The sequence below is a fragment of the Pan troglodytes genome, chromosome 1 (genome assembly GCF_028858775.2).
Source record: "Pan troglodytes isolate AG18354 chromosome 1, NHGRI_mPanTro3-v2.0_pri, whole genome shotgun sequence".
NCBI lineage: Eukaryota > Metazoa > Chordata > Mammalia > Primates > Hominidae > Pan > Pan troglodytes.
Genome location: NC_072398.2, coordinates 177,618,119 through 177,903,527, shown reverse-complemented (window position 1 = coordinate 177,903,527; position 285,409 = coordinate 177,618,119). Strand labels below are relative to the sequence as shown.

Sequence of the window (285,409 nt, the reverse complement as noted above, 5' to 3'; positions counted from 1 at the left end):
GCTCTCACTTGGTTCTTCCTATGAGGGAGGTGTTTGGGTGCATTTTACAGATGAGGAAGCTGACGCCCAGAGGGCGGGGCTGACCCATGTCACACTGCTGTGCCGAGAGATATGGAGGTCTGAGCAGCAGGGCCCTGGGCCAGGCTGTCTGGGCTTAGATTCCAGCCTCCTGTCAAGTGGCCCTGGCAAGTTCCTGAACCCTGTGCCTCAGCATCTTTGTCCCAAAAAGACCTGGGTCACAGAGCTACTAGGAGGATTAAACAACTACGGGCTTGGACAGCACCTGGCCCATTGTACCCACTCAGTCAATGGTGACCATGACTATTATTATGACTATGTTTGTCATGAGAGTTCCCAGTGGCAGTGCTGGGACTAAAACAGGCCGGTGTGGCCCCCGTGTCTTCCTCTCCCCCGGGCCTCTGCCTGGAAGGCCAGTTCTACTCGCCAGAGCCTCTCAGGAGCTCCAGACCTGCTGGGCTTGAGGCTGCGGTTCCTGCTGGCAGGAGATGGCCAGGGGGCTGCTGGCTCTGGCTGGCTTGGCCCCTGGCATGGGAGCTGGCATGTTTGGGGCCTTGTCCTGCCCCCTGACCCCCTATCTGCGGGAGGGTGTTCCTGGCAATGGCTCCTGGGCTTTTCTTCACTGGGGTCTGCTCCTGAATCCTGCAGGAGGTGCATCTGCTGCCAGGGGTGGGTGTCATATGACTGCTGGGTACAGAGGCCTGCAGGGCATTTTACAGATGGAAAAGCTGAGACCCAAGTGAGGGCTAGAGGGAAGAGTGAGGCCTTCAGTGCCAGAAAGATGTGGCTTAAGTTCCTGCTACTCCCTTAATGTGGAGCTCAGACACTTGCCATGGGGAGAGCCAAACTGCCTTCACAGCACTAAATGCTCCATAAGGGACCACTTCCTTCCTGCCCCCTCCACCAACGACATGGTTTGCACAACTCTAAATTCCTGAGGTCTCTGCACTGGGCTGCGGTTTGGGATCCTTAAGGCCAAGTGCTGGTTCACCTGGCCCAGCCTGGCAAGGAGGGGCTCAACCTCCACTGCAACCCTATGAGCTGGAAGCTGGAGTCTCCCCCAGTCTGTGCATGAGGAAAGCAATGCCCAGGCACAGCGAGTGAGTGACAGAGCCATGGCTCAAGTCCCTGAGGTCTAGGGACACTGCCAAGGTTGTGACAGGGCACCCAGCCAGGACATCCCAGCGGCAGTGGACAGGCCGAGCTCCTAGAGCAACACAGGGCCCGACTCCAGGAGAAGCACCTTGTGGGGCAAAAGGCAGCAGCAGCGCGTTGCCAATGTGATTTCCCACTGACTCTACTGCGCTGTCTGCCCTGGGGCGTCGAGGCCGCCCCCATGCGGACTCAGTGAGCTTGAGGACTGGGGCCGTGGGGGAAGGAGAGGCCTCGACAAAGGCCAAAAGTCCCTCAAGTCAGTCTTGTTACCCTAGCACCAGCCGTCCCCACATTTGTGAGGTGGGCCACACTGGCGTTTTGGTGGTTCTGTGGCTATGAACCAATGATGGCTGGACAGACAGACAGGGCTCAGCCCCTCCCAGCTCCCCACCGTCCTGCCCGTCCCCGGGGCTACCTGGAGGAGGTGGCCAGCGCGATGAGCAGAGCCTGCAGGATGCCGCGGATGAAGACGATGGGATTCTTCTTGGTGATGAAGAAGTAGAGCAGGGGCAGGATAAAGAGTCCGTGGAGCACCAGCCCGCACACCACGGTGACCGAGTAGAAGCCCAGCTTCTTGCCGACGGCCCTGGGGTCGTCCATCTCCAGGATCTTACCCGCGATGAGGAACACAATGCCGAAGGGGAAATACCTGGGGGCGGCGGGGCAGCCAGGCTCAGGAACCAGGCAGGCAGACACACCCCGGCCCCAGCCCCGCATCGCTGCGCGGCCTTCTCCCTGAGCTTCCTGGGGCTCCTGCGAGGACAGAGCGAGACTGTGCCAAGGTGCCCGGCCCAGGCTCAGCACATGGCGTCCTTCATACCGTTACCTCCACCGCCCCAGCTCCGGACAACCTCTGCCACTCCTTCCCCCGCCCTGCCTTCAGGACGCCCCCATTTCAGGCCCAACAACGCCAGAGTCTACACAGTGCGCCTGGGCAGCCCTCCCTCTGCGTTCCCCACTGAGCTCCTGAACTTTGAACTGTGGGCCAAGGAATAGCAGCTAGTCCTCACCGCCAGCTTTCCTTTCTCCAAAAGCTGAGCTGATAAGGCTCCATGTGATGGAGAAACTGAGCCCAGGAGAGCAGCAGAGCCGGGCAGAGCTCTTAGACCGGGCTGGAAGGGGCAGGCCCAGGGCCGGAGCCAGGCCTGGCTGGGGCTGGGGGACCCATGGAAACACATGTAGCTCCGGAGGCCCCAGCCCAGGGCTGAGCCTGGGCACAGCTTTCTGCTCACTTTAGGGGAGAAGAGGGTGGGGTCTTGTCTTCCCTCCATCCACCCAGGGCCGGCCGGGGTGAGGTGGGTAAATGAGGAGGCTTACCACACAGCCACCGCCACGATCTTCATGACCGACTCATTGAGGCACTGGCAGAAGCTGACCAGGGGGGCCCCGCTGTCACCCATGCGGCCCAGCATGATGCCTGCGGGTCAGGGACACAATGCTGTGGTAAAGCAGGGACAGACCCACAGGCCCACATGGGTCTCAGCATGGCTGGCTTCCCAGCAGCCTTGATGCTCCAACACTCCCCCCATTCCCCCCACTCTCTCTCTCCCTCTCTCCTCCTCCACTCTACTACCGATCCCACAGTGCTCTCACGTCTTCCTCCTCTCTCACCTTCCTCCACGCAGCAGCCAATGTCACCTCCTCAAGATAAAAATGCTCCCTGCCAAGTGCACCCCTGGCTTTGCTGTGCACTTAGGCCATGACAAGCTCCCCGCTGCCTCACCCAGCTCGATGCCTCAGCCCCACTCGAGTGGGCCCTGCCTGCCTCTCCCTCCTGCTCCTGCCCATCTCACTGTGCCCTGGCACCACTGGCCTTCTTTAAGTTTCTGGAAGGAGGGAGTCCAGCTCTTCACTGCCTCAGGGCCTTTGCGCAAGCCGTTTACGCAGTGCCCCAGGCACTGGCTGCCCGCTCTCCAAACAGCTTGGAAGCCATCCCCGCTCCCCTTTGCAAACTCCCATTTATTCTTCAATATCTCACCTCTTAGGGCCTATTACAACATAACTGTCTGGGTTTTTTCCCGTCTCCTCTGCGAGGTTAGCTCAGCGAGAGCAAGAACTGCATCTCCTTAGCTGGAGCATGTTAGATGCACAGTGGTCAATGGTGAGTGAGGACTAGGGCCTTTCCTGATGCTCCTGGCGCCTCCCCCGGCGTTCTAGGCCTTCCTCCCCAGCTCGCACACACCAGGAAAGGGTGGTGTGGGAACGGCTCCGTGGGGTGAGCTCTGTCAGGCCAGTCCTGAAACAGGGACTGAGTGGCTGCCATACCTCCTGGTGAGACTGACGTGGGGAGCAGAGCACTCTCTACAGCTGCGCTCATGAGGCCCACTGTCGTGCTGGGGCTCAGCTAGGGAGGTAGGGTGGGATTCAAACCCTGGCCTGTGGGACACCAGAGAAGGGCTCTTTCCCTGTCCTGAGAAGCCTGAGCCACACAGTCCATGGAGCTGCTACCCCGTGGTGACGGAGTGAGGTGGGGGCCCTGCCAGGGTGGGCAGGAGAGGCTGGAGTTGGAGGTGACCCTGGGCCTACCCCGCCCACCTGTCTTCCTGCCGCCTGGCTGATGTGGACCCAGATTCCCCTGCCGGCTCCGCCCTCCCCAGGCTCCACCACCACCACGCACGGGCTTCCTGCCCCTCCTCAGGCCCATTTGGATTTTCCCAGGGGCATCCAAGGACTGGCTGCTGGGAGCCAGTGTGCATGGAACCCTAGTGTGGCACGGGGGCTCCCTCACGGCAGGGCCAGCAGGACCTTAGCACCAGCCACATCCCAGGGATGGGGTGGGGAAAGGAGGCTGGGTTGAGGGAACCAAAGAAAGCCCTGCTCGGAGCCACTGTGCTAGTGTGCTCACTCACACACGCGGGCAGACACTGGTATCTGCACTAACAGGCACAGGCACCGGCAGATGTGGACACTGACAGGCACAGGCACACACAGAAGCAGGTGCACACAGACACAGGCACGGAAAGACCTGGCACACGCTGATGCGGGGACACAGGGATGCAGCTGCACCCAGACATGAGCCCAGGCAGATGTGGGCACACGCAGGCATGAGCACACACAGACGCAGGTGCACATAGACACAGGCACAGGTAAGCCAGGCACATGCTGATGGGGGAACACAGGGACACAGGTGCACACAGACACAGGCACGGAGAGGCCAGGCACACACTGATGCAGGGACACAGAGATGCACGTGCACACAGACACAGGCACTGGCAGATGTGGGCACATAAAGGCATGAGCATACACAGTAAGCCACACACTGCCTTGGTACACTCACACACCCTGCCTTGGTACACTCACACACCCCGCCTTGGTACACTCACACACCTTGCCTCAGTACATTCACACCGCCTCGGTACACTCACACACTCTGCCTCGTTACACTCACACCGCCTCGGTACACTCAACTCGCCTTGGTACACTCACCCTGCCTCGATACACTCACACACCCCGCCTCGTTACACACACACTGCCTTGGTACACTTAAAGTCGCCTCAGTACACTCTCACAACCTGCCCAGGTACACTCACACACCCCAGCTCAATACACTCACACACCCTGCCTCGGTACACACACACAACTTGCCTCGGTACATTCAACTGCCTCGGTACACTCACTCCACCTTGTTACACTCACACACCCCACCTCGGTACATTCACCCCGACTTGGTACACTCACACACACTGCCTCGGTACACTCACACACACCACCTCAGTACACTCACACCACCTTGGTACATTCACATCGCCTCGGTACACTCACACCGCCTCGGTACACTCACACAACCCGCCTCGGTACACTCACACAAACTGCCTTGGTACAGTCACACCACCTCGGTGCATTCACACACACCACCTTGGTACACACACATCCCGCCTCAGTACACTCACTCCACCTCAGTACACTCACACAACTCACCTCGGTACACTCAACTGCCTCGGTACACTCACTGCCTTGGTATGCTGACACCCCCCACCTCATTACACTCACACACCCCACCTCAGTACATTAACCCCGCCTTGGTACACTCACACACATCACCTCGGTACACCCACATGCCCCACGTTGTTACTTTCACACGCCTAGCCTTGATACACTCACACACCCTGCCTTGGTACACTCAAACCATGCATCTGTACACTCACACACACCGACTCGGTACACTCACACTGTCTCGGTAAACTCACCCCATCTTGGTACACTCACCCTGTCTCAGTACACTCACACCACCTTGGTACACTCACACATCCCGCCTAGGTACACTTGCACACCTCGCCTCGGTACACTCACACACCCTGCCTCGGTACACTCATACATCTTGCTTCATTACAATTACACACCCCACCTTGGCACACTCACACACTCCACCTCGGTACACTCACATGCACATAAACCCCAGCTCAGTACACTCACACCCCATGCCTCAGTACACTCACACACTCCACTTCGATACACTCACACACCCTGCCTTGGTAAACTTACACACCACTTCAGTACACATACCACTTTGGTACACTCACACATCCACACACACTGCCTCAGTACACACACACACCGCCTCAATACACTCACACACAGTGCCTTGGTACACTCACATACCCCGCCTTGATACATTCACACACCCAGCCTTGGTACACTCACAGATACTGCCTCAGAACACTGACACACCCTGCCTCAATACACTCACAGATACCACTTCAGAACACTCACACACCCTGCCTCAGTACGCTCACTTTGCCTCGATACACTCACACGACCTGCCTCGGTACACTCACACACACCCCCTCAGTACACTCACATACACCACCTCGGTACACTCACATAACCTGCCTCGGTACACTCACGCACCCCACCTCAGTACACTCACACAACCCACCTTGGTGCCCTCACACACACTGTCTTGGTGCACTCAACCTGCCTCGGTACAATCACACGCACTGCCTCAGTACGCTCACACACACTGCCTCGGCTCACTCACAGAACCTGCCTCAGTACACCCACATGCCCTGCCTTGGTACACTCACATGCTCCACCTCAGTACACTCACAGATACCACCTCAGAACATTCACACACCCTGCCTCAGTACACTCACGCACCCTGCCTCGGTACACTCATTTTTTCTCGGTACACTCACACACCCCACCTTGGTACACTCACACAACCCACCTTGGTACCCTCACACACTGCCTTGGTGCACTCACACAACCTGCCTCGTACTCACACACACCCCCTTGGTACACTCACACACACTGCCTCGGAACACTCACACAACCCACCTTGGTACAATCATACACACCACCTCGGTACACTCACACACAGTGCCTTGGCACACTCAGAACCTGCCTCAGTACACTCACACACCCCACCTCGGTACACTCACACACCCTGCCTTGGTACAATCACAAAACCCACCTTGGTACAATCACACACACCACCTCGGTACACTCACACATACTGCCTCGGTACACTCAAACACCTCGCCTCGGTACACTCACAAACCCTGCCTCCAAGCACTCACACATCCCACCTCAGTACACTCGCTCTGCCTCAGTACACTCACATAACCCACCACAGTACACCCACACCACCTGCCTTGGTACAGTCACACACAGTGCCTTGGTACACTCACACACAGCACCTCAGTACACACACACACCGCCTCAGTACACTCACACACTCCACCTCAGTACATTCACACAACCCACCTTGGTACTATCACACATACTGCATCGGTACACTCACACACCCTTGCTTCAATACACTCACACACCCCCACCTTGGTATACTCACCCCACCTCGGTACACTCACACACCATGCCTCGGTACACTCACACACCACAACTCGGTACACTCACACCACCTCGGTACACTCACAAACCCTGCCTCGGTACACTGACATACCCTGCCTCCGTACACTCACACATTTTGCCTTGGTACACTCACACACCCTACCTTGGTACACTCACTTTGCCTCGGTACACTCACACCTCAGTACACACACCACGTCTTGGTAAACTCACGCACCCAGCCTCTGTACACTCACATGCACTGCCTCAATACACAAACATGCCCCACCTCGGTACACTCACATGCCCCACCTCAGTATACTCACCCTGCCTCGGTACACTCACACTGCCTTGGTAGGCTTACACACCCTGTCTCGGTACACACACACACTCCACTTGTACCAAAACCTGCCTTGCTACACTCACACACCCCACCTTGGTACACACATATGGTCACACCACCTTGGTACACTCACACACTCCACCTTGTTACACTCACACCACCTCAGTACACTCACACACCCTGCCTTGGTACACTCACCCTGCCTCAATGCATTCACACATCACCCTTGTTACACTCAAACTGCCTCAGAACACTCATACACCATGCCTCAGTACACTCACACCATCCACCTCAGCATACTCACACACCCTGCCTCGGTACACACATACACACCGCCTCAGTACACTCACACATACCACCTCAGTACGTTCACACACACCACCTCAGTACACTCACTCTGCCTGAGTACACTCATACCACCTCAGTACACTCACATAACTGGCCTCAGTACACTCACACATACTGCCTCGATACACTCACATTGCCTCAGTACACTCACACAACTTTCTTCGGTACAGTCACACAACCTGCTTCAGTACACTCACACACCCTGCCTTGGTACACTCACACCACCTTGGTACACTTACACACTCTGCCTCATTACACTCACACTGCCTTGGTACACTCACATACCCTGCCTCGGTACACTCATCCTGCCTCGCACTCACACACCACCTCTCATTACACTTACACTGCCTCAAAACACTCACACCCTGCCTCTGTACACTCACAACCCGCCTCTGTACACTCACACACCCTGCCTCGGTACATGCACACATACCGCCTCGGTAGGCTCACACATACCATCTTGGTACACACACACGCCGCCTCGGTACACTCACAGAGTCTTGGTACACTCACATAACCTGCCTTGGTACACTCATACATACCGCCTCAGTACACTCACACACCACCTCGGTGCACTCACACTGCCTCAGTATAATCACTCCACCTTGGTACACTCACACCCCCCTCCTCGGTACACTCACACTGCCTCAGTACCTCACATACTGCCTCGGTACACACACATACCCCACCTTGATAGACTGACACACACCACCTCAGTACACTCACACAGCCCGCCTCGGTATACTCACACAACCTGCCTTGGTACACTCACACACCTCGCCTCAGTACACTCAACCGCCTCAGTACACTCACTCACACCACCTTGGTATACTCACACACCCCACCACAATACCCTCACTTTGCCTCGGTACACTGACACATACCACCTCAGTACACTCATACCCATTGCCTCAGTATACTCACACCACCTCGGTACACTCACACACCCCGTCTGAGTACACTCACACACCTTGCCTCAGTACACTCACACTGCCTCGGTACACTCACACACACCACCTCGGTACACTCACACACCCCGTCTGAGTACACCCACACACCTTGCCTCAGTACACTCACACAACTTGCCTCAGTACACTCACACTGCCTCGGTACACTCACACACACCACCTTGGTACACTCACACCCCTCCTTGTTACACACACACCTTACCTTGGCACACACCCTGTCTCAGTACACACACACACCATCTCGGTACACTTACACACCCCACCTTGGTACACTCACACACCCTGCCTCAGTACACTCACACACACCACCTTGGTACACTCGCATTGCCTTGGTACATTCACACACCCCAACTCAGTACACTCAGAAACCATGCCTCTGTACATTCACACACCACACCACCTCGTTATACTCACACCATCTCAGTACACTCACACACTCCATCTGAGTACACTCACACACCTTGTCTTGGTACACTCACACCACCTTGGTACACACACACCTTGCCTCTCTGTACACTCACACCCCCCCACCTTGATACCTTCACATACACCACCTCGACACACTCATACACCCCGCCTCAGAACACTCACACATCCACATACACCCACACACACCACCTCGGTACATTCACACACCCCACCTTGGTATACTCACACAACCCACCTTGGTACACTCATACAACCTGCCTCGCTACACTCACACGCACTGCCTCGGTACACTTGCACACCCAACCTTGGTACACTCACACACACTGCCTCAGTACACATATACACCCCACCTCAGTACACTCACACAACCCACCTCGGTACACTCACACGCCCCACCTTGGTACACTCACACACCCCGCCTCAGTACACTCACATGTCTTGCTTCAGTACACTCACATGTCCCACCTCGGTCCACTCATACACACTGCCTTGGTGCACTCACAAACGCTGCCTCGGTACATTCACACACACCGCCTCGGTACACTTGCACACCCAACCTTGGTATACTCACACACACTGCCTCAATACACATACACATACCACCTCAGTACACTCACACAACCTGCCTCGGTACACTCACACAACCCACCTCGGTACACTCACACACCTTTCCTCGGTACACTCACACGACTTGCCTTGGTACACTCACATGCCTTGCCTGTGTACACTCATACATACCACCTCGGTACACTCACACACATTGCCTTGGTACACTCACACACTGCCTTGGTATACTCACACACTTTGCTTCAGTACGCTCACACACCCACCTCAGTACACTCACATCACCTCGGTACACTGCCATACCCCGCCTCAGTACACTCACACACTTTGCCTTGGTACACTCAGACTGCCTCGATACATTCACACACCCCACCTCAGTCCACTCACACACCCTGCACCGCTACACTCCCACACCGTGCCTTGGTCCACTCACACACACCACCTCAGTCCACTCAGATACCCTGCCTTTGTCCACTCACACACCCCACCTTGGTACATTCACAAAACTCGCCTCGGTACACTCACACACACCACCTTGGTACACTCACACACACCACCTCGTTACACTCACACACACTGCCGCAGTACACTCACACACCCTGCCTCGGTACACTTACACACCCTGCCTCGGAACACTCACACAAATCGTCTTGGTACTCTCACACTGCCTTGGTACACTCACATACCCACACGCACTGCCTCGGTACACTCACATACCCACACGCACTGCCTCGGTACACTCACACACCCCACCTCGGTACACTCGCACACCCCACTTTGGTACACACACACACTGCCCCATTACACTCACACACACTGACTTGTTACACTCACACTGCCTCAGGACACTCACACATCTCACAACGGTACACTCACACCACCTCGAAACACCCACACACACCACCTCGGTACACTCACACACCCTGCCTCAGTACACTCACCCTGACTCGTCACACTCACCCTGCCTCGGTACACTCATGCCTACTCGGTACACTCACACAACCCACCTCAGTACACTCACACACCCCACCTCAGTACACTCACACACCTTGCCTCGGTACACTCACACTCCTCATCTTGGTACACTCACAAACCATGTCTCGGTACACTCACACCAGCTTGGTACACTCACACAGTGTCACTACACTCATACACCCCATCTCAGTACACTCACACACCTCGTCTTGGTACACTCACACACCCTGCCTCGGTACACTCACACACCCTACCTTGGTACACTTACACACCACCTTGGTACACTCACACGCACACTCAGTACACTCACACGCCCGCCTCGGTACACTCACACTCTTTGTCTTGGTACACTCACATGTCCCACCTCAGTACACTCACACGCCCTGCCTCGGTACCCTCATACGCCCCGCCTCAGTACACTCACACAAATGTTCACAGATGCACAGACAGTTACACATGCGCAGCGAACGCTCAGCGAGTTGAGTCCAAGGGTCTCCGGTTCTTTTGCTCTGCCAGTAGATGCCCTTCTCTTATGTTCCCAGCCCTGAGAAAGGCTGAGTTTGGGGACTGCTTGTCAGATGTGCCGAGAGGCACTTTCAGACATTTTCGTTTCACACACTTGGGTCACCGAGGCCCCGGCCCCTCTGCACGCCTGGCGTTTTGGCCCAGATGAGAAGAGCTCCATTACCCATTGTCACCCAGCCGTCCACCCATCTCCCTACCAGGTCTGCCGAGTGCCTGCTGTAGCCACGGCAGCGGTGGGCTCTGGGGTGGATGGAGACAAGCCCGTCAGCCTGTGTGGGGCTGGTCATGGCTGTGCAGACAGCAAGCAATGATATCCTTGCAATCGAGTCTAGTGCTCACAGAGTAACCAGGCAGTGTAGCCCGGGGCACCCGGCCTAGTCTGGGGAGGACTCTCCTGAGGGCATGGCACTTGTGGGGAGCACCCTGAAGATGACAAACGTGGAGGGGGAGTGGCAAGAGCAGCCTGGCTGAGGGTTGTGCGGAGAGGAGCACACGGGCCAGTCTCACAGGGCTTTTCAGCCGGCACTAGGGGTTTGGCCCCTTTCCAGGGGCAATGGGCAGAGCACGGTCAGACTTGTGACCTCCTGAGCTGGACACACCAGCAGGGACAGCCGTGGAAGTTTTCTAGGCAGCTTTCACAGGAACCAGGCGAGAGACCACACGGCCTTGACCCGGGCAGTGACGCGGGGTAGAAGGAAACGCACGGCTTGGAGGGGACTTTGGGGGCAGACCCGACAGGATGCAAAGGTGGGGGCCAAGGCAGAGGACGAGGTAGAAAGTCACCCCTAGAGTTTTTGTATGAACGAGGTTGGTGAGGTCTTTTCCTTGACAAGAAAACCCAGTGGAGGAGTCGGGGATGGCAGGCAGGACATTTCCACAGGCTTTGTGGAGTCTGAAGCTTGTATAATTTGGGACCCATCTTTAAGAAAAATAACACAAAATTTAAAAACCAAGGTGCGGGCCTCCAAGGGGCTTGCATAGGTGAAGGGCCTGGCATCCCAGAAGAGGGCAGCAAAGGTAAGGGTGTGGCAGGGATGCCAGCTGTGGGCCTAAGAAATGGCCCAGACGGGCCTGAGGGGGAGGTGCCGGGGGAAGCCCCTGGGGTGGGGTGGGGTGGGGAGGCGAAGGATTTAAATAAACAGGAGTGGTGAATATTTCCAGTTTTTCACAGTAAACCTCTCCAGCATTCTCCTCAGACCTCAGTAAGAGGTGGAGGAGCAGGCTGCTGGGAGGGGCTGGGGGCCTGGCTCCACGGCACTGCTGGGCAGGTGGGCAGCACATACCCATGGTGGCAGAGAAGAAGACGATGCCCAGCACATTCATGCCATCGCTGGTGCCCGGCTCTGACTTGTAAACGACCTCGGGCGGCGGGGTCAGGTCCAGGGCGAAGTTCTGCACATGGGAGCCATTCTCCTCCTGGACCCCGTAGATGAGGATCCGCCGAGGAGGGGCCTCCTCTGGTGCCACCTTGGGGGACTTGACAACTGGGGTGGTCTTGGTGCGGTACTGGTGGGTGACACCCCACCCAGAGAGAAGTCAGGGCCAAGGGTTGTTACTAATATTAACGACAACAATAATAGCATCTTGAAGGCACATTTGTATCCATTCCTATCCTATTTGATTGACAGTAACCCTGTGAGGCAGGCAGAGCAGGGATTGCTATCGATATTTTACCCAAAGAAAGCTGCAACTCCTTCCTCTACCACCACACCACCCAGCCACGCTGCCTCCTGCCTTCATTCCTCTTCTTCCTTCTATACCTCATCACCCCATCTGGGTCCCTCTTAACTGCCTGCCTAGCCCCTTATCCACCCAAGTAACCCTTTATCCACCCATCTGTCCCCTCCCAATCATCCAGTGTCCATCCACCTGGTAGCCTGCTGGCCCTGCTGCCCACCAGGTGGAAACTTGGACCTTCTTTTTGAAGAAGCATAGCCTGCCCCAAGCCTTGTTGATGAGATGAAGCCCATGCACAAGGAAATGACCTTCCTGAGCCACGTACCTTTCCCTCTCTGCCCCCAGAGCATTCATGGGTCTCACCCCATCATCCCTCAGGTACTGGGAGCCCAAAAAGGGAGCCTCCTCTCCCCTCAAACATCACTGCATCGATAAGGCCAACCACTCAGGAAACATATGAGACCTGAAGTCTCTGCTTCCTTTTCCTCCTCTGTAAAATTGGACTGTGATAGCATCTACTGCATGAAATGAAATGAGACGATGTATATAAAGTGCTTACAACAGTTCCTTGTACATGTTAAGCCCCATGGAAGCATTACTGCTACCATCATCGTCATCATCATGTTGAACACTCTGTGCTGGTTGCTGGAGATACACAGATGAACCTGACATGATTTCTGCCTTGGGGAGGGAGTGACTAATTGGCTGAAAGAGTTAGCTTCACAAAGAAGGGGACATTTGACTTGAGTCCTGAAGGATGGGTAGGAGTTTGCCAAAAGAGAAAGGGCATTCCGGATAGTTACAGAGCAGAGCAACATTCTTTCTCTTTATCTCTCACACCCTCAATGATTCCCAATTACAATAGAAACTCCCTAGCCTAGCATTCAGTCCCCTTCACAATCTGGCTTATTTCATAGATGTCAGGAGAGACGCGGCGATATGCCAAAGCTTTCACAGCTCCCTATTCAGAAGCCTCCTCTCTATACCTCAGCCACTTCCTTTGCGTCCCCAGGCTCAACACAGGGCCCAGCCCAGGAAAGGGGTTCAGGAAACCCTTGCTGGATTAAGTCAACCAACCAGCTGACAGTTTAGAAAGGGAAAAAGAATTGGAAATTATTCAAAGGGCAGGCAAAGACTGAGCACAAGGACATTCACCACAATTTCGACAAAGGAAAAACTTTGAAAACAACCTAAGGGAACACTGAAAGGGGGAGTGGGAAATAAATTACAGCCCAGCCTTATCACAGGCCATTGTAGTACCACTAAACATTGTACTTTTAAGAAATATTTCATAACCGGGGAAAATGCTCAGGATATAATGGAAGTGAAAAAAAGCAAGATGAAAACTGTATATGCACTATGATTATAATATTATTTAAAAATATGCGGAAGAAAAAAGACTAGAAATATATCCTCTGCTACCAGGGACTATGTACTAGAACTAGAGATGATTTTTATTTTCTACTTTATATTGTTTAGTATTTTCCTAATTTTCTACAGTGAACATCATTATTATTCTTGTTAGGGGAAAAATGATTACTTTAAAAAGAAAGAGAAAACAGGCTAAGAAGATAGGCCTGGGTTTACCTACTGGCTTTGTCATTTACTAGTGGTATAACCTTGGGCAAATCATTGACTCCTCGGAGCCTCAGTTTCCTCTTCAGGAAGTGGGGCTCATCCTACCTCAGTGCCGAGTTACTGTGTGGATGGGTGAGATGGTGTATATGGAAGCAGAGCAGGCACTCAGTGAAGGCTTCTCTCCACCCCCACACTTTTTCATCATGAAAACTGGAACCCAGGACAGGGATGTGGCCATGGGGGGCTCTAAGGATCTAGGTTCCCCAGTGTACCCTCCCCTCTAGCATCCCACCTCCAGGAGACAGCGTGACTGGCCAGCACACCTGTCACTTCCCAGCCATGCCACTAGCCCTGCTGCCTGCCCTCCTGCCTGCTGCCCCTTCCCTCCCCTCCACTGCCCAGAGACTCACTCACCTGTTTGAATGTGGCTTCTACTAGGTTGGCTGGGAACATGTTCCTAGGAAAAGAATCAGCAATTGAAAAATTCCAGAGCCCAGGACAGGAGGGCCCTGGGGGTTGTGGCCTTGGGGTCATCTGGACATCTCCTTTGGTGGTCGGGCCTTCCTCAGGCCAGCCTCCTCTGCAGTCTCACCCCCTACATCATGGACACTCCACACTGCCAGCACCTGCCGCCCCCAGACTGTGCCACATACTTTCCAGAGCCAGGCATTTGTCTACACTGTTCCCTCTGCCCGGAATGCCCTGCCTGCCTCTCGGTCTGGTGAACTACTCAAAGCTACCACAGATCAAGCACCTCTTCCTCTGTCCAGCCCTCCCTGACTGCCCCACGAGACCCTGCGGCCCTTCTGTGTGTGGGTCGCTGCTGCTCCGCCACACCACCATGTGGTCACTGGCTCACCTGTCTGCCTCCCCCATATAGTGGCCGCCTTGCAGGTGGGACTTGGTTGTTCATGTCCTATCTGTGGGGCCTAACACGGGACCTCGCACATAGGTGGGCTCATTATTCTTAGTAACATATTTTATTATAAAGCTAAAGGTGGAGGAGTCTTTCCTACTAGATAAAAAACGGTGGCTCACGCCTGTAATCCCAGCACTTTGGGAGGCCAAGGTGGGCGGATCACGAGGTCAGGAGATCGAGTCCACGGTGAAACCCCGTCTCTACTAAAAATACAAAAAATTAGCTGGGCACGGTGGCGGGTGCCTGTAGTCCCAGCTACTCAGGAGGCTGAGGCAGGAGAATGGCGTGAACCCGGCGGAGCTTGCAGTGAGCCGAGATCGCGCCACTGCACCCCAGCCTGGGCGACAGAGCAAGACACCGTCTCAAAAAAAAAAAAAAAGTAACTGTCAAACTGTGATACTGACACAGCAGTCAGTGGAAAAGTCCATGTAAGCTGTAGCCCAGAAACAGAAACTAGCACCTCTAAGTGTTTTGTACTTGATAAAAGTTGTTTCACAAATCAGTGAGGAAACGAAGGATTCATTATAGAATGCTGTGCAGCTGACCAACTGTTTGGAAAAAATAGATGTTAGATCCTTACACCAAAATAAATTCCAAAAGGTTTAAAGAAATAAATAAATCTTTGAAAAATGAAACCAGCTGGGCACAGTAGTTCATGCCTGTAATCCCAGCACTTTGGGAGGCCAAGGCGGGGAAATCACCTGGGGTCAGGAGTTTGAGACCAGCCTGGCCAACATGGCGAAACCCCGTCTCTACTAAAAAATACAAAAATTAGCTGAGTGTGGTGGTGCTCGCCTGTAGTCCCAGCTACTCAGGAGGCTGAGGCTGGAGAATTGCTTGAACCCGGGAGGCGGAGGTTGCAGGGAGCTGAGATCGCACCACTGCACTCCAGCCTGGGGACAGAGTGAGACTCTGACTAAAAAAAAAAAAAAAAAGAAAAAAAAAAAAGACAAAGAAACCATAAAAAGCTAGAAGAAATATAGGTTGAGATCTTATCATGTCTCAGTATAGGAAATGACTCTCTAAGAACAAAATGAGCAATAAATCAATAGATTTTACTACATGAAAATAAAGAAATCCCTAAGCGCAACATAGCATCCTGGATTGGATCCTGCAACAGAGAAAAAGGACATTCGTGGAAAAACTGATGAAATCCAAACGAGATCCGTAACTTAGTTAATAGTGTTGTACCAATTTAATTTCTCAGTTTCGACTAACGTACCCTAGTTATGTAAACCGCTAACATCAGGGGAGGCCAGGTGAAGGGTGTGTGGGATCTCTCTGTACTGTCTACAACTTTTCCGTAAACCTAAAACTATGCTAAAATGGAAAGCTGAATGCTTGAGAAGCTCTCTAAGACAGATTGCAATACAAATAAAACCACAAAGCAAGTGACGAGCTGGAGAGACTGCGTGACCAAGCACTACCATCCTAAATCTACTAAGAGCTTTTACAAATCTTGGCCTGGTTTCTACCTTCACTATCTCCTCTCATCAGAATATCAGCTCCCTGGAGGGCGGAAGCTCTGTGTTTGTTCACTGTTGTGTCTCCAGCCCCGGGAAGAGTTCCCGGCACATACCAAGCACTCAGTAAATATTTGCTGCGTAAACCAATAGACCACAAAAACCCGACAGGAAAACGATGGAAAGATACGACCAGGCAATTCGTGTTACAAAAGAAGAAAAGTCAGTGGCCAAAAATGCTTTTTAAAATGTTTAGTTTCATCAACAAATTCAAGATATTTCCACCTGTCAAACTGAGAAAGTATTTTTCAAATGACAGTGCACGATGTGGGAGGTTTGGTGAGATGGGCACCCTCACATGGTCCTGGCAGCAACCTTTCTCTAAAAGCATTTGTATCTTTGTCTTCACAGTCCCCTTCTAGGAGTGTGTCCTGTGAGAAATGCCAACTCTGAGGTGAGCATCTGGTAAGAGGCTTCCGTTGCATGCCTGCTCTTCCTCCAACCTGCCGCCCCACACTCACACTGCCTCCACCTGGGTCGCCTCCCACTCACTCTTGTCCTCGGTAACCCTCTTCCCCTCTTTCAAGACTCAGTTTACACACGGAGAACATTTGGAAGATCATAAGAAGCCAAATGGAACTTATACCTATATAGACATTTCTTTACAACTTCCTTTACAATTACAATCATTTTAAATGTGGGCCTTGGCAGGGACAGCTAGTTGCCTATGCAGTCTCCATTCTCCCGTCCTTCCTTAATAGAAGTCCTGTTATGTTGTGGGGACCAAATGGGACCTGCCATCAAGCCCTGATTCTCTTGCTAATGGGGTGGCCATCGAGAGGTGAGTGGAAGTCGTTGGGTGGTGATTCCTGGAAAACTCTTAAGGAGGTGCCCATTCAGCCAGGACCCTTTGGTCCATTCCTCCAACTTTCTTCTTTCTGCCTGGAACATGGAGATAATAGCTAGAGCTTGAGCAACCTTCATGGACCATGAGACTCAGATGAAAGCCAGGTGCTAAGCATGGCACAGCACACAGGAGGGCGGGGCCTGGGACCCTGGTGACTGCCAGCTGCCCACCTCCCACTTCTGGACTGTTCTTCAGGAACAAATGCAAACCTTACCTTACTTAAGCCTCTGCTGATCTGGCAGCCAAAAGCAAGTCCTGACTCGTGTGTGCTCATACTAATAACCAATGAATTTATCCTGCAGATTTTAATCAAGAATTATACCTTTGATTATTAAATGGGGAAATGTACATTTTCTTTTGGCTTTGAGCCTTCGCGGGAAGACTTTTCTGCTTGTCCCATGAGGTCCATGCTCCTGGTGGCAGCTACATAAAACACAGAACGTGCCTGGGGACATTAATAGCCATGCCTATCAAATACCCACACACTCTGCCCTGTGCCTCCCTGCACGTTTTCTAGGCAGAGCCAGAGTCCACCTCTCAGCTCCCCTCTTCACCTGCTACTTGCAAATTCTCACCGAGATGCTTCCAAACCCACCCCTAATAACATGTCCCCAAACCAAGCCCTAAAGGTGGGAATTGTTCCTTCCCAAGCACAGCTCCTGGAAGCTTCCTCCAATCCCTGAGAGGGTAGTTGGGAGCTATAAATAGAGCCCAGTCATTACTTAATCTCTGTGGTGTTTTAATAAGATTCGAAAAAAAAGAGAAGGGGCCAGACCTGATTAGTGCTCTGCTTGGGTTTCTGTTTTGCGTGCTGCACTGTGAGCAGGCGCCAGCCTTCTGGAGCGGCCCCCCGGAGCCCTGGAAAATGAATTCCTGTCTTGGAGGGTCATCCAGGGACATGGCCTGTTGTGTTCCTCTGGAGTCATCTTTGAGACAAGGATGCAGATCTTTGCCCCTGTGGTGTGCCTTATGTCCCCACGCAGTGGGCTCCCACTTTCCATTTGTCCCACTTGCCCTGGTTCTCAGTTCTCTTCCTGGTCATCAGTGTTTTTGTTCAGTCTTCAGCACCTGGTAGGCACCTGTTCTGGGCCAGGGCAAGGGTCAGGAGGCCCCTGGTCCCTCACTGCCAGTGTCCCCATCTCCTTCACAGCCTCTCAGAGCATCAGGAGTGGCTGTCAGTGCACCCACTTGTCCGTCTGTCCTAAGATGGTGGGCAGCCCTGGGGTGGGGGCGTGAGGGGCATTTGTACTTGCTTCCCAGCTCCCAGCACAATGTCTTCACCCAGAGCAGCAGCTGAATACAGCGGAGCTGAATGGAAAGGAAGTGACTGTGCTCCTCCCAGGGCACCCCATCCATGCCTCTGCTCACCTTCTGTCCACTCCACCTTGCTCTAATCCATCCTTCCCAAACCCACCAGCTTCCCATTCCCAAAGCCTAACAGCCAGCCCCTCAACCTGGGCCTCCTGTCTTCAAGGTTGGGCTCTGCCCAGCCCTCCCAACCTCATCTCCCAGAACCCACCTCCAGAAGCTTTGGTTCATGCCCTGCAGCCTCCTCACTGGCTCATAGGCCTTTGTGTTTCAGAACCACAGAGCTAGACGGGATCTTGAAAATCACTGGGGAAACTGAGGCCTGGAGAGGGGAACTGGCCTGCCCAGGGTCACACAGTAACTTATTATTGTCAGAGTGGAGATGAGGCCACAGGTCTCCTAGGTTCTGGTTTCCTGTCCCAGGACGCCTGTGTTCTCTCCCTGTAGCCCCGCTCTCTGACCAAGAAACGGTGAGAGTGAGGCCCAACACCCAGCTTTGCAGAACAACTTGCCTCAGGGTTGAGAGCAGGTGGGGTAGGGCTGGGGCGTGGGGGGTGCGGCTCTAAGCAGCAGGATCAATTTTCACCACGTGAAAAGCAACCCAAGAGCAGGAGACACTCTGGAACATTTGACTGTGGCACGTGTTTCTGATCTGGAGCCCCGCAGCCCCTGAGTAAGGGCAGGCAGTGGTGAAGCAGGCAGCACCGACACCTCCTTCCACCATGTGGAGAAGCCGTTCTGAATCATAAGACCCAAGAAACCATGAATCACAGTTACCAGATCCTAGAAATAACAGATCTTACAAATGAGGTTTCTTGAAGTTCCTCTTTCCTCGTCTTTAGGATATTCACTCTCCTAGTTCTCCTGCCTCTCTGCTTGCCCCTGCTCTGTTTGCTGTGCAAAGCCCACAGTGCGGCCGTGAGCCAAGGCCTGTCCTAGGCCTCTGCACCTGCTTGCTGGGCACATTCTCCCTGGACCATTCCAGTTCCTCCTGGGGATCAGACCCCAATGCCACTGATGACCTTAAACCCCACGTGTGCATTCAGCAAACTCTGCGCACCCACTCGGTGCCAGGTGCTGTCCTAGGCTCCAGGATAAAGCAGGGAACGGAGGTTAAAGAGCCAGGCTTCACGGGACATATTACATTCCAGTGGATGTGGGAGGAAAAGAAACACATAGATATGATCATGTTGGGTAGTAAGAAAGGCTATGAGGAAAAGTGACTCAAGAGAAGACAACAGAGAGGCAGAGCCTGGGAGGTCTCAGGAGAGGCGACACCCAGGAGAGATGTAAATGGAGTGAGGGAAGGAGCTGCATGCTTTCTGCAGGGAGGGCCACCCAGAGAGGAGGCAATGACACCCAGACAGGAAGGACAACGAGGCGGGTGGGGCTGGAGCCAGGGCAGGGAAAGGGAGAGTTGGGGCGGAGGTCAGAGTCTGATGTGTGTCAGCAAGTGCCTGTAAGCTGCAGTGCAGGCTACGACTTTGTTGCCACGTGCTGGGTTGAGAGCAGGTTTTGAAAAGGATGCCTCTGGCTGCAGTGCTGAGAACAGAGGACAGGAAGCAGAGAGGAAGCGGAGGCCAGGCCAGACACTGGAGTGGGCGGCAATGGCGGGAGTGGCAGGGGAGGTGGAAGGGCCATGGCTTGGGATTTGGTTTTCAAGGTAGAGCTCACAGAATTTGCTGAGGAACTGGCTGCAGGGTATGAGAGAATGAGAGATGTCAGACCAAGATGGGCGGGGCGAGAAAAGGGCAGATTTATGGAGAAATCAAGAGTTGAGCTTGGGCCTGTTAATTTTGAGATACCTCTAGACACTTTATGTGAGAATCTGGAACTCAGGTGAGAGGTTTCCAGGCTGGAGACTAAATTCGGAAGTGCCAGAGTCCAGAAGGTGTTCAAAGCCCTGGTATTGGATGAAGTCTTGCCAGCCAAGTAAGCAAACACAGAACAGACCCTGCCTGGATCTCTTTCTGGCTCCAGACCCTATAGGTGACAGCCACGCGATAGGAACAGCATGGCAAATATTTGATGATCCTTAGTTCATCACACACTCTAAAGGGTAAAAGAGAAGCTGAAGATCTTCCTGGAGAAATGAAGGGAGTGGTAGACTGATTGCATCGATGGCCTCGGTTTGTAGACTCCATTTCCCTTGTAACATTGTGGTCCCTTCCCACCCTGAGTCTGGGCTTGGCCACCTGACTTGCTTTGGCCAAGAGGGTGTTAGTGGACTTGCTGAAAGCAGAGGCTTGAGAAACATTTGCATGTTTTGATTTCATCTCTTGCTCCTCCACCTTTGTTATTAAAAAAAATGCCTGGGCTAGCTCTCTCCTGGAATCCTGTCACCACCATGAAACAAATCTAGGCTGGCCTGCTGGAGTACAAAGATCACAGAGTATAGCTGAATCATCTCAGCCAGACTCCCCTAGACCAACTGTTCCCCAGTTGAGCCACCAGCTGCCTGCAGACATGTGAGTGAGCTCAGTCCAAACCAGCAGAACTTTCCAGCTGACCTATAGACTTGTGGCTGTTGTTTTAAGCTGATAAATGTTGGGTTGGTTTGTTATGCAGCAGTAACTAGCTGATACAGGGAACGAGAGTTTCTTTAGACAGTGGGTGGGAGCCTGTGTATGGGCATCTATCCCCACGGGGGAGGAAAGGAATGCTTCTCCACAACCTTAAGCCAAGAGAACTATTCAGAGACCTTGGCTTGAGTCTCTTAGAATTTGAGGAATGTAGGGCCTGGTGCCTGACTCATGTCCAAAGGCCCTGGGAAAGGCCAGCACTTCCAATAGGGTTATGTATGCTTCCCATGGGCCAGACATGACCCAACAGGGTCACCCAGAGGGGTGAGGTGACCCCAGCAGAGGAGTCAACCAGAGCCCTGGTCTAGGGGATGTTGTAAGTAGCCAGATGGAATAAATTGCCTGAGTCCAGGGGACAGCAGGTGAGAGATGCGAGAGAGAAGAGGGGCTCCAGAGAACCCATAGAAGTAGTCCTGGAGAGACACAACCAGGGAGCACCTGCTCCAGCTCACCCCTCTCCCAGTCTGGGCAGCCCTTCCTAGCCCACTCCCTCACCTCTCACCAGGGAGCAGGCAGAGCAGGAAAGAGAAACAAACTCACCACGACCCTCTTCCCACTGCAGCTTTCCCAGTCTGAGTCAGATCCAAAAGGCTAAGACAGGGTTAGTTTAAACTGCAGGAGTTTGGAGTTTTAATGTTAGGCCTAGACTTCTTAGATCTGAAATTGACCAGGAAGTGAGAGGTACTAGAAGGTGTTCCCTGAGCGGGTTTAGTGGGGTAGCCTGTGGAGCCCAGCACACCACTCCTGGGTGGGGCTTCCCAGGCTCCATCCCAATCCCTGCTCTCTCACCACCTGTCCTGCAAGAGCCCCTCTGCCACTAGGGTAGCACCTAACACCTCTCCCTGGCGATTTCCAAACCTCCATCTCCAGCTTAGACTCCCCCATGAGATTCTCATCCACTGGCCAACCATCAGTGACACCTACCCCAGGATGCCTGCACCTGCTCCAGACCATCCATCGCTTGGTGACCACACCACCATCCACTTGGATGCGTGGGCCAGAAATCTTCATGCTGGGTGATCAGCACACCTCACCTCCTACTCACCCACCTCCTGCTAAGGATCCCTCCTGAGCAGCCCTGCCATCTGCCCCCTTCCCCATCCCCAGGGCCACCACTTGGCCCTGTCCCTGGCTCTGCCTTCCCCTCCTACCTCCCCTGCAACTCTGATCCCTGGTCAGAGTGAACCTTCTGAATTGGATCATGCCGCTTCTCTGTATAAAACTCATTTTCTGTGGCCTTTAGGATGCAACTTAGCTTTTGGCCTGGTTCACGGTTCCCTTTGAGGCCGGTCCCCACCTGAATTCTCCAGCAGGGGTTTCTGCCCACCTCTCACCCCTTCTGCTGTGTCACACTGATGGTGCTATGCCTTCTCCCCCCAGACAGTTCCCTGCAGCTCAGGACCTTCGCACAGCTATCGCCCCCAGGCCTGCCCTCCCTGCCTCCCCATCTTCCCCTCCCTTAGAAGGGCAGTGGCTTCCTGCTCTCACCGGCAGCCCCAGCTTCCCCGTTGCAGCCCCAGGCCCCCATGTTGTCCCTGTCTGCTCGTGGGTCTGACCACTCCTCCAGGGCAAGGGCTGGCTCTGAGTCCCCTGGTCCAGGGCCTGGCACAGAACTGGCACTGGTGAGGGAGCGAATGCACGAAGGAGAGGAGCAGGGGTGACCTGCAGGGGACCCGGGGAAAGGGAGTGGAAGGTGGCTGTGCCGCTGGGTCTGCAGTGCTTCCCTGGAGAGGGAGCCTAGGTCTGAGAAGCAAGGTTAGCTGCACTGCTGTGGCTAGGATGTGGCACTGCCGTTGCTAGGGGGTGGCACCACAGGGCAAAGGGCATTGTCCTTGGAGTCAGACAGGACTAAGTTGAATCCTGTCTCCACTACCTACCTACCGGTGACTCTGGAAAAGTCACGGCACCTTTTTAAGCCCCATTTCCTCATCTGTAAAAAGAGGACCAATAAACAAAGGGAGGGGCCAATAACAGCCAGCCTCCCACCCTACAGGCTGGGCATCAGCAAATGCTCACAGATGTCTGCTCTGCGCCCATCCACAGGCAGAGAGGGGCAGACCCCGTCCAGGCTGCAAGGTGCTTCTAGCCTGGTGGGGCAGACGATGCAGCATGAGCCCGGCAGGCAGCCCAGAGCTCAACCCACCAGGGTGATCATGGACTCCGTGATCACCCCCATCTCCACACCCCGTCCTGGCCTCTGGGGGACCTGGCAGGGCAGGCTTGGGCCTGGCGTTCCCAAGCGGGGTGTGGGTGGCAATAGTTACCGGATGAGGTCCAACAGGGCATCGGCTGAGCTCATGATGGGCTTCCCACTCTGCTCCGTGGTCTCCTTCTGGGCCGCGCTGCCTGGGTGGATGATGGAGACCATGAAGATGCCCACGATGACAGCCATGAAGGTGGTCCACAGGTAGTACGCCACGGTGAGGACGCCCAGGCGGCTGGAGGTCTTGGCATCCAGGGAGGCAAGTCCGGACATCAAGCTGGGAGGGCGAGGGGGTCAGGGGCTGTGGTGGGGAGGCCAGGGCCTGGCTGGCACTCAGCGCTCACTCAGCCCCTCCTGGCCATGTCCAGCTGCCTCACAGTGCTCCAGGGAACCCCATTCTTCCAACAATCCAGTCCTGTGCTCCTTCCAGCCTCTCTTTCTGCTCTGCCCTCTCCCCCACGCCCCGGGGCGCAGGCCACACACATCTGTGCCTTGAGACCTCTGCACTGCTAGGCAGAGAGCCCAGGCCAGGGTGGCTGTGGGATGGTGGGGACACTGTTGGGGGAGTGAGAGATTAATTAAGGAAATGCGTGTGCTTTACTTTGTTGCCTCAAGTTTCCCATGCTTGGTGTCCTCTCAGAAGCTTCCTTCACTCTCCTGACCCCTGCCCAGCCAGGCAGGACCAAGCTTGGTCTACCTCTGAGATCTACCTGCCTCTCCCCCAGAGTGAGGAGCCCATTCTAGGACCCCCACAGCCCCTGGCTGCTCCATCAGGACCCTGCCTGTCTGTTTGTGAGAGGAGGGATGAGTCTGACTTCCCTGTGGGTCCCGAGAGGACGGCACTGCAGGCGGTTCCTGCAGGCTCCTGGACGAGCTAATGAGGAGTGAGTGAGAGCGCTGGGCTGGGGGCTGGTGACCCAGGTCCTAGTCCCAGCTCTGCCAACTGGCTGTGTGGCCTCAGGCAAGCAAGTCACTTCCCCATCTTTGGGCCTCAGGATCTCCATCTGTAAAATGGGGACATCCTGGGTTTGTGCCTGGGCCCAGGCTCCTTGTCACAGGGGGCTGTGTTGAGAGGGCTGTGGGTCTCTCTCCTCTTGGCTCCTCCCCACCCCTAGCCACCCTGGCCTGGGCTTTCTGCCTACCAGTGCAGGTCAGCCCCAGAGTACTGGAGCCCTGGAGCCCTGGAGCCCTGGAGCCCTAGAGCAATGCTTCTTGCAGCCGTTGTTGGGGGTGTGGGACGGTGGGGGGTGTGGGGGGGAGTGAGAGATTAATTAAGGAAATGCTTGTGCTTTGCTTTGTTGCCGAAAGGATTTTTCCCCAAAGCCCTTTCATTCTTTCAGATAAAGAAGTATTTGTCTGGTTTTAATCATGTAAACAAGAGCAGATAATCCCCAGCCACGCTCCTCTTATCATTAGATTCCACGCAGCAGCATCCAGCCCCAGGCTGAGCGTGAACACCGGCCCCCTCCCCCAGCGGGAGCCACTGCCTGTGAGGGCCCTGCCCTGCCTGCTCGCTGGCGCAATGGCTTACTCTTCTGGTAAGACACACTTTGAGCATCCCCTCTTCCAGGAAGCCGTCTCTGACCACCAGGCTGAGTGAAGCCTCCTTCTCTGGCTCCACAGTCCCTGTGCCTCCCACTGTCCCTGCCCCCACCTCACTGGACTGCGGACTCTTTACTGGAAGCACCTCCAGGGTTGGGCCAGGTTCTGATTGAATGCTGGGTCCGCAGTTTGGTAGCAGACTGCTGAGTGAAGGAGTGAGTGAATGAATGAATGAATGAGTGTTTACAATCTCTGCTCATCCTCATCTGCCAGGATGCCATATGTTAGTGATGGGCTTAGGGTGGGTCTTAGACATAAATCCTGAAGGGCTCATAATGGGATTGTGCAGCCAGAGGAAATGAGGGGCTGCCCTGCAATCATCATCCAAGAGAGATTATCCCACGCAGGGCCGGTGCGTCACCCCAGGGCCAAACAGTCCTCCCACCATGACAGAACCCCCCACAGTGGGGTCCAGCCGCCTCAGGCCACAGGGAAGCCATGTCCCCGAGAGCAGGCCCTGCCTGAGGTCACACAGGACAGCAGTGCCCGGCTGGGCCAGAACTCAGGGCCAGACCCAGGCCCGTCCTCCTTCATTCACGTGCGTTCAAACCTTTCGCACATGCCCACTCCGTGCCATGCCCTGTGCCCACAGGAAGAAATCAGAACCTGTCCCTGACCTCAAGGAGTTCCTAATCTGCCAGGGAATGGGGAGGGAGAAGGAAAGGACACTGGGCCACAAGTGCACTCAAATGGCCCCTGGGCTATGTGGGAGCATCAGAACCGCAAGGGAAGCGGGGACAAGGAAATGCTGTCTTTATTCAGAGAAGGGGGAGTCACTTCGAGCTAGGGAAGTCAGGAAGGGCTCCCTGGAGGAGGTGGCATTTGACCTGGCTCTTGGAAATGGGAGAGGATTTGGAGATGGGGCAGACATGCCCAGCAGTGAGACAGCGGAAGGCAGAAGGGAGGCTGGAAAGTGTGAGACACCGTGCTGTTCGATGTGGTCCGAGCTCAGGTAATATCTGAGGGTTAGTGACAGATTGGTGATAGAAGGGATAGAGAAGATAGGCTGAGCTCAGGAGTAGGGTGGCCTTGTGGCACTTCAGCACAACTCAGGCAGCAGAATTTGCTGGATGTCTAGAAGGGACAACGAACAATTCCTTCCATTTGAGAAGATCAAAGTACACATGGTGTACTGGGAGGGTCACTGAAGTAGTACTTGTAAGATCAAAAACCTGACCTAAGAACTCACCAATGCAGATTAGATAGAAAGGGACGGTATAGCAGCCATCAGGAGTGATCGTGTCCCTGGAAGGGTGTTCCTAAATCAATGCTAAGTGGAAAAGCAAGTTACCAGATTGTTTGCATCTCTGCAGTGAGCCCCGGAACCTCCTGGGATGGTGGACTCCCTCCGGATTTGCAGTCTAGGCACATAGATGTGTCTGAGGGATTGTGTGGAGTGGGGTGCAGGTGAGGACTGGATTTCAGGAAAGGATAAAGGCCCCTCAGAAGGCCCCCCCGGGGACGAAGAGGCCTAACACGGGGGTGGCACCAACTCAGGGACAGATTGAGATGTGGGAGGGAGTGTAGGTTTTAGACAGAGCAAGAGGGACCCCTGACCCCACCCTGGGGCCCCCATCGGCTCTGGACAGGAGAGCACCCATGGACGAAATGTAGAGAATCCTGGGACCCAAGTCATTCTGTGCTGGAGCCTCCCTCCCTTCCCACAAATGGCGGAAGGGAGAGGTGAGCAGCCGCGGGAACTGCTGGTGACAGCTGGCAGCGCAGGCCAGCCTCCCCCGGAGTGCCAGGGCCACCGCAGGTGAGGGCGGAGGCCAAGAAGAATGGGAGCTGGGCATGCAGAGGGCGTGGCTTCCACTCAGAGCTCACAGGCACAGAAAGGAGGTGTAAGGCCCTGCCCTTTGGCTTTTTGAGGGATTCCTCCCTGCTGAGGCTCCTCAAGGTCCCAGGCTTCAGGGTCAAGCTGTTAAAGGTGACTTTTCTGAGAACTTGCAGCTGGTGTCCAGTGGTGGTGGGAGACCAGGTCGTGTGGACAGGCACGGAAACAAGCAAACTCTATAGGAAATGTAATTATTATCTTTGGGTGTTATAAGTAATTTTTGTTTTGTTTCGAATAGTCCTTCACATTCTCTATTCTTTCTAGATTCAGCCCGTCTTCTTGTGTGATGGAGATGACACCTCCTGGAGGACCCAGCAGCCTCAGAAGCCATCATCTCTCTGGGACTTTACTGTTCCCCAGACACCTGAACACCCAGCCCACTGGATCCTTAACCTTCTGAGTGAAGCACTGTGGAGTTCCACTGTGAGCCACATTTGTAATTTAGCATTTTCTAGTAGTCACATTAAAAAGTAAAAAGAAACAGGTGAAATTAGTTTTTTGGTGAAATTAAGTTTAATACTGTATTTAACCTAGTTTATCCCAAATATTATCATTTCAATATGTCATCAATATAAAAATTTTTAGGCCAGGCACGGTGGCTCATGCCTATAATCCCAGCACTTTGGGAGGCTGAGACAGGTGGATCACCTGAGGTCAGGAAGTTCAAGACCAGCCTGACCAACACGGTGAAGCCCCATCTCTACTAAAAATACAAAATTAGCCAGGTGTGGTGGTGCATGCCTGTAATCCTAGCTTCTTGGGAGGCTGAGGCAGGAGAATCGCTTGAACCCGGGAGGCAGAGGTTGCAGTGAGCCGAGGCCACGCCATTGCACTCCAGCCTGAGCAACAAGAGTGAAACTCCGTTTCAAAAAAAAATTTATATTGCTTCAGGTTTTAAATTTTAAATTAAATTAAATAAAAGTTCAGTTCCTCAGTTGCACTGCCTGCATTTTGGGTCTCAGAGGCCTCCTCTGACTCATGGCTGTTGTATTGGACAGCCCAATACAATAGTTCTGAGTTACAGATGGGGAAAATGGAGCACAGGGAGATGGAGGCAACTGGCCAGGCCCTCCAGTTGGTGAACCATAATGTCAATATTGGAACAGGGATTTCTGATTGAGAACCTTGTGGGGTTCCCACTCCCACAGTGCCTGTCTGTGGCACAAACCTGGTATAACTCTGGTGGTGGGGGAAAAGGTCTGGTTTGGGCTATGATTTTACTTTTTATTAATTCTTTGAGACAGGGTTTCACTCTGTTGCCCAGGCTGGGGCTCAGTGGCACGATCACGGCTCACTGCAGCCTTGACCTCCTAGGCTCAAATGATTCTCCCACATCAACCTCCCAAGTAGCTGAGACTACAGGCATTCAACACCATGCCTGGCTAATTTTTAAAAAATTTTAGTAGAGATGGGGGTATCTTGATGATGCCCAATCTGGTCTTGAACTCCTGAGCCCAAATGATCCTCCTGTCTTGACCTCCCAAAGTGCTGGGGTTACAGGTGTGAGCCACCCAGCCCAGCTGACTATGATTTTAATGTGATCCAGCCCATGTAAAGCCTTTTTAGTTCAATCTCGGAGTTCACAGCCTGCCCGTGGTAATGAGCCTCAGATTTGTGGTGGTGAGCTTCCCATTGTTGGAGGCATCCAGGTGGATCCTGGATGGCCACCTGTTGAGATGCTAGATGGAGGCTTCCAGATAGAGTGGGAGGTTCCATGAGGATGACTTCAAACATTCCTTCTGGCTCTGTGATTTATGGTGAGGGGAGAATAGGCAACCACCTCTCTCCCACTCCACGCTTGGCTGGGTGCTCCTGGGAGAACCTGCGGTGTTTGAGGGCCCCAGGGAAGAGCCTCTGGGAGTCTGGAGGCTGGAACTCCCTCCTAAGCCATCTGGCCACCACTCAGAGCCCAGGGATTGCGGATCAAGAGATTGCAGTGATTAGAGACATTAACCCGCAGAGGCAGTGGGGAGGCCCAGCCTGTCTCAATCTGGTAATTGCTCCACTTGCAGGGGTGGGGGAAGGGAGGCAAAGACTGCCAGGCTCCCCGTGGAAGGAGAAAAAGGCTGCTGACTGACCCTCCCCTGGTTCTCGCACCAACCCCTGAGGTGGGACTCCTGACCCCATCTCACACTGGGAGGTGCGGGGCAGCTCTGCCATTTGCCAAGCGCTGGTTACAAAGGTGAGGGATTAGAAACCACGCCCCCACGAAGTCGAAGTTGTAGTCGCACCTCCCTACAGAGAGAGCCAAGAGAGCCTGCAGGCTGCCCAGCTGCCGGATGCCCCTCCCCCAGTTTGGGGTGACTCCCCATTGCCCTCCGCAACCATCCCAGCTCCTTCCCTGCCCTGGGTCCCCTGGGGCTGGGCCGCTCTCCTCCTCGTCCACTCTGCTCCTGGAAGTACCTTTGCACTGGATGTTCCTCCCGCCTGGAACTCTCCATCTACCATCCCTTCCCCAACCCTGGCCCAATGTCCCCAACCCTGGGTCAGCTTAGACATCACTGCCTCTGGGAAGCCTTCCCTGACTGCAGCCATCTCACCCACTTCCCCAGGGCACCCTATGCTTCCCAGTTTGTTACGGAGCACCCTGCTAGTGGGCTCAACCCGAATCCCCAGGGCCTGACCCAGCGCCTGGCACAGGACGGGCTGTCACGGAGTGCCGGGAGCCCAGTCCCCGCCTTCTTCTCCTTTCCTGTCCTATGGATGCTGCTCAGCTCTGAAGTCTCCACTCAGGCACCACCGCCCTCTGAAGGCCGCCCTGGCCCTAGGCAAGGCGAGGAAGCTCCCGTAAGCATCCCTCACTCACTGGGAGCCCTTGGGCATGTGACTGGGCCTGGGTGTGCCTCAGTTTCCACTGAGGATGAGTGGGGATGATGCCGGTTTGCTGTGAGGCCAAATCTTGGGTTGGAGTGGTACATGGCATGTGATAAGTACGCACTGCATTTCAATTGTTATAATTTCCTCTGTCTTCACTGTCTGTCTGTGACCACCTGCCCCAGCAGACTGGAACTCCTCCAAGGCAAGGCTAAGTCTAGTTTGGCTCTAGGTCCTTAGAACCCAAGGTCTGGCACAGGCCTGGGTGCAGGGTTGCTGATGTGTGTGATGCTGAACCAGGGTGACATTCTAGATCAGACGTGAAAAGGACGACTTGTGTGCCCAGGTGACTGAGCAGCCATTGAAGGTTTCCTGAGAACAGATCACCAGTACCAGCCTTGGTCCCCGGATGGGCTTAGGGGAATGCCCATGGTGTTGTGTGTCTGTGTGACATCGAGACAGTTGGCACCAGAAATCTGGGAAGAGATGGGGGCTTGGTGAAGGGACAAGGAGCTGAATGTCCTGGGCAGTAGAGAGGGTGTCTAGAGATCAGCTTCAGGACTCTGCTTTCGGCCCTCTCCTTTCTGGTCATTTTAATCAATGGCTTGGCCAAGGCCCCCGACAGCATGTGGAGCAGATTTGTAGAGGACAGGAAGCTGGGAGGAACAGCTAATGTGCTGGATGAGGGAGTTGGGAATCCAAGCAGACCCCAGCAGACTGGGACCACGGGCCAATTCTGACACAATGAGCCTGAACACAGACATGTGTTGGGCCGCATTTGGCTTCCACAGCTTGGAGTGCACAAACACCGGGGTGGGAGGGGGAGGCTGAGCCGTGGCTGCACACGTGGGGAGGGGACTTTGGGCTTTGTTTGCTGCCAGCTGGTGAGTCACCTGGGACGCGGGGCTGCCAAAGGGCTGGTGGGCCCCCCGCCTGTGGCTTCAGAAGCCCGGGGGCTGGTGGAGGCTGCTGCAGACCTGCTTTGACTCATTGAGAAAGGGACGGGGCGGGGTGTGTGTGTCCTGTAGAGGGCAGCTGGGTAGGCAGCAGGTGATAGAGGCACGTGCCTGGTTGCGGGGAGCAGCTGGGGGGCTGGGGGGCAGGTGCTGTGTGGTCCGGAGCGGAGCAGACCTGGGAATGCTGGGGGTGATGGGAAAAGCCCTAGGGCTCTCAGCTCAGCACCAGGAATAACTTTCTGGCAGAGCTGTCCTGCTCTGGCAGGAACTACCTTGAGAAGTGGTGACCTCCCAGTCACTGGAGGTGTGCAAGCAACTTGCTAAAGTCACACAATAAGTGGGTTCAAGCCCTAGTCTGCTAGCATGACAGCATCCAGTCACAACCTCTTGGCAGTGGGAGGACCTGAGGGACAGTGAGGAGCCCCAAGCCCTGCAGCCAAGTCCTTGGGCTCTGGCCTCGGCTGACCTAGCCACAGAGGCTCTCCCCAGCTGGCCCTGGGATGCAGCTGCAGGAAGTCCACCAGACAGGCCGCAGGAAGGAGGCTTCGGGGGTCTGCGGGCAAGAGGGGTCCCTTCAGTCCATCTGAGCATCATGGCTTACTCTTCTTTTCCCCTGAGCAGAAGGCAGGCCCAACAGCTGACAGCCAGTGCCATGCCCATTAGTGCCAGCTCCAAGTCATGCTTCCCAGACAGCTCTGCCAAAGCCCCACACTCAAGCCGACTCCTCCTGAGGCCTGAGGCAGCATGCCCAGACTCCCACTCAGCTAAAGTCTGGGCCATCTCGTCTCAGCACACCCTCCCAAGGGCAGAAATTCCTCCACCACCTCTGCTTGCATATCTCAGAGGACAGAGAACTCACTACCTTCTGAGTCAGCCCCTCCACTATGAGCTCGTGATGCTTATTAGGAAGTCCTTCCTGGTGTCACAATGAAATCTGCCTCCGGGGAAGAGCATTGGGCCACACTGGGCCCAGCCAGCCCTCTGGAGCCACATGGACCAAACCTCTTTGCCTCCACCTTGATTTCCATGGAGGGAAGGTGGGAGAGAGTGTGGGGCTCAGAGTGTGGGCGGTGGGTGCTGCTACCCTGGCATGCCCTGCTGCCCTCTGAAGGTCCCTCCTTCCCAGGCCTGGGTGCCAAGAGGGCGCTCCACTGGGCCCTGTGAGAATGACAAGCTTGAACTGGATCAAAAGCAAAAGCTGGAGGAGCCACAGCTGCAGCCCTCAGAGCTCACTGTCAGACTGCTGGCCATTCTCAACCATTCTCCACCAAGAAGGCTGCATTCCCTAAGGTAATCAGGGCCAGGTCCAGTTTCCAACTCCACGTGAACTGAATCCCCCACCCCTTCCTTGCCCATGTGGCAAAGATCATGAGGAGTCAGAGGAACTCAGGTCTCCTGCCTCCCCTCCCTGCACCAGCAGGGCCCCTGGAGTCTGCCCCGCACGGGGCTCAGGCGAGGCTGTCCTGTGGGCCTCTCTCCAGTGCAGCGGTTCTCCACAGAGAAGGGCGGCAGCACAGTTTTCAAAACCTCACCCACCTTCCCAGGCTCTGAGATATGTGCCCACCCTGCCCGGTGTTGAACATTTGCACTGGGTGCTGTGGGGCTCAGAAGGGAATGAGGTGGGTCTGTGTTCTTCCTGGTGCTCTGGCCAGCGGGTGGGGAGACCAGCAGCAGAGCAACACCAACCCGGGGGTGGGGGTAGCTGTGACTGAGCGCCAGAGCAGGGCCAGCCCTCCGGGCATTGGGCTGGGCCTCCCAGAGGAGGGCACAGCTGGATGGAGCCTCGAAGGCCAAGTAGGAATTCTCTAACTGGAAGGGAGGGAGAGCATGGAAGTCTGTGGTGCAGGATAAAGCCTGGGAGTTTTTCGGAGTCACTAGGCTGGAGGTCTGACCCCACCCGCAGCCCACAGCGGGCCACGTTTCCCCTCTTGATGAGTAAGGCAAATCATCTGACTGGGCAGGAGGGCCAAAGGCAGGTCCCAGGGCTCACACCAGAAGGTTCAGTGGAGCTCGCTGAACTGTGGCTGCCCCCGACTCGGAGGGCAGCGTCCGAAGCACAGGCTGTGCCGGTTTGGCCCTCTGGCCACCCGCTCCTCTGCCTCCTCCTGCTCACGGCCTGTCCTGGGGAGTCTGGGCAGCCCCCTGCACACTGGCTCCCAAACCAGACTTTGACGGCTGCTTGGCCCAGGCCCATTTCCAATAAGTTAGAATGTGGGTGTTTGGGAATTTTCTGCCAAACTAGAGTTCCTCAGGAAGGGGAGAAGGGAGTGTTGAGTTTCTCTGGCCAAACATGATTTCCTGATTCTAAGAAAAATCAGTTTAAAGTCCTTACAAGAAATAGGAAGGAAAACAATACATACACAATACAACACACACACACACGCACACAACACAGCTTCACAGACAAACCCACACCCACGCTTGGCTGTCTTTGCTATGTTGTGGAGCTCACAGAACACTCTACCATGCGCAGCCCTAGTGAATCACAAACACATGGATTCAGTTTCCCCTGAAGGACGCCTGGTTTAAGAAACTGAAGAATGAGGGGAGAGAAGGGTTTGGCAAAAAGCAAGTGGAGAATTGGAGGCTCTAGCTGGATCCAGATGCTGGTCTGACTTACCCCTAATTCCTTGTGTCAAGCTTGTCTGGGGATGTGTGAAAACAAGGCTCAGTTGACCTCCCAAGGTGAGGTGCAAAGTCTAGCCTCAGTGGAATGGGGCCATAATGGGCCACACACATAAACACACATGGGCACACAAACACACACGCAGAGCACCTGCCGGGACCTGCTTTGTAAATTAGCAGACAGCATTGTGCCTATTTTATGGCTGAGGCTAAGAGGGTGAACTCGAGGTGAGACCACAGTCCCGAGGCAGGGCAGCTCCCTCAAGAGTCTAGCAGCCTCCCAAGTGCCTTGTGACAGGCAAAAGGCTTTGCAAACTCCGTGCCTCCCGAGTGGGTGAGTAAAACAGGATCACCAAGGTGAAGGTGCAGCGTGGAAATTCTTATGACATCACGTTGGGGGAAAACCAAAGCAAGCAGGCTACAGATTTATTTTTGTGGAAGATACTTTTTGGGTTATACTGTAAGTTGAAAGCAAAAAGGATTGGGGTAGTGACAAGTGGCCTGCTGGGGGGAGAATGGGAAAGTAAGGCTCCCAGGCCCTAAAGGCTTGACTTTTCTAAATAAAGATGTAATTGGCATGGCGTTAGTGAACTGTGGCAGCACACGGAAGATGGCTGAGGAGGGCAAAACCATGGGAGGGGGGCCCCAATGCAGGTCCCGTCCAGACGATTCGTTCCTATACTAATGTAATGTGAGGCAGAATTTTCTAATTTTTGTCCAAGGCGTCTCTGTTCCTGGGTGGACAGAGCAAGTTCCCCTGCAGGCAATTTTATTTTGCAAAGAATCTTTTGAGCAGCAAATGTCGGATGAGAAGGCAGCACTGTCAGGGGAAGGGAGGCGCTGTTGTGGCTTGATGAATGCCTCTTCCTTGAGAACTTGAGATCTGCAGAGTTATGGAAAACTGTGCCCATTTGCACCAGAGGATCAGGGCCTTCTGAGAGGAAAAAGACTAAGATCTGAGCCCCAGTTCCCTGTGATTTGAAGTTAGCACCAGGGTACGCTAGAGTCCCCCAGCCGAGATGGCCTGGCATTCAAGGCCTCCAAAATGAACCCAGTAGGAGGGAAAAGGGAATTGGGGCTCAACTCCTGGGGAGCTGATCTCAGGACATGACTGAGGCTGCTTTAGGAACAATTATTGAGCACTTCAGGGGGACCTAGGGGTCTGGAGGCATCCCTGTGGCCTGAGCAGCGTTGTGCACCTGCAAGGGGCAGTGTGCAGACTTCCACCAGAGCGTGCGGGACCTGCGTTCCACAGGGCCACCCCGTGGAGGGAACCAGAGCAGCAGGGCTGGTGGCAGGACCCCATGTTCCAGCTCTGTTTACACCAGAAGCTTCCACTGAGTGAAATAAGCTGACTGTGGCCATGGGGTGCAGGCCTCCAGAGGGAGACACTGGGCTTCCTGCTAGTACAGGGGAGTAGGACCATATTCAGTGTATTCAGTTTCAAGTCAGTAAAGCAAAAACAAAGTGTAATTAATTTTGCCCTTGAAAATCTCTTAAGTTGCCCATAGAGTCCAGGAGGTATAGTTTTGTGTAAGTTCATTCAAGACAGTTTTCCTTCCAGCCTTGGAGTGGGTTGCTGTTTCTTTAAGCAAACACCAGATGAGACCATCAGCATACACTCAGAGGCTGTGATCTAAAACACCCACCCCTCTGCAGGCCCTAGAAACTCTCTGGCTTCAGGGAGGTGCTCACTGTTCAGGAGGTGCCTGGGCACAGAAGCTGGTGGAGGCAATTCAGGCCCTCCTCTCTCGTGGCCCTCACCTGGGGCAGAGCCCTTGGAAGGAGGAGTCTCCTGTCTCATTTAAATGATTTTCTCCCTTTTTCAGAGCACATGTAATTGAATTCACTTAAGTTAAATGCACATATGATGGGACTCCACTATAAGGCGGCGGTGGTGGGGAGGGCTGAAATAAACTGAAAATGGCAAACCTGGAGTTACGCCGGGTTATACAGTTAAATAACTAAATGTACCCACCAGCAAGCAGATTTAACCAGTGGGTTCCCTGCATGGTAAGCCCACAGAGAGGCTCTGGCCAGAGCCTGCATATGACTGTCCTTGCTGGCAAGTGTCTTGATCTCTGGGAATGAATAAATCAGTATGTGGCATATTTGATTGCCCCTTGCTAGCATCGGGGGACAGGCCCAACCAGCTCTGGGGCCCAGACAGTTGGGCTTCTGATCCCATCAGCCAAGGACCTCACCCCACATCTGGTGAATTCACCAGTAAGAATAAGAACAAACCTTGTAGAGAAGAAATCACAGTGGCAGAATTAGCAATGTGGAGTGAGAGGATGGTTTCTTCTCTGTTATCCAAAATGTTTGTAATTTGCTTATCTAATTTTTTTTTATGAGATAAGGTCTTGCTTTGTTGCCCAGGCTGGAGTGCAATGGCATGAACATGGCTCACTGCAGGCTCAACCTTCTGGGCTCAAGCGATCCTCCCACCTCAGCTTCCCAAGTAGCCAGGACTACAGGTGCCCACCATCATGCCTGGCTAATTTTAAAAGTTTTTTTTTTTTTTTTTGTAGAGATGGGGTCTCACTATGTTGCCAGGGCTTTATCAAATTTTAAAAAATATGAAAACATCTTTAAAGGTCAGCTCCTAACTGTCCTCCAGGGCTCATTCAAATGCTGGTGGTGAGGCTTTCCCTGAACTCTGCTTCCGCTGCCCTCCGCTGCTTCTTATTCATTGAAAATGTATTAATCAGGCACGGGCAGTAGCAGGCCCTGTATGGGGCAATGAGAAATCAGATGAAAGGGGGAGAGTTATATTCTTCAGAATTATTTTTACAGTAAGGGAGCAGTCCTTATTCAGAAGAAAGTTCTTGATGAACTACTTGGACAGAAGCTGAGCAGTGGCTCCACCCAACCCAAGCCGGCTCCAGGGAGAGAGGTGAGCAGAAGTGACTTCTGAAAGACATCCAGCTGCTCTGGGGACAGAGGAAGAGAGAAGGAAGGTTCCAGGAGAGAGAAGGAGGTGGACAGGCCCTCAGGCCACCCCGATGACCCAAGCCCTGGTATATCCTCCTCCCGCAGTGTGGCAGTGCCTGTGACTTCTATGACAACACGACAAGGTGGTGGGATGTCTCCCTGTGGTTATGTGGTAGAAGACTTTGACTCAGAAGACTGGTGAGGACAGGGCTTCCTGCTGGCCTTGATGACCTACAGTGCTATGCTGTGAGCTGCCTGTGGAGACAGCTGGGTGGGGAGCTGCAGGCAGCCTCTAGAACCTGAGTGGCTCCACTGCACAGCTGTCAATGCTGGGCCCTCAGGCAGCAGCCATGGGGAATCACTTCTGTCCATACCTGAGGGAGCATGGAGGCGGATTCTCCCTGGTTGGGCCTCCGGATGAGAACAGAGCCCAGCGGACACCTGGATTGCAGCCTGAGACTCTGAGCAGAGGACTCAGCCAAGCCCGCCCAGACTGCTGGCCCAGGGACTGAGGCAACCATGAAGTGTGTTTATGTCACTAAGTTTGTGATAATTTGTTACACGGCAATGGTAACGAATACACACAGACACAAACAGAGAACCAGGAGATAACTGAAGGCACTACTTGAAGCACGGAATGCTGGTGTGAATGGGAAACTGATGAAGGCTGCTTGGTTGTAGGAGTGAAGGGCAGAGAAAAGCAAGAGGCAGTAAGAATGCGAATTGGGCAGGATGAGGTGGCTCACACCTGTAATCCCAGCACTTTGAGAGGCCAAGGCAGGAGGATTCCTCGAGCCCAGGAATTCAAGGCCAGCCTTGGCAACATAGTGAGAGCCCCATGTCTACCCAAAATTTAAAAAATTAGCTGGGCATGGTGGCGTGTGCCTGTAGTCCCAGCTAATTGGGAGGCTAAGTCGGGAGGATCGATTGAGCCCAGGAGTTGAAAGTTACAGTGAGCTGTGGTCATGCCACTGCACTCCAGCCTGAGGGACAGAGTGAGACCCTGTCTCAATTAAAAAAAAAAAAGAATAGGAATTCATGACAGATAAGGAGGCTCTGACTGTCATGGCGCAAGGAATGGCTCTGGGTGCCAGGTGAGTGCATCATAGAGAAGTGGGCAGGACCTGGCCAGGGCCCCTGCAGAGGCCCTGTGGATGTGCAGGTGTGCACGACTCAGGTGAAGCAGGGCATGCTGCATGGTCTGTACCAGTGTTGAGGGAGCACCCGGGTGTGCCTCAGTCAAGGGTGGCTTTCCAGGGCAGGGGACAGGTGAGCTGCAGGTGCTAATTAGAACCATGAAGATGGAAGAGGCCATCCAAGGGGCTTCCTGCTGAGAGCAGTGACAGAGGTGGCCACGGGCTGGGGGAGCATTCATGACACATCTGAAGAGCCTGGTGATGCTTTAATAAGTTAGAAAAACATGGGACATCTGCCAGGCATGGTGGCTCATGCATGTAATCCTAGCACTTTGGGAGGCCAAGGTGGGCGGATCACCTGAGGTCAGGAGTTCGAGACCAGCCTGGCCAACATGGTGAAACCCCGTCTCTACTAAGAATTCAAAAATTTACTGGTCATGGTGGCGGGTGCCTGTAATCCCAGCTACTTGGGAGGCTGAGGCAGGAGAATTGCTTGAACCCGGGAGGTGGAGATTGCAGTGAGCTGAGATCATGCCACTGCACTCCAGCCTGGGTGACAGAGTGAGACTATGTCTCAAAAAAGAAAAAAAAAAGAAAAAAGAAAAACATGGGACATCCATAACGTACCAGGAGCCATGCTGGGTCTTCACGTACATTCTCTTACTTACTTTTCGTAATAACCTCGTGAAGGAGGTATTCTTCCCACTTTATAGATAAGGACACTGAGGCTCAGATGCTAAAAGGCTTGTTTACGTTTGCACATCTAGAGGGTGACTCCAAAGCCCTGTTCCTGCCCTGTAGCCTTTGCAGATTTCAACCACCCCCGCCCATGCTTCCTGCTCCCCCGCCACATTGTGACAGATGAAGCCACCACTGGTCAAGCGTGGGCTGCACTCAGCTGGACTGAAGCACACATGTCTGAGGAGGGACTTGGGCCAGGGGCTGGGTTGGAGAAATTCTAGAAAAAAAAGAGCCCACAGCTGGAAGATGCCAGATTATGGGAAGAGTGACTGAACTCAGCTCCAACCCCGCTGGCCCCACTGCCCTCCCACTGGGCCTCCTTTCTCCAGAGCAAGGTGTGCCTGTGACCCCTCCATGGCAGCCCAGGGGCCTTTCAGCCCTCACGTCCACCCTTGCAGTCACCCACACTTCTTTACACCTCACCACCTCCCTTTGCTTGTTGTTTAGATCTCCAACTTCTGAACGAATCTGTCACGCTGAGTACCAGGCAGAGGTCAGTGTGAAAGACAAGGGGGTCAATGACCTGATCCCCTCCTGGGATCTCAGAAAAAAACAAAGATGCACACGACCCTGCCCACGGAGGGGGCCATGCCACTGGCCCGACCCCTCGACAGTGGCTTTCTTGTTCAGTGAGATGAGTGGCTCTTCCGAATAGGGATACTAGTTGGTTTGCTCACATAGATGTCACTACTGGACTAAAAGATGCCTGTCCCCCATTGTGTGGCATGCCAGCTGCGACCGTGAGGTCACTGAGCTAACGACACTCAGCTCATGCAGGTCACACACAGCGTCAGCATTGGAGACAGATCATCATCCATTTTACCAACAAATGGGGAGGTGGAAGGACTTCCCACACAGAACCTTGAGCTAGGTCTTGAATACAGAGTGAGACTTTAAATTAAAAGAATTAAAAGAGGGCGTGCATGGCAGGGGCTGGGCAGGAGCAGGAGTGTGGAGATAGACCTTTGTGGCATGCTGTGGGACTAGTGGGTGACCAGCCTGGTTCCAGGGCTTGGCATGGGGAAAGGGTGGCTGTTTGTCCTGGAGAGGAGGTGGGAACAGATGTCATGGGAGCCAGGCTTCGAGGCCCAGACCTGCAGATGGTTGGAACTGGAAGCTGGTGAGCCCAAATGTAACCCCCTGCCCCCACCCCCCCACTCCCCCGCTACTGCCCTGTAGCCAGGACACACTGCAGAAAACCCTTGCCTTCCTGGGTCACAGCTTGGAGCCCCTGGGGATGGGAGCACCACAGCCTCCTGCTGGGCTCCTAAGCTGTGGAGCCAGAAGGTCTGACCCCAGGACAATCAAGAGGTTTAAAATCTTCAGAATACTTTCAGGGCTCTGAAAGCAAACCTCTGCTTGGACCCTTTGGGGTTCTAGCTCAGTCAGCTCAGGGTCAGGCCTGACATCTGAATTTTTCAAAGCAGCTCTGGTGATTTTGCTCTGCCCTGAGTAACAACCTCACACCAGAGTGGCTGTTCCTCAAAGGCAGGGACACCCAGCCCTGGGCTGGCCAGGAGCAAGAGCTCAGGGGACAGTGTGGATGGACTCCTGGCCAGGATGGATAATAGGCCAGTTTGAGGCCAAAGGAGGGAGAGTTCAGGAACGAGGGGTTTTAGGACTCAGAAATGCGTCATATCTCCCCCCTGAAGGTTTAATTTTCCCTTCATAGGAAAATGTTAAAGCGGTTCCATTTCTTAGTGACACGGTTGCTCTGCACCAGTCCAAACTCTATAATAAACAAATGAAATGTATGAACACGTCCTGGCTTTTCTCAACTTAATATCACATGCATTTCCAGCCAAGAGAACACTGAGTCTGGTGGAGGGAGACCAGGCATTTGAGAGCCAGAAGGTGGAGAGCTGGACAGGCCTTTGTTGCTGGGTAAAGAAGCCCAGGGTTGGGGGCCTCACCTCAGATCACATGATCGCTTGTGGTGGAGGCAGGTCGAGGACCCTGGCCTCTGACTTCTGAACAGGATTTTTTTGTTTTGAGTGACTTGTCCAAGGCCACACAGCTAATACATAGCAAGGCCAGGCTGTGTGACTCCAGGGTCCATACAATGGCCTCTAAGGTGCCTCTGTTCTGAGAGAGGGGCAATGCCCAGGCAGTTAGGACAGTCAGCAGGAAAGGGCAGACAGAACTGCCTGCCAAGGGTCCTGGCTTCCTCCCCCAGTGCACTTATTTAGCTGTTCTGTGATTGTCTATTTTCCTGTCAGTCTCCCCAGCAGTCTGTGAACACCACAGGACAGTCTCTCCATCATCTCTGTGTCTGCAGCACCCAGCACAGGGCCAAGTGTCCAGAAAGCACAATGCATGATTGCAGGATCCATTAATTAATTCACTTGACCAGTATTAATGAGCACCTACTATGTGCCTGGCACTTGGCTAGGTGCTGACAACACAGAGTTGAATCTAGGCAGAGTAGCCTCATTAACTTTGCAAAGCTTACAGCCCAGTGGATAAAGAAACCAGTTAACAAGTGAATGCATATAGAATGACAACATATGATATGTGCTGTGGCCAGGAGGGAACAGGGTACAGTGAGGGAGAGCCAGGGTGGCATGAAGGGGTTGGTGGGGAGGGCCTTCCTAAGAAGATGATGTGCAAGTTGAGATGGAAAAAAAGAGGAAGAAGAAGAGATGTAAGATGTTGGGGAAGCATGTTCCAGAGGAAGGAACAGCACGTGTGGAGGCCCTGAGATGGTAAGGGCTTGGTCTGCTTAGGGAACTTGAGGCTGGTGGGACTGGAGTATGTAACATGGGATGAGGTGGGGTGGGCAAGGCAGATCATGCAGGGCCTCCTAGACCAGGTTAACGGTCTGCAGGTTGATTCTACATGTCATGGAAGCTGTTGAAGGTAAATGAGGGGCAGGGCCCAATCTGCTTTTCTCGAGATCCTTCTGGCCACTGGGTGGAATAGATGGGACGGGGACAAGAAGTGAGGCGAGGAGACCAGTGAGGTGGCGGTGGAGTCTGGACGTGAGAAGAGAGTGCCTGGGCCTGTAGGGTGGGGAGGAAGCTCCATTCTTCGACTGAGTAGGCAGAATCCACTGGAACTGTGGATGGGGCTGTGGGGTTGAGAGAAAGAGGATAGCCAATGACAGGCCTGATGGAAGACCTGGGTGATGGAGCTGCCATTTGCAGACAAGAAGAAAACAGGAAAAGGAGGCAGTTTTCTGGGTGGAACTTCAAGTTGGTGACATTAAACTTGAAGTGTGGCTGGGCACGGTGGCTCATGCCTATAATTCCCGCACTTTGGGAGGCTGAGGCAGGTGGATTGCTGGAGCTCAGGAGTTTGAGACCAGACTGGGCAACATGGTGAGACCCCGCCTCTACAAAAAATACAAAAAATAACCAGGTGTGGTGGTGTGTGCCTGTGGTCCCAGCTACTTGGGGGGCTGAGGTGGGAGGATCACTTGAACCCAGGAAGCCGAGGCTGCAGTGAGCTGAGATTGTGCCACTGCACTCTAGCCTGGGCGACAGGGCAAGATCCTATCTCAAACAAAACAAAACTTGAAATGTTTGTGAAACATCCAAGTGGAGATGTCAAATAGGCAGTTGGTTAATGAAGTATGGAGCTCACAGGAGAGGTCTGGGGAGATCTCCATCTGGGGGCATTGGGCTTGTAGGTGGTATGTTAAAGCTATGAAATTAGATGAGAAAAGGCTGGAGAAGCTGAACATTTGGAGGTTGAGTAAGAGAGAGACCAAGATGGAGGGGCAGAAAGCAGGCAAAAAGTTAGGAGAGTGTGAGTCCATAGGGAAGGGCATTTCATGAGGGCAAGAGTAATCAGCTGCACCCATGGCTGTGGAGAGGCCGTGTGGAAGAACTGGACATGTCGTACAGATTCAGCAACACAGAGGACTGCTGACCCTGACAGATTCACTGGCTCAGTGAATGACTCCAAAGATGCAGAAAGAGGGGACAGTCACTAGAGTGAGTTGAGGAGTCAGGGAAGGCTTCCTGAGGGAGGTAGCATTTCAGCAGAGCCTTGAAGACTGAGTCCTGAGAGATTTAAATGCTGCTTGCAAAGGCCTCTGTGCAGAAAATACAAAGCGCCTTTGGCCTGGGGATTATCTCCACTTCACAAAGGGGGGAGGTCCAAGGAGCTGGCTCACTGCTCAGCAGCAGGGAGGCTGGGAGGCAGAACACATGCAGAGGCTCATCCTCTTTCCTCTCTGCAGAGGAGTCCTGGAAGATGAAGATTTCTCATGGCCTCAGAGCAAAAGGCTCTTAGACATCACCTGGAGCAGCCACTCATTATACATCTGGAATACTCAAGACCTGGACAGGGATAGGGTTGCTCAAGTTCACCTAGCACATCAGTGAAAGGGACCAAGTGATCTCCCATGATTTCCATGGCCCGCACCCTACTGGGTAAGGTCTGAATTCTTCAGCCTGGTGTTCAAGGTCGTTCATGATTGGGCAAGAGCTCACCCTCCAAATTCATCTCGCACCATCCCGCCCTTGTCCCCAAGTCCCAACCTCCTGAGTGCTCAGCATACACAAGCATATAGTCTTCATGACAACCCTTCGAAGTAGGTGTTGTTATTCCCATTTTACAGATGAGGAAACTGAGGCGTAGAGAGGTGAGGTAATATGTCCAAGGTTACACAGCCAAGCCAGGCTATGATCACTGGAGTATCCTCAGAGTTAGTTCTCTTTTCCCCAGGCCTTGCTGCATTACCATGAACAGCCCCTCCTCTGGGAAGCCATCCCTCAACTCCCTGGCCTTGAGCTATCTTGGAGTCGGGTCATATCCGTTGATTCCAAATCACCTGTTCTATCCACTAAAAATTCTACTGGATGGAACCAACAACTGGGGCCACTGAATGACTCAGAAGCCGGCAGCCCACGGCACTGCCCATAAAGGCCCCACGGTCACACTCATCCCAGGGCCTGTGGTTGCTGTCCAGCCACCCACAGCAGGAGGAGGGCAGCAACAGAAGCCATCCTCTCCCCTCCTGGTTCCGGACCACCTGGTCAAACCCCGCTCTCACCTGGAGACCACCAGTGGCAGGATCATCATCTTCAGCATCCTCATCAGGAGCTCTCCAGGGAACTGGAAGTAACTAATTTCCTGAAAACACAGTAAGAACTGGGGTTATAGCAAGAGATGCAGACTGCACAGTGGTTCCGTTCTTCACAGTCTTTGAAGCACTATCCCATCTGACTCCCCTGTCTAGCACATGGCAGCAGAGACCATGGAGAAAGAACTGGCTTTGGAGCCACAGAACTGGGTTCCAATCCTGGTAAACACCCCGCCTCCACCAATCCCCCACAAGCTGTGTGGCCTTAAGCATCTTCTGTGACCACTCTGAGTTTTGTGTTTTTCTCATCTGTAACATGAGGGTAATAACTACAGTAGTCCCTACTTATTCTCAGCGGACAGGTTCCGAGACCGCCAGTGGATGCCTGAAACCACAGAGACTGAACCCTGTGGACGTTGTTTTTTTCCTATATGTACATACCTATGATAAAATGTAATTCATAAATTAGACACAGTAAGAGATTAACAGTAACTAATAATCAAATGGAGCGATTAGAATATACTGTAATAAAAGTTATGTGAATGTGGTCTCTCTTAAAATATCTTACAGTACTGTTCTCACCCATTTTCAGACCATCGGTAACTGAAATCACAGAAAGCGAAATGGCGGATAAGGGGGGACTGCTCTGCCTCACAGGGTCATTGGGGGGCTTAAACGGGAGAATGCACGCAAGCACTTAGCACAGCGCCTGGATGACAGTCAATGTTTGGTAATCCTGAAAATAACAGCTCTCCTCCATCTGCACCACGCATCTGCCTAGCCATGGAATAAAATCTCTCTCGTGTAGCAGATGGCAGGTGACCAGAGGACAGAGCCGAGTACTGTTCATGCATTCATTCAACCCGCATCGTGCCAGGCATCACAGTGGGTACCCCAACATGAACTAGGCAGGGTTCCTGTCCTGAGAAGTTCCCAGCCTAGCTGGTGAGGAGACCCACTCCTAAGCAGACCATGGCCTTCTTGCGAGTCAGTTTCTCCATCTGTTTTGGGTCCATTCTCTAGCGCTTCTCCTCGAAAATGCTGAGAGAGAGAGGATCAGATTGAATGGGTGCAACACCACGCAGTAGAAACAGCCCCCTTTGGCAGAGTTCTTACGCCTGACCCCTTCCTAGGCTGCTGGCTCCAGCCTGTCCACGGATCTCTGACTAAGGCGCCAACTCCTTGCCCAATAAGCTGTCTCCCAAGTAACAGTCACGTGACCAGGACCTGACAACTGAAGCAGAAGGGCTGCTAAGCCCAGTTAAATCAGACTTTCAGATAACAACATATAGTTCATTCTTATACTTAAAAAAAAAATGCTGTTTATCTGAAACTCCAGTTTAACTGGGTGTGCTGTTTATAAAATTTTTTAACTTAATTCAGTTCTGCTACTTCTGGCAACCCTGGCATGGGGCCACTTTCTTCAGAGGGTGAGGTTGTGGGTGAGGCAGGCAAATGGACTTTCAAACATCATCCAAGTTGAATTGTTGTACTTGCAACTATTTTTTTTTAACCAAAGCCAAACATACTCGGTTAATGATCTGATGCTTTAAAAATCTCCAAATCATCAAATGTTGGTGCTGTGAGGGGACTCTTGAGATCTTCTAGCCCAGCCCACTCATGTGATAGATGAGGAAGCTGAACCGCGAAAGGGAGGTGACAGACCCACCCAATGTTAACCGCAGCACAGGACCAGGACTGCTAACATTTCCAATGCACCAGAAAATCTGTTTTTAAAGAAATATGCCCATCATGACTCTCTCTCTCTCTCTCTCTCTATATATATATAAAATAATATATATAATTATATATTATATATATATATATTTTTTAGACAGAGTCTTGCTCTGTCACCAGGCTGGAGTGCAGTGCAGTGGTGCCATCTCGGCTCACTGCAACCTCCGCCTCCCAGGTTCAACCAATCCCCCTGCCTCACCCTCCCAAGTAGCTGGGACTACAGGCGCGCGCCACTATGCCTGGCTAAATTTGTGTATTTTAGTAGAGATGGGGTTTCACCATGTTTGCCAGGATGGTCTTAATCTCCTGACCTTGTTGATCCGCCCGCCTCGGCCTCCCAAAGTGCTTGGATTACAGGCGTGAGCCACCATGCCCTGCCAACAATTTATTTTTAATTAACTTTAGTCCATATATTTATATAAACATATATATAATATATAAACATATATAATATATAAACATATAATATATAAACATATATAATATATAAACATATATAATATATATAAACATATATATATTATATATATATATATATATTTTTTTTTTTTTTTTTGAGACAAGGTCTCATTCTGTTACCCAGGCAGGAGGGCAGTGGCATGATTTCAGCTCACTGCAACCTCCACCTCCTGGGCTCAAGTAATCTTCACACCTCAGGCTCCCGAGTAGCTGAGACCACAGATGTATGCCACCAAGCCCAGCTAATTTTTGTATTTTTTGTAGAGACAGGGTCTCACTATGTTGCCCAGACTAGTCTCAAACTCCTGGATTCAAACAGTCCTCCCAGCTAGGCCTCCCAAAGTGCTGGGATTATAGGTGTGAGCCACTGCACTGGCACCCACATGTATATATTCTTTAAGTTAAAAGTGCTGTAATAGCCAGGCTCGGTGGCTTATGCCTGTAATCCCAGCACTTTGGGAGGCCAAGGTAGGTGGATCACTTGAGGTTAAGAGTTCGAGACCAGCCCAGCCAACATGGCAAAACCCCGTCTCTACTAAAAATACAAAAATTAGCTGGGCATGGTGGTGCATGCCTGTAGTCCCAGCTACTCAGGAGGCTGAAGCACAAGATTCGCTTGAACCCAGGAGGCGGGGATTGCAGTGAGCTAAGATTGCACCACTGCACTCCAGCCTGGGCAACAGAGGGAGACTCTATCTCCAAAAAAAAAAAAAAAAAAAAAAAAGTGCTCTACTGATAAAAAGGCAACTCTTACCTCACCTCTCTCTATCCCTATCTTGCAACTTCCCAGTAGTGAACATGCTCAATTCTTCTAGCTGTTTCCCGTAGTATCACTATTTCTAGATAATATGGTCATAATGCTATTTCTTGATTCATCATTTTGACATCTATCAATTTCCCTGCCATGATTGATGAGGAGTTAGTTCTTACTCCCTTTCTCTCCACCTATTTCAGCATTATATTTATATCAATTTTTTGGTAAATCAAGATTTACAATGTTTTGATCGCCAAACAGTGTTTACCGTTGAGCCAAGTAATGTACTACAACCATGTCTCCTTGCTTGTAGCCTAAAGTTAATTGACTGATTTTTATTTGTCTTGTTTTCTGGGAATCACCCACTAATTTCCTCCAAACATTTTAACATGTCTACTAAACTACCTAACAATAGTATTTTCTGCTCTCTCAAGCACATCGGTTCTCTTTTATCCTGCCTGGGACCTTGGTCTGTGAGCTTTCCACCTTCCTGCTCCAGTTTGGACTGACTGCTCTCTAGGCCCAGTGCTTGTCATGGTTTCCTTCTTGGTCGTCATTCTGGGACTTGTCCTTTAGAGGGCCCCCTGTTTCTGGGATCCCTTGTCCTCTTGGTTTACTTCCTTGTTTTGCTGAAACATCTCCTTTGGTAGCTTTCTGAGAAAGAGTGGATGGGAGATAAACTTTTCTGAGTCCTTACATGAGTAAAAATGCCTTTATTCTACCTTTACCTCTGATATTAGCCTGGCCATGTGTGAGATACTTCGTTGGAAATAATTTCCCCTCAGGTTTAGAAGGTGTTTCTCCCTTGTCTTCTAGCTTCCAGTTTGCTTAAGATGTTCAAAGCCATTCTGATTTCCTGTTCCTTAGATGAGGTTGGTTTTATTCCACCAGAACCATCCAAAGATCATCAGTTTACCTCCACTTTTTGGTAATTTCATGGTGATGGGCCATAGTATGGGGTTTTCTTTCTTTTGTAAACAAAATTGACAGTGCTATGCTTGCCTTTCACTTCTGAGAAACTGCTTAGATTCTCTGCAAACTGTTTCTCCTCTATTTTTCTTCTGTTAGCTGTCTCTAAAAGTGTCATTAGGTAGCTGGACATTGAACATTCTAATTTTCTTATATTTTCTTTTTCTATTTTCGTTTATTTTTGTTCTAGTTTCTGGGAGATTTCTACAACTTTATCCCAGTTATTGACATTAATTTTTTTTTTTTTTTTGGAGATGGGGTCTCACACCATGTTGCCCAGGCTGGCCTTGAATGCCTGGGGTCAGGCAATCCACCCGCCTTGGCCTCCCAAAGTGCTAGGATTACAGGCATGAGCCACCAGGCCTAGCCAAAGTTTTTATATTAATATATAATATTTGTACATATTTATGGGATACAGTTGGTATATTGTTAAATACACTGTGTAATGTTCAAATCAGGGTATTCAGGGTCTCCAACACTTCAAGTATTTATCCTTTCTGTGTGTTGGGCAGCTACTCACATTTTTATCTTAGTTCTTCTATTTTTAATTTCCCCAGATTCTTTCTTGTTCTCTGATTGTTCCTTCTTTTCACATCCCCTCTGTTGTACGGTAACTATATCTTCACTCGCAGCTCCAGAAAGCTTAAGAGGAGATTTACAAAGCTTCCTTCTCCTCCCTGCCTTGTCTCTGCTTCATTAGAGACCCACTTTTCTCTTTGTTTCTCTCATTAGAGACCCCCTTTTCTCTTCGTTTACTCTGTTTCGCATTAGGAGCCTCCTCACATTTCTGGTGGCGTGGCTTTCTGCTCGTATGTAAGTTTGAAGCGCTAAACTTCTGCATGTATGAGTAGGGTTTGTCAACTGACGGCCCTCAGGGCAGGGTGACAGGTGCTGATCTGGCTTTTTCACTGGGGCTGCGTGGGATGGTAGAGGAGTCTCCTTTATAGCAGAATTTAGAGATCTTTTCTCTGAGGCCTCAGTGAGAGAAGTCTCTTCCTGCCTTTGGCTGAGGAATGACATGGTGCCTAAGCTCAGCTGACAGTGATCTGAAACCGTGCTGGGGACCCCACTCAGACAAAGATGTCTGTTAATTAGTTTGAAGTAGGTGCCTCAGCATGGCCCTCTCCCCAACACACACAGGGGTGGCCCAATACCCTCAAGTCCAGCTTCTCTGGTTCCTTGGGGCAGGCAGTGGGTGGAGATGGGTGGATGAGTCCCCCGACTGAATTGGAAGGTCCCTAGGGGTCTAAGTGCTCTGGTTACAAAACTCCAAACCATGCCCAGGCTTTCAACCCCAGCCTCACCCTGCCTAGTGCAGCATCTTGCTCTTTTATGTTCTGGAGTCTGCAAGACAAACTGACTTGGTATCAACTTCCACAGACTGAGATTCCAGCTTTCTGTGAACGAGGTCATCAGCTCCACCCACCTCCATATTATCTAATTTGTTGTAGCCTCTCGATTTCTTTTTCTCAACTGTCTCCTTTTATATTCTCTTTATTCTTGGTGGTTTTACCTTTTAAAAATCCCATTACTAAAATGTTAGTGGAATTCTAGGAAGGAGGGAAAAAAATGGATACACCTGTGATTCACCATGGTTTAACTGGAAGTCTCAAAATGCTCAGTATTTTTAAATGAGATACTCATACACCAAGATAAAATCCTGTGATTTTATCAAGGATAAAAGTTATTTTCACAAATAGAACATTCTACCATTTTCCATATTGTTTATGATTTTTGCCTGTTGCATAAGCTTACAAAACAAGAAGGGTTTAGTTTCTGAGTCACAGGCAAAGAGATCAAACAGAGAAATCCCAGATTTCAAAGTAAGATGCTGAGAAAGCCAGTTTCTGCCAAATAATTGTTCTAAGCCTCTACATCCTTCCTTCAATTTATCTGGCAGGTTAATCCAGACCGGAATACATTTGCATTTCCAAACAGATGGGAAAGGCAGCTTTGGCAAAGTAGGCCCCAGATGAGTTTGGCTTTTAATAATAGGCATTCCAATTTGTTTTCACAAAATAATCTTCCTGCAGGAGATATATTTTTGTTGCTGAGGAAAATTAAAGAGAACAGATTGCAGATTTTTTTGTTCCATTGCCAGTTTAATGCAGCAGATAGTTGAGCGTTCTCTCTGTGCCTGACACAGGGCTAGGCTCACGTTTTGGTTAAAAAAAACAAACAAACCCATATGTTGTTCAGCAGTATGCAGCTTGGTGGGAGAAAGAGACACCCATATAACCAGCTCTGAAGCCAGGCAGCCAGCAGCGGGGTTACAGTTACTTTCATCAGCTATGGACGATGAGATGGTTCCTGAAGTAGATAGGACTTTAACAGGTAGATAAGGGAGGGAGGGGGAAGTAACATGTAGTAAGCACCTACTGTATGCTGGGCATTGATGAATCCTTGGTTTATTCCTCATAACAATTCTAGTAGACATATACTGCTCCACATCCCATTTTACAGACAAGGAAACTGAGGCCCAGGGAAGAGAGAGGATATTGCCTAGCCATTTGCTAGCAGAGTCAAAGTTCAGGGTTTCTCTGCCTCCAGAGTCCATGCTTCTTCCTAAGTAACTGCTCGAGGCTTAACAGGGTCACTATAGTCGTGGCTCAGTTCTCCAGGAGTGGGTGTTTTCCTTGTAATGGAAGACAAAGTCTAATGCCTGACCCCAGTTGTAGAGATGGTATTAGACATTAGTGAGCTGCGGGAAGAGGACTTTCTGGGAATAGGGACTCTTCCAGGAGCCCATTGACAAAGCCTCTCTCCTTGACCACACTTTAGGCAGGCTCCTCTGAGCCCTCTTTTCCACTGGGCGTTGTCCTTGGGCCTTGTCTTCAGCCTGCATAGTCCAGCTGTAGCAAAAGTCCTGCCATATCAGTTTAGTGAGGATCCCTCACCCTCCAGCATCCCGATACTGGATCAAATTCTTCATCCCAGATCAATGTCTGATCACCCTGGCCTGCCTTCAACAAGAATCCCCCTACCCTGATGTCTCCTGTAGTCATTTTCTGTCCCCGACCCCCTCCCTCTGCTCGCTGGCTATAAATCTCCAGCCATCTTTGTTGTATTTGTGGTTGGGTCCCATCTCTCTCCCCAGGAGGTCTTGAAAACTACCCCCCTACCACAATAGTCCTGAATAGAGCCTTCCTTACCAGTTTAACTAGTGGCAGAATGATTTTTTCCTTAACACCATGGGAATGTCCCTCCCTCTCCTGTAGGAGATGGGGGCTGACAGGGAAAGGGGCTCTTTCCCAGGCAAGGCAGCTTCCTCATGGCAGTTACACAGGCTGGAAACCCAGGGCCTGGCTCCCCTTCCTGTCCCCCAGCCCACATCCAATCGGCCCCCACATCCTGAAGCTCCCCCTTTTGAAAACAGTTCTCACGTCTGTCCCTTTTGTCTGCACTGCCACATCTCCCCCAGGCTGCCACTTCTCGGCCCCCTGCCTGCCCCAGAATCACCCCCTCTCCACTCAGCACCTGAGGGGTCTCCCAAGCTCCAAACTGGCCTGTCGCTCTTCTGCCCAAAAGCATCTCATGGTTGCCGCAAGCCCACGTGTGGTGATGGGACCTATGGGCCTGCTGGCCTCTGCGCTCCGGCCGCTGCACCTGGCATCTGCTGTCACCTCTGCCTAGAGCACCCTTCCTGGATCTCTTGTCATTTGAGCAGCCTTTAGGAGGTGTTCTCTGGTGCCTGTCTGAACTCACACAAGACCCCCCTCTTTCCCCGCCACAGCTCTTGGCCCTGTGTTTGTCGTCATGAGGCACCCTCGCCTCTCCTCACCTGATGGTGCTGGGTTTGTAATCACTCCCCAGCCACATCACTGGTTCTTCCCTCTAGTCCTGCAAAGTGTTTATCACACCCATGTTACAGATGAGAAAACCAGGACCCAGAGAGGCAGAGGGATTCACACACTGTCATGGCACCAGGGAGCTGTGATGCTAGAACGGGACCCCAGATCCCTCAGGCCCACACGCCCCTGCTGGACAGGGGTCCCGAGATGCTCTGGGTGGCTGACCTGTGGTGAGAGGTGCCGGGTCCTCAAGAAGAAGCCGAGGAGGCAGCCCACGATGACAGACAGCACAGACAGGATGAGTAGTCCATTCCGCCTGCACACGTCCCTCCCCCGTGCCAAGATGGCATGCGGCACCATGGCGAGCCTGGCCTGCTGGCAAGGGGCACAGCACCATTCCACGCACGAGAGCCCGGCCGGGGGCACAGGGTCTGGGCTGAGGGCTCTAGCCCCTCAGCAGGCAGGTGGTTGGAGTTGCCAAACACCAGTCGCCAGCCCCACGGCCATGCCTGTGTGGCCGCCTTAGAGGGAAGCCACAATCCTATTACCAGCTGCATCATTAGGAGCTGGGAGCAGATTAGGGCCTGGGAAATTAGAGCAGACCACGTGGTCTGGGAGTTCAGGCCTCAAAGCCAAGCATTCCTCTTAAACAGTTGAGTGGACCAGGTACTGGGAGGAACAAGAGGAACATTTGCTTGGTTGGTTTGATCTTTACCCCTGCTTCCTTCCAGAAAGAATAAAAAACAAGACAGTAAGATATTAGTTTCCCTCAACATTAATTAAACAATTACTGTGCACCAGGTGCCATTCTAGAAGAATGTTACATGTACTGGCATATTTAATCCTAACACCAGTCCCAAGAAATAAGTACTATTAATATCACCATTTTACAGATAAAGAAACTGAGGTGGGTGGGTGCATGTGCTGCGGGCCAGGCCTGTGCTGGCTGCCTTAGCTATGCCAATCATAGGGAACTGTCCCAAAGATCCCAGGGTTCCCACCTTCATTTTTCAGAAAGGGAGGCTGAGACCCCAGAAGCCAGTCCCTTGGCCATGGTCACAGAGGTCAGAAGTCAGGGCTAGGCCAGTCTGTTTCCACCACATGAACAGGCAGATAGGTTCAAGGGTGCTTGGCAGTATTGCGGGGAATGTAGATTCGAGTCCAGGGGACCTGAGTTCAAAGATGGGCTGTGCCACTCACCGGGAAATGGGACGTAGATGCTTCAGGGCTGTTTCAAGCCTGGTGCTGGGCACCCTGCAGGCTCTCTGGGCCTATTATTTTTTAAAGATGACAGAGCCCAAGAGACCCACATTCAGGTCCCAGCTCTCCCACTTACTAGCTGTGTGACCTCAGACAAGCATTTCATCTCACTGTGCCTCAGTTTCTCCATCTGTAAAATAGAGATGATAACAGCATCTACTTTGTTAGGGCTGGTACAAAATTCCACCCAGAGGGTATTTGGAAACGCAGTGTGAACCCTAGCATGCTGAACAGGGGAACGGACTCTTAGGGTCATTATCACACTTAGTGCTTTGGAGAATAGGTGTCTTTTTGCTATTTCTTGTGGCCTGGCCTGCCCTGCCCTGTAAAGCCAGGGGGAATTAACCCTCGTCTATTTCACCAGAGATCTGTAATCTCATTAGGGGCAGTCAGGCAGCAGGCAGCAGGGAATGGGAAGTGCAGTCTGCAGTGAGGGTGGGAGGTAAAGGGTGGGGTGCACACAGGGGCTTCCTCCTCCTGACATAGGAGACAGGGGCAGAGGATGAAGAGGACGGGCCAAGCAGGGCATAGGGGAGAGGTGGGGAGAGGGGACTGGGGCACAGGCTCTGAAGCCATGGACAGAGCTCCTGACTGAGAAGATTCTGATCCCAATTTAATCAACTCTGTGACCTTGCCGTCTCTGGGTCTTAGTCTTGTCCTTTTTAGAATGAGAGAAATGGGCCCAGGTACCTTCGTCTAAGGAACTTCATTTCAACAAACCAATCTTCCAAAGCCCCTGCTCTTTGCAGTAGCTTGGGGTGGGGGGTGGGGGTGAATACAAGTCTGAGAGTTTTTTTTTCTCTGACTTTGACTCTTAAAACCAAAAGTTTCTTGCTACACCTTCAACTCCAACAAATGCCTCATTTTCCAAATAATCAGGTGGTTAGTTACTTCCCAGAAGAGAAAACATGCTAAGTAGGTATTTGGATTTGGGTTTTGATCAACTCCTGGGCTCAAACAATCCTCCCATCTTGGCCTCCTAACGTGTTGGGACTGCAGGCATGAGCCACCACACCCAGCCCAGACCTGGCCTTTAGCTGTGCCATGATATAGGTGAGTCTTGCTTTCTACCGCAGCTCCATGACTCCCATTCCCAGGACATGCCCTATAGCCACCACTGACTCCTCTCTCCCACAGGCTGAGCCTACCACTACCTGCCTACCAGACTACAGCCTTTCTTTCCACTATTCCTACGGTCTTCAATAGGAGAATTTCAACTCACTCTGGCAAATGTTCTTATAGCACCATTTAGTGTGCCACACCCCCTGGGTACTAGAAACACAACAGTGAATCAGACAGTACCTGCCCTGCCTTCAGGAAGCTTATAAGAAAGTGGAGAGACCCCAAGAATGGACTAATTCACACTAAAGTGTAAGTGACTGATAATGAGTTTACTAAGAATATTTGCAAATCAAATCAAGTCTCCTGGGTCAGAACCCTATAATAGTTCACCATTGACAAAGAATCAACTGCCTTTTACAATGTCACTAGATGTGCAAGACAATTTTTCCATAATTACATCAAAAGGAAGTTTGGGAAATGCTGGACGAAACAAAAAGTTAAGCACGTTATTTCCTCTGAGAGAGCTCAAAGTCAGACTGCTAGAGTTAAAACCTCAGCTCTACCTTCAACCAGCTGTGTGACCTTGGGAACATTTCTTAACTTCCCTGTAAAATGGGGATAATGCAACAGTACCTAGATCATAGGGTTGTGATGTGGGTCATACAGTGCTGCATGCGCCGTGGTTAGAGCGTGGCCCAGTGCCTTGCAGATAGCCCCAGGTAGTTACTATGAAAGTCTTCACAGTAGCGGCTGTGTCGGAGGAAGTCACCAAGTGGAGAATAGAGAATCCCACCCCTCCTCTGGAGCAGAGAACTCCCTGGGCCTGGTGTTTGGAGAACACGCCTGGGAAACCCCAGTCTCCAGCATCGAGTCTATGCTCCCCTGCAAGGCACTTTCACCCTTTTCCTCACCCTTTCAGCATTACCTCCTACTCCTTCCGTCACCCCTCCAGCTCCTATGACACCAAACCACTGCAGGGTCCTGGAACGCTGCATCCTGTCTCAGGCTTCCGCACCTTCGCCTGTGCTATTTCCTTGGCCTAGAATGTCCTTCCTTGTCACGAAAGTTACAGGTTAAATCCCCCTCTTCTTCGAAGCCTTCCCTGATTACCCTAGATACAATGCCTTCTCTTTTTCTCACTCTAACTCAGGCCCTTCACAGTCACCAGCTGGGGATTCACCTAGCTCCCTTTTAAGTGGCTCTGACAAGGAAATAAGAATCTATGAAAATAAAATCAAATCTCTGTTTGTTACCATGTCATTTGAAATCACCTCAATGGAGAATCCTCAAAGTTGGAGGGTATATTGGCAGGGGCAGCGGGGTGATAGGGATAGCCTGAGGAGCAAGGTGTTGTATAATGGGCAGCAGGTGGCCTGAGAGATGCTTCTGGGGAGGCTTGAGCTGCACAGACTGAGATGCTATGGCAAAGAAGAGACATGGTGTTGGCGAAAATGAACGCCAAGTCACAGGTGCAGCTGCCTCACCCTGCAGAAGCAGGCGTGCAGTTGAGCTGTTCTTCACCGGGCCCTCTGCTTGGGTTATGCTGTGGGGAGAGCAGCAGGGGTTGACTTATTTGCTAATGATTAATGATTAATGATTCGCCAGGGCTACAGGCGGGGCCAACTCAGCCTCGGAAGGCGGGGATAGGAAGGCTTCCCAGAGGAGACGTGGTTTAGGCAGAGGCCTCAATAAGCCAGGGAAGCGGGTGCTGGTCAAGGGAGAGGGGAGACGACAGTCTGATTTAGGCCGGAGGCATGACAGCAGGGCCTCCCAGGGCTAGCAGTGCATCGGTGGGCTGCAGTGGCCATCGGGGCTGGGGCCTTACACCTTCCACCACGTGTCAAAATGAGTTTAGGTCTGGCCGGGTGAGCTCCCATCTGGGTCTGTTGTGACGACAGCTCGGGGTATGTTGGCTGCTTTCCAGAGACATACCAGAGGCGCCTTAATCTCCCTGACACGTCTTTCCAGCTCGCTGGAAGCTGGGCCCTTCCGGGAAGGTTTTCTGTGGGCAACAAATGCAGCTGATCCAGCTGGGTGTGGATTCCTGCGAGCTTTAGTCACCGAGGGGCTGTCCTGACCTCGCTGAGGGCTAGTCCTTTCCCACATTTGCCTCAGAGGATGGGAGAAAGTGACTCTGTGGTGGCAACTCAGACACACGCCTTCCTTTTTCCATTCCAGTCCCCCGTCTAAATCTGTCACTTAATGGAAATGAGACCTGGGCACCCATAAGCCCCTGAGCCGCTCTGTGTTGAGCACCGACTGTGTACCAGGCTCTGGCTGGGTACTCTGACACCTTCACCTAGAAGGGCCCTGACCAGGGGGAGCCAGGGAGCCCTCCACATTCACTGGGTCAGTCAAGCCTGGGGGCTCTAAGTCTGTGCAGTACAATTACATAGCATCCATTACACTACTTAAATTGAAATTAATCAAAATTAAATAGGACCCGGCCCAGAGGTTCATGCCTGTAATCCCAGCACTTTGGGAGGCTGAGGTGGGAGGATGGCTTGAGCCCGGGAGTTTCAGACCAGCCTGGGCAACATGGGGAGACCCTGCCTATACAAATAATTTTAAAAATTCACTGGGCATGGTGGTGTGTGCCTGTGGTCTCAGGTACTTCGCAGGCTGAAGTGAAAGGATCATTTGAAGCCTGGGAATTTGAAGTTGCAGTGAGCCGTGATGGAACTGCACTCTATGCTGGGCAACAGTGTAGGATCCTGTCTCAAAAAAAAATTTATATAGTTTAGAATTCAGTCCCTCTGTTGCACTAGCCACATTTCAAGGGCTCAATAGCTGTATGTGGCCAGTAGCTACCATGTTGGACAGCACAGTTAGAGAACGTTTCCATGATCACAGAAAGTTCTACTGAACTCTCTACAGTCACCCTGAACCAAATTCAAAGCTCAGCCTTTGGCTTGGAAGGTGTGCGACTTTGCCCAAGTTAGCGAACCTCTCGGAGCCTCTTTTCTGTGCCTATAAAAGCCCATGCACTTTCCATTGCATCATACTTCCTCTCATTTGCATATAAAAGTTAGGACAAAGTATAAAGTTAAACCCTCCAGCCAGTTCAGATTAGGTTTCCAAATTAGTTAGGATTTTTGTTAATAAATACTAGGAAACTAAATCAAGCTGACTTTGGTTAAAAGGGAATTTATAAGCAGGGCTGACTGTGTAATTTGTGAGGCCCACTGCAAAATGAGCACGTGGGGCTCTTCTTTCCAAAAGCAGGAAAAAAGTGCATCAAAGGTACTAAAATATATAGCTTTATTTCTTCCACAGTTTCTCTCTCTCAACTTATCATGATGTTTTTTATTTGTGATTTTGTCATTCTTAAGTAAATAAAAATAACAATTTTAAATTAGTAGCATTAACTTTAACATTCATCTTTTTTTTTTTTTTTTTTTTTTTTTTTTGAGCTGGAGTCTTACTCTGTCACCCAGGCTGGAGTTCTGTGGCTTGATCTCAGCTCACTGCAACCTCTGCCTCCTGGGTTAAAGAGAATCTCCTGCCTCAGACTCCTGAGTAGCTGGGATTACAGGCACACACCACCACGCCTGGCTAATTTTTGTATTTTTAGTAGAGATGGGGTTTCACCATGTTGGTCAGGCTGGTCTCGAACTCCTGACCTCAAGTGATCCGCCCACCTCAGCCTCCCAAAGTGCTGTGATTACGAGCATGAGCCACCGTGTCCGGCCCTTCATCTTCACACTCACTGTGCAATGCCAGTTTTAAATGCAAATATAAGAGCATTTAACTCACATGCAGAATCACCAAAGTTATACAGTTTGTATTTAGTAGCTCATACATGCGTGTGTATTTCATTTTTACCAGATGGTAGAAATGCTGCACAAAACTAATCCAACTGTTTTTATTTCACTTCTCAATGCATATCCATTCCGTCTGTCCTCTCTACCTTTGCCTCACTGATGAGTAAGGAAGAACTGAAAAGAAAAGGAACTCTGGTGGTCCTCTCATTCCCTTGCTGTTGATGTTATCATTTTCAGTGTTTAAGTAGTTGGCTAATGCAGGTGAGTAACACTAGTAAGAAAGGATATGATAAAATTCCTTGGTTGTTTGCATTTTTAGAATGCAATTTTTTGTTCTTCCTGTGTTCGAAACAAGTTCTGGTTTGAGGAAAGTGAGGCTTCTCGTGACTCTTGGTGCCTCTGCTTACTTAGCTGTAGACATAACACACTTACCTGACACCTATTTGAGTCTTGCTGAACTCCCATGCGTTGCCAGTTTACCGGAATTCTGTGCTCACGGGACATCACACACGCTGTATGAGGATGGAGTGGCAACTACCAGTGGCGGCATGTATATTGGAAGTGTTTTTTCTGTTTGTGTGTATACTCTATTGTCCCATCAGACTTTGCTTATAAGACACAAGTTCAAAGATAAAATTATTAAGAATTTAGTGACGGTGACAACAGAGCATTAAACCAAGCACAGGGGCCCTTCTGAGCATGGGGCCCTGTGCAACTGTGCAGATCATAGAACTGTGAAACCGGTCCCATTTATAAGACCAGGTGAGCATGGGTTTTGCAGAACCCAAGGACAAGAGCAGAACTGAACTGCAAAGACCCTCTGAACCAGGTACTTGATTGTTAATGGAATTATCTCTCACACCAGCTCTCCTTTCTACATGTCTGATTTGTCCATTCATTCTTCATTCAACATATATATGTTGAGAGGTGGCATAAGGTATTGATTAAGAGCACAAACTCAGGAACCAAATGACTTGTGTTTGAATCTTATCTCCTTCACCTACTCTTTTTGGAACTGTAGGCAAGTTACTCTGTGTCCCAGTTTTAGTTTTCTCATACGGAGTGGAGGGATAATAATATTCTACCTTATAGGGTTGTTATAAGGAGCAAATGAATTACATGTATGAAGCTTAGGACAGTTGTCTGATCATAGTAAGCTCTATCTACCTATCTATCTATATCTATGTTACTATTATTACTATGTGCCAGACATATTCTGGACACTTGGAATACTGTAATAAACCGAAATAGACAACGATCCCTGCTTTTATAGAGCCTACATTTGGTGATGACATTTATGTTACATTATTCTTTCTCTAATGAACCCATCTCCACTACTACTGCGGTCCACAGGGAGGAAGCGTGGCCACCAGCAGCTCTGTTTCGCTCCAGTGCCACAGTTCTCAGGGAAGGTTCTGACTGGCCCAGTTTAGACCAATCACCTGCAGCCAGTAGGGGCAGGGAGCAGGGTCACATTATTTACAGTTGCTGCTTCTATGGTAACTCTGTAGATGTGTGTAGTAGCAGTTAGAAAAGTGGATACACGAGGCAGACACAGCAAAATATCTAGTACCTTGTCCCAGGCACTCAGCTCTTGGCATGGCTTGCTTAGTAAAACCTTGGTTTTCTGTTCTTTCTTGTGTAAAATGCCTAACATCTTATATCCAGTGAGGCTGCTCTAGAACTTAGGGTCAGTGGCTCGAGGTTCCTTGTTGCTTGTCTTCTTCTCTGATGTCTGCCTCGGCCCTTTATGGCAGCAGGCACCTGGGGCCTCACCCACAGAGTGCACAGGATTCACCAATGTTGTTGAGTTGTTGATTCATCAATGTTGTTGAAGAAATGTTAATTTTCTTCTCTGCGATATAGCATTCCATGATATGAATGGAATATTATATATAAGCTACTGTTTATGAACATTTGTGGTTTTTTTTTCCAGTTTTTGACCATCATTTTAACAACGCTGCTAGAAACATTCTTGAATACTAATGTACATGTACAAGAGTTTCTCTAGGATATATACGTAGCAATAGAATTGCTAGGTCACAGATTATGCAGATGGTCAACGTTAGTAGGTAATAACTGTTTCCAAATTAGTTTTACCAACTAATATGTTCATCCACAATGTCTGTAAGTTCCCATTGTTCTGCATGGTTACTGACATTTGATATTGATTAATTTTTAACTCTTGCCAATCTGGCAGGTGTGAAATGGTGTTCCACAGTGGTTTAAATTTGCATTTCCCTGATTAGTGAGACTGAATATATTGTACTATGTTTGTGAGTCATCCATGCCTCCTCTTTGGTGAAATTGCTGTTCATTTGCCTATTTTTAATTGGGTCATTTGTATTTTCACATACATTATAAATATTCTTTATATAATCTGGATATTAACTCTTTATTGTTTATATATGTTTTCCTATTTATGACTTATCTGTCTTTAGATAAACAGAAGTTATAACTTTTAATGTAACTGAATCTATCATTCTTTTTTGTTATGACTTGTCTCTGTCTTATTTTAAAAACCTCCCACTCCAGTAAAGTTATTCTTCTGTGTAAATTTCTAAGAGTAGTTTACTTTTCCTTTTCTCATACAGGTAATTAACTAACCTGGTTAAAGACTGATGTAAGAGTCTAATATCCTATTTTCTTTAAGATCTACTAATTGTCCTAGTATCACATATTGAAAAATCTATCCTTACACCTGAAACTAAAATGGCTGCTCTGAAATAAAATCAAGTTCTGTATATGTCTGGGTCTGTTTCTGGGTTCCCATTAGTTGGTTTGTCTATATCTTTGTCAATACCACTCTTGTCTGGATCACTATAAGTTAATGATAATTTTTGATACTTTGCAAGGCAAGTCCTATCTTTGTCTTCTTCAGGAATGTATTAGTTTTCACTGGGCATGGTGGTTCACGCCTGTAATCCCAGCACTTTGGGAGGCCGAGGTGGGTGGATTGCCTGAGGTCAGGAATTCGAGACCAGCCTGACAAACATGGTGAAACCCCGTCTCTACTAAAAATACAAAAATTAGCAGGGCATGGTGGCGCATGCCTGTAATCCCAACTACTTGGGAGGCTGAGGCTGGAGAATCACTTGAACCTGGGAGGCGGAGGTTGCAATGAGCCGAGATGGCGCCACTGCACTGCACTCCAGCCTGGGCAACAAGAGCGAAACTCTGCCTCAAAAAAAAAAAAAAAAAAAAAAAAAGAATGTATTAGTCTTCAATAAAACATTTTAAAGGAAAACTTGTCAAGTTCCAGAAAAAAATTGAGATTTTTATTGTAATTGCATGGGAACTTTTAAATCAATTTGAGAGAATGAACATCTTTATGATATTAACTCTTCCAATTTGTGAACATATCTTTCAATTTATTTAGATCTTGTTTCTATAGTTTTATTTTGCTCCATAAAAGTGTTGAAAAACTTTTTAAAGATCTATTCTCATATATCTTATTTTTATGCTACTGTAAATAGTGTTCTGTTTTATTGCATTTTCTGTTTTTTGCTATAGACGTAAAATGGATTACTGCACCTTGATTCTTTTCTTTTCTTTTCTTTTCTTTTCTTTTTCTGAGACAGAGTCTTGCTCTCTTACTCAGGCTGAAGTGCAGTGGCTCTATCTTGGCTCACTGCAAACTCCGCCTCCCGGGTTCAAGGGATTCTTCTGCCTCAGCCTCCTGAGTAGCTGAGACTACAGGCATGCACCACCATGCCCTGCTAATTTTTGTATTACTAGTAGAGATGGGGTTTCACCATATTGGCCAGGCTGGTCTTGAACTCCTGACATTGGGATCTGCCTGCCTTGGCCTCCCAAAGTGCTGAGATTACAGGCGTGAGCAACCGCACCTGGCCTGCACCTTGATTTTGTATTCTGTTGACTGACTATATTCTCTTAATCTTTGGGGTTTTCTATGTAGATAAGCATATCATCAGCAAACAATAATAGCTTCGCTTCTTCCATTTCAATCCTTACACCATATTTTATATATGTATATTATATATGTATATATGTTATGTATTTTTTATTTGTTGCTTGCTTGCTTGTTTGTTTGTTCACCTGACAGCCCTGGCTGAGCCCTCTAGCACAAAACTGAATAAAAATCATGATGTGAGGCACTCAGGTCTCGGTCTTGATCTTAAGAGGAATGCTTTCAACATTTTACCATTAGTATTGCCATTGCTATAGGGGGTTTTTGCCCATGCCCTTTATCCGATTAAGAATGTTCTCTTTTATTCCTAGTTTGTTAAAAAGGGGTTTTGCTTTTTGGTTTTTTGATGTTGAATTTTATTTTATTTATTTTTATTTTTTGAGACAGGGTCTCGCTCTGTCACCCAGGCTGGAGTACAATGGCATGATCATAGCTCACAGCAGTCTCCACCTCCTGAGCTCAACTATCCTCCCACCTCACCCTCCCAAGTAGCTGGGACTACAGGCATGCGCCACCACACCTGGCTAATTTTTGTAGAGACGAGTTTCACTATGTTGCCCAGGCTGCTCTCACACTCCTGGCCTCAAGTGATCCACCCACCTCAGCCTCCCCACGTGCTGGGATTATAGGCATGAGCTACCGTGCCCTGCCAGATGTTAAATTTTTGTCAAATTATTTTTCTCTTTTAATTTATTAATGTGGTGAATTATATTAAATAACTGTGAAACATTGTAACAATCTTGTATAACAGAAATAAACACAATTTGGCCATGATTTCTTCTTCTTATTATTATCATTATTTTTATTTAAACGTGGTTGCTTTATATTGCACTTTTAAAACTCACAAAAAGCTTTACAATATCTGCCTTCCTCTAGTTAATCATCAAAGCTTTATGGTAAGACAATGAAAATTTTATTTCATCAATTGGGCATACTGAAAAACAATGAAAAATTAACAAACAAATCTCCTTAATCAAGAACATTCTGTAAAATACACACTCTGGCATGCATCTGAATTCATCCCTCCTAAAATTAGACTTTAAAAGGCTTTAAAAAAAAATCTCAAACAGATTTCAATACTGACTAGCCTACCAGAACAAAGCTGATAGCAAGCTATAAACAGCTTTCAATGTTGAATGTAATTTGGGGGAAGTGGAGAAGAAGAAATTATCTGCTGAACCTACATTTAAGCGCATCTGTTAGGAAGACTTCTCTAATTTAATGAATTTCAACAAAGTGAACAAGTTCTTTGCCTTTGGTAGTTTCTCGGATTTTATTTTTAAACTTGTGACATCTTGACTAAAGGAATGGAATCCTGGGACTAGAATATTTAAGGAAGAGGACAACATTGAGGCGGGAAAGAGGAAAAATAAGATTAGTACTTTCTTAGATAGCTAAAATGGGTAACAAATAATCCCAGCTACTCAGGAAGCTGAGGCAGAGAATTGCTTGAACCCAAGAGACAGAGGTTGCAGTGAGCCGAAATCACGCCATTGCACTCCAGCCTGGGCAACATAGCGAGATTCCATCTTAAAAAAAAAAAAAAGAATACCAGAGTTGATATGTAGGGTTTAGTTTGGCTTATGTTTTTAAAAAATTAGATAAGTATAACATCTAAATGGCAAATATAACAATTAAGGGTGGTCTCATTTAGGAAATGTTAAAAACTAATTATCCTCAATTATGTTTTAAATTTGTGGATTGACATAGTAGATATTTTGAGCATCATTATAGGATCCAATTAAAATTATGCATACTGTTATTTTCACTTTTTTTTTCGAGACGAGGTCTTGCTTCTGCTGCCCAGGCTGAAGTGCAGTGGCGCGATCATAGCTCATTGAGACATCAAATTCCTGGCCTGAAGTGATCCTCCCATCTCAGCCTTCAGAGTAGCTAGGACTACAGGCACATGCCACCATGCCCAGCTAATTTTTTTTTTTTGGTAGAGGCTGAATCTCACTATGTTGCCCAGGCTGGTCTCCAACTCCTGGCCCCAAGCGAGCCTCATGCCTTGGCTTCCCACAGTGCTGGGATTACAGGTGTGAGCCACTCTGCCTGGCCTATTTACACTTTTTTTTTTCTTTTTAACCCAACTACTCAACGTGGCATATTTTCACTTTTAATATAATTTATATGTACCTGGGGAAGCTCTTTTTGATATTATCAGTAGAGGCCACTAAAAATAATGCCAGAATTCCAGTGAGAAGAGAATAGAAATGGAAAGAAAATGGGAGGATAAAGAAATTGGGTAGTAATAAGAAACAGGATTTTTAAGGTTTTCTCACTAGTTAACTAATGCCACAAAATTGCGTATTTTGGCTCAATGTCAGTGGGCTGCTGGAAGGGACCAGGAAATTAGTGCAATATCCTAACCATCCCAGGTAGATTCTTAACTAACCCATGATTTGGATGGCTCACTTGTGAAGGGAGTGCTTTGGCCTCCTCGCTTCCTTTCTTCCTTTTCCTTTTTTTTGAGACTGAGTCTAGCTCTTGTTTCCGAGCAATTTTTGAGAAATCTCAACTTTAAAATATCCCTCAAGTTGCCCCCTTTTATTAGTCTTGTAAATAATATTGTTTAAGACTCACACATTGGTGAGAGTCAGGAATTATTAGGATTATTTCAATAGCAGACATTGAGTTCATTTACTTGGAAAGAAAAATTTTATTCCGAGGTGACTTTCAGAGATTTAAGTGCTCTATTTTACCATTGAATGAGAATTTTTCTCAAAGCAAATATTCTCTAAGATGCTAGAGTATTCAGCTTATTGGGATAGTACCCTTTAACTTATTAAAAGTTACAAAGTCTAAGAAAAAGCATGCAAGTCTTGAGAATCACTGCTGTGAATTCTAACAGGGAGGGCCTGAAGCCTGGAAGCCTGGCTGCCAGTCCTGCAGACCAGAGTGGGGACTTGTGGTGCCTCTTCCAGTCTGCCCATGGCCGCCCATAGACCATTTGGCATGTACTTCCTCCCCTCTGAGGTCCATAAAAGCCCTGGGATCAGCCAGAGAAGGGCAGAGGATGGAGAGGACAGAGAGATGACTGGCGACTGGATGATCAGCTTCAGAGAGGAGCTGAAAGCTCCTGCTGAAAGCTGGGAAGCCAACCGGGACCTGCCTTCAGAGAGCAGCCACCCTCTCCAGGGCCTCCTGTCTGCTGAGAGCTGAACGCTGGATGAGACAACCTGCCTACAGAGAGGAGCTGCCCGCTGAGGGTCTCCTCTGAACTGTCCTAACACTCAACAAAGCTTCTCTTCGTCTTGCTCGCCCTTCATTGTCTGAGTACCTTATTCTTCCTGGATGCAGGACAAGAACTCGGGCAAAGGCACCACTGCCCACAGAAGTTTCTGGCCAGAAAAGTGACACCCCAAAGATCCCGTAACACTATGAGATGCAAAGACTACAAATGTTTAAGTGGAATGATCTCTAACCTGTAAATTACACTCCTGTAACAAGCAAATGATTACGTACTGTGGAAGACTACAGAACATAAGTACAGAAAGCTGCTCTCCAAGGCTGCATTCTCAAAGCTTGAAAAGTTAATTGGCCCATCATTTTGTTACAGCAGGTAGCTAGTCAAGCATGAGCAGGGCAGGAGAGGGCTCCCTCTACCTCACCACAAATGTCAGGCAACCATCAGGTGATGGTCAGGTGGTTGTTAACTGTCTGTTTAAAATAATAATTGGTTGCAGCTGGTGCCAGGGAAAGGCCGTCTCCCAGTAGATAGAAACACCTGAAACTGGTGGTCAGCTGCTTAATCTCAGGAGTTGGGCAACTGGGCTCAAGCATGCTCACTAAGAGGCAAAATGGTGAGTTTAACTGATACATGTCTTTCCAGGGACATTTGGCTGGTAAGGGAAGAATGCCTCAAGTGAGCATGCATACAACTCCAGTGAACACACTGTGCACGCTCCTCTCCCAAGGGCTGGCAGGTCACTGTGCACACGGACAGCCCAAGGGAAGAATCAGGGGAGAAGGGACGCAAGACCCCAGAGGCATGCCAACATGTACAACCCCAAGTCAAAGGAGAAATGGCACACTTGATCTCTCAAGTTGCCCAGGTGGCTCTTTCCCAAGTGTACTTTACTTCCTTTCATTCCTGCCCTAAAGCTTTTTAATAAACCTTCACTCCTGCTCTAAAACTTGCCTCAGTCTCTCCCTCTGCCTCGTGCCCCTCGGTCAAATTCTTTCCTCTGAGGACGCAAGAATTGAGGTTGCTACAGACCTGTACAGATTCGCCGTCACTAATAATTTTAGAAAGAAAAAAAGATGAGCATGGATTAGGAGGGTCTACATGTGGGAAAAAAATTGCAACTAAGATATTTTAGAGAGCCCATCTCTAGTAACAAAAGAAAAAATAGGCCCAGCACGGTGGCTCACACCTGTAATCCCAGCACTTTGGGAGGCTGAGGCGGGTGGATCCTGAGGCCTCCCCAGAAGCAGATGCTGCCATGCTCCCTGTACAGCCTGCAGAACTGTGAGCCAATTAAACCTCTTTTTCTTGTAAATTACCCAGTCTCAGGTATTTCTTCATAGCAGTGAGAGAACAGCTAATACGGTAGCCATCCCTGGGGGGACGTTGAGGAGGCTCTCATTCTCCTAGAAGTCTTTCCAATTCATATTATCCTCAGACCATAGTTCATCTCTTCTGTAAGCCACAACTCTGGGCCACCAGGAAACCCAGTACATGTAGTTGTCTGCTTGCCACCGCTCAATTTTTTTACTTTTATGCATTATGTATAACTATGTATGTTTCGTAACTTCCCAACATAGGCTTTCCTAATTATCTTTTTGTTCCTTTTATAAACAAGCTTTATTGAGGTATGATTTACATACTGTATAATTTACCCATTCAAAGTGCACACTTCAATCGTTTTTAGTAGGTTTACTGAGTCGTGCAATCGTCATGACAGTCCCATTTTAGAACACTTCCACATCCCCAAGAGCCCCTCATGCCCACTTTTAGCCAATCCCCATTCCCATCTCCAACACAAGGCAATCACTAATATGCTTTCCATCTCCATAGATTTGCCTCTTCTGGACATTTTATAAAAATGCAGTCATACAATCTGTGTTCTTTTTTTTCTCATTTTACTCTGCATATGTTCTAGGCTCATCCATGTTTGCAGCATGGATCAGTAGTTACTCCCTCTTACCATTGAATGGTAGGTACTACATTGTATGGATGTACCCCATTTTTTTTTCTACTCACCGATTGATGGACATTTGTACTCACATTTTGGCTTTTATGAATAATGCTGCTATGAACCTTCATACAAAAGCTTTTCTGTAGACATGTTTCATTTATCTTGAGTAGCTACCTATGAGTCCCATTGCTAGGTTGCTGGATACATTTATGTTTACCTTTTTAAGAAACTGCCAAGCTGTTTTCCAAAGTTTCCGCACCATTTTACCTTCCTGCCACCAAAGTATGAGGATTCTGATGTCTCCACAGTGTTGCCCACAGGTATTATTGTCTGTGTTCTTCATTACAGCTGTCCTAATGGGCATGAAGTGGTATCTCATTTTGGTTTTAATTTGCATATTACTAATGACTAATAATGTTGAGCATCTTTTCATGTGCTTATTAATCATTTATATATCTTCTTCAGTGAAGTGTTCACTCAAATCTCTTCCCTATTTTAAAAATTGGGGGCTGGGCGTGGTGGCTCACGCCTTGTAATCCCAACACTTTGGGAGGCCGAGGTGGGTGGATCACGAGGTCAGGAGATCGAGACCACCCTGGCTAACATGGTGAAACCCCATCTTTAATAAAAATACAAAAAATTAGCTGGGCATGGAGGCACGCAGCTGTAGTCCCAGCTACTCAGGAGGCTGAGGCAGGAGAATCGCTTGAACCCGGGAGGCAGAGGTTGCAGTGAGTCGGGATCGCGCCACTGCACTCCAGCCTGGGTGATAGAGCGAGACTCCATCTCAAAAAAAAAAAAAAAAATTGGGTTGTCTTCTTCTTACTGAGTTGTAAGAGTTCCATATATTCTGGATATGAAAGCTTTTTTGTTGTTGTTTGTTTTGTGTTTTTGTTTTTTGGAGACAGAGTGTCACTCTGTCACCCAGGCTGGAATGCCAGTCATATGATCATAGTTCACTGAGGCCTCAAATTAGTTCCTGGACTCAAGCAATCCTCCTGCCTCAGCCTTCCAAGTAACTGGGACTACAGGTGCATGCCACTATGCTTGGCTAAAATCTTTATCAGTGGCCAGGCGCAATGGTTCACATCTGTAATCCCACACTTTGGGAGGCCGAGACCAGCGGATCACCTGAGGTTAGAAGTTTGAGACCAGCCTGGCCAACATGGTGAAACCCCGTCTGTACTGAAAATGCAAAAATTAGCCAGGTGTGGTGGCAGGCGCCTCTAATCCCAGCTACTCAGGAGGCTGGGGCAGGAGAATCACTTGAACCCGGGAGGCAGAAGCTGCAGTGAGCCAAGACCATGCCACTGCACTTCAGCCTGGGCAACAGAGCAAGATTCCGTCTCAAAAAAATAAAATAAAATAAAATAAAAAACCTTTATCAGAATTATGATTTGCAAATATTTACTCCCAGCCTGTGGCTTATCTTTCTCATTTATTTAATAGTGACTTTTAAAGTATAAAAGTGTGTAATTTTTATTAACTCCAATTTATTGATTTTTTTCATTTATGAATTATGCTTTTAATGTTGTATCTGAGAACTCTGCTTAATTGGAGATCAGGAAGAGTTTCTCCTATGCTTTCTTCTAAAAGCTTTATAGTTTTATCACTTAAGTTTAGGTCTACAATCCATTTTGAATTAATTTTTGTGTGTTGTATAAGTTAAGGATCCAAATTCACCTTTGTGGTTGGGTGTGATGGCTCACACCTATAATCCTAGCACTTTGGGAGTTGAGGCAGGAAGATGGTTTGAAGCCAGGAGTTTGAGACCAGCCTGGCCAACATAGTAAGACTCCTATCTCTACAAAAAAATTTTCAAAATTTAGCCTGGTGTGGTTGTGCATGCTGGCAGTCCTAACTACTCAGGAGGCTGAAGCAGGAGGATCCCTTGAGCCCAAGAGTTCAAGGTCGCAGTGAGCTATGATCATGCTTGCATTCCAGCGTGGGTGACAGAGTGAAACCTCATCTCAAGCAATCAATCAGCTCATCTTTTTTATGAGGATAACCAATTGTTCCAGCACCATTATTGGAAAACCTTGTGTTATGGTTTGGATATTTGTCCCCTCCAAATCTCATGTTTGAAATGTGATCCCAAGTGTTAGAGGTGGGCCTAGCGGGAGCAGTCTGGATCATGGGGATGGGCCCCTCATGAATGGCTTGGTGCCATCCTCGCAGTAGAGTGAGTTTTTGCTCTGTTAGTTCACTCAAGAGCTGGTTGGTTTTTGAAAGAGTCTGGTGCCTCCCTTCTTTCTCATTCTCTTGTGCTCTTTCTTGCCATGTGACACACGTGCTCCCCCTCACCTTCTGCCTGGAGTAACAGCTGCCTGAGGCTTCATCAGAAGCTGGGTGGATGCTGGAGCCATGCTTTTATAGCCTGCAGATCCATGAGCCAATTAAACCTTTTTTCTTTATAAATTGCCTAGTCTAAGGTATTCCTTTATAGCAGCACAAAATGGACTAATACACCTTGTTGATTTCTGATAACCCTATTGTGGTCAGAAAATGAGAATATATGACAGTAATCCTTTGAATAGACTTGCTTTATGATACTCAGTTTTCATAAATGCTCCACATGTGCTTGGAAAGACTGTGTATTTTGCAGATAATGAGTCCAGTGTTATATGCATATCCATTAGATTAAACTTGAGAATCCATTCGTTCAAATCTCCTATATCTGTGCTCATTTTTTTTTTTTTTTTGGTCTACTTGATCTATCAATTGATTGATGGTAGATGTTAAAATCTACCATTCCGAGGCCGGGCGCAGTGGCTCACGCCTGTAATCCCAGCACTTTGGGAGGCCAAGGTGGGCGGATCACAAAGTCAGGAGATCGGGACCATCCTGGCTAACACAGTGAAACCCCGTCTCTACTAAAAATACAAAAACAAAATTAGCCGAGCATGGTGGCAGGCACCTGTAATCCCAGCTACTCAGGAGGCTGAGGCAGGAGAATGGCGTGAACTCAGGAGGTGGTGCTTGCAGTGAGCCAAGATCGCGCCACTGGACTCCAGCCTGGGCGACAGAGCGAGACTCCGTCTCCAAAAAAAAAAAAAGTGTTTGATTAGGTCACCTTCTCCATGATTCTTTCATTAGTAAGTTGTTCCCAGAAGTATTTTGTGAACACTGTGGGGACTTGGCCTCTGCCTTCTCAGAGCTTAGCGTTGAGCAGCAGATAGAAAATGTACCATCAACCTACTCACAAATCTGCAAATGGGCTGCCTTCCAGAATTTCACTTGTAAATCCATGTTTAGTTATTAGAATAATTTATTCTTTTGGGGGATTAAAAAGTTATACACTCTTCTGTATATTGGATTCTTGGCCCCATTGATGAAAAAACATTTCTTCCTTTATACATAATTATTTACAGCTACTTATGATGGGGTTATGGCTCAGAAAATCCATCATGAAGTCAAAGAATGGTTAAGTCAAGCCATCCTATGTTGGGAACCACCTGTATAGTGATATATATTAATATTTATATTGAAAAATCATAGGAGAAAACATGTAGCTCAAAAAAAAAATACTACTTTATTTGTGCCTGACACAGAGTGGATACTACATAAATATATGTATACAAATATTATAGATAAAACTAATTTTCTTTTGGTATCTGTTACCTTCTTTAATTTTCAAAGTTGATGCATAAGGTGGATTATAGGAAGAAAAGGTGGTTGAGGGCCACAGGCAGAGAAGCTGGTTCCCTCCCTCAAGTCCAAGTGGAGAGCTCAGGCCAGAGATTGGAGATGAGGCCAAAGAGGTCTGCTGGAGCCTGAACCAGAATGAGAACATCTGAATGACTTCTGAGCAGGGCAGGGTCCCAGGCATCGTGGCTGCCAGTCACACGGGGTGTGGGAAGCCTGGCCTGGGCCAAAGGTCCAGGGCCAGAGAGTATTGTCCTGTGAAGGCAAGAAGGCCCCTAGCCCTAGGCCCCTCCCTGTTCCCACAGTGGGGTTGTGCACGTGCTCACTCAGATTCCACAGGGCAGGGGTCACATAGCTGAGGCCACAAAGCCAGTATGGGGAGAGCCTGGTGCTCCCCCAGCCACCTGACTATTTCCATTCCCTGTGGCTGGTCCACAGGGGACCATGGCATCCTGGTTGCAGGTACCCACCCAGAGAGGAGTGGAGGGGAAAGGAAAAAGGGGTGCCTTTTCCTTGAGGGAAGGGGCCTGGTCATTTGCTTCTGATAGGCCCTGATCAGCCCTGTAATAAATTTTGAATGAGTTACTAAATTCTGATTTTCAAGAACTAAATTTTAGGTAGAAAACAATAAAAGAAATTAAAAGTCAAACCAAAATTTAAAAAACTACTTAAGTGACCAGGCACGGTGGCTCATGCCTGTAATCCTGGCACTTTGGGAGGCCAAGGTGGGCGGATCACGAGGTCAGGAGTTTGAGACCAGCCTGACCAATATGGTGAAACCCCGTCTCTACTAAAAATACAAAAATTAGCTGGGCATGATGGCGTGCTACTGTAATCTCAGCCACTTGGGAGGCTCAGGTAGGAGAATTGCTTGAACCTGAGAGACAGAGGTTGCAGTGAGCCAAGATCATGCCACTGCACTCCAGCCTGGGCAACAGAGTGAGACTCCGTCTCAAAAAACAAAACAAAAACTACTTAAGCATAAGTCAAAAAACAAGAGACAAACTGGGAAAAATTATTTGCAGCTCATATCACCAAGGATTAATTCCTTTAATATATAAAAAGCTTCTAGAAATAAAGAAATACAAGATTATTAATTGATATGGTTTTGCTGTGTCCCCACGCAAATCTCATCTTGAATTGTATTATAGTTCCCATAATCCCCATGTGTCGTGGGAGGTAATTTAATCATGGGGGTGGTCAACGTCATGCTATTCTCATGACAGTGAGTGAGTTCTCATGAGATCTGATGGTTTTATAAGGGGCTTTTCCCCCTTTTGCTTGGCACTTCTCCTTGCTACCACCTTGTGAAGAAGGACGTGTTTGCTTCCTCTTCTGCCATGATTGTAAGTTTCCTGAGGCTTCCCCAGCCATGCTGAACTATGAGTCAATTAAACCTCTTTCCTTTATAAATTACCCAGTCTCAGGTATGTCTTTATTAGCAGCATGAGAATGAACTAATACCTCAATCTAACAGAAAAAGAGCAGAAGACACAAAAAGGTAGTTTACAGTCAAAGAAATACAGATGGCTTTAAACATACGCAAAGGTGGGCAACTTCATTCAATAAATATACATTAAAACTACACTAGGTGGCTGCGCAAGGTGTCTCACACCTGTAATCCCAGCACTTTGGGATGCCAAAGTGCTAGGATTGCTTTAACCCAGCAGTTCAAGACGAGCCTGGGTAACATAGAGAGACTTCATCTCCACAAAAAAATAAAAAATTAACTGGGCGCGGTGATTTGTGCTCATAGTCCCAGCTACTCGGGAGACTAAGGTGAAAGGATCTCTTGAGCCTGGAAAGTCGAGTCTGCAGTGAGCAGTGATCATACCACTGCACTCCAGCCTTGGTGACAAAGCGAGACCCTGTCTCAAAAACAAAACAAAACAAAGTACACTAGGCTACAACTTTTCACCTCACAGACTGGCAAAATCCCAACACATTCTGTTGGTAAGTTTGTGGTGAAGCAAAATGCTCTCATTCGTTGCAGATGGGAATCCTTAAGGAGCAGCAGTTTGACAACATCTATGACATTTCCAAGTTTATTTACCCTTTGATCCTGCATCTCACATCTAGGAATTCATCCTGTGATATGCACAAGCACGAAATGACACATGTGCAAGGTTAGCAACTGCCATAATAGCAAATAGTAACAGCAAAAGATGGAAATAACCTACGATCATTCAGTGGGAATTGGTTAGTCTGTGATACATCCACATGATGACTTCATAGGGATGTATAGAAAATAATAAACTTTGTACTTAAATGGAAAGATCTCTAGCATACATTAAGTAATAAAACTATGGTGCAGATTAGTAATTGTGTAAGAAAAGAGAAAACAAGAATAAACACCTGTGTTACCAGTATTTATGAAAGAGACATTGGAAAGACACATTAGAAACTAAGAGGAATGTGTGTTTATTAACAGAGAGCAGCGGTTCTCAAACTTCAGCGTGGATTAGCATCACAGGGAGGGCTTGTTAAAATGCAAACCACTGGCTCCCGCTCCTACAGCTTCTGATTCAGTAGGTGTGGAGTGGAGCCACAAAACCTGCATTTCTTTTCTTTTTCTCCTTTTGCTTTTGTTTCTTTTTTCTTTCTTTCTTTCTTTTATTTTATTTTATTTTTTGAGACAAGATCTTGCCGTGTCATCTTGCTGTGTCACCTAGGCTGGAGTGCAGTGGCGCAATCCTAGCCCGATGCAGGCTCATCCTCCTGGGCTCAAGCAATCCTTTCACTTTGGCCTCCCAAAGCTCTGGGATTGTGGGCGTGAACCACCGTGCCCTGCCTAAAAATGTGCATTTCTAACAAGCTCCCAGGGGTGCTGACGCTGCCAGTCAGGGAACCAAGTTTGGGCCAGAAAATGGAATGGAGTTAGAGGCTGCAGCAGGTCTTCTCAGGGTACATCTTTTCTATTTTGATTTTTTAAAAACTTGCAAATCTATTACCTACTCAAAAATAAGCTTAATTCAAAAAACATTTAAAATGTTCAATAAAAGAAGCTGCTCCTCAGTCACTACCTACTTTCTTAACTTGTTTTGTTTTTCTTTATAACAATTAATATTGTACCTAAAATTATGCTTTTTTTTTTTTTTACTTTCTCTCCCAACTAGAATAGGGTAAGGACATTGTCTTCTATTTCCCTCTATTTCCAACACTAATATTGTGCCTGCCACGTAGTAGGTACTCAAGAAATAGCTGTTTGGCCAGGTGTGGTGGCTCACGCCTGTAATCTTTGGGAGGCTGAGGTGGGTAATCACTTGAGGTCATGAATTTGAGACCAGCCTGGCCAACATGTATTTTTCTCTACTAAAAATACAAAAATTAGCTTGGCATGGTGGTGTATGCCTGTAGTCCCAGCTACTCAGGAGACTGAGGCAGAGGAATCTCTTGAACCCGGGAGGCAGAGGTTGCAGTGAGCCGAGAACGTGCCACTGCACTCCAGTTTCGGTGACAGAGCAAGACTCCATCTCCGAAGAAAGAAAGAAAGAGAGAAAGAGAAAAAGAAAGAAAGAGAGAGAGAGAAGGAAAGAAAGAAAGAAAAGAAAGAGAGAAAGAAAAAGAAAGAAAGGAGGGAGGGAGGGAGGGAAGGAAGGAAGGGCTGTTGAATGAATAAAGTGAATGAATGAATTCTCTTAGTCTTCAGTAGATCAGTGATCTTGGTAAGTCACTGGAGAGCTTTTAAAACATACCCATATCCCCATCAAATCCCCAGTTCTGAGTGAATTGTTTGGGGGTGGGGCCCTTCATTGAGTTGAGGGTGATGGGAGCCCCTGGTCTAAACCACAGCTCTGTAGAGACTTATGGTTTGGATTGTGCATATAAAGTGAGTGTATTAGTATATAGACCCTGCTGCGTTTTTGTACATTGCTTTGGGGGCTGGTTCTGAGGCTGTTTTTGATCTGGAGACCCTAACATCCTTTCCCTCTCTTTTCTCTTTCAGTTGCCTACAGATCTGGAAGCCTTGCTGAAAAGACACCTTAATGGCCTAGCAGCTCTCTTAGGCAAGGAGCAATTCAGATGTTGAATGATGGAACACAAAAACCCACAGCAGACATGGTGGCTGACGCTTGTAATCCCAGCATTTTGCGAGGTTGAGGTAGGGGGACTGCTTGAGCTCAGAAGTTTAAGACCAGCCTAGGTAACATAGTGAGACCCCATCCCTACAAAAAATCAAAAAATTAGCTGGGCATGGTGGTGCACATCTGTAGTCCCAGCTTCCTGGAAGGCCGAGGCAGGAGGATCTCTTGAGCCCAGGAGGTCAAGCCTGTGGTGAGTTGTAATTGTGCCACTGCACTCCAACCTGGGTGACAGAGCAAGACCTTATCTCAAAAAAATAAAATAAATTTGTGTTGCCGTTAATGGTCTTCATGTAGGTTTTTCCCGCTGTGGAGCAGGGCAGGACAATGAGTCTGGATGCTGGCTCCCCTGCATTTTAGTTCTGCAGTGAAGTTGTGGGGCCTGAGGGCTCAGGACACTGTGCTGCAATCATGCTGCATAGTCAGAGTGAAAAAAGACTGGGTTAGGGAGTCACAGAGTCACAGCATCCAGCCCCGTTGGCCATTCAGCAATTCTGTGACCTTCCATCTCTGGTCAGTTTCCTCATCTGTAAAATGGGGATGCTAATGCCTGTCTCTTAGGGCCACTGGGAGAATGGAATGTTAGTTATTTTTCGGCTTTTCAGTTGAGTTATTGCATCAGCTACGTTCGTAGTTTTCCCCCTTGGTTTATTAAGTAATAGTTGTAAAAGTTTATAACAGGTCACAAATTGGCGGCACCTTTGTATTGATTGGCACTCAAAGTGACTTACAAAAACTTGACTTAGTTGCCAACATTTAAAAACTAGGGATCTTACATAAAAATCTGGATTTGTGGCTTCATTGGAAACATCTGCATGACCACAACTGCTGGAGCTGAGAGTCAGCTTCTTGTTCCTGATCCCAAACCCCATGACTCCCGGACACCTTCTGCCTCCTACCCCTTATCTCCCTGGATTCCCTGAGTGGCTTGCTGCTGGAGGCTGTGAGTACCTAGTTTATAACCCCAGTTGATAAAATGCTTTCACCTGCTTCATCTCATTAGACTTTTACCTATGAGGGAGGTGTTAGTATTGTTCCCTTTACAGGAGAAGAAACTAAAGCTGAGATGTTACAGGACCTACTCTGGGTTAGTAATAACAGCAACTGCAATAAATAGTAATTTGTACTGGCTGTTTACCATGTGCCAGGCATTATTCTAAGCACTTTACATGTTTAATTTAATTCTCTCAATCTTATCAGATATTGTCATTATTCCTATTTTATGAATAAGGAAATTGAGGTAGTGACAGGTCAAATAGATTTCCCAAAGTCACACAGCCAGAAAGCTCAAAATAAACTGAAGACTTCTGGGTCCTAATCCACACTTGTTCCAGAGTCCTGCAGTGCAGGCTTTCCTTCCTTTCTCTCTTTCTCTTCTTTAAAATGGGTGAGTCTATGGGGCCCAGCTTCTGGTAAGAGTTTGTAAGTGTTGTTTGGTGGGAGGGGTGGGCTCGTGTTTTGTAGGATTTGTTCCCTGCTGCCTCCTCAGCACCTGCAACAATGCCTGGCATGTGGCAAGAGCACAAGAAAGAGTGAAAGCCAATGGCAACAGGGCAACATCGGCAGCTTTCAGGGCTCCAGTGTCTCTAATGATTGGCACACGGGCGAAGACCTACTACGTGGCATGCTGTGGGTGGGCTCCCAGCTCTTGAGCAGCTCAAGTCCAGGTAAGAATCACTGACAAATGAAATTCAAATATGGGGTGTGTGTGGACATGAGTCGCTTGCCAAAAAGTTACCTTTCCCCTTAAAAATAATCAATGACCCACTTGTGATATTTGCATTAAAGGCTAAACATTGAATAAGGGAAGTCAAGGCTGCAGTGAGCTGTGATTGTACCACTGCACTCCGGCCTGGGTGACAGAGCAAGACCCTGTCTCAAAAAGGAAAAAAAAAAAAAAAGAAAGAAAAAGTCCGCCAAACAAAAACCACTGGGATTTATGATTCACCTCCTTTTTGCTTTAGGAAAACAAATTATTGGCCATAATTCTCAAAATGGAGTTGGAAACTGAGCTGCTAGCACTGGATGACCTCTATCAAGAAACTAGCTACATCTCAGGAACAAGATAGTTTCTGTTCAGCTCAGCCAACCCGAGCTCCTGCCTGGGCTGGGCACTGAGGCTGCACAGCTGCTGAGCTCTGGCCCTGCCTCCAGGAGCTCAGTCTGTGGGATATGTACTGCACAGAGATAGCTCGGGACTCTAGACATAGCTCAGAGGGTAAGGGAAGTCTTCCTGGGGGAGGTGTCCGCTGGGCTGAGTTTCAATGAACTAATGTTGTCCAGGTGAATAAGGGAGAGAATGGAGAGAAAAAGCGCAAGGCAGTAGTGAGACTCATGAGAGATCTGGAAACTTCACAGCTTCTGTGGTTCTCCATGGACTTGCTGTTGTCTGAGTGTCCACATGAGTGAAGGTGGAAGAATGGGTGTGGGCTCTCTGTCCAGGCAGGTGGGGTCCCATCAGGGATAATCAGTATCTGCCCAGTGATGAAGATTGTTTTGACACATGCCGGTGGTGCTGCACTCTTCCTTCCAACCACTGCCCATTAGGGGACAGGCTGAGTCAGTTTGTGCCTATCTTGCCCTATCTCCTTCAATGAAGAAAGTGAATGCTGCAAGTAATACATGTTCATTGTCAAAAACTAAGAAAAATGTAAATGAAAATACCCCATAGGCCAGGTGCGGTGGCTCACACCTGTAATCCCAGCACTGTGGGAGGCAAAGGCAGGTGGATCACCTGAGGTCAGGAATTTGAGACCAGGCTGGCCAACACAGCAAAACCCCATTTCTACTAAAAATACAAAAAATTAGCTGGGCGTGGCGGTGCATGCCTGTAATCCCAGCTACTCAGGAGGCTGAGGCAGGAGAATCGCTTGAACCCGGGAGGTGGAGGTTGCGGTGAGCTGAGATTGCACCATTGCACTCCAGCCTGGGCAACAGGAACAAAACTCCATCTCAGATAAAAAAAAAAAAAAAAAAAAAGAAAATTCCCCGTAATCCAACCCTGAGAAATAACTTTTTAGTTTATATTCCCAAATATTTCTCTATGTCTAAATTTTTTGTTTTGCAGAAACATACATATTGGTTTTTTTCTTTTCTGTTGTGGTAAAATATACATTACAAAAAATTAGCAAAATCATGGAACCAACCCAAGTGTCTACCAGTGGTTGACTGGATAAAGAAAATATAGTACACATACACTGTGGAATACTATGCAGCCATGAAAAGAATGAAATCATGTCCTTTGTAGCAACGTGGATGGAACTGGAGGCCATTATCCTAAGTGAAGGGGTGGCCTGCCCCTCCACACCTGTGGGTATTTCTAGTCAGGTGGGATAAGAGACTTAGAAAAGAAAGAAGACACAGAGACAAAGTACAGAGAAACAACAGTGGGCCCAAGGGACCGGCGCTCAGCATACCAAGGACCTGCACCGGCACTGGTCTCTGAGTTCCCTCAGTTTTTATTGATTATTATCTTCATTATTTCAGTAAAAAGGAATGTAGTAGGAGGGCAGGGTGATAATAAGGAGAAAGTCAGCAACAAACATGTGAGCAATAGAATCTATGTCATAATTAAGTTCAAGGGAAGGTACTATGATTGGACGTGCACGTAAGCCAGATTTATGTTTCTCTCCACCCAAACATCTCAGTGGAGTAAAGAATAACAAGGCAGCATTGCTGCAAACATGTCTCGCCTCCCACCATAGGGTGGTTTTTCTCTCATCTCAGAATTGAACAAATGTACAATCGGGTTTTATACCAAGACATTCAGTTCCCGGGGCAGGCAGGAAACAGTGGCCTTCCTCTATCTCAACTGCAAGAGGCTTTCCTCTTTTACTAATCCACCTCAGCACAGACCCTTTACGGGTGTCGGGCTGGGGGACAGTCAGGTCTTTCTCATCCCACGAGGCCATATTTCAGACTATCACATGGGGAGAAACCTTGGACAATACCCCACTTTCAAGGGCAGAGGTCCCTGTGGCTTTCCGCAGTGCACTGTTCCCCTGGTTTATTGAGACTAGAGAACGACGATGACTTTTACCAAGCATACTGCTTGTAAACATTTTGTTAACAAGGCACATCCTGCACAGCCCTAGATCCCTTAAACCTTGATTTCATACAACACGTGTTTTTGTGAGCTCCAGGTTGGGGCAAAGTGGCTGGGGCAAAGCTACAAATTAACATCTCAGCAAAGCAATTGTTTAAAGTACAGGTCTTTTTCAAAATGGAGTCTCTTATGTCTTTCCTTTCTACATAGACACAGTAACAGTCTGATCTCTCTTTCTTTTCCCTACACCTAACTGACAAGCAGAAAGTCAAATATTCCATGTTCTCAGTTATACATGGGAGATAACAATGGGTACACATGGACATACAGATGGAGATAACAGACAGCAGGAACTACAAAGTGGGGGTGGGCTGACAAATTCCCTATTCTGTACAATGTTCAATATTTGGGCAAAGCTCAATATGGTGGGGATTGGGATTCTAGTGTACCCATCACTAATAAAAACCAAAATAAAAAATCAAATCACACTACACACATGCAAATATGTGACATGATGGATATGTTAATTAGGTTGATTTAATTATTCTGTAATGTATACATATATCAAAACATTACATTGTACCCTGCAGATACATACAATTATTGCCAATTTAAAAAATTCATTGTGGGCCAGGCTTGGTGGCTCACACCTGTAATCTCAGCAGTTTGGGGGGCCGCAGCAGTTGAATCACCTGGGGTCAGGAGTTCGAAACCAGCCTGGCCAACATGGTGAAACCCCGTCTCTACTAAAAAATACAAAAATTAGTGGGGTGTTGTGGTGCATGCCTGTAATTCCAGCTACTCAGGAGGCTAAGGCAGGAGAATCACTTGAACCCGGGAGGCGGAGGTTGCAGTGAGCCGAGATCATGCCATTCATTGCACTCCAGCCTGGGCAAGAGAGCGAGACTTCGTCTCAAAGAAAAAAAAGACATTGTGAAATTAAAAAAAAAATACATTCTCATAAAATTTACAATTTACAATTTTATCCATTTTTAAGTATGCAGTTCTGTGGCACTGAGTGCATTCAAATTGTTATGCAACGATCACCATCACCCATCTCCAGAACTTTATTTTTATTTTTGTATTTTTGTATTTTTTTTTGAGACAAAGTCTCACTTTGTTGCCCAGGCTGGAGTGCAATGGCACAATCTCGGCCCACTGCAACCTCCACCTCCCTGGTTCAAGCGATTCTCCTGCCTCAGCCTCCCAAGCAGCTGGGATTACAGGTGTGCACCACCACGGCTGGTTAATTTTTGTATTTTTAGTAGAGATGGGGTTTCACCATGTTGGCCAGGCTGGTTTCGAACTCCTGACCTCAAGTGATCCACCTACCTCAGCCTCCCAAAGTGCTGGGATTACAGGTGTGAGCCACCGCGCCCGGCCCAGAACTTTAAAAATATTCTCCAATGGAAACTCTGCATCTATTAAACAATAACTCCCCATTTTCCCTCCTCCCAGCCCCTGGCAACCATCATTCTACTTTCTCTGAATGCCACCACTCTACCTACTTCATATAAGTAGAATCATAAAATATTTGTCCTTATGTGGCTGACATATTTCACTTAGCACAATGTCCTCAATGTTCGCCCATGTGGTAGCATATATCAGGAGTTCCTTCCTTTTAGGCTGCAGTGAATTATGATCGCGCCACTGCACCCCAGCTTGGGTGACAGAGTGAGAACCTGTCTCTTAATTAAAAAAAAAAAAAAAAAAGAGTCCAGGCATGATGGTTCACTTCTGTTAATCCTACCACTTCGGAAGGCCAAGGTAGGAGGATCCCTTGAGTCCAAGAGTTTGAGACCAGCCTGGGCAACATGCTGAAACCCCATCTCTACAAAGCCCACAAAAATTAGCTGGGTGTGGTGGCACACACCTGTGGTCTCAGCTATTTAGGAGACTGAGGTGGGAGAATAACTTGAGCCTGGGAGGCTGAGGCTGCAGTGAGCCAAGATCACAACACTGCACTCTATCCTGGGTGACAGAATAAGACCTTGTCTAAAAAGACAAAAGAATTTCCTTCCTTTTTAAGTCTGAATAATATTCCACTGTGTGTATAGATCACATTTTGCTTACCCATTCACCTGTCAATGGACATTTGGATTGTGTCTATGTTCTAGCTATTGTGTATACTGCTTTTTAACTTAATCTATTATGAACATCTTTTCAGATGAATAATTAAATTTTCCCAGTGCCTTTTTTAGTGGCTGCTTTATAGTACATTACCCGACTGTTCCACAGTGTAGTTGACTATTCCTTGAGGGTTGGAAATTTAGTTTGTTTCTGATTTTTTGCTCTAATATACACGGCTGGAATAAATCCCCTACAAACAACATCTTTGCATGCCTGGCTGATTATGACTTTCAGACAAAAGAATGTGCACAGGTTTCGGCCTCCGGCACCCATTGCTGGGCCCTTGTTACAAGCAGCCTGTGCATCCCAGGAGGCCTAAGCCTGAGCTGCCGCACACATCCGCATCCCTGAAGACCAGAGAGCACCGTGATGCCGGGGTCCCTGCGCCTCCTGGAAGTGAAGAATGTTGCTGCAGCTCCAAGCTCGTAGGGTAAGTCCATGGGAATAAATCCAGGAGGACCTTCAGGGAGATTCCAATGAACTCCTGGTTATTCTGATTCTTTGGAAAATGAAATTTTCTGGTTAATTGAACTTCCTGACTGGCTGAATCCAGTCTAAATGCCTTCAAATAGACCCCTCCCTGGCACACCATCATGCTTCCCTTTTGTTTTGTCAGTTTGTTTGTTTTAAATAAGGAGTTTCTCTCTGTCATCCATGCTATAGTGTAGTGGCATGATCCTAGCTCACTGTGGCCTCCAACTCCTGGACTCAAGTGATCGTCTTTCCTCAGCCTCCCAAATAGCTGGGACTGCAGGCTTGTGCCACCACACCCAGCTGATTTAAAAAAAAAAAAATTGTAGAGATGGGGTCTTCTTCTGTTGCCTGGGCTGGACTGGAGTGCCTGGCCTCAAGTGATCCTCCCACCTCAGCCTCCCAAAGCACTCCCAGCACCACACCTGGTCCATAATGCATCTTAAAAATGCAGATGACATGTTATAATTTCGCAGATATTGTTGTGAAGTGTCTTGAGTGCCCAGAACAGGGCGAGCCACACAAAAGATGCAGAAGTTGAACAATGCTGGTTGTGGGGCTACATGCAACCTGGGAGCTGTTGTTGAACTAAGTGCCCAGCAGGAGCTTGTTTTCTTATTATTTACTGATCATAAAATTGAGTACAGACTGCTCTCGTCCTCCTTCTGTGGGGTTCCTTGATTCTCTTGGTTGTTTAGACTGTGGATAAAAGGGCTTTTGGTAGTTGCTGGGGAGAAAGGTCAGCAGCAGCAGTGACGAGAAAGCAGCATGCCCACAGGTGGAAGCCTCGGAAGGGGTTCCTGAGAGGCTGCTCTGCCTGCGAGGTGCAGGAAGCACAGGGTCCTCCAGCTCAGTTAACCATGCATAGTGGCAGGCACTGCTCCTAAAACACAGAGTAGTCAATCTTCCTAGAAACTGCAAAACACTCTTCTGACTCCACTTTTTTTTTTAAGTATTCAAAACATCCTTTTCAAGCCCTGTTTAGCTCTTTTTATAGCTGTGTTTGGACAGACTGAACAGATGAAATTTACTTAACACTTCCAGTGTGGGTCTTTGGTTGATCACTACAGAGCCTATGTTTTGAATAAAATTTTGAATTTGCACATCAGCAAGAATTCTGCCATGAGAATTTATTTTAACATAAAAGCCAAGACTGTTCTCCTTGCCTCTATCCCTCGGCTTTTCCTCCCCTCCTCCCTCTTTCCCTTGCTCCATCCACAATGGAATTCTCACCATTTTCCCAGAACACCATGCCCTTTCTTGTCTGTGTCTTTGCACGCTCTTCCCATTGCCTGGAGTGCCCTCTAGGTCCATCTAGTGACCCAAATAAGACTTTAAGCCTAAACACAAATATCCCCTCTTTTCTGACGTCCTCATGGACACACCCCTGGTATAAAATCACTTCCTCCTCTGTGCACCGAATGGTGTCTCACCCATCCGTGACAGCACTTACCACACCGTGCACCTGCTCACCTGCTCACCATCTGTCTCCCCAGAAAGCCTGCCAGCTCCTCAAGGGCAGGGACCATGTCTCCTTCACTCAGCACCTTTGGCTCAAGAACACTAAGATATTTGGACTCTTGAAGTCTCAGTTTCCTCATCTGTAAATTAGGAAAAACACAACATCACTGAAGGAGATAGGGGAGGACTAATGGAGCTGTGCCGTGCTTGGTACACAGGAAATATTCAGTAAAAATTCACCATTTTCAGGGATTCGTTATTTTAGAAGTTTACCAAAATGCTCCCTCTCCTCTCCCCCACTTCCTCTCCCCTCCCCTCCCTCTCCTCTCCCCTCTCCTCCCCTCCCCTCCCTCTCCTCTCTCTCCTCTCCCCTTCCTCTGCTCCCCTCCCCTTCCTCTCCTCTCTCTCCTCTCCCCTCCCTCTCTCTCCTCTCCCCTCCCTCTCCTCCCCTCCCCTCCCCTCCCTCTCCTCCCCTCCCCTCCCTCTCCTCCCCTCCCTCTCCTCCCCTCCCCTCCCTCTCCTCCTCTCCCCTCCCTCTCCTCCCCTCCCCTCCCTCTCCTCCCCTCCCCTCCCTCTCATCCTCTCCCCTCCCTCTCCTCCTCTCCCCTCCCTCTCCTCTCCTCCTGCTTCCTCTCCCCTCCCCTCCCTGTCCTCTCCCCTCTCCTCCCCTTCCCCCCTTCCCCTCTCCTTTCCTCTCCTCCTCTCTCATATACACACACTCACACACACTATCACTCACACACACTCACACACACTAACACACACTCACCTACATGCACGCGCGCGCGCGCACACACACACACACACTTGAGATGGCTGACATGGAGGCCACCGTTTGCCCAGGGGTAGATGCCAGAAATGGGCCAGCTTGAAACAGATGGCAAATACTCAGCTCTGAAGGGCAAGCTGCCTGGTCTAGGCCTACAGGTATAAGAAAGAAGATATTTCAAGGAGGAAATGAAAAGGCAGAACAAGTTCCCCATCCCCTGGTCACCATGCTCGGCTCTGAGCTGGAGACAGGTGGGAGGTTTTGGAGAAGGAGTAAGAGCTCTAGATGTGAGTGTGAAGGGACCTCTACCCTGCCTGGCTAGATAGCTTCAGGATCGCCTTCCACATTCCCTCTTCACCCTCTCCACTCGGCTCTCTGCCCCGGGAAGTTGAGCTATAAACACATCAATGGGCCTCTCTGACCAGTGCCTCTGGTTGGATTCAGATCATGGGGAACAGTAACAGGACAAAGAAGGCAGGAGGAAAGTGAGGGTGGGTATTTATTCCGGGGCTTCCTTCTGCCAAGGTCCTATGGCTCTGGTCATGGCGGCTGCGGGTGGTAACAGCACCTATGTTACTAGCTAGCTCAGGGATACTGCACTGGACATGGGTTTCCCCGCACCCTGCCCACACCTTCATAAATAGTCTCTGTATTTAATTCTCTTCAAAACACACCATTTGAACATACCATCGGCTCCCTGCCCCTGCCCTTCCATCCCTGGCCAAGGAGACACAGGTTAATGTTCCCCTGGAACTTGAGGGGACCCAGGAGTGGAGAGGATTTGCTCCCTGCATACTCTCAGGAGTTTTCGTGAGTTGCTGCCTTACAGATGTGTCTCTCTCTGGGAATGTGAGGAGAACGATAAATGGGGTGGCATGGCTCATGTGGGCAAAACAGGGCTGGAGATGGTGTGTTAGTCCATTTTCACACTGCTATGAAGAAATACCTGAGACTGGTAATTTATAAAGGAAAAAGGTGGGGTTTTTTTTTGTTTTGTTTTGTTTTGTTTTTTGGAGGCAGAGTCTCGCTCTATCCCCCAGGCTGGAGTGCAGTGGCATGATCTCGGCTCCACCTCCCAGGTTCAAGCAATTCTCCTGCCTAAGCCTCCTGAGTAGCTGGGATTACAGGTGCATGCCACCATGCCTGGCTAATTTTTGTATTTTTAGTAGTGACAGGGTTTCACCATGTTGGTCAGGCTGGTCTTGAACTCCTGTTCTCGGGTGATCGGCCTGCCTCAGCCTCCCAAAGTGCTGGGATTACAGGCGTGAGCCACAGCGCCCAGCCAGGAAAAAGCTTTAATTGACTCAGTTCTGCATTGCTGGGAAGGCCTCAGGAAACTTAACAATCATGGCAGAAGGCAAAGGAGAAGCAGGCACCTTCTTCACAGGGTGGCAGGAAGAAGTGCCAAGCAAGGGGGGAAAGCCCCTTATAAAACCATTAGATCTCGTGAGAAATCACTCACTATCACAAGAACAGCATGGGAGTAACCACCCCAACATCAGGAATTTTCCCTATAGTGACTCTGTTGGGGTATAGAGATATCAGAGAGAGAGAGAGAGAGAAAGCACGCTTGCAGATCAGCTGCAGATGAACTGACTGTCCGTGTGAGGGACATGGCTGAATTCTTAGAGTGCTGTCTGTGATGGTTAATTTTATATGTCAGCTTGGCTGGGCCATGGTGCCTAGATCTTTGGTTAAACATTCTAACATTTTTCTGGATGTTTCTGTCAAAGTGTTTTTTGGAAGACATTAACATTTAAATGGGTGGATTCTGAGTCAACAAGATTGCCTTCCATGACGTGGGCGAGTGTCATCTAATAAGCTGAAGAACAAAGACTGACCTCCCCTAAGCAAGAAGAATGATGCCAGCAGGCTGACTGTGGGCTTGATCTGCAGCTCTTCCCTGGGTCTCCAGCTGCTGGCCTGTCCTGCAGACTTTGGACTTGCACCTCCACAATCACATGAGCCAATTCCTTAAAATAGACCTCTCTTTTTCTAGGTATAGATACACATCCTGTTGGCTCTGTTCCCCTGCCAAGATGGGAGCCAATCAATTCCAGCAGAATGTGTGGGGCCTCATTCGAATGAATGTTTGTGCCCTCTTGGCAGACATGGCGAATTATTCAAGAGCAGGAAGCCAGTTCAGGATGGAGCAAAGTGTTATCCTTGACTTCTTCCTCCAGCTTCCGTCCCCATCAATCTGTGTAGTGGCCAACCCTTCCCACTTCCCACATTTACTCTCTCTCTTACTGCTACTCCTTAATCCGAGCCATCCATGGAAATCCCCTGCCGATAGCATGGGACAGTTGACGGTCTAACTCTTAGCATTCATCCCTCTCGTTCCCAGCATTTGCTCTATGCATCAGGCATGCAAACCCTTCCCCACTACTTGTAGAGCCCATGCTCCTTTATACCTCTTGTATTTCATTCACCAAAAATCTCTAATAAGGGCTGACTGTGTACAACCCTGTGCTAAGGGCGGAACACGCGGTCCCAGGTTGCAAAGAGCTCAGAATCTAAGGGCAAGAGAGGCTTGGAAACGGATTAAGTGCAACCACGTCCAGGCTACAGAGGGGAGAAAAGAAGCCCTGGTGAAGGCTCTTTGCAGAGGGAGGGAACGTCTTTATTTTATGCATGTTCTTCCCTTTGCTACCTTGAGCCTCTTCACCAGGAAACATCTCATCCTGCAGCTGAATACCGTCTCCCTATTCAGTGGTATCTACTGCCACCTCCATGCTCTGTCCAGAGCTAGTTCATTGTTCCCTTCCCAGTGCTCCTTCATATCTTCTATTTACTACTTTCTTCCTTTATTACATCAAGTAATACTACCAAATACTGCTCCTCTAGCATTTGCCCTGTGCTGCGCATGTGCTCGCCCTGCAACCACCTTTGGGGCAGGTACTATCGTATCATATCGTATCATCATTGGCTCAGGGTGTAAGTATCTTGCTTAGTAACTCATGGCTCATGAAATTAGTCATTTCATAATCTCAAGTTGCTGAGCACTTGTCTGGCACAGAGTAGAGAGCAAATATTTGTCTAATGGAAGTGTGTTTGTGAAAATGCTGGGCTGTGTAAGCTAAACAGAACAGAATAAAATCAGCTAGAGGGGTTTGCCAGGGAAGACTTCAAAAGCAGAGGGCATTTGTTTCTCTCTTGCCACCACTAATGTTTCTCAGTGTCTGGGGCGAGAGCCAGGAGAGAGAAGCCAGGTAGTCCCATCGTTGGAAAAGGCCACAGCGCCTTGCTGCCACCCACTGACAGCAGCATGGAGCTCTGCAGTTCCGGGACTGCCTGTGCAGGGGGCCATCCCTGGTACCATGCCCCTCTCCCTTCTGTGTGCCAGCTGGGCTGTCTCCCTTTCCTGGCCAGGGCTGTCCCTGCTGAATGCCAAACATCTGTAGACAGGGTTTGCAAACAGCTGGCTCAAAGTTCTGAGCTTTTGTGATCTCATCCAAGTGCCTGGCTATGCGGAACAGGCTTATTTTCCTGGGCTACCAGCACTGGAGTGGTGGAAATTACATTAGACTTGGATTCAGAGGCCTGCATTTGATTCTGAGCCCTGCCACTTTACAGCTAAATAAATGATACTGAACCTCTGTTTCCTTCGCTGTAAAATGGAAATGATGATCATTCCTACCTCATAGGGTTGTTAGGAGAGTAAGACAATAGACATGGGGCAGGCTTGTAACTGTGTTCTGCTGAAACATGTGAGAGAGTGTCAATAATTAAAAGAAGCAAGAGTTCCTCAAGTCACAGTCATGCCACGATGTCTAGACAATCCCTTTAGTTTATCTCAGTTCATTATTGAGATGCGAGGTCTACATAGCAGGGAAATTAATTGTTGCACTGAATGGACCAGATTTAGTTATTCATTGAGGTGGGCTGACACCTTGGGACTAGCACAGCATCTGGAGGCGGAAACTCTGGAAATGAATCCCCAAGTGCTGTTTGTGTAATCTAAGCATCATTTCTTCAGTTCTAAAATTGGGGCCATAATCTCCACATTGTACATGCCCTTGGACCCAGCAATCTTGCTCTTGGATTATATCCCAGAAGGCGTGTATGGTGATGTGTAGAAGGATATTCGTCGTGGTGGTGTTTGTTTGTGGTAGCAGACAGGAGAGATATTGGAGGTTTTCACCACCAGGGAATGGATAAGTCAACCACAGTGGATGCGCCTGTGGAATTCCGGACAGCAGGCAGAAGCAATGGACTAGATGTACACAGAGCAGCATGGAGAATTCTTCAAAACAGTGTTGGGTAGGCTGGGCATGGTGGCTCACGCCTGTAATCCCAGCACTTTGGGAGGCCAAGGCGGGTGGATCATGAGGTCAGGAGATCAAGACCATCCTGGCTAACATGGTGAAAACCCGTCTCTACTAAAAAAAATACAAAAAAAAAAAAAAAAATTAGCCAGACGTGGTTGCGGACACCTGTAGTCCCTGCTACTTGGGAGGCTGAGGCAGGAGAATGGCATGAACCTGGGAGGTGGAGCTTGCAATGAGCCAAGATCGCACCACTCCACTCCAGCCTGGGCAATGGAGCAAGACTCCATCTCGAAAGAAAAAAAAAAGTCACCTAATTAGAACAAAAGACACTCCTATCACCCAGAAAATTCCAAGAGATTAGGAGTTTGGTGTCAGAAACTGGGGTCAAAGACAAAATATTAGAACAAAAGATGTACCTAGCACTCTCATTGCAGATTACAAGTGTTTTAGGAGCTCTGTGTCAGGAACCATGGATGAGGAACAAAAAAAATTCTTATTGTAAATCATAATATTGGGGGTATAGAGTAAAACAAGAAAAGAGAAGAGCATTGCATAGATCAGTGATAATAGTAGACTGTTAACCTAGATGTATAACCAACTCAGTTTCCTGCAGCAGAAAATGTTTTAAATGTCTATCCTGAGGTGTTGTAAGAATTAGACATAATATTCATAAAGGTTCCTGACACAGTGCTTGGCCCATGAGAGATGCTGCAGAAATGGAAGCTCCTTTTATCATTCTCTCATTGATCAAATAATGTACCAAGTGCCCACTTTGTGCAGGACGCTGTGCAAGGATCCATGGGAGAGACAAAGACTGGGTGTCTCTCAGGAACTTGAGCATAGCAGATGGGACAGAATGGCAATGGGAGGGGAGAACCCTCATCTGAAGCTGCAGAGATGACACTATCAGACCTCCTCAGCTTCCAAATTGAGGCTGAAAGAAGTGACTTGCTCAAGGTCACACAGCCAGTTAGGGGCTGAGCTAAGGGCAACTGTCTAGGTCTCCAGGGCCTTTTCAGAGCATCACCCAAGCCAGTGTGGCTGGTGGGGTGACTCAGATTCTTGACTTCACCGCACAAAAGAATTTGAGGGTGGGTCCAAAGTAAGAGTAGGCAAACAAGTTTATTGCAGAGTGAAAGTACACTCTCAGAGGCAGAGTGGGCTGCTCAGAGGCAGAGACAGCCCCCAGTGTCCCAAGGGAATTCCCTTTATGAGAGCTGTACATACATATGCATGAAATACTGGTGAGGTGAAGTGCAAAGGCTGACCTATGGTTGGTGTATGCACTCAGCATCTACATGCTTTCACATGCATTGCATGTTATCACTAGCATAGAAAATCACCCAGAGGTGTGTTTATTAAAATGAGGAAAAATCCCTAAGTTAAACCTTGAGCCTAGCTGCTCATATGAGACCCAGGAGAAGTCCTTAGTCCACCCCCACAAGCCAGGAATTTGTAGCTAATAGTTTCTTGGGGTTTTAGTGCTGATTGGCTACAGATTGGGGAAGCTGCATCACATCATGAACAATGGGTTTTTGTTCTCTTTCTCAGGTGGTACTAGGTATCAGGAACTTGTAGCCATCTGGCGGTCTGCCGGTAGCCTGTAGGACTGCTTACAGGTAGGTGCTGATGCACAAGGGGGGCCTGCTTTGAAAGGAGCCCACGGGGCTTCACACCAGGGGACAAGTCAGTGTGGCCTCCTCACCTTCCTTATCCTGCCTCACCAATACATCTGAATCCAAGAGAGTGGAAGGCTGGTACCTCCTGTCTCACCTTCTGCTCTGACAATCCTCCCTCACACTCCTCTTCGGTTTACCCACTCACCCATGTGCATGTGTGCAACGGAGAAATAAATTAGGAGATTGTTTTAAAAATGCAATTTGGTAGCTAAAATCTTTCTGAATAGGGGGTCCATGGGAAAAAAGTGAAAATGTTCTGAACCCTGGCAGAGATGAAGCTCTAAGGAGCAAACCTCCTTGGGGTGGTTAATTTTACATGTCAACTTGACTGGGCCATGGGGTGTCCAGATAGTTGGCTTACTTCTGGGTGCATCTGTGAGGGTGCTTCTGGATGATGTTGGTGTTTGAATTGGTGGCTGAGTAAAGCAGACAGCCCTCCCCAGTGTGGGTGGCACCATCCAATCTGTCAGGGGCCTGAATAGAACAAACAGGCAGAGGAAGGCTGAGTTTGTCCTCTGCCTGGATGCCTGAGTTGCAACATTTGTCTTCTCCTGCTCTCAGACTGGGACCATAGGCTCCCCTGGTCCTTAGGCCTTCAGACTTGGACTGAACGACACCACTGACTTTCCCAGGTCTCCAGCTTGCAGATGGCAGGAAGAGGTTCTTCCCAGCCTCCACAGTCATGTAAGCCAATTCCTTACAATAAATGTCTTCATATCTACACATCCTATTGCTTATGTTTCTCTGGAGAAGCCTGACTAATACATTCCTGTTCTCCCTTTTCCAGGCCTGCCCAGCTGCTTTAGTGATTCCGGGTCAGAGTCTTGCAATCAGAAGCAACTCCCACCCTCAGCCCTCAAAATGGGCCATCTCAAATCTTACTAGCCAATGGCACTCCAAGGAGAGGGAGGAGCAGTGTCCCTGTAAGCCCCTTCCAGCCTTTATCATCCTTTTACTTGTCCCTAAAATATCCTATTCCCCAAAGATGGCAAGAGCGCCTCCCGAGAAGGAGGAGCAAGGGCATCTCCATGGAGCCCCGCTCTCTGAGCTCTGACTGGGGGTGGGGGAAGGAGAGAACGCTGGGTCTGGCTCACGGGGTGCCATGTGTCAGGCAGCAGGTCCTTGTGAAGTCTCCAGAGATGTGAGGAGTTGGTCATAACAGCCCAGGGAAGGAGAGGTAGACGTGGCAAACGGGAGAGACAGGTCCCCAAAGGCTTTGCCGACATCTTGCCAGCCTTGATTCACCAGAGCTATAATGGCCTTTCCTACTATTTCAGAAAAACCCAAAACTTTCCCCACAGAGTTCAAAATGGGATTGGCAAGGAGCTGAATACCATATTGGTTTTCTGAGATGAGCACAGTCAGCACACTAGCTCCGAGTCAGAAAGGGCAAGAGAGGAGGGCGAAACAATTCTCTAAGTGATGGGAACCTTCCCTGTCTGGGAGGTTGGCTCAGCTGTGAGCTGGGTTAATGTGGCTGCAGAAGGGAAGCATGGTTCATGCCCAGCCAGCAGGGACACTGTCCCAGAGCTGCGCTCAGCCCTCATAGACTGGCTCCATTTACCTCTCACGCAGCACCCCATGAGCTGAGGGTGGTTCTGTGGCCATGTTACACATAAGGAAATAGGATGCAGAGCTGATGACTTGCCCAAGATCACACTACTGGGGAGTGGTGGAATTAGAATTTGAACCCAGATTGCCTAGCCCATTAGCCTAACCACTAATCAAAGCAGCAGCTCAACTGTAGCCGAGTCATTAGGAATCTCCCAGCTTATGGCTGAGAAAGCAAGAAAAATGAATCTTTACCATGCAGGGCCGGAGTCAAAGTGCACGTCATTCAGTGCACGTTTCTTCTGAAGAATATTTCTTATGGAAATGCATTCTGCGGGGTCACAATGGCTCATGCCTGTAATCCCAGCACTTTGGGAGGCTGAGGTGGGCGGATCGCTTGAGCCCAGAAGTTTGAGACCAGCCTGGGCAAATTAAGGAGACCTTGTCTCCACAAAAAATTAAAAAATTAGCCCAGCATGGTGGCATGTGCCTGTGGACCTAGGTACTCAGGAGGCTGAGGTGGGAGTCGAGGCTGCAGTGAGCCGTGATCGCACCACAGCACTCCAGCCTGGGTAACAGAGTGAGACCCCGTCCCCTCCCCTGACAAAAAAAAGAGATAAATATATTCTAGGGAAACATCAATCTATAACCATAATTCCTATATCCTCAGTATCATCTCTTATTTTTTGGGGGGCTGGCTGCTCATTGAACAGCAGAGCATGGCATGGGGTTTCATCACATCCAACATACAACCTCCCTTCCATCCTAACTGATTTTCCACAGTGTTTCTCAGCACTGTCATAGAACTACCGCTTATGGAATGTATGAATGACATTATTACAAGATATTTAAAGAGATTTAAAAGTATAAAACCTGAATAAAAGCCACCACAATCACTTGGTGTGTGCAAACAACACCCCTGTTCAGACATCACTGACAGGACGTGTCGGGGATTTCACCTTACCGGCTAAAGTGGCGCCACCGTGTGGCAAGAATGTAAACGCTATTTGCAATGGACTTGGATAGGCAGCTTCGAAATTACGTGAACCTTAGTTCTTTTTATTTAATTGGTGAGAGTTGCATTATTCCAAAGTTGTAGGCATCAAGTCAGACTTTATTAGTATCGCGTGTCACACGATTTCTAATTCCTATCATTTAAATTGGGCCGATAGGGACCCCTCCATGCCGTGTGGTGAGTGCTGGGATTTGGGCATGTGCTGGGCATCTGGACATGACAGGGCCTAGAGGGGGAGGTAAAGTGTAGGGAGGCTCCCAGAGGAGGTGACCTGTGAGTCAGATTTTGAGAGTTTTCCAAAGGAACGCACAGAAGTGGACAGCAGAGAAAAGGGAGGACGATGTTCCAGGCACAGAGAGCAGAGTAGAGAATGCCATAACATCACAGAAGGACATGAGGTATTGGTGAAAGGTTGGGTGTTTAGCTGTTGTTTTGATTGGTAGTTAGGCTCATGGACTAGGGAGTAAGACAGTCTGGGTTCAAATTCTATTCCATCACTTCCCAGTAGTGTGATCTTGGGCAAGTCATCAGCTCTGCATCTTATTTCCTTATGTCTTGAGAGGGGAGTGGAGGTGGAGCTGGGGCTAGAGAGGAGGGTCAGGGCCGGGTGGAAAATGCCATACGTGCCATGAGAAGGAGCCTTTCTCCTGCAGGGGTGGAGGTCACTGAAGGACAGGCAGGTCTGTGTTTAGACAGATTACCAGTAGCAGGGTGGATGTTGGACTAGAAGAGAGAAGACACCACAAACAGGGGAACTAGTTAGCAGACTGTTGAAGAAGTCTCCCATCCCTTCATGAATTCTACAAATACTGAATGCCCACACTGTGCCAGCGACTGTTCTGGGCATTAGAGATCTATAAGACAACAAAATAAAGACTGCTGCCCTCTGGGAGCCTACACTTTACTAGGGGGAGACAGGCAACAAACACATAAATAATATGATATATAGTGTTTCAGATAATATGAAAAGCTATGGGAAAAAAATAAAGCAGGGAAGGAGGATAGAGAACGTGGGCAGGGTTGCAATTTTAGATAAGGGGATCAGCGAAGGCCCTGGTGAGAAAAGGATTAAAAGGCCTAAAGGGAGTGAGGGAGGAAAGCATTCCAGGTCCCAGGGAAAGCCTTCCAGGCAGAGAGAACAGCAAAGGCAGAGGCTGAGGTCAGAGCGTTCCTGGTGAGATCTTGGAAAAGCAAGGAGGCCAGTGTGGCTGGAGCAGAATCAAGGCAGGCAGGGTGGGGGCCAGGGGCAACATCAGAGACAGGGGAGGGGGCAAACTGTGTAGGGTGGGGTTGGCAAAGCTTATCTGTAAAGGGCCGGACAGTAAACATAATATTTCAGACTTTGTGCATCACATGGTCTCTCTTGCAACTGCTGAACTCTGCCCTTGTAGTGTGAAAACAGCCACAGACCAAATGTAAAAGAATAAACATGGCTGTTTCAACAAAATTTTACTTACAAAAATGGGTGATGGGTCAGAATGGCCTGCAAACCACAGTTTGTCAACGCTGGTGTAGGACATTGGAGACACTGAAGGTCTTAGTTTTACTTGAATAAGATGGAGAGGGTTTTGAGTAAAGACGGAGCACAATGTAACTGATGTTGCGTTCGGATCATTCTGGCTGCTGTGTGAGAATAGACTGCATGGGGGTCCGGGGTGGAAGTAGGGAGACCAACTCTATTCTCTGAGTGACCTTGGGCAAGTCACACAGCCTCCCTGGCCTTCAGTTTCCTCTTTTGTAAATTGGGGTAATAGTGTAATGATACCTAGCTTATGGAGCGGTTGTGAAGGGTAAATGAATCAACATATGCAAAGCACATGGGAAGTGCCTGGCACACAGTAAGCACTATATATGGTAGCCATTTTTATTAATGCAGTCATTTAGACAAGACACAGTGATGGCATGAACCAGGTTATGCTGGTAGAAGTAATAAAAAGTGATCTGATTCTGGACATATTTTGAAGGTAGAGCAAACAGAATTTTCAGATGATTTGTATACAGGGTGGAGAGAAAGAGAGAAATTAAGGAAGATTTTAACTTTTTTGTTTGAGTAACTGAAAAATGGAGTTGTTCTTTACCTAGAAGAGAAAAGCCGTGGGAAGAATGAGTTTTCAGGGGATCATGAAGAATTCAATGTTAGACAGTAGGATCTGTAAGCCTCATTCAGAGGAGAGCTCATTGAAAGTTAAGGATGAGAAAGAACCAACAAAGATAATGGAAATGAGGCAGACAGCGAGGTAGGCAGAAAACCAGAAGGACGTGGCATCCTGGAGTTCAAGGGAGGAAGGCACTGGAAGGAGGGAGGTGTGCATCAAATTTTGATAGGTCAGGTAAGCTGAAGATAAGAATCACTGGGTTTAGCAATGTAGAAGACTGGAGCAGTTTTGGTGGAGTGGTGGGTGCGCAAGCCTGAGGGAGCAGATTTAACAGAGAATGGAAACTGAGTGTCTGCAGACAGCAAGTAGAAACAGCTGTTGGGGAAAATTGGCTGAAAGGGGAAGATGGGAAATGAGGCCATAACTGGGGCAAGCCATGAGGTCCAGACAGAGATGACAAGCGATAATGGAGCAATAGATATCAAGGGCCTTGGAAGATGGGATGAAACGAGTCCAAAGGCATTTCTGATGAAGAGGACCTGGAGACTGTCGAGGTGTGTGGAGTGAGGGAGAAGTCTAGGCTGGCTCCCGGGTTCCTGGCGTGCATAACTGAGGGGGTTGTTGGGAGCAGCATTCCTTCTCTGTGCTTTGGTAGCATCTTGGGCATGCTGCTATTGCTGCATACATTGCACTGTCATATAATTGTTTATGAGTCTGCCTGCTATTTGAAGACTGTGCCATGTTCCATATTTATCTCTGTGCAACTGGTGTAGAGTGAGTGCTTGGAAGCGAAGCAGCAGCTCCGGGAAGGCCGCAGTTTCAGTGGTCTGGTCTTGACAAGACAGCGATTTATTTCTTCCATGCCCCATGATAGAGCATATTTCTCCTGTTCTGTCTACAACTCTGTAGGGTCCAGCCCTACATGGCCTGTGGGTTTTTCTCTTCGTGTGCGGAGATGAGAGATCGTAGAAATAAAGACACAAGGCAGAGATAGAAGAAAAGACAGCTGGGCCCAGGGGACCACTACCACCAAGGCGCGGAGATCGGTAGTGGCCCCTAATGCCTGGTTGTGCTGTTATTTATTGTATACAAGGCAAGAGGGCAGGGTAAGGAGTGTGAGTCGTCTCCAATGATAGGTAAGGTCGCGCGAGTCACATGGCCACAGGACAAATAGGGAGCCTTTCCCTATTTGGTAGTCGAGGAAGAGAGAGAGAGGACAGCTTACGTCATTATTTCTTCTATGTATTTCTTGGAGAGATCAAAGACTTTAATACTTTCACTATTTCTGCTACTGCTATCTAGAAGGTGGAGCCAAGTGTACAGGGCAGAACATGAAAGTGGACCAGGAGCGTGACCGCTGAAGCACAGCATCAGAAGGAGACGTTTAGGCCTCTGGATGGCTGTGGGTGGGCCTGATTAATGTCAGGCCTTCCACAAGAGGTGGTGGAGCAGAGTCTTCTCTAACTCCCCCGGGGAAAGGGAGACTTCCTTTCCCGGTCTGCTAAGTAACGGGTGCCTTGCCAGGCACTGGCGCTACCGCTAGACCAAGGAGCCCTCTAGTGGCCCTGTCTGGGCATAACAGAGGGCTCACACTTGTCTTCTGGTCACTTCTCACCATGTCCCTTCAGCTCCTATCTCTGTATGGCCTGGTTTTTCCTAGGTTATAATTGTAGAACAAAGATTATTATAATATTGGAATAAAGAGTAATGCTACAAACTAATGATTAATAATATTCATATATAATCATATCTATAATCTATTTCTAGTATAACTATTCTTATTGTATATATTTTCTTTATTACACTGGAACAGCTTGTGCCCTTGGTCTCTTGCCTCGGCACCTGGGTAGCTTGCCGCCCACACATCTCCACTGCCCTTCCTTTCCAGAGATTCCAATGGATTCTTATCTAAGATGCCATAACTCAACCATAGTTAATAGAGAAGTATGGTTGGCATTCCATCAGGATCCCAGAGCTGAGTGTGACAACTAGGGCTACAACCCAACTGTTTCCAGTTGAGTTTCTGGAGCCCTGTTAGGTGTGGTTGTCTGGAATCTGAGCTGTTGCATCCCTATCCCCATATGACTGACCCTGACATCTTTTAGAAGTTGATTCAGTGGTGCCCTAACATTGGTGTGGCCCACTGATCCTCCATGCCCAGAATCTTCCCCATGGATGATTCCATTTTCTGCTTTTTAACACAAGCCAGCAATCCAAGCTCTAGGAAGACAAACTTTACACTGATGAAATGACTCAATACCTCTTGGTGCTGAGGAAGGGCTATTTTTATATTTCCAATGCTTTATGGACTGTTGTGAGGCCTCAGAAACCCAGGCTCCTCTGAAGTACATCCTCTTAGGCAACAGCCCCACCCACAGTCCCCTGTCCTACCTGACAATAAAAAACTGAGACGCATGGGCGAGGCTGAGGGAGAAGCTGGTGAGCAACGGCAACACGAGGCAGTGAAGAGAGGGGACTTGGGAACGTGGCAGTGAAAAAAGTCAGCCTGTGTCTCAGTGATGTGTGTGTGAGGGACCCAAACACTCAACCCAGATCACATTCTATGGGAAAGGTGAGGATTAAATGAAATGACATAGATACAGCGAAGAGCACAGGGTGGGCAGTTAGTAATTTTTAGCTGCCTTTTCTTTTACTATTTGAAATGTGCATTATAAATTACAAAGTGACAGATGCTAGTTGCTAGGATGAGGCAGGTACCAGTCCAATGGACTAGACAAGTGTTTCTCAAACTCTAATGTACCTAAGAAACAGCTGGGGATCTTGTTGACCTGTGGATTCTGTTTCAGCGGGTCTAGGATGATGTCTGAGATCCTACAGGTCTAACAAGCTCCCAGGTGATTCCAATTCATTGAACTCTTTGAATAGCAAAGGTCTAGAACAGCGGTCTTACCCAGGCTACACATTCAAGTGATCTAGTGAGATTTATAAAGTATGGGCTTTCTGCTCTTGCACTCCATCTACTGAATCAGAATTTCCAGTGGTGGAGCTTAGACATTTACAGTTTTAATAGGCAAGCCAGATGACTGTAGTGTTCAGCCAGGACTGAAGACCACTGGCCTAAGGCCCTGTATTCTTTCTAATTCTGTTCTCCAGCTAATTCTGATTCATTCAATCAGTGATATTTGTTGAGCTTCTATTCTCTGCCAGGCAGTGAATTTGGCAAGGAGAACAAACAAAAAAACCAGCAATGACAGTGCATATGCTAAATGCTGGGCAGAGGATGCCTTGCATGGGAGCCCAGGACAGTGGCTGTGGTGATTTAGCCATCTTGATTGGTCACAGGCAAGGAAGGCTTCTCTGTGGGAGGTGAGGGTAGGACTGAGTTTAAAGAAGGAATAGAACCAAGTTAGAACAATAGGAAGAGCCGTAAAATAACATAACATGCTGGAAAAGACTTGAGTTCACTCAAGGGAAGGGTAAGTAACTAGGCTGGAGAAGACATTAGGAAGAAGATCATGAAGGGGTGCTAAGTTAGGAGTTTGACTTTCATCCTGAATGCTAGGATTTTAAGAAGACTGAATGTTGGAAAATAGCAAACACAAAACAAACATTCAGCCTCAACATTATCATTTTGATGCTACTATTATTATTATTATTACCAGTTTGTGTTTTAGAGATATTATACTGACAATAGGATGGAGAATTGGCTACAGGAGACCTAGGCTAGAAACAGGGAAAGTGGTCACAAACTATTATAGTAACCCAGTCAAGGAATGAGACAGATACGAAGGAGGTAGATTTGGCAGGACTTGAAAGACATGGTTCTTGCAATAATTTAAACATTCCCATGTGCACATAGCAGTTTGCAAATTCCTTTCATATAACAAACTTGAGAAGGAGTCAGCATAAGCATTAGTCCAATTTTACTAATAAAGGAAACTGAGACTCAGAAATGAACTGACTTATTTACGGTCACATGACAAGTGTGTGAGCAATTCTGGTTTATCTGACTCAACACCAGGCATTCCTTTTGCTGTGTTGGGCCGCCTCCTATAAGGTAGACATCCTATATGAACACTGGGAAGGGTGGGGTAACCCCTCCTGGTTGGCATGTGGGGTGTACTGGTGTGGCCTTAAAGGGACCCTGAGGCCGGGCGCGGTGGCTCATCCCTATAATCCCAGCACTTTGGGAGTCTGAAGTAGATGTACTGCCTGAGCTCAGGAGTTTGAGACCAGCCTGGGCAATATGGCAAAACCCCGTCTCTACCAAAAATACAAAAAATTAGCTGGGTGTGGTGGCACGCACCTGTGATCCAAGCTATGGAGGCTGAGGTGGGAAGATTGCTTGAGCCTGGGAGGTGGAGGTTGCAGTGTGCTGAGATTGGGCCACTGCACTCCAGCCTGCATGACAGAGTGAGAACCCTTCTCAAATAAATAAATACATACATTTAAAATAAATAAAGGGACCCTGAGTTCAACAACTGTTACCATTAACTCGACATTCCCAGATATGGAAATAGGGGCCAGAGTCTCAACACTGGAATTTTCAGACAGTTTTGAGAAGAATCCATCAAGGGCTCCCAGCCTTTCCCAACACAATCTTAGAGCTGACAGGTTATGAAAGCAAAGTAGCAATGGAAGTACAGATATTGGAGCAGTTGGCAGGGGGAGGGGAAGTTATCCTGATCCATCCTTGCCTTTGTCTCTGTTTCAAAGGCATGTCCCTTTCTCCACTCATTCCCCTCATTTCCCTCTTCTCCATCAATTAATTTCCACCTCTCTCTAATCTCTGCCTTCCCCCTGGCTGCTCCTCTCAGGCTTCAAGTTTGCTCCAACCTCACTCATCCTTAAAGGAACACCTCATCTTAGTCCTGCCATATTCTCAAGCTACTGCCCTGCAGAGCTAATAAACAACTCCACCCACGCTTCACAGAGGAACGGGAAGGTTTAATCTGATTTTTACCTCTGTCGTCTGACTACTGTCTCTGATTATCTCAAGTTCAAAGTTGGCCTTCTGATTACTGTGACTCTCTTTGAGAACTGATAATGGCTTACAAATGGACTCCTTTACCACACTTTTGTTCGTCTGATGTTTCATGGACTGTCTCTGTGTAAACTTAGTTATTTAATGTCTCATACTTTGGGGGATAGTGCATCAGTGAGGAATCTGTTTGGCTATTAACTTTGTCTTAAACATATAACATAGACAGAGATGATACACATCAAATGATTTGTCTCACAGGCAAAAAGGCAGGGGAAGGTACTTGTAGGCTAAAGCAGCAGCCCCTTTACACAGTCGTCAGCGTTCTAGGCCCCTCTGTCTTTTCACACTGTCACCTTTGGCATGTTGGTTTGCGGCCCAAAGGATGCAAGATGGCAATGCATCTCCAAGCATCCTCCAGGTAGGCAGAAGCAAGAAGGGCAAAGTGGGGAAAACCGGGCCTTGCCAGCCAACTCTGCCACTCTCTATTGAGAAGACAAAAGCTTTCCTGGAGTCCACACCCAGTAGAATTCTGTGTCCATCTCATTTCACACAGCCGCCTACAGCTGGAAGGTAGCTAAGGAGGAGTGTTTTGGATGGGCTGGGTCAGTCAACAAGCAGCATCGTTCACATATCCTCATATATATGGGGAAGACTTTGCTTATGGTTTAGCTGTGTGCAAAACAAGTTACAGTGACTGGTGTTTCAGATGTCAGGACCTGTATTAGGTGTAGCATAAATTCTGTCAAGTGAAGACTACCATCTCCCTTTTACAGATAAGGAAACTGAAGAGCAGAGAGGTGGAATAACTTATTGAAGCTCATACAACCTGAAGAAAAGTATTTTTCTGTTAAAACAAACATACATTATGACATAAAACCAAAAAATCCTCACCAATTTTAGAGATAAAAATTAGTGACTGCACAGACATTCCATATGGCAGGGGTCACCAACCCCTGGGCTGCAGACCTCTGTCAGTGGCGTGTTAGGATCTGGGTCGCACAGCAGGAGGTGAGCCATGAGCCAGCATTACCTCCTGAGCTCCGCCTGCTGGTGTGAGCTCCTTATGAGAATTTAACTAATGCCTGATGACCTGAGGCAAAACAGTTTCATCCCGCAACCACCCCCACCCCCCCACCCCCTGTCCATGGAAAAATTGTCCCTGGTGCCAAAAAGGTCGGGGACCACTGCCATATGGACTATGCCCTTGACTCTCCCAAAGGAACATTTCCCCATTCCTCACTCGCTGGGGTACCTCGCTGGGAAAGTATGAGAAGCCCCAGCGGCCACCGTCACGTGGGGATAACAAGATATACACAAAAAAGTTAGCTTCCGCCGCGGGAATTCAGGCCTGATGCAGTCTGTGATGTGAGGATGTCTCAGGCACTGCCATGCAGATGAGTGGGAAATGAAGGGGACTAATGGGAAGTGCCCTGAGGTGACATGAGGGAGCAGTTCCCGAGGGAGCCACAATGGTCAGGGAGGGCTTGGGGGATTGGCAGATAGAAGTGGGCCTTGAAAGGAAAATAAGAGTTGTACAAGCAAGAAGGAGATAGAAACGGTATTCCAGGTGATGAGAAAAGTATGCCCAAATTTTGGAAGCCAGAAAGAGTTTGGGATACTCCAGGGAGAGTGAAAAGACAGCCTGGCTAGAGGAAATGGGTCCTGAAGGAGAGAAATGAGAGATCACTCTGGAAAGGAAGTCTGGGGCTGGTTCCTGAGGGAAGTCCCCTGAGATCCAACATCTTCTTCTGTTCCTTCTACCCACAGGTCAGGAATTACACAGATATTGTTTGCTCTGCAGACCTGAGCTGCCTCTTAAGGGTGCTGATTACACAGCCTTCTTCATCTCAGCCTACGTCCAGATGGATCACAGAATCCTCACCACAAGGGAGCTGGCCAGCCTGACCTGGAAGGTGGGGGCTTTCCTGCCATTGGTGCCTATTGCTTTGGGCTTGCATACTCAGTACGGGTTGACACCTAACTCTAATACCACCTGCTATGCCAACAGGACCATCCAGAAACTCAACCAAGGCACCACAGACTGCTGGGGAAACGTTCTTGCTGTTTTAAATAACATGTCCAGGCCGGGCACAATGGCTCACGCCAGTAATCCCAGCACTTTGGGAGGCCGAGGAAGGCGGATCACCCGAGCTCAAGAGTTCAAGACCAGCCTGGCCAACATGGTAAATCCTGTCTCTACTAAAAATACAAAAAAAAAAAAAAAAATTAGCTGGGTTGGTGGCACACACCTGTAGTCCCAGCTACTCGGGAGGCTGAGGCATGAGAATCACTTGAACCTGGGTGGCAGAGGTTGCAGTGAGCCGAGATCACACCACTGCACTCCAGCCTGGGTGACAGACCAAGACTCTGTCTTAATAAAAAATAAATAAATAAATAAATAACAAGTCCATCATCAGTTAGGCCCTGACCAAATGGGCTAGGGGACATGAGGACAGATGGGGACGGGGAAAAAAAGGAGCAGATACCTCAGCTCAGGTCCTCATCCCCAGCTGGGTTCCCTTCTCCTCCAAGGAATCCTTTCCAGGAGTGGAGAAAGAGGCATCTCAGTCAGACAGCCAGGGTCCCTGGAGGCCAGACTTTTTCATCCCCTTTCATATGTGAAGAGGCTGAATAATCATCTTATCCCCCTGTATTAGCTCATTCTCACATTGCTGTAAAGAACTACCTGAGACTGGGTAATTTATAAAGAAAAGAGATAGAGCCAGGCATGGTGGCTCATGCCTGTAATCAAAGCACTTTGGGAGGATGAGGTGGGCAGATCACCTGAGGTCAGGAGTTCGAGACCAGCCTGGCCAACATGGTGAAACCCAGTCTCTACTAAAAATACAAGAATTAGCCAGATGTGGTGGCCTGCGCCTGCAATCCCAGCTACTCAGAAGGCTTAGGCAGGAGAATCACTTGAACCTGGGAGGCAGAGGTTGCAGTGAGCCAAGATCCCACCACTGCACTCCAGCCTGGGCAAGACAGTGAGACCATATCAAAAAAAAAGAAAAAGAAAAAAAGAAAGAAGAAAAGAAAAGAAAGGAAAGGAAAAAAGAAAAGAAAAGAGGTTTAATTGACTCATGGTTCCACAGGCTGTACGGGAAGCATGGCTGGGGAGGCCTCAGGAAACTTACAATCATGGCAGAAGATGAAGTGGAAGCAGGCATGTCTTACATGGCTGGAGGAGGAAGAAGAGAGAGTGAAGGAGGAGGTGCTACACACTTTAAACAACCAGATCTCATGAGAACTCACTCACTATCAAGAGAACAGCAAGGGGAAATCTGCCCCCATGATCCAAACCGTATCACCTGCCTGTATTATCTCTGTGTGTGTGTGTGTGTGTGTGTGTGTGTGTGTGTGTGTGTGTGTGTGATGGGGTCTCACTCTGTCACCCAGGCTAGAGGAGCATGATCATAGCTCACTCACTGCAGCCTCAAATTTGAGGGATCCTCCTGGGCTCAAGCTATCCTCCTGCCTTAGCCTCCCAAGTAGCTAGGACTGTGCCTAGCTAAAATACCAAACTCTTGATTTCAGCTCCTTTTGTCATCATTTGTCCATTTCTTCTACAATCTTAAATTTTTTTGACTGGGGTTTCTATGTTGCTGAATTTGGTGACATTTTCACTAACCCAGAACACACACACACACACACACACACACACACACACACACACACAGCCCCATTAAAGTTCTTTCCTTCAATGAAATTGGCAAAGGGGCATAAAGAAAACTGGAACCTAAGGACCCAGTGAGGAAGCAAAGTTCCACTTTCCACTGGAAACTGGTCTTTTACAATAATCCCATTGCACCTAGGAGCTGGACCAGGCTGTTATTTTAGAGTTTAAAAGTTGTCCTCCCTTCTTCTACCTGGCTACTGGCTTGGGGCTTTAGGTGGGTGAGGCCTACCTCCACAAGAAAAATCCACAGTGAAAATGGTGACAGTTGGAGGGTGCTGGAGTTGAGCTTAGCCTTCCTCACTTCAGAAGAGCTAAATGCATACAGGAGTGCAACAGAAGTCAGGAATCTATTTCCAGAGGGGCCAGAGAGGGGCAAGGGCCTTCCTGCTCTAGGGCCCTTCCCCAGAAGAGGTTAGCTATGGGTCAAGTCTCTACCTCCTCCCCAACCCCCATTCTCCATTGCATCCTTGGAACCAGGAGCCCAGAAACCTGCCAGCCCAGATGACCAGGACCATGTTTGAGATGCATAAATTTGGTCCTCTGGATCCTTCAAAAGTACACTGTATTTGTCACTCCCCGTAGACCCTCATGCAAGAAGTTCTTCATGCTCTGTACATCGATTCTTTTTCTCCAGCAGTTCTGAGCAATGCTTCAAAAACGAAACATCAGATTCCTTGTAAAGTTAAAAGGAACAGATTTTTTCCCCACATACCATGAATTTCTCATTGATTGGTTTAGTTACAATATCTCATGTGTCCACAGGTATGTTTTAAAAGTTCCTTTATGGGGCAGGGAGAGCATTTTTTTAATACTCTGGTTTCACTTTTTTGCATTTAAATACTTTCTCACATACTCAATATTTATAAAAGGGTTAGAGTTCATTTTAACAAATCCCATTAAATAGGCAGGGCTTTTCAAGGTCTTGCCTATGAATTTCCTCATTTCAAGCACTGTTTAGTCCAGGTAAGCTCCAATAGAACCTGAGAACTTGGGACTGCCAGGCCAACTCTAGGTACTAGTTCCTGACATTTCTTTAAATGTTTGGGTGGTCACATTTGTTTTCTTTGGTCATACTTACCCAACTGGACCTCTTTTTTGTTGAAATGTGAACTCTACTGCTAGCCAGTTAAAGTTCATTGTTTTTCAGAACTTTGATTTTGAAGATGAATATGACTTTAACATGGCCATCATGTACTGCTTTTTCGTAGTTAATTCAAAACAGAGCAGAACTCTGGGGATTAGTTCAATAGAAACAATGTATTCTTCAGGATCTTTCTCTAAGTAGAGGAACTTTCTTGACCCTTACACAGCAATATAGGTCTTTTTGGACTACCAGCTCATGGTTATTCTTAATGTGATCCAGACCCCAGGGCCATCCCCAAGAAAAGGAAGCAAAGCACCTCCCCATAGTAGGCCTGTGCTAGACACAGTGGACACACAGTGGAAACAAGGTCCCTGCCCAAAGACCTCAAAATTTATTGTGAGAGATGAATCGGTAATTAAATAGCTGATTATTTTAAAAGCCCTAATACAGTTGTGTTTCATGTACATAACTGTAAATGAATGTAAAAAGTGCTGTAAAATCACAGTGGGAGGGATTCATTCTTGCAGTGAGGAAGAAGGATGAGGATTGAGGAAGACTTCAAAGAGGTGAGTTTTGAAATAGGGTTTGAAGGACAAGTAAGAGTTTACTAGGCAGAGATGCATGGAAAGAACATTCCAGGCAGCAGAGACAGCTAAAATAAATAAATAAATAAGTCGCAGAGTAAGGAAAAGGATGGGAATGAGAAGTGGTTCAGTGTTACTACAGCATAGAGCAAGCTTGTCCAACCCACAGTTCAGGATGGCTTTGAATGAGGCCAACACAAATTAGTAAACTTTATTAAAATATGAGATATTTTTACAATTTTTGTTTTGTTTTGTTTTTGCTTATTAGCTATCATTAGTATTAGTGTATTTTATGTGTGGCCCAAGACAATTCTTCTTCCAGTGTGGCTCAGGGAAGCCAAAAGATTGGACACCCCTGGCATAGAGTATTTTGGGGTGACATGATGGGAGCTGGAGAAGTAGGTAGGGGTCAGAATTCAGAAGGCCTTGGACACCAGCCTAAAGGCTTAGAGTTGCTCGCATTGGCCATGCACTCACCAAAGGTGTTCAAGTCCCTCTTTTGGCTGTTAGATTGGATGGGCTCAATCTTTTGGCCCTCTGTCTCTAGAACAGAGCCGCTGCTTTTCTACTGGGCCCACTATTTCTTCCTGGTCCTCTGATCCCCTTAGCACTACACAGATCTCGATATTTGCCTCAGGTATCAAGGCTCTGAAAATGATCAGGATTTAGAGGAGATTGCTCATTTTCAGAAAGAGTTTTATATTCTCCCTCTGGCCTTATACACTACAGGCAAATGGCACCGATGTTTTGGAGTTGGGCCAGTTGGGCCTTTTCTCCCCTCAAGAGAGGAGGATTTGATATTCAGTGTTTCTGAATTTCATGCTTAGTTCTTAACCCATTTCCCATTTGCCCTAAGAAATAAGTGCTGGCAGCAAGCTGCACTGTTTTTTTCTAAACGGGAAATGGGTTAAGCATTTGTGATCACCACTGAATGAGTGCCAGAGCTGGTTAGTGATCTTCCTGTTCAATCCGAGGTCACCTAACTAGATAACAAAGAGCTGAAACTAAAAGTCCGGTCTCCTGACTCCCAATCCAGTACTCTTTGTGGTGTGCTCCAGCTTCTGGCTCTGCTTAGCCAATTATGGAACAGACAGAATGTACTTGGCTGCCCCAAACAGGGCTAAAGGGCAGTTCTGTTCCCAAAATGGAATTCTGTTGTGCCTCAAGCTAGGCAGCATAATTGTGTGTCTTTTGGTAACTCCCTGTCTTCTTCTGTAAAATGGGAGTAGAGCCTACTTAATCCTGCAGCTACTTCTAAGATCAGGGATTGGGGCGTGGTGGGGTGTTCTGCAGCTGTTTTGTGATGGATGAGGGATGATGGATCTATGTTCAAGTAGCGGAATCTTAGAGTCAGGAGTTGGAAGGAATCTTGGAGGTGGTCTGTGGTGACAGGAAGCCTCTTCCAACAGACTGAACACGGAAGACTTCCTAGAGCCAGAGGACAAGGGTTTCTTTCCTCTTAGCAGTGAGCTTCTTGTTTTTGGAAATGCTCAAGCCAAGAATGGATGTTCAAGCAGAGGGGATTCCGCTCGGAAGGGGCTTTCTGCACTGAAGTGGTGGCCAGCGGGAAACTCCAGGTTTCCAACTCCTGCACAAATCCTTTCTAATATCCATCCACTCAGGTGAGCTGGCAGGGCAGTAGCTGTGCAGGGTTCAGGGTCATTATATGTCAATGACCTTCAGCACGGATTACTAACAACAGTAACAACCGTTACCGTTTACTGCTTTCCTATTAAGCACCATGCACTGTGCATAACATGTTATCTTTATCTCATATCTAGAATTTTGGGAGGTACTTTGAATCATTACGATCTATCTACTTCTTAGGTGAGGAAATAGAGGTTTAAAATTTAGTCCACAGTCTCGCAAGGATGGAGCCTGGATCAAATTTTGGGTTATCAGATTCCAATCACGTTTCTTAGCTTTTCTTTTTTTCTCCAACTCCAGTTTCTGTCTTGCTCCAAAAAAGGGGAAGGAGCGGCTGCGGCGCTCGGTTTCCCGCCTCCTAGGGAAGGGAAGGGAGACGAGCAGCGCGGAGGCTGGGGCCCCCTTCCGGGCGGGGCCTAGTAGTGGGCGGGGCCTGTCAGTGAGCGGCCCCTGCCCGGAAGGAGCCAGTCCGGGGCGGAGCCGACGGCCTTACAGGGGCCGGAAGTGGCCTGCGGGCGGAGAAGTGCCCCAGGAGTCCTGACGCAGTGTCTTGGGCGCTAAAGGCGGCGGCGGCCTTGTGTTTAGACTCCAGAACTCCCCACTTGCCGCGTTCTCGCCGCCGCAGGCTCCCGGGACGATGGTGCCCCGCCTGCTGCTGCGCGCCTGGCCCTGGGGCCCCGCGGTTGGTCCGGGAGCCCCCAGTCGGCCCCTCAGCGCCGGCTCCGGGCCCGGCCAGTACCTGCAGCGCAGCATCGTGCCCACCATGCACTACCAGGACAGCCTGCCCAGGTGAGCCCGGCCTCCGGGTCCCCGCCGCCCGCCGCCGTCCCAGGATCGGCCCCAACCTGACTGCAGTCACTCATGAGTCTTCTAGTGAACCCGTTTCCGCCCCCAAGCCCCTACCATGGAGGCTGCCACAGCCCCTTATCTGGAAGTCTTGGGACTTTTCAGAATCTCCTAGCACAGGAACCTCAGAACCCTCAAATTCTCTTCCAGAACCCCTCGATGCTATCTCAGATTCTCCATCTTGAACGCTTCTCAGATTCCCTCTCCTTTAACCTAACTTCCAGCCAGCTATCCTGAGTCCTCTTCTCCCTGAAAAATGCCAGACCTGCATATTTCCAGCGCCGCTGTAATCCCTCGACTATGGTGTCTCCTGAAGTACTTTAATGACTGCCTCACATTCCTACCCGGAATATGGGTAGGCTGATTCCTAATACATCATGGTTACCATTCCTTAACTTCTCCCAGCACCGCCTTCACCCCTGTCACTCAGGACCCTCAGCCCCACCTCCCATTTCTCCAGTACTCTGTTCTTTCACCCCTCCATGAGCCCCCACAAGCACAGCCCTCAAGTGTTCACCCTTGTCCTCAACTGACCCTCCCCCATGTTTTTAAATCTTTAATCTCCTAAATCCAGTGTTCACCCGGAAACCTTTCACTCTCTCCAAGCCCTCCTCAACAGGTTCCTCCCCTTAAAATATCCTTCCTCACCCACCCCCTTGTAAGTGCAGCTCACCCTCACAGAATTCTAGACACCACCCTCAGTACCCCATCCACACTCCATCATACTCAGATCCAGGGTCCACCCAAATTTCTCTTCTCCTCCTCACCACTGGCTACCCTGCCTTCGAAACACTTCACCCAGAATCGACTTCCCCTCTGAAAATAGCCCTAGTAAATCCTCTTCCCCTTCCCTCCCCCAGTACTTTCTTAAATCCAGCTTCCAGTTCTTCCAGCCTTCGAACTCCGCTTTCGTCTGAGTTGCCAGATCTCCTTCTTCAATATTAGAAATTTTCTTCACCCTCTAAACCAAACCTAAACTAACTTCTAACTTACTGAGTGAGTAACTCAGTTCCTGGAGCCAAGTTCAAAATTTGTCTCAAAGACCCTTCTCACCTTATTTCTCACCAAACTGCCCTCAGGGATTCCCCACACTCCAAGAGCTAGAGGCCAGGCTTCTTCTCCATGTGTGGAACATTGTGTCACAGGCCTCACCCGAGCTGCTGGGTTGTTTTTCTCTGCATCTGGGACCACTTAACCCAACGTCATCACTACATACCCTCACCCTCTCAGGAGGATCGAGTGATTCTTGTGAAATTACATTTTGTGCAAACATCTAAGACATGAAAATGAGATTATCTACACGTGGCAGGAGGGAGGAAGAAAAAGGGGCTTTGTGCCTGTGGCATAAGCCTGGTACATGCTTCCACCCTGTCAACCTGTGTGTATGAGCTGAGCCAGTATATGGGTGAAAGGTGAGGACTGACAGAACCTGTCTTCACTTGCCAAGTTCAGAGTCAGATGGTCACTGACTTTCAGGCAGGCCTGGGCCCCACCCAGGTTTAAGATCAGAGGGATTTTCTGCACTTTAGAATTGGAAAGCTGGAAAGAATATTCAAGATTATTTATTCCAACCCCATCCATAGCACAGTCTGTAGGAATCTGGAGGTACCAATTCAAACTCCAGTTCAAATAGTACCACTAGTCACCTACGCATAACCTTAAGCAACCAACCTCCCCCAGACCTCCATTACCTTATTTGTAAACTGGGAGTTAGATGAGAGATGAGATTCCTTCTCTCGCTCAGATTCTAGACTGGTAAAATGTATAATCTTTCACACTCACTCATTGATGTCACACTTGGTGAAAAGCCCTGACTTTGAGGTCTGGTAGAATGTAGTTGCAGATTCTGGATCTGCAAGTCTTTAGCTATAATTTTGGGCAATTCTGTTAACTTCACTGAGCCACAGTTTTATTTTGGTTTTTTTGAGACAGAGTCTCGCTCTGTTGCCCAGGCTGGAGTGCAGTGGCCCTATCTCAGCTCACTGCAACTTCTGCCTCCCGGGTTCAAAGGATCCTCCCGCCTCAGCCTCCCAAGTAGCTGGGATTACAAGCATGTGCCACCACACCCAGCTAATTTTTGTATTTTTAGTAGAGATGGAGTTTCACCATGTTGGCCAGGCTGGTCTCAATCTCCTGACCTCAAGTGATCTGCTCTTGGCCTCCCATCTGGGACCACAGGCATGCACCATCATGCCTGGCTGATTTTTTGTATCTTTTATAGAGACAGGGTTTCGCCATGTTGCCCAGGCTGGTCTTGAACTCCTGGACTCGAGCAGTCTGCCTGCCTCGGCCTCCCAAAGTGCTGGGATTACAGGTGTGAACCACCGTGCCCAGCTTCACTCCAGAAATTTTTAAGTAGGACTTTTTAAAATCAAATTGCCATTGTCTCTAATCTAGAATTTTGTTTAAAAGGAAGAAGGTAAACTTTCATGAATATTCCTACTGTAATAAAACTAAATCTTAAACATATGTAGGCAACTGGAATTATGAGGTAGCTGAGATAGTATTTGGAATTTTTCTGAGTAAGTCAGTGAATGTAAGGGGATCTATGGTGTTAAAGTGTTGTAAATCGGTACTTAGTGCAGTCTAAGTCCATAATGGCAGTAAATAATTGATTTATTTTTGTCATATTATGGATAAACATGCATTACAAATAAACTGATGAACCACAGTATATCTTATATTAGGCTTTTAAACTGCTTTATGTATCATGTTTCAGTTTTCCTAAATGACTGATACATTTCAGTATTTTGCATATCAGTGTTAATTTTGAGTTGGTAGAGGCAACCTAACAAACTCTTGATTGTTTTGCTATTAGGGGATATTTCCTTCAATAAAACCAATGAATTGAAAGAGAAAATACACCTCACTTTACTGTCCATGTGTTTTCATTTCACAATAAGCCAGTAACTTCATCACCATAGCCATCTTTGGGAATCACTAGTAGACAGAATGATAAGTAGGCAAATTGCTGTTCCTGTTATTTAAGCACAGGGACTATTTGGTTCTTCCTAATGGCGTTCCTGGTATCTGGGCATGGCTTACTGGTCGATTCCTACCTTTCAGTGACTGTAGCCCCCATATATGGCTGGCCCTTGGACAGATCTGTGTTTCACTCTTATATAATTATTTGTTGTAAAATGCAGAAGAAAATTTAAAAAATAGAACCTTTTCATTTTATCCTAGGGGAGAAAAATGCAGTTGTTCAAACTAAGGGTAGAATTAAATCAGGGCCAATACAGTGTTTGCACAGGTGTTATCATTGTGACCAGAAAACAGGAATGCTTGGGGCAGCTTCTGCTTCCCCATTTTGAATCTATTATTGTTATTTAAAATAATTATATTTGTATTTTACTTAAAGATTTAGTTGTTATTTTACTTAAAAGTAGAGTTACCATTGATATACTTGGCATTAGTAAACCCATTGATTCTGATTTGTCAGTCACTTCTGATTATTGGTTTTGGGGGAGGAAATTAATGATCTAGTAATCAGTTCATTAGCTTGTAAAGCTAATTAACCTCTTCCATATACTGTCAGCCTTACACTGACCCTGCTTTCTCCCCAGGCTGCCTATTCCCAAACTTGAAGACACCATTAAGAGATACCTCAGTGCACAGAAGCCTCTCTTGGATGATGGCCAGTTCAGGTAAACACTGAGAACCTTGGGTGAGCATAGTTGGGGTGGTTCAAGACAGGCTGGCAAGTAGTGGTGGACTTCAGGGAATGTCTGTGACGTGGCTGGGTCTCCAGGAACCCAGAACCTAGTTGTACATCTGCAAGTTCAGGAAATAGATTTTCATTCATGAAGGACTGACCAAGCCCCGAGAGTTCCTCTAAACAGGCTCAACAGGAGATAGTTTATAAGCCAGAATGCCAAATGTGTACTTTCCCTTAGCAGGTGTACCTGGGAGGCTCGCTGGTCCTGGTCATTTATAGAGAGCATGTACCCTTGGAAGGGAGGTCCATTGAGGAGACCATACAGCAGACCAGAAGTCTGCATTGTGAGCATGTTTATTGAGTTGGATAGCATGCCTCCAAAATTTATGCCCTTTTTCATGAAATTTAGTATATGATCTTATTTGGAATTAGGGTTGTGGCAGATGTAATTAGTTAAGATGAGGTCCTACTGGAGTAGTGTGGGTCCTTAATTAAATATGACTGGTGTCCTTGTAAGAAGACACAGAGACAGCCGTGTGAGGACACAGGCAGAGATTGTGTCCTCTGCCTGTGTCAACAAGCCAAGGCATGCCAGGGATTGTTGGCAACACCAGAATCTAAGAGAAAGCCATGCAACAGATTCTTCCCCAGTCTTCAGAGAAGATATAGTCCTACTGACACCTGGATTTTGTCCTTAAAGCTTCCAGAACTGTGAGAGAATAAATTTCTGTTGTTTTCAGCCACCCAGTTTGTGGTGTTTTGTTATAGCAGTCCTAGGAAGCAAATACAGCATGGAATTGGAAAATAATATCAAATATTGTCAAAAAGTGGATTGCATTAAGCTCTTATAGCCTAGTGTAGTACTCTTTTTCCATAATGGAAATTTTTCTGTACAGGTAACTGGCATTGTTGTTGGAATCACAGAACTCTTCACTGGACAGTGATGGAGAAGCAGATGAATTATCCATAATCTAGGCCTCTGTTTTCAAATATTTGTTATTAGTCATTTAAAGTTCCTCTTGATATGGTAATAGCTACCAGTTATTGAGTATTATGTTTTAGGATATTCTAAATCCTTAGCTTTATAAATATTTTTAATCTTGTAAAGTGGTATTATTATCCATTTTACACATCAAGAAACCGAGACTCAGATCAAGTAACTTATCCAAGATCACACAGTTTGAAAAGCAACAGAGCTAGGATTCAGACTTAACTTCTGTTGACTCCAGAGCTTGTGTCCTTTTCTCCATGCCAAACTGCCTCCTAGGATATGGATTATTTTGTGAGATGTTGATTGATTTTCCTAATCATTCATTTTAAGAAGGTAGTCTAGATTATCAATTTTAGACTGATTCCTGTTCTGGTTAGAGGTACTTTCTGATCTCATTCCAGGTTTTAGGGCTATGCTGTTGGGGACCCAAAACTCTATTATGAGTTCCTCGCCATGAACCTAAAAATCATGTATTCCCTACCATGGTTTGATTTTGTCTTTTCTTGAATGTTTTAGGAAAACAGAACAATTTTGCAAGAGTTTTGAAAATGGGATTGGAAAAGAACTGCACGAGCAGCTGGTTGCTCTGGACAAACAGAATAAACATACAAGCTACATTTCGGGTAGGTAGGCTGGGCTGTGGGTATGATTTCTCCCAGAGCCCTCCATAATGAAAAGTAAGGCATATTCTCTCCTGTTTTGGTCTCAGAGATATTTTTGGTGAGACCAGCAAATGAAGTAACGTCTCATCCTCCCTTCCTGAGGTAAATTAAGGCTGAGTGTGTTCCTCCTCTACTGAGGTGTTGACTTGAGCCCATGCTCAAGAATGATGGCCAGCCTTCTCTGTAGATGGGATTGAGGCAGAACCTAATCAATGGTCCTGTCTGAAAAGGATGCAGGATTAAGTCCTATGTCCTATATCATTCTGGGTCCTTCACTGTCAGACAGAACTGTCCTCTCCAGCCTCTTCTCTCACCACCCACCCTGACATACTTCCTGCTAAACTCCTCATTGCTCCCTGAACCCTTAGTCTTTCATTCTTTTGTGCCTTTATCCATGCTGTTCCCACTACCATTTTTTTGCCTGGCAAATTCTTCTTTTAAGATCCAAGGAGGATGGTTTTCTGTGAAACCTTCTCAGTCCTTTTTCCTTTCCAGAGTTGGTTGCTTCCACCTCTGTTCCTACAGCACTTCTTTTAATTTAGTTTATATATTTACCAAGGTTATACATGCATATAGTTTAAAGAATCAGACAGTTCTATAAGGCTTGTTAGGAAAAAGAGCAACTTCCTCATCATCTTATTTCCCACTTCTCACTTTCAGCTCCTAAATCTTTTGTTATATACCCCCGTATCTCTAAATTAGATACTTACATTACTGCATCTTGATTTTTTTGCTTTAGTCATTAGCTATTGACATCTCACTGTAGAAGATTAGAATTCAGCAGTACTTTACATCCCACCACATATGTGGGATGTGTATACACATACTTCCTATCCCCTTATTTTCACAGCATAGGGATTTGTAATTTTGGATAACTCAGTATCTAGTTTTATGCCATTATGATCATAGAAACACTATTGTCAGCTGACTCATGTAGCATATTGGGATTGTTTTTCCTTTCCAGTACAAACTTTTTGTTTTCTCTGAAGTTAATAATTGTTCCATCCTTTCTCTTGTTTAGTTTTCTATATGCTTACTAATTTACCCCCAGACTCTTCCCAAGCTGTCTGAATCTCCTCTCAATACATGAAAGCAGATTGGACATTCTATCCCTTTTGGTCTTCTTGACAAAACTTCTTCCAGAACTTGCGACATGCTGTAGTCTGGATTTGTGAACCTCTTGGCCTACTGTGAAGCTGCTCTCCTGTGCTCTTTCACCATCAGCTGGGGCATCTATCATCTTTCTCTCATGTTGGGACTTGTGTTTCTTGTCTTTCATATTTTCTTATTTCTTGGCTTTTTCTTTTCTTTTTTTTTTTTTTTTAAATCAGAGCACATATTCCCTGTACTATCTGGAAACAGAATATGGGAAGCAAAAATTTTAAAATGGCCCTTATACTTCATTGATAATTTGTTTGGCTGGGTTTGAAATCATTTTCCCACAGAATTTTGGAGGCTTTGCTCCATTGTCTTTTAGCATCCAGTGTTGCTGTTGGTAAATCTAATGTTATTCTGAGACTTAATCTTTTGACTACTTCTTCTCTCTGCCTTTGGAAGCTTTTTAGAATTTTCTCTTTGTCCCCAGTGTTTTGAAATTTCAGGTAATGTGTTTTAGTATGTGTTGGGCCACTCTGTGAGTCCTTTGAATCTGGAATCTCATCCTTCAGGTCTGGGATATTTTCTTGTTTTATTTCTTTGGATTTCTTCCTCTCCATTTTTTTTCTCTGTTTTTTCTTTGTGGAACTCTATTATTATTCAGGTGTAGAATTTCTGGGTCTCATCCTCTAATTTTCTTTTCTCTCACATTTTTCATCTCTTACTCTTTTTGTTACATTTTCTTGGGAGACTTACTTAATTTTAATCTCTCAACCTGTTTTTAAAACTCCTGCTTTCCTATTTTTTACTTCCACAAGCTCTTTTTTCTTCTTATGGTGTTCTTTTTAAAAATAGTTTATCTCTGATAATTTTTTTTTAAGATCTCTCTTCATAGTCTGTTGCCTCCAAGTTGCTTTTCTCCTGTTTGCTTTGCCCTTTTCTTTCTTCAGATGCTTCATAATCCTGTGTTGTCTTCGATATGAGTGAGATATTAAAAAGCTCTTGGAAGCTATGTGGATGGGGGTGAGGCTTGTCAGTTACAGGCTTTGCTCTAATGTGATTGATATGGTTTGGCTCTATGTCCCCACCCAAATCTCATCTTGAATTGTAATCCCCACGTGTTGAAGGAGGGACCTGGAGGGAGGTGATTGGATCATGGGGGCAGTTTTCCCCATGCTGTTCTCATGATAGTGAGTGGTTTCTCACGAGCTCTGATAGTTAAAAAGTGTTCAGCAGTTCCCTCACTTGTTTGCTTTCTCTCCTGCTGCCACATAAGATGTGCCTTGCTTCCCCTTCACCTTGCGCTGTGATTGTAAGTTTCCTGAGGCCTCCCCAGCCACAAGGAACTGTCAGTCAATTAGACCTCTTTTCTTTATAAATTACCCAGTCTCAGGTAGTTCTTTATAGCAGTGTGAAAATGGACTAATATAGAAAACTGGTACCAGGAGGGGGGCATTGTTACAAAGATACCTGAAAATGTGGAAACAACTTTGGAACTGTTTAATAGGCAGAGGTTGGAACAGTTTGGAGGGGTCAGAAGAAGACAGGAAGATGTCAGACAGTTTGGAACTTCTTAGAGAGTTGAATGGTTTTGACCAAAATGCTGATAGAGATATGGACAATGAAGTCCAGGCTGAGGTGGTCTCAGATGGAGATAAGGAACTTATTGGGAACTGGAGCAAAGGTCACTCTACTGTGCTTTAGCAGAGAGACTGGTGGCATTTTGTCCCTGTCCTAGAGATCTGCAGAACTTTGAACTTGAGAGGGGTGATTTAGGGTGTCTGACAGAAGAAACTTCTAAGCAACAAAGCATTCAAGATGGCTTTTTCTGAAAGCATATGGTCATATGCATTCACAGAGAGATGATGTGAAAGTGGGACTTATGTTTAAAAGGGAAGCAGAGCATAAAAGTTTGGACAATTTGCAGCCTGACCATGCAGTAGAAAAGAAAAACCCATTTTCTGGGGAGAAATTCAAGCCACAAGCTGCAGAAATTTGCATAAGTAATGAGAAGCCAAATGTTAATAGCCAAGACAATGGGGAAAATGTCTTGAGGGCATTTCAGAGATCTTTACAGTAGCCCCTCCCAGCATAGGCCCAGAGGCCTAAGAGGGAAAAATGGTTTCCTGGGCCCTGCTGCTCTGTGCAGCCTCAGGACATGGTGCCCTGTGTCCCAGGCACTCCAGCTCCAGCCATGGCTAAAGGGGGCCAAGGCACAGCTCTGGCCATTGCTTCAAAGGGTGCAAGCCCCAAGCACTGGAGGCTTCCCCATGGTGTTGGGCATGCAGGTATGCAGAAAACAAGAGTTGAGGTTTGAAAACCTCCTCCGGCCAGGTGCGGTGGCTCACGCCTGTAATCCCAGCACTTTGGGAGGCCAAGGCGGGTGGATCACGAGGTCGGGAGATCGAGACCATCCTGGCTAACATGGTGAAACCCTGTCTGTATTAAAAATACAAAAAAAATTAGCCGGGTGTGGTGGCGTGCACCTGTGTCCCAGCTGCTGGGGAGGCTGAGGCAGGAGAATGGCGTGAACCCAGGAGGCAGAGCTTGCAGTGAGCCAAGATAGCACCACTGCACTCCAGTCTGGGTGACAGAGCAAGACTCCATTTCAAAAAAAAAAAAGACAACCTCCTCCTACATTTCAGAGGCTATATGGAAACACCTGGATGTCCAGGCAGAAGTCTGCTGCAGGGGTGAAGCCCTCATGGAGATCCTCTACTAGGGCAATGCAGATGGGAAATATGGGGTTAGAGCCCCCACACAGAGTTCCCAATGGGGAGCCTAGTGGAACTGTGAGAAGAGGGCCACTGCCCTTCAGACCCCAGAATGGTAGATCCACCGACAGTTTGCACCATGTGCCTGGAAAAGCCACAGGCATTCAATGCCAGCCTGTAAAAGCAACCATGGGGCTGTACTCTGCAGAGCCACAGGGGCAGGGCTACCAAAGGCCTTGGGAGCCCACTTCTTACATCAGCATGCCCTGGATGTGAGACATGGAGTCAAAGATTATTTTGGAGCTTTAAGATTTAATGGCTGCCCTGCTGGATTTCAGGCTTGCGTGGGGCCTGTAGCCCCTCTGTTTTGGCCAATTTCTCCCTTTTGGAATGGGAGCATTTACCCAATGCTTGTAACACCAGTGTATCTTGAAAATAACTAATTTGTTTTTGATTTTACAGACTCATAGGCAGAAGGAACTTGCCTTTACTCAGATGAGACTTTGGCTTGTAATTTTGAGTTAATGCTGGAATGAGTTAAGACTCTGGGGCACTGTTGGGAAGACATGGTTGTGTTTTGAAATGTTAGAAGTACATGAAATTTGGGAGAGGCCAGGGCAGAATGATGTGGTTTGGCTCTGTGTCTCCAACCAAATCTGATCTTGAATTGTAATAATCCCCAAGTGTCAAGGGAGGGACCTAGTGGGAGGTGATTGGATCATGGGGTAGTTTCCCCCATGCTTTTCTTGTGATAGTGAGTTCTCATGAGATCTGATGGTTTAAAAGTGTTTGGCAGTTCCTACTCCTCGCTTGTTCTCTCTCCTGCTGCTGTGTAAGATGTGCCTTGCTTCCCCTTTGCCTTCCACCATGATTGTAAGTTTCCTAAGGCCTTCCCAGCCATGCGGAACTAAGTCAGTTAAGCTTCTCTTCTTTATAAATTATCCAGTCTCAGGTAGTTCTTTATAGCAGTGTGAAAACAGACTAATACAGTGATCCAGCTAAACTGCTTCCCTGGGTTGCCCCTAATGGTAGTGTAGTTGGGTTAGCTTCCCTAGGGAGGCTTTTCCAGTAAACTGCCAAAAGGTTGCTAGTGTTGTAGAAGGTAGGGTAAGTAAGGGAAGAAGGTTTGAGATCTCAACTGTGATTCAGGTCTCCCAGTTTTATTTTATTTATTTATTTTTTGAGACAGAGTCTCACTTTGTCACCCAGGCTGGAGTGCAGTGGTACAATCTCAGCTCACTGCAACCTCAGCCTCCTGGGTTCAAGTGATTCTCCTGCCTCAGCCTTCTGAGTAGCTGGGACTACAGGCACGTGCCACCACACCTGGCTAATTTTTTATATTTTTAGCGGAGATGGTGTTTCACCATGTTAGCCAGGATGGTCTTGATCTCCTGACCTCATGATACACCCACCTTGCCCTCCCAAATTGCTGGGATTACCAGCATGAGCCACTGCACCCAGCCCCCAGTTTTATTATCTCCAGAGAGTAAAACTTAAGTCTTCTACCGGAGTGAGGAGGGAATCTCAGGTTGTGGTAGTGGTGATATAATTGAATAGTCCTTCAACCAGATGTATCTAGGTTGCCAATTACTGAGCCCTCTGGGGGTTCTGCTGTGCAAATCATGATTTCTTGGCTTTCTCTCCTGCCAATTTAGGATTGGCTTTCTTGAGTCGGCTTTAGTCATTACCAGTTGCATAAGTGCTTTCCAGCTTCCAGTATTTGTTTTCTCGTCTCCCATTCTCTTGGCCTGACTGGTTTATGTCTCTTTGAAATTCTTTTGCTAAAGGGGGGTCAGAGGCATGAATTTATGTCTTCTTTCATCAAATATATCTTATCCACCAGTACTTTTCTCTCACCATTTTAGTGCATTGCGTTATGTTTTAATTATTTGCCTCCTTCACCAGAGTTTTTCAGAATCAAAGACCATGTCCTATTCCTCTCTAAATCCCCTGGACCAAGGCCTGGCACAGCACTGATTCTCAAGGGATGGAATGAGTGGATGGACCAACAAATGAGTAACAGAGAAATCTGCATCTATTAATCCTTTTCCCAGTGCTATACATATGAACATTATTTGCCTGAATGAAAGATAGTCCTTATTTATAGAGTTTATTCATGTTTACTAATCCCAGCAGGAACTTTCCCTGACATATTTTCTGATAAAATATTGCTTCTGGAATTTTTACAGGTAAAACATCTATAGGAACTCAGAGGGCTAGTCTGAGTGATCCATGCACTGATATTTATAATAGCTTTTTTAGTACTTTCTAAACAGGGAGTGTACAAATGTACACTGTACATAGAAGGACAATGAAGACGTTTCCCCCCTTATCGGGGAGCAATCAAGTATGATTGTTGCCCCTGAAAGGAGATGAAGCAAGAGAAACCTAAAGAGATGGGGTGGGAATTAACTATTCTGTTCCAGCATGAATGCAAGTGGAGTGTTACCATATTTTATTCCTTTAAACCAAGAAAGGAAACAGAAGAGGAAGAAAAAGCAATTAATAAACATTAGGAAAATGCAAACCAAATCTGCAATGCTATACTACTTTACACCTACCAGAATATCTCCATGCCACAAGACATGTAACAAGTGCTGCTGAGGATGTGGAAAAATTGGAACCCTCATAGACAGCTCGTGGGAATGGTGCAGCCACTTTGGAAAACATCCTGGCAGTTCCTCAAAGGTTAAACAGAGACTTACCATGTGATAGTAGTTCCACTCCTAGCTATGTCCATACAAAAACATGTATAAGAATGTTCATAACAACATAATTCTTAATAGCTAGGTGCAGTGGCTCACACCTGTAATCCCAGCACTTTAAGAGGCTGAGGTGAGAGGATTACTTGAGGCCAGGAGCTTGAAACCAGCCTGAGCAACATAATAAGACCCCATCTCTACCAAAAATAAAAAAATTAGCCAGGCTGGTGGTGTGCATCTGTAGTCCTAGCTACTTGGGAGGCTGAGGTGGGAGGATCGCTTGAGCCCAGGGTTCAAGGCTGCAGTGAGCCATGATCATACCACTGCAATCCAGCCTGGATGACAGAAATCCTGTGTCTCTTAAAAAAAAAAGAAAGGCAATATAATTCATAATAAAGAGTGGAAACAGTTCAAATGTCCATTACCTGATGAGTGGATAAACAAAATATAGTATATCCATATAATGGAACATTGTTCAGCGCTAAGAAGAAATGAAGAACTTAAATGCTACAACATGGATGAACCTTAAAAACATTATTAGGAGGCCGAGGCGGGTGGATCACCTGAGGTCAGGAGTTTGAGACCAGCCTGCCCAACATGGTGAAACCCTGTCTCTACTAAAAATCCAAAAATTATCTGGGCATGGTGGAGGACGCCTGTAATCCCAGCTACTCAGGAGGCTGAGGCAGGAGAATCGCTTCAATCTGGGAGGCGGAGGTTGCAGTGAGCTGAGATTGCAGCACTGTTCTCCAGCCTGGGCGACAGGAGCGAGGCTCCGTCCCAAAAAAACAAAACAAAAACATTATTGTAAGTGATAGAAGCTAGATGCAAAACACCATATATTGTATGACCCCATTTGTATGTCTTGAATTATTGCAGAGCAAAAACATTCAGGGAATTCTTCTCTCTGGAGGTTGATGCCATTTCCTTTGCCTATGCTTGAATTTTTTTTCTTCTTCAAATTTTATTTTTAGGGACAGCATTATCATTTTATGTTATTTTTTTCTTTTTATTTTTTAGGACCCTGGTTTGATATGTACCTATCTGCTCGAGACTCCGTTGTTCTGAACTTTAATCCATTTATGGCTTTCAATCCTGACCCAAAATCTGAGTATAATGACCAGCTCACCCGGGCAACCAACATGACTGTTTCTGCCATCCGGTTTCTGAAGACACTCCGGGCTGGCCTTCTGGAGCCAGAAGTGTTCCACTTGAACCCTGCAAAAAGTGACACTATCACCTTCAAGAGACTCATACGCTTTGTGCCTTCCTCTCTGTCCTGGTATGGGGCCTACCTGGTCAATGCGTATCCCCTGGATATGTCCCAGTATTTTCGGCTTTTCAACTCAACTCGTTTACCCAAACCCAGTCGGGATGAACTCTTCACTGATGACAAGGCCAGACACCTCCTGGTCCTAAGGAAAGGAAATTTTTATATCTTTGATGTCCTGGATCAAGATGGGAACATTGTGAGCCCCTTGGAAATCCAGGCACATCTGAAGTACATTCTCTCAGACAGCAGCCCCGCCCCCGAGTTTCCCCTGGCATACCTGACCAGTGAGAACCGAGACACCTGGGCAGAGCTCAGGCAGAAGCTGATGAGTAGTGGCAATGAGGAGAACCTGAGGAAAGTGGACTCGGCAGTGTTCTGCCTCTGCCTAGATGACTTCCCCATTAAGGACCTTGTCCACTTGTCCCACAATATGCTGCATGGGGATGGCACAAACCGCTGGTTTGATAAATCCTTTAACCTCATTATCGCCAAGGATGGCTCTACTGCCGTCCACTTTGAGCACTCTTGGGGTGATGGTGTGGCAGTGCTCAGATTTTTTAATGAAGTATTTAAAGACAGCACTCAGACCCCTGCCGTCACTCCACAGAGCCAGCCAGCTACCACTGACTCTACTGTCACGGTGCAGAAACTCAACTTCGAGCTGACTGATGCCTTAAAGACTGGCATCACAGCTGCTAAGGAAAAGTTTGATGCCACCATGAAAACCCTCACTATTGACTGCGTCCAGTTTCAGAGAGGAGGCAAAGAATTCCTGAAGAAGCAAAAGCTGAGCCCTGACGCAGTTGCCCAGCTGGCATTCCAGATGGCCTTCCTGCGGCAGTACGGGCAGACAGTGGCCACCTACGAGTCCTGTAGCACTGCCGCATTCAAGCACGGCCGCACTGAGACCATCCGCCCGGCCTCCATCTATACAAAGAGGTGCTCTGAGGCCTTTGTCAGGGAGCCCTCCAGGCACAGTGCTGGCGAGCTTCAGCAGATGATGGTTGAGTGCTCCAAGTACCATGGCCAGCTGACCAAAGAAGCAGCAATGGGTGAGGCAGGGGTGGGGAGCATGCCGTTGGGTCTTGTCCTCAGTGCTTGGGTAAGCAAGCCTAAATCATTCTACTCCAAATCTGATTTCTACCCGTTCACTAGGTTTAATCCATCGCCAACTCCCCAAATTTTTCTTTTCTACCCTAGCAGTCTGAACAGCCACACTAGCCACTAGGGATCAGAATGTTCTTGCCTCCTAAGCAGGGGTGGGGAAATGCATGTGTCTTTGTCCTCATTTAAGGTCACATTCAGCTGTGACGCATTAATTCTTTTTTTCATTTTTGGAGACAGAGTTTCCCTCCGTCCAGGCTGGAGTGCAATGGCGTGATCTCGGCTCACTGCAACCTCCGCCCCCAGGTTCAAGTGATTCTCCTGCCTCTGCCTCCCGAGTAGCTGGGATAATAGGCACCCGCCACTACACCTGGCTAGTTTTTGCATTTTTAGTAAAGAAGGGGTTTTGCCATTTTGGCCAGGCTGGTCTTGAACTCCTGACCTCAGGTGATCCACCCCTCTCAGCCTCCCAAAGTTCTAGGAATACAGGCGTGAGCCACCGCGCCTGGCCTTTTTTTTTTTTTTTTTGGAGACACGGTCTCATTCTGTCACCCAGGCTGGAGTACAGTGGTGCAATCATGGCTCACTGCAACCTCAACTTCCTTGGCTCAAACAATCCTCCTGCCTCAGCCTCCCAAATAGCTGGGACTATAGGCATGCACCACCATGCCCAGCTGATATTTTAATTTTTTTTTTTTTTTTTGAGATGGACTCTTGCTCTGTTGCCCAGGCTGGAGTGCAGTGGCACAATCTGAGCTCACTGCAACCTCTGCCTCCTGGGTTCAAGCGATTCTCCTGCCTCAGCCTCCTGAGTAGTTGGGACTACAGGCTTATGCCACCATGCCCAGCTAATTTTTATATTTTCAATAGAGACGGGGTTTCACTATGTTGGCCAGGTTGGTCTCAAACTCCTGACCTCATGATCTACCCGCCTCACCCTCCCAAAGTGCTGGGATTATAGGCGTAAGCCACCATGCCGGGCCTAATTTTTAAAATTTTTTGTAGAGATGAGGTCCCACTGTATTGCCCAAGGTGGTCTCAAACTCCTGGGCTCAAGCAATCCTCCTGCCTTGGCCTCCCAAAGCACTAGGATTATAGGCATGCACCACTGCACCCAGCCTTTTTCTATTACTGATTGGTTATCAGACTTACTTTTGAAAATTTAGGATTTCTAAACTTACGGCCCCACTAACTTCACCTCAGTTGTAATGTGTCTGCTCTCTGTAAACAGTTTATCTCAGAAGCTCTTCTCAATTGTCATCCGTCATTACCTTTTTTTGATAAAATTCAAGACCTGGAAAGGACCTGGAGGGTCATAGTTGTCCTTTCATGTTGCTATGAAGTGCTGGAAGTGAAAGGGACCTCCAAGACATTCTAATCTTCTCTTCCTCCATTTTATAGGGAGAAAACCAAGCCACTGACCCCGTTACACAGCCAGTTAGTAGTAAGACTGAGATTCGAACCCTGGTCAAACAGACTTTCCATTTTGTTCCACTGACTCAATCTTCTCTTTTACACTTGAATCAGACTTTTAGTTTTATCGTAGTTTTTGAGTCCATAGCTGTCTTCCTGTACTGTCTTGACTCTTTGACTAAACTGATTTCAAATCTTTAAAATTATGCTTTCCTTTTAGGCTCATTTTTAGCTCAGCTGTTGACAGCTATTTTTAAATGTAACATGACATAATATATTTCCTAAATAATTTAAAATAGTCTAGCTTGAGCTGCTCTGAAGGTTAGTCAGTTGGTGGTGTGCATAGAGGTAGAGCCTTCCCCCACTCTCAAGGATGCTGTGAGGGGTATTCCTACCATGTGGTGAGTTGGGAGGTTTTCCTGAGGTCCTTTTCCATCCTGAGACTCTGGTTTTCCATTTTGTTTCTCACAGGCCAGGGCTTTGACCGACACTTGTTTGCTCTGCGGCATCTGGCAGCAGCCAAAGGGATCATCTTGCCTGAGCTCTACCTGGACCCTGCATACGGGCAGATAAACCACAATGTCCTGTCCACGAGCACGCTGAGCAGCCCAGCAGTGAACCTTGGGGGCTTTGCCCCTGTGGTCTCTGATGGCTTTGGTGTTGGGTATGCTGTTCATGACAACTGGATAGGCTGCAATGTCTCTTCCTACCCAGGCCGCAATGCCCGGGAGTTTCTCCAATGTGTGGAGAAGGCCTTAGAAGACATGTTTGATGCCTTAGAAGGCAAATCCATCAAAAGTTAACTTCTGGGCAGATGAAAAGCTACCATCACTTCCTCATCATGAAAACTGGGAGGCCGGGCATGGTGGCTCATGCCTGTAATCCCAGCATTTTGAGAGGCTGAGGCGGGTGGATCACTTGAGGTCAGGAGTTTGAGACCAACCTGGCCAACATGGTGAAACCTTGTCTCTACTAAAAATACAAAAATTAGCTGGGTGTGGTGGCATGTGCCTATAATCCCAGCTACTTGGGAGGTTGAAGCAGAATTGCTTGAACCCAGGAGGTGGAGGTTGCAGTGAGCTGAGATCACACCACTGCACTCTGGCCTGGGCGACAGAGCGAGACTGTCTCAAAAAACGAAAAAGAAAAAAAAACTGGGGCCTGTGTAGCCAGTGGGTGCTATTCTGTGAAACTAATCATAAGCTGCCTAGGCAGCCAGCTACAGGCTTGAGCTTTAAATTCATGGTTTTAAAGCTAAACGTAATTTCCACGTGGGACTAGATCACAACTGAAGATAACAAGAGATTTAAGTTTTAAGGGCATTTAATCAGGAGGAAAGGTTTGGAAAACTAACTCAGGTGTATTTATTGTTTAAGCAGAAATAAAGTTTAATTTTTGCTTGAAGATGGTTCTTAATTTCTTTTAACCTAATTCCTAATCCTCACAAAGATCTTTCCAACAGCAAGTTCAGTAAGTTCAGCTAACAGTACATCACCATTGGCTTCTGGCTCATTGAGTGATGGTGGGATCGCGGTTTCATCTCTGTAAACTTGCCCTTGACTGGGGAGATACCATCTCCTTAAAAATACTCTTCATTTTCCTAAGGAGTGAACTGCTGCTGCACGAATTCTTATTTGTGGAGGGAGTAGCTGCCTCCTTACTTCACCTTCATGCACCAGTGCAGCATGAACAGGGGCTTTATTGATGGGGCTTGGGAAGCTGTAATAAAGTCCAGCATGCAGATTGTGAAGGTTTTGTATAGCCACCAGGAGACAAGGGTCAAAGGAACGAGCCTCTGTGGGGTTTGCTGCTTAGAGTACTTTGTCCTTTCTCAGTTCTTAAGGGCAACTGGGAAGGAAGAGGGATCAGCACTTCACAAACTGGTGGGTGACCTCATAGATTCCCACAGACTCCTGGGCCTTTTCATCATAGTCAGTCCAGTCCTGGGAAACAAAATGGCATTGTTAGCCTCACAACGCAGAATGCAGCCATGTGGAGAGCAGAAAACTGGGACTTAAAAGGCCCAGCTCAGGCTCTGACTCAAATAATCATGAACATGTATGACCCTGAACAGAGCCAGATAGCTCAGGCCTGAATTCTAGCTCTTTCAGTTGTATGACTGTGGGCAAATCACTTAACTTCTCTGAGTCCCTTCTCCGAGTCCTGTCTTCTATTTAAAAAACAAAAAAACAAAAAAAGGACAATGGAGTTCATATTGAATGTTGAAAGAATCAAATGAGGTAACACATTTAAAAGCACTCAGCAGCCGGGCGTGGTGGCTCATGCCTGTAATCCCAGCACTTTGGGAGGCCAAGGCAGGTGGATCATTTCAGGTCAGGGGTCCGAGACCATCCTGGCCAACAAGGTGAAACCCCGTCTCTACTAAAAATACAAAAAATAGCCAGGAATGGTGGCAGGCGCCTGTAATCCCAGCTACTTGGGAGGCTGAGGTAGGAGGATCACTTGAGCCCAGGAGGCAGAGGTTGCAGTGAGCTGACATTGCACCACTGCACTCCAGCCTGGGCGACAGAGTGAGATTGTCTCAAAAAATACACAAAATAAAATAAAAGCACTCAGCATAGTGAGTGCCTGGCACATCTAAGAGCTCAGTAGATGCTAGCTGCTGTTATTAGGTGCTGAGCAAATGAAATGAAGTTTTTGTCCTTCCTTCAAGGCTTGAGCACAAGGCTTTTCTATCTGCAGGGTAGTAATATGTCCAGTAATACAGACTATTTCTTGTTCTTCATGGTAGTTAGGTGCAGTAAAGCCACCACAAACACTGAATTAGGGAATACTGAATGAATACTCCCCGGGGAAATACAGGGTTAGGTTCCTATGAGCCTCTGGTCACATTTTCATCAACCAATCAATAATCTAGCTTTATGTGTTTCTGTTTAAAGATAACTTATTTAATATATATTGTTGATTCATGAACTCACAGCCAGCAGCACTATAGCTCATGCCTGAATAAAGCTTATCTAACACGTATTCTCTCTGTAAGGGGCATCATAGCTTTCTCATACGTAGGAACATTAGAAAGCACTTTAGCACTATACCTGTGGCCATTTCAACAGCAAAATCACTAACAAAAAGCACAAAAATACAAAGTTGGCTTTCCATTGATGAGCCTTGTCCACCAAAAAAATAATTCCCACCAGGTGCCCTACAGTACCTCCCAAAGCCCCCAAGTCTCATACCTTCTCCTGCAGATTAATGTCACTGAAGGCTGTCCCTGACTCCACACCTTCAGCAGCAAACCCAGCCTGCAGGGCACAAGAAGGTACCAGTTAGTCTTGGCAAAAGAAGGCATTGGGCTATAAGTAAGGGCCGGCCAGGCTGCTGGCTCTTCTCACACTTCTGGGATGGAGGACAGAGATGCAGTATGAGTACCTGTCTTAGAATAACTGCTGAGCTTCCAGGACCCGGCAGCTGCCTCAGAACTAGAGTGGTGGTTTCTCTGAATTACAGCCTTGGACCAGAAGGCAGCAGGGGCAGCGTAATCCCTTCCACTAGCCCTGGTTTGCTGAAGGCTCCTGGGCATGTTATTTCCCAGGTTGGACCTTAGTTATTGATAAAATGGGGATGAAGTATTTGCTCTTCTGCCTACCTCACAGATTTGTTGTGAGGTGAAACATGCACAAATAAAGGGGGATGAGCACCAGCTCAAGTCAGATAGATCTGGGTTGAAACTATAGCTCCACTGCTTACTGTGTGACCCTGAGCAAGTTGCAAAATCTCTTCAGTTCCTTCCTCATCTGAAGAACAGGATGAATAAATTCATAGGGTTACCATAAGAATTAAATGTGGTAACATGTAAAAATGATGGCATGGGTGCCCAAGCATACAGCAGCCACTTAAGGGACAATTATTACTACCGCTAGAAAGGAGAATGTCTAGTCCATGGTATCTGTAGGTAGCACAGTTCTGGCTGTCACTTCATCCATCCCCTCCCCAAAGACAAAGATTCCCCAGAAAGATACACACACACCTGCGGCTGGAAATCAACTGGTTCAAGGCCCCGGCACTCAAACTCCACTATTGTCTTGAAGTTCTCATTGTCTTCAGCCTAGAAAGGAAGTGTGTTGAGGAGGCAGGCCCAAATGAGCTCTCAGGATGACCCCATGGCCCCTCTCCTTCCTGCCAAATGGGCACTTACTGCCCCTGGAGGCCTAGTATGAGACCCAGGAAGAACTCATCCCCTTCTTAGAGGAAGCCTGCCTTGGGCACCTGCTCCCTATGAAGCTTTCTGTAGACAGCAGACATGGAGGCTGCAGAAGAGCGTGGATGCCGGGGTCAACCTGCCTGGATGTAAGGTAAGCTCTGCCTATCTTCCCCTCTGGGCCCAAGATTCCTAAACTGTCAAATAGAGCCGAGGAAACCTCTACAATTTTACTGTCAGATTTTGAAATGCATATAAAGTGCCCAGCACAGTGCTCAATAAATAGTAAATTATCAACACCAAAAATATGAACAAGAATGTTAAGCTCCAAAGTCTCTAGATCATCCAAACAGACCCAGTACACTTAACCATAGCCTTTTGCTGACCATCTGCCATGCAGTACGGGCAGAGGGCTGTCTTATAGCCTTTGAAATGGTTATGTATGTGGAGGGGGCACCTCTTGGGGGGCAGGTGGCCAGGAAATTCATGCCTACCTGACCTATGGGCTTAGGGACCACAAGTGCCATGCCCTACATTCAGTCTCATCCTGTCATTCACTGTAAAGTAATTTCCTGCACACTGACCACATCTCTGGCACTGGTAAGGCACTTCTCTGTTAGGGCCCTAGTTCGATTCTTGTTTTTTGTATTTTCCACTAGATTATTATGTACGTGAAGGCGAGTCCTCATTTAATTTCTCTTTAACTTCAGGACAAAGCCAAGAATTTGGCACAACTCAAGATACTTTAAATAAATACCAAATAAGGAATAGGTGAATACATGTAACTGGCTTTCTTTAAACAAACAGATCCAAAGCACACACTCCCTCCCTCACCTTTGGGCTAACTTGTTAACACTGATGATATAAAGGATGGGATGCACCAAACGACCTCCCCACCCATGGTTTCAGAGAAAGCTTGCTAGTCCCCTAAAATGAAGACAAGGCAAGTGCTCTCAGTGATGCAAACTGAACAGCTAGGTTGTGTGAGAGGTCCCCTGAGCTCTCACAGCCCAGCCCTCATAAGAAGGCACTGCAAGAGGCAATATACCAAGCACTCAGTGTACAGTGGATAAATGACTGAGTCAAAGAAGAACTAAGTTCATGAGTGAATGTCCTATGGCAGGTCACTCTGATGCAGGCATGACTCTAGAACCCAGACCTACTAACTCCAGTTAGGATTTAAGCCCACCATCCCTGCCACTACAGCAGCAAACTTACATTGTAAGGCTTGATGGTGCTGCTTAAAATCTCTGAAATAGAAAAGAGAACACAAAGTTGACTTGAGTCCATACCCTGGCCCCAGCCAGGTGCCCACATGTGGCCCTGAAAAAGATCACGCTGTACAGGTGTCGGCATCTTAGGCCTGACTCCACCCTCAGGTAACATGAGTCTACTTTCAGTCTGGTGCCAGGAAGCTGTGGGCCACCCTGGCAGAACTCAGTACGCACAGCCTGACCTACCGATGGAATTTTCTCTTGCACACAGCTTGCACTTCTGGACCATGGAAGCACTGCCACGGCCCCCCTTCAGTGCCACACTGTCCTGGCAAAAAGCAAACAGAACTTTCAGTCACATATGAATTAGATGTACAGTCCTGAGGAGATCGAGCCCACCATTTATTGTCCACTTAAAGAGACCAAGACCCAGAAAGGGTAACTTACTAGGACAAGACTCCTGGGAAGGCTTCCTGAGGAAAATAAAAAAAGGGCTTCCCCTTGATTTTGAACTCTGCCTCATACCTCAAAGATGCCTATTGAATCCAGTGCTGATCACACTGACACCTACCCTCCCAAACCACAAAAAGCAGGGAGCAAAGAACTGGAGAGATGAAGGCCAGTTTCCCCAAATCCCTGCCCAGAAGTGTATGTGTGTTTGTGAGTGTTTATGTTGGGGGTTGAGGGGGAACAGTTACCATCAGCCGGATGTACTGCCACTTGTCCGAAATCTCACCACAGTTGCCACATTTCATCTTTGGGGGAAAAAGAATGTTAGTAAAGCAGCTGGCTCTGCTGCACAGACACCAAGGAAAGGGTAAGAACAGTGGGAGGTGGGCAGGCTCATGATCTACCTTCTTGATGGCAATCTCACTTCATCCCTAACACCTGCCCCAACAAGGACAAAACTAGAACTATCTCTGGGCAAAGGATAGGTAAGGCTGTTTCCTATGCCGGCGTGCCCACCCTCCTCTATGAAGTGCTCAGTGTGGCCGGGGATTCAAGGCACCTGTGGTGCAGAAATGGCTTCAGCGGAGGAGAGGCGGGGGGGAATATGGAGAGATTTGTTAGAAGATACAAAATTACAGCTATATGGAAGGAATAAGTTCTAGTGTTCTATAGCACTGTAGGATGACTATAGCTGACAATAATATATAGTTTCAAATAGCTAGGATATTAAATGCTCCCAACACAAAGAAATGATACACGTTTGAGGTGAATATGCTAACTACCTTGATCTGATCACTATACATTACATTTATCGGAACATCACTATATACCCCATAAATATGTACAATTCTGTGTCAATTAAGAAAAAAAAAGAGAGAGAAATGGCCTCAGCAGGCCCCCGACCCACTCTGCTTGGTTAGCTTTATGTTCCCACAGGCCCTGTATGTCACTGGTATAAGCACTTATCACTGTATTGTTAACTCTATTTTTCTGTCTCCTTCACTCGATTCCGCTTCTTCAAAGCAAAGAACAGATTCTCCCAAGTAAGCCCTGGTATTCAGGCTTCAAAATCCTGGGAAACAAAAGTAGTCCGGGGGCAGCTTCCCGAAGAACAGGGCTTTTGAGAGGTACAGAAGGATGCTGGGATTTTGACCAGGAGTAAAACAGAGCAGAAGCTCTGGGATCTGGAAGAGTGAAGAGCCTCGAACTGCTGGGGAAGGGGAGGCCTCTGTAGACCATGCCACTAGGGTACCAGCTTTACCAGTGTGGGAGGGCTAAGGAAGGGTGGATTACGCACAAAATTAAACTATTTCACAATAAAGAAAACCAAATCAATAAACGAAAGGCGAACTATTCACCTTATTAAATAATCACAAGCGTCCCTTCAAGTAGCATTTCGTTTAGTGTCCATTTACAGACCACGAAATATTTAACACAGGGAAGAACTACAAAATGAAGCTTTCCAAGACTGCCAATTAGAGATAAACCAATACACTTTAATAGAAAGCAAACATAAAATTCTATCTAGGAAAACCCCGAACACTTAATGTGCCTGGTTAAATATTTTCTCATACTGCCGGAGAGAAGGCTCCGGTTCAGCACTGAGATCAGGACGGGCCTCCTCTCCCCGGGCCCCGCCCCGGCCGCACCTTCAGGTACCACCGGAAGTCCTCGCCCACGGGCCGGAGGTTGGTGATGTTCTCCAGCGTGGCTTTGAGTTGCAGCGCGATTTTCTGAGGGGGAGGGCCAGAGCGACTGCGTCAGCTGTGCCTGCGCAGCCCCACGCCTGCCCGACCCTCCCGCATTCCCAGCCGTGGGTGCCACAGGGAGACACTCCTTCTGCCTCCTGCTCCTTCAGCGCGCACCCACTCGCTTCATCTCCTCCTGGCGCGAGCTGTTGCCTCCCAGACCCTCGCCACCTCCCCTCCGTGTCCCCGCGGCGGGCGGCCTCCCCTCACCCCCATGGTAGCCCTCTCCGCCCGGTGCTGGCTGCTGCCGTTGCCGTTGCTTTCCGGCGCGTCGTAAAAGGCGGGTGCCGTCTGCGCACCCTCAGTAGGGCGGGGCCAGGGCCGGGCCGCGGGGCAGGGACTTCTGCGCGCGGCTGCTCGCCTGGCCCACTGGGCTTTTCGCATCTGGGGATCTGGGGCCAGTGGAGGTCAGCCAGGTCCGCGAGCAACCTGTGCTCAGGCCAGCGGAAGCCTGACTCCAGGATTCGGTGGTGCCACAGACAGCTACTGAACGCCAATTTTGTGCCTGCTTTAAGCGAACAGGACAGTTCCTGCCCCTCAGTTCTTTCCAGGCTCTTCACTACTCTGCCTGCCCTGGAACTTCTCAGATCACGTCAGCTCCCTCTGCCCAGGGGAAAAGCTACAAAAGGAAGAGTTCCAAGACTGCCAAATAAAGATAAACCAATACGCTTTAAAAAGTAGAATGTATTGGTTTATCAGATTTGGGGATGATGCCTTTCTTCAAACTGCCCTTTCCTGTTTCACCCAAGAGACCTGGTTTCTAGGCTCTTCTCCAGAGGTTGCCCTGTGTCCACATCCTTCTCACTGTGGTCCTTGCGACTGGACATTCCCCTTCAGCTGGCTCTTTTTTGGGAGCCCACCTGGCTTATCCTTCTCTCATAACGTTTATTGAACTTTATTTTACCTGGCCTCCTGTCCAGGCTACATCTGAGACCATGCAGGAGCTGTGGAGATTAACGGTAAAAGGAACAGCACATTCAAGACTCTTCTAGGAGGCGGGGCAAGATAGCCAAATAGAACCCTCCAGTGATCCTCCTCCTCCTCTTCCCTGGCAGGAACACCAAACTGAACAACTATCCACACAAGAAATCACCTTCATGAGAACCAAAACTCAGGTAGCAATCACAGTAGCTGGTTGTAACATCACATCAAGATATAAGGCAATGGCTGGGTGTGGTGGCTCACACCTGTAATCCCAGTGCTTTGGGAGGCTGAGGCGGGCAGACCACCTGAGGTCAGGAGTTTGAGACCTAGCTGGCCAACATAGTGAAACCCTGTCTCTACTAAAAATACAAAAATCAGCCGAGTATGGCAGTGCACACCTGTAGTCCCAGCTACTCCGGAGGCTAAGGCAGGAGAATTGTTTGAACCCGGGAGGTGGAGGTTGTAGTGAGCTGAGATCATGCCATTGCACTCTAGCCTGGGTGACAGAGTGAGACTCTATCTCATAAAAGAAGAAAAAAAAAGGGACAAGGCAATGAAGAGGGTAGGAAAGACAGTCTTGAATTGCTACCACCACCCCTCCCTCATCCTCTGGCAGCACCTGGCTGCCTGGCACAGAGAGAGAATCTGTGTGCTTATGGGACTTTGCATTGGAACTGAGTTTTGCCCTGTCACAGTGGAAAGCAACTCAGGGCAGAATTCAGCTAGCGCCCACAGAGGAAGCACTTAGAGAAACCCTAGCCAGAGAGGAATCATCCATCCCAGTGGTCAGGTTCTGGCGAGCCCCACCACCACTGGCTAAAGTGCTTCAGGGTCCTAAATAAATTCGAAAGGCAGTCTAGGCCACAAAGACTGCAATTCCTGGTGCTGTGCTGAGCTCAGGGCCCGTGGACTTGGGGTGCACACAGCCTAGTGAGATACCAGTTGGGGAGCCAAAGGAGTGTTTATGTCACCAGCCCCCCAACCCCAGGCAGCACAGCTCACAGCTCCAGGAGAGACTCCTTTCCCTTAGAGGAAAGGAGAGGGGAAAGTAAAGAGGACTTTGTCTTACAGCTTGGATACCATCCCAGCCACAGTAGAATAAAACACCACGCAGAGTCCTGAAGCCCCCTTGCCAGGCTCTATCTCCCAGATATTTCTAGAGCTACCATGGGCCAGAAGGGAACCCGCTGCTTTGAAGGAAAGGACCCAGTCCTGGCAGGATTCATCACCTGCTGACTAAAGAGCTGTTGGGCCTTGAATAAACATTAGTAATAGCCACAGTACTGGGTGAGGCCCAGTACTGTGCTGCCTTCAGGTGTGACCCAGTGCCTTCCCAGCAATGGTTGCCACAGGGAGAGACTCCTTCTGCTTAAGGAAAAGAGAGGAAAGAGTTAAAAAGGAGCTGGTCTTGCAACTTGGGTACCAGCTCAGCCACAGTAAAATAAAGCACCAAGTAGGTTTCTAAAGCCTGGACTCCATGCCCTAGCTCCTGGACAGCATTTCTAAACCCACCCTGGGCCGGAAGGGAACCTGCCACCCCAAAGGGTAAGACACAAGCCTTGCTGGATTCACCACCTGCTGACTAAAGAGCCTTTGGGCTTTGAATAAACATCAGCAATAACCAGGCAATAGTCACCATGGGCCTTGGGCAAGACCCACTACTGTGCTGGCTTCAGGTTTGACACAGCACAGTTCCAGCAGTGGTGGCCACAGGGGTGCTTGTGTCACTCCTCTCCCAACTCCAGGCAGCTCAGCATGGAGAGAGAGACTCCATTTATTTGGGAGAAAGTAAGGGAAGATAACAAGAGACTCTGCCTGGTAATCCAGGGAATTCTCTCTGATCTTACCCAAGACCATCAAGGCAGTACCTCTGAGTCTACAAGAGTCACAGCATCGCTGGGTTTGGGGTGCCCCCTAATGCAGTTACAGCTGCAGTGACCAAATATTTACATCACAACACTCATTTCCCTTTGAGTACTTGGAAAAGCCTTCTGAAGAAGGATGAGTACAAATAAGCCCAAACTGTGAAAATTACGATAAATACCTAATTATTCAATGCTCTGCATTGACCAACAGTCACAAACATCAATACCATCCAAGAAAACATGACCTAATCAAATGAACTAAATAAGGCACCAGTGACCAATCCCAGAGTGACAGAGATATGTGACCTTTCAGAGAATTCACTGTCACTGAGGAAGCTCAGCGAAATTCAAGATAGCACACAGAGAAGGAACTCAGAATCCTGCCAGATAAACTTAACAAAGAGATGGAAAAAGGAACTCAGAATCCTGCCAGATAAATTTGACAAAGAGATGGAAATAATTTTAAAAATTAAATAGAAATTCTGGAGCTGATAAATTCAACTGATACACCAAAGAATGCACCAGGGTCTCTAAACATGAGAACTGATCAAGCAGAAGAAAGAATTAGTGAGCTTGAAGGCAGGCTGTTTGAAAATACACAGAAGAATTGAAAGAAAAAATAACAAAAAAGGATGAAGTATGCCTACAATATCTAGACAATGGCCACAAATGGGCAAATCTAAGAGTTATTGGCCTTAAAGAGAAGGTAGAGAGAAATTAGGATAGAAAGTTTATTCAAAGGAAGAATAACGGAACTTTCCAAACCTAGAGAAATATATAAATATTCAAGTACAAGAAAGTTATAGAACACCAAGCAGATTTAACCCAAATAAGACTACCTCATGTCATTTAATAATCAAACTCCCAAAGGTCAAAGATAAAGAAAGGATCCTAAAAGCAGCAAGAAAAAAGAAACAAATAACACACAAAGAAGCTCCAATGGGTCTGGCAGCAGGCTTCTCTGTGGAAAGCTTACAGGCCAGGAGAGTGGCATGACATTTAAAGTACTGAAGAAAAAAACATTTATCCTAGAATAGTATATCCAGCAAAAATGTCCTTTAAACATGAAGGAAAAATAAAGATTTCCTAGACAAACAAAAGCTGAGGGATTTTGTCAACACACCAGACCTTTCCTTCAAGAAATGCTAAAGAGTGTTTTTCAGTCTGAAAGAAAAGGATGTTAAGCAATGAGAAATCGTCTGACGGCACAAAACTCATTGGGAATGGTAACTACACAGACAAATGCAAAAGATTTTAACACTAATTGTGTGTAAACTACTCATATATTGAGTAGCAAGACTAAAAGATGAAGCTATCAAAAATAATAACTTTTCAAAACATAGACAGTATAAGATATAAATAGGGGCCAGGCACGGTGGCTTATGCCCATAATCCCAGCACTTTGGGAGGCCGAGGCAGGTGGATCGCTTGAGCTCAGGAGTTCAAGACCAGCTGGGGCAACATGGTGAAACCACATGTCTACTAAAAATACAAAAAATTAGCCAGGCATGGTGGCACATGCCTATGGTCCCAGCTTTTCGGGAGCCTGAGATGGGAGGATCGCTTGAGCCTGGGAGGCGGAGGTTGCAATCAGCCAAGATCACACCACTAAACTCCAGCCTGGGTGACAGGGCAAGACCCTGTCTCAAAAAAAAAAAAATATATATATATATATAGATAGATAGATAGATAGACAGACAGACAGACAGACAGACAGACAGATAGGCTGGGCACAGTGGCTCACACCTGTAATTGTAGCACTTTGGGAGGCTGAGGTAGGAGGACGGCTTCAGCACAGGAGTTTGAGACCAGCCAAACCCTGTTTTTTTCTTTTGTTTTTTTTTTTTTGAGATGGAGTTTCATTCTTGTTGCCCAGGCTGGAGTGCAATGGCATGATCTCGGCTCACCGCAACCTCTGCCTCCCAGATTCAAGTGATTCTCCTGTCTCAGCCTCCCGAGTAGCTGAGATTACAGGCATGCACCACCATGCCAGGCTAATTTTGTATTTTTAGTAGAGATGGGGTTTCTCCATGTTGGTCAGGCTGGTCTCAAACTCCTGACCTCAGGTGATCCGCCTGCCTCGGTCTCCCAAAGTGCTGGGATTACAGGCGTGAGCCACCATGCCCGGTCCCTTTTAGTTTTTATTTTTTGAGATGGAGTTTTGCTCTTGTCGCCCAGGCTTGAGTGCAGTGGCAAAATCTCGGCTCACGGCAACCTCCAACTCCTGGGTTCAAGCGATTCTCCTGCCTCAGCCTCTCGAGTAGCTGGGATTACAGGCGTGCGCCACCACACTCGACTAATTTTTTATTTTTAGTACAGATGAGGTTTCACCAGGTTGGCCAGGATGGTCTCGAACTCCTGACCTCAGGTGATCCACCCGCCTCAGACTCCCAAAGTACTGGGATTACAGGGTGAGCCATTGCACCTGGCCAAGAATACTTTTCTACACTAAAGTTTTTTTTGCCTCAGAAAACAAAAGACTCTTTTATCACCTGAGGTCCCGTCACTTCTTTAAAAGTTTAGAGTGACTTTTTTTGATGTCTACTTTACTACCAACTTGCTTCATTGCCCCAAGTGCTCTTATAGGGGGAGGTGCACTGGAGTCAGGAACCCTGACATCTCAGTGCTGTTCTTAACTTGCCCCATAGTCTTTGAAGGAGTAGAGTGTGGTGGAAAAAGAATGGGTCCAGGAGTCAGGACACTTGGGACCTTGTCCCAAGCTGGCCTGTTTTTAGTAGGGTGAGTTTAGGCTAATCACTTCCCTTCAAATGAGGCTTAGTAAGGCCTGGTTCCTTTCAGCAGGTGCAATCTGTTCAACCAGTACTGTGCTTAAAGAAGCCATGCAATTTAGCAGAAAGAAGAAGTTGTCTACAGGTCTACCTGCTGAACAAATTCCCACACTATACAACTTGGTCTTGGTCCTGAATGGCTGTTGGTATTCTGATTTTAAAATGGATTAATGGAAAACTTTTCTGAGACCAAACATTTTATCCTGTTATCATGTAAGAAACCAAAGTATTTTCCCCTACACTGAAATACCTACTAAAACCTAAAATATTTGTATCTATAAAAGGTGATTTTAAAAACTCCAACCACCATACTATTTCATACCTAAACCATCAAACCAGTGTTAAATTTCCTTAATGGTATTAATTTTACTTTTTTTTTTTTTTTTTTTTGACATGGGGTCTTGCTGTTGCACAGGCTGAAGTGCAGTGGTACAAACTCTGCTCACTGCAGCCTCTGCCTCCAGGGTCCAAGCGATTTTCCTGCCTCAGCTTCCTGAGTAGCTGGGATTACAGGCTTATACCACCACACCCAGCTAATTTTTGTATTTTTAGTAGACAGGTTTTCACCATGTTAGCCAGGCAGGTCTTGGTGACCCGCCCGCCTCGGCCTCCCAAAGTGTTGGGATTACAGGTGTGAGCCACCACATCTGGCCCAATTTTACATTTTTTTGAATCATTATCCAAATAGGGTCCAAACATTGTGTTATGTGTCTCTTAAGTCTCCTTTATAAGCTCCCATTCTGTTTCCCTTGTAATTTATTGAAGAAACCAGGTCATTTGCCTTGGAATTTCCTCTCAATATGGCTGATTGAAGTCCCACTGTATTTTAAAAACATGTTTCTGTATTCTCTTATTTCCTACAAAATCGTAGGTATATCTAGAGAGTTGATTAGATTTGATTTTTGGGCAATACTTCACATAGAATGTTAGTGTTCTACAAAGTAATTGAGAAGAGTTCACATGTTCAGGTCTTTATAAAATAATAAAAATTGGATTTTATCACATATTTATTAAAGACAATCATTTATAGTTCATAAAAAAATACTGCCCTGATATACACAAAATTTTCTACTCCCACCCACCCCCCCCCATGTCCACACCAATATTCAATCTAGATTGGTTTAATCTTGAAGTGTAATCCAATAAGACTGAAGACCAAACACTTCAGGTCCTGGACAAGATAATAAAATACTCGTAAGCCTTCTGGATCCCTAAAATACAAAAGGAAAAAAGTTTAGGCATTAAAACTTTGACCCATCAAGTGTCCCTAAAAAGGAAAAGACTATATATTAAAATGGTATATTATGAGGTAATTTAAATATGCTGTTTTTAATATAGGGAAATGCTTACATTAAGTGAAAAAAATATAATTAAAATAACAATTATTAATCTCAACTGTATTTTTTATGCTTCTTAAAAAGTATATATTGTATTAATGCATAGAATAAATGCATTAAAGACTAAAAAGAAATACTGTAAGATATTAATAATGGTTGTCTGATTGATAAACTTGTGGATGATTTTCCCCTTTCTACTTTTCTACATTTCCTGTATTTTCTACAATGAGCATGTATTACTTTCAGACTTAGGAAAACTTTTTTTGTTTTGTTTTGTTTTTTGAGACAGAGTTTTGCTCTTGTTGCCCAGGCTGGAGTGCAATGGCGTGATCTTGGCTCACTGTAACCTCCGCCTCCCAGGTTCAAGAGATTCTCCTGCCTCAGCCTCCCGAGTAGCTAGGATTACAGGCATGCACCACTACGCCTGGCTAATTTTTTGTATTTTTAGTAGAGACGGGGTTTCTCCATGTTGGTTAGGCTGGTCTTGAACTCCTGACCTCAGGTGATCCGCCCGCCTCGGCCTCCCAAAGTGCTGGGATTACAGGTGTGAACCACCATACCCGGCCCGAGTTAGGAAAACTTTTTTAAAAAGTAGTAGTACTAAGCAGGACCAAGAGGTTGAAGATTACTGTGGCATCACTGGCTAAGAAGAGTGTCCAAAGGAAGACAATTATGCCCAACATTTGCCAAAAGTGAGCCGTACCTAATCCTGAACCCTCAAAACGTAAGAGCCAAAGAAGTTGCCAACTTCTAAGGATTCTTTGTAGCACATAGGTTCATGCCTCAACTTGATAATCTGCCCCACTGACAACATGAATTTTAAAATCTTGATCCCTTTTCACCAAACCAATGCTTTTGTAAAAAATAATAAATTTAAGGCTGGGCACGGTGGCTCACGCCTGTAATTCCAGCACTTTGGGAGGCCGAGGCAGGCGGATCATGAGGTCAGGAGTTCAAGACCAGCCTGGCCAACATGGTGAAACCCTGTCTCTACTAAAAATACAAAAAAATTAGCCGGGTGTGGTGGCAGGTGCCTGTAGTCCCAGCTACTCAGGAGGCTGAGGCAGGAGAATCACTTGAACTCAGGAGGCAGAGGTTGCAGTGAGCTGAGATTGCGCCACTGCACTCCAGCCCGGGTGACAGTGGGAGACTCCATCTCAAAATAATAATAATAATAAATTTATAATAAAATAAAACTTAGATCCTAAAAAATGTCAAGTTTCGCCAAAGTCAGATTTTAAGATGTGCCAGTCTCAACAGTCACACTGAGAAAGCTATTCAGACTCGGTGACTCTACAGTTTATCATGAGCACTTTTTTGGCATATTCCATTTTTTCTTCTGGCTGCTCCTATGCATTCATCTATATGTGTGTGTCAACAAGAAGCTCGCAGTAGCAATGGCTGAATGAAACACCAAAAGTAATAGGAGCAAGTCCTCAAAAATAATTTGGGGTTCCTCCCTAACAAGAAGGACAAAGCTGCCCACCTGCATTTTGCATTTGCCCCAGCTCTTCCCATAATGGTCCCAATTTGGTTAAGGTTTCTTATCAATCTGCTCCAAAACAGACACAACTGGATATAAGGATCATGCACACTTACTTGGATTGATTGACATCAATAAGGGAACCAATTTTTGATGTTGTAAAAGAAATGTGTTCATCTCCAATGACGATTTCAAGCTCCTAGAAACATTTTAGAAAATCGAAGTCAAGTAGAATTGGATTATTCATCAAGCACACAGAAGGATTAATCATTTGCCAAATCACACAAACTTGACTACAGATGGCCACAAAAACAAGGGCAGTTCACTCTGAGCACTAAACTGTGCTGGGCACTAAAAACAAGAGATAAATACAGCTCATATTTAGAAGAAGTTGTACCCTTAAGGCCCTACCATTTCTCAGATTTGGAAAAATCTATGTAGGTTTTTTTTTTTTTTTTTCCCTGAGACAGAGTCTCATTCTGTTGCCCAGGCTGGAGTGCACTGGCATGATCTCGGCTCACTGCAACCTCCGCCTCCTAGGTTCAAGCGATTCTCCTGCCTCAGCTTCCTGAGTGGCTGGGACTACAGGTGCCCGCCATCACGCCCGGCTAATTTTTTTTGTATTTTTAGTAGAGACGGGGTTTCACCGTGTTAGCCAGGATGGAATTTTTTGTATTTTTAATAGAGACAGGGTTTCGCCATGTTGGCCAGGCTGGTCTCAAACTCCTGACCTCAGGTGATCCGCCTGCCTCAGCCTCTCAAGTGCTGGGATTATAGGTATAAGCCACTGTGCCCAGCCTATGTAGTATTTTGTATGAGTTTTCATTGTCAACAATGTGGAGTAACATGAATACACCTATGTTTTAAAAATACCAAACAATTGGACTGGGCGTGGTGACTCATACCTGTAATCCCAGCAGTTTGGGAGGCCAATGCAGGAGAATCACTTGAGCCCAGGAGTTTAAGACCTGTCTGGGAAACTTGGCTAAACCTCATCTGTACAAAAAATACGAAAACTAGCTGGGTGTGGTGGTGTGCATCCGTGGTCCCAGCTACTAGAGAGGCTGAGGTGGGAGGATTCCTTCACCCCAGTAGGTCAAGGCTGCAGTGAGCCATGATCTCATCACTGTACTCCAGCTTGGGCAACAGAGTGAGCCCTTGTCTCCAACAACAACAAACAAAAACAAAAACCAAAGAATCTAATCTATCTAGGCAACTTCCAGACCTTAGGTTTGATCCCCACTTTGTCACTCCCTACATGTATGATGTTGGATCTCAATTTCCAAACAGTGACATGAGTACCATAAACCTTCAAAAAGTATCTATGTGTAGCCTACTGGGTGCTGGCTATTGTTCTCAGTGCTTTGGACAGATAAGTAAAACCAAGCAAACCAAAGATCTCTGCCCTGTGGAATTCATATTCTTGTGAGGCCTATTTACTTTTTCTTCTTTTTGATTCATATATACTTTTTGTTATAATTCAATCAGAAAATCGAAAAAACTGAGATGTTTCCAATACTCAGATTTATAAATTATTGCCATACTTGTGTCAGATTTTTTTTAAAAAAGAAGTAAAATATTACAAAGTTTATGTCCATCTCCCATTCTGTTCTCCCTCCTGTATCCCGATTTGTTCCACTCTTGTTTCAGATTTGGTAGTATGTTTTTACTTATTTCTTTTTAGATACAGGGTCTCACTCTGTCACTGCAGCTGAAGTGTAGTAGTAGGATCATAGCTCACTGTAACCCTGAGCTCCTGGGCTCATGCTATACTGCACCTTTAGCTTCTCAAATAGCTAGGACTACAGGTATGCGCCACCACGCCCAGTTAATTTTTAGGGTTTTTTTTTTTTTTTTCTTTGTAGAAAAAAGGTCTCACTGTGCTCAGGCTGGTCTTGAGCTCCTGGCCTCAAGTCATCCTCCCACCTTGGCCTCCCAATTAAGAAAAAAAGTGCTGGGAATGCAGGCATGAGTCACTGCACCTGGCCTAGACGTGGTAGTGTGCTTTAAAATTTTTACAAAAATGGTCTTATTATACATACTTTTTACATTTTTCATTCCACATTGTTTTCGAGATTTATCAATGCTGAGTTACACAGATCTAGCTCATTAGTTTTAAATGCTTGTGGTATTCCATTTCCCTACTGAAATAAACTTAAGTTCTAAATTTTTATTCCTATAAACAATGTAGCAAGAATATTCTTCTATACATCTCCTTGTACATGTGAAAATGTCTCCATATAATTCCTAGTATTTTAAATGCTGCCAGATGCCACAAAATTACTCCCTAACGCGGTTATACTAATTTTATTCTCACTCTTTTCTCATATCATTTTTAAAATTTGGCAGATTTTTTTCTGTTGTTATTCTAATGGGTCTGAAATGGTATCTCACTGTTGTCCTTTCATTTTACAAATGAAGCCGTAAATCTTTTCATATTAGCCACCTGTTTGATCTTGTAAGTTATCTATTCATAACCTTTGCACATTCTGCCACGGGACAGTCTTTTTATTAATTTGTAATTCTTTATATATTCTGGATAGAGAACTCTTGCCAGTTTTATGTTTTGCAGATAACTTCTTCCAGTCTATGGCTTATCTTTCAACTTTATCTTGCCATCTTTTGTCAAACCTAAGTTGTAAAGAAGTCAAATTTACCAATCTTACCCCTTAAGGAGTTTTAAAAACTCCTTCTCTACCCAGAAATAATACAAGTCTATATTCTGTTTAAAATTTTTGATTTCTATGGCCTAATTTAAAAAATATTCCATAAATACATTGTCAGCTGTCCTGGTACAATTTGTTAAATAATTCGTTCTTTTCCCATTAATGTGAAAGTCCACCTCTGTAGCACACTTTTCTAAGTTTCCATATATTCATAGGTTGGTTTCTGGGCTCTCTATTCTGTTCCATTGGTTTAGCTGTCAATTCCCGAGGCAATATCATACTACAAATGACCATAGCTTTATAAGAAATTTCCAGTATTATTTTGGCTACTCTTACCTCTGATTTTCCATGAATTTAATGCTCATTCTATTTGATTCTAAAGGGAAAAAAATCCTACTGCGATTTTTATTTGAATTAACAGTGAATTTATAAATTGCTTTGTTGAAAACTGACATCTTTATGATACTGAATCTTGCCATCCACAAAAACGATACATATTTTTGTCCTTCTATAAAGCCCTTTTGTACATCTTGTTTTGTATATCTTGTTAAATGCATCTTGTTAAATGCATTCCCAAGTTCTTTATAACTCTTCTTGCAATTATTAATGGAATTGATTTTAATTACAGTATCCAATGGCTTATTGCTGGTACAAAGGAATATGCCCTTCCCTCTTTACAGAATTGTTGTGATGGTAGAACGAGTTAATAGAAATAAAAATTTTATAAGTGGTAAAGCAAAATACATATATATGATATTACTGAGATCCCTTGAACATAAATTAAAGTTAACTTTAGTAAGTACTGAGGGTGGATTTAAAAAAAAAAAACTCTTCTTCAAGGGTTGGTCCATCATTTTGAGATTATTAGGAATGAGTTTATATGGGTTTTCATATTAATTTAACAAATACATTATTATTGAGCTTTTACTATACATGGGTACTATTTTAGTCACTAGAGATACAGCAGTGAAAAACACTGAAAAGCAAGTAAGACAATTTTAGACAATAGCAAGTGCTACAAAGACAACACATATTGTGATGAAACTGAAAGCAAAAAGAAAAAAAAAACACAAAAAGACAACACAACAGATCTTTTTCTTAATGATGGGAAGCGACTTCTTAGATTGGATGGACAGGCAAGACATCACTGAGGAAGTGACTTTTGAAGACCTCAATAATAGAGACAGTCTTGTATAAAGTTAAAGGAAGAATATTTTAGGCGGAATGTGGCAAGTGCAAAGGCCCTAAAGTAAGAACCACCTAGGTATGTCTGAGGAACAGAAATGAAGCTAGTAAGGTTTGAACACCATGACAGATTGGAAGCATGGTAAAAGATAAGGTGGGAGTTTGAATTTTAAGTACAGTGGGAAGCCATTGGAGTTTAAATCAGTGGAATACATAAGCAAATTTACGTTTTTAAAGATCAGACCGGTAGGATGCGGCGGCTTACGCCTATAACCACAGCACTTTGGGAGGGTAAGGCAGGCGGATCACCTGAGGTCAGGAGTTTGAGACTAGCCTGGCCAACATGGTGAAACGCCATCTCTACTACAAATACAAAAATTAGCTGGGCATGGTGGAGGACGCCTGTAATCCCAGCTATTCGGGAGGCTGAGGCAGGAGAATCGCTTGAACCCAGGAGGCAGAGGTTGCAGTGAGCTGAGATTATGCCACTGCACTCCAGCCTGGGCGACAGAGCGAGACTCCAACTCAAAAAAATAAATAAATAAATAAATCACACTGGCTTTCAGGATGGCATGGAACAAGAGGAAAAACAAGGAAATCTATTAGAAGTCTGGATTAGAATGGTAGCAGTCAGAGTGAAAATACCTTTTCTGTTAATTCAGTTCAATATGACAGTGGCTTTTATTTTTTAGTTACCAAAATGGTGCTCAGAATGAATATATACATTAATATATATAAATATACATGAATTTAAATACATACACTGAATTATTTGTATGATTTTCCTTTCATTAGATTGTTGAAATAATTATGTTCTATTTCTCTTTGTATCTCCACAATGCTTTGTCCATAGTAGTTAGTAAGTGAGATAGGCAACAAAAGCTTTAAGTGGAGGAGGGAGTGTGGGGGGTCCTAAGAAGAAATTCAAGGCTAGGTTCTTGGCAGCCAGCAGCACTTGTTCTCCCTGTTCCTTCCCATGGGATTAATGCTTCCTTAGACCAAGGCGCTGGCAATCTGCTTTCTGCAGGGCTGACCACCACCAACACCACACACACACACACACACACACACACACACAGTTTCACTATCATATGCAGATTACTAAACCTCATCTTATTTGTAAGATTTCTGCACTACAGGATAATCAATAAAACACACCTGCCGGCCCACTCGGTCAGGAGGAGGCCACAATGCATCATCCTCTTTGGTAATTTCACTGTCGTCAATTATTCTCTTCAGTTCCTCCATCACGCTTTTATGTACATAAGCCTGAAAGCAAGTTAAAAAACAAAATGTATGTTGTATCCTTAAGCAGTGCTTTGACTCAGATAGTGATGGAAGATAAAAATAACTGTTCCTGCAGACTTATTTCTGGCATCTCCTTAAGTGGGAAGACATTCATGCTCAACCTCGGCATGATGCAGGTGAGGGACACGGTCAGAAGTATCCAGTAACTGCACCTCAGTCCCCTATCTAGCTGTTACTACCTCCTGGTACATCCTGTTCACATGGCCCTTCTGCCTGCCCACATACCCAACTCACAACGAAATCCAAAACAGATCTGTGAGTGCCCCCTGCCATGGTATGAATGTTTGTGTCTCCTCCAAAAAAATCATACTGAAATTAATCTCCAAAGCAACAGTGTTAAGAGATAGGGCCTTTAGGAGGTGATCAGGCCTTGAGGGCAGAGGCCCCAGGGATAGATTAGTGCTTTAGGAGAGAGCTTAAGGGAACTAGCTGGCCCCTTTCTTGTTCTTTCACCATATGAGGACACAGCATTCATTCCTTCTGGAGGATGCAAAAACAAGGCACAGTTGTGGAAGCAGAGACTGGGCCCTCACTAGACACTGAACTTGCCAGCACCTTGATCTTGGACTTTCCAGCCTCCAAAATTGTGAGAAATATATTTTTACTGCTTACAAATTACCCAGTCTCAGGCATTTTGTTGCAGCAAAAAAGAGACTGCGACACCCACATGCCCTGGTTATTCTTTTTTTTTTTTTTGAAACGGAGCCTTGCTCTGTCGCCCAGGCTGGAGTGCAGTGGTGTGATCTCGGCTCATTGCGAGCTCCGCCTCCTGGGTTCATGCCATTCTCCTGCCTCAGCCTCCCAAGTAGCTGGGACTACAAGCACCCGCCACCATGCCCGGCTAATTTTTTTGTATTTTCAGTACAGACAGGGCTTCACCGTATTAGCCAGGATGGTCTCGATCTCCTGACCTCGTGATCCGCCCGCCTCGGCCTCCCAAAGTGCTGGGATTACAGGTGTGAGTCACCGCGCCCGGCCAGTTATTCTTAACTAGGTAATACACTCCTGAGGAGCAAAATGTATTTTAAAAGATATGCCTGTGTAAAAAAATAGTGAGGATACTGACATGTGTGAATAAGCATAAAATCAATAGCTAAAATAACAATATGAAAATATATGCTAAGACATTTTCAAAGGTGGCAAAGTGGTTAAAAGGAAAGAGTAGCTTTGATGAAGCCTTAATGATGTAGTAGAAATCACAGAACGGAGAATATGAACTTTACTGGGGCAGGATTGGGAATTCCTGCTGTATCTCTTACTAGCAGGGGTAACTCAGAACAAGCCTCATAATTAATATCTGGGCCTTTATTTTCTTATTTGTAAGGGGGCTATAATACCCTCCCCCATCACATGGGCTTACAATCAGGGTTAAATAAGATGCCACGCCTCACATCTAACATGCATTCAATGATGTCAACTGCTTTCCCATGCTCCCTTTCCCACTCAGATGTAAATTAAATAGCTCTTCATTGTGTACCATGTACACAGGGAATATACAGAGCACTTTAAATAGAACATATTTAATTTTATGACAGCACTTGGGAGTGGGAGGTAGCTTTTATTATTCCTGTTTTTACAGGTGAAGAAACAGAGATTTATCAAGTTCAGCCAGGAACTTGCCCAAGGTCACATGGGGTAGTAAGCAGCAGACTCAGGGTTCAAACCAAGGTATGTCAAAGGTTACCAGTAATTGATTCCACAATGTAAAATAAAAAAATCCCAACTAAAAGATGATTTGGGAAATAATCCAGAAGCTGTCTACAGACATGTGTCTCTCTCCCTGTTCTTTATCTTTCAATACTACTAGAAACAATAAAAACAATGCAAGACAAAAAGCTGAAATGTAGCAAATGAACGACTCTCAGAAGGCAGAAGGCTCATACCTCTTTTCTGATCATGACATCATTCTTGTAATTGCTGTTGTTGGCATATCTTAACTTCCCTGTGGGGGCAAAAAACAATTTCAACGTATAATAAAAACATATGAATAAAGCATCAATACCATGCCAAGGCATCAGCAGTTGCCCAAAATGTATCTAACTTGCTCAAAGTATCTAACAGATTTATTATTTACTCTTAAGGTATTTCAACAATACTAGTCTTTTCAGTTCTTCACTTCAGGCTTAAACAGCCAAATATACAGCTGACACTCAACTACTGCAAAAAGCAGCTCAGGTGAGGTATAAACACAGGCAGGCTCTTTTCTGACTTTGTCGAATCACATTTTTGCAGGTGAATGTCCTGAAAACAGGCCTAGTAACTGATAACTTACCGACACATAGGACCTCCTGAGGCTCAAATGAGCTGTGAAAACATTTTGAAAACTGTAGGATGCAGTTTACATATATTATCATGTGACTGTGCCATACTCTATTTCTGTGATGGAAAAGCTGCTGCTTTTATCACTGAGCACATTTGGTACACAAGACCCTTTGCCCATGTGTGCATCTGACAGATTAATGGTGGGGATGAGGAGAAGACAGAAGGAAATAGAAGACATGTAGACTAGAAGACATACATGTGAGATGAGCCCAGTGAATTTATTCCAACAGCCTCTGTGCTGTCTCTCTGCCTCAAGTTTCTTCACATTCAGTTCACTGTCCATACAGTGGACAAGGTGATGTGGTAACAGATCTATCAGATTAGGTTACTCTAATACTTTGATAAAGTCAATGGCTTTCCACTGCCTTCCTGGTAAAATCCAAACTCCTCAACATGGCATACAGCTAAGCTAAGCCCCTGCCTGCTTTTCCAGCCTCATTCCTGCCAATATTCTTCTCTCACACAGCTGAAGTCAAACTACTTGGTTTCTGCCTGAAACATCCCAAGCACTTTTTGGTTTTCAGCCTCTTTGCATGCTGTCTAAAATGCCTTCTTGACTCTTCTTCGTCTCCTAACCAATTCCTCACATCCCCTCCTCCCATCATTTTATGTAGGAAGCCTCCTCTGACCCTCAGGCTTGGTTAGGTGCACCCTTCTCTGCTGCGAGCCTCCTCTGTTTCTTTTTACCACAACACCTAATATGCTGTTTTATCACTGCTTACAAATCTATCTCCCTCACAGTCGGGGCCTGTCAGATTCATCTTTGTGCCCCACTTAGTGGATGTCTTCTGTCATCTTTGATTCCTCTTCCTTCACCACAGTGCCTCTGCCAACAAAATCCTATCAACGATCAAAGTCCAGTTGGTTCTGCCTCCAACAGTTTCCTAAATCTTTCTCACCATTTCTACTATCTCTGTAGTCCCAACCAATCTCTCTGTTTTTTTTTTTTTTGAGACAGAGTCCTGCTCTGTCACCCAGGCTGGAGTACAGTGGCACTATCTCAGCTTGCTGCAACCTCCGCCCCAGGTTCAAGAGATTCTCCTGTCTCAGCCTCCCGAGCAGCTGGGATTACAGGCGTCTGCCACCACACCCGGCTAATTTTTGTATTTTTAGTAGAGGCGGGGTTTCACCATGTTGGCCAGGCTGGTCTCGAACTCCTGACCTCAAGTGATCCGCATACCTCGGCCTCCCAAAGGGCTGAGATTACAGGCTTGAGCCACCGCGCCCGGCCCCCAACATCTTTCGTGTCTTGACAACTGCAACAGTCTCCTAATCAATAGCCCTGTTTCCACTCTTGCCCATTCCGCACCCAATAACCAGAATGCTTTTTCAAGAAGAGATCACATTTCTCCTCTGCTTAAAACCTTCCAAGCCCGGCCGGGCGCGGTGGCTCACACCTGTAATCCCAGCACTTTGGGACGCCGAGGCGGGCGTATCACCTGAGGTCAGGAGTTCGAGACCAGCCTGGCCAACATGGTGAAACTCCGTCTCTACTAAAAATACAAAATTAGCCGGGCGTGGTGGCGGGTGCCTATAATTCCAGCTACTCGGGAGGCTGAGGCAGGAGAATCACTTGAACCCGGGAGGCGGAGGTTGCAATAAGCCGAGATCGCGCCATTGCATTCCAGCCTGGGCAAAAAGAGCGAAAGCCGTCTCAAAAAAAAAAAAAAAAAAAAAGCCTTCCAAGTCCAAACTCTTTACCGTGGTCTATAAAGACCTAAAAGGTGCCGCTCCTACCTACCTATCCGACATCATCTCCTGCTATCTCCCAGCTCACCACTCTTCAACCACGCTGACCACCTGAGACACGCCTAGCTCATTCCCGCCCTGCAGCCTTGACATCTGGTATTCCCTTTGTGTAGAATGGTCTTCCTTGTGAGCTTCACAAAGCTGAGCCCTTCTTGTTAATTAGGACTCGGCTGCAATATACCCTTTACAGAGAGCTCTCTAATGGCCAACCTATCTAAAAGCAGCCCATCCAGCAATTATTCTACCATGTTATTTTTTGACCACTCACTGCTATCTGGAATCATCTTTTTGTTTATGATCTCTCTCCCAGCAGTAAAACACAAGTTCCACGAGAGGGGAAGTTTGTCTACCTTCGCTGCCGTATTCCCAAAGAGTGGAACAGAGCCTGGCACACAGTGGGCGTTCAGTCAACGTTTGCTGAATGGATAGAAAGACCCCGTGGAGCAGACACAGTGGCGTTCCTTTAAGATCTGCACTGCACAGGTCTCAGTCCCTCCCTCCTCTAGTTCCCCACAGATTTCCGACCCTCGGCCTCCCCACTCGCCGGCCCCCAGGCCTGGTCCCCGCTCCCGGCGGGCGGCAGGCTGCTTTTACCGTCCGGTCGAAACTCAAACTCCAGGAACTCGTGGCCGAACTTGCCCTTGTGCCCCACGTAGTAACGCAGATAAAAGTCACTCTCCATGGCTCCCAAAAGACAACCGAGCCTGAACTTCCAAGAGCAAGCCGCACTGCCGCCGTCTGCGCCCGACACTGACGTTTGCGGCGGCGCGCGGAAGTGACGTCTGGTCCCGTCGTCGCTGCGTGGAGGGGTTCCTTCTCGCTAACCTCTTCGCCCGGAAGTGGCAACAATACTGCTACATCCCCTTACGCCTAGTCTGTAAAGAACTTTGTTTAACCCGGAGGCGGGGCCAGCCAGCTCCGCCCCTCCAGCTGGACGCGGGAGCGAGGTTGAGGTTCGTACCCGTGGGTTCTCTCCAGGCCTGAGGCGGAGAGCCAGCCGCCTGCCTACCTCTGGGCTTTGAACCCCGGGTCTGGTGACTTCGCTGAAAGACCTCGGGCCGAAGGCCCGCCAGGCTCAACCTCGGTTCACAGGACCCCCGACTTGTGTGAGTCGTACACCGCTCTTTACCGTCTCTGGACCTAGGTCATCTCGGCAGTAAAATGGGGTGAAATGACCCGACCTCCCCGGAGGATGCCGCGCACGATGTGTGCCTCAAGTTGGCTTCCACTGACCTGAACTGTTAAGAAAGCCCTCCTCAGTGACGCCTTCCCTGAATCCACAGTGGAGATTGCCGTTTTCCTGGAACTAATTCACCCACACTTACCCATTTCATCCCTTTCCACCTTTTATTTCTACCTTTCTGCCCCACTGATCTCTAGAATAGGTGCTGGGAGACGTTAGAGTATTTGATCTCCCACTCCCCAGTCATCCCACTTACCGAGCAGTAATTCTCTGCCTGGCTGCACATTGGAATCACTTGGGAAGCCTCTAAAAATACTGATGCCAGGGCTCTACCCCAAGCCAGTTAAAATCTCCAGCGCTGGACCTGGGCATTGATACTTTTTGTAAAGCTTTCAGGTGAGTCAGAGTTGAGGACCACTGACCAAAGAGGTTCTTTCTTTTCAGGGTAAAGTTGTCCTCTGTGAAGCCTTTCTGGCTCTGGAAAAAATTTACAGTTGAGTAGGCCCAGGGCAATCAAGATCATAATTATGTAGTAGGAACCTGCTTTCACTCATCTAAGTTCCAGGCTTAGAAAGAATGAATGGTTCTAGAGACAGTGCCGAGATGACATCATTCTTGGGTCCTGGCGGCTAGAACTGTATACGATTCTGTAAGTTGGGACAGCAGTCTCTGATTCCTATTCCCAGTCTTTTCTTTTTGAGATGCAGTTTCGCTCTTGTTGCCCAGGCTGGAGTGCAATGGAGTGATCTCAGTTCACCGCAACCTCACCTACCTAATTTTTAAATTTTTTGTAGAGGCAAAGTCTCCCTATGTTGCCCAGGCTGGTCTCAAACTCCTGGGTTCAAGTGATTCTCCTGCCTTAGCCTCCCAAGTAGCTGGGATTACAGGCATGCGCCACCATGTCCAGCTAATTTTTGTAATTTTCTATTTTTAGTAGAGACGGGGTTTCACCATGTTGGCCAGGCTGGTCTCGAACTCCCGACCTCAGGCGATCCGTCTGCCTTGGCCTCCCAAAGTGCTGGGATTACAGGCATGAGCCACCGCACCCGGCCCTCAGTCTTAACACTGAGTCCTTTTCTCCCTGCAAAAGCATTAGCAGCAGAGTGTAGAGTAGGTGTGGTGGGGGAAAAAATCACTGGACACAGGTTAAAATAATCCCTTGTGTAACAACAACTCATTGTAACCAAAGGTGAACCGACTCAACTTTTTAAGACTTCAGTTTCCTTCTCTTTAAAATGAGCATAATAATGTACACCTAGCAGAACTATTATAAGAAGCAATGTCTCGGAAACTGTAAATTGCTGTAAAACCATAAGACATTTTTATTACAAAACACTGGATATGGGTGGTAACAAGGGAATTGTATAAAAGAGAAGGGGGCTAGACACGGTGGCTCATACCTGTAATCCCAGCACTTTGGGAGGCTGAGGCAGGAGGATCACTTGAGCCCAGGAGTTTGAGACCAGCCTGGGCAACATAGGAGACTTTGTCTCTACAAAAAATTTTAAAAATAGGTAGGTGTGGTGGTGCACACCTGTAGTCCTAGCTACTTGGGAGGCTGAGGTAGGAGGATAATTTGAGCCTGGGAGGTCGAGGCTGTAGGGAACCATGATCACACCATTACACTCCAGCCTGGGTGACAAAGCAAGACCCTGTCTCAAAAAAAAAAAAAAAAAAAGAAAAAAAGAAAAGGGACCAGGTATCAAGCACCTAATAAATGTCAGCCCCTAGGGTCAATGGGATTACCTGTGCTTGTTGTTTGAATCATCACAACAATCTTGAGGTGGTAATTAGAGTTAAGTATGTAGAGGGATTAAGCAATTGCTTCAAGGTTATTTTCCAGGAGTAAAATTATAAAAATCATAAGTGAATCTGGGGATCTTCAGATGTGGCAAATAACAAAAGTGTTGAGAAATTTAAAGGACACACAACTCCAGTCAGGCTGTGAAGTAATCCAGGTTTCTGGATATGAGACATGGTGTAACTGAAAGAGCATGGTCTGTGTGTCTGCAGTGCCTGCATTCAGCATCATTTATTGAGCATCCACTGAGTGTCATGTGCAGAGAGGATACAATGTTGAGCAAGACAGTTCTTTACAGAGCTTGCAGAGGAGGCAGTTAAGGAGCATACAAGCAATTACAATGTAAGGATAAGATTACCAATAAAGGAAGCACAGAGAACTATGGAAGCACATGAGGTGACTCCTAATCCAGTGTAGGGTCCTTAGGGAAATGTTCCTGAAGGAAATGTTCCAGACGGAGGCCCAGAACTGTGTGATTAGAATATAGAGTAGTGAGTGATGAAGCTGGAGATGGGGCAGAAGCCAAATCATGAAGGGCTTTATAAGCCATATTAAAAGAGTTTGGGCAAACCCAAGAATATTGGATTTTTGTGCCAGCAAAGCAGTTGAAGGGCTTTAAGCAGGAAAGTGAAAAGAAGTGGTGGTGATACATCTATGGTACTTTAGAAAGACACTTTGGCTGCAGTGTTGTAGGTTAGATTGGAAAATGAAAAGACTAGAAGTATGACATTCAGATAAGTAGTTTAAGTAATCTATTAGCTGGGCAGGGTGGCATGCACCTGTAGCCCCAGCTACTCGGGAGGCTGAGACAGGAGAATTGCTTGAGCCCAGGAGGCGGAGGTTGCAATGAGCTATGATCCTACCACTGTACTCCAGCCTGGGTAACAGAGTACGACCCTGTCTCTTAAAAAAAAAAAAATAATAATGGAGATAGAAAAGTGGATGGATTTGAGATGGAATACCATAATTTAAGGGGTAGGCAAAGGAGACTAAGATGTGGCCAGAGAGATAGGAGAAAAAACATGAAATGGTATCATGGAAGCCAAAATAAGAATATGCCAAGAAAAGAGTGGCTAACAGTGTTAACTACTGCTTCCAGGTCAAGGAAGAGCAAGACTGAAAATGTTTACCAGATTTATAATCGAGGAGGTCCTGGATGACCTTGGCAAAAGCAACCCCAATGGCATGGGAATGAATGGTAGCCAGAAGTATTGGGATGCAAGTAGGCAAAAATTGTTATGGAAGTACAGAGGTGAGTTATCTAACCTAGTCTTAGAGAAAAGGGAAGGCTTCCTGGAGGAGGCATTACCTAAGTGGAGTACTCAAGGACAAATAGGAGTTAGTCATGTGGAGGCAGAGAAGGAAAATTTAGGCAGAGAATGCTACATGTACAATTGCTCTTTGGGGGCACTAAAAATAACCTTGTGACTTTGGGCAGTTACTTTGCCCATTTTCTCATCTATAAAATGGGAGTGGATAGTATTGATAGTATTTATCTCACCGAATTGTTGACAAAGATTGGGATAATTTATGTAGAATACTGGTACACATTAGGGACTCAGTGATAGTTCACTCCCCCTCATTAAAGTATTACAATGAAACAAAACTTAAAAGATTTTTTTTAAATGAATTTAATCTCTCTCTAGAAACAGTGCACTGATTTTACAGATGTCCACATTTGGTTTTCAGTTTACCAAGATGATGCCAGTATAGCTAGTGAGATGCAGCACGCCATCTTCAGCCCCCTCGCCTCTGGAAGAGACACCAGACTGCAAAGGGCACCGCGTACAGAAGCTAACGGAACTTGAATGACAAGACAAAAAGAGCAGAACCAGTTAGTGTGACACAACATTCTAACATGCCTGATTCTTTTTTTTTTTTTTTTTTTTGAGACGGAGTCTTGCTCTTTCGCCCAGGCTGGAGTGCAGTGGCCCGATCTCAGCTCACTGCAAGCTCCGCCTCCTGGGTTCACGCCATTCTCCTGCCGCAGCCTCCCGAGTAGCTGGGACTACAGGCGCCCGCCACCACGCCCGGCTAATTTTTTCTATTTTTAGTAGAAACGGGGTTTCACCGTGTTAGCTAGGATGGTCTCGATCTCCTGACCTCGTGATCCGCCCGCCTCGGCCTCCCAAAGTGCTGGGATTACAGGCGTGAGCCACCGCGCCCGGCCACATGCCTGATTCTTACATCAAATATGGTAACTTGGGGGTTGGTGGGGGGAGACAAGGAGAATCCACTTGGGAACAATTTGATGAAGTTTGCAAACCAGCACTTTACCCCCAAATTAACAACAGCTTGTATGGAAAAAAAAATGCTCTTTTAAAAGTATATGGTTTGGACAGGTACATTTGTTTTCTCTTGTAGTTTTTGTAAAAAAGTATCAAAACCTTGGCTTTAAATATATATATATATATACACAAGTGGCTTTTTAAAAATTACTTTTTTATAGCACAAAGTGTTTGTAAATGCAGAGGGTTTCTGCTAATTCTTGACTGTGCACATGGTGCATAGCCTGAATGAACAGAGCTTCCTGATTTTTTTTTTAACTGAAAAATTGAAGCAGTAATTCTTTAACCTTCTAAATTCTCCATACCCTAAAAATACAGTGTGAGAAGTCTGTTACTCTATCTTCATGCATTTCGGGAAAAGGAATTATTTACTCTGAAACATTTAATGCTAACTCATTTATATTTTGTGAAACGATGAGTGTATGGCTGGAGTTCGGGGGGTAGGGTGGAGAGGCTTGCATTCCTGTGCCATTTCCCCATTCCCACCAGTGCCCAACTGGACAGTGGTTGGTATCCCCTCTCCAGACTCAACGTCTTCAACATTTTCGTTTTTCTTTCTCACAGTTGAGAAAATCTAAGAGGCTCTCGACAACATGGCATGCTTCTGTGAAAATCCCACTGCCCTTATATTAGTCTTCATTGACCATATAAAAAATCTTTGACTCAAATATATGAAAAGCAGTCAGCATTTCCCTTTGGCCACTGGAAAGCTTGAGGCTGAATAATGTCAGTTCTGCAAAGTGCTGGCAATGCATCCTAATGAATTTTCCATGATGCATTTAGTGCCTTGTACACAATGATCAAGAAATGCTTCATTGAATCAGAAATTAATCTATTTTATAAAGTGCTTACATTGAATCTCTTTCCATACAGCCTCATTTCTTGCCCCCCTTGAGCCTTTTGTTCCTGTTAGAATGAACTGTGCAATTCCTAAAGTCCCTGTGCTCTTTCATACCTCTGTTTTAGCTCGATGTGTCTCTGCCTGAAGCAGCTTGGAATCCCCTTAATTTTTAAGACTTAAGGTCACTTCTATGATGACCCTATTCCTCATTTCTTAGGTGGAAAGACCCCTCTCTCCTTTGAGCCCTAATAGTGCTCTGAATAGAATCAATGCCTTTTTTGTTTCCACATATATCATCCTCCACTGCTACTGTGAACTCTGTAAAGTCAGAACATGTGTGACTGACCTTTACATCTGCAGTGCCAGGTGTGTAGTTGGTATCTAGTGAGTGGTTTTAGTGAATGAATATACTGCAGTCATACTGAGATAACTGGAGGGATCAATAGGACTTACTGCCATACATTTAAATCCGATCTCATTCTCTTTTTGCCAGTTAACGGGTTACTTCAATCTGTTTTATAAATAATCTGTGTATCAAGAGTAAATAAGTACAGTTTCGTTTTCTCTGTTTCTAGAAGGCATTTCAGCTAGTGCCTTTGTAATTCCACTGGAGGAAAGGTAGACCATAGTATAGGTAGCAGGTTTGATACAATGTTCAGGCAGCCCAAGATAGTCTTTCTGCAGAAGGAAATGGAGGAAAAGCACTGGGACTGGCTTCTGATAAATTTTCTGCCCTCTTGGCATTGTCTCTGAGCTTCCTTCCAGCTCTATAGTCCAGTGACTCTATGATCTGTGATTGGCTGTAGATACCTATGCACGGGGGCAAAAGGCAAAAGATATGTAACCTCAAAATGAGGCTGAAAAGCCTCTATGAATGGGGGAAGGTGGATCTGACTCCTCAGGTTTCATCTTATTTACTGCGGTCCAACACATGAATATATCATAATTTGTTTCTTGTAAAGGGTTTTTCCCATTGCTGCCTCTTTCAAACTGCAGTTGTAGCATATGCAGGAAACATGAATGTCTCTGAGAAAAGTTGTGAATTTCATCGTCATTTTGAGATCTCAGGCTGTATGTCCAGACCCCATTCATTATTTTTTTCTGTGAATGCCAGGATCTGACTGAAAGTTTAGAAACTATGCCTTAGCCCCTGTTATCATTTAATTCCTTGGAAAATTCAGTTTCTTTGGAAGGTTACAGAAAAAGTCACTTGTTTTGAGTACATTTCCATGTTTTTCACTGTCATCATTTTTCTTCAGTCAAAAATAATTTTACTTTCCGTTCTTAAAAGAATAGTAATATGTGAGTAAGCTCCATAGGAGTTGGCCACCTGTTCTTAAAATTCTGTTTGGTATTGATCATTCTAGGTCAACTGCATTTACCCTCTCAATGAATGTTTCAGGACTATCAACACATGCATGTCATGAGGAGATTGCTGGATTATGCAAAACACACTGCCCAAGCTCCAGAATATAGTTATTTTCTTAGAGTTTAAGAGGCCAAGAGTGACACAGAGGAAGGTCCTAGGTACAGGATGCTGGAACTCCAGAATGTCTGACTGAAAATTCAAAGGGTATCAAGCTGGTGAGACATCCAACTTCATTGAGTTGGGGGCATCTGGCAGGTAGGGATGGGAAGGCATTTGCTTAAGTGTGTCAAGTTCCAGGTATGATGAGATTAGATGCAGCTCCTCTGCTCCTACTTAAGTCAAACACTTCCATGTTGCACCTTGTCCCTGGTTGTCTAGTGGGAGTAAGTGGCAGAACAGCAGAGTTAAGAAACTCAAACTCTTTCTCTTTGGATGGGAAAGCCACTGGGGACTGAATCCTTCTGGGACTATAGGATTATGTTTCCAGTGGGAGACCCCACAAGTAGAAAAGAGCACTTCTCCCTTCCTCCCCCAAGGCCAGGAAAAGCAAAGAAGATGTCTATAATGAAGAACATCTATACATATACCCGGAGTTTTTCCTTTTATTTACAAAGCAGTAAACCAAATTCCTGTGTGAACATAAATATCCAATATACTATAATATTGCGTACGCCATTTCCCCCCTCAAATATGACTTCAATTTTGGCCAGTTGTTCTGACTTAAGCCAAAAATTAGTTTCATCTATATGAACATATGATGGTAAGTAACCTATTTATTACCTTAAAATGTTTCCCCACATAAAGGAAATGGTAGAGAGTAAGGGGAAAAGAGAAATAAGAGATGTGATAAAACCTATTCCACCATCTTTATCCTCATCCACAGCATGTCCTAGACGTTCAGTGCCTGGGCCAGTCTCTATAGTAAACTTGGGCTGATCTGGAAACGTCTCCACTTAGCTTTGTAAGGATGGCACCCTTCAGGGTGCTTCAGAGGAAACTTACTGAATTCAACCCAAGTGTCCTGAAAGAAATTGAAGAAGTTACTCAAAGAGCTGAACTTTAAAACAAGGAGTAGCTGAGGGTGAGGCATATTCTATCTTGAGTTTCTGAGCACTCTGGTACCATGGAATGTCTGTACACTGACCTTCGCCAAAGCCAAGAAAGCCCTGGTAGGAGTCACAGCGGCCATGGGTGAGCTGAAAGGCTTTTCCTGACTTCCTGGGGTCTCAGGAATAGCCAGAGGTGAAAAGATTTGCCTTTTTTACTACATAATTGCACAAACCATGGTATCTATTTTCTGAGCCAGATTTCCAAAGGCTTTTCTGAAAACTACAAGATATACCCCTTGTGGACTGTGTGAAAATAAATTTATCTTTATGTATTTGAACAGTAGCCATAGATGTGCCTCTTCTCTACAGATTTTTCTGTCACACACATACACATATAAACACACACATACACACACAGAGTCTGTGTGGTGGGCCAAACATGCCAAAAATAAATACTCTCACTTCTCTAAATTATTTATAGAACTCATCTGATTTTTAAAATATGTTAATAAATAATCTAAATGGGGGAGGGAGTTGAAGTGTTTTGTTTTTTTTTTTTACTTATGTTGATGGATAGCCACAAAGCATAATCATCTTATTTACAAAAAACAAACGCCCCAAAACCTAAAAAAGCCCCCCCAGCAACCAAATATCTTCTGTAAATATAGTTTTTAAATGATGAGTAAGGTACTGTGCCATTGGCCCCCATTTGGTTATGTGCATCATGTTAGTCAGCAGTAGCCATTCCACGAATTCCTCATGGGTAGTGCAACCAGTTAAAAAGTGTATAAAACATTATACATAGAAAAACTCTCACATCCTTTGGATGTTTGCAGTTCATCATAACTTTGTGGTTACCTTTCCGCAACATAAATTTAAAAAAAAATCACACACACACATACACTCACACAGACCCATATATAGAAACCCATTCATCCAGTCATACACCATCCAGAGTGTAGTGCGTGGGACTGAATTCCATGAGGCACGAAGGGGGTGATCCCATCCTCAGGGTAGTCCATCATCTTCAAGGCTTAATGCCACTCGCTGGGGAGACAAACCAAAGAATTTGTCATTAGATCCATAAGAGTTACTATTTATTGAGTATTGACAAATCACAGACTTACGTTACTTTAACAGGTATTAGCTCACATAATCTTCAAACTATCCTAAGAGACAGGATTTATCCTATTTATTTTCCAGATGAGAAAAAAAACTCAATGAGCTTAAGTAGGGTTTGTTCTGGATCACATAGCAAGTGGCTGAACTAAAATTTGATCCCAGGTCTGTATGAATCCAAAGCTGTAGATTTTTTCATCATTCTGTTTTGTATCTTTGTAAAGAACAGTTGCACAGATCTAAATTTTCTCAATCCTCCCTTATAGGATTTTAGGTTTGGTCAATTTCAGTGGGTTAGCTTTGGCAAATGTTAAATTTCAGGCTATGGGGTTACTTGTCTCTAGCATGCTAATCACATTTAGAAAGGTAATATACTGCACCTTCCCAACAGATTAAACAGAGTTGGGAGGCAATGCAGGTTAATTAAATTCCATCCCTCTCTCCCTCACCCCTGCTTTCCAGTCATTAGGTAGATGCTAGACTCCTGTCTGCCAAAAATGGCTGACCATGGGATGGTGAGCCCACTAACCCCTGAGCCAGTCTATTCCATTGTGGACAACAGATTTAAATTCTTCCCTATATTAATGTGAAATTTGTTTGTTTATATCTTCTGACATTCCCTGATTCCATCTCGGACTCAGAGACAGTTCTACATAGGACAACCCTTGAAATTTATAGATGGTGTTTGAATTCCCTTCCGTTCATTCTGAGTGTTTTCTTCTCCAGGGTACACATCTAACTTTCCCCAACTAGTCCTGATGTAATCTTGTTTGCCTCTTTTCCATTTCCCAGATACCCTCCTTTGGAAAGACCCTCCCCAGCTTCAGTACTTTTCCTCATAGTTATGTGAATTTGGGCCAGCCACTTTACTTCTCTGAGACTTAGTTTTATCATCTATCAAATGTGAATAGTAATAGGACCTACCTCACAGGGTTGTTGAGGAATCAAATGAGATAATGCACAGAGAGTGTTTAACATAGTACCTAACAACACATAGGGCCCAGAATATCCTAGGTCAACGTAAAGTAGAATCAGACTAGTATCTCCCATCTCTGGACATTCTACATATGATAAAAAGTAACTCTACTGCCTTTCAAGTCATCTTTGGGTTTTCTGTAGTTTTTTTATGAATGCAATGGCCATCCTCCACCAGTGTAGATATTTAAGACTATCTTATTCTAGTCTAGCTACCCTCCCACTCTCTCCAAGACAGATCTCTAGGCCAAAGATAGGCCCCAGTAGTGATGGTACAGTTATCCGAGAAATGGACAGAGGAGAGACAGGTTGTTGAGAATATTGATTTCCACAGCTTCAAGGCTATTTACCTCACGATATAAAGGAAAGAGCATGGGCTTTTGTGTATATACAGACTGGAGTTTGAATTCTGGTTCTGCCACTTCCTGGCTATGACCTTAGGCAAGTTATTCAATTTCTATGAGTCTCAGTTTCCTCATCTGCAAAATGGGGCGAATAATATCAGCTTGATAAGGTTATTATGAAGATTAAATGAGAAAATGTATGTAAAACACTGGGAACAGTGTCTGACACACAGTAGGTGCTCACTAAATGTTGATTTCCTTATTTCTCTGCAACTGGCAGAAGCTTATTACTTGGTCCTTAACACTCATCGGGAGTAACTCCCCCTGAGTCATTTCTTTCTCTGGAAATAATGTCACTTTACATGTGCAGAGTGCTTTGTAAGTCACAAAGTGCTCTCACATGTGCTATCTCACTTGTACTTTATAAACTCAGGAGGCAGGTAGAATGGGGGTTGTTATTCTCATTTTACAAATAACAGTGAGCAGAAAGAAGTGACTGAGATCACAGGGCAGTGGAAGGATGGAACTGGGAGTTTTCTTATTCCAAGTTCAGTGCTTCTTCCACTGTGCTCCCTCTGATCTTCAAAAACTGGTCAAGCAACTATTTTTTTGGACTGGCTGAGGTTAAGGATCCTCAAGGCCATCTGCTAACCCTCCTCATTTGCTCCATCTCATTTCCCATGTCTCCCCTTCATGAACAGTTTGCCTCAGCAGCAATTCTGTCTGCCCTGCCCCAAACTTGATTGCTTTCTTCCACATGCCATTCATTGGTCTGTGACTAACCCATTTTTCTTCTTTGCCCCAACACCCAGCTTACAATTTGCAGCCTTCCCAAACCAGAAAGCCTTCTAGGATTGGCTGCGCCTGCCTTGGTTCATGCCCTCACTCACCAGCCCCTCAGACTTAGAGTGGCACTGCCCTACCTTGGACTTGACGACAGGCAGCTCGGAAAGAGGGTTCTTCGGGAGTTGGTGCAGCTGTGACCTTGGTTCCCCCGGCAAGACAAAAAGCTCCTTGAGGGCAGGGGCTGGGTCTTCCGGTTCTCTGGTCTCCCCAAGACAGGGCTCTGCCCACAGTGGGCGATCAAAGCTGCTGATTGCCTGACAGGGGGATGGCACTGTGGATGACCTCTGAGGTCACACTCAGCCCCCTGACTGTGCTGTATAACAGTGACACCTGCTGTGCCACTTTGTGGTCCTCATTCCCCCAAAAAGCCATGCTGTGTTGTACCTTCAAGCCTTTGCACATGCCTCTATCTGGAATGCCATTTCCCTCCTTCTCTCCCAGGAAAACTGCTATTAATCTTTCAAGGACATAGTCTATCTGTCACCTTCTCTGTGAGGCATTCCTTGCCTGATTCCCCAGACAGAATTAATAGCTCCCTTGTTGATGTTTCCATGGCATCTGTTCAACAAATATTTGTTGGGAGTCAGCCATGCTGTGCTAGGCATCAGGAAAACAGATTAATCAGACAGTTCTGCCCTCAAGGATCTTATGGTTTAGTGAGGAGACCACTGAGTAAAAGACAAGTGGACTACAGTGGGACAGGGGCTGTGAGGTAGAGAGGCCCAGAGTACTGTGGGAGAACAAAGCAAGCCAAAGATAGCTTTCTAGAAGAGGGGACTCCTGAGCTTCCACCACGGCATTCAGCACACAATTATACCACTGTATGTTAGTATCTCTAACTCCCTACCAGCTTCTTGGGAGCAAGCACGTTCCTTATTGACTTTTGAATACTTGATATCTAATGTGGTGCTTGGCACATAACTGGCATACAGTATTGAAATGAATACATTTGAATTAAATGGCCACAGTTACCCTTCCAGGCTAAAGGTTCTGAAAATTTACTGAGCAGAAAGAGAGACATTTGGCTTTTTTTACTGCCAGGAAGAGCCTCTAGGTACAAGGTGGTCCTGATACCTTTTTACCTTAACCACCTACCCCAGCATTTCTGTGTTCCCCAGGGCCTAGAACAGTGCCTGATACATGGTGCGTTTTTGATAAATGTTTGAGGAAGGAAAGAAGGAGGAAGGGAAGGAGGGAGGAAAGGAAGGAAAGAAGGAAAGAAAAAAGACAGGGAGGGAGGGAAGGACGGAAGGAAAGGAGGGAGGGAAGGACGGAAGGAAGGAAGGGAGGGAAGAAAGGATGGGAAGGAAGAAAGGATGGGAGGGGAAGAAAGGATGGAAGGGAAGATGGTCGGAAGGTAGGAATTCTCCCAGTGAGAAATACTTACTGCAGGATAGACATGGCCAATCTGAGCAGTCCTCCCTATATGGAGCTCATCTTCATCTTCTTCTTCTGTTGTTTTCCTGTAGACTGGGTTGTCAAAATTCATGCTTTTGGTGTTCTTCCGCTTCCAGTTTCTCCAGATCAGGTATCCACTCATGCACAGCAGGGCTATCACCACTGGAGGAAGGACACAGGACACTGGACCTCCAGCAGGCTCCAACCCACTGCTCAGACATCAGTACAAGGCTTGTCACCACTCCACTTTTACTGCCCTTTGCTCCTCAGGCTCTGTTTCTGCATGTTCTTTTACTGCTGTTTGAAAGCCCATCTCTCATCCCTTCTTTCCTTTACTAACTATTCATCCTTCAAGATCCTGTTCAAATGTGAAGTCTTCCCCAACTGTGGGCAGAGTCAGTTGCTCTCTCATGTGTGCTCCCAGATCACACACAGTATCTTACTTTATGTATCTGTACTCCCAACTAGATAGCTCTTTCAAGGCAGGGACTGTGTCTTTTTTTTGTTTTTAAACTCTCTACGCCCAGTTCCTAGCACTGACTAGGTGCCTAGTAACATGTGCTGAATGAATGAGTGAATTTTACCACACCTTTGCCCTAATGCTGCTGCTTCCCTAGATTTCTCTAAGAAAACGATTCTCTCCCAAAACTGGGGGGTGGAGAGTGGGATGGGGCCAGGCAGAGTGTTTATTTCCAAAGGTGAGGCTCCACCTGAAGAAGAACATCTCTAGAAGGAGACACAGAGGGCAACACAAGCTCTGATTTAGAATAAATGACTATGTTAATGATTAAAGGAGGAAGCTCTCTCCAACACAGCTGGGTAAAAATGGAGCAAGTAGCTTTGTAAGGTGATTAGCAGTCACTCTGAGCATCCCAGTGGAGGCTGAATGATCACCTATCTAGGATGCTATGGAAGGGGTTTCTGTTTTAGTAAGATTACAATAATTGATATGCATTAAAGACAGGAACAAGGCAGTCATCACTGCTAATATTTATTGTCTTAGAGATCTAGCTATGCAGTAAGGCCAGAAAAAAATCTAAGGGTATAAATATGGGAAAAGAGCCCAGGTGCGGTGGCTCACGCCTGTAATCCCAACACTGTGGGAGGCCGAGGCAGGCAGATTACTTGAGGCCAGGAGTTTGAGACCAGCCTGGCCAACATGGCGAAAACCCATCTCTACAAAAAATACAAAGTAGCTGGGCATGGTGGCGGGCACCTGTAGTCCCAGCTACTCAGAAGGCTGAGGTGGGAGGATTGCTTGAGCCTGGGAGGTCAAGGCTGCAGTGAGCCACAATCGTGCCACTGCACTCCAGCCTGGGCAACAGAGTGAGACCTTGTCTCAAAAAAAAAAAAAAAAGTAAATAAATAAATACATATGAGAAAGGAGGAAACCAAACTGTTATTAACAGCTATTTGTATTTTTAGAAACTCTTAAGAGAAGCTGGTGAAAAACTATCAGAAATAATTTTAGTTAATCAAGAATCAACATAAAAGATCATTAGCCATCTTTTTAATCAGCAAGAACCAATTAGAAAATTTAACGGAGGCCAGGCACAGTGGCTGACACATGTAATACCAACATTTTGGGAGGCTGAGGCAGGAGGATTGCTTGAACCCAGGAGTTCAAGACCAGCCCGGGCAAGATGGTGAGCCCTGGTCTTTACAAAAAAATTAATTTAAAAAATTAGCCAGGTGTGGTGGTGCATGCCTGTAGTCCCAGCTACTCGGGATGCTGAGGCGGGAGAATCCCTTGAGCCCAGGAGTTCGAGGATGCAGTGAACTGTGATCACACCACTGCACTCCAGCCTGGGCAAGAGTGCAAGATCTTCTTGTCTCTTAAAAAAAAAAAGAAAAAGAAAAAGTAATGGAATACAAATACATTCATAATAGCCCATCAAAAGCTATAAAATACCTAGGAAAACCTAAGAAGAAATATGCAAGTCCTATGTGATCTATAAAATTCTGCTGAGGGACGTAAAAGAAGACCGAAATAAATAGGCCACATTTCTGGATGGGAAGCTTTAATATAATAAAAAGGTATATTCTCCTCACATAAACTCATATATCTAAAGCAATCTTGATAAAAACTTCACCAAAATTTTTATAGAATTGATAAGATTATTCCGAAGTTCACCTAGAAGAGAAACTGAATAAAAATAGCTGAGAAGATGTTGTGAGCATAACATATCATGAAGTTGTGCTAATAGTATGTAGGAATATATAAATCAGTGAAGGAAAATAAACTGCTTAGATGCAAATCAAAGTACAAATGGGATGTAGTTTATAATAAAGATGATGTGCAAGTCAGGAGAGAAGTATGGATTATTCAGTGATGGTTTTGGGGAAACTAGACAGGTATATAGAGAAAAAACAGTTAAATCTCTACCTCATACCATACTCTAAAATTTAAATTCCAAATAGAGTAATATCCTAATACTAAAAAAAAGTTGAAAGTAGAAAAGAAAAACATCAGGAGATATTTTAATAAGTTAGAGTGAGGCCGGCCTTCTTAAGTAAGACACAAAACCCAGAAATCTTAAAAGATTGACAGATCTGATACTTAAAAGTTTCATATTTATGCATGGCAAAAGATACCATAAACACACTTTAAAACCAAATGTCAGACTGGAAGAAAATATTTGTAACATATATTTTAAAGGTTTAATATTTGTCATGTATAAATATTTCTATAAATAAGAAAAAGATAGCCAATAGAAAAATAAGAAAAGACTGTGGGCGATTCATAACAGATAAAATACAAGTAAAGGGGCTGATAAGCTTACGAAAATATACTCTACCTCACAGGGAAATGTCAGGGAAATAATACTCATCTTTCACTCCTCAGATTAGCAGAAATTCAAAATATTGAATATTTCAGAGTGAGTTATGTCAGCAAAACAGCATATATCTGCCTCTTTCTATAGGGCAAAGGATGGCAAGAAAGGGGTAGATTTATCTTTCTCCACTCCAATCAAAATAATCCTGGAATAATCACCTCACCATCATCTTTCCTGGTGAAGCCTTTTAAGGCCAATTCAAATGCTGTCTTCTCCAGAAGCGCCACTTTTACTCTGGAATTACCTTTCCTTCTACCATCCCTTCACAGGAGTATCATGCCACTATTACATTGTTCCTCCGTCTCTATCTATATCCAACATGCCCCTATCATAGCACATAATGACATGTATTAACATCTACCTTAAAGGACTTTATTTTTGCCTGATTAAAGACTGAAAGCTCTTAAAGTCTTTATTTTTTTCTTCCCTGGATCCTTGGCACTTGGCACAGTGTCTTACACAGGGGAGAAGTTTTTAAAACATTTGCTGACTAACTCGGCATACTGAAGATTCCCAGGATAAAAGGACAAAGTTTCTGTCCTTGAAGTACTCATATAGCCAAGTAAGGGAGATAAAGCTCTGAATGGACAATCAGAATGCAAAGATACTGCTAAGAGATGAGACTGCTAAGAAAGGGGTGTACAGGATACCGTGTGGTCATCAGGGTGGAAGAGAATGAATCAGCCCCCATGATTCTCTGTGAGGTCTTAACAAAGTGTTATACTCTGGCCATACTGATCTCCTTCTAGCTCTAAACCCACCCCACCCTGACCCTTCCAGGCCATTTCCTACTCCTGGCTTTACTCATGCTGTCTTCACTGTTTGGACTGTTCTTGATCCTCCCTCACTTGGCTGACCCAGCTCAAATATCACTTCTGTTAGGAAACCTCCTCTTCCCTCTTCTCCCTCCCCCAGCCCAAGTTAAGTGTTTCCTCAGCACTGTCTCTGAAGTCAGTGCATGCAGCTTAACCTTAGGACCTACCAGGTCGTAATGAACTTATCTGTGTTATGTGGGTCTCTCCAACAAGACTATAAACTTTTGTAGGACAGAACCATGTCTTATTCATCTTTAACTGCCTTTCCTCCCCTTATCAGAGTTTGGCACATAGTAGCTGCTTAATAAATACTTGTTGAAAACCAAACAGAAAGAAAACAAGACAGTATGACCTATTAAAGGAATGGTAAGCAGCTCTATTCATTAATTCAACAAATCCTTGATATCCTACCATGTGCTAGACACTGCCAGGAGCTGGGGAGAATGGTGAGCAAGAGATACCAGCCCTGTTCCTAGGGATCATACAGTCGCACTTCACATAGCTGGAGTGTAGAGTGTGAATCGAGGGGTGGGGAGATGGGGGATGTACCTGGAAGGTCACCTGGGGCCAGGTCCTGAAGAGCCTTGTGTGCTAGGCTAAAAAACCAAATTAAATCAGGACTGGGAGGTGGGCAGGAAGGCTGCAAGGGCAGAACAAGTCAATAGGGCAGGCCAAGTTCTCTACCCTGCTAGCGCTTTTCCCTAGGCCTAAGCAGGGTCTCTCTTTTCTCTTCAGTGGCTGGGGGCCACACTCACCTATGGGCACGATGATCCCGATAACAGCAGCAGTGACTGTTGAGCCCATCTTACTGTCTTCATTCGCATCTGCAAAACACAAACATTTGCAGAATGATGCTCTGTCACTGTGTGTCCAAGCCCCTACTGGCCTCAAGTGGTAAGAACTACCCAACTGCTGCTCATCCTCATTCTAAAATGATGATCCTGGCTGTTGCCTAATAATTCAGTCTTTCCAGATCCTATCACAACTCCTGTGAGGCAAGCAGGACAGAGGTTATCTCCATTTTACAGGCAAGGAAACTGAGTCTTAACTGAGGGGTTTGGGGACTCACAGAAAAGTGGCAGAGCTGGGACTTGAACCCAGGACTCATGTCCCAAGTCCCATACCCTTTCCACAGCATCATGGTAGTAGGAAGCTGGGGGCTGTGCATGGCAAAGTGAGCACTTAGGTCTTTATGTTGCTGATGGACTAGGTCATTTGCCTTTTTCCATCAGTATCTGTTGCTTTGCCAGTATTGTTTTTGGTGAGCTGTCTGTCCATCTGCATTATCAGATTATTTTTCATAAGTAATTGAAATGGGACATAGTATAGTGTAGAGGAATCAAGAGCACAGACTTCTGTGTCAGACTTCTGGGTTCAAGTCCCAGCCCTACTACTCACTACCCATGTGACCTTGGGCAAATTATTATATATTATAAATACAGCACATGGTATTATACTTTTATATCTTTAAAATGGTGATATTACCTACCTCCTAGGGATATGGTAAGGATTAAATGAAATAATTTATCTAAAATGAATATAAAATGCTTGGCACAACTTTGCCTAGTTCTAAGAGGGTGGAGAGTGGGATGGGGTTGTTGAATAAGGTCTAAATTTTAAAAAGATACGTAAAAGCACATTTTAAACTGAAAAGTGCTTGGAAAATTTACTGTCTTTTTGAAAAACTATGCCATGCCATCTTTCTCACTCTTATAACCATCTTCATTGTAACATTTGTGAAGCACTTTATAGTTCAGAAAGCATTTTTCCCTTAGATCCTCCTGACAGCTCCCTGTGGTGTGAAAAGGAGCTATCATCTACACTTGCTGCAGGTGAGATGACTGTCCCGGCAATGGCCCAAGGCCCATCCTCTCTCAATGTGACTGTTTATCCATGTTACTCCAAGAGAATCTAACAGTTAAGGGGAGAAAAAGCTGCACTGCTTGCTTCCAGAGCTAACTGTGTCCTCCCTGCTGTCCTCCCTGCTCTGGGCCACAGCGAACACTGGACAGTGATATTAAAACCTAGAGCATGAAGAAGCCAGTGAGGAGAAGCTGGTGAGAGGCTCTGCCCTCAGATGAGAGGAACTGGAATTCACACATGCTCCGTCTGCCTCTGCAAACTTCGGAGTAAGTGCTCCACTCCAAAAAGCCAGCTTCTGCTGGCAAATAGGACCAGTTAGGAAGATGCTGCCAAGCAGCTTGGTTTCTGGGCTGTCCATGTAGGGGAAAAAATTAAAAAGATAGTTTATCCTTTTAAATGAACTCCCTCTGGCAGGTAACTCAATTAAAAAGGTATTTGCTGATTAATGAGATAGAACATTTCTAGCAGTGACAATTACTGCTCCCAATGATTTAATAAGTGGTGAACTTAATTATTTTCATCCCAGGGTTGGAAAGAGGTATAAGGAGACCATGGTTGTAGATATTACTATCTGGGGACCTGCTGTGAACTGAGATCAGAGCTTTCCAAACACAAGGGACACCTCCTCATATACACATCAGAACTTTGTGAAACATAGACACACACACCCTCGCAGAGTCAGCAACGGCTGTGTGCGTGAGCACCTCCGGTTATACCGGTTACACCTTTGTCTATCATGGCAATCTTGTGAAGCAGGTTGTGGAAGGGTGGTTATTTCCACTTTGTAAGAGAAGCAGCTGAGGCTCACAGGGTCTCAGCTTCCTACGAGACCCTCTGTAAGGTAGGGGCACCTAGGAGTCCTAAATCGCAGGCTGGTACTCTACCTCCCTCTCAGATATGCAGTAACCTCCTCAAAGATATGCAGTATTCAGCTCTGGTAGGTTCTGTCTTATCACATACCCCCTTCCTGGCTTCCCTAGGAGCCCTCCCATGTCATGAAAGAATGCAGAACTCATTTCCTTACAGTGCTGGGAGTGGTTGCTGGTTGCAGGGCTTAGGGTAGACGGGCTGATGCTGGGAGCCCTGGGGACACTAACTGAGCTTGGGACTGCAGCTGCCAGGCTTGGTGTCTCTGTGCTGTGGTTCTGGTAGGTGGATCTGTGGACGGTGGTCCCGGGGGCTCTTGTGGTGGCAGGTACTGTCCTCGTCATGGTAGAGGCTAACGTCGTAGTTGAGGTAGATTGAGGTGCTGGAGGGGAAATACCATGGAGGTCACTTGGACAGATAATTTTGTTGCCTAAGTTATTGCCTCTGAGATATACTTAGGAACTTATCTTCATGGCGTAGCTCAAATGCCACTTCTGTGAAGCCTTTCCTAATCTCCCCAGTGGGCTATGATCTTTTCTTTAGCTGAGTGCTAAGCACTTCACTTTGATTCAATAAAGATGAGTCATTAAAACATTGCTGTGGAATTAGTTGTGAGTAAGACCAGCAATAAAAAGACTGTAGGGAGGGGAAATCAGATAAATCTAGAAGGATTTTACACTCATATTGTTATACCAATAGATTGAAATTCTTATTCCACTTTAAACAATTGAACCTGTCAATTATTAATAATTCAGTAGACTTAGGCTCAAATGAAAGGCCTTGGCTATACATCAAGATTAGGACATGAATCTGTGTATGCGGTTGAAGTATTAACTATTAGTCCCAATTATATTGCAAAAGGGCTGCTGTGTAGTGTTTGTTAAGTTCTAGGTGAGAAACAGGCGAATATATAGTTATCTGCATGTACCTGAAGCCACGGCTATTAAGGGTTCTTAACTTGAGGTTTTTAAAGGGTTCCAGAAACTCCCTGAAACTGAATTTAAAATGTTTTATGTATATGTGCATTTTTTCCTTGGGAGTGAGAAAAAGCTTTGGAAGGATCCTGGGGGCATGAGCATTCAAGGAAGGTAAAAAAGAGAAACCCCCAAAAGGCAACAAGTAACCAGGGAAGATGAAAGAAAACCAGCAGCATACTGTGTCCCAGAAGCCAAGGGAAGATTTCAGCAGGGTAGGGTCTGACACTGCCAGGGGCCATCCCTCCTGGAAGGTCTGCTTACCTCGGTAGCACCTCTTCATGTCTGGACCCAGCCACATTGTGTCAGGACAGGCACATGTGTACTTGGGAGAGTGGCTGGAGATCTGAGGAGCAGGAAGGCACAGGTATTCACAGCCTCCATTAGGCTGGACACTCAGCTCACAGGCATCTGGAGCTAATGGCAGAGAGGGAGACAGCTGGGGCACAGACAGGACATGCCAGGTCTTCCTGCCTCCTGAGGATGAGGCCTCTCCCACCTGGCTTGCTCAAAAAGCTTGCCCTATACTTTTTTTTCACATTTTTTTTCTTTTTCTTTCTTTTTTATCCCCCAAAGCTTTTGGGATACACGTTGTTTTTTGTTACATGGATGAATTATATAGTGGTGAATTCTGGTACTTTAGCGCACCTGTAACCCAAGTGTAGTGTACATTGTACCTAATGTGTAGTTTTTTTTTTTTTAATCTCTAGCCCTGCTATTACCTTCTCCATTTTTAGTCTCTAAAGTCCATTATATGCCCCTGTGTACTCATAGCTTAGCTATACTCTGTATGCCCCTGTGTACTCATAGCTTAGCTCCCGCTTATAAGTAAGAGCATATAGTTTTTGGTTTTCCACTCCTATCATACTTTACTTAGAATAATGGCCTCCAGCTCCATCCAAGTTGCTGCAAAATACATTATTTTGTTCCTTTTTATGGCTGAGTAGTATTCCAAGGTGTATATATGCCACATTTTCTTTATTTACTCATTAGTCGATGGACACTTAGGTTGGTTCCACATCTCTGCAATTGTGAAGCCCTTCTACTTTTTAAATTTTTTTTATTTTTTATGTTTTGAGACAGGGTCTCACTGTTGCCTAGACTAAGTGCAGCAGTGCAATCATAGCTCACTGCAGCCTCAAACTCCTGGGCTTAAGAAATCCTCCCACCTCGGCCTCCCGAGTAGCTGGAACTATAGGCGCATGCCACCATACAAGGGTCATTTTTATAGTTTTTGTAGTGATAGAGTCTTGCCTTCTTGCCCAGGCTGGTCCCAAACTCCTGGGCTCAAGTGATCCTCCTGCGTTGGCCTCCCAAAGTGCTGGAATTGCAGGTATAAGCCACCATGCCTGGCCTCCCTACTACTTTTATTGGGTACTTTCCAGCACCATACCTAGTGTTTTATCCCTACACTCTCATATAATCCTTGCAACAATTCTGAGAGGTGGGGACGTTACATCCCAGACTGACAAATAAAGACACCTAGGCTCAAAGAGAACAAACTCGTCAAACCTATACTCTAGGAATTTTTTTTTTTTTAAGAGGTAGGGGTCTTGCTCTGTCGCCCAGGCCGGAGTGCAGTAATGCAATCATAGCCCACTGCTGCCTGGAGCTCCTGTGCTCAAGGGATCCTCCTGCCTCAGCCTCTCAGTGTTGGGATTACAGGCATGAGCCACCATGTCTGGACTAGAGATAGAACTTAAATTGAGGTTGGCTGGGCTCCAAAGCCCATAAGCCCGTGGTTTTTATTTTTCCCTGTGCCACATACTATGTCTCTCATTTAAATTTCTAGGTCTAGAATCAGGCACCAATCTTATCTCCTTACACTCCCTTGCTTTCCCTCTTTCACCGTGGCAGCCAACACTTCAGTTACAGTTAGAATTAGTATATCCTAGTGATAGAGGAGGGGACAACCTAGTAGTAGGATTCCTAGATTCTATTCCCAACCAATAAGCTGACTTATTATATGGCCCTCGGATACGTTAGCTTATACTACTGCAGAATGGCTACAAATAGCAAGTTAGATGCAGTGTGTCATGGTGAAAGCAGCTGTGGAACCAGATAGACCTGGGTTTAGGTTTCAGTTCTGCCACCTGCTAACATTATTTTACCTCTCTGAGCTTCCGTTTCCTCAACTGTCAGAAGAGTAATACCCACACTTTGTAGGATTGGCAAAAACAGGACAGTTATGTATTCATTTATACCCAGCCTTTTTTCACAAAGAACTTGAGGTAAAATGAGACAAAATATATGATGAAAAAGTACTCTACCAACAAGAGGGATTGTTGTTATTATTCCTGGGGTTGCTGAGTTGTGACCTGAATGTGAACACAGCCTGCCTGGTGAAAGGAGAGGACACAGTGACACAGTCAGGGGACCTGGGACCTAGGACCAGAGACAGCTCACCTCTTGGCTGCTTCAGCTCATGGAAGATGACAATGTCATGTGGGTTGTTGAGGTTCTCAGCCAGGATGGAGATTTCCAGGCCATTGAGCCGATTTGCACTGAAAATGGCCTCGTTCTCCAGGTCTGTCCAGAACACCTTGTCCTGTGGGGTATAGATGCAGAGGATGGGAGGCCTGGAGTGTAAATCCATGACCTCAGTCTGAGGGGTTGGCCCCAAACCATAGTCACAAGAACTGCCCTGAAATCTCCCCTGATCTGTCCTGTCTATGGATTCACGGTGGGGCTCTCAGCCTCTAATCTGTGATGCACGTCTCCTCGTTCCCTTCTATCTTAGAGGATTATTCGGTGATTCTGTGCTTTGAACTGACAGCCACAACATTACTCATTCATGCTGAACTAAGCCTGCTTGCTAGAGCCCAGCAGAAACCCAAGGTTAAATCTCTATAGCATTATCATTACTGGGGCCTGGGACCAAGATTGGAAGGGATGTGTGAGCTATGAGGGTTATGCCTTGCTGGGCTTCCTGTAGCCTCTGGGTATCCACACGAGTCCACATGGTTAGTCCATATAAGCCTAGATGTGCATCTGTCAGCAAATCCACACGTACAGGTACCACTGTGCATCTTCATACACAGATCTAAACACATACCCAAATGTTCATCCACACACAAAAATCTACATTTGCCCCTAAATATGCAGTCTAAATACATCTTGGTATATGTATGTACACACATAAGCACCAGCACTTAGAGGAATGCACACTTTTATTCTGATGCATTTATATTTACCCATGCACATACACATACTTTACATGTACATGCCATGTATATAAACAAGCACAAACACTTGTGTACCAACACACCTGTCCTTTAAAGCAGGGGCTGGACTTAGAGGTGGAGCTTTGCCCACAACTTCAGAGCAGTGCTGAGTAACTTTGCTGCAAGCAAATCCTGCCAATGCCCACCACAGACCATCATCCCTTTGCTTTCCCTCCCCTTGGTGGTGGAGTTAGTTTTGGGGAAGAGGTGAAGGTGTGAGACCTTGGTTGGTTCTGGCTTCTTCATTCCCAGAGAAGAAAAGTCATTAGGGTCAGGGCACAGGAGGGTCTTCGCTCCTCACTTTGCTGGGAGCTTCTTGAGACTAGGATAGTGTCTGATTCACTTCTATGACCCCAGGGTCTGGCAGAGGTCAATAAAAGTATGCAGAATTGAACAGCATCTCTCAGGCCATTTCCTCCAGTAAATGATTCTAAGGATATGTATGTTCCTTCTTCCTTTCCTCCCTTTACTGGGTGCCTTTTGTATATGGCTTACAGTGCTAGGTGCTGAGGGCACAGAGAGGAAACATACATGCCTAGCAACTTACCTGTGAGAAGTGCTCTGGGAGAGGGGTCTTGGGAAGAGAGCATGGGAAAGGCTGCCAGGTGGAGAGTGGGCTGCAGAGCCTTTGTGTGCAGGCAGCTCACAGATTGTTTACAAACAAATCAGTTGGTTTCCCTGTTCCTGTTTTCATTTGAACAAGTCTCAGGGACTCATCCTATTTGAACAAGCATTTTCTAGGCTTCAGCTTCCTAGTGGGCCCTTGCCTCTCCTTACAGGACTCACCTCAAACACAGCTATCCCAAAAGGGTGGCTCAGGAAGTCAGTGGAGGAGATCAGCATCTTTCTGTTGCCTCCACTGAAGTCAATGCTGGACAGTTGGTGTAGCTTGGAGTCTACCCAGTACAAGCGCTGGCTCAGCAGATCTTGGGAAGGAAGCAGGATCAGGTCATGAACCTGGGACCCCAGTCTGGAGCTCTGTTCCTTTGTACCCTCCCTGCCCACATTTCTAGGCCTCACACTGAGGCCAGCCTAGGGCAACCATTAGGAAACAAAGTCATTGGCACCATGAGAGGACCCAGAAACAAGACTCATGGAGTTCCAGACAGTGATCAGGACAAGGCACTAGAATAGGCCCCCAACCCAGGAAAGGCAGGGCTCACCCAGGGTGATTCCGTTGGGCCATTCAATATTGTCTGACACCAGTGTTTGCCGGTCCACACCGTTGAGCCCAGATTTCTCAATCTTGGCCTGGTCCCCCCAGTCAGACCAATACATGAACCTAAAAGACAAAATAACCCAATTTGCCTTCTTGCTGGGGACATGACCGGGGTAGTCTGAGTCACAAGAGCTCAATAACCCATTGACTAGTTGTGGTTTATGTTTAGTAGGGACTGAGAAGACCTCTAAAGTTCTTTTGAACCATCAAATCTTAGAATTAGCAGGCACTTTAGCCTTCACCTCATTTGAGAACTTGAGGAAAACTATTCTCCGAGATTGCACCCAGACTCAGCTGAATAGCCTGTGACCCCATCTCTCCCACTTCTGGCAGTGCTAACTAACTAGAGCCCTAGGGTGTCAGTGTGGGGAAGGCCCTAGTAAGCCCTCTCTTTTCTGGTTTCAGAGGAGAAAGTGGATGAGCTTCCTAACTCAGGTAACCCTCCCTGCTTTTGTCTCCTCAGGCCTACTAGGGCCAGTAGCAGCCCACTGTTACTAATCCAAGGTAGTAAATTAGACCTAACCCACTCCTTTGTAAATAGTCCCTTTATTAAACCCTCCTCTGATTGTCTTGAGTATGCAGTGGGTTTCCTGCTGGGACCCTGACGATCCACAGTGGATTGGGGTTGGGCTGGGTGTAACTCTATGATGTGAGGGACAGGATGTGGCAGGTGCAACACAAGGTCTGCATGAGAACAGACAGAGAACAGGGATGAAGTGAGGGTAAGAGGAGAGGCTCCGTATCTGTCAGAGTGCCTAGTTCTGTGCTGGAAGCACCTGACCCATGCTTAGTGAATGGCAGCTATCAGTCACTTCCCAAGGCCTCACATAACCTCCCATGTGGTACTCCCCTCACCAACTGCCCTTGCTCGAAGAGGGTTTTCTTATCCCTGTTTAACAAGGAAATAGCAGTAGGAAGCAGCTGTTGATTCTGTTAAACTTAACATGATACAACGCTAAAAAAACCATCTCAAGATATCCACACTGAGGGAGAGAGGGAGTCCTGTTCTGTTCAGAATCCCTAACTCCCAAAATTGAGGGGTGGCCAGAGCAGGGCAACCTAGGTGGTGAGGGCCCAGAGACCATAGGCAACAGGGGTAGGGATGGAGGCAGGCAGTCTGAAGCAGAACAGACCAGTGATCTTGGTCCTCAAATCTTGCTGGCTCTCTCACAGGGCAGGGAATAGACATGTTTTATGTAACTCCAGAGGCCAATGGAGGAAGTTACAGGGAGATAGATTTGGCATTATGAGGGGAAAAGACCCACTTTCTAATGAGCAGAGCTGCCCCACAGTGAAACAGGCCCTATGGGAGGTAATGAGCTACCTGTCTTTGGAAGTATGTGAGCAGCTGCCAGATGCCCACCTACAGCAGCCTGAAGAAAGGCTTCCTCCCCCAGGAGCTTCTATCAGGCCATCTCTAGAGCCCTACTCTGCTCTGAGACGCTCCAATTCTACGATATAACAAGTGGGTGGGAGAGTCCAGGGAGAACTTTGGTGACCAATGCCCAGAGAACCTTGGTTGGGGATTAACAAGACTTTCTTCCCCATGGCCTGTGTCTGAGTGGCCCAGAGCTTTCTAGAACCCTCAAGATAGCTCTTGTGGCAGACACAAGAGGACTGAGCACCTATGATGGGAGAATGGGAAGTTCAGTTGGGACACTCACCCTCGCAGGGGGTCAACAGCGATGGCCCGGGGTTCACTGAGGTTACGGCTGAAGAGAGTGCGTCGGCGGCCACCATCAACTGTGGCCACTGAGATGGTCTTATTGCCCGAGTCAGTCCAGTAGATGTGCTTGTGGACCCAGTCCACCGCCAGGCCCTCTGGAGAGTGCAACTGCTCGTCAATGAGGACCTCCTGCTCTTTCGGGTCACTGGCCTTGTCCATGTAGGCACTTAAGAGAAAACAGAGATGACCATGGGGCAGATGTTCCACCCATGGGCCCATCTGACATGAGCTACCTGTGCACCCTTCCCCTCTCTTCCATCTGGGCCATGGCAATAGATTTTTAGAGGAACGTGGATAATTTCCACTCTACACATTCCCTGGGGTACCAGGGTAGGGGTACAGACTTACATGGGCCACGGTCTCTGGCTTTCTAAGGTGGGGCTGCCCCACAGCTCTGCCCATTAGGGTGAGCCAGATATAATACAATGTGATTATGGAAAGCATTAGAGGCTATGGCAGCAGAGGCATGGAGACTGCCTCATCCCAGAAGGCGGGAGAAGGCTTTATAGTTGAGTCCTGAAGGATGAGTTCACCAGGAGCATGAAGTCACCAGGACAGAAAGCCATTAGGGAACAAGAAAGGCTTGTGCAAATGGCCAGAGGTGAGTCTGCTCTGGAACAGTGAGACACTTAGGGGAGCTGCTTATGTGGGTGTCAGACTGCAAGCAGGTGTAGGCAGGAACCCCATCTTGATGGGCTTTGAGTACCATGCCAAGGAATTAGGATTTATCCCCAGTGGTAACTAGACAGGCCAGAGGATATAGTCCAATAAGCATGTTAGTTCACTGTGGCATCTATGGAGTGGATGGGTTGGAAGGAGAGGGAATGAAGCAGGGAAACTGGTTAGGAGGATGTTACAGCATCTGGGTGGGAGATTAAGGGAGTCTGAAGAATGACCGTGCCAGTGAGAATGGAGAGAAGGGCTAAGAATACAGTAGACACTCAGGAGGCAACATTAGCAAAACAGCAAATGCTGTCTCCCCAGAGGTCTTCTTCTTCTTGCCCTCTCTCTGGGTGATTAGTTCCTTAGTGTCCACTGCCATCAATAACTAAGTCTCCAATCCCAACAGCTCTCTTACGATCCAGACTGCAAAGCTAACTAGCTCCCCTTGGATGTCCCATGGACACCTTGAACTCAATATGTCCAAAACTGTTCATCCCCATTCCCCTCCCCTCGGCCAACCAGACGGCCCAACCCCTGAGCCCTGATCCTCCTCTACTGCTTCACACATCAGAGAACAGCACCACCATTCATGAAACCTCCCAAGCCAAAAACCTGAAACTCCCAAAATTCACTATGAAGGAGTAAATTTCTTCCATCAGCCCCATATCTAGTCTGTCACCAAATCCTGCCTCTTTCAGTTACAACTCTTGGACAGGCATTGTTCTAGTTATGTTTTTGGGTGTGTGTGAACTGAGTGTCTGTATGTTGCAGGGAGGCAGGAATCTAGTTGTCAGTGAGTAGCACTTGCTATATTTGCTTCCATCCACTCTTCCACCCATCTGTCCCATCATTCTTTCATCAGTGACTCAGTGTCTACCCAGCGCCTGGTCATCGGCATTCCTGCCAAGTGGGTCTCAGGACAAAGAAAGGACATGACTGCCTGAAGAGGGCCCAGACATGCAGTGGGGCAGGTGCTGGCATCTGAGAAAGTCCTAGGAGAGAACCTCCTCCAGTGTGTGAAGAGCTTCCCAAGCACCAGGTCCACTGACTGTGGCGTCAAAGACAGTGAAAAGCTGGCCTTGGGGTAATGCCATCCAGGAAGGCATGCCAGATCAGATGCCCAGGTGGGTTCGGAGGCCTCCTCTGTACTTTCTCATGATCATCACAAATGGATGTCACTGTGTTGTGAGTGGGATCCTCTGGGCAGGGACCAGGTCTAAGTCCCCAGGTTCCAACACACAGGGATGTGAGCTGCTTGGAAAGTCCTCCCCAAAGCCAGGATTTCTTCCTTTCTGCCCTGGCCAAACAGTTCCCGTGTCTTGTGCTTCCATATTAGGCCTCCAGAGGTCAGACAAATCCCAGGTGTTTGGGGCTCAAAGCTGCTAACCCAAGGGAGCCCTCAGACTACTCCAGCCCCAGTAAAGTCCCAGAAGTTCCATATCCACTGTGATCCTGCATCTCTTCCCAAGTCCCAACTCTGTCCTGAGGAGCTCTAGAGGCAGACACCACTCCTCCCCTCCTCACCTGTCACCACCCCTCACCCCCACTCTTCATGCCTTGCTGCAGAGGATATGGCCGCTCACCTATAGATCTTACGGTAGGAGAGGTCACACCAGTAGATGCGATTGGTGGCAACTTCCACATCTAGTGCCACGACATTCTTGAGCATGGGGATGAGGCGTGAATAGTTCCGCTTTACCAGGTCGATCCTCCGCACCTCGTGCCGGTTGGTGAAGATTAGGGATGGGCTCTTGCCAGCTGCCATGCAGGGAGGTTGAAAGAGAAAGAGTCAGTGCAAGAGGCAGGGAGCCTGGAGACCAAGACTCTGCCACTGGCTTGCTGGCTGACACATCCATTTTCCTTAAAATAGTAGTGACAATTCCTACTTTACAGGTTGCAGGAGCAGATGAAATAATGAGTACAGAAAGCAGAAGATGCAGAGCACCACGCATAGCAGGAAGATGCTTATTCTTTTTATTAGATACAAACTTCTCCAAAATCTTTTATGGCTCCCCATTTTCTCCTTAGGCCTGCACTGAAAGCCTTCCACAGTGTGACCCCAAGTTCCCTGTCCAGCCTCATTACTCGCCTCTCCAACATAGCTTGATTCCACCTACCAGATACCATTACCTAGCCATGGATGGGCTTCCTGCCTCAGAGCCTTTGCTCAGGTTGTCCCTTCCACCTACTATGTATTTCTTTCCAGCAACTACCATCTTCTCTGCTTGGGCCCTACTGCTGTGGTTCAAGAAGGAACTACCTGAGCAAGTAAGTGTCTTAGAAAGATAACTAGGGGCCAGGCACAGTGGCTCACACCTGTAATCCCAGCACTTTAGGAGGCTGAGGCTGGCACATCGCTTGAGGCCAGGAGTTTGAGACTAGCCTGGGTAATATGGCAAAATCCCATCTCTTAAAAAAAAAAAAAAAATTAGCTGGGCATGGTGGCACATGCCTGTAGTCCCAGCTACTCAGGAGGCTGAAGTGGGAGAATCATTTGAGCCCGGGAGGTTAAGGCTGCAGTGAGCCATGATTGTGCCACTGCACTCCAGCCTGAGTGACAGAGACTCTGTCTCAAAGGAAAAAAAAAAAGACAATTTAGGATAGAAAGTATTGGGGACATAGCAAGAGATGAGCTTCAGAGATTGGCAGGGGCCAGATCACAAAGGGTCCTATGAGCTGGGTGAGTTTGTTCTCTATCCTGAGCCAATGGCAGAGATGGGACATATATGATATACAACACAGATTATATATATGCAGTAGAGACAACATACACAAAACCTGTATTTTTCTTAGATTTAGGGTTAGATTTTAAGATGATAAATAAGTGACCTAGACTTTCCTGGCTACTCCATATGGGAGGACACTGTCCCATGGGCCTCTGAGAGCCTAGCACCAGCTCCCACAGGCTGTTTCTAGATGTATTGGGCCACTCTCAGGCACCAACAGTGTCTGAGGGGCTGCTCCTAGTAACACCTGCCCCTCAAGCTCCCTGTGCCTCCTTCTCTTGTTTTCCAGCTGACACTTCTGCCAGCCACCAGTCCCTGTCACTGTGCATTGTTGCCAAGCTAATGTGCTCCCTGGAGGATGGGACCAGCACAGAGTCGGGCCTGAGGCTGGGTGTGTGACCTGTGTGTAGTGATGGAGACTAATTCAAAGCAGGGTGGGAGTGAGACAGAAGTGTGGTACAAATAGAGAGCATGGAGAATGGGCTCAAGGTGCAGGAAGGGGCAAAGATGAAAGCTGAGTTCCAGGCCAGCTCTGCCACGGACAAGCTGTGATTTCCCTCACCCCAAAATGACAGTAATGACACTTCACCTCCCTGAAGGCAGGAGCCAGGTTAAAGGGGCATGTTGGAGTGATTTTAAATGACAGCTGTGACTGTGACAGGAACCCCCTGTGTTCATGATTTGAGATTTTATGTAATTGCACTTGAAATATTCATGTGTGTGGATTTTGTATATGCATGGGTAGTTGCATGTTGTCTCCAGTGCATGTACATAATCTGTGTCATGTATTACATGTGTTCTATATGGGGGCAAGAACAGGTTACACGTTATATGTGATATACTAATGTATGAGTTACATATTGTACAGTTTGGGTGTTACACTTTTTGGGTTTATGGGCTACATGTCAGTATTATGGCTGCTGTATTGTTATAATTTATCTGTTGTATATTGTATTTAACTTGCATATGAACTCCAGACTCATATATCCAGCTGCCTTCTCAATATCTCTACTTGGATACCTAACCAGTTTTCTTAAACATAACATGTCCAAAACAGCCTAAGATTCCTCCAAACCTGCTTCCCTCACCATCTTTCCCAAGCCCATACGTAGCAATCTTATTTTTTCAGTTGCTGTAACTCTTTTTTTTCCACATTCCACATTCAATTCATAAGCAAATCCTGTTGGCTGGCCTTTGCACTATATCTGCAGTCTGTCCACTTTTCATTATTCCCACAGTAATAATGTAGGAATAAGGGTTCAGCCACCATCACCTCACTTCTGGATTATTGCAATGACCTCTTAAGTGGTTTCCCTGCCTTCTCCCTTGTCCTCTACAGTCTGTTCTCAATACTGCAGTCAGAATAAAATGTCACACCATGTCCCTTCCCTACGCAGAGCCCTCAATGGTTTCCCCCCAGTTAGAGTGAAATCCAGAGCTGGCTCTTACAATGGTCTAGAAGGTCCTTTGGGCTGCCCCAAGCCACCTCTCTTGGCTTCATCTCTTCCTAGTTTCCTTGCTCCAACTGTACCAGCTTCCTTGCTATTCCTTGAACATACTAGGCATGCTCCTGCATTAGGGCTTTTGCGGTTTCTGTCTCTTCAGCCTGAAATGCTTGTTCCTACAGATAATTGCATGGTAGCTTACTGTCCCACCTCCCTCACTCCCTTTTTATTTATTATTATTATTATTTTTTTTTTAGAAAAGGTCTCACTCTGTCACCCAGGCTGGAGTGCAGTGGCATCATAACTCACTGTGACCTCAAACTCCTGGGCTCAAGGGATTTTCCTGCCTCAGTCTCCTGAGTAGCTTGGGACTATAGGTGCATGGTACTATACCTGGCTAGTTTTTAAATTTTTTTTTAGATATAGGGTCTTACTACATTGCCCAGACTAGTCTTGAACTCCTGGCCTCAAGTGATCTTCCTGCCTAGGCCTCCCAAAGTGTTGGGATTACAAGCGTGAGCCACCACACCCACCCCCCTTCACCTTCTTTACTCAAATACCTTCTCAGTGAGGGCTTCCCTGACCATTCCATTTAAAACTAGAACCCCCTGCTCACCTGGACTTCCCTATTCCCATTCTCTACTTTCTATTTTTCCTTAGCCCTTATCGCCATCTGCCATGCACTATATTTTATTTATTTATCTGATTTCTAGCCTGGCTCACCCATTAGAATATAAGTCCCTTGAGGGCAGACAGGGATTTGCATCTGTTTTGCTTACTGCTGAATCCCCAGTGTCTACTACAATGTTAGGTGTTCAATATAAACAACTGAATACAATGAATTAATTCTGCTGGCTGAATTGATCAATGTGTAGGTCTGCCCAGGTCGTGCTCTTTGTGTGGACTCCGTATGCTGTGTGTGTAGTCTCTGTGTGGTTCATATTCTGTTGTATGAGTGTCATCTCTGTGGGCTATATTGGGTGGCTCTATACAGTGTCTGTGTGGGTGTTAGTGTGCAGTGCATTGTGTGTGTGATGTGTATGTACACTTTTGAGCACTGTGTGTGCAACTGCTAGAGTAGGCAGACAGCTGGACATGAGCAGAAGGGGGAGTCCCTGAGAAAAGGGAAGTCTAGAAAATCTCACACCTAGAGACCACCCAAAACATTCATGCTAGATATGAGCAGAGAGGAGGGGAAATACCTGTGCAGAAAGGAATGCCCCTTAAGATGTCCAGAAACTGCTCACTCTGCAGTTCTCCCATCAGAATGTAGCTAGCTGCATGTTGAGGAGGAGGGGAAGGGCAAAGGGGAAATCCCTAATAAAATATGCAGGCCCAATCAGATTTGACTGCTATACAACCTTGCTAGGGTGGTGGTAACGAGTGATGGCACCATTAGGTAGTATTTGTGCCCAGAGCTGGGCATGCACACAAGCTAATAGTAAGGGGAGGTCCCACAAGCCTGGGTGGGAACTAGGTGAGGAACAGGCAGGGACTTAAAGCAGGAATGGGAAAACTAGACAAAGAAAACGGCAGAGATTTAGGACACAGACAGGAACTTCAAGAAGAAAAACCCAATGCAGAACTCTTAGGGCTGCCGCTGGTTCATTCTCTTTTAGCAGGCTGCCCCACTCTGCCTCACCTTTCAGAGTGCACTGTCCCTTTAAAGAAACACAGCTATTGCTGCTGCTCCCAGCTGGGTCAGCCTGCTCCTGTCTTAGATTGTACTCTTATCTCCTTAATAAACCTTCGGCTTATGTTACTAATTGTCTCTTGGCTGAATTCTTTCTCCCAAGCTAGACAAGGGACCGAGGATTCCTGTACCTCTCAGTAACACAACCTGCCTTCTCGTGTGTGCGCACATGTACACGCCCACTCCTCACATGTGGAAGCACGCTGCTTCCTGTATCCCTTTCAGAGCTGCCCCTCTGCCCTTGGGGTGTCCATACCAGCAGCCTTGCAGTTCTTGGTCAGTAGGTCCATCTCGTAGCCAGGGTAGCACTCACACTTAAAATAGCCCTTGTAATTGACACAGATCTGGCTGCAGGCATCTGGGTCCTTGCACTCATCAATGTCTGTGGGGAGGAGCAGGGGTCAGAACCAGCAGGAGGATCTGCTTCTGCTTGGGGGTGTGGGAGAAGGTCTCACCGCCACAGGTCTTCTGGTCCAGGAGCTGGAAGCCTGCTGGGCACGCGCATTCAAAGCCAATCTTGAGGTCAGTGCAGATGTGTGAGCAGCCGCCATTGTTGTGCAGACACTCGTTCAGCCCTGGGGAGGGACATGGGCTCCTGAAGGTCCAGGAGCCCAGGAGGAGTGGGGGCAGGGCAGGGGTAGGACCTAGAGCAGAAGCAGAGCCTCAGGGCAGTGGGACTCCCACAGAGGCAGGAGGGCACCACAACCTCACTGAGCCTCAGCCTCATCTACCAGGTGTTCTGGGCAGCAGGCGGCACAGAGAGGGCAGGTTCCTACTCCAGGCCAGACACAGAGACAGGGTAGCGTGGAACCAGAATTTGGTTCCCGGCCTCCCGGCTGGGGCTCTGTCCACCACCAAGCTGGAGGCAGCTAGGCCTTCCCCAGTGGCCCAAGGTCTTTCCTTTCACAAACATGTTTCTCACAGCACCTCCTTCCTCGTGACCTCAGAGTTGAAGGGGCCTGTGTGTGTCACATCCAACCCTCAGGATACCCTAAGAATCCCTTCCAAAATGCCCCTGCTTAAATATCTCCAGCCTCAGGGAGCCCACTTCCCTCCTGGGGCAGCCGGCTCCACTGTGGACCAGCACTGCCTGCTGAGGCTTCTGCTTGTGCTCCCAGCTCTGCTGTGTGGGGTTGGCCAGGGTGCACAGGCTCCCTTAAAGCACTGATATCTGGTCTCCTGCCATTTGGGTGCCTTTCTCTGGACTCACTCCATCTGTTCATGTCCCTGTCTGGACAGGGCCCAGAGCTAGTTTGCTACCCAGAAGGAACCTGAACAACACAGGATGCCCCCCTAATGTGCTTGTGGTTATTTAAGACTCCTGGGCCTTTTTTAACATGGAGCCATTGCTAAATCAATTCTCTCCTATCATGAACTAATATGATGGGTTTTTTTAACTCCTCTCCTCTCAGCACCTGTCCCTGTTCCTCCATCTTGTCATGGGCCCGGTTCCAGGATTACCACCTGCTGCAAGAGGTGAAGGGATGCCCAGAGGTCATCTGGTTCTGGTTCCCCATCCTCCACTCCCTCACTACCTTCTGGCAGGGTCTTAGGGGAGGTCAGGGAATCCAGGACCAATGCTCTTACAGCCTCTCCTGAGCTTTAGAGTCACAGAAGGTTAATTCCACAAGCCAAGGGGAGGTGCCGCGCCCCTCTCCCCCTCTGCCCCCCAGGCTCATGCACTGCCACTCCAGCCAAGCCAAGCAGTGCTGAGCTGAGCCAGCCATGGCCATGCATGTAGCTGGTCTGAGCTGCCCACCCCAGGCCATGCACAGCTATGGGGTGCCCCCACTTCCAGCCTGAGCCATGCTTAGGGAATAACCCCTTTACCCCTGGGCCTCCTCCTGTTTCCCAGGAATGTTGGCGGAACTGAAAGAACAAGACCACAGCAACTCCATGACTGGGGGACCCAGGGATGACTCAGCCAGGCCCAGCCCTGGGAAGCCTCAGACCCTTGGAGGTGGGCTGAGCCATGGCAGCTCCCACCTCTAGGAATCTTTCAGTCGCTCGGAGCCCTCCCTGACCTCTCCTTTCCTGTGTTATTCCCTGAGCACCGTTCATTCATCTGTCCTCCCACTCACCCACTGCCCCCATCATGCATCCACTCGCCTCCTTCCTCTCCTTTTGCAGCTAGCAGCAACTCAACAATTCTATTTACTGAGCACTTGATGAAGTGGCATGTGTAGGTGGGATGGCCCTGAAAGGGGGAAGGGGAAAGGAGAGAGCTCAAAGTGACTGGCTTTTGATGAAGGAAGGCACAGAGTCCTCCAGGGCTCAGGTGGGTGAGGGGAAGAGAAAGGAGAGCAGGTCTGCACCTGTCTGTCCCTGTAACCTTTCCCCAAATGCCTGCAGGGAAGTCTTCAGTCCTCCTTAATTCTACCTAGCCTGGGTGTGATTCCGCTGGGGAGCCAGGAGAGGAGGGGGATGGGGTAGAGTGGTGCAGAGAGGTCAGAGTAGTATTTGCGGCTTCCTTCCATGGAAGGAAGAAGTGGTGTCACTGTACACACCTACATGCACACACCAGCATGCACACAACTACATGCACACATACCAGCTTATGTGCAGAGCACAAACAGTCCCATGGACTCCATAGATACATTCACACATACATGGGGTCACACACATAGATGCATGAATGCAGTTCCCCTGCTTTACTCAGAGAAGACATGGATACAGACACCGGCCTCTCACCAACACAGAGACAGAGGCCACACACAGACACAAGCACGTGTGTACATACTCCTCTTTGGTGTGTCATGCAAACGACGAGAGAGAAGGGAGGGATTAGTAGGACAGTAGTCCCTGGCTACTCCAAATTTGGGTGTCGGGGTGGCTAGGCTCAGTAGTTCTGGCTTCCCTGTCTCTTTTTCCACAAGTTTCTTCTTCTGGGACTTCTCTTGGCAGGGCCTGGAGGCAGAGGGAGTGTCTGTCTCCTGCCAGCTCAGGTAGAAGCTGAGTCACTTTCACTCAACTACTCTTCCTTTCACAATCAGTTTTTTAATCTTCAAAAGGGGGAGGAAATATGCTCTTCCTGGGAAGCTCAGGAGGATGAACCTCCTCTAGGCACCCAGGAGGGAGGTGCTGGGGAAACAGTCTGCCAGGAGGCAGGAGAGGGAGGGACTGACCTAGCCTCTGTCCTCCCAGGGCTTCTCTGTCAAATCTCCCTCAAGCCCTAACCTGGGAACAGTAAAACAAAAAACAAAACAAAACAAAAAAAAACTCATGAACCTTCCTGGAGTCCACACTGGGTTTCTAGCATGTTCTCTGGGATGCCCACCCTACCTACAGCCTGGAGCCTCTGTTCTTTCTAGCCTGGAACCCACCCTGACAGCTGTAGCCGACATCAGGGCAGCCACTTCCATCCAGGTCTCGCTTTAGTCTGGCCTGCAAGTCTGGTCTCCCCATCAGGTCCGAACTCCTCAGGGCTTAGGATGGTGCCACCTCCTGCTGCAAGGCCTGCCTTACTCCCACACAGGTATGGCCTGAGCAGTGGCCCTGGGATGTGTTTCACCTGGCTGCCTGCCTGCTGTGCCCACCTCTCCCTCTGCTGGGTCTTCTGCAAGGGGCTAGAAGACCTCAGAGCCCAGGGCCTTGGCTGGGTCAGCAGGGCAGGAACACCGAGGAAGAGAGAAAGTTCCAGAAGGTCTCAGAGGTCTGAACGGGGAAGGAATGAGGAAAGGCCAAGTTTGTGAGAGAAAACATAATTTTTTAGTACCTGGGATGGACAAGCTCTTAGCACTTTGTAGAGATGTAGACCAGAGGCCTGGGGGCGAAAAGCCCCACGTGAAGCCATAGGACGGCACATGAATCCAAAGAGAGGGTCAGAGCAGAAAGTGTCAGGGCAGGGGGCACTGGAGGGCCTCGAGCCCAGATACCAGGAGGGGGATGGTAGGAGACTGAGTCCAGCCAGTGGGCGTAGACAGGCACCGCACCACACTTTCAGAAGCTCATCCGACCAGTCCCGGCAGTCCCTCTGCACATCACACACTTTCCCGCCGTCCACACGCTTGCCACTCTTACACTGAAATCTGCGGGGACCCTCACAAGGTGACTCTGTTGGGCCGGACAAGAGAGTGGACAGTGCCTGTGAGACCTTGGACAAGAAGGGCTGGGCTGGGGCCCACAGGAGGCAAGCAGAGCTCCAGTTCCAGTCCCTCACAGGTCCCTGGAGGGTGGCCCAGGACAGACAGGTAAATCCAGGACCTGAGGAAGCTCTGCTCACAGGACAGGATCCCAGGGATGATTAGGAGGCTAAGCCTCATGTAGCTGGGCAGGGCTGTGGGGATCTGCGTCTCATCTTGCAGGACTCAGGTCCTAGGACGGACCAGGCAGCAGCTCTAGAGAGACCTTAGAGGCTGGACTGACCATCTCCTGGGGGGACTTTGCCCCATGGACCCCGGATAGGGGAAGTTGCTACACTGCCCAGCCTGTTATCCATTCCCCAAGATGACTAGTGAATGAGGGTCCCTGCTCCTGCAGAGGGCAGGTGGTGACCAGAAGAACCATCTGAGAATTAAAGGGGCTCCCTGGGGAGCAAGACTCAGCCTCTGCTCAGCCTGGGAACTAGTGAGGGAAGCCACTCACCAGCTGGGACCTGGACAAGTGGTGGGGGCTGGACTTCCCAAGTGCTCTGTCATGTCCCCCTAGGTGTCTTTCAGCTTTGGCAAAGTCCTTACAAATCCAGTTCTGGTGCTACTAGGACCCCATGGAAAGGGAGCCAGGTGATTTAGGTGCAAGTGATGCTCTGGGGGAAAATGCATCTTGGGGACCAAGGGGAAACTCCTCCCAACTCTGCCCTCTGGAGAGTCACCAGAGCCTAGGGCATCCTCACAGAGGATGTGTTCTGTGCCCTGACCACACGCACCCTGTAGGCAGCCAGCTTCATCACTCCCATCTGGACAGTCCTGCTCTTGGTTGCAGTGCTTGATTGCAAGGACACATGTCCCATCCCCACACTGGAACTCGTCCCCACGGCAGGTGCCCAGTGCTGCCAGGAGAGGGCAAGGGGAGAGGATCAGAGTCAGTGTGGTGCTAGGACAATTTCCCCACCACCCCAATCCCCATGCCGTAGCCACCCCCAGCAAAAACAGAACCAGTGGCTGAACTCAGGAGTCCTCAAAGGACACCTGGCCAAGGCACCTCAGTGTACAGATGGGGAGACTGAAGCTCAGAGAGGGGGAAGGCCTTGCCCAGGGTCACACAGCACTCTGGCTGGCAGATTCAGGACTAAACCCAGATCTCCTGTTTCCCTGTCCCTGCCTCTCTCCAGGGCCACTCCTCAGAACAGACACACGGCCTTCTTTTGAGTCTTGGTGCTCATTACTTAATGACTTCATCCATTTAGCAAACCTTCCTGTGCCAGGTGCTGTGCTGGGAGGGGTGGAGGTGGGGGTGGGAGCCTAGAGACTCCTAAGAGCCTCCTCATCCTCTAGGAGCTCAGGGTGCAGAGCAAGGGTGAGGAATGCTCAGATGGGGACATCAGTGTGAGATGAGCTATAAGAGAAGGCTGCTGGGGACCTGCCCAGCAGAGGGACCCAGCCCAGCTGGGAAGGTCAGAGGAGTCTAGGCCAGGCCTTGAGGAATGAGCAGGCCTAGCAGGTAAAGAGATGGGGGAAGCTCCTGAGCCTGCCAGGTTTCTGGGTAGAGGGGTTCGGGGGATGGGGGTGGGAAGTACGACTGGGAGGGCTCACAGCAGGGACACAGGTACCAGTGGAGGCTTCTGGAATTAGACCTGCGCTCCGCAGCCCAGCAGCTGCGTGAACTCAAACAAGTCACTTCACTTCTCCCAGCCTCGGTCTCCTCTGTAGTAAACCCGGGTAATGTATTCAGGTAAGGCAATGAAAGGAAGCCTGCACCTGACGGATCCGGATCGGGTAGCGGATCCGCAATCCCTGGGCGGGGCTGGGCGGTATGGAGGGGGCTTACGGCAGTCGGCCTCGTCCGATTTGTCTTTGCAGTCGCGGTCGCCGTCGCAGCGCCAGCCCAGGTGCACGCACTCGCCGCTGCGGCAGGCGAACTGGGCGGCGGTGGCGCAGGCGGCGGGCGCGGACGTGGCCCCGGGGCCCGGGCGGCCGCAGAGCTCGGCTGCCTCGTCCGAGCGGTCCTCGCAGTCAAACTGGCGGTCGCAGACCCAGCGCTCCGGGATGCACGCGCCGCCGCCATCGCCGCCGCAGCGGAACTCGCGGGGCCCGCAGGCCGGGTCTGCACAGCCGCGCTCATCGCTGCCGTCACCACAGTCGTCGTCGCCGTCGCACACGAACACGGCGGCCAGGCACGAGCGGTTGCCGCACTGGAACTCGTGCGGGGCGCACACTGCGCGGGACAGAGAGCCGGTCGGCCCGCCGACCCCCTCCCCGGCCGACCTGGGGCCCCGCTGGTCCGGCTACAGGGGCTCCGACCCTCACCCGGGGGCCAGAACAAGTGCCCTTTGGGGGCTGAATGGTGGACGTGCAGTTAGGCATAGCGAAGGCGGGCTTCCAACACGGACATGCTAGGTGACGGGCAACACACCTGCCCTTTGTGAGCCCCCCAGGCCTCACGGGGTAAATGAGCATGAGCATGGTGGGACTAGGAGGGGGATTCCGAAACCTTAGACCACTGCCTGTCTTGAAGGACCCTGCTGTGGTCCCAGGACATGATCTGTTAAATGACACTGACCCTTTCCAGGGACCAGGGTCTGGGGTTGGCTCCTCATAGCATAGCGATGCATAGCATAACATGCACTGTTCCACCTGAGTCCCCTGGCCTGGTATCCAAGGCGTCTCTTGGGTCAGTCCTGTGGCTCCATCACCTCACTCCTGAATGTTCGCAGCTCCCGCCATGCTAGACCATTTGCAGGGCCCAGTGCACAGGCTCCCACCTCCAAGCCTTTACTCAAGTTGCTCCATCTGCTGGGAATCTACTTCTTGCCCACCACTGTCTCTACATTTTGCAATGATGAGCTCTCATCTTCCAAGGGCCCAAATTCCACCTCTTCCATGACACCCTGGCGTTTCCCCGCTTGGGAAATCTCTGCCTCTGCCCTCGTTTCTGAGCCCCTCAGTCGCGCAGGCATCTGAGTTTCATGTCCTTTTCAATCTGCCCCAAGAATCCACACTGCCTGGGGGTGTCCCTCCTTTGTCCTGAGGGCCTGGTACAGAGCTCCCTGTAGTGAGTGGGTGTGGAGTGGATGGAACTGGTCTGGCCCAGGTATGAGGTGTAATTATGGGATGTGCAGTAATTAAGGACACACGTCATGGCTCTGCCTGGGGCTCTGGGCTTCTCTCTGGTAGGCTAGTCTGAGTTCAGTGGCCGGGAGGAACTTAGAGGCCAGCCAGCCCTATTGCCAGTTTATAGATGGGGAAACTGAGGCCCAGAGAGAGGAGCAGCTTGCCCAGGGTCACACAGTCCATGACAACAAGAGAACCAGAACTCACGTTTGGGGCTTTTCTTTCCTACTCTGACTCCTCCTCTTGGCTTTTCTGGTTTTCTCCTCCCTTCCTGGAGTTTTTCCAGCTGTTTTTCAGGGCAGTGACCTCCTCACTTCCCTCCCTCCTGTGTGTCCACACACAGGCCAAGACCTGGCCCCAGGATGGGGGTAGGCCCCGGTGGGGCACGGATGCAGTGGCTGTGGCCAAAGGTGATGTGGTGGTGGCAGCACCAGATCTTTCCACGTGGGGGCGCCCAGAGTCTGTGTTTTCACTTTCTGATGGAAAAACGTGAATTTTCATTGTTATTGAAGATAAAATAGAGTGATGTCTTCAGTTTCACCAGGTAGGTAGCTCGTGTCATGCGTTTCTGACAGCTCTACCAAGTGTCTGACAGTTGAATTTTTTTCCCCTCCTGGGCTTTTGAGACACTGGGGCATTGGTGGAAAAAGCACATGCTGCCACTGCCACTGCCCCTCAAGATTACGCTGACACCTAGATGAGCTCCCTTCCTGCCTGTCCCCACCCAGCTTGTGCATGTGCAGGGAGGGTGGACTCACTGCTTTCTGGGAGTTCTGATGGGAAGTGCTTTTTTTTTTTTTTTTTTAATTTTCTTTTTTGAGATGGAGTCTCGCTCTGTCGCCCAGGCTGGAGAGCAGTGGTGTGCTCTCAGCTCACTGCAACCCCGCCTCCTGCATTCAAGTGATTCTCCTGCCTCAGCCTCCTGAGTAGCCACCACGCCCGGCTAATTTTTTTTTTTTTTTTTTTTTTTGTATTTTTAGTAGAGGTGGGGTTTCACCATGTTAGCCAGGATGGTCTCAATCTCCTGACCTCGTGATCCTCCTGCCTCGGCCTCCCAAAGTGCTGGGATTACAGGCATGAGCCACCACGCCCCGCCTTAATTTTTAAATTTACTTGAAGACTTGGATGGCAAGGAAGTGCTTCTTCATACTGAGTTTTCTCTGAGGTTTTGGAGCCAACAGTAACTTTAAGATCCATATTCTCAGGCCTACGTAGGCCGAGAGACCCTACTCCTAGCACTCACAAACGGAAGAAGCTCTGAGAGATGAGGGGTGGGAGGACTCTTTCCTCTGCCTAGGAGGGTGGAAGCTATAGCATAGAAGCCCAGTAAGACCTTCTGACACCTCTCTCTCCCATAATTAATGGGGAATGTTCCTATTCCAACATGCCCTAGTTGGAGAGACTCCTATCCCTTGCAGTAGTGGCCTTCATATTGGAGGAATCATCTGATTATGGGGCTTGGTAAAGAGGAAAGAGGATTCTCATTAGCCAGTGAGTCCCAGCAAAATTATCACAGCTGAGGAAGTGAGCTAGTGCCATCACTGGGACTTTGAAACTGCTGTTCCCAGCCAGGATCTCCTTCCATACCCAGATGCTTCCTGCTTCAGACACATCAAATTCCAGACTTAGAATCTTAAAGTGTGACGACTCAGACACCTCTGGAGGAGATGGCATTTTCCCTGGGCCAGGAAAGATGGATAGGATGCAAATATAGAGGCTGGCAGAGGGGAGTAGGCAGCAGTGATGGGCAAGTGCCTGGCAAGCCCTCCAGGGTGACCGCCCGTATTTCAGCCCAGCCACACAGCCTAGTAGCGACAGCCAGTCTGTCTCCCCCACTAATCATGTGTTCCCAGAGGGAAGACTGTGTAGGATTCACCTCACTGTCCCTTTCAGAGCCTGGCTTCAGGCCTGGCACACAGTAGGTGCCCCTCGAATTGAAAAAGTGAGGCCTGGCCATGCTCCCCACTGGCCCAGGCCCTGCTGGCCTGCTCCCTGGGAAGGAGATAATCCTGTGTTTGAAGCTCAGTGATGTGGAACTGTCCCAGTGACCACTTCCATCTGTCCCTGCCGAGGCTGCTGAGAATGTCTTCTCTGCCCTGTGACGTCTGTGCTCGAATCTGAGATTTCAGCAACAGTCGTCCTTGACACCTCAGGAATCCATCCCCCTCCCCCCAGCATTGCTGGCGCCCTGACTCAGACCACCACCATTTCTCCACGCAGCACCCTCCCTGGTCCCCCTGCCCTTGCTCGAAGATTGGCAGACTTGTGGGATGGATGAGCAGATGTCAGACATGGTAAAAAAAGCTCATGGGCTTTGCTGTCCAGTCCTGAATCTGAATCTTGGTTTCATCACTCAGCCTTGGGTACTTTTCCTCCCTTGTCTGAGCCTCAGTTTCCTCACCTATAAAATGGGGATGATAATGGCTGCTCATGAGGTGCTTGTGAAGATGAAAGAAGACAATGTCTCCATAGAATCTAGCCATTACTAGTGTCCTGATCATTATCCTTTCCTCTCCACCACCAAGCCCCACGGGGAACTGGGCCCCCTCCCCAGAAGTGGCTGCCACTCCCTGAGGCTGCCTGACCATGCTTGGCAGACCCTGCGGATCTGACCCCAGACTCACAGGTAGCACAGCCGGCCTCATCCGCTCCACCCTCGCAGTCCTTCTCCCCGTCGCAGCGCCACGAGGCAGGTACACACTTGTGGCTGGTGGGTCCACAGCTCAGCTTCTCTGCAGGACACACCTGCTTGGCTGTGGAGACAGACGTCCATGCATAGCTTAGCCAAGGGGGACACAGGGCATGGTGCCAACCAGTCCTACCACCCTGTTCCAGCCACCTGGTCCAAGGCCCTAGGGGTCCATCAGGGCTCTTCTGGCCCATGTCTCAGTTTCATCAGCTGAGAAGAAGCCTCTGTCTGTGCCAGAAATTTCCAAATCCTAAATCTGACCCTTCTCTACATAACATCTTTCATGGCCCCCTGGTCCCTGGCCCTCAAGTCCCTTTGATCCATTGACTTCTGCCTGCCCCTCCTGGCCACACCTCTCATCCCTCCAAACCTCCACTTTAAGTTCCGGCAACATGGAGCCACCATGCCCTGCACTCTTCTCTGCCATTTCCCAGCTGTGTGCCCTTAGGTGAGATATGCCCCAGCTGGGCCTCAGTTTGCCTTCCAGATCAGTGACTCCATGATTGGAACCTGTAAATTTGGAGGGCTCACCAAGGCCCCAACGGCTCCAATCGGCCTGCCTCTAAGCCCCCTCCCCGAGTGATGGTGCTGATCCTGCTGCTGAGAGCAGCTGCTGCATGGCAGGGCCCAGCGGGACTGCATAGCTATAATTACTGCAGCCGCAATCAGAGGCTGACTCAATCAGGGGCCTGAAGCCCCAGGGTTGAATCTCAATTTGGAAGGAAGAATGAGAACCCTATTCAAGGCTGGGGACAGCTCTTATCATGAGTTTCTGCTGGACCCATGTGACAGGCTCAGCCAAGGCAGATGCATCTCAGACCTCCGTGGTTGGCTCCCTTCAGCCTTCCAGGGTGTGCAGGAGGCCCGACCTCCGTGGTCTCTAGGATGTGCCAGGCATGGTGCTAGACACTTCCATCTAATTTTCACAATAAGCCAGCAGGGTGAGAGGATTATGTGCTGGCCTCCAGCATAGAGGCGGAGAACATGGGCTCTGGAGCCTGGCTGCCTGGGTTCAAATCCTACTTCAATCACTCATTGACTATGTGACCTTGGCCAACAATCCTTATCTCTGTGCCAATAAAGTGGGGATAATACTATCTCTCATAGGATTGTTATGATAACTAAGTTAATGTCTGTAAAGCAAGCACCTAGAAGAACACCCAGCCCAGTGCTCACTAAATGTTACCTACTATGATTATCCACACATACCAGATGACTCTGAATTTTGCTTATTCACTGAGTATTTGAGCACTGCTGTGTGACAAACATGGTGGTAGGCACCAAGTTCTGGTCACAGAGCTGATAAAGAGCAGTGTTAGGATTGACTGAAAGTCAGCTGTGTCTGATGCCGGAGACTCGGCACAATCCATTTCTCCCCGGAGGCAGTGGGCTACTCATGCCTCGCCCTCCATTTTGCTCTCTGATCTCAGACCAGTTTCTCCTCTTCCCATTTCTATAGCTGGGATGAGAGACCACAAGGGATACAGAAAAGGGCACAGATGAGCTGGAGAGGGGGGCAGGTTATCTGAGTCAAGGTCCCTGGACACCACTACTGCCATGGGAGAAGAGCATCTTAGGCCCCTGAAAGTGAGGTCCCCAACGTTATCCCTAGGAATGCATTTCATGAGTACAGGGCAATCCCTTGGGAATACAGGATTCCTGGTATTCATTTCACAGAAATTTCCCTTGCTCGAGGATTGGCAGACTTGTGGGATGGATGAGCAAATAACTGTCAGGTTGAGCTCTGGAAAGTACTAACCCTCAAAGGCCTTTTATATAAGGCCACCTTGGGGCTGCAGTGCAGGGTGGTGAAGGGAAACTGGGAGTTGGGAGATGGGGTCCTTCCAGGGTACCTCTATCACCAACACTGCAGGACCCCAGGTAAGCACCTCCCCTCTGGGCCCCACTGGAACACAGGAAGCTGAAGCTGACCAGTGCTTTGCTGGGGTCCTCTCATCAAAGGATGGGGGGTGAGGGAGCTACTCAAAGTGCAGGTTCCTGAGCCTCAGCTCATACCGACTGAATCCAGACTTCTAGGGCAGAGCCTAGGGATCTGCATTTTAGTAACTCCCCACCAAAACCCAGGGGATTCCCATGCACCTCTATTTGGGAACCCCTGGGTTGGTTAACATTCTGCAAGCATAGAAGACAAGGGATGTTTCATCTCTTTTCAATTCACTACGATAAAAGCGATACAGATGTTCCATACACTTGCAAGCCCCTAAGAGAGCAATGGGATGGAAGGTCAAAGCAACTACTTATCCCTAAGCCAGGCCTCAGGAAACAGAACCTCTCAAGGGAGTAGGAGGGGAGTCCCAGTTTTTGAACACCTACGTTGTGTCAGGCTGCTCTGTGCTGAAAATTTTATATTTTTTCATTTCATTCTGCCATGGTCTGAACGTTGGTATCCCCTGAAAATCCATGTTGGAACTTAATCCTCAATGTGATAGCATTAAGAGGTGAGGCCTTTAGGAGGTGATTAAGCCATAACAGTACAGCTCTCCTTAATGAGATTAGTACTCTTACAAAAGAGGTCAGGGGGAGCCTCCTTGCCCCTTCCACCATGTGAGGATGAAGCAAGGAGGTGCAGTCTATGAGGAACGGGCCCTCACCAGACACAGAAACTGCCGGTGCCTTGATCTTGGACTTCCTAGCCTCCAGAACTGTGAGCAACAAATGTCTGTTGTAAGGTAAGCAGGCCCTGCGGGCTGCCAGTGCAAATTCCGGGGGTGCCATTCACAAAGGTCACCACATAAGTGGCATACCTGGGCCACTTACTTACTACATACCTGGGCCACTTACTTACCACATACCTGGGCCACTTACTGCACTACAGCAGGGCAGCAGTCCTGCACGTAAGCACTCCATTTTATAGATGAGGAAACTGAGGCTCAGAGAGACCAAGTATCTGGCCCAAAGATGCACAGCAGGCGAGAGACCGAGCCTGGGTTCCTATGACTAGAGCCTTGCCCTTCCGTCAAACCCTGCATGCTCCAGAACCATCCCCAAACTCTCCTCACAAAAGCCCAGGTGACAGAAAGGGCCCTTGGCTGTACGCTCCACCTCCAGGGTGGACCTCCAGGTTCTACAGACCCCAGTGCAGCAAGCGGCTGCTTGAACTTTTAATGAATATTTATCTAGTTAATTGCATAACCTTTCAGCAAGGACAATGATTAAACAATCTGTCTGCTTCCTTTCTTTATAATTAATAAGACATTTGCTGTGTCCCTAAATAGACAGCTCTAATTATAGGTTCTCGAGGATTCAGCAGTGCCTGATAACAGCCCTCCACCCTCAAAGAGCCAAGGCTCTTGGAATGCCAGGACTTGAGAGATCTCAGAGGTCACACTGATGAACATCCCTTGGAGTGGCAGGAGACCAAGGCCCAGAGAGCAAAAGGGACCTGCCTAGGGTCACACAGCTACTGGCAGTTGGGTATTCCAATTCCTGTCTCTCCTGGAACCTCACCGTCTCTCCTGTGATGTAGCTTTTCCCCAAAGGTAGGACTTGAGCCTGGCTCGCAGGGTCGCAGGTCAGGCCTCTCTACTCCACAGTCCTGGGAAGTTGGTCTGGGTAATTACTGACACATGGTATCACCCTATGAAGTGGATATTCTTACCTCCATTTTATGAATGAAGAAAGTAAAGCCCAGAAAGAGTAAGTTGTTTGTTCAAAGGCTAGTGGTGAGAGGCAGATCTGGACTTCCATCCCAGGTCCAAACACACTGCTTAACTTACTGCACCTAACCACTGCACAAGAGAATCAAGCAGACCCTGTTGGTCTCCCTGGCACCACTGGCCCAGAGAGAGGTCACTGGAGGAAGGGGACTCACTGAGCCTTTGGGCAGGTTCTGCACGATGGCCATCTGATGTCCACTCTCAGGATAACTGAAGCCCAAGGGCCCCCAGCAGCATGATGTAGGAGAAAGAGCCTGGGTTTTAGAGTCAGACAGACCTGGATCCAAATTTCATTTACTAAAACTAAGGTCCTTAGGCAACTACTGAACCTCTCTGCACTCTGGCTCCCCTCATCTGAAAATGGGGTTGAATAATCTCCTAGGGTTGGTGGATGGCTTAAAAGGGGAACCATATGGAAATCCCTACACTCAGAGCCTGGAACAAACTAGGAGCTCAGAAAACACTTGCCCTTGTTTTATTTCATGAAGTGCAAATGCCAATGGCTGGGGACGTGCCTGTTGTCACCACTGGGGAATGCACATTATAAGTCCACATGGTCCACCGCGATGCAGACCCCATCCCAGGACAGCCACTCCCTCTGTGACAGATGCCCCCGGAGGGGACCATATGCCTTTGGCCTGCTCTCCAAGTACCCTAGGTTCTGAGAGGCAGGAGTGAAGAATCCCACTGTCTCTCAGACAACAGGAACCCTCCAAAGCTGGCAAGGGGGCTTTTCATGAAACTCTGTATCCTGGAGTGGCTCACGGCATTTAAAGGCATTTAAATTCCCAGAGAATCCTGCCCCAGAAATTCAAATCCATTGGTACTTTCTCCAATTCATAAATTCACAAATTAACGAAAAGGGCAATGTCTGTTAAAGAATGAAAGTACTTGGCGGCTGCCCATTGAGGGAACGCATCTACAGTGTCAACCCACGTGAGTTTCAGGGGCAGATAACCTCCAAATGGGGACTGCCAGCTCTAAGGGACCAGAGGCTCCGGTGGTGAGAACTGCCAGTGTCACTCAATCCACAGGAAGCACAGCATGGGGCCACCCAAGGTGCAGAAGGGGGAGTTACACCAAGTTCCTTCAGTCAAGGCCAGGCAAAATGCTGCTAGCTGGGTCAGTCCCTAACTTACTGAGTGAGCTCAGAAAATCTCTGGGCCTCCATTTTCTGATCTATAATAGGAAGATGAGCCTGGTTAATCAGAGAGGCCCCCCTCCCAGGTGGAAAGGTTCTAAGATGCATGAAAAAGCCTCCATATTCAAATAAATAGCATCCAGAACTATAATTCACCTTGAACCATCCTCCCCTCCCCCACCCTCACCCCTCCCAACAGAAGCCTGAAGGTGGGTCAGAAGCCGTCCCCAATCAAGTGAGCTATAATTAGAGCTGAAATGCTATTGCCATTAGGCAAATGTTCTGGGCTTTTCCATTGTGACTCCTGGCTACATTTGATAGGTACAGAACACAGAACCAGAGGGAAACAGAGCTGGGAGAAACCCCAGCCAGCTAGGGACAGACAACATAATCGGGGAAAACACAAGAATTGGGACCTTCTCTCAAATCCCTTTCCCGCTCAATGCAACTCCCTTCACTGACACTATTTTAACACTATAAGAATCTAACATCTTAATATCTAACAAAGTGTTGTGTTGGGGAGAGAGGGCTTGCAGCCAAAATATAATAATACAAATAACACTGCCATTTACTCCAGCGATGATACTTGCATTCTTTCATTTGATTCTCACAATCCCTCTAAGGCAGGTACCATTACCACATTTTACAGATGAATAAACTGAGGCTCAGGATGACTGGGCAGCTTGCCTGAGGTCTAACAGGTTAAAAGACCTGAACCCAACTATATCCAATTCCAAACTCACTACACTTTACTGCCTATAATCTTTCTTTTAGGGGTAGGGAATGGGGCTCCATCCTGGGAGCTGGCACAGCCCCAGGAACCTGGTGGGCCGTGGAGGTTGCTATGGCAACACCAATTAAATGGATAGCAGGTTGGCTGCTAGGTTCTCATTCAGTTGGGAAGCAGTGAGCAAGCCTGCTATCAGGTCCTGCTGCCCCAAATTCTGCCTGACCCTGACCAGAGCTCCCACTCTAGCCAACTTCCTCCAGGCAGTCTTCCGCCTTGCCTACACCGACCAATGTAACACAGGAAGTGGGTATCATGGCTCTTGCACCCCAGCTAGCACAAGCAAGGGGGAAAGGGGGTCTCAGAATACTAAGAGTTTAGGAATCTAGGAATGGAGAAGATTCTGGAATTCCAGAGTGTTACTGATCAGGGCCCAGAGGGAGGTGGGAAGATATGCAGGGCTTCACGGTGAGTAGCTGGAAGAGCCCACAGGAGAGCTGGGCTTCTGTCTCCTGGGGTGCTGCCTTGGCTACTGTTCCCATAGATGCCTTATGAAACCTCAGAGAGCTCGAAGAGTCTTTTTTCATAAAAGGGAGACCTCCCATGAATAAGCTGTGTGTTTTTGAAGGAAGTCTATCAACTTCTCTGGGCCTCCTGTTATCCCTCAACTGTGAAAAGCGGGCCTGGGAGGCAGGAGGAATGAGGCAGGAGGGCCCCTGCCCAGCCCAGGGGATGGGAAGGCAGCAGGTGCTGGGATGGGCAAGAGGGAAAAAGACAGAGGGACACATGAGTAGGGCAGTGAGAAGAGATGGTGAGAGGGAGGGTGAGGATAGGAGATGAGCAGGGAAGGGAGGCAGCCCAAGAGGGCAGGGGTGGGCGCGACCCCGAAGGGGACAGAATGGAAGATGAAAAGGGACATCCACACAAAGGGATAGAGACGGGGGTGGGGGTGGGGCAGGGGGAGAAGGGGAGCCTAGCCCTCAGGTAGCAAGGCAGCCCCCTCTAATAACCACGATGAGGCTCCTCTCCCTTCCCTTTCCGCCCCCATTGTCGGAGTATCTGCTGGAGTGAGGTACGGATGGAGGAGCTGGCTGACTGCAGTGAGGGAAAAGCTCCCTGTGGCCACAAACCCTCCCCAAGCACACACTCCAGGCTGCACACGACTCTGCCTCTTGTTAGCTGGGCAGCCTTGGGCAAGGGGGAGAACTGACTCCAGCCTCAGTTTCTTTCTCTCTACATGGGGATCCTCCTCCTTCCTTAGGTTGCCAAGAGGATGAAAGTCACAAGTGGGCGTGGCAGGGCTTTGTTCCTTCTGAAGCTCAGGACAAAGCACTGGGCTTCCCTCCTGCCTGGGAGCCTTCAGGACGGCATGGAGTTTGGCCACGTGGTGGGTAAGGAAAGGATGGGGCCTGCGGCATGGCTGGGGAGGCCAGGAGCAGCTGTACGAGGAAATGAGGGCTCCTTGTCTCGGGTGGGGGCCGCTCTTGCTCTGTTCTCTCTCTCTCCCTTTCTCTTTCTCTTATGTGGAGACTGGTAGCTCTGTTGCTAGGAGACAAGGAAACCCAGTTATCACCAGCCACGGCGTTAGATGGGACTCCAGTCTCCATTGTCCCCACCTCTGCCTCTGGGACGACTGTTACCCCTAAAGAGGGGCTCCTGGGTCCCCGCCAGCCCCACTATCCTCCACATGCTTTCGCCTGAGCCTTTTGTCTCGGGCTCACGCTGCTGAAGCTCTGCCTCTGGACTGCTGGGTCCTTCCCCGCCCCCTTCTCATCTCCTTTTTAATTTAACAAATGTCACGGAATGACCTGCCGGGTGTAAGTTTGCTTTGAGGATTAGGGCCTGGAAAATAAATCATGGAGAGACAAAGCCCTGAGTGTAGGGGGCAGGCCTGGGGCTCAGCTCTGGCCTCTACCTCCCCCTGCCTGCCTCTGCTACCACCCAGCTGGCCATGGAGGCAGGAGCTCCTAGGCTCGGCCCACCCAGGGTAGAGGAACGGGCCAGAGCCTCAAAGTCTTGGCTGGGTAGCCTTGGGCAAGTCACTCAACCTCTTTGAGCTTCAGTGTTCTCCGTTACAAAACTCAGAAAATGACAGTATCTGCTTCATGAGGCTGCTGTGGTTATCAAAGGCATTAATGCACACAGAGAGCTTAGCACACGATAAAGGCTTAAGAAGCGCCAGCTGCCACTGGCACTCCTGGAATTATGGTCGGGGTCCTCAAGAACAGCAGCAGGGAGGCCTGGAGGACACGCTAGGGCTCCTTCTGGGCAGAAGGGCTTGACAGGGCTGTTTCTAGCTCCTGCTGCCACAGAAACAGGGTCCAACCTACAAGAGGGCTGTGAAGAAAGTCCAGAAACAGGTCAGTAGAAACCAGCAACTAAATATATCTGTTTACCAGGAGCGCCCTGAGTGCGTGGCACAGAGTGTTCAACTGGTCACCTCTCCTGAGCCTCACAGCCTCTCAAGGAAGATCTGAGGAGGAAACTGAGGCCCACCCCCACCCAGACTGAGGGGAAGGACTCACTGCAAGTGGCCTCGGACTCATCGGAGCCGTCAGGACACTCCTCCTCGCCGTCACACTTCCACCGTTCGTGGATGCAGTGGCCGTTGTCACAGGTGAAGTCACTGTCTGCACAGGTCTTCTTGGCTGCAGGGCAAGGAAGAGAGCGTGGTGAGCCTGGGAGCAGTCAGGAGGGTGATGGGCCGACCAGGATGTGCTTGGTCTGCAAACCAGGCCATGGACTGCCTTGCTGACCAAGGGCAGAGGACAGGAGAGACAAGCTTCTTCATTCCTTAGGCATCTGAACACTGCGTGAAGACAGGTGACATTCTGCTCTGCCCTCCAAGTCCAAGAGCTCAAATCCAGCAAGCATGACAAGATTTATCATACCCCACCACACTCCTGCTTCCCCTCAATGTCTAGTTCCACTGCCACTGTCCCTAGGAAGCCTTCCCTGATACCCTACAGCAGCTGCCTTAGCTCCTTCAGCCAGTTCTCAATCTCTTTACCTGCCTGTCCCACTTTCCCCAACTGGACTGGAAGTCAAAGTCCCTTCTGCAGGCGCCAGGGAGTTTGTGATCATGAATCCTACACATAGATGATTCCTTTGTGGCAAGATGAATGACGTATTTTGTGTTCAGAGCAGTGGGAAGAGGATCTACTGGGCAAGACACCCAAATCAGTCCCTGCCCCCCGGTGCCTACAGCCTGCAGGGTGACCTCCACACTGCTCTGGGGATCTCAATCCCACTTCCTCCTCCTCCTCCTCCTCCTATCTGTGTGACCTTGAGGATGTTCCTTAATCTCTGAGCCTACATTTTCTTATCTATATAATAGGGAGAAGAAGACAAAAGGCGGTGAGGAGGAGCAACAAGAAGTCGTAATGTATGAAGAACCTGCAGCAGACTCAGGAACATGGCAGATGCTGGAGAAGTGGCAGCTACTGTTGTTTTCAGGGTTTGAGTCTTAATTAGAAGCTGAAGGAATGGGGTTCTGTGTCCACACAGGGGAAGTAGCAGGCTGAGAGCTCACAGCTGGTTACGGAGCTGAGATAAGAATGCAGGTACCATCCCCAGCCCGGTTCTTTACTGCCTTCTGTGTGTTGTCCTACGAGGAACTAGAGTTTCCAGATCAATGAGAGGAAACAGAGATGGATGCCCATGTCATAAGGTGCCCCAGCTTCTTCCCAAGCAGCAGCACAGCACTGGGCGCACCTAGCAGGCCTGGGGGAGAGCAGTTGCCCTGTCAGGACTTCCATGGGGGAACTGAGGCTGCCTGGCTACCCCCAGTAGGTGGTGGGGGTGGGGGGGTGTTGGAGACCGGGAAGGGGCCTTGAGCGCTCCACCCCTGACATCCTGCACCCTCTGTAGCAGCCCTAGGCCTCTGAATTATTGGGGGCTCATCTGCATCAAATCTGCATTGAACTCACACATGCCCTGTTCCTGCTGGACCAAGCATCCAGGACCCGCTACAGAACAAGGTGAGGAAGAGAGCACTGGGCAGGGAGTCCGGAGGTCTGGATTTGAGTCACTGCTGTGCTATTTTGCTCTGTATCCTCAAGCATATCATGGCCCTTTTCCGGCCTACAGTTTCTTCATCAGGAAAAGAGAGGGTGATCTGGTGAGAGATAAGCTTTCAGGTGTGGTAGCTCGAGATCAGGAGGCCCAGAAATGAAGATGGCAGGGGGGTCTCTTTTCAGCCTAAAAGAGGATACCTCAGCACAGCAGTGACTTACCCCAGGCCTTGGGGCGCTCAGACCACCAAAGTCCTCTCCTGGAATGAGCTTGGGATGGATTTAACATCAGGGGCCACTAGGATGTGGCCTCTCCCCAGGGGCTTAGAAGTCCCGTGGCCCCAGCCTGCCCCGCTCCCTCATCTTCCCCTCCTCATACTTCCCAATCTAGCCCCACCTCAACTGCCGGTAGGTCCTCATATACTCCATGCTTTTTATACCATCATACCTTGCCCAAGCTGTCTTTAGTCTGAAAGCCCCTTCCCCCACCTCTCGCCTTCTTTCCATTACACACTGGGCTTAAGTATCACCTCCAGTCTTGATCAGTAGCCTCTCCTGAGCTCCTACAATCCCCTGAATGTCCTTCTAGGGCAGAGGTTGGCAAACTTTTTCTGTGAAGGGCCAGATAGTAGCTATTTAGGCTTTGTATGGTCTCGGTCACACCACTCAATCCTGCCACTATGGGGCAGAAGCAGTCAGAGACATTAGATAAATGAGTGAGCATGGTTATATTTCAATAAAACTTTATTTACAAAAAACTGGTGACAGGCCAGGCCTGTGGCCTGTATTTTGATGACCTCTGCTCTAGATCATCACTGATTGCGAGTCCAACATGGTTTGCTTTCTTCCCTGTCCCTGCAGCACAGAGACTGTCAAATTCAGCAAGAATCCAGCTTGGGGTAGGTCTCAGTGCGGGACACTGAGCTAAATGCGAGCACAGCCACCCAGCCTCTGCTCCATACTTGCAGCTCTGGGGCTTGCCTTCTCCCTGGGAAGCCACTCCCATGGACCACCTTTATTCAAATCTACCCACAGGCCCTCTGGGTGCTTCTGGGGCTGCAGGCCTGCTCCCCCTCCTCTGGGGAGCCTGGCAAGGATTTGGTGAGAGAGACTGTGTCTCTGAATCTGTTCCATGTCTGTCCTTCTCAGTGGAATCTTTGCAGTACATCTGCATTCTAAGATGAGTTTTCTTCACACTTTGCTTAGAAGAATGCCTCTGTACGTGCAGAACTAGAAGAAACCTGAGGAATCAGAGTCCACCTTCAGATGGGTAGATTGAGGCCCAGAAAGGGAAAGGGGCTGGCTAAGGGAAATACAGCACGGCAGGGATAAGAACAGCTCTCCTGCCTCTCAGCCCAGGGCTCTGGAGAGGCCCTCCCTGTTTCCTGCACTGAGAGGTCATCGTCAATGATAGATGTGAATACCACCTATTCGTAAATCATAGTCCATAATCATCTTAAAGTAAGTACCAATATGAACCACAGCACCTGGGGAATTTCCTAATGTGAACACCAGTGGTTTTCCCCCCACAAGAAGCTCAGCATCCAAAAAAAGAAACGTATATCCTAGTTTTCTCTTTTTCTCATTCTAACACTCACTGGGTGCTTCCTCTGTGCCAGTCTCTGCCAGGTGTTTTTACCCAAGAAACCTCATGGCAGGGGGCCTGCTATGTACTCATTTGACATATGAGGAAATCCAGACCCAGAGATGTTAAGTTACATGTCCAAGGTCACAGCTGGGGGGAGCAGGGTCACAGTCTGAACCCACAGTCAGATGCCTGCTCATCTCCACCACGGCTCCCCAGTCAAACATTCAGCAGTACCAAATGTGGAAGAAAAACCTTACAGCAGGTGGGAAAGCCCTGTGCAAGCTTCAGTTCCACATTCAATGAACCTTGCTTCTGTTCTACGTTCTGCACTGAGAACACAGAATCAGCCCAGCCCAGTCTCTGGGAATTAAGAGCAAGTAGGCAAGTCTGGCAAGGATGTGTGGTCAGACAGTGCCCAAAACAGCAGGGCAGGCTTGAAGAAGGTGATGATGGGGCTCTGTTGCTGGGCACAGGACAACCAGATACCCCCCAAAAACCCTGCCCTCCCTGGGATTCTGAAAGCCTGGGGGTGATCTTGTCCTCCTCCATGTGCCAAGCCCTGGCAGGCACTGGGCAAGGAGGCCAGAGCAGCCAAAAACACCACTGCTGTCCCAAAGGGCAGCTTTGAGGTCAGCCCCGCCCAGGAAATGGCAGCTGCAGGGAGAGTGGTGTTTTTGGCAACAGATTTGGTGGTGTTTTTGGGAACAGATTTGTTCACTGGCTGGACCAGCTTGGAGATTTTCCACCCTGGCTCTGGCCTGGCACCTTTCACCCAATATCCCAGTGACTCCTCACAGCTATCTTGGTAGCTGTTGTTATTAATCCCATTGTACAGAAGAGGAAATTAAGGCATAGAGGTAAGGGTGTTAGGTGGCAGAAGTGTGATTTCAACTGTGTGTGGCAGCTGCCAAAGCTTGATCTCTTTCCACTCAGACCCTCAGCCACCTCAGTGTTACCAGGCTAAGAATGAGGACCCCAGAGAGTCCTCAAATGTACTGAAACATCTCTCAGGTCTCCTGGAATGTGCCCAGAAGTGTGCAGCAGAATAAACCCAGGCCTGGGACGGCTTTTGCTCTGCTAATGGACAGCACTTTCAGGGTGGGGACTAGACTAAAGCACGCTGGAGGGCCCCATTGGAAGTGTGACCATATGGAAGGATCTGGAGTCAGAGTGGAGACTGACTCCTGGCATAGCCACCTTGGGGTGAACCTGGGCAAGTGGGGATGTGGCTTTCCCATGCAGCTTTGTCACAAGGACAAAAGGCAAAAAGACTCTTCTGGGGGATCCTGGTGAACACCCAGTGTCAGGCCGTTCAGTGCAATGAGCCCAATAGTCCCTCGTGAAGAGACCATATCAGCCCTGCCATGAGATGAGGGCTGTGCCGCCATTCTAAGGCTGTCAGAGCAAGCCATGCCAGACCCCTACTCTGCTGGCCTTGGCTCTGGTTCCCAGGGTGATTCCCCAGCTGGGCTCAAGGCCATGGCTCCCTGTTTCCAGGGATTTATGTCCCCCCATGCCAGTCTGCCCCTTGGACAATGCCCACCTCTGTGAGTCCCTCAGCCCAGGAGTGATACATAGTCAACCAGGGTCTGCGACATCATAATCTGGTGCCATGGCAACAGATGGGCTGCCACAAAGGACTAGGGGATTCTAGGGGCAGTGAGGAGGGGCTGACCCCAGGGTAGAGTAGGGGAGAGTGGGAAATCCAGGACAAAGGAAGTGGGAAATGCTATTTATAACAAGAACACGGGCCAAGGAAAGTGCCAGACAGTCCATGGTCTATCAAACTGCGCCCTGCCACTTGTAGGCTATGTGACCTTACACAAGTTACAGGACTCCTGTGAGCCGCACTTTCTTCGTCTGCACTCAAGGATACCATCCCTGCTTCACGGGACACACAGGGTCATTGTGAGAAGCAAATAAGCTAAGGATGGCCCCAGGGCTTTATGAACTGAGAAGCAAAAAGGTGCAAGTTAGAGGTGTGTGAAGTCACAGCCCTGGCCCCAGCTGCCATGTGTGTAACACTGGGCCCATCTGTCAACCCTTCTGAGCTTGCCTCCTCCTCGTCAGGAAACGGAGGTGTGGCGCTGACTAAGTCTTAAGGCCCTATCCACACTCAGTGTCTGTGATCCTGTGAAACTGTTAGAATCACTCAGCACTTCTTGGCTTCCCCCGCCTCCAGAGACATCCTTCCCTGAGACAGTATACATCCTTCCCATGCTGCTCCCCACCCACACGCATCGTGGAGCCCCGGTGCAGAGAGGAGGCTCCAAAATAAAGATTAGTCCGGGCTGCCCAGGGGCACTGCTCTGTGCAGCTTCCTCTTGGCAATCCGAATGTCCTGCTGTGTTGGACTCCAGGGTCTTGAGGCCCCCTACGTGGGTCTCCCATGTTGCATGCCTGGAAGCCAAGGCCTAGTGAGAAGTGACTGCTCAAAGCCACAGCACATGTCTGTGGGAGGGCTGCACTTGAACCCAGGTAATGACTCCCAATCCCACTTTGTAGCCAGCAAGCCAGGCGAGGGCCACCTGACCTGGCCCAGGGGTCAGGGAAGGCTTCCCAGAGGAGGGGCACTGTGTTCAAGGAAGAGGAGTCAGCCAAGCTGTGGGAGTGAAGAGAGCAGGGAAGAGCATTCCAGGAGGAAGGATAATGGGGCTTAGGGGCATGGAGGAGCGAGCAGAGTGACCATTAGGGGCTGGGGACAAGGCGAGTGGCAAGGGACCTGGAGCTCCACCAGGCCAGGGAACCATTCACCCTGGTGGAGTTGTTCACCAAGTTGTGCACAAAGCTGCCCTGCAGAGGCCCAGCACAGGGGCCTGGCTTTCCTTGAGCTTGCCCAGGGACCCATCCAGCCTCTTGCTAAACACAGGGCTGCTCTCCAGCAGCCAAAAAAACCCAGGGCTCCAGGCTGCCAGAGCTTCCTTTGGGATTTCGTGAGGCCATGCAAGACAGAAAATCGGCCCTTAGAAGAGGAGGGGAGGGGTAGGGGGCAGGACAGAGCCCAGGGGTGGCCATGCACCAGGATATTTGGAATAGACACTTATTATTTTCCCCCTTGGAGATGCATGATGCCCACGGTTTATAAAGGCCCTGGGAAGGACTGCAGTAAAGATATCTGATTGACGGTTTCCTCCAGCCTTCCGAGCTTGTTTAACCAAGGAACTCCTTTTTCAGATGCCACATCTGTTTATTTCCCAAGAAACAAGTGGTCCAATGAACCACACCTAGGAAAACACTGCTGGGGCACAAGCCTCTCATCCTACAGATGATTAGATGAGGTGCAGAGAAGGGAGGGACTGGCCCGTGTTGACACAGCAGCCTGGTAGTTGTACTTAGCCGTCTGTCTCTGGGCCAGCCCCACTAGGCCATAAAAAATAGAACAAAGTATTCACAGAGCATGGAGCCCAGAGTGAAGCTGCAGGGACCCCACTGGAGACCCCAATCCTCAGAGCAGGGACACGTCTAGAGAAAGGCCCTGGAAAGAACAGAGAGAATTGATACCCAGCCACCTAGGACAGGGAGATGAGGGAGCTGTCAGCCTTACAGGCTCTGACTGATCTCTGGTTTCTGTGGACAGGTCTTGGGGTCTAGAGAATGTTCTCTGAAGGCAGAGCAGCGACCCCTAAGAAAGGTGGATTCCAGCTCAACATTGTTGTTCAGCAAGCTGGGGCAGGTTCTTTCCCCTCCTAGGGCAGTTGAGAGGCTGAGAGCAAAGGTAAAGCCCCTAACTTGGAGAGCTGGGTGCACAGAAGGGACTTGGATGTTCCCACTTCCTCTCCCAGGCCTGGGCCAGCACAGGGTGGCCTGGCTCTGGCCCTAAGGCAGTTGGGCCACTTGTACCCGGGTCGGGGAGATGAAAGGGCTGCTCCCACCAAGTTACCCTTCGACAGAGCTCGCCATGCCCCAGCGTTGCCAAGACGACCGCTTCCAGCAGAATGCAGATCTGGGGTGGGGGCAGGGGGCGTGCCAGCCCACCCCTGGCCTACTAACCTGGCAGGCAGATTTAAATGACAGTCCAGGAAGCTACTATTAAACTGTCACCCCAGTCAACAGGACGACAGACCCAGAGTGTTCTCTGGCTGCAGCAACGACAGAGCAGTAATGAGAGGGGGAGGAGACCGTGGCCCAGAGCAACCTGCACCCCACCCGGGGGCCCTGGCCTGACGGCCGTCCCACTACCAGAGCCACCCTCTCAGGCTGTGGCGGGTCCTGGCATGGAGCTGGGGCTCAGCACAGGGCCTGGAAAACTATTTTTAAGCAGAGGAACCCTTTTCCCAAGTGAACCCCCAACATATAAGACAGATTAAAACGGAGCTGCACGGTTGGAAGTGGTGGTGGGGGTGATGCCCAGAGCCCATCGCCAGCAGATCTGGGGTCCAGCAGCACTGGATTCAAATCCTCCATCGCCAGCAGATCTGGGGTCCAGCAGCAATGGATTCAAATCCTAACCCCTCCTTGGACATGTGATGTTCCTAAAGCCCTCAGTTTAAACATCCCGTGGGTCCATTATAACATTGCAAACAGCTTCCACATGGCTCTGCTTCTGACACTCTAGGGACCTACGGTTCTAAGGCTGTAACACTCTGATTTGCACCCTAAGCCCCTGTGACAAGACTCCATGACAGCTACCGCCAGAGTCGGAGATGTCGATAAGCTGCGGATGGCAGCCTCTGATGCCTTCCCTGAAAGGAACTGTTTATCTGAGTCCAGAAGTCCACATGCGGACAGTCTCTGACTACTCAAGGCTCGGCGGTTCCCAGAAGGCGAACGGTTCCCACAGTGTCCTGACAGTAGGGTGCAGGAGCCAGCACCCGCGTGTGGTGGGCGGGACTCGGTGCGTGGCTTTGTACTGCCCAGCGGGCTCTGGGGCTCAAGCCACCATCATCCATCAGCAGGCGACATCGAAATTCGCCCTCTCCCCCACCTTCCCATCCCACCTGGGGAGACTGAGAAGCTGCAGGTGCTGAGGAGGAGGGAGACACACGAAGGGCTCCAGCCAAAGGATTCACCCCATTCGGAATGAAGAGGCTGCAGCGGAAGGAGCACTTTTTGGTGAGGGCGGCTTTGCTTTCAAATCGGGAAGAGTTTCCCTCAAAATTTTCTGGGTTCTCTCCTCCAACCCATTCCACTAAGGAGTTACACAATTCTAACCAAGCCAGATCCTAAGACCATAAATCTATTTATTTCCCAAGAAACAAGTGGTCCAAACATGAAACAAGTGGTCCACCTTTGCCCCCAAACACCAAGGCATGAAAATGAGGTTGCAAAGATCAGGAGGCCCGAGGAAAGACAAAATGGGAGGCAGCGGCAGGGCCCCCAGCGGTGGAAGGAGTGTCACCCCTTCCCATTCTGGGCCTCAGTTTCCTCAGGTGAACACATCTCTAAGGGCCCCCTCCAGCTGACCTTCTGGATTAGTGACCCCGTGACACGGAGGGGTTGTGGATCTTGGTGCTGTTCCAAGTCCTTCCAAAGAGGTCATCTGGGGCTTCCCACAGCCAAGCACCTCCTCCAGGCCCCAGTACATCCCGGCTGCTCTCAGATACTGCCGGACCCTGGCCCCACTGTCACCAAGGGAGGCCCAAGCCCTTGCTGGGGTATGTAGGCCTCCCTGTCACCACAGGGAAGAAGAGCGTCTCCGAGGGACAGACCGACAAAAGCGTCTTCCTGTCCCAGTGATTTGTGGTTGCAGGAGGTATTGAACGAGTGACAGCCGAGGGGCTGGGAGGAGGTGGGTATGGGGGAGAGGTGGGCAGGATGGGATCAGCAGGGGTCCCTGGCTGGCGCCTGCAAAGGGACCAAGCATTACGCAAGGGGTGCTGCTGAGAGCAGGCAGCACGCTGAGAAGATGATCACGTTCCTGCCCTCTCCCAGGCTCCAGCCAGCCCCACCCTGGATTTTGGCACTGGGATTGTGGGTTCCAGAGAAAGAGCTAGAAGAAAACTCATGACATTCTTAAAGTAGAAGCTTCCAGAGGCCAGAAGGCAAGGCCAGGAGACCCTTTAGGCCCTCCAGCCAGAGTCATTGCCAGGCTCCCAGCCTCACATTCCCCTTCCACTCCTACCCCAGTGGAAACGTGGCCTCCTCTGACCAGGGCACCTTCCTGGCTAACCCCAGCCAGGCCCCCTGGGGCTGATGGGTCCACAGCTCTGCCTCCCTTGGGCAGGCTGACCTTGGAGCTTGCCAAGGACCCCTGCATTCCAGGCCCTGTTCTTGCCACCAGCCCTCTGAGGGAAGGAGGGGCAGCTCTTCCGCTTCTTCTTTTGCAGTTGAGGAGAAGGTTCTAGATCTCATTCCAGCCCTGCTCTGCCACCAACACGCTGTGTGACAAGGGGCAGGCCTCTCTGGGCTCTCGGCCCCCACTAACTGCAAGTGGGAAGCTCAGGGCTCCCAGAGCAGAACTCTGCAGTCAGGGCCAAGGAGGCCAGGCCGGAGGGACTCAAGAACCCACGAGGCGCAGACACTCCTCTGGTGGAGCGAATGATTGAGTGATGACCCCTGCCTGTGTGGAGCGAATGATTGAGTGATGACCCCTGCCTGTGTGGAGCAAATGATTGAGTGATGACCCCAGCCTGTGTGGGGAGGGGTGGCGGGTCCCTGGCTGCTACCCACAGGCAGGCAGGGCACTCAGGCCTCTGATGTCAGCAGTGGGTCGCTGCAGCACCCTCTCCTGTGCCCACCAGGTAGAGACTGCACACACTAGGAAGCAGCCCTGTCTAGTGAAAAACGCAAATGCTTTCACCAATTAGGCTGGTAGGAGAAGCATTTCCTAACAGGAGCCTCACTGGCCCATCCCGGTGATAAATGGGCAGCACCTGTTATTGGGAAATCCATCTCCTGGTGTGGGACTGCTGCCTCTCTGGAGTGCTCCTCTGTGCTGGGCTCTGGGCTCCTCACCAGGGAGTGTGTGGCAGGCTGTGCCCAGGAGGCTGGTGTGAGCTCTCTGCCACCCCCAGCCTCACATTGGTCATCCAGGGAGCCTCTGCCCACCTGTGCCCACCTGTGTGCCCAGCAGAAGGTCTGCAGGTTAAAGTATCACTCTGTGATATCGCTGAGGCCTGTGCAGGGAGTCTGCTGGCTTTTCTGGAGAGAGGTTAAGAATATCTCACTGAGAATGGGGTTAGCAATGGGCCGTCTGCCACTCCTGGCCTGGAGGGCCTGGCTCTGCTCTGTGGCCTTGATGTAAGTCTCTGGCCTTCTCTGTGCCTTGCTCTGTTCTTTCATGGCATGGTGAGTTGGATGAGATAAGCTCTAAGTTCCTCTCCTTTTTAGGTATGGTTTTACCCACCACCAGGCCCAGAGTGAGCTGACAGAGGGAGGGAACTGTGGCTTGGTCCCCAGTCCCTTACAGTCCACTCCTGTGGCTCCAGGGGCTACAAATCCAGAGCCAGTAGTCACTGTCCTACCAAAGTCCTCTCCGTAATCAAAGAGCCATCTTTCCTTGCCTGCTGGCTTCCCATCTCCTCTTGAATATGACCAACTGCCTTAGCAGGGCACTCAGGAACAGTTCAACCTGCCCTGCTACTGCTCTGGCCCATCCCTGGCCATCACCTGCCTCCAGTAACCACTCAATGGTTATGGACAAGCCATTGGCCTTCATACCAGGTGCTTTTGCTCACGCAGCTCCACCAGGCCAGAAGCCCTTCTTCCACCTCCATGGGCAAAACTCTCCCACCCCTGATGGCCAGCTCAAGCATCAGCTGTTCATGGTGTCTGACAATGCCCCCATCCAAATGCCCCCACCTCTGACAGAGCAGAAATGAGTGGATCCCAGCCCAGGGCCAGCCAGGGCCCACAACACCAAAGGTAGGACGTTAGCAAGCTCGAGTCTCCATGGGGTGCTTATTTTGCTGCTGTATTTTGGCAAACAGACCCAGGCAGTGCCTACGGGAAGCCCCTTCCAGGCTGTGCCCACCCTGGCCGTCAGTGCTGAGATGAAGATCTGCAGCCCCACTGGCCAGGGGAGACCTCAGGAGCCATCCACCAGAACGGACTAGGCTCAGAAGTCATCCCAGCAGCTCAGTAAGCCAGTGACACGTGGCTCGGCCACTGTCATAAAGCAGGGCTCAGGGAGATGCAAACCCTTCCCAGTCTCTCCTAGTGAAAGCTGGGCCCTCGGTGTGAGAAAGCCCTTCACAGGGCTTCTCTGGGGAGTTCCACAAAGCCCTGCCTGGGTTCCAGACCGTCTCAGTAATTTGGGCCTCGGGAGCCCTGGGTACCCCTCCAGGCTGCCCTTGACCTCTGGGGTGACATTGGACATGCCCCTTACCCTCTGGTGCCTCAGCCTCCTCACCTAGACATTGGAGGAGTCAGGTTTTCATGTGTACCATTCAAAGGCCTGCCTGGGTTACCTCACAAGGTGAGAGTGAAAGGGACAGAAGGAGGGTGCTCGAGGTGTGGGGGGTGGGGTGGAGTGGTGTGGGCCAGTGTAGTCAGCACCCACTCCAGGAGGGGAGACAGGTGTGCTGCTGGGTGATGCGGACAGCAGAGCACGTGGCTCAGGGCAGGTGCTCAATGGAGAGAGTGGGAGGGCCCTGAAGCCAGGGGCTCCTGAGGACCTTCGGCTCAGAGGTGGGGATCATGGGGGCATTGGGGAACAAGGGAATTGTCTGATTGGGATACTCCCTGAGCCCAAGAGAAATCTAGCAGACTGGCCCTTGGTCCTTAGTGGGTGTGGAGTTGAGTGACAGGTTTGAGACTCCATCCCCAGTCCCTCGGCCTGGCTCCTCAGGGCAGCTGTGAGGTGGGTGTGAGGCAGAAGCCACCACCCACTTTAAGAGATTAGGAAGCAAAGACCTTAAAAGGCATGAACTGGCCAGGCGTGGTGGCGCACGCCTGTAATGCCAGAAATTTGGGAGGCCAAGGCAGGCAGATTACTTGAGCCCAGGAGTTCACTACCAGCCTGGACAACATGGCGAAACCCCATCTCTACAACAACAAAAATACAAAAAAAAATTAGCTGGGCATGGTGGTACACATCTGCAGTCCCAGCTACTTGGGAGGCTGGGGTGGTCAGCTGGCTTGAGCCCGGGAGGTTGAGGCTGCAGTGAGCCATGATCATGCTACTGCACTCCAGCCTGGGCAACAGAGGGAAACCCTGTCTTAAAAAAAAAAAAAGGCATTGATCATCCCAAGGTCATGTAGCTTGAGGCAGGACCAGAACGCAGGTTGTTTCATCCCGAATGCTGTGCAAGCAAAGGAAAAAGTGAGAGGTGGACCTTCCTTCAGAGAGTCTATAGCCAAACTGAGGAAAGGAGAACCCCAGGTGTAACAGCCACAACCCAGAACAAAAGGAGATGCGTCTTGGTTAGACTCTGGGGCGGTGACGTCACTCATCTCCCCTCTCTGGACCCCAGTGCCTCAGCTGTAAAACAAGGACACTGACCTTGGTGGTCTCCAAGCCCGCATCTCCCTTGCCTGTGAGTAAGGTCTGCTGAAGGGAGAGGAGGCAGGCCTGGGGAGGGCTCACTGCCTGGAAGAGAGACATTTTAAGCTGGTCCTCAAAGAAAGGGGGTGATTTTGGCTGGCAGTAGTAGGGGCTGAGGAAGCCTGCCCCGAGGAACTATGTTTGATCCAGAAGGAAAAGGTGGATTCTGAAAGCAGATGGAGAAGGCTGCTTCTGGCTTCTCAGTGCATCTGGAAGGAAATGGGGTCCATTCTCTGAAGCTCTTTAACCGCCCCAGGATTGGTTCCAACAGGGAGGTGTAAGCGTGTGGTCCACAACCCCCACCCAACAAGCAGATTCCCAGCCTCGGGCTCACGTTAGACCGGAACCTAACATGATGTGGGCTTGGAGACCACCAAGGTCGGTGTCCTTGTTTTACAGCCGGGGCACTGAGGCCCAGAGAGGGGAGATGAGTGACGTCACCACCCCGGAGTCTAACCAAGACCCATCTCCTTTTGTTCTGGGTTGTGGCTGTTACACCCAGGGTTCTTGTTCCTCAGTTTGGCTATAGACTCTATGATGAATGTCCACCTCTCACTTTTTCCTTTGCTTGCACTGCATTAGGAATGAGATGACCTGGGTTCTGGTCCCGCCTCAAGCCATATGACCTTGGGCGAATCAATGCCTTTTTTTTTTTTGGAGACAGGGTTTCCCTGTTGGCCAGGCTGGAGTGCAGTAGTATTTCAGCTCACTGCAGCCTCAACCTTGCAGGCTCAAGCCATCCTCACACCCCAGCTTCCCAAGTAGCTGGGACTACAGGCATGCACCACCACACCCAGCTAATTTTTTATTTTTTTTATTTTTTTTATTTTTGTTGTAGAGACAGTTTCATCATGCTGCCCAGGCGGCCTAGAGCCGTACTACAGCAGGTGATCCAGAGTCAGGGCCTGGGAACAACCTGTATGATTATAGGTGAGTGACTTAACCTCTCAGAGCCTCAGCTTCCTCATCAATAAAATGGGGCTAACCACCTCAGAGGGTGCGAATTAAGAGAGGTTGTAATGTTGAAATTCATGGTGAAATTGCACATCACCACAAAAGCAGGTAGAGCTCTTGTCAATCATGCGGCTTATTTCTTGCCACCACCACTCCCCCACTGCTCCAGCTTTCCTGCAGGGACTTTGGGGAGAGCTGGGTTGACTCCCCGTTCGAATGGGAGAGGGCCGGGGGCAGACAGGCAAGGGGCGTGGCTTAGCTGGAAAAGCATCTGGGTCCAGTGAGGTGCTGGGGAGCAGGCAGTCCTCACAGGGCCTGTGGGAGGCTCCGGTGGAGCCAAGGGGGCTGCAGGCAGAACACACCTGGGCCCCAGGGCCATGTGGCCCAGCCCTTGGATTTCATACATGAGAAAAGGGGCCACAGCAGCCTCGCACTCCCATGGCAACCTCAGCAAAGCAATTGCACTCCTCCCAAGACCCAGTCAGGAACAGAACTGCCGCTGAAGAGACTGGAGGAATCATAAGATAGTCTTCGAATCACAGAACAGAATCTCCCTGTCTCAGGATCTGAGAATCGTAAAACACACAATTTACAAGTACTTAGGCTCATTCCGTTGAACGTTAGGACCAAGGAGCCACAGAATCTTTCCAGTTTTAAATCACAAATCTTAGACTCACAAACAGAACAAAACCCTAGAAGCTTCTAATCTAATCCAGGCACCAGGAGTGGCAAAGGCCTGCCCCTTTCCCCCAACCCCCACCAGTGCTGGAATCCTCTGTTCCCACCGCTGACATATGGCCATTCGCCTTCTTGAATGCTCTCAGCGACAGGGGACTCAGTCAGCCGTGCTGGCTGGAGGCTGAACACGTTCCTTCCTCTTGAACGGGGAGGGAAATAAGCTCTCAACAGGAGATCCCCACTTTGTACAAATGGATTTTTCACCCCTCCTTGTTCTTTGGCTCGGTCAGAAAGATTCCCAGGGAAGTGGAAAGGAGCCAAGAGCTGCCACGAAATGACTTTACCCAGCAGACAGGCTGGTGATAGGTTTCGGTGGGAAAAAGAAAGGAAAGGGGCGATGAATTCCAACTTGCTGAGCGATAAAGGAAATTAAGGCATAATACCGAGGAGGCAGCAGTTCTATTAACCTGGGTGGAATACCAATTACTCCAGCCTTCTCAACATTGCTCCAAGTGAAGAGAAAACCCCCAAAGAGAGTGTGATTGTGGCCCAGGGCTCATCTGGATTAGACTGTTTGTTTGCCCTGGCACCCTAATGATGGGAATGAGGGAAAATTCCCCGTTTCCTGGGAGACAGCCATGCCAAAGTGGGGGAGGAAAGGCAGGCCCACGCGCAGCCACTGGACTGCTTGGCAAATGCTCAGGGCAGAGGGGGTCCCCAGGCCCACTGCAGAAAGGCTCAGTGAGGGGCCACCAGCAGCCTCCCCTCACCCGGCCCTGTCCAGGACAGCTCCTCTGGTCCCATGTTCTGGGAAGGCCAAGCTTCTGCTGACTCCTGTGCTACCGGGAAAGTCTCAGGTCTCTGCTGCTGGAAGCCAAAATAATCAAGCAGCAGGCCAACTGTGTGTGAGGGACCCTGCTAGATGCTGGCACGCCCTGCAGTTAGGTAAGACCTTCGGAGGTGGCCATGTCTCCAGGTGTTGGTTCTGGCAGGGCCGGGGTTCAGGGCTCTGGCCAGGACCACCCACCCATCTGAGGCCAGCCACAGGGCCAGCAGTATGGGGATGGTTCATGGCCACAAGCCCCAGCTCAGCACCTCCAGCCAGAGCTGGGCAGAAGAGGACAGACATGGCTGTGGGAGGCAAGAAGAGGAAAGGTGTGGGGTCATGTGCCCAGCAAACCCTCACCGCCCACTGGCATCCTGGCCCAGACCTCAGCCACACCGGCCACTTCTCAGAGCCCCTTACAGAGGGGTGCCCATCAGCCTAGGGGTTCTGAGCCAGCATGGCTCCCCCAGTAAGACAGGTCCCACTACAGCTTGAAGAGGAAGCCACTTTTAAACAGCCTGCCCAGTGAGCACTGCTGGCTGCCTGAAGATGATTCCACTCACCTTGGTTTTTCCTGCAAGTGAACCTTCCTCCCAGAACTAAGGTTTGGAAGATCCCAGTCTGCTGCCTGACATGGCCATTCTCCCACAAAAACAGGTGAAGGAACGCAGGACTCAAATCACGCCTTTGTCCCTTACTAGCTAAGCGACCTCAGGCAGGCTACCTGACCGCTCTGAGCCCATGTTTCCTCATTTAAAAATGTGGTGGTAGATCCTGACTCGGAGGGCAGTTGGTTGCTAGATCACATCTATCAGTGCCCGACATAAGGGATGGCACACAGAAAATATTCAGTGACCGAAGTTCCTCCTCCCTTTATCTCAGCCACTGTGGCAGCCCCACCACCAGGCTTTGTACACAGTGAGTCCTTAAGAAGTTTTTGTTGCAATTTTTAAAGGGCACCTGGAGGCCTAGCCTCTGTCATCCTGGGCCACCTGGTTCTTCTGTGACTTGTTTTCTCCATGTATAAAGTAGAAGGCCTGTTCCTTGGAGAAAAAGGTCAAGGCGGGTGGAATTATTACCTGGCAGCCAGCGGGGCTCACAGTGCAGGCTACTTCAGAAGCCTCGTCCCTGGCTAACACCACAATGGTTATAACGCCAAGCGGGGCAGCTGAGACTGGCCCACCTGGACACACAGGCAATGAGTGGAGGTCACAGGAGGTCTGGCCACCAGCTTCCCTGCACCTCCACCCCTGCCCCCACACTAGTCTCTCCTAAGCCCCACAGGGAGCCAGGGGCCTCTAGAATGGCCTCTCCTCCACCCACGTGCATGGGCCCTGGCACAGGAGAGGCGCTGAGGAGGAAGCTGGAAGGCACCCAGCCACCCATTCCAGGGTGAACGGTGAGCCTGCCCAAGCATGAGCTCTTATGAGGCCCAGACTGCCAGGGGGGCCAGGGTGTCTGAGGCACACACATTCCTCACTCTCTGGGAGTTGGGAGTGGAGGACCCTCCTCCCCTTCTCTATTCTATTGGGAAGCTTTCCACGACCCCATGTGGGATCAGAGACCTCTTCTGATCCACAGCCTCATCATCCTGTGTTGGTGGCACTCAACCATCTTTCTCTACCAGACTAGCAGCTCGGTGGAGGCAGGCACTGAGGAAGCGTGTGCTGAAGGCATCGCATGCAGACAATCTGGAAGCCTGGGGCTTTTCCATCTATACAGAATGTACAGCCCAGGACACAAACCCTATTTACCCTCCAGCATTCTGCATACCTAGGAAAAGCAGTAATCATTGAAGCCTTGCTTCAGATCCTCCATTCATGCAGGAAGTGGGGCTCTGGTCTGTTCCAGTGCTGTCTAGCTGGGTGGCACTCCCACATCCTTTTCTCCAGGCATGTGAACTAGCTCTTGTGTCCTCTTTCTCTTGCCAAAGACAGTGGTATGGTACCAAGGAGAACAGAGCCAGGGGCCAGGAGGCCTGGGTTTTGGTCCCAGCTCCACCCCCCGAGCTGCTGCGTGGCTTTGAGTAAGCCACTCCCCCTCTCTGGGCCTCAGCGTCAACACCGGTTGGATGAGGGGTTGGGTCCCACTGCTCCCTGGGTCTGTTCCTGCTTTACTTCACTGCCATGAGCCATGTGTCTGGGGCTGGAGTTGGAGGAGAGTGCTGGCACCAGGCAGATGGTTCTGAGGACAGGTTCAGAGTCTGCAAGGCTGGGAGGGCACCTGCCTCTGTCCTGGGTCCCACCTCCTGGCCTGCTCCTCAGGAAACCCTGGGACACATGAACTTGGGCCTCAGCTTTGGCTCTGATCGTATTGTGATGCCATCTCTGGGCCAGGCCCTCATCTGTCTACATCACCTCACCTCATCTCGTGGTTTACGAAGCCCTTTGTATATGTCTCCTCATTTAGTTCTTACAATCACCCCTGAGGTTCAGAGAGGGACAGGATGGGCCCAGGTCACACAGCAGTCAGAGGACTCTCAGGCCCAGCATTCTCCAGCAGCCCTGATATCTCCTTCTTGAAACAGGAAGAACACAGGATGTGCAGTGGGAATCCTGACCTTGCCCCCTGAGCAATACTGAGTAGGGGGGGTGGTACTCTCTCAGAACCACTTTGAGCCACCATGAAAATCTAACAGCATAAAGATGCCAAAAGCATAGGTGCCAGCCAGGGCAGCAGCTCGCTGGAACAGAAAGAGCACCACGCAGGGAGCCCCAGAGCCCAGGCTCCAGTTTTGGGTTTTCCCATCTGTCAAATGAGGGCAAGGATGCCTGCCCTGCCTCACCCACTGAAGGCCAGCTGTGCACTTGCCACACTTATCCCGTCCCACCTTCTGCACAGCTGTCTGTGCCCACCACCTCAGCCAGGAGGAGTCACGAGCCCCTTCCCTATCTGCACACAGCCCAGCCTGGCTCACTGCACCAAAAAGGCAGGCCTGGGCATGGACCACTCACAGAGGTATGTTCAGACAGACGTGCAGACACTCAGGCACATGCACACAGCGCATGTACTTGCAGATGGGCACCCGTGCATACAGCAAGGCACACACCACCCACTTGCACACTCAGGTGTGCGCCACATACTGAAAATACTCAGACACGCATGTCATGCTGGGCACACACTGCAGCACACAGACCGCATACCCACACATGCACAGTTGGCTTCATATGATGCTCACACACTGCAGACAAATATGCATAGATTTTCTTGCCTCTCCATGACAGCCAGATGGTGGGATTCTCCCAGAGGGCTGCCATTTAATGCTCTAATTAATTTTTTAAAATTCTAGGTACCCAAAGCCTGGGTTTGTTCAGTTGGTCCAGGCACGACCCAGTCTGAGGCCAAGGCGGGAAGCAGGACCTAGGACGAGGGTGTCCCACTATACCCAGGAGAGGCTTCTCCCTCACCTGGTGAGTAGATACCTAGCCTAGCAAGGGGCTGGGGTCACGGGCCCAGAATCTGAGCCTGATCCTGGTTCCAACAGTGCTCCTATGACCCAGGACAGGGAGAGACCCCTTCCCAGCAGCCCTGGCGGAGTGGTCTGGCCCCAGGTGCACACCTCAGGATGCAGGGCGCTCAGTCCCTGCGGAGGCTGCTGACTCTCCTATCAGACTGCACTGCAGCGAGGCTTTCCTGACATGGAGGTGGGCTCGGGGCTGCACATCCAAATCCAAACACACCTTTGCTGAGCCCTACTGTGCAGGGCACACTTCAAGGCACTGTGGGAGGACAGCGCAGGGAACGGGATGTTCACAGAGCACAGAGCTACCAGAGAGTTAGTGCTGAGACAGTGCTCACCGCATCTCCAGGCAGTATGCTCCGAGCAGGCCAGAATTTCATTCTCACCCAGGTCTCCTGGGGAGCCCCACCTTATTCTCTAGGCCATGAGGATCCTGGGGGGTTCAGGCTAGCAGGAACCAAGCATCACTGGCCCTCCAGGTCTCTCCTCTGCCTTTCCTGGGGCACCGTCTTTGCTGCTAAATGTTTGGAAAAAGCAGCAATAAATTTACTGCCTCACTTATGAGCAATTTGCTGTCAGGAGCCATGTGTAAGCAGAGGGCTGAATTAACAAGGCTTAATTAACATTAATGTTGTGACGGATCTCAAGTGAGTCGGGAAATCCCCCATCCTCACCGCCCGGACCTTGCCTGCTGATTCCCTGCTCATGTGGGAGGTGAGAGGCCCAAGGAGGGCTCTCAGAGCTGCTGACAGACGTGACTGGGGGCTGGAGGCTTGCAGGAGATCAGCACAGGAAGCCAGAGCCTCTGCAACTCCAATTCCAAAGGAGCTCTCACACTAAGTCCTTTATCCCTTGCCTGGTGCACTGGCTAACATGTGGACCTTGGAGTGCAAGAGACCCACGTTTAAATCCTGCTGCTGCCACTCCTATGCTACGTGATCCTGGGTGTTTCCCCACCTCTCTGTGCCTCACCATCTCTATCAGTAAAGAGACAGGACAGATCCCCGCTCAGAGGGCTGTTAAAGGATCCATGGGCCGGGCGCGGTGGCTCACACCTGTAATCCCAGCACTTTGGGAGGCTGAGACGGGCAGATCACCTGAGGTCAGGAGTTCGAGACCAGCCTGGCCAACATGATGAAACTCCATCTCTACTAAAAATACAAAAATTAGCTGGGCATGGTCGCAGGCACCTGTAATCCCAGCTACTTGGGAGTCTAAGGCAAGAGAATCACTTGAACTCAGGAGGCGGAGGTTGCAGTGAGCCGAGACCATGCCATTGCACTCCAGGCTGGGCGACAGAGTGAGACTCCATCTTTAAAAAAAAAGAATTCATGAAGTCATGCATGGAGAGCAGAGGTGCTTCCCACCCCACTCCCCATAAGCATAAGCGTCATTGATGATGGTGCGTGGGGCTCATCATCTCATTTAATCTTCCCAACCAACAGCCCTTTGAGGTAGGGCCTGCCAAGACGCCCCTGTGCAGAAGAGGAAACCAAGACACTGAGAGGGGAGGTGGCTCATCCAGCCCACATGCTGTGTGACGTTAGGGGAAGAGGCTCCAGTCACTCACTACAGTCACTGGCAGGAGCCCCTTGAAGGATCCAGAGAGCCACGGTGAGGGGAGAGGTCAGGCTGCGGGGCCATGCTGTGGACCAGTGTACCCTTGGACAGTGGGCATCCCGTCAGAGAGGCCAGGTCCCTGTTTTTCAATGACTAAGGCATTACTAAGCTGCCCCCTGAGGGCCCAGCCTGTGTCAGGCTCCGGGGATGAGATAAAGGTGGTGAAAGCTGTGCCCCTGCTCTCGGGATGGATTCCACCTCCGACTCCTCTCAGCTGTCCCCAGGGCACCCAGCCCAGCCCTGGCACGGGGCAGGCACACCTTCATTTATCATCAGTGATCGCCGTTATTCATATGAATGGGAGGATGCTTCTGAGCAGAACCAACTTTGAGCAGCAGCAGAAAGGAAGCCCAGCCCCACCCACCTACCCTGATGCTTCACCAGAGATGGGAGTCCCCACGCCCCCAGCCATAACCCTGCACGTCTCGGATCACTGGACTGACCTTTCCTGTCAGTTTAGCGGCCTTGAGCTCTGCCCTGGAGCATACTCACACCCTGGCCTTCAGGGGGACAGAAAGGGCTCTGGGCCCCAGGTCCACAGGTCTCACCTCTGGGACTACCCCAGTTGGAGTCTTGGTGTCAGGGATCCATTTGGGGACAGCATGGGGAGAGGGAAGAGACAGGGGCTGGGGCAGGGGCAGATTCCACCTCCAGAAAAGCCCTTGGGCCCCTCCTCAGCCTTGCCCCCTCCTGCCAAGCCCCCAGTATCCCCAAGCCCTGCCACAATCCCATGCTCCAGGAGGTCTTCCTCCAGCCCACCCCAGCCCACCTCCCACCCTCCTGACTCAGATGTTCTGTCTCCTGCTAAGCCGTGTGACCTGGAGGAAGTCATTTTTCTCCTCTGTAAATGGGGGATGAGAACTACCTGCCTTACAGGCTGATGTGAATGGAATGAGATGCTGCCTGGCACAGTGAGGGCTCCATATGTGACACCTATGATTACTGACAACCCAGAGGTTAGTGCAGTGGAGACCCAGCCGTGCAGGAGCCTGTGAGGAGCTGGGCTGGCTCAGAGGTCTCTGGTCTTTTCTGCGCTGCTCTGAGGCAGCAGGATCAGCCAGGGTCTCTGTGTGGCCCCTGTGGCAGGCCTGGGAGCCATGGAGCCTCTCGGGAAGAACCAGAACGAACTTCGTTTCTGAAAATCTTGGAAAGAATTGCCGTATAAAGGAGTGAGGCCTCCATCCCAGGAGGTATGCAAGCAGGGGGATCCATTCATTCATTCAACAAGCATACAATGGGCCCCTCCTCTGTGCTGGGCCCTGTGATGGGCACTGGGGGGTTGGGAAAGAGTGCATGAAAGCCAGTCCTGCCTGAAGAAAGCCATACTATAAAGACACAGGAGATGACAAAGGTGCCAAATCGAACCCGGGTCATGCCTGCCCAGCCCCGCACGTGCTTCAGAGCCCGGAGGAAATGCAGGAGGCCCTATGCCATGAAAAGGGGCTTGGGAAACATCCAGGGTAGCACAGTGAGGGCTGAGCTCCAGCCAGCAGATGCAAGACCCAGGCCCCAGCCTGCTCTGAGCTGCCATGCCCTCCGGTATCCCGGGGGCCTCCCTGCCCTGGTCCACCTCCATCACAGCTCAGGGCCAGTCCCCAGGCCCCTGCCCACCCCCAACACCGAGTGAGGGGTGCGCAGGAGGAATCCATAGTTTACAGGGAGGGCCCTGCTGGCAGCAGGGTGTGAGGAGCGGGGAGGGGTAGCTGTCTCTGCCTGGACAGGGGCATGGGCACGGCCAGTCCCAGGCAGGTGGCAGGCTTACCCTTTGCCCACTTTCTTGTCCCCTGGCAGTTCCTTGGGTGTGGGCTCCAAGGAGGCCCAGCAGCCAGACCACCAGCTGCTTCCCCTCCCCACACAAGCCCTGGCCACAAAGCGCCCTCCCCCAACTCTGCCCGCCTGTGGTGACAGCCTCTTGGCACTAGCTCTCTCCTCCCTCCATCTGTCAGGAATCGGTGCAGACAGACTGTGAGAACCTCAGAGGAAGGAGCGATACTGCGTGGACCCTCCCTGCCCCCAGCCTCCCCAGCATGCTCCCCAGCCCACCCCATCTCTCTCTCCCTACTCCTCTGTCTCTGCCTTCTCTTCCATCTGTCTCCATCTCTCCCTACTGATGAAGACATCGACAGAGTGGGCATAGGGAGGGGAAGAGGACCAGCCAACCGGTGACCCCACTCGTAACCACCACACGCCACGGCCACAGCCCGGCCACCTATGTGGCTTCCCTTCTCCCCACCATTAAGGAGTCAGATGCTGTGGGACTATGGGCTCAGTGTCCCCATCTGTACAATGGGTGGAGTCATTCCTGCTGGCCCACCTCCCAAGGGCCACCGTGAGCCTGGAGGCAACATGTGGGAAGGGCCTTGTCGACTGCAGAGCCTCATACAAGGCACGTGGCCAGCGCCTCCAGCTTCTTTCTATTCATCATGAGAACAACGATCTCAGTGCTGCCCTCCACTTGGGAGGAGTGAGGCCAACATGGGACATAGACAGACAGCCACATGCCTGGAAGAATAGAAATGGCGGTGGTAACACAGGCAGGCCCATGAATGTTATGATTCTCACCACAGTCATACGAGGTGAGCAGGGCAGAGATGGGGAAACAGGCCAGGGAGGGAAGTCACGCAGCTGGGCTAGAGGCAGTCTGTAACAGCGGCCAGGCCTCCTGGCCCTATCCACACAGCTCCCTACTCAGAATGTTTGGCCCTGCTCTTCCAGACCTTCCAAGAGCCTCTGTTTCTTTCTTGAGTTCTCCCAAAAGGTGAGGAAGAAATCAGTCTTTTCTTTCGGCAGGCAGGGGTTGAGACAGGGTCTGGCTTCCTTACCCAGGCCAGAGTGCAGCGGCATGACTATAGGCCACTGCAACCTCAAACTCCTGGGCTCAAGCAATCCTCCTGCTTCAGCCTCCCAAGTAGCTATAGGCATGGACCATGGCACCTGGCTAATTTTTTTTTTTTTTTGAGAGACGGAGTCTCACTATGTTGCCCAGGCTGGCCTTGAACTCCCGGCCTTAAGTGATCCTCCCATCTCAGCCTCCCGAAAATTCTGGGATTACAGGTGTGAGCCACTGTGCCTGGCCTTTTTCTTTGTTTTTAATTAAGTGAGCCGTGCCCAGCTAGCAGATTCCACAAGGGATGGGGAGGACCTCCTGGGGACCTGAGAGAGCAGTGGCCAGGGCTTGGGGGCTCAGCTAGACTGGTCAAGTGTCCCAGTTTGCTCACAACTGAAGGGGTTCCTGAGATGCAGGATGTTGAGTTTTAAAACTGGGATAGTTCTGAGCAGCCGAGGAGCCGTGTTCAATTTATGCATGGCAAGCACACGGCAATGCTGACGTGCTGGGCAAATGAAGTGGGCGTTTTCGCTGAAAAGAGAGCAAAACCTCTGCTCACCCCCTGCTCCTGTGAAGCTTGGACCAGTGTTCCAGAGGCCCAGTGGAGAGCAAGTTCTGGTCTAGCTGCAGCCTCAGGATCATGCGGGGCCATGTCTGATCTCAGCCACAGCATAGATGTACCCAAGGTAACAGGGAAGGGTCTTGGGTCCTCATCCCCTTCACAGCAGAGGAAGCTGAGGTTCAGAAAAGGTCACACATTAAGTTAGGGGCTGGTGCCCCCAGGGCGTGGCCTGCTTTCCCATCTGTAGATCCTCCCCAGGTCCTGGCAGGGCACCTGGCACAGAACAAACCCTCAGTGAATGTTGGAGCTGGGACCCAAAGGCTCCAGTCCACAGCAGGCACTTCCCAGGGACTCACAGAAAACCACACCCAGTCATGTGCGGCAAGAGGGGCTGGAAACCTAGCAAGGGGTCAGGGGCACAGTGCACACTCGGAGCCCAGAGGCACCCTCCACCCCTCCTTCCTCCACCGTCCTCCACAGGTCCCTGTCCCCCTGAGGCTTGTGGACTGCATTGTGAACCACAGACTCTAAATCAGGACATCATGGTATAGAGTGTGGGGAAACACAAGGATGAGAGAGCCCAGAGGAGACTCTGACCCACCTAGGGGAGGAAGCACCCTGGAAATGGTGACTCCAGAGGTCAGGTGAGGCCGGACAAGCAGAGATGGAGCCTTCCAGGCTAGGGGCCTGCATGCAAAAGGGCCTGAGGCTTCTCTTGGAGGTGTGGCTGGACAGGAGACGCCTGGGGCTTGGGGTCACTGCCAGGTGAGACCTGGAGAGGAGACAGGTACATGTCCGGTCTTGAAGGGCTCTGAATGTCAGTTAAGAAGACTTGGTCCTATGAGGGGTGGGCGTCACTGCAGAAGCTGAGCGAGGAAAGGGTGTAGCTTTGCATCTCTCAGAGCACTCAGCTGCAGAGCGAAGATGGGTTTGGAGGACAGAACAGAAACTAGGCAGGGGCTGCTGCTGAGATCCAGGAAGGGCATGGCAGGGGGTGGCAGGGGCGGGGGAGGCTCAGGCTGGCAGGTAGGCAGGGTGAGTGTCGGGACCTTCTTCCTTCCCCTATTCAAGGTGAGGGCTCGGGGGAAGGAAGAGAGGGGTTGTGATGACTCCCAGGTTCCTGCCCAAGGCCCAGGCAATGCCCGCACTCTGGACTAGTCCAAGAGGCAGAAGACGTTCAGCCACAGCCCCCCAGTGCTATGTGCTGTGCCACAGTCATTGCAGGATCTGGGCGCTCCTGCCCTGCTACCCAGGAGAGCAAGCTGTCCATAACGATACCTTTGCCTCCAGGCACGGCATTTCTGTCCTCACCCTCCACTTCTCAAAGCCCTGGGAGGCAAGTCACAGGATGCAGCTAACATTTATAGAGCCTGCGAATGTGCACGCCACCAGGCCCCATGCTAGGGGAGCCAAAGAAGCAATGGCCCCAGAGAGGATGGTCCTTATCTGAGCCCACGCCACAAGTCAGCTGTCACAGGCTGGACTTCCCTAAGCATGGGGGCTGTGGCAAGAATGCAGGTAGGAAGGGACATGGGGCAGGCTTGCCGTGAAGGTGGGGGCAGACTCTGTAAGCAGAGGCCCCATTAACAGAGCTGGGATCAGAGAGGGCAGGAGAGCTGCAGGAGACAGATCTGGGATTGACAGAACAGCAGGTTTTCTAACAGGAAGAGCAGTCCAGGGGCGGGGAGCTGCTTCGTCAGTGGGTGAGCGCCCAGTCCCCGGACGCATTGGACCCCCTGACCTCCACCCCACTAGGCTGCTGAGGAAACTCCTGCACTGGGATGGAAGGCGGAGGCCGCTTTGGCCTAATGAAGATGCTGCCCACAGCTCACACATCCATTCACTCAACACCTTCACCAGGGCCTGCTCTGAGCCACGCTGGGGACAGTGGGCACCAGGGCTGGGTGGAGCAGAACCAGATAAGCCTCCTCTGTCACGCTTCTCCATCCTGATCTGGGAGGTGAGGCCAGAGCCCAGGGGAAGTAGGAGATAGAAGCATGGGTCCCTTCAGCCCTGGCTGACCATGCACCATGTCACAGGCCTGTGTCCTGGCCACTAAAGGACCAAGTGTCCATAACTTCCTAGGCATATTTAGGGCACAAAGCCAGGGGCCAGGCAGGGCCAACCATAATGTAATCTCCTTCTGCACCCCACCCCTCCTGAAGGTCCCTAAGGCTCTGGGCTCATTTCCTAATGAGGTCCCTAGAAGGCCTCTCCCTAATTAAACTGGGCCAGCAAGTGACAGCCTGGAGCGGCAGGGGAGAAAGGGAGATAAAGGAGTCTTTCTGGGGGCTCCCTGGCTCCTCCTACTCTACCCCGCAGTGCAGCAGCCCAGTAAGGATGGGGATTCCTGAAGGACAGATGGGAGAGGGAGGTTCAGAGAAGGAGGTCAAAAGAAGCCCAGGCAATCTTGAATTGAGCACTGCGCATGCACCATGCACTGCTCTTAGTGTGCCTCAGAAGTTAACTCACCTGTCAATCCCACAACCACCTTGAGGGGCGGCTCCATCCTCCAGATGAGGCAGGTGCTCAGAGAGGTGAAGTCATTTGCTTAGGGCCCCACATCTGGGAAGTGGTGAGGTGTGGACTTGACCCCAGGCGGCCTGGTAGGGCCCTGCTGTTATCCATGTCATGATAGATCCTCTCCTGGATGAGGTAGGGGCCCGTCCTGGGGACTTGCACATCTACACCTCCCAGCTGGCTTCGCACCAAATGGGCCTGGAAGGGGCTGGGGCAGAATTTAAAAAGCTGCCCCAAGTGACACAAACCACTGATCTAATCCTCAGTCTCTCAGAACCCCAGAGCAGGAATACACCCAGGTCACACGGCATGTTGGGGACAAGGTGAGGCTGACAGCCTGGAGGGCAGCCAGCCAGGTAGGTCAGTTAGCCAGCAGCAACAAGGGATCAGGCCTCTGTCACAGAGGGGAGACATCAGCACAGGATCTTCAAGGGTGGGAGAGACCAAGGGCCAGAGGGGAGGGCAAGGCATGGTGGGGGAGGTGGCAGAGAGAACAGGGGCTCAAGCCACATGGGCTGCCAGACCACTCTGCCCTGGTTTGGTCCAATTCAGTGGTGTAAGAAGAACCGACTGGCTCATGGAACTCGCACACTGAGGGCCAAGGAGGTTTCTGGTACTTTACATAGGCCAGGAATTATTTATTACCCACGTTGTTCAGAGCGGGAGTCTGGGGTTCCATTCAAGGGACTTGCCCCGGGGCCTCCCAACCAGGAAGTGGGAGAGCTGCAGCTGGAAGCCAGGTCTGGCTGCTGCTGGAGAGGCCACGCTGGCCCGATGTACCACTTGGCCCCTACAGTAGGCAGTAGAGGCAGGCTGGGAATGGGGAGGGGAGGGAGACAAAAGAGTGTTGCATAGGCAGCTGATGTAGAGTCTGCTCTCACTGGCTCATAGGTATTAAAAAATCAGCCCCATCAGAGCTCAGCACAAAAATAAGCAGGCGTAAAAAGCCTCCAGTAGATGTAGGCTCTGCTAATAAACAGTTGTGTGGTTTAGGCCATGTCTCCTGTTGGGGCCCCATGGGGTTGGATTTCACAGCCCCTGCCCCCATGCTTCCAGCCCCGGGCCTCAGAGAACAGGGCCAGCTCCTTGGAGCACCCTGTACCTGGGGCCTGGCCATGGCAGACTCCCACCATGTGAATCCCTGACTCTTAGGGGAAAACAAAAGAATTCCACAGAATGGGATTGAGAGGGGCTGGAGATGCCCTACTCCCAAGGGGCAGAGACCCCAAGAGGGGCAAGCATCTGCCAAATGGCCACTCGGCAAGGTGGGAGCAGAGGAGGAAGGCTGCTGTTTATAACAAGCAGCCCTCTCCGGGTGGGACCAGAGCACACGTGGCCTGGGGAGGAGAGGCTGCTGTGGCAGGGGGCAGGCTGGGAAGAGAGACTGCTGGCGCTTCTCCAGCTACAAATCATTCCCCACCACGACGGCCTGGTGGGGAGGCGGGGGAGCTCTGGCTTGGTTTGGGCAGACTTAGCGGGTATGGGAGAAGAGTGTCATCTTGGCCCCATAGCCTCCACGGGTCCAGAATAGTCACCTCCCTCTTGGTACACAGCCCCTCCTCTGAAGCACACACCCCAAGCACACGCACATGTGCCCATGCCCATGGCCGAGAAAGGGCTCTGAGAGTGTAGGGCAGCAGATGGCAGCTCAGGGTCCAGGAAGTGGGGGAGGGAGGGAGGGGAGGAGTGCTGGCTTGAATGTCCCTGGATTCAGGCCACCAGGAAAGCCCACCCTTGGCCTCCAGCTATTCAATCGGGCAGCTTAACCTGGGCCTGATGGGACCTTCCTGCCTCTCATCAGCTGCCAAGTCTCTGATGTTAGCCTGGACCCACTGGGGAACCAAGGCCCCACGTGGCTAACTACCGTGGCAGGCCCAGCTGGCTAACTAGCCCCACTGGGCCACTCAGGAAGCAGCCACCCTGGGGCCCCAGCGCAGATGGGGTGGGATGAGATGGCTCCGACAGTCCCTCCCAGCCCGAGGAGCTGCTGTTCTCTCAGGCAGCCAAGTCCTCCCAACTGGCCAGTTGACCTAAATCTCTCCTGCTGCTATTTTGCTGCTGCCCTCTTGTTGTGTCCTTGGTGGAGGAGGAGGAAAGCTGAGGACGGTTCCTTTTACTCAGCCATTCCCTGTGCAGGAATCACAGGCTCAGGAAGGGAAGGGAAACGCTCATTTTCAGGGCCAGGCTCTGGGCAAACTACTTTCCTCAGCCCGCACACCTCCGGAATATGGGCTCATTTTCCCGCTTTCGGAAAGTCTCATGAAGCTGGTGGGCCTCACTCCATTTTTCTCCATCACTGCACTGCATCCGGCCCAATTGTGAGTGCAGGAAGAAGGCAGAAGGGAAAGTCACCCAAGGAACCTGGGCCTCAGGGTGGAGCTCTGGAAGTGGAGCTAAGGAGTCCAGCTGCCCTGTTTCCCTGCCCAGAATCCAGCCCACCAAGCCAGCTATACTCCCCGCACTGTCACCAGGTAGTAAGGCACAGATCCCTGCCCTAGGCAAGGACTGGCCAGCTCCAGCCCTGAACCCAGCTCCAGGCACAGGAGTCTGCTCCAAGTGCTGGGGGCAGTGCAGGTGGAATAAGGACCAATGAGTGAAAGGAAAATGAAGTTCAGAGAGGGAGAGCCATTCACCCAAGGTCACACAGCAAGTTAGGGGCATAGATAGAAGAATTAGAACGCTGCGGAGGAGATGCCTTCTACCAATATCCTGAGAAGAATGAAGGAACAGTTTTGTACTCTTCTGCCTTTTTTTTTTTTTTTTTTTTGGTGGGGGTGAAAGCCCTTGGGGCCAGAACACCATTCGTTGTTCTCTCTCCTGGCTTTGCTTTCTGTGGCCTGGATATGGCTGCTTTGTCCCATGGGACCAGAATGAGGTGGCCCTGTGCTCAGAGAAGAGGGAAGTCCTTCAGCTGCCTGCCTCGCTGGAAAGGAGAGCCGTGGGGCCATAGAGGGAGAGAGTTGTGAGATGGGAAAGATTCTCCCCTCTAGAGAGCAGAACGGCAATGATGAAAATGCACACACTCAGCAGCTCCTTTCCTAAGAACTTATCTTAAAGAAAGGACCAAGCAAATGCACAAGGATGGAGTTCAAGGATGTCCATCCTAGCATTGCACAGAGCAGGGAAAAACATGGAAGCAACCAAACACACATCTATCAATGGGAGAAAATGTCATTAAATTATGGAAGATCCACACAATACAATACTATCTAGCCCTTTAAAACAAGGATGTGAACTACTGTTATTGCCATAGAAAGCCATATGTGAAAACAACCGGCATAACATGGCCTCATTTTTGTTAAAAAAAAAAAAAATACATACGTTCATGCCCAAGAGCTCACATGCAGAGAAAAATCTCTAGAAGGCTATGCTGCTTACATAGTGGTACTAGCAAGGGTGAGAACTACCTTCGTCCAAGCTGGAGTGCAGTGGTGTGATCTCGGCTCACTGCAACCTTCGTTTCCTGTTCTTTATTAACTGTGTTTTTCATTACAAGTGTAAAGTTACTTTCAGCTAACCAGAAGTTACTTACCCTGGAAAACTAAATAAGTAAAATCAGTTGAAGTGAGTTTTAGCTCCAGAACTACCAATAACTGGGTGAGTCTCTTATCCTTTCTGAGCCTTGTTTTCCTCATCAGGGAATGGGGATCATAATGAACTCCTGCACCGCCTGCCTCCCAGGAGCACACCTGTGAGGCACCAACTGGAAAAGCCATCCAAGGATTACGGCAGGTTGAGAGGGCTGGAAACTAAGATGCCCTCCAGAGTGGCTAGGACGAAGTCCCCTGTGGTACCTCAAGGCCAGTGACCAGGGGAGGATGGGGGCCAAATGACCACTCCCGTGGACTCCTAGACAGACTGGCAGACAGCTTTGGGGTGTCTGTCCTGCCACATGCCACGTTCCAAGGGGCAGGCGTGTAGAGGCCATGAGGGGTCATGGGAACTGTGTGCACCACACGAGCCCCACAGCCCTGGGCTCGCTGGGTGACTCTCAGTTTCCCGAGGACACTCCATGGCGCCTGAGAGCATGCCGCATTCTATGCCCCCAAAGCAGCTAGGCCCGGCTCTCCCATTGTGGGTACCTAGGCTGGGCCCCACCAGAGACAAAGAGGTCAGAGCGGGTGCAGTCAGTGACTGAGTAGGATTCCCCTGAAGGCCCTCAGCCCCTCCCCTGCCACTCCGGCTGCGGGGTGATTACTGGAGTCTATGACATATGGCAGCTTGTGAGAGGAGCTGGGGTGAGCAGGGCTGATAATTAAAACCGCTGCCGGAGGACCCAGCTCATGCTGGAGGGCGCCCAAGGGGCTGGGCTGCTCAGGAGGGAGTTGGCACACCCACTAGCAGGTGCTGGCAAAGAGGGACGCCTGGAAAGGAAGAGAGGCCCCAGCACAGCCTGCAAGCCACACTTTACTGTCATCGTGACTGGGATGTGTGAATGCATATCTCCTTTCAGCTGCCTCAGACCTGCAGCCAGACAGGCATGGCCCAGTCCTGCCACTGACCAGCGGGGCCACCCGGGGCAAGTGACTTCATCTCTCAGAGTCTTGGTTCTCTCCTCTGCGAAATGCAGTCATGATACCTCAAGGCACCGGCTGAAGGAGGTCTTACATGAGAAAGCCCCTCACTAGCTCGCTCCCTAACTCTTCTTAGTGTTAACATGAGTATTTTAGATGACTTCTTGGCAATCCAGAGGTGGGCAAGCAGGGCCCAGTGGGGCCAGTGGTGCACCTGAGGTCCCCAGTCAGGAGCCCAAAGCCCTTCGGTACTGCAAAAGGCTTGTGTCCACCCCTCAGCCTGAGAGCACCCTGTTCCCGGATCCAGCAGGGAACAAAGAGGGTGGGGGTGGGAGGGGGAAGCACATACAGTTCTGACTCCAGTCCCACCCAGAATTGAGGACACCTGAGTTCTGAGAATGGTGCCCTACTGACGATGGAGCCAATTCGACCATCAGGGCCTTAGTTTCACCTTTCTAAGCCTGGGTGTGAGGAGGCAGCCAGGCCCTGTGTTACTACAGAGAGTAAAAGAGATGACCCTGGGCTGACACTCCCTGAGGTCATCTGCATCACTATCATGAGGTCCTCAGTTTCCCCTTCCATACAGTCAGAAGAAGAATCAGCATCTAACAGGCAAAGGCTGAGAGAAGCCTATGGAAACTGGAATGTCATCCCCATGGGAGCTGGAAAAGGCCTATGTGAGGGCTCTGCGGGGTCTCCAGAGAACAGGGTCCCTCCCCAGTCCCACTCCCCAGGTCAGAAACTGGTAGCTCAGGGAGGCACTGCTGAGTCCTGCAGCTGCTCCCTACTTCCTCCCATACCCTCCAAGCACCAGCCTCTGACCCCACCAGGGTAGACAGCGCTCAGCGGGGAACGGCTTAAGAAGAGTCTGGGCTCCAGACCAGACAGACCTGGGTCAGCTCCTGGCTCCACCACTTAATGGTCATGACATTGGCCAAGTTCCGTCTCTTTTCTGAGCCTCAGTTTCATCATCTTCGAAATAAGAATGAAAAACTAGCCCTCCCAGGGTTGTGAGTAGCGAAGCTAAAGGATGTGAATTGTCCAACGTGGTCCCAGGCATGGGATATAGGCAGCCAATAGCTGTTATTAGCTACCCCTTGAGGAAACGACTTTGGAATTCCTACTGCCCAGCACAAGGCTGGCGGAGCGCACAATGTTGAGAAGGATCTGCAACTGTGGGAAGAACAAGGACACGTTGTGGGAGCTCAGGGCCTGAGGGGCTGGAGGACAGGGGTCTAGAAAGGCATCTCTGGAGGAAGTGGCATCCCTGCCAGGCCTTCAGAGCCTGGGTGATCTGGATGTGTGGGCATTTTGGGGGCAGGTGCTACCAACGTTACTTAGGCCTGGGGCTGCAAGGCCTGGCTCCACAACCCTAAGGACACAACCCCACACCCTCTCACAGACCCCAGTGCTGGCCCCCTGGGACAGCATGGGCCTGGGAGTAGACCACTAACCTGGTGCTGGGAGAGCATGCATGCATTTACTTCCCTCGAGGGCGTGCCTGTTCCATCTGCCCTCTGGGCTCTCGCTCCTCACTGCCCCCTGGGGGTCTCTCTCTCTCTGGCTTCACCTGCTACCAGCATTTCCCCAAGGAGGAAAGTTGTCAAGTCGGCCACCAGCAGACAATTGGGGAGGAAGAAGCCAACCATCCCTGAGGCCCAAGGGACTCACACCGGGGAATGCTGACCTGGGAGGGCCCAAGGGAAAGTCTTCAGCAAACACTCCCAAGGCCTGCTAGGGCCTGCTGGGCAGTGCCATGGGGGATGCAGGCCCTCCTCTCCTCCCCAGGCACAGCCAAGAGGAAAGGATGAGACAGGACAGAAGCCAGCCTCTAGGACCAGCACACAGCCAGAGGGAAGCCATCCGCTGCCCCTCCTAGGGCCCTAGGCCTGTTTGACTCATTTCTTCCCCCAGCTCCTTTCCAAGCAGCTTTCTGTCACCTCTACGGTGGCTGGGCAACTCCCTGGCTGAGGCGAGCACCAGCTGCAGGAACCTCGACATCTGGCTAAGCAGACAGGAGCAGGGGAAGCAGGGGGTCCGGGTTGGCCTGCAAAGACCAGACGTCAGGTACCTAGAGACCTCAGTGAAACCCCTCCCACCAAGAACAACCTCACCCACTGCCATTCACTGAACACCTCCTGCTTACCAGGCACGTGACCTCATTTAATCCTCACATTTAATCTCCGAAAAGGAGGGCCTAGTATCATCCTCACAGCCATTCATCCAGGAGGCGACAGCTGGGATGTAAAAACCAGGTGTGTCTGAGTTGTGACTTTGACATGGGTCTCTAAGTAACTCAAATCCTGTATCTCAGCCTGGAGGCAATGGGGTGTCAGGGAAGGCTTCCTAGAGGAGGTGACACCTGCACCGGATCTCCTAGGATGATAAAATGAATCCAGCCAGTGAGGGAGCAGGGTGTCCGGCAGGAGGAATAGCACACACAAAGGCCTGGAGGTGAGAAGCAGCAGGAGGGTGAGAGTGTGGCAGAAGCTAATTTGGTGTCACAGGCTCACAGGAAGAGGCAGGAAGAGGTTGCAGGGAAGTGGGTAACAGGAGCAGGTCACAGAGGGCCAAATACAGAGGAGTCTACACTGACTTTATTCTCTGGATAGTTGGGAGCCCCAGGAGGACTCTGGATGGTGGAGTTGCCCGGTCAGGTGAAGACGGGGAGGTTCAGAAAGGAGCCGCACTGTCGTCAGATGGCTCCATCCACGAAGGAGATGAGGCTGGGTCCAGTGTCAGGAGCACACGTCCAGGCCGCACACTGAGGGGCAGATGCGGGCTACAGCACAGGCCGGGAGCTGTGGCCGAGCTTTAATTATTTATGAGGCTGTTTCCCAGCAAGCCTCAGCACTCCTGCAGCCTGGCCTTGCCCAGCTAATGAACTCTCAGCCATGGGAGACCTCCCTGTGGCCACTCTTTATTAAACCTGGGATGGAGGGGTGATGGGTGCTGGGATAACAAAAGAGTCCAAAGAAGCCTGAACAAAGTCGAGGTCAGTGAGCACAAAACTGGTCCACCTGTCCACCCAGCCTTTCCGCGAGAAGCACAGAACTTCCTAGAGGAGGAAGCGAGGTGGAGTAGCCTTAAGATGTCATCTCAAGACAGGGAAATGAAGGCCTGGGAAGGACCTACCTAAGTCACCAGCCAGTACTTGAGACAGTACAAGTTCCATAGCTGGTCACCCGCATTCACACCCCAGCAGTTCTACACCCTTGGGCCAGTTACGTAACCCGTCTGTGCCTCGATGAGATAGGACTATTTCAGGTACTTCATAGTGTTGCCCCATTTTATAGAATAGAGGAACGAGGGGCGATGTGTGGACAATCTCAGCACGATGCCCGGTCCACAGCAAGTGCCCAGACAGCGTTCATCGGCGCTATGGTTACTGTAGTTGTGACTCTGGGAGTAAAGGCCGGGCCAGAGACCGGAATCTCTGCCTCTGCCCCCAGACACTAGGGAGCAACAGGAAACTGAGGCCCAGGGGCCAGCTGGCCTACGTGACCCAGGCCCACAGCCAAGAATCCCACCCGACTTCCCCTGGCTGGGCTTCCTTGGGCCTGGCTCTCTAGCTTCCAGCTCCTTCCTCCACTTTGAAGGTTCTTTGAGCTGAGAACTAAAGCCCCAGGAGCTTTTCCCTCTTCCATCCCGCAAGCTCCAGCTGTGTCTCCAAAGAGCCAAGTCCCAGCCACTGTGGCTGAGGCTCGGGACTTAGAAGGCCTCAGTTTGAGTTCCAGCTCCAACCCTGAGGAGCTCTGTGACTTTGGGGGAGTCACTTCACCTCTCCAAGCCTATGTCCTCTATAATATAGGAACAATACCACCTGTTTTTAAATGGTAAACTCTGGGGGAATGCTATTAGTTACCATCTTTCAAGGCCTAGTTCAGCAGTCTCCTCCTCCAGGAAGCCTTCCTTGGCTTCCTTAAAAGTTCCCTCCTTCCAGCCTCTTGGTATTCAGGGGCTGCATTCTGGCCCCTTTGGGAACTTGGACTCGTTTTGCCTCACACAGACTCTATCTACAAATTCCACCCCCCATTTTGCAGGCCCAGAGATGTACCAAGGTGGGGAAGCTCAAGCCCTCTTGCAGGGTGGTGTGCCAAAGAGGGTGGTCAGGGATAAGGCACGGAGACTGCTCAGGGAGGAGCAGATTTTGTTATCCCAGCACCTATAACCCCTCCATCCCAGGTTTAATAAAGAGCTCCTCAGGGACGAGCCAACAGCTCTCTCTCCTGCAGGGAGAACAGTTCAAAGAAATTCAGTCTGGGCAGGTGGCCTAGAATGCAGGAAGGGCTGAGGAAAGAACATTTTCCAGCACCTGGCCCCAACACAGCCACGTAAGCCCCACTCCGTTTCTTCAGTTTCCCTTTATGGCTACCAGGAGTCCGTTTCTAAAGGCCGTGGAGGTGGGAACACTCATCCATCCATTCCCTTCTTGCCAGCCCTGTGTGTCTATGTGCACAGCCAGCGTTGGAGGGACAGCTGCCCCTGTTTGGCAGATGAGGAAACAAGCTCAGAAAAGCCAAGCCATGTGTGATTACTACTTGGTACTATCAGCAGCGCCGCCACCCTTTCCACTCCAAGCTTGACGTCATTCACTTTTGTTTAATAACTCCCTGCCTATGACTCTACCCCATGCATCTCAGAGCCATGCAGGAGCCCAGCTTGGCCATTGGAGCTCTCTTGGCCCACCTGAGCGTCACTCAGCACCCAGCTACTTTACTCCTCCATCTCGTCCAAAGCCTCACATGGAGCTGAAACGTGCCAGGCCTAACATTTAAAGCCCATCTTTCCAGCTCCTAGATCACACTCCTGGTGCTTTCCGCACCACACTCCCCACCTCAGCAGACAGTGCCCTGAACTCGAGGCAGGCAGAGATCCTGACCAAGTTCTGTCATCCTGAGCTGTGTGACCTTGCATAAGTCACTCAACTTCTCTGAGGAGGCATCCTTATCTAGAAAGTAGAATGACAAGAAAATTTCTGCTTTTCACAGCCATCCTCACAAGGACAGTTGTTATAAAGAGCCAGGGAGATAAGGCATAACCAGCCCAGAAACGCAGTTTCTATTCCTTGCCTCGTCCTCAGTACTCCCACTCTAAGGAGACCACAGAACAACTCCCAGTGAGGAAACTCACTGCAATATTTTACCAAGGCACAGCCATTTTCATAACCTCAACAGCACTGGGAAATGGTCCAGGGTCATGATTAGACTAAGAACTCTAGAGTCAGATGCTTAAGTTCAGGCTCCTACTTAACAACTCAGTAGCTGCTAAGCAGGTAACTTCACAGTTCAGTGCCTCAGTTTTTGTTGGTTTGTTTGTTTTGTTTTTTAATCTCTAAAATAGGACTGTTATGAAGATTAAAGGAGTTTATACAAGATAAGTACTTACTGCAGTGCTTGGCACAGTTAATGGTCAGCACACATTAGTCTCATTACTTCCAATTTCGCTTCTAGAACTGGTCCTCAAAACAGTCCAATGATGTTGCTGGGGCAGGAATTATGTGAACCCAAGTGGTGAGGTGAGGAAACTGAGGCAGGAGGGAAAGATGTGCTAGAGACATAGACTCAGTCAGTCTAGTTCTGCCACGCACAAGACACAAAGCCAACTTTGGGTTAGGTCTGAAAGTGAACGGGAGGGTGACTGGCAAACAGTCAAAAACCAAAACGATTCAACAGAGAGGGTGCCTGTACAAGTGTCCCGTGACCCTTCCTGTGCAGTGTGGGGCTGTGGGCCTGTCCACCTGTCGCCCTCCTCCCTCAGACCCTGTCAGTGCTCCCTGGCTGGCAGGGCTGGCCTGTCTTGGAGGGCGCCCCAGCGCCTGGCACACAGCAGATGCTCCCGAATGATGAATGAATGACTGCCTGGGTCTATGTCTCTAGGAGAGCCCTGTTTTTCTGTTCCCGGAACTACATTTCTTCCATCGTGGCAACTGCCTGCTAACTAGCTCCCGGTCCCGCAGACACTCTGAAACCCTGTGCACTCTGAGAAGAAACTTCAAAATCAGTCGCGCACGCCCAGCAAAGGCAGCCGGCAGCCGTTTCACGCGTGGCCTCGGGCTTCTCGGGCCCCTTCCAGGAAACAAACTCTCCCTCCTGGTACCCTCCTTCCTGGTGTGCCACATGACTCAGAGCCGGGCAGGGCTAGCAGGAAAGCGCGGTCTGCTAACCAGGGTGGCTCAAAAAGGTCTTCACTGTGACTCGGCAGAAAAGCGGCGCCCGAGCCCCGCCTGCACCTACCACCCTAAGGATATGCGCGGGGGTGTGGCCGGGGCGGGGCCGGGGCAGGGCAGGGCGGTGCCCCCGCGCCCAGGGAACCCGAATACTACACATCCGTCTGCTCCGCGATTGGCCGCTCCGGCCACGGGGGCCTATGGGGTGGTCCTCGCCCAGCCAATCAGGGGCCCTGGGGAGCCCATTCATTCACAAAAACTGAGCAGGAAAAGGAGCGCAGTGCGGCCCGGAGCTGCGTGGAACTTTGAAACACGCGCGCGTCCCGCGGGGCCGAGGCAAGAGTCCGAGAGGGCCGTGTTTCGGGAAGCTAGACCTTTGCAGGGACTGCCGCGTCCCCGCCCACAGCTCCAATTCAGTCTCCCCAGCATGGTGCGCCTTCCTCCTCCGGCACACTGCCCGGGGCTCCGCCCCGGCCCCACCAGGACACGCCAGCTTTCCTGCCCGCTCCGGGTCGCTAAGAGCCACCCGGCCCCGAGGGAGGCGGTGCCCAGGCGGTTTCCCTGTCGCAGGCTCCGGCGGCAAGTCCCGCGCAGGTGGCAGCGCCGCGGCTGCAGCCACGTGCGCGCCAAGCATGGTGCCCCCCACCGTTCCTTTTCTCTCTCCGGGCCTGAGCTCCCTGGCCCGCCACTCACGGCAGTCGTCCTCGTCGCTGTGGTCTAAGCAGTCATCGTCCTCGTCGCATCTCCACACAGAGGGGATGCAGCGCTCGTTCCGGCACTGGAATTGGTCCTTTTCGCACTCCTTGGCCGGCCCTGCGAGGGGGAGGGAGCGTGAGCTGGATCAGCGGACTCGGCCCCACTCCCCACCATGCAGTCCGGGCCACCCGGAAGGGCCCGCTGGGGAGGAGGAAAGGGGGCGATTATGGAGACCCCGGGGGCTTCAGGCACACTCCATCCAAAGGGAGGGCACGATGGCAGGGGTTCCATGGATGTCGGGCCGCTCGGTGGCACGGCAAGACCAGGCACCTACTTAAAGTGTCACACGACCTGGGTATACCCTCCATTCAGACGCACTCACCCGCACACGCGACCCATAGTCAGAGATCTGCGCAGATACAGCCCATAGGGAGTCCCCGCGCCCGCGCGCCAGGCGCAGTGGGAGCCGCAGGCACATCACCCTGGCAGGCAGCCCCCTCTCTCTCCGCCGCGCGCAGGGGTCTGCGGAAACGCATTGTCAAGCGGAGAAGCCGCCCGGCTCTGCTCATTACCGCCGCGGAGCGCGCGTGTCAAATAAACCCCAACGGCGAGAATCACACAGCTCATCCGGAACCATGAATGGCCGCCCCTCCGGCAAAGTTCCCCGCTGGCCAAGCCCCCCTGCACCCCTCCCCCAAGAGCCGCTGCCCAGAGGGCAGAGCCCTCAACACCGAGGACCGCGGGGGCGGGGGGCCGAGGGCAAATTCAGGAATAGCCGCTTCGCATGGAGCCTGTCCGCCCGGGCGCCCCCGATAGCCCCGGGTTCTGGACCCCCCCCCCCCCACCCGCTCCGGCCTCCCGGCCGCGCTTTGTTGGTGGCTAGGGCGGAGCAGAGCCGAGTCAGAGACCGGCCGCACGCACCTTGGCCGCCGAGCAGCGGATCAGCCGCTGCCGCCGCAAGATGCTGGAGCCGCAGCAGCAGCAGCAGCAGCAGCAGCGCCAGCGGCCGGAGAGGGCCCGGATCGGGGCGGCCCATGGCGGGCCCGGGGCCCCGGCCGCCGCGCCCCGCGCTCCCCGCGCCGCCGCCGCCGCGTCTCAGCCCTCCGAGTCCTTGCCGCGGCGCCGGGGTTGCCGCTGCCCCCGCCGCCGCCGCCGCCGCCGCCGCTGCCGCCCGCCCCGGCTCCTCGGCTGCATTTCAAGCAGGTTCGGTGACGCTCGGCGGCGGGGCGGGCTCAGGCTGGGCGCGCGGCCCCGGCCCTGGGCGGCCGCCGCCAGCGCGCGCGCTCCCTCCCGCTGCCGCCTCCGCCCCACGCTCCCCCTGCCGCCGCCTCCTCGCCCTCCACCCTCCTGTCTTTCGTCCACTCTTCTCTCAGCGGGCGCTCCACGGCCCTGCTCTGGGCTCGCCTGAGTGCTGGGCTCTGCAGACGCAGGGATGAGCCAGGCGAGCCCCTCACCACGGAGGTAGCAGGTCCAGAGGAAGCAGCAGAGGCTTCCTGGAGGAGGTGACAGGCGGATCAGAGGCTGAGGGATGTCTAGGAGTGAGCCTGGGCGGGAGGGGAAATGATGTTCCAGGACGAACAGGCCTGTGCAGTGTGCGCGTGGGGCGGGGGAGGGAGGGATGGGGGTGAGATCCCAAGATGTGGATGAGCAGGGAGAAGCTGGGGGCGCAGGGCTGGACCCCTGCACCTGTCATGGGCTCCGGCTGGGATATTATAAATCCCTGTGGCTGGTTTGGTTTCCGTGCCATGTGCATCTGTGCATGTTGCACGCTCATGTGATCATGGGGACGTGAGGCAGGTGGATTGGGCCTGGTGCACAGACTATTCAGCGTCGTTAAGTACGCTCCAGGCCCCTAGTCAGAGGGGCAACCAGGGGGGCCCGCAGGGAAGACAAGGAATCCTCGCTGTGATGGAGAAAGGCGAGGTCTGTGGGGCGGGCCGAGCGGGGGGGAAGGGGAGGGCACGGAAGGGATGCCATCCCTGCCGCTAGGGGCCGCGCACCTAGGCCCGCGCTGTCCGCCCCTGCTGTCTTCTGCAGGAAGGAGAAGGCACCTCTTCCTCTGGAGGGCTGCAGCCCGCCTCACCCACACTGGGGAGAATGGGTGCGGAGAGCGAGCTGGGATTTGATTTCAGCCTCAGACTTGTGAGCCGGGTCCAACCCACACAACCTTCTTTAGAGAATGAGATTCCAGGGCATTGGCCACTCAAAACAACCGGCCTGCAGGTGCCAACAGCCAGTGTTAGGTCCACCCTCCCTCCCCTCTTGCCCCTTCACCTCCCTTGCGGATGGGCAGGTGCTGTTAGCCCTTGGCCTGGAAACCACCCTCTCTCCTCAGCAGCCTCCTGAGCCGTAGTCCCCCAAAGGGCAGCCCAGCGGCAATATCTGTGGCCACCCCACCAGAAAGGGACTTAGATCCCCAGAGAGCCCGGCACGGTGCTCCTGCCATCATCACCCCTCCTGTCCCTTGTTCATTCAGTCATTCAGCAAGCATTTCAGGCCCTGTTCTGTGCCAACCCTGTGCTGGGCCTGCGGGTGCCAAGGTGAATCAGGCATGGTGCCAGCCCCAGAGAGGTCCCTGACCTGTGGGGAGACAGACCATTAGCACACAGACAACGAAATGCAGGCGTACTTTCACCTATATGTGCCAAACGCCCTTCAAGGCTCAAGGATACAGTGGAAACAGATAAGGTTCCTCCCTGCTCTCCTGCAGTTATGTCTTAGTTGGAAGAGATACACACAAAAGCAGGAAAACAAAAGATTATTTCAGGTCATCATAACTTCTATGGAAAAAACAAAACAGACCCAGGTGAGAGCAATGGGTGTAACTGTAGAGGTGATCAGGCAAGGCCTCACAGAGGAGGTGACATTTCACTGAATGGCAAGATGGATCCTGACCCATGAAGATCAGGCGGAAGGGCATTCTTGGCAAAGGGAATGGCAATGCAGAGGCCTCAAGGTGGGTCGGGGCCTGATGACAGGGAAGGAGTGGGTGCCTCAGGTGAGGCTGGAGGGAGTTGGCAAGGCCCTGATCACCAGGGCTTTGTAGGCCACAGCTGGAGTTTGGATTCTGTGTCAAGCACAATGGTGCCTGGGACTGTGGGATAAAGATAGAAGCCCGTCTTGCTGCCCAAACTGACCTATCCAACTCAGTCCCTCCTCCTCCTCCACTCTGTGGTCTTAGGAAAGTCAATCCTATCTCCCAGTCTCACTTTCTCATCTGGGAAATGGAAGAGATAAGGAATTTCTGAGGTTCATTCCAACTGTAAGATTAGTATGTGGGCCGAAGTCTAGAGGCAGCAGATGAAGAAAAGAAAAGAAAGGAAAAGAGGCCGGGCGTGGTGGCTCGCACCTGTAATCCCAGCACTTTGGGAGGCCGAGGCGGGCGGATCATGAGGTCAGGAGATTGAGACCATCCTGGCTAACACGGTGAAACCCTGTCTCTACTAAAATACAAAAAATTAGCCGGGCATCGTGTCGGGCACCTGTAGTCCCAGCTACTCGGGAAGCTGAGGCAAGAGAATGGCGTGAACCCGGGAGGCGGAGGTTGCAGTGAGCCGAGATCGCGCCACTGCACTCCAGCCTGGGCCACAGGACCAGACTCTGTCTCAAAAAAGAAAGAAAGAAAGAAAAAGAAAGGAAGGAAGGAAGGAAGGAGGGAAGGAAGGAAGGAAGGAAGGAAGGAAGGAAGGAAGGAAGGAAGGAAGGAAGGAAGGAAAAAAGAGAGAGATGGAGAGCATGGGCCTGTGGGTGAGACTGCCTGGGTCTGAGTCTGTTCCTTCCCTTTCTAGTTACGTGAACTTGGGCAACTCAATCTCTGTGGCTCTAAATGTGAAAAATGAGAAAGGTGACAGTACTCACCTCACAGCATTGTGGTGAGGATATGAGATGAGATTGTGTATGCACAGCATACAGTATATAGTAGCTGCATGAGAAATGTTAGTTATTGTTACTATTATTCAAACATAATTCCCTGTTCACAAAACCCTGATGGCTTTCCAATACCCAGAATCAAGACTGAGCCCAGGCATCCCCCGACCTCCCCAAGGGAGAAGGATGCCAGTTGCCAAAGTGGGCAAATCCTTGTCTCTCAACAGCCCCCTCAGCTGAGGTCCTTCTGGCTCCTCTCAGCCTCCACCCACTTTGGGCCACTTCCCCGGGCTCCTGCAGTCCCTGGGCTTCCCTTTGCCACAGCCCTGACCACCCTGTGTTGCCACAGTCTGCTTATGCAACTGTCTCCCTCGTCACTCTGTGAGCTGCTGGAGGACAGGAGCCCGCTCTCCTGCATTCCTGGATTCTTGGCACAGGGCACATTTGACCAATGCTTGTTTCTGCCTTTATTGAAGGATTTGTACCCCTAGGAGGACTATGTCTTCCTCATCTTTGTCTTCAGAGGATAAATACAAGGCCTGACACATAACAAGCATTAGGTAAGTTATATTTACTTGAAAAAGTTAAAAGAAAACCACATAAAGTAACAACAATAGCCAATATTTATTGTATACTTGCTGGGGGTCACGCACCATTCTAAATGTTTTAAATTCTTTTTCCTCTTTGATCCTTACGACATCTCCATCAGGCAGGTTTTGTGTTTATCCCATTTTACAGATGAGTAAACTAAGCAGCAGAGAGGTCACACAGCTAGTAAGTGACTGAGCCAGCATGCGAACCCAGAGGGTGGAAGTGGGAATTTTTCAGGGCACATAAACTGGTTAATTTCTGTGAGGGGCAAAGGGAGAAAGCGCAGTCCTTGAAACACACAAGACACCAAATGGACACCGAGGTCCTGGTAAAGCTTCTGCCACCCAGGTGACTTTGGTTCTCCCCTACCCTGCCTCTCCATCCTGGGCTGACTCAAGCTTACAGACCCTGCCTACCCTGAGTTTCCAAAGAAAACTCCCAAACCCAACCCGAAATGTAATGAATTCCCCATGAGACAGATGTAGGTGATATTTCACCTGCTGTCAATATGGCACCCTGCCACTCCCAAGTCCCATGTTGGTCTCCAGAGCCATGGGAGCCCCAGCAGCCTACTCTTTCACACTGCCCCCCAGGAACTGGAGCTTCAGACCTTTGCCAGGCTGTGCCCTCTGCTAGGCCGTGCCCCCTGCCTAGAACACTCCCGCATGGGTTGGCTTCTGTTTACCGTTTGGGCCTCACCTCAAATGCCTCCTCCTCTGGGAAGACTTCTCGCCTCCTCCACAGAGATCCTCCCTGCTCCTCTGGGCCCCCACGGCACTGTGTGTCCCAATCTCCCTGATCACACTGGACTGTCGTCGTTGGCTCCTCCATCCAATGGGAGCTCCTCTAGTAACAAACAGCATCATCCTGGTTCTCACTCTGTCCCCAGTGATGATGCCTCTCCAGTACCAGGGCCAGAGGACCTTCTGTGTTCACCTCGCCCAGCCTGCTCTGGCAGGCCTTACGCTAGGTGAGGGACACAGATGAACAAGACTCCACCTTTTCCCTGGAGGAGCTCTGGTCTGGAGGCAGAGAGAGCCTGGGACAGTGTCAGCACAGGGGGACAAGAGCCAGGGAGGGGTCTGCTCAGGGGCGCCAGATTCCACCCCCAGGTACCTTAGGCTGTGTCACCAGCCCAGCCAGGGTCAGAGACCAGCAGCCCCAAGCCAAGCACAGCCAGGCTGCAAGGGCAAGGGTGCTCTCCACCATCCTTCACTTTCCGCTTCATTTACACTTCACTTCACTTCTCCACTGCCTTCACTTTACAGAAGGGCAGCCCCAGTCCTTCACATGGTACTGTGAGCCCACGGCGCACTTCTCCGTGTCACTGTCTCTCTGTGTTTGTGTCTCTGTCTCTTTCCCTCTCTCCCTCTGAGCAGGCAAAGTGTCCTGATTCCTGTAAAAGAGAGATTCTAATTTATTACTGAACTTTACGTAGATCCAAACTGCCATGGTTTAAACGACTTGTTACCTGTGTGACCTGGGGCAAGTTACTTTTATGCCTCAATTCCCTCATCTGCAAAACATTGTTAGCATTAGCTAATGTTTCCTAATGCTATCAATTACCTATTGCTGCAAAACAAATTACCCAAAACTTAGCAGCTTCGAACAGAAATAAACATGTATTATCTCTCCCAGTGTCTGTGGGCCAGGAATTGGGGAGCAGCTTAGTTGCATGGGTCTAGCTCTGGGTCTCTCACGAAGTTGCAGTCAAGATGTTGGCGAGGCCACAGTCTTCCAAAGGTTTAACTGGGGCTGGAGTGTCTGGGCCAGCTCAGTCACAAGGCTGGCAAGTCCCTTTTGGCTGGTGGCAGGAGGACTCCATTTTTCACCATGTGGCTCACTCCAGAGGACTGCTCGAGTGTCCACATGACATAGCTGGCTTTCCTTAGGGAGACAGATCAAAGAAAGAGAAAGCAATGAAGTCACAATGTCTTGTATGACCTGACCATGGAAGTCACGCTCCCTCATCTCTGCAATATCCTGTTGGTTACATAGATCAGCCCTATTCTATATGGAAGGGAACTACATAGGATTGTGACTCCCAGGAGGTCTGTCTGGGGGCTGTCTTGGAGGCTGGCTGCCACACACTGTCGTAGGATTTGTGAGGATGAATTAATACAGTCCTCCCTCTGTATCCATGGGGGACTGGTTCCAGGACCTCCTGCAGATACCAAAATCCTCAGATGCTCAAGTGCTTGATAGAAAATGATACAATATTTGCATATAATCTGTACACATCCTCCCGTATACTTTACATCATCTCTAGGTTATTTATAATACCTATACAATGTAAATGCTATGTAAATAGTTGTTACGATGTATTGTTTAGGGAATAATGACAAGGATAAAAAGCCTGTACATGTTCAGTACAGATGCAATTATTTTTTCCTGAATATTTCTGATCTGCAGTTGATTGAATCCAGGATTCAGAACCCATGGATAGAGAGGGCCAACTATGTATACACTTATATAGTGTGTACTATGTACTAAAAACCCTTCTAAGAACTTAAGTACACACTATATAAGTCATTGCTATTATTATTGCCTTTGTGGTTGTTTCTGCCACATAGTAAGAACTCTGTAAGAATTATCTGCAGTTACCATTAATATTAGCTGCATTATTGCTATTAGCTGCACAATCCCTTCATCTTGCAGAGGAAAGGAGAGGATGAAGGTGGTTCAGGGGTTCGTAGAAAAGCAGGACAGACCCAGCCTCGGTTTCTTGCCTCTTGGCTGTGTGCTTTCAGGAGGGTGGGCTCACAACTGCCTCCTCCTCCACTGTCTTATGTAGGAGACTGAGTGGGTCCTTCTCCCTCTCTAGGCCTGGGGTGTCCATCCCTAACCTGAGGGGCTGAACTAGGTCAGTATATCCCATAACTGCAGCCATTCTCATCCACTTGAATGACTTTCTCTATTTCCCCTTACCTGCTACTGTCATCCCAGGGTTCCCCTTAAATCCTTTCACTTAGTAGATTTAGCTTCAACCTAAGCAATAATCTCCATGAAATCACAGGCTTTATATGCTCGTTATATTTTTCCAATACATATTAAATTAAATGTATGGCTATTCACATAAACAATGGGCCTCTGTGCACCCAGATGTGTCTCTTTTCTCTAAGGGCCATCAGCTCTGAGCTCCCTGTTTATTCCAGGACGGATGGAGGGCAGGAGCCCTGACCACTCTGCCCATGATGACAGGCATTCCTCAAGGTGACTTGCAGGTGGCTCAGGCCCTGGGTGCCCACCCCCTGAGTCACATGGCTTTCGGGGGCAGACTCAGTACTTTTCTGTTTGCCTTTATTTTGGGTTAGTTTTTATTTTTTAAATTGTTTTTTATGTTTTTATTGATTGACTGATTGATTGATTGGTTGAGACAGGGTCTCGCTCTGTCACCCAGGCTGGGGTGCAGTGGCACCATCTCAGCTCACTGCAACCTCTGCCACCCCCACCCTCCACCAGCCCCAGGCTCAAGCAATCCTCCCACCTCAGCCTCCTGAGTAGCTGGGACTACAGATGCACACCACCACACCCAGCTAATTTTTTTTTAAGTCTTTTTAAAGAGACAGTGTTTCGCCATGTTGCCCAGGTTGGTCTTGAGCTCCTGAGCTCAGGCTATCCACCTGCCTCAGCCTCCCAAAGTGCTGGGAGTACGGGCGTGAGACACCTCGAAATCCCCTTCCTTCCTCCCTGCCAGCCCCAGAAACCATATTCTACTTCCTGTATTTATGAATTTGACTACTCTAGGCACCTTAGGTAAGTGCACTCATACAATATTTACCCTTTTGTGAGTGGCTTATTTCACTTAGTGTAACATCGTCAAGGCTTATCCATGTTGTAGCACGTGTCACAATGTCCTTCCTTTTTAAGGATCCGGAATACTCCATTGTATGTCTGTTCCACATTTTGTTTCTTCATTCATCCATCAAGGGACAGTTGGGTTGGTTCCACATTTTAGCTACTGCGTATAATGTTGCTATAAACATGAGTGTACAGATATCTCTTCAAGTTCTTGCCTTCAGTTCTTTTGAATATACTCAGAAGTGGAATTGCTGGATCATACTGTGATTCTAGTTTTTATTTTTTGAGGAACCACCATAGTGTTTTCCACAGCAGTTGTATCATTTTACGTTCCTACCAACAATGTGTAAGAGTTCCAGTTTCTCCATGTCCTGGCCAAAACTTGTTGTTTTCTGCTTTTGTTGTTGTTGTTGTTGTTTCTTTGTTTGTTTTAACACAGATCCTAATGAATGTGAGGTTTTTTTTCTCACTGCGGTTTTCATTTGCATTTCCTTGATAATTAGTGATACTGAGCATCTTTTCATGTACTTATTGGCCATTTGTATATCTTCTTTGGAGAAATGTCTATTAAAGTCCTTTGCCCATTTTTCAATTGGGTTGTTTAGTTTTTTGTTGTTGAGTTGTAGGAATTCTTATATATTTTAGCTATTAACCCCTTATCAGATATATGGTTTGCAAATATTTTCTCCCATCCCATTGGCAGCCTTTTCACTCTGTTGATTCTGTCCTTTGATACACAGAATTTTTCAATTTTGATGTAGTTCAATCTGTTTTTTCTTTTGTTGTCTGTGCTTTTGGTGTCATATTCTGAACATACTTATATGTGATCATAATACAATAAATGCTATTTGTAGTGTGCCATGATTAATACTTTTTTCCTGCATGCCTTTGTGTTTTCCCTGGAATTAATAATTGTTACCTTTTGCTTTATTGCTTTATTTCTTTCTTAGCTTTCTATGTATTTATCTCTCTTTCCTCCCTAAACTCTCCCTCATTTGTGTAAATCTCCTCTTACTACAATCACCCACATTCAATACAGTAATCCCCACTTATCCGAAGTTTCACTTTCCGCAGATTAATTTACCCGAGGTCAACCACGGTCCAAAGATATTAAATGGAAAATTCCGGAAATAAACAATGTGTAAGTTTTCAGTTGCATGCTATTCTGAGTAGCAGGATGAAATCTCGTGCTGTCCGGCTTCGTCCCACCTGGGATGTGAATCATCCCTTTGTCCAGTGGATCCGCGCTATAGACACTACTCTCCCATCAGTCACTCAGCAGCTGCCTCAGTTACCAGATCAACTGTCGCAGGATCGCAGTGCTTCTGTTCAAGTAATCCTTATTTTACTTCATTATGGGCTCCAAAGCACAAGAGGAGTGTTGCTGGTGATTCCGATATGCCAAAGGGAAGCTGTAAAGTACTCCTTTAAGTAGAAAGGTGAAAGTACTTGACTTAATAAGAAAATTTAAAAAACAAAATTGTATGCTGTGGTTGCTAAGATCTACAGTAAGAATGATTCTATTCATGAAATCGTGAAGAAGGAAAGAAATTTGTGCTAGTTTTGCTGTTGCAACTCAAGCTGCAAAAGTTACAACACCTGTGTGTGATGAGTGCTTAGTAATGATGGAAAAGCCATTAAATTTGTGGGTGCAAGACACGAACAGAAACGTTCTGATTGACGGCAATCAGGTTCCATTGCGGGTATTGGAACACATCCCCGAGGATAATGGGGGACTACTGTATTCTACCAACTTATTCCTCTTGAAGAATTCCCTTCGGATTTCTGACTGCTGAGTCCTGGACTGGTTGATGGCAAGGCCAGCTGCCCTGGTTGTCACCTGGAGACTGTGCTGCACTTTTCTCCTGGGTCGAACCCCTCAATTCCTAGATCCCACGTCTTCCCCTTCTGGGTTCACTACCTTATTTGGGGGAACATATACCCATAGCTTTCTTTTTGTTTTATTTTTTGTTTACCTATTTATCTTATTTTATTTTTTGAGACGGAGTCTCCCTCTGTCGCCCAGTCTGGAGTGCAGTGGTGTGACCTCGTCTCACTGCAGCCTCCACCTCCCAGGTTCAAGCAATTCTCCTGCTTCAGCCTCCCAAGTAGCTGGGACTACAGGTACGTGCCACCATGTCTGGCTAATTTTTGTATTTCTAGTAGAGATGGGGTTTCTCCATGTTGGCCAAGCTAGTCTCACATTCCTGACCTCAGGTGATCCAACCGCCTTGGCCTCCCAAAGTGCTGGGATTGCAGGCATAAGCCACTGCGCCTGGCCCCATGTATACCTATACTTTTCTAAAAGGATGTGTTTGAGGTGAAATCTTAAGACCTTGCATTTCTAAAAGTGCCTCACATTTAATCAGATAGTTTGACCAGGTATAAATTTCTAAACTGGAAATATTTTTCCCTCTGAATTTTGAAGGCTTGCTCCATTGTCTTCCAGTTTCTGCTGAAAAGTCTGAGGCCATTCTGTTTCCTAATCTTTTATAGAGACTCTGTTCTCTCTTTCTGGAAGCTGTGTCCTCAGTGGGTCTTTTCTTTTAAGAGAAGGGATCTCATTGCCACCGAGGCTGGAGTTCAGTGGCACAATCATCGCTCACTGCAGCCTTGACCTCCTGGGCTCAAGGATCCTCCTGCCCCAGCCTCCTGAGTAGTTAGGACTACAGGCTCATACCACCATGCCTGCTCAGCCTTAGTGTGTCTTGAAGTGAATCGATTTCCATTCACTGTGCTGGGTACCCAGTGAGTCCTCACGGACAAACTAATCATCTTCATTTTGGAGAAAATTTAAAAGAATTACCTCTATAATGATTTTATTTTTTCTTTCAGGAACTCCTTAATTATTCAAATACTGGCCCTCCTGGACCAGTTCTCTATATTTCTTATAACTTTTTTTCACCTATTTTTCATCCCATTTTGCTCTTCATTCTGGAAATGTTCTTCAACTCTTCAACAGTTTTTTGTTGTTTTTCAAAAATTTATCTTATCATATTTCCAAAAGCCTTTTGTTTGTTCTTTGACTATTCCTTTTTTTAGAGTATCTCGTTCTTTTCTCATGGATGCAATATTTTCTCTTATTTCTTTGAGGATGTTAGTAATGTTTTGTTGTTGTTTCTGTTGAAGTGTTTCTCACCATGCCTAATCTCTTCTTTGTCCAAGTTAATTTTTTTTTTCTGATTGTTGAAAAGACAAGCCACATACTGGGAGAATATATTACAGCACAAATAACGCACAAAGCATTACTATCCGGAATACATAAAGAATTCTTACAAATTGGTAGGAAGACAACTCAATTAAAAAAGAGCAAAAGATATGAATGAGCATTTCACAGCAGAAAAATATGAATGAAAAATAAACCACAAGAAAAGATTCTCAGCCTTATAGAAATCAGGAAAATGTAAATTAAGACCACAGGAAGATTTTCCATGGAAAAGAAGTCCCATAGTGGCAAGTATTGGAGAGGCAGGAATCAACAGGGATCCTTATATGCTCCTAATGCAGTGTAAATTGCTGCAACCACTTTAGAATATTGCGATCTCATTACTAAGTGTAAACCCTGGAGATACACTTGCATGCAAGCACCCAGAGACAGGTGCAAGGATATTCATAGCAGTGCTGTTTATTATGGTAAAAACATGGAAACCACCCTAATGTCCTTAACAGTAAAATTAATTAATTGTGGCATCACCATATAATGAAATCCTATACAGCAGTGGCAATGAGTCTAACATAGCTGTGGCTGGATACAGAAGGAATCATAGAATTATAATGCGGAGTGAGAAAAGCCTGTTGCAGAAGACTACATACAACAGGATTTGACACTTGTAAGGCTCCAAAACAAAGAAAATTAAATGATATTGTTTAGGTTTTCATACATACGTGATAAAAGTGTGTTTCTTTGTTTTTAATGAGAAAATTAGTCACAGAATTTAAGATATTAGTTACTTCTATAGGGAAGGCAGGGGAATGGGACAAGGAGGAAGCCCACAGCATTGGTCATGCTCTCATGTTGAAGTTGGGTTCAAAGGTGTTCATTATTACAATGCTTCATAATGATGGCCATACATTTGGTATTTCTAGGACAATCTTGGTTTACATCTATTGTCTCAACATAATTATTCAGTGCAAGCCTTTCCTTTCTCAGAAAGGTCCTAATGTAGATAATAAATTATTTTGGCCAACTTATTTCTTATAAAATGCAACATGCATCTCTTTTGTATGTATCTATTATTCCATAATCTATACAGGTGTTTTTGTTTTTTTGTTTTTGTTTTTGTTGTCATTGTTGTTGTTTGTTTGTTTTTTTGAGACAAGTCTCTCTCTGTTGCCCAAGCTAGAGTAAAGTGGCACGATCTGAGCTCACTGCAACCTCCGCCTCCGGGTTCAAGCGATTCTTGTGCCTCAGCTTATCGGGTAGCTGGGACTACAGGCACCCACCACCACATCTGGCTAAATTTTTGTATATTTAGTAGAGACAGGGTTTTGCCATGTTGCCCAGGCTGATCTCGAACTCCTGGCCTCAAGTGATCTGCCCACCTCAGCCTCCCAAGGCTAGGATTATGCTAAGATTATAGACATAAATCAGCGCACCTGGCCTCCATAATCGATATAGTTTTTAATACTGGGGCCACAGCCTGGCCACAGTCTCATGGGATGTTTGTGGTTTGACCCTAACAACCTTGTGAACCAGCCTGGGTAACTGTCCTTGGGGCCTCAATGAACCAAGCCCTGGAGCACCCAGTCCCCAGATCCCTCTGGCCACTCTGACTCCCTGTGCCCTGGACCCCACACCTCACCTGTCCTGGGCCCCACTCTGTCCTCTCCTCCACTTCTCACTGCCTGTGGAGCCATCTTCCAGGGGCCCTGAAACCTCACCCACAATCCAGGTCCACCCAGGGCCCCTGTGCCAGGCCCCATGCCGGGTGATATTGGGGAACCATCCTGGGGGCAGCTGGAGATGGAAACCGTGACAACCCAGTGGATCAAGGCTATGGCACAGACCAGGCTGTGACACTGCAGAGGAGAGGGCTTAGCCCAACCTGGGGCCCAGGGAAGGCTGCCTGGAGCTGTTTTGAAGTCTGACGGGAGTGAGCTGGGTAGGGAAAGTGGGGGGAAGAGTGCTCCGGGCAGACAGGACAAGGTGCAGACAGTAGGGTAAGGAGGCACGGTGGGGGACGCAGCTCACATGTTGCTGTGAGCAGAGCACAGAGCACAGGGCAGTGCCTGGCAGAAGTGGGGCTGCAAAGGGTGCCTCCTGGAGCCATGAATGCCAAGCCCAGGGTCTTGGACTGTATCCTGAAGGCAGCAAGGAGGCACTGAAGGCATTAGAGCGAAGCAAGGAGAACTGTCAGGCCAGGTGAGTCATATCAAGTGAGGTGAGAGCGAAATTGGGAGAGAGAAGCGGAAAGAGACAAGGCAGCAGAGACATTTTATTGTTCTGCTTCGTCCTGTAAACCCACTCCCTGACAGCCTCCTCCCCCTGTCCTGCACCCACCACCCCCGCACCTATCCGTACACACACTGCAGAGCCGGTAGGGGAGGAATAGTTCTGTGGTCTTGTGTGCAGGTGCTGCTATGGGACTTCCTGGGTTCACATCCCAGCCTTGCCACTTGTCCTACCTGTGTAACTTTGGGCAGGTGGCTCAATGTCTCCATGTGTCCAGTTTCCCTGTAAAATGAGGATGATGGAAGTACTTACCTCACTGAAGCTTAACTGAGTCACAGGGGCCTGGCACATAGTAAGCTCTCAATCACTGTGAGCCGTCATGGTCACTGGGGTGACACCACCTGCTCTCCTCCAAAACAGAGGAGACTATACCCAAGGAAGAAGAAACCAGAGAAAGGACAGGAAGGTTTGGTGGCAGCGACTAGTCTCGAGACGGCAGTCCCCAGAACAGGGCTGGATGTGTCCCCACCAGTAGACAGGCCCAGATGCAAGGCCTCTGATGTGTCTGCCGCTGCAGCCTCCATTCCTAGGGTGGTGACTCAATAAATATGTGCTGAATGAATGAATGAATGAACGAATGAATGAAATGTCATGACTTCCAGGTACCCCACTGATGTGGTTTGACTGTGTCACCACCTAAATCTCATCTTGAATTGTAGCTCCCACAATCAGGTGTTGTGGGAGGGACGTGAATCATGGGGGTGGGTTTTTCCCATGCTGTTCTCGTGATAGTGACTAAGTCTCACAAGATCTGATGGTTTTATAAAGGGCAGTTCCCCTACACACGCTTTCTTGCCTGCCACCATGTAAGATGTGCCTTTGCTCCTCCTTCATCTTCCACCATGATTGTGAGGCCTCCTCAGCCATGTGGAATTGTGAGTCCATTAAACCTCTTTTTCTTTATAAATTATCCAGTCTCAGGTGTGTATTTATAGCAGCATAAGAACAGACTAATACACCCACCTACAAATAAAGCCCTGAGGTCTCTTCCCCGCCCTTGCTTGGGTGGGTGCAGTGAGTGGAATGTGTAGTCCCTGATGCACCATCTCCGGCCCTTACAGTTTATGGCTCCTCACTGGGCTGTGTCCAGCAACATCTATCCTGCTGTTTCCCCTACTCTGGGCCATCCCTGCTCTTGCCGCTTTCCTGGGGAGTGGGTGAGGACTGAGGGACACTCAGCCCCAGCCTGGGGACCCAGGGACGAGGAGACACCTCGGGAGGGCTGGGTCACTTCAGGCAATTACCTTCACCTCTCTAAGCCTCTTGAAAATGGGCAGAATGATCCCTAGGTGTCAGAGGTATGGAGAGCATCATGGGAGATGACATCCCTGAAGTGAGGCACACTGTGATCTGTGTGTCAGCATTGCCAGGCTGGGAATAGGGTGAACCTGTGAGGCACCTGGGGTGCAAGTTCTCCCTGGGTCTGGCCCTGTGCTTGGTAAATGCTGCCTTTTACTACATAAGGGGCAAGTCTGTCAAGAGTGCCTGAGCAATGGCCTGCAGCCGGGCCGGGGGACAGGGCTTTCCTGGGCTGGTGATGGTCTGAAGCCCAAGTGGCAAGAAGAAAACTGGAGCCAAGAGGCCCCTCCCACTCAGGACCAGCCTCTCCCCACCCCTCACCCCATACTCCCCAGGAGCCCAATAGACACATAATTTCTCTTCCCCTCCATGAGTGAGCTCCAGCGGGGGATGGTGGCCTGGTTTCCCAGGCCCTGCCCCTGGGACCCCCAACCTGTCTCGGAGGAGATGCCTTCCCAGCCTCAAGCCATAGCCTGCCCAGCCCACCCTGGGACTGACTCCAGCACAGACACCAGATGGCACCTCTGTGTGTGAGCCCACTGTGGGGTGTTGCATGTTTCTGCATGACTGTACATGTGTGTGCATATCCATGTGTGGAGAAGGCTATTTCTTCATGTGGTCTTGCGTGGGTAGCTGAGTCTGTGTGCGCTTGGAAGTATGCTATGAGTGTGTGTGTGTGTGTGTGTGTGTGTGTAAACTCCCAGATGTCAACTTGTTGCTTGTGTCACCATTAGCATGTATGTGGGTGTCCTGGTTAGAGGGTCATGTGTATGTGCCTGTGCCTTTGTGTAATTGGCCCTTGGGGTGTCTGGGTGTATCCTAGATGAAGAGAGCTTTGCTATACATCTGTGTGGTTGCATACTTCTAGTGTGTTGCTGTGCATTTGGAGGGGTTTGTGTAAAATTACTAGGTGCCTAGTCTAGGACTTGAGACAAACAAGACAATCACAGTGGTGTGTGATGCTGTGGGGCCATGGAGTTTCAGAGAAAGGGAGGACGAACCCTACCTGCAGGGAGATGGAAGTCTTTCTGGAGGAGAGTGAGAGAGCCTTCAGGCGGACGGAACCGCAGAACAGGTGCAGAAGTTGGAAAGCATGTATTGAAGCAAGGCTGGAGACGTCTCCTCACTTAAGAAGACCTGGAATGGCGGGATATAGGACAGGAGAAGTCAAAGAGTATGTTCAGTATGGTCATGGCTTCCGTGGGGCCTGCTGTGGGATCCCAGATCTAGGCTCTGGAAACTGAGAGAAAGGGACAGCCCTGGTGAGGATGGAGAACAGGCAGCATTAGCTGGACCAGCCCTGCCCCAGGTTTCTAGGGAGATGGATGGCATAGCTAACACATCGTTCTTGGGCTGATACTTCTCTTTCCCAGGGGTGATGGCCTGTGCACCCAACCAGACCCAACCAGATCCTATGGTGGGGCTGGAGTGAGGTGGATGGGGAGCTGTCTGGGACAGGAATCCCTGTGTCCTGCATCCCCATTGCTGGCTCTGCTGCTGACATCATAATGCTGGAGGTAGGAGAAGAGCCCATGTGGATTTCGGGTCCAGCATGCCCCATCAGGCTGGTGCTCTGCGCTCATGAGTAGTGGGTAAAAAAAACAAGGACTTGGGAGCTGAAGGCTTGGATTTAAACCCTGACTCTACCACACACTTGTCTGTGACCTTGGGCAAATCACCTAACTTGTGCTTTCAGTTTCTCTGTGCCTCAGTTTCCTGATCTATAATCAGGGGATGATAATAGCATTGATGCCCGTCAATAGTATCGATGTGCAGATTAAACTAGTAATATGTTAAAAATGCTTATAATAGCACCTTTATCCAATAACCAAAAGTGATGGAAACATTAGCTACTATTGTATTATTATTTCCTTACATTCTCACAACGACTGTATGAGGCCCACATTATTTCCTTCACTTCAAGAACACAGGCTTTGGACTTACCCGGGTCTCGGTCTGAATCCTGACTCTGAATCCACCCCTAGCTGTGTGAACCCAGGAAAGCTGCTTCCCCTCTCTGCGTTTCAGAGTCCCCATGCATGGAATGAGGTTGCTGTCAGGAATGAATGGAATGATACATGCAAGGCTCTGAGCCGGGTGCCTGGGGCAGGGTACACACTTCTGACGGGTCATAAAAGGTGAGGACCCAGAACCAGTATGGTTAAGCTGCTTGGCCAGGGTCTCAGGGCCAGTAAGGAGCAGGGCCGGGACTGGAACATGGAGGGTCTGACCAGAGGCCCAGGTGCCTCTCCCCTGCCAGGCTGCCTCTCCTCTGGGTCTTGGTGTCTCCATCTGTAAGGTGAGTTGCTACACTGAGAGGGCCTGCTGGATGGGTCAGCGAGGAGGGAGGGTGCTGGGTTCAGACTGCAGGGCTGGAAGGGAGTGGAGGAAGCCCAAACCCCCAACCCGGACCAGAATTATGGTCCCGTGACCAGAGCCTTCTGCTCTACCAGAGATCTGCCCCTTCACCCAGCCCCTCACCAGAACAGGCTCTCTGGTGGAGGCCCCCAGTGCCACATATTTCTCCATCTGTTCCCTACCAATCATCCTGTGAACTTGGGTGAGTCTCTCAACCTCCCCATCTTCAGCGGCCTCATCTGGGCACCACACAAGCTCACTGCTGGTGGAAGTGCCTGACTTGTGTATCAATGACTAGCACTTGCTGGGCACCTGCTGGGTGCCACGCTCTTTTCTAGGCACTTTACCTGCATTAATTAAGTTAATCATCCCACCAGCCCTGTAAGTGGCATACCGCTCCCAGGATGGGATGAGATCCTGCACCCTGGGGAGGGACAAATTAGATAATGGAAGAAAATTGCTATGAACGGGGCTGGGCACCTGGTAAATGCTACATACGTGTTTATTTTCTTGTTATTATTCTTCCCAGGACTTCCAAGTTGGTTTTTGTTTTGTTTTATTTTAGAGATGAGGTCTCACTATGTTGTTCAGGCTGGATTCAAACTCTGGGCTCAAGCAATCCCCTTGCTTCAGCTTCTTGAGTAGCTGGGGCTACAGGTGTGAGCCACCACACTCAGCTCCGGCACTTTTAAGTTTACAAAACACCAGGACCTCCATGCTTCTCTGGGAAAGTGGGGCACAGGGAGCAGGCATTATTACTCTCATTTTTGCTGCATTCATCTGTTCTCCACTCATTCATTCATCAATCCAGCATCCGTCCAAGGACCAGGCCTAGGCCAGGTGCTCTGGAGACCCTGACAAGAGGCTAGGGGCTTCTAGCTTTGCTCAGGGGCAGAGGAGTGAGACCCACTCCAGTGGGTGGTTGCCTGGCAGGGATGGGGACCCGGTGAGACCAGCTCTTCTGATTCTTCAAGAAAAGCTTTCAAGAAAATAGATCTAGATTTTTGTGTAAAATATCTTGATCTTTTATCTTTTAAATGTTTGCAACCAATTTGATAAAAACAAACAAATGGCCAGGCACAGGGGCTCACGCATGTAATCCCAGCACTTTGAGAGGCCGAGGTGGGAGAATTGCTTGGACTTCGAGACCAGCCTGGGCAACATAGTGAGACCTCATCTCTACTAAAAATAAAAAATTAGCCAGACATGGTGATGCACGCCCATAGTCTTAGCTACTCTGAAGGTTGAGTTTGGGAGATCTGGGCTGCAGTGAGCTATAATTGCACTACTGCACTCAAGCCTGGGCAACAGAGCGAGATGCTGACTCAAACAAACAAGCAAAAAAGGGAAGAAAGAAAGCTACTGTGCAGGCTGTGTCCTGTCCGTGGAATGAATGTTTAACACCCTCCCATGGCCCTCATCACCCTGTAACCCTGACCTGGCATTCCAGATCCTTCTCTGTTTGGGCCTTGCTCTCCTCCCTTGGCCTCACCTCTTGAGGACCTTGCTCTGGGATGCCCACCATCTGTCACACCTCCTTTCCCAAGCCCGATCACACCTCTGAGCCTTTGCATATGCTGTGCACCCTACCTTTTATTTGTCTTTTGTCTAATATTTGAGGCCATGTACATGGGCGCTGCTCTACACACAGAGATCCAAAAGCAAGCAGAGAGGACAAAGACCCTCCCCTCAGAGAACTTACATTCTAGGGGGGAGCCAGAAAATAGAGAAATCATTAAAATCATGATAGATGGCAATAAGGACTGTGCTCGAAAACTAAAGCAGGGAATGGGGACTGGGGCTGCTGAGGCAAGGAGGATGCTGGCATTTTAAACAAGTCTGCCAGGGAAGATCTTGGTGGGCTGGGCCCAGCCCAGGACTTTCCCACTTTGGGAGAAGCCTATGCACCTGGGAGTCAAGTGGCTGAATCTGGGTCATTCCAGCAGGGCTTCCTGGAGGAGGTGTCCAATGATGGCCTTGGAGGATGAGAAGGGAGTGGTTACTATGCAGGGTATGAGGGTCCTGAGGAGAGATTCCTAGTGGAGGCTGGAAGTTAATTCACTCCTGATCTATTGGGTACCAGGCAGAGTGGGTAGGGGACAGCCCTCACCCCAAGACTGGGCCTTGAACCCAGACTATTGACCCAAGCCCCTCATTACCAGAAGCCCTTTGGCTCCCACCAGCCCCCGTTCTCCTACATCAGGAACTACCGGGGCTGAGGCAGCAGGTGGCTGTGTCTGGAGCTGGTCAGGGAGAACGCACATGAGACAGGAACAAGGCCAAGTGAACGCTTGGTGACCAGACACTCTGTGGCCTGTAGGGCAGGCAGGTGGATACAGAGGATGCTGGGCTGGGCCTTCTTAGGGGCTCTCCTATCATCCTCTGCCAACGTTTGCCAAGAAGTGCAGTTGTGGCCAAGATGCCACAGGCCACTCTTCTTTTATTTATGGATTTAATTTGTCCCATGCATCATGCTGACAGCTCGGAAGTAGGCAGCTGCAGGGGCCCTGGCCTGGCTCCTCCTTGATTCGGCCTGTGCTTAGGCTAGCTGGGCCCAGAGGTATTTCTCTGCTACTGATTTGTGCCTGAGGCCCCAGGGGATGGGGTGGTTCAGCTGCTATTTGTGGAAGGTCCTGGGGTGTGCCAACCTGACCAAGAATCGTTCCTTATCCCCGGGCCCAGAGCAAGTTCATTGCCCCCATTTTGCAGGTATGGAAGGCGAGGCCCAAGGTGACATGGTGAGTCTGTGGCAGAGACCCTGGGACTGCTGTGTCCCAGCTGGCACTTGCCACTATCTGGTCCAGCTCGGGATTTTGTCAGCCAGGCCTCCCAGCCAGGAGGAGGGTGTTGCCTGCTCCCCATCAGTGGGAATGGGTGAAGGGAGAAGCAAACTGGGGGAGGGAGAGTGTATTCGTCTATTCTAACTCTGCTATAAGGACATACTGGAGCCTGTGTAATTTATAAAAGAAAGGAGGTTTTTTTTGTTGTTGTTTGTTTCTGTTTTTGTTTTTGTTTTGAGATGGAGTCTCGCTCTGTTGCCCAGGCTGGAGTGCAGTGGTGCGATCTCAGCTCACTCAACCTCCGCCTCCCGCGTTCAAGCGATTCTCCTGCCTTAGCCTGCCGAGTAGCTGGGATTACAGGCATGCGCCACCACGCCCAGCTAATTTTTTGTGTGTGTGTATTTTTAGTAGAGGAGGTTTTGCCGTATTGGCCAGGGTGGTCTTGAACTCCTGACCTCAAGTGATCCGCCCGCCTTAGCCTCCCGAAGTGCTGGGATTACAGGCATGAGCCACTGTGCCCGGCCTATAAAGGAAAGTTTAATGGGCTCACAGTTCCACATGGCTGGGGAGGCCTCACAATCATGGCAGAAGGTGAAGGAGGAGCACATTTTCAACTTTTCTGTGTCACTGAGGAATTTCAGGGTACAAAGTTCGTTGGGGGAGATAAAACTGAGGAGATGCCCCTGTTGAACTCCTATGTAAAGACAGTTCCCCTTTTTCCAGCTCTTGGTAGCAGAACACAATGGGTAAAAGTGCAGGCTTTGGAGTCCAGCTACCTTGATGTGGCTCCTGGCTGTGGCCTTGAACCAGTTACTTAACCGGCCTCCATTTCTTCACCTAAAAAGTGGAGATAATGACATACATACTACCCCATCAGGTGTTTGGGAGGCTGTGATGGGAATATATGTAAGTCGTCAGAATGGAGCCCACACAAGGCGAGTGCTCCATAAATGTGGGCTGCGCCATGGTTGGCCCATTCTTTGGCGAGCTCTCAGCAGGGCCATTAACATGGGCCATGGAGAATAGCCACGTGGCACCTGGTGATGGCCCAGCACTGTGAAGGGGTTGAATTGTCTCCTCTTATTCCTAGACACACACACACACACACACACACACACACACACACACACACCCCAGCCAACTCTGCATAGACTGCATTTTTGTAATCAGTCAGATTTATTACGGCTTGTATAGGGCTGTTAATTCTTTATTTTAATTTTTAAAATTTAATAACATTGTGTTGTTTTCACTGTTCATTTTTAAGATTAAAGTCTACTTGAGGCAGGTCATACTGGTTTTCCATTTGTAGAAATAATGAAACGTTTCCTTTTAAAATAAAGTTTAAGAAGTGAGTTGATCTCTGAACTACCTTCACAATATTTCTGTGTATCTAAAACTGTCCTAAACTAAATAGTTACTTAAAAAATACCCAGGTTCATTTTTTTTTTAAAGCTTTTAGAGAAAAGTGAGTTGATTAAAGGGAGGTATGAAGTAAATGCTGGCGAATGCTGCTTCGCTGGGAACTGGTTTCAGCCTGCTTTCCTCCCAGCCCTGATGGACTGTTCACAAGAGAGGGCCTGGGGAGGCTGGAGAGGGGAGAGGAGGAAGTGTGGGTGACAAAGCCCAGAGCTCTTTGGGAGTGGGGGCAGGGTGTCTCCCAGGGTCCCTCTCATAGGTGTGACAGAGTGAGTTTAATGACAGGTGAAGGGATGGTTAAATTCCCCGAGACAGCAACAGTGGGGAGCAGTTACTACCCCTGGACCCACAGGGCAAAGCGGGCAGTGGTCCTGGAGCCACGTGAGGGCTGAGGCAGTGGAAGAGGGCCAGTGGCCTTCGGTACAGGAACACAACTGGCTCAGCAGGGGCGGCACCAGGGAGTGAACCCGCCAGCCTCTCTCTCCTTCCCACCCCCAGAGCTCCTGCTGCTCCTTCCTGCTGAGCAAACCCACCAGAAGCCAGAGGCCAGGGAGCTCGTGTGACGCATCAGTCCACAGAGCAGAGGCAGAGAACGCAGCTGCAGGGCCGGCGGAGAGGACCTAGTCCTGGCAGGTGGGGCTGGGAGGGCAGAAGCTCTGCAGATCTGTGGGAAGAGCCTGGAAGCCAGAGTCAGCTGTCTTGTGTCACACCTACTGTGTGCCACAGGATGCGCCACTTCTCCTCCCAAGCCTTGGTTTCCTCATCTGTCCTCTGGGGCAGCCGACGGCTCCCCCTAGGAGTGCAGAGAAGCCGCCATGGGTCAATGTAGGGTATGTGTAAGCCCTGGGCACGCGATAGGCTTGCTGGTCAAACAGAATACCGTCTGCCCTTTACAAGAGAGGACAGAGCCCCTCCTGTCTCCTCACAGTCACTGGTGGGGTGCCGCACTCTGCCAACTTCCTCTAAGCCACTTTGGGGGTAGTAATGTCCCCTGCACAGGTCCCTGTTGGTTTGGCCACCACCAGTTTGCTCAAACCAGGCCTCCGGCCTGCAATGCCAGGATGCTCCTTGGTGTCTCTAATCCTACCACACACACTGAGTCTCACCTTGTTACCCCATCAAGCTACAGAGGAGGAGCCCAAGGTCTCAGGAGGGAAGTGGCTAGTCCAAAGTTGCTACAAGCCAGTGGCCGGTCAGTGGGACTGCCAGGGGCTGGTTTGGTCAGAACCTTGCCGGGGAGGCCCTTCCCCTAGACCTGGCCTGGTTCCTGGCCTGAGGGGCCTCCCCAGGAGGCAAGAGAACCCTGGTCAAGGCTTCTGGATCCTTTATTTTCCAACCTCATTAAACACCTGCAGATCCATTTGCTACCTAATAATACGGAGGGAGCCCCAGGGAATTTTTGAAGGAAAAAAAATCATTCAAATTGAAGAAATAAATAAACACAGGCTTGCAGGAGTGCAAGTGCCCTGGGGAGTTCCAGTGATTTCAATACCCACCCATCTCTAACAGTAGCCCCCACCCCCATTTCTTTACAAATAGCTGATGGCCTCTTGGCCTCGAGTAAAGAAATTACAAAAGTACCTCCAAGCCCCTCCTTCCTCCCATGTCCTCCCTTGGCCCAGCAGGGAAAGTCCTGGCTCCAATCCCTGACTGTGCTGACTGGCTGTGTGGTCTTGAGCGCATGACTGCCCTCTCTGGGCCTCAGTCTTTCCCACCTGTGTAAAGGAATAATGGTCCTTCTCCTATTCTCATCCTGCTGGTCTAGGAGAAAACACCTGGCCCCAGCCATTCTTCTCTCTCTCTCTCTCTCTCCTCACCTTCCGACAGCCCCACCATGCTCCAGCCACGCTGAACTTCCTGCCACTCCCCAAATATATCAGATGAGTTAGGGAAGGTGCGTCAATTGGATTTTGTTGTGTAATAAACTGCCTCCCAGTTGCACCTGTTGGTTTAAAACAATAAGCATTTATGGTTCCACTGGGCAGTTGTGTTGATGTCACTGTGTTTATTGTTGCACCTGAGTCAGGATGTCCCATCTGTGACAGGTTGATTACACACTTGGCCCCAGGTCTCCACCCTCCTCCCATATCTGTGACCCTTGCAGTGTGACTTCACAGTTCCTCCATCAAGCGGGTGGTGGTGGGGTGCCATTTTCCTACCCCTCCATCTGGGCTGGCCTTATGATTTGCTTTGAACAACGGAATGTGGCAGCAGTGATGACAGGCCAGTTCTCAGCCTCAGCTGTAAGAAAGAGGCCCTACATGCTTCTTTTCACTGTCCTGGCCCATCACTGCTGCCATGAGAATGACTGGGCTCGGCTGCTGGAGAATGAGAGACCCCATGGAGGGAGGCCTCAGCCACCGCAGCCCAGGCCCACCCAGACCTGAGAGCCCCTAGTCACCAGGGTCACCGAATTGTCTCAGTTTGCTCAGGATTAAGGTTTCTCCTGGGACATGGGTCTTTCAGGGCTATCACTGGGACAGTGCTGGGAAAATCAGGATGTTTGATCACCCTAAGCTGACCCACCTGCTGACTCAGGTAGAGGAACAAATCCTGCTGAGATCAAAAGAACTGCCCTGCTGGCCTGTAAATGCCGATTGTTTTAAAGCAACTACTGCATTTGGAAGGTGATTTGTTATACAGCAAAATCTTCCTCATCCACCTCCATCTCTGTGTGAAGAACTCAGAGTTGCTGCCTATGGCTGTGCAGGTTGTGCACTGCACAACTGCAGGGAGACCCAGTCCCAGAGAACACATTGTGAATGGCACTGCTTAGGATTGTGCAGGATGGAAGTCCTAGATAAACTCAGCCAGGCTCCAGTTCAAATGTCGCCTCCTCTGTGAAGTCTTCCCAGACTCCCCTGGATCTAATTTACTGGGGGAAAAGGAACCTCCTGTGCTAAAAAGAGCACAGGTTTTAGAGTCGGACAGGCCTGGTTCAGAGGCCCTGCTGCTTACACACCGGGCCGGTCATTTGAACCTCACAGAGACTAGGAATGGCTGCAGCTGCCATTCTTGGGGTTGTGATGAGGAGAGAGCACAGGGACAGTGCCTGGCAGACAGTGTGTGTTTCACAGGAGCACCAAGCCCAGGCGCCTCCCCACACAGCCCCGAACCCTCTTCTCTCTGTTCCTGCTGCTGTGGTTCCTTCCCTGGCTCCAAGACTTTCTTCCTCCACAAAATGCAGTCACTTCCTTGCTGGTGTCCCATCCCCCAGGCTTGCGCTGTATTATGTATTGAGGCCAAAGGGACTTTCTCTTTTTTAATTTTTAAAAAAATTATGTAGTAAAATTTATTTATTTCTTTTGATGTACAATCCTATGAATTCTAACTCATGTACAAACGTATGTAACCACCACCATAATCAGAACACAAGGGACTTTCTTTTCAAAATATGTCTTTTTTGATACTAAAATTTTGGAATAGATAACTTATATACTTTGTAAAAAAAATACGTAAAAGTATAAAAGTTACTCGGTAAGAACTGTGTCTCCCACTGCTGGTTACTCCTCAGATGCAATTTGTAGTTTTTAGTTTTGACAATTGTATACATGTGTAACTACTCAAAATAAAACAGAGAATATTTCCATCATTCCAGAAGATTCTCTCATGCTCCTTCCTGGTCAGTCTCCACTCCCATCATCCCAGAGGCAACAACTGAGATTTTTCATCACAGATTTGTTTTGCTTGTTCTAAAATGTACCCTTCTAGAGATATTTCATGCCTATACAAGCATAAGTATGTAGAACTATCCTGAAGACTCCAATTTTATATCACTGAAACCATATCTTGTTTTTTTGTACTTAATATGTTTTGGAAATTGTTTTAGATCAGTAACAATTGCAGCCTACACACACGGTCCTTACCATGGACCACTGATCTAAATGCTTTGTGTATATTTGCTTATTTAATTTTCAGCACAGTTTTGAGGTAGGTGACATTATTGTTATTATTGTTGTTGCTGCTATTATTATACTATCATCATTAGCATTCTTACCAGTCCCATTTTAGAGATAACAAAAACTGAGGCACAGAGAGATTAGGTTAGGGAACTGGCTCTAGGTCACACAGTCAGTAAATGGCAGAGCTGGGGTTAGGAGCCAGGCATCCTAGCTCCAGAGTCTGTGTTCTGAGGGACCACATTCAACTGCTCTGGTGTACTTCAAGCAATCTCAAGGAATTCCATTATATCAAGACACAGTCATTTATTTAACCAGCATCCTCCTGATGGCTATTATTTGCCACTGTGAGCAGGGATGCAATGGATATCTCTGTCATTCATCTTTCTGGACATGTGGAAGTGTATCTGTTAAATTAATTCCTGGAAGCTGAATGCCTGGGTCACAGGGTGAGTGCAATTTTGTATTTGATAGATATCGCCAGAATGTCCTCCCAAGAGTTATCAATTTATATTCCCATTAACAAGGCAGGAGAGAGCTTACTGCCCTCCACTCTTACCAACATAAGATATTATCAAAAATTTTTATCTGTGTTATCTAGCTGGGGAAAATTGTAACTTCATGTCATTTGTATTGGCATCTTCTCTTATTGTAATTTAGGGGGACATCTTTTCATGTATTTGGAAGCCATTTGCATATACTTTCTGTGAGCCATCTGTCCATGCCCTGTGCCCATTTTTTTCTTGGCTTATTAATCTTTAAAAAAAGAGTGGTCTCTCTTTACATAATAGTTTATTCATTTTCTTTCCATTTTATTTATGGTATTTCCCCCCCCAATCAGATGTGGTTAATTTTAGTGTGATCATATTTATCTTTTTTTTTTTTTTTTACGACTTCTGGGTTTGAATTATTTTGAGAAAGGCCTTCGCCTTTCCAGACAAAGAACAACAAAAGAATGAAACATGTTTGCTTCAGTACTTTCATGGTTTCATTTATTTATCTTTCAATCTTTGATCCATTCAAAATTAATGTTGGTGTAAGAAGTGCTATGCAGTCTCAACCTACTTTTTTCCAGTTACCTAAATATCATTATTAAATAATCCATTTTTACCCACTCATTAGAAAAACTACATTCTCATATGTGTTTGTGTCTAATTCTGGATTCTTTATTTCTTGTTATCTTCCTAGCTCTTCTTTTAGTTTTTATTGTGGTCTATTTTAGATATAAAAAATGCATAGATTTTCAAGTGTTTGGTTTGGTAAGTTTTGGCAATCATATACACGTGTAACTATTTAAAATAAAACATAAAACATTTCCATCATTCCAGAAGATTCCCTCATGCTCCTTCCTGGTCAGTCTCCACTCCCATCATCCCAGAGGCAACAATTGAGGTTTTTCATCACAGACTTGTTTTGCTTGTTCTAAAATTTCATCCAGGTTGTTCTGTGAAGCAACAGTTTGCTCCTTTTGATTGCTCCACGATGTTTCATTACATGCATAATCCAGTCTCTTTAGCCAGTTTCCTACCAACAGACACATGGACCGTTTCCAATTTTGGAAAACTATGAATAAAGCCGTTATGAACATTCTTATACAAATCTTTTTGTGAACGTATTTTTTCATTTCTCTTGGTGTAACTGCAATTTTTTTCATTTCTCTTGGTGGAGGGTAGGTGTTAACACAGCACTTTTGTCTCTTTATTTCTTCCCAATACTTATACCCCTATTTTTTGTGAAATTATAGTGGCTAATATCTCCAAAGTAATGTCACGTAAGAAACTATCAGACTTAAAAAAATGGTTGTACCATTTTCTATTCCTGCCAACAGTATATAAGATTTCCAACTGATCCACAACCTCTGCTATATTTGTGGGGTTGTCAATCTTTTCAATTTTAACTATTCTGGTGGTTGGGTGGTTGTATCTTATTGTGGTTTAATTTGTATTTACATGATGACTAATGGTGTTGAGCATTTCTTCATTTGCCTATTGGCCATTTGCATAACTTTTGTGAAGTGTCCATGAAAATCTTTGGCCTAACTTAAAAATTAGGTTGTTTATCTTTTTAATTATTGAGTTGTAGGAGTACTTGATATATCCTGGATACCAGTCCTTTGTCTCACACACACACACACAGACATACACGTATTTATGTTTTGTGAATATTTTCTACCAATCTGTAACTCACCTATTCATTCTCTGTCTCTCTCTCTCTCACACACACACGCACACTATTTTTTTTTTTTTTTTTGAGATAGGGTCACCCAGGCTGGAGTGCAGTGGTGTAATCATGGTTCACTGCAGCTTTGACCTCCTGGGCTTAAGCAATCTTCCCACCTCAGCCTCCAGAGTAGCTGAGACCACCAACACATGCCACCACATCCTGCTAATTTTTTTTTTTTTTTTTTTTTTTGTAGAGATGGGGGTCTCACTATGTTGCTTAGGTTGGTCTTGCACTCCCGGGCTCAAGCGATAATACCGCTTTTGCATCCCAAAGTCATTTTTTCAATGATGTCTTTTGATGGCAGAAGTGTCTAATTTCAAAATTTATAAATTGTTTTCTTTTATGGTTATTTTATGTCCTGACTTCTAAGAAATCTTTGCTTACCTCAGCGTCCCAAAAACATTCTATTTTTTACCTAGAAATTTTATGATTATGGCTTTTTCATTTATTTCTATGATCCATATAAATTAATGTTTGTGTTTGGAGTGAGATAAGGACTTTAACATTTTCCCATGTCCATATACAGTTGTTCCAACACCATTTGTTCAAAAAGAAGTTCCTTCCTCGGTAAATTGTTTTGGTCCTTTGGTTGAAACTCAACCATATACATGAGATCTATTTCTGAATTTTACGTTCTGTTCCTTTGTTCTATTTGCATATGCTTACATTGATATCACATTGTCTTGATTACTGTAGCTTTATAGTAAGTCGTTAAGTCAGGCAGTGTTCTTCAAACTTGTTCTTCATTTTCAAGATTGTTTTAGCTATTCTGGATGCTTAAATTCTCACGTAAATTTTCAGATCAGCTTGTCTACTTCTTTAAAAGGGCCTACTCTTACTATAATAGGGATTGTGTTGAATCGATAGGTCATTTTGGGGAGAATGGACATCTTAACCATATCAAGTCTTCTCTTAGCCATATTTTTAGACACGCTTACATATATTTTATTTGCTGTTTCTAGTATTTGATATTTTCTGATGACAATGTAAATGATATTTTAAAATTTCAATTGTTTTTTTCTAGTATATAGAAATAAAATTGATTTTTATGAACTCACCTCATATCCTGCAAACTTGCTAAATTTATTTACTAGTTCTAGGAATTCTTCATAAATTCCACAGTTTTCTGATTGAACAATATATCATCTGCAAATTCCACATTTTAACTCATTCCTTTCCAACGTTTGTGTTTTTTATTTTGGTTTTTTTGAGGCAGGGTCTCGGTCTGCCACTCTCTGTCACCCAGGCTACAGTGCCATGGCATGATCATGGCTTACTGTAACCTCAACCTCCTTGGCTCAAGTGATCCTCCCCCCTCAGCCATCCGAGTAGCTAATTATCATTAGCCAGGCTACTGTGTGTGTGTGTGTGTGTGTGTGTGTGTGTTTAGAAACAAGGTCTCACTATGTTGCTTAGGCTGGTCTTGAACTCCTGGCCTCAAGTGATCCTCCTGCCTTGGCCTCCCAAAGTGCTGGGATTACAGGTGCGAGCCACCATGCTTGGCCCCTTTTATTTATCTTACTTTAATGCACTAAAACTTCCAACTCAACGTCAAATACACATTCTTGCCTCATTGCTGAACTTAGGAAAAAAAGATTAAATGTTTCACCATTAAGCATGATGTTAGCTGTAGATGGCCTTTATCAGTTCGAGTAATTTACTATCTACTTCTAGTTTGCTGACAGTTTTTTTATAATGAATAGATTTAGAATTTTGCCAAATGATTTTTCTGCACCTATAGAAATAATCACGTGAATTTTCTCCTTTATTTTGTTAATATGGTGAATTACATTCATTTCTGAATGTTAAACTAATCTTGCACTTCTGGAACAAATCTCACTTGGTTATGATGTATTATTCCTTTAATATATTGCAGGATTCAATTTACTAATATTTTGTTACAAGTTTTCACATCTCTATTCATGAGGAATATTTGTCTGCACTTCCTTTTCTTGTAGTATCTTTCCTGGGTTTTGATATCAGGATTATACTGGTCTCCTAAAATGAGTTAGGAAGTGTTCATATTATTTTCTCTATAAATGACAAAAATTGGCATTTATTGCTGATTTTTAAAAGCTCTATTTTCTGAAATAGTTTGTGTAGAATTAGTATTATTTCTTCCTTCCTTAAAAGTTTAATAGAATTCACCAGCAAAGACCATCTGGACCTGGAGTTTTCTTTGTGGGAAGGGTTTTTATTGTAAATTTTGTTTCTTTAGTAGATATAGGGCTATTTGGGTTCTCTATTTCTTCTTTTGTCAGTTTTGCTAGAGTTGCATTTTTAAGGAATTGTCCATTTCATCTAAGTTGTCAAAATTTGCATAAAATTATCTATAATGTTCCCCAGCTATCCTTGAATGTTTTTCATGTGACCTTTAGAATCTGTCAATTTTCCCATGACAAAAAGTGCTTCAACTCAATTCTTCTATTTCTTAAGCAACCAGATAGACTACATATCCTAGCCTTTCTTGTAATTAAATGTGGTCATATGATTGATTGAATTCTAGCCAATGGAATGTGAGTGGAAGTGATGTGTATCACTTCTAGGACTGGCCTTAAAAACCTTCAATGTTTGGTCATTCATGTTCCTCTACCAGCTGGAGGCAGATGAGCACAGTCACCTTGGAAACCATGTGTTGAAAACAAGAGAGACACAGGATTAAAGAAATCTGAATAGGAGAGGGGAAGTAAAGAGAGAAAGGGAGGGAGAGAAAGAAACAGAGAGAGAAAAACCTGCCAATCAGGAATATCTATTTTGAACTTCACATAAGCCAAAATTAAATATCTACCATATTCTAGCCATTATATATTGAGGAAGAACTCTATTTTCATTTTTATTGAAATCATTCTAAATGTATACATTAATTTAGGGAACTGATTTTGTTAAAATACTATCTTCCTTTCCAAAATAGGACACCTCTTTCTATTTATTCTTATTGTGTTTTAGGTGTCCAGTAACATTAAAATTTTTTTATATAGATCTTGCCTGTTTCTTATTAAATGTGTTGCAAGATATTTTATAATTTTTGCTACTTTTATAGATGGAATCTTTATCTTTTCTAACTCATTGTCATATAAGAAAGTTATTAATTTTTATATTTTAATTTTTACCCATTTATCACACCAAATCATCTTATTTGTAATAGTTTTTTAAGGTTTTTCAAGTGTATAATCATATCATATGCAAATAACACAGCACTTTTGTCTCTTTATTTCTTTCCAATACTTGTACCTCTATTTTTTGTGAAATTATAGTGGCTGATATCTCCAAAGTAATGTCAACTAAGGCTGGTGGAAGGGGACATCCTTGTCCTGCTCACAAATTTGTTGGGAATCCTTCAAATTGTTCATCATTATGCAAATGGATGGCATTTGCTTTGATATTGTCTCATTAAGGAAATATCCACCTATTTCTGTTTTATCAAGAAGTTTTTAAAAATCAGGAATGGATGTTGAATTTTGTCAAATGCCTTTTTGATATCTATAGGGAAAATAACATGATTTTCCCCTCTTTTGATGTACTATATTTACATGACATTTATATTAATATTACATTATTGATTGTAATGTAATGTAATGTAAAATCAACTAAATTAGTTGATTTTCTAAAATTGAACCATCCTTGCATTTCCGGTATAAACTCCAAAGGTTTGTTACAACAGTAAGCTATTTCCTTAATATGTGTCTGTATTTTAAAGTATATTCCTAAAACTATTTCTTTACTTAGGATAGTTGCAACCTCAATGTTAATGTGAGCTGACTTATTGTGTTCTATTCTGTGCTTTCTTGCATTTTGCTATCAATGTTAAATGGCATTCATGAAAAATAACTGGAAGCTCTTCTATGCTCTGGAACCACTTATGTAGCATTGGAGATATCTATTTCTAAAAGGCTTTGAAGAATTTACTTGTGAATCTTTAAAGTATAGTGGTTTTGGGGACTTGCAAAATGAAGATATTCTGATATTCCTTTATCATATGTTACCTAGAATATCTCTATCAAGGGAAATTTCTCTTTATCAACTATTAGTTTACCACAAGGTAAACAACTTTGTAAACAATTTGCTTAACAATTTTCTTTGTTTATATTACACTATTTGGTCCTTTGAGATTTTCTTTCAGAAAAGGCAAATTTAATCCCATCACATACTTGCTTAGACTGGAACACCTGCAGTGACTATGCCTCATGGTAAACTAACAGTTGATAAAGAGAAATTTCCCTTGATAGAGATATTTTAGCTAACAAATGATAAAGAAATATCAGAATATCTTCATTTTGCAAGCCCTAGTTAAATAATGGGAAAATGGATCTAGTCAATGTTCTTAAATAGCAGCTAATATCACAAAATGAGGACAACCTCACATTTAATTCCTCCTGATAGAAGTTCACAATACTGTCTATGAATTACTTTTGCTATACATTCAAGCCTCTAGATCTAACCCTGGTTGCCAGGAGCCAGTCTCATGGACAAGTGTGGAGAGGTTCTCAAGCCCTTTTTTTTGCTCCTTGTGAGCCTCTCCCAGCCTGATCCCACCTTGCACAGATGAGAAAACTGAGACTTGGTAAAGAAGTCACCTGACCACTTTTTAGCTGTGTGTCCTTGGACAGGGAATTTAGTCTCTCTGAGCTTGATGTCATATTACACACTCAAGACAAACCATAATGCCTACCCCAGTGGCCCCTGACATGTGCATGCTCACTGATGTTTGTTCCTCTTTCCAAAAAGAACAAAAAGACCCATCCTAGATCAATGCACTGAGCCTGCCACTCCCTCTATTCGCTGGGGTATAGGCTGGGGTAAGTCCTTTCCTATTGCCAGCCTCAGTGTTTCCATCTGCCAAATGAGTGTTTCTGGGAGCTGGATCATCACTGCCTTCCTCTCTTGTAACTCTGTCCTGGGACCTGGGTAGTGTAAGCACCCAAACAAGAGATGGCAGACCCTTGGGCTTCTGGGCCTGCTGTCACCCTGTGCAGTGGGGGGCTGCCTGCTGGAACGGAGATTTCTGCAGATCCTTGGACCAAGTTGGGCCAGGAGTTAGTCAGCAGGACAAATTCTGTGAGACAGGTCCTTGATTATCTCCTTCTGCCGCCCCATGTTTGACCCCATGGCCTTCCTGCAGCTGAGCTCCTCTCTGCTTCTTGCAGCCCAGAATAGAGCCCCTTCCTGCTTATAGCTGCCCCAGAGTGTCCAGCCTGCCCCCATCCAGAGCTCCCTGGCCCAGAGGACAAAGGCCAAGGGCTTCAGCCTGGTTGCTGTCCACCCAGGGACCCCTGTCAGGACCTCTGGACTCCTAGGTCCTGTATGGAGATCCCAGACCCTCCTTGTCCAGCCCTCCTCTACCCCTTTGCTCAGGCTGTTCTGCACACCTGCAACAGGTACCCTGAAGAGAATAACGTTTGACCTTGAAAGACAGCTCATCTGTCTACCTCCTCTACCTCCTCCAGGAAGTCTCCCATGACTGCCCTACCCACAAAGACCTCTCCCTCGACTGAGTTCCCTGTGTGTCTCACTCCGTGTGTATCTCAGTGACTAGACAGTGAGGGCCATGAGGGTAGGGGCAGGACATGACTCAGCCCAAGGACCTGGGAGGCAGTTTGGGCCAGAACTAGGTTTAAATTGCACATCAGCCATCTTTAAGCATTTTGACCTCTCTGAGCTGTAGTTTCTCATCTGTACAATGGGAATAATGTCAATTATCTGTTCCAGAAGTATAACTCCTTCTGTCTGGAAGGAGAGGAACCAACACTTATCAGCAAAGATGTGGGCCCAGAGCCCAGAGCCCAGAGCCCAGAACCTGGCCCCGGATATTAATCTACTAATTCTCACCCTGTCACAGAGCTTTACAGCTGCTCTCTGCGAAATCCCCTTATCGCCTTAATCTGCCTTAGACCTCACTTTTTTTCCAATAAAGGGAGGGGCCATCCCATCCTGGAGTGGGTGTAGGGTCCAGCCCCACAGGGTTGGTGGGTCTCTCCCTGTGTGTGGCGATGAGAGAGTGTAGAAATAAAGACACAAGACAGAGATAAAGAAAAGACAGCTGGGCCCGGGGGACCACTACCACCAATGCGCGGAGACCGGTAGTGGCCCCGAATGTCTGGCTGCATTGTTATGTATTGGATACAAAGCAAAAGGGGCAGGGTAAAGAGTGTGAGTCATCTCCAATGATAGGTAAGGTCACGTGGGTCACGTGTCCACTGGACAGGGGGCCCTTCCCTGCCTGGTAGCCGAGGCAGAGAGAGAGAGGAGACAAAGAGAAAGACAGCTTACGCCATTATTTCTGCATATCAGAGACTTTTAGTACTTTCACTAATTTACTACTGCTATCTAGAAGGCAGAGCCAGGTGTACAGGATGGAACATGAAGGCGGACTAGGAGCGTGACCACTGAAGCACAGCATCACAGGGAGACGGTTAGGCCTCCGGATAACTGCGGGCGAGCCTGACTGATATCAGGCCCTCCACAAGAGGTGGAGGAGCAGCGTCTTCTCTAACCTCCCCTGGGGAAAGGGAGACTCCCTTTCCCGGTCTGCTAAGTAGCGGGTGTTGTTCCATGACACTTTTCGCTACTGCTAGACCACGGTCCGCCTGGCAATGGGCGTCTTCCCAGACGCTGGCGTCACCGCTAGACCAAGGAGCCCTTCTGGTGGCCCTGTCTGGGCATAACAGAAGGCTCGCACTCTTGTCTTCTGGTCACTTCTCACTGTGTCCCCTCAGCTCCTATCTCCGTATGGCCTGGTTTTTCCTAGGTTATGATTATAGAGCGAGGATTATTATAATATTGGAATAAAGAGTAATTGCTACAAACTAATGATTAATGATATTCATATGTAATCATATCTAAGATCTATATCTGGTATAACTATTCTTGTTTTATATTTTATTATACTGGAACAGCTCGTGTCCTCGGTCTCTTGCCTCGGCGCCTGGGTGGCTTGCCGCCCACACATGGGGAACCAGAGAATGGGAAGGCCTGGCTGTGGGTCCTGATTGGACCTGGGTGAACCCAGAAGGAAGTGCTGAGTCTGGGAGCTTCCCCTGGCTGTGCGCAGGGAGTCAGAGTGGGAGGGGCTTCCAAGCTGCCCTAAATGTCCTAGCCAGAAGACATACATTCTGTCACTCACAAAATACCCACAGGCCTGTGCCAGGTGCTGCTGACTCTGGGGGAGTCCCTCAGGAAGCCCACAGACTGCTAGAGATGATGCCTCCCAGTGCCATCTAGGGACACCCAGGGTCTGTAGGACACCCAGGAGCCCCTGGCCTAACCTGGAGCCTAGGAGGGCTTTTCTTCCAGGGCAGGTGGGGTGCTGGGTTCTAGGGGGTGACTGGGGCCATGGGGTGGAGGAAGGAGGAGGCCAGCACTAAGAGGCACTGAGGGCGAGGCTGGCTGCCAAGGCCTGCGATCTGTGCAACTGCACAAGACTCTGCATTCGGAAGGGTTTAATGCTCTGCAGGCATCATCCTGAAATGCTTAATAATTTTTTAACAAGGAGCGCTACATTTTCATTTTACACTGGATCTCATAAATTATGTACCAGCCTTGTAGGGAGTGGGGGTGAGCCTGTCACCAAAGGGGGCTGGGAAAATAGCCTCCCACAAAGAAAGGGCAGAATTCGAGGTCAGGAGTAAGTCCTTGACAAATGCGTATGACCCTAGACAAGTCCCTTTCCTCACACAGGCTGCTTCCCCTTAGGATCAGTGAGGGGCAATCAGGTGGAGAGATTTAAAAGCATTAGAATGGGATAGGGAAGGGAAGAGTAGGCAAATTCAGCACAGAGGTGGTTCCTGGCCCCTTTTCTGCTCCACCCCATTGTCCCGTCCCTCCTGGGCCCTCCTGGGAGCTAATCTGATTATAGAATCCTGTGGAATGTGCTGATGGTGCCAATGGGTTCCTTGTTCTCCCTGCAAACACCCTATTTACATTGTTCTGGGGTCTTCATTCCTCTGAGGAGCTGGTCGCCATCCTGGAGGAACTCCAGTCCCCTACAGGGTGGTGGGACTGTGCCCCCTCCCACTGCCTCCCTCACAGCTGACCCTTTCATAGAAAATCAAGCTCTTTCAAGATCTGCTCCTGCCTGGGTATAATGCTGTGGCCCAAGGCCCTCCAGTCCCGAGGCTAGTCCCTGTAAGCTTTGATAAGACACCCCCTCCACTCTCCTTCACCCAGCCTGAGACCCTGTGTCCCTAGGCTGCCTTACAGGGCCAGACCACACACCCACGAGTCCGTGGGTCCCAGAGCAGTGACCCTGACAACTCTGAAGAACTGGGGGAGGCCCAGCGCCTCTGATGTGTGCCCCCAACAAAAGCCATCTAGGGCCCATTTTACACTCAGACAGAGGCCTGTGTGCCTGAGCGGGGTGGGTGAACTCAAAGGGTCACCGTAGTTAAAGGGTCTGGCATGGGAAACTAGGCCTTTTGGGATCTAAGTTGCAGCCCAATATCTCAACCCCACCACCACCAACAGATTGCGGGGCTGTTTGTGAAGCAGGTAGCCCACTCCACCTGAAATAGACCCCAGTGGTACTCTCACCCTCCCGCAAACCTGCTTCTCCTCTGTCCCCATCTCCAAGGGACCCTTCATCCCTCAGGCACCCAAGCCAGGAATCTGGATACCAACCTAGACCCCTCCCTCTGGGTACTGAGTCCCCTCTCCTCATCCCTACCTGGCTGTCACCCAGGAGGCTGCTTTGCATGGGCAAGTTCTGTGGTTTCCAGTTGGGTTTGGCCAACGGGAGGTACCATCTCCAACAGGAGATGGGGAGGCAGGAGTGAGGTTGGGGTGTCTGCTCCAGGCCCCCTACTTCCAGGCCATGGGTAGGCTGGTCCCTCCTGTCAAGCACCTTCTCCCACAGCCACCCTGTCTGGTTCCAGCGGCCTTGCCCTCCCTCTGCCTGGGGGTGGTGACATCTCCCACATGTGGCCAGCCCAGGTGCTGCACCATCCCTTGTTAGTTTCCCTTAACATGTCCCGGCTTTAGTCACCAGTACCTTGGTTACTCTTCTCCATTCCCCATCTGGAGTGCACCATCTGCTTCCTGCCAGGGCCCTGTGGGAAACACCCTCTGCCCCCACCCCATTCCCACCAAGAAATACCCAGTCCTCTCGATTCTGCTTCCTAAGTAACTCCCCAACCCACCTTCTTCTCCTGTGTCCCAGGTGCCATATAAACACCCTGGATGCTCCTAATGGGTCTCTCCACTCCACCCTGGATCCCCCACCTCACCCTTCACAAGCAGCCACGGGAGGTTTCTTCAAATGCAAAACTTCAAATAAATATTTTTAATATTAAAGACATTTTATCATGAAAGCAATACTTGCTTATTGTGCAAAATGTCAAACACTACAGAGAGGTATAAAATGAGAAGTAGAAATGCCCTCCTCCCCAGTCCCCACCCTTACTCCCAGGGTCCCTCTCCGTAGAGCCGCCAAGTTCTGGTTCCTTGTGGGTCCCGCCATGCACCTTCCATCCATATGTGCACATACCAATGTGCAGCTCTTTTTATTCATGTAGTGGATTCGGATCACACATATAATATGCCTGCGACGACTTTTGCACTTGTAACCTATCTTGGAGAACTTCACATGTCCACACTCGTAGATTTAACTCCTCTTTGATGGCTACTTAGTATTTCATGATACAGATCTCCCAGTTTTCCCATCCATTGCCCTATAAATGACCATTCAGTTCTTTTCACAGTTTAGTTGGCTACCAACAGTGCCACCACTAGAATTCTGTCCAGGTATTGCTCTGCCTGTGGGTGGACATTTCTGCAGGATTGACTTGCTGGGTCAAAGGGTATATGCATGTAACATTTGAAGGATGTGTCAAATTGTCCCCCTAAAACACTGCTCCAATCTACACTTGCACCAACAGAATATAAGGGTGCCTGTCTACTTCCCCACATTTTGTCAACACTGGGTTTTAAGAAGATAATCTTACTATGCAAATTTCCTGCTTAAAACCCCTCACACCTCAAGGAGTTGGAGCATAGTGGGTGGGTACAGTGGCTCACACCTGTAATCCCAGCACTGTGGGAGGCCGAGGCGGGCGGATCACGAGGTCAAGAGATCGAGACCATCCTGGTCAACATAGTGAAACCTCATCTCTACTAAAAATACAAAAATTAGCTGGGCGTGGTGGGAGGCACCTATAGTCCCCGCTCCTCAGGAGGCTGAGGCAGGAGAATCGCTTGAACCCAGGAGGCGGAGCTTGCAGTGAGCCAAGATCGCGCCATTGCACTCCAGCCTGGCGACAGAGTGAGACTCTGTCTCAAAAAAAAAAAAAAAAAAAAAAGTTGGAGCATAACTTTCCACCCTTAAGTGTGGGCTGTGCATAGTGACCTTCTTCCAAAGAGTGCAGTGTGGAAAGGGAAGGAAAAGGGTAACTTGAGGGTTACAGTGGAGAAGTCTCACTACCTCAGCCGGGTGACCGAGCTCAACGGTAACAGAGGTAAGTCATGGTGACAGGGCACACCTTTGTTATGATGGCGTAAAAATCACCCTTTGCTTCTCTGATCTTCCTCCCCAAAACCCACAACCGCAGTCTAACTGTGAGAAAAGCGCGGGACAAATCCGAATTGAAGGACAGTCTCCTCAAAACTGTCAAGGTCATCAAAGACAAGGAAAGTCTGAGAAACTGTCACAACCAAGAGGAGCCTAGGGAGACACACCAACTGAATGCAATGTGGGGTCCTAGATGGGGTCCCGGCCCAGAAAAGGACATTCGGGAAAACAAAGGAAATCTGAATCATCTATGGACTTCAGTTCATGACTGACATAGGTTCAGTTCATGGACTGACATAGGTTCGATAATTGTAACAAATATACCCACACTCATGTAAGATGCTAATATTAGGGGAAACAGTATACATAAACTCTATACAAACTTGGAATTCGTTTCTGAATCTTTAAATCTGTTCTAAAATACAAAGTTAGAAGAAAAATCTCACATCTAGAGCAAGCCTCCCACAGGCACGCAGTGGCCTCTGCGACCGGGCCCTGGCCTCCTGTTGAGTCATGCCTCCCTTCTCTCCCTTCTAGGTACCTCCCATTCCTGCCATATCTGCAAGTCAAAATTTCTAGAAAGCCCCATGATATTCAGTTCTCTGGGCTGTTGAAAATTATGCACACACCGCCCCACCACCACCACCTGCCCCGTGAACACTTCCTACTCAAGAACAAACTCCAAGATAAAGGCTTCCTCTAGAGAGCTCTCATCTTGCCTCTGACCCCAGCCCAGGCTGGCTCGGTGCCCAGTCCCTGGCACCTCCAGAACTGCTTCCCCAGCTTCTCAAGGTTGTGAAGTGGAAACTGGGTGTGGGAGCTGTCTTAGTTTCCTGTGACTGCTGTATCGAATTCTCACAGAGTGGCTTCAAAAGCTGCAGAACTCTATTCTCCCAGCGTTGGAGGCCTGAAGCAGAAACAAGGCATTGGCAGGGCCATGCTGCCTCTGGAGGCTCTGAGGAAGGCTCCCATCTTGCCTCTTCGGCTTCCTTGGCTGTAACCATGTCACTCCCATTTTTACTTCTTCTTTTTTTTTTTTTGAGACGGAGTCTCACTCTGTTGCCCAGGCTGGAGTGCAGTGGTGCAATCTCAGCTCACTGCAATCTCTGCCTCCTGGGTTCAACCAATTCTCCTGCCTCAGCCTCCCGAGTAGCTGGGACTACAGGCGCCCGCCACCACACCCAGATAATTTTTGTATTTTTAGTAGAGAGGGGGTTTCACCATGTTGACCAGGATGGTCTTGATCTCTTGATCTCATGATCCGCCCACCTCAGCCTCCCAAAGTGCTGGGATTACAGACGTAAGCCACTGCGCCTGGCCCCATTTTTGCATCTTTACATCGCCTTCTTCTCTAGGTGTGTGTCTCTCCTTCAGCCTGACTCCCCCGCTTTTTTTTTTTTTTTTTTTGAAACAGGGTCTTTCTCTGTTGTCCAGGCTGTAGTGCAGTGGCGCAACACTGCTCACTGCAACCTCTGCCTCCCAGACTCAAGCCATCCTCCCACTTCAGCCTCCTGAGTAGCTAGGACTATAGGCATGTGCCACCACATCTGGCTAGTTCTTTGTGGGTTTTTTTTCTGGTTTTTTTTTTTTTTTTTTTTGTAGAGATGGAGGGTCTCACTACGTTGCCCAGGCCAGTCTTGAACTCCTGGCCTCAAGCTATCCTCCTGCCTTGGCCTCCCAAAGTGCTGGGATGACAGGTGTGAGACACCACACCCAGCCCTGCCTTACTCTTGTAAGGACACTTGCCATTGGATTGAGGGCCCACTTGCATAATACAGTATGATCTCTTCATCTCAAAATCCCTAATGACATCTACAAAGCATTTCTTTCCAAATAAGGCAATATTTACGGGTTCTGGGGCTTAGGACATGGACCTATGCTTTTGGGGCCAGCCATCCAGCCCCCTACGGAGTCCAGTGTGGCTGGTTCCAAAGGTCCCTTCTTGGCTCGCCTTGCAGGCGGGTTCCTCTTCTCCATGGGGTGATTGGTCCTTGCTCCACATGGAGTTGAGGGGCTTGGGGACTGGCCACTGAAGGCATGCTGCTCACAAAAGCAGTCTGTGGGCACCCTCCCAGACTCAGGATCGCCGTGCTGGCTGGAACATAAATGGGCCCTGTTGCAGGCGGGGTTGTCTTGGAACAGATCTTGAGATAGACTTTGACATGGAGGATATTTACGAGAAAAGTCAACATCTGGGGAAGAGATAGGGAGGAAGCAGGATTTGGTAGAGAGAAGGTGAACAGTGATGCAGGTCCAACCGAGTTTCAGCCATCCCTGGAGCCCATGTGGCCCATCTAAATTATCCCATGGGAGGTCAAAATGTCTGCACCTTTACATCCTAGCCATGATCAGTCGCTGGTCAGCCCTTCACGAAACGAGGGCGATGATAGCTCCTAACTCCTAGGTCAGAAGGGTTAAGTGAAATGCCCTGAGTGCTGACAGCTGCCATCCACAGCCACCCCTGGAGGGAGTTCTATGGTTATCTTCCCCTTACAGAGGGGAAAAGCCAGCCTCAGAGATGACAAGCAACTTCCGAAGGCCACCCAGCTAGTAATGGCAGAGCCAGGACTTAAACTGAGGTGTGCCTGATGCAGAGCTTGAGTCCCTGAGAGCTGCTGGGGAAACCCAGAAGCCCGGCAGGTGCCTGGCTCCACACCCAGCTCCCTGGCGCTCACTTCCCCACACCCCATGCCCTGTGCAGCGTCCTCCCAGTCACTTCCCGTCCCCATGCTCCAAGCCCCAGGGCTCTCTCCCCAGGGGACCCCATCAGGGGTTGCCTGGCCTCCCTCCCTTCCCCACAACCAGTGATCCAGTCTCCCAGGACCCCTCAATTCTCCAAGCACGGCCCTCACCTGCCTGCCCCCATGCCGTCTGTCCCCAAGTCCTTTTTCCCCATGCCCTCTTTCCCCTTGTCTTACCTTTTAAAGTGGTACACAGAGGCCTAACTGTCCCAGTCAGATGCAAACTTCTTCACGAAACCCTTTTGATTGGCACTCTCCCTCCCTTCTGTCTCCCAAAAGACTCGATGTCTATCTCAATCACAGCTGAGTTGCCTTGGGTCTGATATAAATCTGCTTCCCCCAACAAACCAAAGCTTCCCGGAGGGGAGAAAGTACAAGTTAGGAGCTCTCACTCAGCCAGCTGCATGGCCCAGGGCTGGCCGCTTCCTCTTTTCTGAACCTTAGATTGCTTATCTATAAAATGGAGCTAACAGAGCACATTGCCAGGCACAAAAAAGGTGCTCAGTAAATGCTGTCTCTCAGCCTTTAGCCCGGGTGCAACTTTGTATCTGCCTCCAGGGCTGCAAACACTCCCTGCCCAGCTGTCTCTTTGCTTTTAATTGTCTGTTTCCTCCACACTGCCAGTCCTCAGTTTCCCTTCTGTTAAACAGGCTGTCCTAACCGTTCCACGCAGCGGACCGTGTGGGGACTAGAAGAGGATTAGCCCAGCAGAGGCTTTGTGGGCATGTTGCTTCCTTCTTTTGCCCTTCCAACTGCCTGCCCTTTCCATCCCAGCAATGGATGGGCTGGGAGCCAGCTGGGCCCGGGTGCCTAGGCTCACCATGTGGCATCGGCCTCAGCCATTCCTCCCAGGGCCGCAGCCACTCTTCACCCCTAGGAGAAACTGTGGGGTCCTGGCAGGGGCGGGAGGCGGCTCTAGGGACGCAGCTCTGCCCTTGACTGGGAATGACGCCAAGGCTGCTGCTGCCTGCTGACAGTCTATCCTGCTGCCCAGTCCGTGGGCGGCAGACCCCCTCTCTTCCTCCTCCCACAGTCCCACCCACAGCCTGAGCCCTGGGGTTCAGCCTGCTCAGGTCCACTCTGACGGGGCTAAGCAGAGCTCCCCAGTCCAGGAAGCCCAGACACCATCAGGCTCTGTGGCCCTGGCAAGTCCTGCCAGTGTTTAGGAGGTGACCAGGACCAGTTCTGACAACCCAAGAAGCTGGAGCACAAATACCCCTTCCTGAGCCTGCTACCTGCAGTGTGAAGGGCCCGAGCAGTGACTCTGAAGCCAGCCTTCACCACAATCAGCTGTGTCTCTGGGCAAGTTATCTAATCCTCCGTGCGTCTTTGTCTGTAAAGTGGAGTAACAGTGTCTACCCCGCAGGGCTGGTATGTGGACTAAATGAGGTAATACACAGGTGACTCTCGGGACAACAGAGCCCCTGGGAAGCGCTTCATGAGGATTAGCCATTATTATTTCACCTGTGTTCTGCGTGTGGAGAGGGCAGCAACTATGGTCCCCACTGGCAGTAAGGCAACTGAGGCCCAGAAAGGGCCCACAATTGTGGCTGGGCCCCACCCCGGCCTCTTCGTTTCCTAGGCTACCGCAGCGTCCACCACACCAGCTCAAGGTCCTCTGGGGTTCATGAGCACCTCCTGTGTGCTGAGCGCTAGAGGGTCTGGCACCAGCCCAGACTGGACAGCTCTGAGGCCATAGGAGGAGAGCTTGGGCTTCACTGCACGCAGGTGGTTTATGGTAAAGCCACAGGCTGGGTGCAGTGGCTCACGCCTGTTATCCCAGTACTCTGGGAAACCAAGACAAGAGGATCTCTTGAGGCCAGGACTTTGAGGCCAGCCTGGGCAACATAGCAAGACCCCATCTCTATAAACAATAACAAAAAATTAGCTGGGTGTGGTGGTGCTTTCCTGTAGTCCTAGCTACTCGGCAGGCTGGGGCAGGAGGATCATTTGAGCCCAGGAGAGACCAGGACATTCAGCCAAGGTCACAGAGCCGACACACGGCAGCCAGGTCTCCAACCTGCCTGGCTTGAGCCCTTTGCCCCACACTGGTTCCCAAACATAAATGTCTCAAGGACACCCAAAACACAGCCCACCAGCTGGCCACCCACTTGCCTTGGGACTTTTAGAAAGAAACCCAAGGCTCAGGTGCCTGTTCCCTACTGAGAATGCCCCTCCCACCATGACTCCTGACCTCAGCCCCTAGGCCCTGCCTTGCCCCTCATAGCCACCAGGCCACCCTGTCACCCACTTTAGTACAAGACAGAATAAGTCTTGGTATCCTCCAGGAGTGCTACCACTACCAATGATTACAGAGGGGCAGGAACAGAATTTGGGATATTGATTTGGGTTGTTTTTTGGGGGCTGTATTTCTCCTCTTCTCTTCCTCTTTGAAGCAGGGGCTCTGTTCTCCTGACTTGGGGGGCTGTGGCAGGGCCCCCAGCAGAAGTTTTCTGCTAGACCCTGCCCTTCCTGGTTGGGATTTCTAAGCCACCTTAGGAAAATGACGCTTGTGACGGCAGCCTTCTGAGGAAAGCTCAGGAGGGAGGAGGAAGGAGGCTCCCCTAAGTGAAAAGACAGCAGCCCTCACTTGGGGTGGGGGTCATGTGAGCCCTGAAATAGCAGGCCCTCAGGCAGGCATGGCCACCGAGTTCCAGACCCTCCAGAGACTTGAGGTCTCACAGGGCCGTGGCTGAGGTCTCAGAGCCATGGGTCATGCCAGCACCAGGGGCTGGCAGTGGGAGGGCTGGGTGGTGACTGGGCCTCCCCTGGGCCTTCACCTGAGATGCAGGGCCCCTCTCATCACCTCAGACAGATTGATTCTTAGAAAAAGCAGGACAGACAGCACCACTCACACACCTGGGATGTGGCTCAACCCTGCCCGCTGCCCAGCAGCAGTCAGCTTTACCTCACCTCCCGGGGACTGTGCCGTTACCCTCCAAGGAAGAGCAGCCCCTGCCTGCAACCCCTGCCCCCCAGTCATGGGGAAGCGCTGCACATCCCACAGGCATGCCTGTGCCCCAGCTATGCCCACGCCAGGTGTTGGGAGGCCCAGCTTCTACGTCTGCCCCTCAGGCAACCTGTTTCCTCAGGCAACAAACTCTGCCCCCGTGGGGGTCCTCTACTTCGCACCCACCCCACGCTTCCCCCTGCTGTATCCCACAGGGGGTCCCCCACCCTTCCCTCCACCACCCCATATAGAGGCTCCTCACCCCATTTCCTTGGAGTGAGTAGTGCACTGCCTACTTTGGGGTGCTCTAGGAGCTCCTCCCACGGTCTTAGGGAGGAGACCATGAATGAAGAAGCCAGGAGTGAGGCCCAGCCACAGCTGTGGTCCCTGCAACCCCAGCCTTGCCTCCTGGCTTGGTTTCCTTGAGAGTAAGAAGCTCCTGCTGCCCCCCACCCCAGCCGGATAATTAACAGGCTCATTGGGGCGCTGGAGGAAGCAGCCCTGGCAGATGCAGGAGCCCAGCCTTCCCAGCCCCCACACGGTTATCAGCCTGGAGTTGCATCTCAGCCTCAGGGAAAGTCACTTCAATAATTTATTCGGACGTTATCACAAACCCACTCCCGGCACAGTGGGAAACGAGGGAGGGAAGGCGCCGCGGCTGGAATGCCAAGCAGGGCAGCAGCCTCACCTGGCAGGGGGTGCGGGTGCCGGGAATGCTGGGGAGAGGGCTGGCGCCTCTGATCCTGGGGACTGTCCACATCTTCTCCTGGGCTCATCCGTAAAATGGGCAAGGGAATACCTGTCCTGCTCCTCTCCTGAAGAGTAAAGAGAAGAAGACACCCCCCCACAGCCTGGGCACCAGGGGTCCTGGGTCTCAGGGTCCTCCCCTGCCCTTCTGCCTGGTCTCAGCAGCAGAGCTGACTCCAGAGCCCACGGGGTCTGTCCAGCTCCCCCAGCCCTCCTTCTCTTCTTTCCTTCCACCTTACCAGGCACGAACATGGGCACTCGAAGTAGAACCCAGAAAAAGATAAGTCCCTGTTCTCATGGGGCTTTGAGATTTTGAGTGGACAAAAAGCATTCACTGAGATAATTTATGGAGCAACTGAAACAGGGTAGTAATGGGACAGAGTGACCCCCGATAGGGAGCCATCTCAGCTAAGGCTGACCAGCCAGGGCCAGCAAGGAAGGCTGAGCTGAGACTGAAGAGGAGTAGAAGATGTGGGAGGAGAGTGTGGGACAGACACAGCTGCAGATGCCCATCCAGAAGAGGAAAGACACTGGAGAGACGGATCCTTAGGGCCCTGTTGGCCTGGTGAAGGCTGCATTTCCATTCGAAATGCAATGGGAAGTCATTGCAGGATTTAAGGTAGAGGAGAGCTACCCTGCTCCTCTTAACATGTGTGAGGATTGAATGAATGAGGGAGGGAGGGAATGGGTGATTGTGTGCATGAGTGGGTCCAGCCATGCGGACGTAGCAGTGTTGTCATCACCATCATGATGAATGCCACTGAGACTAAATCTTTGCCCATCTCCTTGATTATTTTGGCAGAATATACTGCTAGAAGTGCTGATAATAATGATTTGTGGGACATGAGACAGCCCTTAGTGTCACAGAAAGAGTTGGGAGATGGTGGGGAACAGGACACTTCTTGCAGAAGGCAGGGCTACCCAAGCAAGGAAGAGGTACCCCCAGGCAGACAGGTGAGTCATGGCTGGAGAGTGGCAGATCTTCACTTTTCACTGAGGCCTGGGACAGGGCTGCTCCAGACGGCCTCATTTTGGGGTGCCAGCTCTGCATCAATGTCTCTGAGGGCCAGCCAACTGTCTCAGGGCCCCTCCGTCACCATCATCTCCACTGTATCATCCCTCCAGCACCCCCACACTGACTCCTGCTCTCCTTCCAGGCCTTTGTCACCTGGACCCTGGAGCTCCTGAAAAGGGGAGAGGCTGGATGCCAGCTCGAAGTGGGGCCTCCTCCATGAGGACTGGGGCCTTCTCCCATCAGGATGGCGCCTGTCAGGGGAGAGTGAGGCAGACCCACTGGCCCCAGGCATTTGTCTGTCCGTCTCTCTCTTTCTATGGCCAAGGCCAGACAAGGAGCAGGGGCTGAGACCTGGGCCAGAGGAGCCTGCATAGATGGGTGAGAGTCCCAGGCAGCCCCAGGGCCTAGGCTGGGCCACAGTGTTCATGTCCAGCTCTAGGTCCAAAGTGAATTGTCAAGGTCCACTGTGGTCAGCCTCTGGACTCCTTAGCTAAGTTTGTGAGCCCCTCTTTCCTCATCTGTAAAATGGGAATAATGATCATACCTTCTTCATAGAATTGAGATTATAAATATTAAGAAATAAATGATAGCATTTATTATAATAGTAACAGCTAACACTTTTTAAACACAGTATGCTAGGCACTGTTCTAAATACAATTGAAATAATCTCTGCAAAGTCAATAGCATGAAGCCTGGTCCTCAGTAGGTGCTTAATAAGTGGTGCATGGATAAACCGAATGAATTAAGTAAACATCCCCGGTTCCTGGGGACAAGCCACAAACTCACAGGTGAATATGCCCGGCGTACTGTGCGCCAGGCCTCGGGCTAGGTATTGCGGATCTGCCTTCCCCACCCACTCAGATGGCAGGGATGCTGTTGCAGACTGTCGGGTGTGGAATATAAAGAGAGAAGCCTGGGGCTGCTGTAAGATGTGTCATTATCATTTTAGCCTGTCTTTCCCACCATGATCGGCTTTCCACAGACAACTGACCACATCATCTGATGGCGGCTGGGCCCCCAGAATGCCGCCTTGGGTGCAGCAAAAGGGGAGGAGAGTCTAATTTGCTCTGAATACAGCTCACTAGCAGCCTGGCACACACTCTGATCAAATATTTAGGTCCTCAGGAGCCCTGCCTGCAATATTAATGCAACAGGCCAGAGGCATTGGCTGCAGCCACACCGAGGGCTGGGGCTTCAATAAAAACGAGGGCTTTGCACAGAGAAACATGAGCTGATCTAGTCCATGAGTAGGACAAAAGCACCACGGAAAAACACCTTAGATGCTTCCCCCATCACCCCAGCACATATGATCTGAACCCGTCCACTGCAGTCAACAACACGCATTGCTGGCAGAGGCATGCAGAGAGTTTTCGGAAGTTTGTACAACTTCTCCCATGGGTCTTTCCTTTCTGGAAATCTGGATAAAGGAAATAATCAGAAATGTGGGAAAAGCGTTGTCTTTAAGAATATTCATTTATTTATGATAATAAAGGGTTAGGAATATCAACAATTCTAAACAATAAGAGATGGGTTCAGGAAATGGTAGCATATCCTCTTCGCAAAGGTGTCATGTAGTCATTAGAAATTACGTTTGCAAACAGTTTTAATGACATAGGACATTATCATGATCCAATATTTATTTTTATTTTTTTTGAGACAGGGTCTCACTCTGTTGCCCAGGCTGGAGTGCAATGGTGTGATCATGGCTCACTGCAGCCTTGACCTCCTGAACTCAGGTGATCCTCCCCCTGCCTCGGCCTCTCGAGTAAGCTCAGACTACAGGCGTGTGCCCCTACACCTGGCTAATTTTTGTATTTTTTGTAGAGATGGGATTTTGCCATGTCACCCAGCCTGGTCTCCATCTCCTGGGCTCAAGTGATCCACCTGCCTTGGCCTCCCAAAGTGCTCAGATTACAGATGTGAGCCACCACGCCCGGCCCCAAATAATTAAGTGAAAAAGGTAGGACAAAAAAATGCTACATCCAGTACTAACACAATCGTTAAGACAACTGTTCAAATAAACTCGGGCAAATTTCATCATCTCTCTAGGGATCTCTGTTTCCTCATCTGAAAACTAGGTGTAACACCTACCACATGGCTTATTGTAAAAAAGGCATAGGATGCTATTTGGAAATGGCCTAGGATAGTGTCTGGTAGGCAGTAGACAAGCAATTCATGGTACCTGTTATATAAATTTTAATAAAAAGAACTAGAAGATACTATCCCCAAATATTAATGAGAAGCTGTGTTTAAGTGATAGGACTGTAATCATTTTAATTTTCTTCTTTCTTTTCTGTTTTCCTTACATTTTACAGCATGGTGGGTTACTTGTACAGTGAGAACCTTTCTAATAACCTTTATGTTATTCATTCAACAATTTTTTTTTTTTTTTTGAAATGAGGTCTCGCTCTGTCGCCTAGGCTGGAGTGCAATGGCACGATCTCCGCTCACTGCAACCTCCGCCCCTTGGGTTCAAGCTATTCTCCTGCCTCCGCCTCTCTAGTAGCTGGGATTATAGGCGTGCACCACCAGGCCCAGCTAATTTTTGTATTTTTAGTAGAGACGGAGTTTCATCGTGTTGGCCAGGCTGGTCTCAACCTCCTGACCTCAGGTGATCCACCTACCTTGGCCTCCCAAAGTGCTGGGATTACAGGCATGAGCCACTGTGCCCTGCCTCATTCAACAAATATTTATTGAGTGCTTACAATGTGTCAAGCACTGGGCTAGGCTTTGAGATACAAAGATGGATAAGACAAACAGAAATCTTTGCCCCTGTTGAGCTTAAGCAGGGGACGATGAACAACAGTCATAGCACATGAATAAACTGTGTAGCTGTTAGAAGGCTCTGACTGCGAGTGAAGGAAAAAGGAGAGCATGTTAAGGAGATGGGGTGTGTGACGCTGGGAGGCAGGGTGCAGTTTTGAAGAGAGTGGTGGGTGGGCCTGGCGGATATCCATGTAGAATACCCCAGGATGGCCCTGAGGTGGGAGCATGCTAGCAGGTACCAGGAGCGGCCAGGAGGCCAGTGAGATGGGAGCAGAGTTCATCCGGTGGCGGCGGGGTGGGTTTTGGCTGAGAGCCACAGTCAGGAGTGAGCAGGGGGCCATGCAGGGGAGCCGTGATCTAACCGAGTCTGAACAGCTCACTCTGGCACCCACTGAGCTGAGAGGGGACTACCGGGGCCTTGGGCGGAAGCTGGGAGAACAGAGCGGCTGAGGGTCCAGGCCTGGGGGTGGCGCTGGGGCCTGGGAAGGAGCTGTGGTGGATACTGGAATCTGAAGTGGGAGCCCCCAGACTTGGTGGATGGGTTTGGGTGGGAGAGACAGATAACTCTAGGATGATCCCAAGGTTTCTGGCTTGAGCAACTGCAAGGAAAAGCTGTCCCTGCAGATGGACTAGGAGATGAGGAAGGAGATGAGTATATTTAAAAATGAAACAAGGCACAGAGAAAGAGAAGCGTTTGATGTGCAAAGCTCCAGGGACAAGAGGAGCCCGGAGAGGAGCGGGCCCAAGTGCGTGTGGAATGGCGGGGGGATGGGGGGGCTGTGGGAGCCCCGGCCCTGGTGAATAATGGAGGAGCCCGAGCCTTTGATGATGAGCAGCTGCCAGCAGCCGGCCGGGCAAGGGAAACAGTTCTGCGTTGGGCCACTCCAGGACTCCCAGGGGACACACACTCTTGCCCCCTCCACCGCCCACCAGGCGGCCTTCCTCTGCTCTAACAGAAGTAGTGCTGTGACTATTCTAGAGGCTCGGAGCCTGCTAATACAGATTCCACCCGGGCAGGACTTCCCACTACAGCTTTCCTGCCAGATGGCGCCCCAGCTGTGCCCTCACACCTCCAGGGACACGGAGAGCAGGGTGAGGACAGGAGGAGGGGGAGCCCTTCCATGGACAGGGGTGAAGGAAGTCAACCTCCTATACTGTTATTCTGCCCATACTCCACCCTGGGCTTTCCGGAGGCTCTGCCCAGGTAAAATCCTCCCCTGCCCTTGATCAGAGGCTACGTGGAGCCCAGAATGGAGAGGGCCGGGAGCAGCCCTGGACTTCAGGGACGAAGCCTGATTCAATCTTTTGTTATTAACTTGTGGCTTAACCTGAACCCTCCA

At 48.9% G+C, this 285,409-nt stretch overlaps 5 protein-coding genes and 5 long non-coding RNA genes across 44 annotated transcripts in view; 5 read left to right on the top strand and 5 right to left on the bottom strand.

Annotated features, from left to right (window-relative positions):
- Window positions 1–51,725, bottom strand: part of SLC1A7 (solute carrier family 1 member 7) — a 55,505-nt gene extending 3,780 nt beyond the window's left edge. The window contains exons 1-8 of one of the 3 annotated variants that reach the window (XM_016918554.3): window positions 51,362–51,719; window positions 43,397–43,476; window positions 23,811–24,026; window positions 14,782–14,824; window positions 12,396–12,618; window positions 2,491–2,590; window positions 1,589–1,822; window positions 1–18 (exon numbers count right to left, since the gene is read on the bottom strand). The exon at window positions 1–18 is cut by the window's left edge and continues 354 nt beyond it. In XM_016918554.3, coding sequence (XP_016774043.2) covers window positions 1–18; window positions 1,589–1,822; window positions 2,491–2,590; window positions 12,396–12,618; window positions 14,782–14,824; window positions 23,811–24,026; window positions 43,397–43,476; window positions 51,362–51,496 — 1,049 coding nt within the window. In that variant the 5' untranslated portion in view covers window positions 51,497–51,719. Of the gene's footprint in view, window positions 19–1,588; window positions 1,823–2,490; window positions 2,591–12,395; window positions 12,619–14,781; window positions 14,825–23,810; window positions 24,027–43,396; window positions 43,477–51,361 lie in introns of all 3 variants that reach the window. The other 2 variants (XM_054682935.1, XM_016918551.4) reach the window with 2 other exon arrangements.
- Window positions 51,726–105,906: 54,181 nt separating this feature from the next.
- CPT2 (carnitine palmitoyltransferase 2) lies at window positions 105,907–123,313 on the top strand. 2 transcript variants are annotated; one of them, XM_001148628.8, is made up of 5 exons: window positions 105,907–106,240; window positions 109,864–109,944; window positions 111,463–111,569; window positions 119,140–120,444; window positions 122,381–123,313. In XM_001148628.8, the coding sequence occupies exons 1-5, from the start codon at window positions 106,089–106,091 to the stop codon at window positions 122,710–122,712; spliced, it is 1,977 nt and encodes a 658-aa protein (XP_001148628.1). In that variant the 5' UTR covers window positions 105,907–106,088; the 3' UTR covers window positions 122,713–123,313. The 2 variants fall into 2 exon arrangements, with proteins under 2 accessions (XP_001148628.1, XP_009456287.1); XM_009458012.5 differs by having other exon boundaries at window positions 105,918–106,240; window positions 119,140–120,494.
- On the bottom strand, window positions 123,215–133,165 carry CZIB (CXXC motif containing zinc binding protein). Of its 3 annotated transcripts, XM_513414.9 has the most exons (8): window positions 129,691–133,165; window positions 129,382–129,465; window positions 127,981–128,037; window positions 127,529–127,610; window positions 127,287–127,318; window positions 125,898–125,975; window positions 125,107–125,172; window positions 123,215–123,852 (listed from the first exon to the last, which is right to left on the bottom strand). In XM_513414.9, the coding sequence occupies exons 1-8, from the start codon at window positions 129,862–129,864 to the stop codon at window positions 123,775–123,777; spliced, it is 651 nt and encodes a 216-aa protein (XP_513414.8). In that variant the 5' UTR covers window positions 129,865–133,165; the 3' UTR covers window positions 123,215–123,774. The 3 variants fall into 3 exon arrangements, with proteins under 3 accessions (XP_513414.8, XP_016774052.4, XP_063658344.1); XM_016918563.4 differs by lacking the exon at window positions 127,981–128,037; XM_063802274.1 differs by lacking the exons at window positions 129,382–129,465; window positions 129,691–133,165 and adding an exon at window positions 129,091–129,209.
- A 2,848-nt stretch (window positions 133,166–136,013) lies between these two features.
- Window positions 136,014–147,887, bottom strand: MAGOH (mago homolog, exon junction complex subunit). The gene is made up of 5 exons (XM_003308108.5): window positions 147,703–147,887; window positions 144,921–144,979; window positions 142,888–142,998; window positions 137,995–138,077; window positions 136,014–136,269 (listed from the first exon to the last, which is right to left on the bottom strand). The coding sequence occupies exons 1-5, from the start codon at window positions 147,788–147,790 to the stop codon at window positions 136,170–136,172; spliced, it is 441 nt and encodes a 146-aa protein (XP_003308156.1). The 5' UTR covers window positions 147,791–147,887; the 3' UTR covers window positions 136,014–136,169.
- A 1-nt stretch (window position 147,888) lies between these two features.
- On the top strand, window positions 147,889–152,437 carry LOC134809129 (uncharacterized). The gene is made up of 2 exons (XR_010153966.1): window positions 147,889–148,687; window positions 151,782–152,437. It is a non-coding gene; the product is annotated as an uncharacterized LOC134809129 (long non-coding RNA).
- A 2,737-nt stretch (window positions 152,438–155,174) lies between these two features.
- LRP8 (LDL receptor related protein 8) lies at window positions 155,175–236,845 on the bottom strand. 29 transcript variants are annotated; one of them, XM_009458039.5, is made up of 20 exons: window positions 236,588–236,795; window positions 235,664–235,783; window positions 198,341–198,463; window positions 190,206–190,334; window positions 186,299–186,685; window positions 185,238–185,360; window positions 182,204–182,242; window positions 180,829–180,948; window positions 180,630–180,755; window positions 176,093–176,267; window positions 173,785–174,012; window positions 172,065–172,183; window positions 171,688–171,827; window positions 170,084–170,225; window positions 167,942–168,094; window positions 166,861–167,085; window positions 164,729–164,797; window positions 160,311–160,483; window positions 159,001–159,177; window positions 155,175–156,686 (listed from the first exon to the last, which is right to left on the bottom strand). In XM_009458039.5, the coding sequence occupies exons 1-20, from the start codon at window positions 236,700–236,702 to the stop codon at window positions 156,648–156,650; spliced, it is 2,922 nt and encodes a 973-aa protein (XP_009456314.1). In that variant the 5' UTR covers window positions 236,703–236,795; the 3' UTR covers window positions 155,175–156,647. The 29 variants fall into 29 exon arrangements, with proteins under 29 accessions (XP_009456314.1, XP_016774059.1, XP_054538958.1 ...); XM_016918570.4 differs by lacking the exon at window positions 182,204–182,242 and having other exon boundaries at window positions 180,829–181,017; window positions 236,588–236,845; XM_054682983.2 differs by lacking the exon at window positions 166,861–167,085 and having other exon boundaries at window positions 236,588–236,797.
- On the top strand, window positions 165,749–176,921 carry LOC104008117 (uncharacterized). Its single transcript, XR_682565.5, has 3 exons — window positions 165,749–166,102; window positions 175,372–175,633; window positions 176,403–176,921. It is a non-coding gene; the product is annotated as an uncharacterized LOC104008117 (long non-coding RNA).
- On the top strand, window positions 196,235–200,357 carry LOC107966749 (uncharacterized). The gene is made up of 5 exons (XR_010153970.1): window positions 196,235–196,283; window positions 197,077–197,206; window positions 198,215–198,432; window positions 199,153–199,378; window positions 199,686–200,357. It is a non-coding gene; the product is annotated as an uncharacterized LOC107966749 (long non-coding RNA).
- Window positions 236,846–237,017: 172 nt separating the features above from the next.
- Window positions 237,018–248,139, top strand: LOC104008128 (uncharacterized). The gene is made up of 3 exons (XR_682588.5): window positions 237,018–237,168; window positions 240,010–240,093; window positions 245,000–248,139. It is a non-coding gene; the product is annotated as an uncharacterized LOC104008128 (long non-coding RNA).
- On the bottom strand, window positions 240,139–242,014 carry LOC134809130 (uncharacterized). Of its 2 annotated transcripts, none has more exons than XR_010153968.1 (4): window positions 241,596–242,014; window positions 241,241–241,520; window positions 240,824–240,970; window positions 240,139–240,382 (listed from the first exon to the last, which is right to left on the bottom strand). It is a non-coding gene; the product is annotated as an uncharacterized LOC134809130 (long non-coding RNA). The 2 variants fall into 2 exon arrangements; XR_010153969.1 differs by having other exon boundaries at window positions 241,691–241,990.
- Window positions 248,140–285,409: the final 37,270 nt, after the last annotated feature.

Coding starts and splice junctions, on each gene's coding strand:
- CPT2 (XM_001148628.8), top strand. CDS start 106,089: ATGGTGCCCCGCCTGCTGCTGCGCGCCTGGCCCTGGGGCCCCGCGGTT. Junction 109,945..111,462: donor TTGGATGATGGCCAGTTCAG/GTAAACACTGAG, acceptor TGAATGTTTTAG/GAAAACAGAACAATTTTGCA. Junction 111,570..119,139: donor ACATACAAGCTACATTTCGG/GTAGGTAGGCTG, acceptor TTTATTTTTTAG/GACCCTGGTTTGATATGTAC.
- CZIB (XM_513414.9), bottom strand. CDS start 129,864: ATGCGAAAAGCCCAGTGGGCCAGGCGAGCAGCCGCGCGCAGAAGTCCC. Junction 129,466..129,690: donor CGGAGAGGGCTACCATGGGG/GTGAGGGGAGGC, acceptor CCTCCCCCTCAG/AAAATCGCGCTGCAACTCAA. Junction 127,611..127,980: donor GGCAGTACATCCGGCTGATG/GTAACTGTTCCC, acceptor GCTTTTTGCCAG/GACAGTGTGGCACTGAAGGG.
- MAGOH (XM_003308108.5), bottom strand. CDS start 147,790: ATGGAGAGTGACTTTTATCTGCGTTACTACGTGGGGCACAAGGGCAAG. Junction 138,078..142,887: donor CTGACCGAGTGGGCCGGCAG/GTGTGTTTTATT, acceptor AAATGTTTCTAG/GAGCTTGAAATCGTCATTGG. Junction 136,270..137,994: donor ATTGATGTCAATCAATCCAA/GTAAGTGTGCAT, acceptor TTTGTATTTTAG/GGATCCAGAAGGCTTACGAG.
- LRP8 (XM_016918570.4), bottom strand. CDS start 236,702: ATGGGCCGCCCCGATCCGGGCCCTCTCCGGCCGCTGGCGCTGCTGCTG. Junction 190,335..198,340: donor TGAGTCCGAGGCCACTTGCA/GTGAGTCCTTCC, acceptor CTGTCTCCACAG/CCAAGCAGGTGTGTCCTGCA. Junction 168,095..170,083: donor TGAGCTGAAGCAGCCAAGAG/GTGAGCTGTCTC, acceptor CTCTGCCATTAG/CTCCAGATGCCTGTGAGCTG.